This window comes from Triturus cristatus, chromosome 3_2 (genome assembly GCF_964204655.1).
Source record: "Triturus cristatus chromosome 3_2, aTriCri1.1, whole genome shotgun sequence".
Lineage (NCBI taxonomy): Eukaryota > Metazoa > Chordata > Amphibia > Caudata > Salamandridae > Triturus > Triturus cristatus.
The window spans coordinates 391,045,113-391,333,470 of NC_140584.1; positions in this window are offsets into that span (position 1 = coordinate 391,045,113).

A 288,358-nucleotide genomic window follows, 5' to 3' on the forward strand; every position below is an offset into this window, starting at 1 on the left:
CATTTTGAATGGAATAAAGCCCATTTAGAAAACCTCTTATACCACGGATTCTGCCTCTTGTTATTCTGAGCTATTTTTACTTTATCTTAAGATTCCGTATGAAATTCAGTCCGGTAAAGAAGATTTTATTTACCACAGAATCCGAACTGAGAAGCAAGATCGGTATATAATAGCTATCGCTCCTCCTTTCGTTTCGGCCCTATCCACATGTGCAACTAAATAGCCTGATGGAACTGCTGCGTTCCAATCAAGTTCCGATGTCTCATTGGCCCAAGTTTCCGTAAGGAAACACAAGATCCGGGTTTGCTATTTGGATCAGGCATTCCAGCTCATATTTATGTTTACTTATTGATCTTGCATTTAATAGAATACCCCTGATTGACTCGCCGCTAGGGCATGGGATATTACTGTGTTGGTCCGGGGAGTGCTGGGAGGGTTTATCCAAGACAATATCCTGCCCTTGTGATCCCCTAGTAAAATGACTATTCAATCAATCAATCAATCAATCAAGAACTTTATAGAGCACGCTACTCACTCGTGAGGGTCTCAAGGCGATGGGGGAGGGGGGGCGGTGCTGCTACTGCTCGAACAGCCAGGTCTTGAGGTGTCTCCTGAAGGTGATGTGGTCCTGGGTCAGATGTAGGTGGGTGGGGAGGGAGTTCCATGTCTTGGCGGCCAGGTAGGAGAACGATCTTCCTCCGGTGGTGGTTCTGCGGATCCGTGGGATGGCGGCAAGGGCGAGGGTGGCAGAGCGGAGCTGGCAGGTTGGAGTGTAGAATGTGAGGCGTCTGTTGAGGTATTCGGGTCCGGCGTTGTGGAGGGCTTTGTGTGTGTGGGTGAGGAGCCTGAACGTGATTCTTTTGTTGACGGTTAGCCAGTGCAGGTCTCTCAGGTGGGCGGTTATGTGGCTGTGTCGGGGGATGTCCAGGATGAGGCGTGCGGATGCGTTCTGTATGCGCTGGAGTATGTTCTGAAGTTTTGCTGTGGTTCCTGCGTATAGGGCGTTTCCGTAGTCCAACCGGCTGGTGACGAGGGCCTGGGTGACCGTCCTTCTCGTTTTGGTGGGGGATCCACCTGAAGATATTTCGAAGCATGTGCAGGGTGTTGAAGCATGAGGACGAGATGGCGTTGACTTGTTTGGACATCGTGAGCGAGGAGTACAAGATGAATCCTAGGTTGCGTGTGTGGTCCGTGGGTGTCGGTGGGGAGCCCAGCGCGGTGGGCCACCAGGAGTCGTTCCAGGCAGATTATGATGTTCCCAGGATGAGGACCTCCGTTTTGTCTGAGTTTAGCTTTAGGCGGCTGTATTTCATCCATTCCGCGACGTCTTTCATTCCTTCCTGGAGGTTGATTCTGGCAGTGGCTGGGTCTTTGGTGAGGGAGAGGATCAGCTGGGTGTCGTCGGCATAGGTGATGATGTTGAGGTTGCGTTTGCGTACAATGGCGGCGAGGGGGCTCATGTAGACATTGAAGAGGGTCGGGCTGAGTGAGGACCCTTGGGGTATGCCGCAGATGATTTTGGTTGCCGCGGACGGGAAGGGAGGGAGGCAGACTCTCTGGGTTCTGTCAGAGAGAAATTAGGTGATCCATTCCAGGGCCTTTCCTTGGATCCCGGCGTTGTGGAGGCGGGATCTTAGAGTTCAGTGGCAGGTGGTATCGAAGGCGGCAGAGAGGTCTAGAAGGATGAGGGCGGCGGTTTCCCCATTGTCGAGCATGGTCCTGATGTCGTCGGTGGCTGCAATGAGGGCAGTCTCGGTGCTGTGGTTGGATCGGAAGCCTGACAGAGAAGGGTCGAGGGAGCCATTTGCCTCGAGGAAGGTGGTCAGCTGTTTGTTGACGGTCTTCTCAATGACCTTTGCTGGGAAGGTAAGAAGGGAGATGGGCCGGAAGTTCTTGCGATCCTTTGGGTCCGCTGTGGGTTTCTTCAGTAGGGCGTTGATCTCGGCATGCTTCCAGCTCTCTGGGAAGGTGGCGGACAAGAAGGAGTTGTTCATGACGTTCCGGAGGTGGGGTGCGATGACAGTGTCTGCTTTGATGAATATGTGGTGAGGGCAGGGGTCTGATGGTGAGCCGGAGTGGATGGTGTTCATGACGTGGGTGGTGTCCTCGATGCGGATGGGGGTCCAGGTGCTGAGGGTGTCGGTGGAGGGCGTTGGCTCTGTGGCTGGTAGTGGGGTCTGGCCGTTGAAGCTGTCGTGTATGTCGGCGATCTTGCGGTGGAAGTAGGTGGCGAGAGAGTCGCAGAGGTCTTGCGAGGGTGGGATGTCATTGGAGTTGGCGCTGGAGTTGGAGAGTTCTTTCACGATGCTGAAGAACTCCTTGCTGTTGTGCACATTGTTGTCTAGGCATTCTTTGAAAGTGGTCCTTTTGGTGGTGCGGATCAGTTGGTGGTGTTTGCGGGTGGCGTTCTTGAGAGCAGTGAGGTTCTCTGTTGTTTGGTCGAGGCACCAGGTCTTCTCAAGGGTTCGGCATGATTTCTTTGTGTTCTTGAGGTCGTCGGTGAACCAGGTGGCTTTCTTGTTGCTGGGCTTGCTGGAGGTTTTTTTTTGTGGTGCGAGGGCGTCGGCGCAGTCACTGATCCACTGTGTGAGGTTGCGTGCGGCGGCATTGGTGTCAGTTGCGTTGTTTGGGTTCTGGCTCAGTGATGTGGTCAGCTGGTCTGTGGTGACTTTGCTGCAGCATCTGCAGGGGATCTGTTGTGGGTGGTGGTGGGATGTGGTCTTCTGGAAGGTGAAGTGGACGCAGCTATGGTCTGTCCAGTGTAGGCCGGTGGTGTGGCTGAAGGAGACGTTGTTGCTGGCGGAGAAAATGGGGTCCAGCTTGTGACCGGTGAGGTGGGTGGGGTGGTCACCAGTTGCTTGAATCTGAAGTTGGCGAGGTTTTCAAGTAGGGAAATGGTGCTCTTGTCGTTGTTGGTCTCCAGGGGGAAGTTCAGGTCACCCAGGAGAATGTAGTCTGCGGAGGTGAGGGCATGCACACTGATGAAATCGGCGATGGCTTCGCTGAACTGTGTGCGTGGTCCCGGGGGTCTGTAGTTGAGGGTTCCTCTGAGGGTGGTCTTGGGGTCGGTGTGGATCTGGAAGTGTAGATGATCGGCGGAGGGGAGGGCTTCCTCGGTGTTGGTCGTGACGCTGATCGAGTTCCTGTGGATGATGGCGATTCCTCCTCCGGTTTGGTTGATGCGGTCCTTCCGGGTGATCTTGTAGCCGTTCGGGATGGCTATGGCGATGTCGGGGGCTGAGGAGGCGTTCATCCAGGTTTCCGTGAGGAAGGCGACATCCAGTGCAGTTGTGTCGAGGAGGTCCCAGAGTTCGATGGCGTGTTTGTGGACAGAGCGGGAGTTGAGAAGGATGCACTTGAGGTGGTTGTTGTTGCATGGTCTGTGGGGTGGGGTGGCGGTGCGGAGGCAGGTGAAGTTGCACGTTCGGCAGGAGAAGGGACCGTGGGTGCGCTTTGGGGTGGCTCGGTAGCAGGTGGATGATCGGCCGGTGTTGAGTGCGTGGAGGGTGGAGGTGTCACAGCTCAGCCTGGTTGTATGGCTCCTGCAGGGGCCAGGGGTTATTGCGCTGGGCACGGTCCAGGTGCGGACGGGCGCAGAGGTGCTTGCCTTAGGCACGCCCTCGGCGCGCCAGCGGCGCGGCCGCGCAGCGGCCTGCATTATGAGGGGTCGAGGGAGGGAGGAGCAGCTGGGAGGGGGAGAGGGGAGCGGGAGCGAATCGGGGCTCGGGGGCGGGGTGGCAGGGGAGGCAGTGGCGGGAAACAGACGCGAGGCAGACGCAGGATGGGGGCAAGGGGAATGAGTGGCACAGACAAGGCAATAGAGAATAATGGGATACAACAGTGGGTAAAAAAACGGCACAGACAAGGCAATACAAGTTGGGAAATAAAAACAGTGGGGAAAGCAAAGAAAGATAGAAATCAAGACAGCAAAAAGAGAGACGGAAATTAGGGAGAAGAGGCACAGAGAAACAACCGGTACCACTGAAGGAGACCCACCACTGGGCCAGCAGGGATCGAACCGGCAGGCAGCAGGGCTCAGGGGCATGGCAGGAGCAGGGTGTGCTATCGCGTTGGGGGAGCAACCTGGCCTGAAAACAGGGTCAAGGGCCGCTCCCTCAGCGCGCAGCGGCCTGCATTATGAGGGGTCGAGGGAGGGAGGAGCAGCTGGGAGGGGGGAGCGGGAGCGCATCGGGGCTCGGGCCGCAGGGGAGGCAGCGGCGGGAAACAGACGCGGGGTGGGGGCAAGGGGAATGAGCGGCACAGACAAGGCAGTACAGAATAATGGGATACAACAGTGGGTAAAAAAATGGCACAGACAAGGCAATACAAGCTGGGAAATAAAAACAGTGGGGAAAGCAAAGAAAGATAGAAATCAAGACAGCAAAAAGAAAGACAGAAATTAGGGAGAAGAGGTACAGAGAAACAACAGATACCACTGAAGGAGACCCACCACTGGGCCGGCAGGGATCGAACCGGCAGGCAGCAGGGCTCAGGGGCACGGCAGGAGCAGGGTGTGCTACCGCGTTGGGGGAGCGACCTGGCCTGAAAACAGGGTCAAGGGCCGCTCGTTTGTTGACCATATTCCTGGCGAGTCCCTCTCTGTTCCCTTTTTCTGTGTGAAGACAACTTTTAGCCGGTTTGTCAAGAATCCCCAAACCACAAGCATTGCACCCTCTTAGATTATAAATATCCCTGTCTATCAATAGGGTGGGATTAAAACACTCACCAGTGTTAAGGGCAACCATCTAATTCCTGGAATACATTTTAACAAAAGGTGCAGGGGTTCTGGCGCTGATCGCACTCTGGGCGGTGACGGGCACAGACGGGCTTGCCTTTAGCGGGCCTTTGGCACGCCAGCGGCGCAGCCGAGCATCCAGCTGGTTTATATTAAGGCCCTCGGTAGCGGAAGTGAGGGGGAGTGTGGAGCCACGACCCATACATACAAGACATACAAGATACAGCAGCGAGACCACAAGGGACTGTATCCACGAACAAGTCAGCATGTCTCTATCCCTTGCTCTGAGTACTTGGTGTGGTGCCTTTTCCTGTGACACCGGGTCACTGTTAGTACCTCTGTGACTGAAACCTTCTGGGGACTTGTGGAACACTGGTCTGAGAAAACGGCAGATAAAGTGTGGGAGTACGGAGGAGTAGGAAGAATGTCAAACTAGGGGTTCTTCTCATGCCTTGAAGACACATTTCTCTTGAATAATTAGGCATGGCTTACCTTAAATCTATTCCTGTCCAAGATGGTCACCTAACCAATGTTTTCTTGATTGAACTTCCCAATCCAATATGATGCTAACCTTTTTTCCTGTGATATCATTTCCTGCTTGGGCTGTGTATAACGAGACATATAGATGGACGCATTGTAACATGTCTGCTTCTAGGTTTCAGTGTTTCCTTGCCCACTTAAAAGGTTTTTTATCCCCGAATTTTGGCTCTGAATGCAACTGGATTCCCCTCTTGATTGATTTTTGGCTCTGGATACAACTTAATTCCCTATTGATTCTTCAATTGTGGGAGACTCTGGGTCTTTTCTCCACCCTTGGTCATGGGGCATTTGGTGCTTGCTTATCAACTATTGTATCAGCCATCATTCACACTTCAGAGACACAAAGATTGCCAAGGAAGTTGATTAACCTTGGTGGACTATCATATATTGAAATTTGATACCGTTCACATGTATACTAAGTGTAGAGAACTTGAGAGACCTTTGCAGCATCCAGTCAGTCAGTCAAAATTACTTTATTCGGCTCGTATCAAGAACCATAAAAGTGCAAAACATCACGTATATATACAATAAATAACATTTAAAATAAGCATTTACAGATGGTTTTAAAACAATACTAAAAATAAGACTTGGTCAGATTTAATCTAAATTCACAATTAATTATAAACAACACTTGATTTTTTTCCTTAATCTCATCGCAATAGCCAACAAATTTGCTATGTTAAAAATCTCCCAAGTAGTACCTAGCAGCTGGAGATACAAAAGAGCAGGTTTGACTTGTCTAAATCCTTTGTTCTTGATAAGTGGGATGATGAACTTTTTACGGAGAGGGGACAAATGATTACAAAAAAAAAGAAAGTGAGCAGTATCCTTAAGGGAGAATCTGTCACAAGAACAGATCTCCAAGTCCCTGTCCTTCATCCAACCAACAGAATCAGTGAGCAAAAGATGGTATTTGTTCAGTCTAAACCTGGTCAATAAAAAGCGATGTTTCATGTTATTCACTATGGTCAAGTAAGGTTCAATGCTGCCTGTTGTTATTAATAACTGATGGGCCTTTACTGTAGGTTTTGTTAACTCCTTTTCTTCTCTAGCTAAGGTTGTTCTATGTTTATGTGTATCTTTTACCCATTTTATGTCTCCCTTTGATAAATTATTAGGGTTATCAAATATGTCTGGGCGACCTATTTCGTCGCTTAGGTTCTTAACATAGCGCAGCCAAGGAATAGCCTTTCCGAACTCGAGCGATAAACAATCTTTTATAATTACACGATTTAACTCAAGTTCCGGATTTAGCCAGATTGATAGCCATTTTAATAGGGGGGCTAATGCTATCCGGTCAGTTAAATAACCAACCCCACATTCTTGATGGACAATGTAACCGGAGGTTGCCTGGGGAAGTGATAGAATAGATTTAAGGAACTTGTCCTCTACCACCTGAAGTTCCTTTACATTTTTAAATCCCCACAGGTCCGCACCATACAAGGCTATAGAGATACATTTGGCTGCATAAATATTCAATATAGCTTGCATGGGTTTCACCCCCAGTTTACGAGCAAAGTCCAACACGCCTATGATTGATCAGGCAAAGGCATTTCGTTTTGCAGCTAATTGAGGGGCCCATGATGACTTATCATCAAAAATGACCCCCAAGTATGGAAAACTGGTAATTCTAGATAAGACATGGCCCTCACAAAACATAGTCTTGGTTTTCTTGGGTTTACAACCTACAGTCATAACATGAGATTTGGCGAAATTCACGCTTAAATCAAGTCTTTTCATAAAATCAGCAAATGTATCTAAAAGACTTTGAAGCTCTACTGCCGTACACGCTAACAGTGCAGCATCGTCTGCATATAATAATGCAGGAATGTGGTACTTCCCTGCCCTAGGAATATCCTTACATGTCTCAGTTAAGGCAGTGGCTAGGTCCTTAATGTAAAGTGTAAAAAGCAGGGGAGCTAAGATACAGCCCTGCCTGACACCATTAGAGATTCCGATCTTGCCAGTACAGTTGCCCAAACGGTCAAATCTAACAGTAGCAGAAAGATCTCTGTGAAGATCTGCCAAAAAATAGACAAGGTTTTCATCTACTCCATACTTGAGGAGAAGTTCCCACAATTTCGACCGATTCACTCGGTCGAAGGCCGAGGATAAGTCCATAAAGGCAAGATATAACGTCCCTTTCTTAGCTATGGTATATTTATCTATTAAAAGGTAAAGATTCAGGCTTTGGTCTATGGTACCCCGACCCTTTCGGAACCCATATTGTAGGCACGAAAGGGTATTGGTATCCTCCAACCATTCTGTTATTTTGCCCAAGACTACTCGCCCCAGGACTTTTACTGCGGAATCAATAAGGGAGATAGGGCGGTAACAACAAGGGTCCCCTCTATTACCCTTTTTAAAAATAGGTATGATCACAGACTCGGACCAAGTGTCCGGAATGCCTGCGACACAGACCCTGTTAAAAATATTTGTTAAAACTGTGGACCAGGTCTCAATATCTGATTTAAAAAGGTCCGATGGGACGCCATCGGGTCCTGGAGCCTTGTTGCTCGTCATCTTGCCGATGGCCTCAACCACCTCGCCCTTGGTTACCAATAAAGTATATTGTTTCACAGTGGGAAGGGGGGAATTCGATCCACCATTCATACCCACTTCGTAGACTGACTTGAAGTGAGAGTACCACTGGTGTACCCCAATACCGCAATCTAATTGGTTATTACAGGGATCACGATAAAAAGGTTTATGACCAACGGACCAGAACTTTGCACTATTACGAAGGACGTCAACGGAAGAAAGTTCTTCCCACGCGTCCTCCCGGATTTCCTTTTTCCTGGTTTCCAAGGTTTTAGTATATTCTTTCCTAAGTTGGGCTATGTTAGACCAATTCAAAGGGTTGCTGCTCAAGGCCGCCCTCAGCTTTCTGTTGGCCAATGAACAGTTTTTGTCAAACCATCCCAACTCAGCCTTGTCCATTGTTTTAACAGGACACCGAAGTTCTGCTGAGATCTGAGAGCAGATTACGGAATACGCCCCTAGTACTTCCACGTTCCCTGCTTCTAAGTCAAGGCACATGGTCAACTCTGGGCCAACCTTCCTTTTTAAATTAGCAAAAAAAAATCAGCAGGAATAACTTTGTTCCATCTGATCCTGCGATCCTGATCTGGGGGGCGAATATGAGATTTGTCCGTTTTATCAGGGGTCATATCAGGTTGTAAGAGGAGATCAGACAAGGTGAGGACCACTGGATTATGGTCACTAAAATGTGTCCAAGCTGCTGAATATCCAATAGTCCTGTTCCCCAGTGCAGTACTGATAAAGATATAATCAATCACAGAGTATTTCCCGTTCCCTTTAAACGTTGGGAAGTTCTCATCCACCATGGGTGGGAGTAACAGGCCATAGTCAGCAAGGATTATTTCCAAAAGGACACCCTGAGGTGAGTGCTCAAAATGAGCATCCCGTGACTCAGTTGGCCCTAGAGGATCCGTCAGAAGACATTTCTCAGGACATCTGTGGATATTAAAATCACCCATGATAATAATAGGACAATTTATCTCGTTTTCCTCCTTAAATTTTACCAAGAAAGAATTTAATGCGGTGAGATGATCAACCGTGGTATCTCTATAATAAGAATTATAGAAATTAACAATTAAAAAGTTACTGCCCCCATTAAGGGAAATTTGAACTGCCAGACAAGTGCATGAGCCTGTGTCGAGTTGAGTCAGCGAGCCAGAGATGTTAGCTGAAATCAAAGTAACCAACCCCCCCTTAGCCCTCCCCATATTAGACGGTACAGCAGACACAAAAAAGCTTTTATAGCCATCTATACACAGGGTGTTATCAGTATCCCAAGTTTTTTGGAGACAGATTACTTCACCTGAACAGATAAAATCTCTCCAGGCTGGGTCATCTGTTTTGTTTCTCAGCCCGGCTATGTTCCAGGTGACCAATTTAGTTAAAGGACCCATGGATCCATGACTGGGGCCGTTGACTGTCAATGGCACTGTATCTGGAACCGCAGGCTGAATATCTGGCACTATAATTAATTCTTGTAGCCCTAGTCACTCATTCTCGTCCAAGGTGGATAGGGCAGAATATCTGTTAGAGACAGGGACAACATGATCATGGGGGGCACAACTCTTTGGGAAGTTATTTGTCGTCCTCCTGTCAAAAGCTGGGGGATAAAAGAAACCCAAAGGGAGGACATTAACATAATCATGATGAATTCTAGCTGAACCAGCCTGCCTCAAGATGTCCTCAACCAACCTGGGGGGATCTAAAACTTATGACAACACAGTCACCATCAAAACACTTATTAATCTTGCCCACCAAAGGAACTCTTCTTATCATCAGGAAATTACTGTGTAGATGTTGCCCCAAAACAGTTTTGTTCGATAAGTAGTGGAGGGCTTTGTTTTTTAATGAGGTCCAGTGTTCCCTGTTCCCATCCACAAGCTTTGGGACATTGGCTAAGATAATAGAGTAGGGGCAAGCCTCTGGTGGTAAGTGTAGTATCGAATCCCTCCCTAGGGGCCGATCTGGAGAAGAGATCCTCCCCCTTGGGTTCTGCATACAAGTTTCCTTACCCTGAACTATTTCTACAACATTTGGAGGTCGATATGTAGTGGTAGAACCTATAGCCGGAGTAGTACAGGGAAATGTTGGTTGTTGATGTATAGTAATCATGGAATCCAACATATTATCAACTGTAGCTGTGCACGCAATTAGAGAATCAACTGCCGCGGAGCTTGGCTCAACGTTTAAAACCTTAGTTTGAAGGTGTGACTCAATTTTAGTAATGCGGTCCTCTATTCGTTTCAATGTGGCCATTAGCGGTACAGTCAGTAACTTAAGGCGGGCATCGATAATTGTCGCTATTTCTAGCCCTATACTTTTATAGACAATATCGGGGCCCTGGGTTGTACAATTATTTGTTTCCCCGCACGTTGTCTCTCCAACTAACTGGGGAGAACTAAAATTAACCTGGGCCAACCCCTGAGCAAAATTACTCTTTCTTGGAAATTTTGCCTGTTTCCGAGCTCCCACGGGGTTTTTTTTGGCCTTTCTTTTGCCTGCCATGATTTTACCCCCGTTTGGTGTCTGGTTTGAAATACCTCTTGATTGTCTTGTTCTGACAACCACAGGAGAGGGGGCAGAATTCGGTTTGGATGACAAGGCAGGTGTAACTATAGAAGTCTCCACGTTGCCTAACCCATTTTCAGACATACAAGGATTGGTGTTACCCGCTCATCCACTTGTGCATTAAGCACGCATCCCGCTTTCCCACTACAACACCCATAATGCATCACTTCAGGGGTAGAGTTGTGTACCGTCCCAATCCCTCATTGCACGAGCTCATTGGTCCGTCCCTCATTGCACGAGCTCATTGGTCCTGGCTGATTTAAAACCAAGCTCCGCCCTTAGATAATTGCTTGGCTTTTCAAAGCTCTGGCGAATTTCGTTGGAAACCTTGCCTTCCTGTGAATTCTGGATTTCCTGTATTCCCTGAACCCCGGATCTAAGCTGTACTGAAGTTCCCTCCCACGATCCTTGGTTGATACTTCCATGCGCTTCTTGCCATCACCGTTAACCCCGAGCCGAGGACTGTTACTGCTACATTGTATCCGCTTCCCGTGTGAAGAACCCAGGAGCCCCTCATGTACTAGCGCTGGAAGCGTACCTAAGTGCATTTCCTCTTACCCGCTCTGCCTGCGGGGTGGGCGATTCTCTTCACTTCTTTCGACTGCCACATTGCACCAGCGATAAGAGACATCAATCCGCAGTCCTCAGAGTCCCTCTCCGCTCAATCACCCGATTCGATTCCTCAGCATTCTGGTACGTCAGACGCGCAGCACGCGTGCAGCTGTTTTTGTTTTCACTCTTCTACCGGGACAAATCTCACCCAGGCTGAACTTGTTGGGAACTTGTTGGGAACTTATTCAGGGCGACTGAACACTCGAGACTCGGACAAAATACTATATAGTCTCTTGTGCGTTCTCAAAAACTCACTAGAGGATAGTGGTGCTCCGTTTTTTATTTTTTTTATTTTTTGTCAAAACAAAACTTTATTGTCAACATTTGCCCTGCCTTTAAAGTAGCTTGGAAGCTGCTTCATTCGGGAGAATCCAGCTCTCTCCTACTTCACTCCTTGCTCACTGGGTGGAACATCCTTATGGTACTGAGCAGAGTCCTTGAGAGCAGCAACAGATTGCGAAGGTACACAACCTCTCTTAAAAACACATAACGCCTTACACATTGGGAAGGGGAAGAAGTGTGTGTTAGTTTATGGTATCATTGCCATTGATTCTCCCCTTTCTTTTTCCTTGTTTATTATTTTCTTGTGCTGCAGTCTTCTGTGTCCCTACCTGGCTCCGCACATCTGAAACCCTTTAGCCTCCCTGGTGGGCTACCCTGAGATCCATCCTTGGTCCCGGCTCTTCCCCTGGGTATAACTCATTACTCAGTTTATGGTCCCCATTGATGATGATTATACCCTAGGTGAGAGTCGTGATTCTGATCTTCGCTCCTGTGGATGTTGGCGTTCGCCCTCGGCTTATTCAAGTAAGTCAAATAGCCTGAGTGACAATTGGCAACATCAGGGGATGCACCACCAGCAATGGTCGTGGGAGGGGTACGAGAAACGGCTAGCTTAGGTGGTTCTAGTGAAAGTCTACGTTCCACTGATGCAATTTCTTTAACGATTGCAGATTCAGCATGTTTCAAGTAGCTATCAAGAGTCCCCAAACCCACGGTCCTTTTGCATGTTTTGGAGTTCATTTTCAACTATGACGGTGTAAGAGAACGTGCCGTGAGAACACAACCAGCTACCTGAAATCACCACTTCAACAACAAAGAAACCGACACAGCATTACCAACACCGTGCAGTCCGTTATCGAGCATCAGGTAGTGTCCCAAAGTCACACACCAAAGAGACAGGTCCCAGCCCAGCCTCACTCGGCCTCTGAGGGCCTTAGAGGGCCCGCCCTTTGCCCGGGCTTAGCCCGGCGCTCGCCCGCGCGCGTCCCGCGACGCGGAGAGAGCAGCGGGCTTTTGAGCGCCTCCGGGCACGTGGGTCACGTCAAGGAGCGCTAGGGTGCCTGGGAGCTGTAGTTCCCCCGCTTCAAATCAGCGAGGTGATGTGGCGGCAACAGCAGCGTTACGCTCAGCGAAGCAGCCCAAAAGAGCAACAGCGAGACGAAAGGTAGGGAGGGGAGGGCTCCAGCAACTTCCCCAGGCCAAAAGTTCAATATCTCGGCATCGCCAGGGCTCAGGATTCAAACTTCCCGCTCCACCGAGGGAGCAGCGGGCTTTTGAGCGCCTCCGGGCGCGTGGGTCACGTCAAGGAGCGCTAGGACGCCTGGGAGCTGTAGTTCCGCCGCTTCAAATCAGCGAGGTGATGTGGCGGCAACAGCAGCGTTACGCTCAGCGGAGCAGCCCAAAAGAGCAACAGCGAGACGAAAGGTAGGGAGGGGAGGGCTCCAGCAACTTCCCCAGGCCAAAAGTTCAATATCTCGGCATCGCCAGGGCTCAGGATTCAAACTTCCCCAGTCCTTGACACTGTTATTAAAATAATTTCCATCCACAAACACCTAATTTAACAGAAGAAAGTAGGCATCTACATTTATATGGGATTAACTTTCCAGGTATGCTAATCCTACAAAGAATTCTGCATATAATTCTGAAAGGTGGGATGATTCCTAAATGAAATGGTTTTCTTGGACATAACAAAACACTTTCCGGAAGTGGTTTGTGAGATTTCTAGAACACGAGGTCCCTGGGTAATCAGAAGTCACTGATCCCAACTGTATCAATTGGGATCTTTTGGTTTTTGTGTCTTGGGGTCTCATACAGTGGCCCATCAAACTGGGAACCAAGTATCCCTTTTAGCACTTGACTCTAAGGATAGTGAAACAGAGGCGTTTAGGGCTAACTCAGGGTTGTGCAGTGGGCTGGAAAATTAGAATTTAGCAACAAAACAAATAACACTTATTTAATCCATTTTCGGTCAGATTTTTTTTTCGAAAAGGAAAAGTACTTTAGTACATACAAAACTACTACGCACAAAACTAAAATGATATAAAAAGAGTCTGGTAGAAAAATCAATTGGAATGCCTTCTAGAGGATTTCACTTGCCGTGCACACTGAAGAAAGTTTACAGGTGTCAAATATCCCCCTTAATGCAAACTAGACACGTTATTCCTATGTAAATTTTATTGGTTGACCAACCAGCAGACCCTAAACCCTTCAACTACAATTCCCACGTATGTGTCTATAACAAACAAAGGATGCAGAGATTTAAAAGGTCTGGCCTAGTGGCTTTGTCATAGTTTGTCATGCCACATTTAACAGTAAAGTACATGCATTTCCATAGTAAACATTGGAGGATGTTCTTCAAATAAGCACTATTTTATTTTTCATTTTTGAGATGCCATACCCTTTGGCTTTGTCATATTTCTGCCAATAAAGAATACAAAAAAAAGATGAGCATTTAATTGAAAGGTTTAATTCTACGATTAAAACACCTTACCTAGCAATCACAATGTACTCGAAAACTCAATGGTTTCATGCACTTGAAAGACTCAACAAAAGGTCACTTCCAGGAACATCTGAAAAACTCTCCTGGGGCCATGAATCACTGGACAGGGAGACATAGGTGTCACAGTTTCAAAATGACTGCAAGTTACCTTAAGTGGGTGGGTGGGTACCACTATTATAAAGTTAGGAAGGTAGTCAGACATGTAAGGCCTTTTCAAATAGGGATATCTCTTGCACGATGGCATGATTTGGGTTGGGATTTTTTTGTGTGGCTCCCGGTGCTGTGCTCCATCCCCCAGGTGATTGTACCCTGTCCTCTTGGCATTCAAGTTTCAGTACTTTTTGCTAGATGAACCTTTATGCCTTTTTTATAGCCATTGGCACCGAGGCTACCTCCTTATTGCAACAGTGGTCTGAAAGAGCTTTAGACCTGCTCCATTGTCCAGTCCTAAGCAGTCTCTTGAGTAGGGGTGTGTGAAATTCATGTAATTTGCTTTTGCTTATGTAAAATTGCTGTAATATTACTTGAAATTGTGAATAACTGTCTGAAATGCAAATTCATCATCCGGCGCTATATTGTAGCGCAAAATGCATCCATGCTTCAAAGTTTGACCTGAGGACACTTTTCACTCGAAAACATACCACAAAAAAATGGCTTGGTCCTGTTCACATTGTTCCTGTGGCCCCACACTATAATTCTGCTGCTAACTATGAAGATGTGGCACATTGGTGTAATTTAGGGATTTCACCTAACAAGCACAATGTGAAGGTCTCAAAATTATGTGAATTTACAATGACATAATTTAAATGTCATCACACTTACTCCTGATCTTGGTTCTTCCCGCAGCAGCTCCCCACGCCTACTCCACATAGTATTCTTGTAAAAGTGAATATGTCATCTTGAAACAACATTGAAAAATAGCTATCCCCTGAACTAAACTATTTCTAGTCACTTCTGGTTCAGTCCATCCAAGACTTCAAAGGAACCTCTCTGTATTGACTGAACCAGGGTAGTCTACCTGCTCTCTCTCTTTGACCCCTTGAGAGGTCCCTGACAGTGATTTTCAATGAGAGGCAGCTAAAAAATCTTTGGAGATTCCTCCCCCTCCCTTATCTCCCAGCAGATTGCTTATTCCTGAGTATAATCCTCAGGCTGAGATATAAACTGCCTGCTGGCCAGCAAAGTAATTAGCTAGGCCCAGCAGGGAATCTCAAAGCCTAAATTCCATTAAGGGTGGCTCAGAGAAATATGCCTGATCTTAAGTACGATAACAAACAAATTAACGGAAAAAACTGACTTTGAGTATGCAGTCGAGACCCAGGAATTAAAAGGGAAAGAATTGCCAGTGTCTTTACTGTGCCATGCCATTCAAAAGTTATATTTTAGGCACATTGTACCCAAAGTGTAGAGTAGTTTAAACTTTTCACATTAACAACTTCAGCTAAGTAGAAATGGCACATTTATCAATGATTAGTTGAATTACAAGGAATAAGCAGACCATAACCATTTTATTCTGGTCCTATATGTCACAGTACTTCTACCTCTGCACAGATGCCAGACTGAGACAACAATTTTCCTCTCTCACCCTGCACACATGTGCACATACATGTGTACACAATTTCCTACATTACCTGTGCACAGCCTCTGTCATACAGTGAGTGAGACACCATTAAGGAGTTTTAGGGCCTTATTTAGTCCTTGCATGTGATTCTTATTTCCACCAGGAGCCACCAGAGGTGTGTACTCAACTGCCTGATGGATTCCTGCAATATTCACAGATCACCACCTGGCTGACAGTGATCTTTATCTCTTCTTAGGAGTCACTGCCACTGGGGCACCTCTAAATGCATTGAAGCTATTCTATGCAGACATCATGTTCCCTGTGCTGCAGATCCAATTTTTCTGACTTTGTTTTTAAACTCCTAAAGTGGGAGGTTGCTTTGAAAATCAAAAAACACAGAAATGGCACTATCATAGAGTTTTCTCCCACACTCAGGCTATCCCCAGCGGTCCCAAAGAGGAAAAAAGTACATAGGAACATCTGCCCTCAATAAAGCGGATAGTCTAAGGTATTTTGAACAAAGGTTCAATGTCAGTTTGGCCATCAGCTAAAGGTTTTCACTGTTGGTGCCAGCGGAGGCTCCACCGGCAGAAACATGATGATATGCCTGACTCTAAATATAGTGGGTAAACTGGTACTTTGCCGTACCACCTAATCCACCACATATGTGGCAGAGTACCCTGTCTGCTAAACTCAAAATAAGCCCCTTAGTCCCAAAAAAGAAACAAAACCCAGAGGCAAAAATGCAAAACACTATGAGTTTTTATGTATCAAAACCCACTTCCTTATATTGAGGTTTCCCTCTGAAGTGAAGAAAGACATTTCATTTGTCTTAGTGACAGAAACTGACCAGACCCTTCTAGTTCCATGCATACACATATCCAAGACAGGCATCTTCAATAAAGAAAACCTGCCGCATTAATGTGAATAACACCTCCCAAAGCATTATTCTGTTTGAGCTTATCCTCTGCCCTTCGAACTTTTATCAGGAAAAACTTTCCAATGCCAGATAGTAACAGAAGCCTATATATATATATATATATATATATATATATATATATATATATATATATATATATATATATATATATATACAAAAGACCTTTCATTATAGGCTCCTCATCTGGAGGCTGGTTGTATAAGTGGAGGAAGGAGTTCTGACACATTTATTTTCCAAAACACTCCTCACTTTCATCTGAGGTAGTGTCCTCACACTCTACTGTCTAGATTATCTATATTTGCTAAAAATTTCTGCACATGACAGTCACTGTGTCTCCATACCCCCATACATATAGGAATGTCTTCTTAATAGCATGTCAGAGAAAGGTTACATCAATCTGTATGTAGACCTGAAAAGATTCATATGTGAAAAAGGAAGGACAAGATGACACCTCACGTGTGCACCACCAATGGAGCTTACTGATTGGTACTCACCAGCTATGCCCACTTTTCTCATCATTGGTAACCATCTTGCCTCAAATAATAAAGGTGTGTTTTTTCCATTTTCCTGCTAACAGTTCATGGAGAACTGCAGTGTGCCATGCTCTGGGGACAGAGAGAAATCTTTGTGTTATCTGCATAGAAACATATTTTGGGGTTAGGGTCAGGCAACAGAGTTTTGTGTTGTGCATCTGGTCAGGAGAAGAAGAGGCCCTTCTTGAGTTTCTCAACTGGCTTAATGATCAAGATGCCAGTTTATGATTTACATGGACCTATAGTAGTCAAACAGTGGTGTACCTTGACGTGGACATCAGTGTGGAAAATAATACACTACGAACTTGTGTGCATCATAAGCTAACTGACAAGAACTCTCTTTTGCATTACAAGTCTTACCATCCGAGGGCACTGCGAGATAACCTTCTGGTTGGCAGTTCCTGCATTATCGCAGGAACTGTTCCACAACTGTGTCATATCTTGAACAATCGGAAGGTTTATGTGAAAGGTTCAGGCAGAATAGTTATCCTCGGAAGATTGTTAATAAGGCAAGAAAAGGAGCACTTAATACTCCATGCAGTGCATTATTGGAAACAAATGCAAGGCACAAGAATGATTGCCTGCCAGTCGTGATGACATTTGATCCACTGGTGACACAGATTCGCCAGTTGATGCAGAAACATTGGTCCTTAGTGTCCACAACAGATTTTCAAATGCCACCTCCGAGATTTGCTTTTAAACGGTCAAGCAATCTTAAGGATAAATTGGTACATTCCCAGGCTAAACCACACCAGAAAGACACTATCATTCCCCCTGGACATTACCCGTGTGGTACGTGTTCAGTGTGTAATCTGACGAAGAAGACTCTGAGTGTGGTTTTGAACTCTGGAAAAGTATGGCATTTGACCTAGTTCAGTAACTGTAATACGGCGAATGTCGTGTACAGGTTGACGTGTCAGTGTGGACTACAATATATAGGGCTCACTACACGTAAAATCAAGGTCAGAGTGCAGGAACACTTGAGTACGATCAAAGTTGGTAAACTATCCACTAAGCTGGTACAACACTGTAATGAACACAAACATACATTCTCGTGTGTTGTGCTAGAAAAAGTGGTGGGGGACCCACAAAATACAGACTTGATTTTGGCTACTAAGGAGGCACGTTGGATTTTCCATGAAAAATTTGATCAGACAGGATTAAATGATTTTATAGAGTGGAATACAACCAGAAGCTGAATTCTATGCACCAGGCAGTTGTCCCACATTTGAGATAGTTGTGTGACTGAAAATTTAAAATTCCCTTTGGTATCCTGGATGCTGGTATGTGATGTAATCGGCGTTTGGTTATGAATCTGAATTGGGAAGGAATTCCAAGAACTTGATAAGGGTTGTTTTAACCATAGTTTCAAAGGAAAGGATGGTATAAGTTTCCCCTTTGTAAATGGCCTCCAGAGTTCCAAGAGAAAAATATGGTGTAAGGTTTCTCTTTAAAAACGGCCCCCAAGGTTGCAGAGAACACACACGAGTAATATGTATCACGTGTTTTGAGGAATTGAGTACAGCGTGTCCATAGTGAGAATGAAGGCGATCCAGATGCGCGTTTGTGTTTTTTCTTTTAAAAGTAGAAAACCCTTTAGGGACAAAATGTAGAGCAATCTATAAACTTGCTGTCCTAGTGTTTTTAGTATATGTGGGTATTGTGCCATCAGATGTATGAATAAGAGACCCATTCCAAGATGGCCCCCAGAGTGAGCGAAGGGTCACGTGATGTTACGGCGATACTGGCAGTATTTTTAGATCTGAATACCGGCATGCCGTGAGCGAGGGATGAGGAAACATGCTGCGGTGTAAGGAGGCGGTAAGATGCTAAGGGCCTCAGATTTGAAGTCAGTAAGTGGGTGTTTTGAAGAAGGTAGACAGATGCTAAGAGCCCCAGATTTGAAGTAAGTAAGTGGTGGTTTTGGTATGAAGGTGGACCGATAGCGCTTACTTGAGGTGAGGCTGAATTAACGGACATGGGTCCTTATCAGTGAATGCAGATTGATCGAATTAGGCACCGACGTGATCGAGAACTATTGTTGTCCCATTTGTTTTTTAGATTGTTTACGACAGTAGCGTACTTGCCTACATGTGGGACTCACGTTTGGAGTTTACCTCTCTGTGACAAAGTGGTGGGCTGGTACGAGCGACTTGGCCCCCACATGGTAATGACAATACTTGTATTGCGCAACTATGTGTGTTTAACTCTTGAGAGTGATGACATTTGGTGAAGTGACCTGGCTTTGTTTGTTGTTTGTCTACACTTGACAGTCACTTGTGGAACAATACCAGTGTCCCTGTTTGATTGATTAAAAGACCCTTCAACCCTGACGAAATTGCCTTAAATGAAGAATGGCAATGAAACATGTTGGCCTAAACTTTTGCAATAATGCAGCCAATTTTTAGTTTGAATAAGTGCACACGTGAATAATAAAGTTGGCAATTGTGCTACTTATTTCAATTTTAAAATCATGGGGTCTTGATTTTTCAACACCACACTTGGTATGACTCTTTGCACTTTTTTTGGGACACACCTTTATTATTTGAGGCAAGATGGTTACCAATGATGAGAAAAGTGGGCATAGCTGGTGAGTACCAATCAGTAAGCTCCATTGGTGGTGCGCACGTGAGGTGCCATCTTGTCCTTCCTTTTTCACATAAGAATTTTTTCAGGTCTACATATAGATTGATGTAACCTTTTTCTGACATGGTATTAAGCAGACATCCCTATATGTATAGGGGGTATGGAGACACAGTGCCTGTCATGTGAGGAAGTTTTTAGCAAATATAGATAATCTAGGCAGTGTGAGGACACTACCTCGGATGAAAGTGAGGAGTGTTTTGGAAAATAAATGTGACAGAACTCCTTCCTCCACTTATACAACCAGCCTCCATATGAGGAGACTATAATGAACAGGTCTTTTGTATATATATAGCGTATTGAGTGGAGGGCGACCTGTTTGTTCTTTCCCTCTGTAGCTCCTTGTTGATTGACTAACAGAAGCCTGACAGGCCCATAAGTGAGATATAGTTGGCCTTTCTTCCAGTAAATGAGAGCTAAAGCCTGGCTGCGAAATACATGAAAGTATGGAACTGATCATACCTCAAAAAACAGGAACAGTTAACTATAAATTATGCACTTATCGGAATGCTGCATTTTGAATTTAAAACTGAAATGAATAGTTATCACCATTAAAACAATGAGATATTTTGGGGTGTCCTTAATTATTTTAAATAGAAAACTTTAGTGCTGTGGTAGAACAGAAGACCTACTTTTGTGATTGGGTGGTAGACTTTTAATTGGAGAGAGTGTTCTTAATATGACACCACAATATAAGGAATTTTCCAGCTGGTCCTCACTAAGGGCCTTATGTATCAAAAAAGAGTTTTGCGATTCTCAAATTGCGATCGCAAAATGCAATGTATGTAGGATTTGCTGAACATTTTGCGAATCCTACATATTCCTTATTTGAGAATCACAAATTGAGATTCGCAATTAAGGAATACCTTCCTATTCATTCCTATGGGCTAGGAGGCCCATAGGAATTAATGGGAAGACATTCTCAATTTGCGATTACCAATTAGAGAATCGCAAATTGAGAATGCAATTTCAAGGGTGCAAGGGTGCCAAAAGGACACCCTGTTGCACCCCTGAAATATGCATGTGTACACATTTTTTGCACATGCATGTCCTAGGCGCATGTATGTGCGACATGTGGCAATTTAAAACAATAAAAAATTTGCTTTTTTTAAAAAAAAATCGCAAAATACCACCAACTTGAAGTTGGTGGTAATTTTCAATTCCTTAAGGCCAAATAGCAAATTTCTGGTGCTTCCTGAATTGCATTTAAGGAATCGAAATTTGCAATTCCTTAATTGCATTCGCAAAATAGAGAATCGCAAATTTAGCAATTCTCTATTTTGGATTGGCCTTTTGGGATAATACATCCCAAAAGGCTTTTTCCAATTCGCAAACGGGCTGATTCTGAGAATCTGCTAATTTGAAACAGGAAAAAGGCTTGATACAAAAGGGCCCTAAATCACTGAATTCAGGTACCTCTCACAACTCATATCCTATGATGATGATGACCAAGCATGCAAAGCTTAATTGCTCCTAATCTAATAATTATCTCAACTGACCCACTAAGTTTTGGCCTCGTCCCATTGCCATGTATACATTCAGATAGAATATATTTTATCAGCTACTGGTCCAACCCACACTTCCAGGAACCTACTAATATCCTAGAAGCTAAGGTGACTGTAATTGAGACCATCTTTAGAGGATAAACAACATTTGACATTATGATCAACTTGGTGTTCTTGCTGGGTGTTGATGGCTTTTGAATGTAAAAGCTGCTAGTACTATTCCACATTTCTGCACACTGCCCTTTATTTCTTAAAATTGCTTGCTTCCATTTTTATTAATTGTTGGACCTTTTTTAACTGTTTTATACTGTGCATTTTTAACTTTTGCTTTTTGTGCTGCTGACTTACCCAGGTTCGCATCCTGATATGATGTCAGACTACTGTCCCTCAAGAAACAGTATAAAGCATTTGAATAGGACTGAAGAAAAAAGTATAAAGCCTCCAGACAGGCAACCTACAGAGAGGCGATCTAAAATGTCATAATGCCAAAATAATCGGATCAGACTCCATCCCTGCTAAAGAGATCTTTGATATCATTGGACACTAGTTTTAAAACTCTGTTGCCTGACCCTAACCCCAAAATATTTTTCTATGCTGATGACACAACGATTTCTCTCTATCCCCAGAGCATGGCACACTGCAGTTCTCCAAACAACTTGTCTCCTAGCTGCTTCCAACAAGACGGGGATGAACTGTTAGCAGCAAAATGGAAAAAACACTGATGTGCTAGTGGTTGGAAATGAGACAGCACTCTGGTTGCCTGTGTGGTGGGCAGATGAGCTTGGCCCTTTCCCTTCCTCTAAGCCTGCAGTGAAAGATTTAGGGATCTGCCTCGAGAGTGAGCTAAATAAGGCCCCACCATATTAAAAAACTGTCAGGCTGCTGTTTGGCCTACCGCATAGCCAAAACACATCCTGTGGGCTTTACCAAACCACGCTCAGAAGACCATAATCCAGGCAACTAGCATCCCATACTAGCACTGTGGCAATGTACTCTAGATGAGAGTTAAGCAGTCCTCCCTTCAGTGGCTGCAAACGATCCAAAATGCTGCTGTACTGTTGCCACTGCATATATCATAATATCACCCAGTTTCTTCTCATCTGCCCTCTGTGTTTGGATACAATATAAAAAAAAGAATACTGTGACTCAAAAATATTGTGTCAAGACCATTGGGATGTCAAAAATATAATTGACAGGAATACCGAAGGTAACAATATAGCTTTAAGTGTTGTTTTTAATATCAATGTAAACAATATTGATTTAGAAAATATTGTTGCATGCAACCTTGTTTGTAAGTTTTGATTTGTATGTAATTTATTGTAATGTGTTTGATTCTATATGTTTATTATTTTTTTATTTGTGTTATTATTAAGATAATGTATTCATTCAGAAATAGTTACAATTTGTCTTTTGTTGTTTTAATAATGTATAAAAGTAATGGATTTATATATTTTGTATCAGCTGGATAGTGGGTTTTCAGGAGATAAGGAGGGTGAGCTTTTTAAAAAAGTGGAAGTTTATTGTAAATGTAATGATAAGTATTTTATTGACATGCAAAATAATATTGTAAAATGTTTTAATTGGGAAACAGCCATTACCCCGCATACCATTACAATGCAAGCTTTACCACTCATGTGTTGTAACAACACATAGTCTTTACTACGCATTTTATTACAACGCATGTGCTTTTACCACGCATGCCTTTACAACACATTTTATTGTATAGGTATGTATGGTAAAAGCACATACGTTGTAAAGAAATATAGGCGTTCCACATTGTTGTGAGGAAACAGAGGCTCTTCCGTTTCCTCACAACAACTTGCACCACCCCTCAGAGCGCAGGAACAAGGATCCTCGAGGAGAGAGAGGAACCACGAGGAGAGACAGGTAAGGAGGATTGGACCTGGGGTGGGGGTTACTATTTTAGGGTAAAAGAGGGTTGGGGGTCTTTCAGGGTAGTATTTTAGGGTAGGGAGAGGAGTGAGGGTTGGGGGAGGGTTGTGCAGGGGTAGTGTTTTAGAGTTTAGGGTAGTGAGAGGACTGGGTGTCGGGGGTGGGTCATGCAGGGGTAGTGTTTTAGGGTTTAGGGTAGGGTCGGGGTTGTGCAGGGTAGTGTTTTAGGGTAGGCAGAGGACTGGGGGTCTGGGGAGGGTCGTGCAGGGATAGTGTTTTAGGGTAGGGAGAAGACTGAGGGTAGGGGGGCGAGTCGTGCAAGGGTAGTGTTTTAGGGTTTAGGGTAGGGAGAGGACTGGGGTCGGGGGAGGGTCATGCAGGGGTAGTGTTTTATGGTAAAGGGTAGGGGGTCATGCAGGGTAGTGCTTTAGGGTATAGGGTACGGTCAGGGGTGGTGCAGGGTAGTGTTTTAGGGTAGGGAGAAGACAGGGGGTTGGGGAGGGTTGGGCAAGGGTTATGTTTTAGAGTTTAGGGTAGGAAGAGGATTGGTGCTCAGGGGTGGTGCAGGGGTAGTGATTTAGGGTTTAGGGTGGGGAAAGGATTGGGGGTCATGGAGGGGTAGTGATTTAGGGTTTAGGGTAGGGAGAGCACTGGGGGTCGGGGAGGGTCGTCCAGGGGTAGTGATTTAGGGTTTAGGGTAGGGCAGGGTAGTTTAACTTGCCTTCAACACATTTACCAAGTGTATGCCTTTAACACTCATGCCTTTGCATTGTAATGGCATGTGTGGTAAAGGCATATGCGTGACAAAAGAATGCGTTGTAGTGGTAGGTCGTTGTAGGTGTACTATCGTAGTAATACCCGCGTTGTAGTGGCACACGTGGTATTAGTATGCATAGTACCGTCATACGTTGTTTTATTTATTTGTTACATTAATAACTTTTATAAATTATAACTTATAACCAATATGTATTAATTACATGAAATTGAGAAAATTATTGTTAACTTTAAATATTTCTCAATTAAATTCATCAAACAATTAAAAAAACCAAAAATAAATAAAATTACATTTATTTTTTGATGCTTAATTTAGCATTTAGATTTTATTTTTTATTTAATAGCTCAAAGAAATGGAGGCATGGCCTGGAAACATGGCCGACAGGAAGTGAGCTCAAAAGCTCCCAGCCGGCCTAGCTCCAAAATCCTACTTAATCCTCACTAATCCTGCATACAATGCCTTTTCTACCTTCTTTGTGACATCGCATCTCGATTTCTGTAAGGGGGTGATGCAATTTTGAAGCTTTGCTTCACTAGGACCAAGAAATGAACAGCAGCTGGGTAGAAGCCTGTCTGGCCTTGTGAGAATATGGCAGCTCTCCGCTTGTCCTGAAGGGGTGACAACAGCATCTGTGGCTTGCCTGGAGGTGGTACGGAGGTTGTGAGCTTTTCTTCTCTAAATGACTCACAGTGCCTACCTGCGGTGCTGATTTCCTGGCAGAGGGGTGTGCCAAGATCAATGGTGGGACCCAGATGTAGGTAGGCCTGAGCCCCCCAGACTGAGGCTGCCATGCAGTGCGCTGCTCTCTGCGGCGCAGTAGGCCTGAGCCTAATTGAGGTTCCAGCTTGAGGCGCGGAGGCCTCTAATCATCCTCTCCCCATCCCCCATTTCTGCTGACGAGCTGCAGACGGGTGGCAGCAGAGGTGCTTATGCCCCCCTGAGCATCCTGCAGTGGAATAGGGTGTGGGGGTGTGTGACCTCGATCCCCCCAAACTGGAGAGTGCAGAGGTGATCTTCCATGCTGGCGGTGTTGCCCTTGCCTTCTTGGTGGTGAGGAGGCACCGGGGGACTGGTGTGGGTTGGGCCAGGAGGGAGCAGGTGATCTACAGCAGCGGAAAGGTGAGGCTGGGAGGTCGGGCTGGAACACCGTGTGGGGGCCGAGGCTGGTGGGAGATGCCAGCCCGCTGTGTGCGAATTCAGTGATTTTGCAGGCCGGCTGGGTTTTCATCACCCCTTCCCACGCTGCCGTTAGTGAACTATTAGGCAGCATGGGGGAGTGCTCCAGGCATTGTGAGTGCTCAGCTGGAGCTGGCTGCTGCGGGTGGCCCCCGGACTATGAAATACTTGGCTGAAGGTGGGTGCTGTGACAGATGGGGTGTGAGACTGCAGGCCTGTGGTGGGCCTGCTAGCATTTGCCTGGAGGGCCCCTACTGTTTTTGGCCCTTTCCCCTATCAAGGCCGATAGTAATGATTCCAGGCCTGACTCTGGAAACCTTTATTTTACCTCTGCTGGACTGCTTTCACCCTTTCTCCCCTTGTTTGGCCTTGGCAGTGATAACAGCAGCTTGGTAAAGAGTGGGTTCCACCACCGGTGAACATTTCAGGGTGATTCCCGAGAAGCTTCATTTGGATAAGAGGCTGCTAGATCTAGTAGGGGCGCCCTTCTTGTATCCTGGAATGTTCTGAGGAATGCCTCTTTATTTTTGTGGCATTATGGTACTCTTCAGTAAGACACGTCACCTGATTGACACCTTGGGGGTTCAACTTGACAATCTCGACTGCTCTTCACCTGCTTTTGGGGGACATAGAGGTAGCCTTTTACTGAGAGGTGAGGTACAGCTCATATCAGACAGAGGATCTTCCTGAGTCTGGGGAAGACCCTCTCCAAGAAGGTCATGGCAGGACTTTATTGAGCAATCAAATGTGGCTTGTGATATATGGGATGGTGCTGGGGACTTGAGGTGACTTCTAAAGCTTGAACTCTGTGCCTGGGGTCTTGTGCTTTGATGGCTGGTTGGCTCTGCGGCAGTGTAAGAGGTTTCCTGTAGGGAAGCCTGAGTGTCCTGAAGTCAGTGATGCCTACATTTAATTGCTCAGCATAGGCTGGTCTAACCATAGCACCCGTCAAGTTGTGGGTAGTGGACACTGTGTATTGGTGTTGTCCAGACATGATGCGCAATGCAGAGGAGGCCTGCTAAGAGTGCTGGTGAAAACGAGGAGCAGGTCACTGGTCTGTCGCTGACTGTCCCTTCAGTCTCTGCCACTCCTATCAAATATGGATAAAGACAGGCTGCACTGAGCGCATGGCTCTAAAACTATTACACAATATACTACACCACAGCAGCCCCCTCAGTGGATAACTTGGCAGTCCAGTGTGGTGGAAAGCAAGGTCTCCCTGGATGCTGAGCTTGATCCCAGTAGGGCGGAACTGTTGACAACAATACGGGGGTGTCACACTGCCTTAGAGCATCGGATAGAAACTGTGCCCATTTATGTCAACCTCTTGTGGGAGGACCTTCGCAAGGTAGCAGATAAAGTCACTAACACTGAAACAAATATTGAGGCCTTGCAGGGAGAGGGTGCAATTCTCAAACGTCAGATGGCCAACATGATGGCAATGACAGCGGAGCTGGATCGGCGCGCGGAGGATTCTGAGGGTCACTCAAGTTGCAGCAACATTAGGGTCCTGGGCTCTCCCAAAAAGTGAAACGGTCATCTGCAATGCTTTCTCTGGAAGACTGGGTGTGCACTGTCCTGAAACCGCAAGGCCTGTCTGTCTTTTTTATGGTGGGCACATAGGAACTTCGTGCCTCCACCGAGACCGGGTGCCCGTCCCAGGGCCATCATCACTAAAATTCTTATTTATCAAGACAGGGATTGTATCCTACAAGCAGCCAGGGAACAGGAGATTCCCCACTTTGACAACAGCAAGATTATCCATATATCCGGACAACATCGAGCAAGTACAGGGACAGCACAAATCCTATATAGCTGTCAAACAGAAGCTACGGTCACTTCAGTTGTGGTACATGCTCCTATAATGGGCAAGGCTGAAAGTAATTTTTAAGGATAAGGCCCATTTCTTTGACCGGCCAGAAGATGTTTGGGAATGGCTGTAATGCAGTGATGTTGCTGTGGTGCCCTGTCGGGAGGTAGTCATTGACAATCCTAGGGACTTTGTTCGTATGTGGGGCGTTCCCTCTCCGACCAGTTTGGAGATGGCCCGAACTTAACTCCTTTGGGGAAGCACTGTGTCTATTAGGTGAGGTTGGCGCAATGCAAATGTCTACTATGGAGAGCCCGGCTGCTGAGGAGGAAATTGCTGCTCTGATGTCTTCAAATAGTTAGAGCAATGACTCTCTGAAGAATGAACCTGTTACTACTTCTCCATTGGCAATGGGGGGATGTTAGAGGTGGGTCCTGATTGAATTTCAGCACAGGGATCTGCTTGCTCAGTGGACCTTGGGGAGGGTCTGCTTGGAAACATGTGTTGGTAAGAATGGGTTTACAGGGTGCACGACCCAGAGATGTGAGTCAGAACTGGGAGGGTTGAGATGGTAGCACTCAGAGTGGAGATATTCAAACGGAATGATTGTAACGTGAACTGAATAACGTTTTTTCAGAATTTTGTGAGGTGGAAATGTTGCAGTGTGCGAGTATGCAGATGGGTGGTTGAGCAGTGTGTTTTTGGAGGGTTTGTTGGTTTTTTGCTGGTTGGACTTTAGGGAGGTGGAGCACTTGTCCTGGCAAATGCTGTAGGTGGGCTTTGATGGTCGCTACGTTGAGACATTTTTGCCCGGGTGCGGGGGGACCTTAGGCTTGTTTTCTTTCTTAAGAAATGTAGTTTATCACATTCTGCAGCAACTGGGAGAGGAGAGGGTAACGCAGGGAGATGGATCAAGTGGGACCACCTTCATGCCTTATGACACAGGATAAGTTCAGGGTTCTCTCCTGGAATGTGCAAAGACTGGGCACGTATGTGAAGAGGTATAGAGTGTACTCCTTTTTAAAGTGTAACAAAATAGATATTGCAGGCTTGCAAGAGATGCATTTGGATGACCCTGGTGTTGCCTGATTTGCTAAGAAATGGAAGGGGCAGGTGTTCCATTCCTTCTACTTGACATATGCAAGAGAAACATTGGTATGGGTGGCTCCGGGCGTTTGGTTCGCAAGTACATACTCAAAAGCTGATGCCGGGGTAAGATGTATGCCATTGTAGGGCACCTTACATGGTAGGCAATTGTCTGTACTAAATACATATGCCCAAAGTACCCCACGCAGGATTTCCTAATACAGGCCCACGATATACCAATACAACGGCTGGGGGGGCTTTAGTTGCATGTTAGATTCAACACTAGAGAGGAAAAGTAGGAATGAAGCCTCATATGATGAGGGCCTTGCGGACTGTGATGCAGTACTTTGCAGGATGCCTGGAGATCGGTGGATCCCACATACAGGGTCTTCAAATGTTCCTCCTTTACTCACAAAACCCAAAGTCGCTTAAATGGAGTGTTGGTTAGTGGACAAATGACGATAGCAGGAGTTTCGGTCACAAATTTGGGGCATTATTTGTCAGATCATGCGTCAGTCTCCTGTCTGAGGGAGAACACATGGGGTAAATAGTTCATGAAGGTTCCGGGTGGACATGTTGGAAGATCAACTGGGGTGAGAGGCACTGTCTCAATCTCTGACTGATTATATAGGCATTCATTTGGGCACTATGACCCATAGAGCTATGGAGTAGGAAGCTCTGAAATCGGTGTTACAGGGTGTGTGTATAGCATTACTTGCGGTCTGAACCGACAACTTAGAGTAGAACTACAGCAGTCTTAAGTCAATCTGGCAAGACTGGAGATGGACCCATCTGTGGGTGCTGATGTTTCCGTTCCGGCACTAACTCTGTGCCTGCATATGGAGGGTGACAGGGCTGGGAGTTTGCTGGCTTGGATGACACACAGAGAACAAACTCCACCACTTGTAACATGCTTGAGGACACCAGAGGGTTAGGAGGTTACATCTAGAGTGGATATCTTACATACTATTATGATGCATCTGCAACAGGTATATACCGCAGATCCAGGTGTAGATCAACAGCATTACATTGCTCTTGAAGCTCCATTGGGACTGAAAGATATTAGGGTCCGAGATTTGTGCTCTTCCTTGTCTGAAGGCTCCTGGAAGCGATGGCTTCCCCCCAGAACTTTATCAGGCCTTCCAGGAAACACTAGCTAATTGGCTTTTAGAGGTTTATCTTGAAACCTGGGATGCCGGTATCCTGCTTCCCACAATGATGGAAATGGAAGGTTTGCCTAATGCTTAAACTGGGAGGAGACAAGTCTGGCCCAGCAGCCTATAGGGCCCTCACAGTGATTAACACAGACATGAAGATCCTTTGGAAGGTGCTTGCTACATGCTTGGTGCCCTTCCTGTTGAGTTTGGTACATGAAAACCAATGTGGATTTATTCCTTGCCGTAGCACCAAGCTCAACCTGAGGAGGCTGGCTCAAGGCCTTCACGAGGTCCATCAACGGTTTGAGGAATTGGAGCTCATGGCTCTTGACCTAGAGCAGGCCTTTGACACAGTGGACTTGGGATACCTCCTGGAGGTGCTCTTGGGTCATGGGTTTTGGGCAGAGCTTTTGTAAGTGGGTGCACCTGTTGTACACTGAGACACATTTCAAAGTTAGGGAGAGTAAAAAACAAACAGAGGCTTGGGCTTTTGGTCAGGGTATGTGACAAAGTCCCTCTCCTATTGGAACTTGTAATTGAACCGTTGGCAGTCTGGGTACGACGAGGCATGCAGAAATGGGGTATTGTGTCAGGGGATGTACGGCATGTCATTTCATTATATGAACGGACACTTTAGAGCCAGTGCTTGAGTGATTTTTTTTAAAGAAAACTTTTTAGAGTGTTTTTGAACGCTTTTTAACCTCTCTTACAATGTTTTTATTATTAGTTACGTACAAACCTCTAAACGCCTTATTAGTATGCTAGAATTTACTAATGTCCTCCAGTCGGATGAGGAGTGGGTGTTATATTTCATATAGGTATCCCGATATAGGTCCGGATAACATCATAACCCTTCAGCTACTTTCTCTCCTATACTACATACATAACGGATTTGAAGGACTGACCTTTTACGTAGTTGCAATACTACACACAGTACGTAGGGTTGTTTGCTGAACACTGGCCTCATAAATTATGCATGAGGATTCTTAGTTTCTTGGAAACAAAGCAGGACCATCATCTCCTGCATAATAACTATGTATAAAGTGCATTCCCTATGTCATCCTAAGTCTGACGCTGGCACAGCAAGGTAGAACCCCTAGGGATATCTTAGGGTATATAAACATCACATCTTGCTGAGATAGCTAGAGGATATCAGGATTTCCGCATCGACACACTGACGCAAGATGCTGAGGTTACTGCATGCAGATACTCCAGCTCGCAGTGGTCTGACATCCCTTGCGAGGTGTTCAGTTCAAGACCATAAAGGGGTCCCGCATTCTCACAACAGGTAATGGGGTTGGCTTTATCCTAGAGGGATTCTTGGCTTTACACCTACTCACATGCTAGGTACACTTAGGTACATCTAGTTAGGGTTGCATTGTAGCAGTATGCATTCTATTGCCATGTATTTGATATACTTGCCTGTATTTATGATTTTAGTAAAATGGAAGAAACCTTTCATTTGTTTACTTTCTTAGTGCTTCTACTCATTTATCTATGCTACTTTCTACTGGTGATTTCAGTACACTTATTTTACACTAGAACAAGGACTGTTCAATAAATACTTATTGAAAACGTCCCAACCGTTTATTCTGTGTATCTCTCTGAGATAAAATGAGCACGAGTGATTTAGCAAAAAGTAAGTTACTGTTTCCATGGTCCTGAGGGATCAGGGTTGTCATGTTCGATAGTTACCAAGAACTATTCTCTCCCTGGTAAGAGGAGGTGATAGTGGCATAGCGAGCTAGCTGGCAGGCCAACATACCCAGTAGGGGCATCTGGAATCACTCTGGACACCAGTACCGCAGTGTATGTTGTCTAAACATGCAGCTTATATATAGGGTTTATAGGAACTATACAACAGGGGGTCCAGAGGTACTAGGCATGGGTGGTGCTGGAGATCCATATGGCAGAGTGTATCACCCTTGAATTCATTCCGGCTTACTGCTTCCTGGGTAATATCATAAGGCTGAAGGGTAAGAAAATGTCATATAGATTTCAGTAGTTAGACAGAAGACACATGGCCATTACCTGGTTGGTTCAGAGAGCTCCTGATTTTGATCACTGGCGCAGGGATGTAATGGAATGGATGGTCGCTGAGGAAGCTCACATGAGACTCAGTACGAGGGATGAAAAAGCAGAAGAGGATATTGCTTTGTGGAGTGATTTGTGTGTTGGGTTCTTGGATACAGAAATTGATACTAAGGTTCAGGGTATTGGAGGTGATGGTGACTCTGAATGTAAGTGATTGGTTGGGTGGGGGACATAGATTTCATATGATGGAAGACGTGATGCTTATAGGGGATAACATGGGGGTGGAGAGTTCCCTTAACAGGAGATTTGAGACAAATGGAATGATTCTATTGATGTTTTGCTTTGTTTCACTGGATCACCCGAAATAAATTATGATGTCTTAATTTCTCTTCCTTTCCCAATATGCTGTATTATCTATTGCTTTGAAAATGTAAATAAAAAGTAAAAAAACATATACATTCTAAAAAATATATGAATTGCTACTGGCGATCAAAAATAGTATTTTATAAGTTAATGTTTACATATGAATATATAGGTTTGGAGTTTTATGTTAATGTGTTTTTAAAATTATTTGTATGGAGCATTGATTGTGTGTATAACATTTTTAGTCTGTAGAACCTTGCATAAAATGCTTTAGTTTAGTGGAAAAGTTAATTTCATTTCTTAGTGTCCAACACATTCCCAAATTGGTTCAGATTTGAGTGTGATTGGTAATTTCACTCCTTTAGCGTCCAAAACCTTCCCCCCCTTTTGGGTTATATTGGAGTGGGAATAGTAAATATCACCCCTTTAGTGTCCAACACCTTCTCCAAATTGGTATAGATTGGAGTGAGAGTAGTAAATGTCATCCCTTGAATGAACACCTTCCGCATATTGGTTTAGATTGGAGGGAGAATAGTAAATATCACCCTTTTAATGTCTAGCACCTTCCCCGAATTGGTTTAGATTAGAGTGGGATTAGTAAATGTAACTCCTTTAGTGTCCAACACCTTCCTCAGATTGCTTTAGATTGGAATGTGAATTGTAAATATCAGCTTGTAAGTGTCTAGTACTTTCTTAAAATGGCTTATGTTGGAATGTGATTAAGAAAAGAGTTAGTTGTATGTTTGTAATAAATAATATTATTCTTTACATATTTACATGGATTAAAGACTTGTAACACATTCCTTTAATTTTATTGCTAAACAACAAAGGAATTCCGCACACAAAATTATATATCCATTCCAAGTCAGTTAGGCAACAGGCAAAAGATGATACACAAAGTTGATAAAATCCAACAAGTCAAGCACGGCGTCTGCTTTGATGTCTCAAAACGTTTTGAGACATCGAAGCACACGCCGTGCTTGACTTGTATGGTTATCACGGCACGAGAAAAAATAATTGCACACTATACTAAATGTGCGTTTCAAGACACAGCTGAAGACGGTGAATGTCGAAAGTGGTCATACATTTGGAAACTAGTATTGAGCCTTGAAGAAGTCCCGATTGGGAAGAAACGCGTTGGCTATTAGATTCTAGCTATTGCATTTTATCAACTTGGTGTATCATCTTTTTTCAATAAAGGACAATGTTTGAAAGAAAACAGAAATACTGCATTTGAGAGTTTCTCTGCATCATCAATTATGACTGTTGCCTAACTGACTTGGAATGGATATATAATTTTTGTGTGCGGAATTCCTTTGTTGTTTATTCTGTTTTGGGTTTCCAAATAGGGAGTATAGAGGGTTGTACTCTCTGCACCACCACTACTTTCCCGGAACTTGTTTTGACAGGTGCGGTTGTTTGCTTTGCCTTAACCCTTAGCTTGCTAATCCTTAATTTTATTGATGTTTTCAAAGTGTATTTATTGTATATTTTTGCATTTTTAAACATACATATTTCAATATAAAAATAAACATTTATATAAAGATAAATGAATAATTCATTTGTTAATGTATTTTAATTATTACATACAAAATTAAAATAAAATAGTATTTAAATAGTATTGTATGTAATATATTTTCCACTTTTTTCATTGTTTTAACATTTATTTCTTAAAATGTTTTATATATGTAACATCAGCATCATTTTAACATAAGTTGTTTTCAGTATATACTAAATAATTGTATGTATTTTATGCTATTAATTAATATATAATTTTCAATTTTTTTCAATTTTTGACATGTTTTGCATGTTTAATAATGTGTTACTTTTTCTAATGCATTTATTCAAAATAATTTTTAATTAATTTCTACGGGGAGATAGTCTTTTTTTATAGTTTCATTTAGTGCCCAAGTGTTTTTTAACCGCCACCTCCTCTTTTGTGGTATATTTGTGTCAACTTTAGTCGATTTTCCTGGACCCAGGTCGCGATAAGGTGCTGCTGTTCGACCGAAAAGTATTTCTTCTTTACGTTTTTTTCAATGATTTTAAGGGTAAGGTGTTGTAGGGGCGGCAGTCTATAGGTTAGTAATAGTGTTGTTTGTGGGGTTTTTGTACACTTAGGGACTCATTACGACGAGTCTCGGAAAGCCCTCGGCCACAGGTAGGAGGCTTTCCGAGTCACACCATGGGTTTCACTTTCAACTGACCAGGCGATGCTGCGAGCGCAAAGTAGGTGCTTTTCTTTCTTTCTTTCTTTACTCTCCACTTTACCATCGTATTTCACACTCCACTACCCCCCCACCCAGCCACGCCCCCGCCCCACAGCGTTACCTGTTCGACCCGCCACTGAGTGTAACCTATCTGTATTTTTGGGAATGCAGTGTGTTTTGCGGATGGGGTCTCTTGTTTTTACAGGATTTTTATTTTCAAACGTGTCATATGAGAGTTGGAAGTTGCCTTTTTTTTTTAAAGGAAATCACTTTTGGTTTATATTAAACCAATAGTTTTTTATTTTGGTTTCTCTTTATTTCAGGTTTCCAGGAGTGTTTCTTTTCTGGAACAATTTTTAAAGTTTTTTATGGTTCCTAAATACTTTGGATTGGTTTGAGGGGTGTCTATTGAATGTGCTTTATTTAGATTTTTGGACATTATTTTTCCTGTTTTTGGTGGATTATTAGTTTTGACTACATGGATACTGTGAAGATGCAGCTACAGAATAGTAACTCATATTTCTTTTTGGTAGAAAATGTTATATTGTATTGTTTGCATAAATATTATGTGATTTTTATTTGGTATTGTGTGGTTTATGTATTGTATTTATTTTACTGGAGTTTTTCTTTGACCTTTTTGGTTGGTGAGGTTTACATTTTTACTCTAAATGATTTATATATTATTTTCTTATTTCAGTCTTATATAACATTGGAGTTTTATTTACGGTTTAGACTGATGTAATAAAATATTATGTTTATTATTTAGATAAAAATAATCTGTGATGTTGGCTTGGGCAATTTTTGGGACTTTTGTAGGTTACTATTTATTTTATATAATGCTTTTGGATATTATTGAAAGTAATCTACTCCTTTGTTGTTTATAAAGAGTTTGACTTTAAATTTTGTCTCACATTCATTTGGTTTCTTTGCTAAGTTTAGGTACAATTTGGCTGCCAGGTTGCTCCATTTTTAGCTCTTGATAGCTTTTCTCCTTTTGTAATGCTTCTATAAATTTATAGAGTGTAGGTTGGGTTCTGCCTAGTGAAGGCATAAAATCATTGTAGGACTTGGCCCTTTTTGGCTAAAGTTCCCTAAACTTTTTGCTTTCCCCCTAGACCTTTTTTCTGACATGGTGTTGCCAACTTAGATGCTTTGGACACTTTGTCACTGCTAAACAGTGTCAAAGTGCAAGTGCTCCCTGTATAAAGTGTAATGGTAATTGGTTGTCCATGATAGGAATGTTTGCCTTAATAGCAAAGTCCCAAGTAAAGTGCACTATGTGTGCCAGGGCGGGTAATGCAAATGCTACTAGTGGGCCTGCAGTACTAATTGTGCCACCCACACAAGTAGCCTAAAAAAGGGAACTCAGGCCTGCCATTGCAGTGCCTGCGCGCAGTTTGTTAAACTGCCATGTTGTTCTGACCTGTGCACCCACTTGCCAGACCTTGCCCTTCCCTTTTTACGCACATCAGAAACGCCTATGGTAGGTCCAGGGTACCCCCTGGGCAGGGTGCAGTGCATGTGAAAGGTAGGACATGTACTAAGGTATATACCATGTCCTGACAGTGAAATAATCTCCATTTCGTTTTTCACTGTTGAAATCTTGCCCATAGAATAGAATGGGAAGGTTGTGTAATATGTTTCCCAGCCTATCTTCCCAAAGGCTTAAGATGGAGAGGTGACGTTTAGTATGCCTGAACTCACAATGTAATAACACATCTTTTTTATGAAGGTGTTTTTGCATTGTGTGTTTATAAGCCACTCTTTTAGAAGTGGCTGGGTTTTTGTTCTCTAACATTTCTGTGCGTCTCTGCCTGGTTGTGGATTGACTGTCTGAATTTGAAAGCGATAGGATCTGGGGAATGTCTTGACCCAGGGGAGGAGGTGAGACAGCAACAGGCTGACCTGCATTTGGAGTGTAAGGGGAGGAGTAGCCCCTAGAGGTGAAGAGGCCTGGGTTGCTGCTATAAAACAATTGTCCCATCTCCTGTTGAGTGATTGAGAATCCAGACCCCCACTAACCAAAGAAAGAAGGTGTCATGGGCAGGGAGGCACCCACAACTGGTTTGAACACGGGTCAGTGCCCCCTGAACACAAAGACTTCAAAGCCATTGAGGGGTATAACTATGAGTGCTGAAGCCCCTGAACTTTGGAGAATGGCTTGATCGAGATTGAACAAGACTGGAGCTATTTTGTGGTCAAGAGAAACCTTTGCCAAGGAAGAAACAACTGAAGTGCCCTGTGATCGTGGGCACCTGGAGTCCACGCAGGATCAGCGACGCTGTGTGCTTTTTGCAGCCTGAACACTTTGTGAGGATTGTCCAGTTATCGTGCGCACCGGAATCCAAGTGAGTCTCAACGCTGTGTGCCTGTTCTTTGTGCAGCGTGAGACCTTCGTGAGGATTGCCTTGTTATCGTGCACCCGGAGTCCAAGAGAGTCTCATCGACGCTGTATGCGTGTTCAGCATGCAGCATGAGACCTTTATGAGGATTGCCTTGTTAACGTGCACCAGGAGTTAAAGTGAGTCTCAGCGACGCTGGGTGCATGATCTTCGTGCATCCTTCGTATGGATTGCCCAGTGATGGTGCACCTGAAGCTCAGGGAAAGTCTCAGCGACACTGTGTGCATGTGCCCTGTGGCAGCCTGAGATCTTCTTAGCAGTAGTGGCCCGGACCAGCAGCCCATGAGGAGCTGAGCCGCTGGCCCGAGCCCGCTGTTGCTGATTCACAAAGATTACACAAGATGCAATCCCTCTGCTGGGACACAATGGTACAATACTAGTATCACGTAACACCACAATCAATCCTATTCCACTCAAATAGTCATGATATGTTAATCACATTTATTATGCAAAAAAAAATTTTTGTAAAAAATTACATACATGTATTTCATAAAAACAAATCATACATTTACATGAATATTTAAAAACACAGGATTTCACACCATATACTACTTGACAAATATTAGTTCAAATACATATAACAACCTGTTATGAGCCCGCATAACAGAAAACAACGAGAGACAGTATGCTTTGTCATTTGTTACACATCCTATTGGGTAATGAGTCAATATCCGTAGTTTGTGATATATTGCACAATTATATCTACTCCTGAAACCACGGTTCTCCCAAGATTGTGTAGTTGAGAAGCGTCGACGCGTTTCGATGGTAAGTCTTATTAATCCATCTTTATCAAGACAAGTTTATAGGCTTTAAGTCCTCATTATTTGATCTGGGACCTATTGGAAGAAAAAAAAATTTTTGTTTTATATTGCTATTGTGAAATAAATACTCCATTCTCTGATTTCTAGCTTTACCAGTGTCTCTCTATTTATCAAACCTAGCTGATAATACTCTTATAAATACATTGTAGGGCACTATTGAGTTCTTATATAATTATTAATGCTCCTAACATGAGCAGAATACAGTTACTTCCGGGAGAGAACTGTCCCCTTAGCTCATAAAAAGCCAACACAGTATATGTTATTATCAGAGAGAACCACTTACTTCTCTATATTTAAAGACGATTTTCCTGATTTATATTATCATCAATGATCCAGATTTGTATTATACGTCAAGGTAACGGAGATCCGAGCTATCTCTCCTGTGCACCTCACCTAATGTAAAAGACATTGTATTACGCACACATGTTAGCACTACTTGCATCAAAACAATGTTTTTCTTATTCCAAAAGCAACATATACTGCTCCCATCTACCTAGTGGCCCTTAGAGTATTGCCCCTATATTCTTATCTTATAATAAGTAGTGCTACAAATAGTCCAAAAGACTACTTACTTGTATGTTTCACGGACGGATATCCTAATATATATTAAAAACGACGTGACGGGGATCTGTGATAACTCTCCCTCAATGTGCGTCACCTGTTCCCAAAAACCGTGCGCGAATATTAGCGCCACGTAGCAACTCAAAACGGCGTGACGGGGATCCGTGATAACTCTCCCTCAATATGCGTCACCTGTTCCAAAAAACGTGCGCAGATATTAGCGCCCCGTAGAAACTCACATATATAACATTTCCAACTGACGGGGCAAAATGTCCCCATAAATACGTTCTATCGCTTGTAGCTAAATTACTTGTGTTCTCACCTATATGCTCGATGTTAGCAGCTTCGAGTGCGGAAATACTCCTGTTTCATCTCGCCTCGACTCCGCCTAAAGCGTCTGCTTATTTGTTAGTACTACCGTTGGCTGTGATAGGTCAAAATACACACGTGACCCTATCACGTGTTGTGTATTTGTAACCTAGGGATGTGTCGTGGTAAAAATCACTGTGTTTATAGAGCATGCGAAGCATCCAATTATATAAGTGGTTGTGCGGAAAATGTACCGACGCAACCCCACAAACAGTAATAACGTCATTAAGTTGGCGTTCGAAGTCCTATTTACATCATTAATAATGGTTAATTTTGTCACGTGATTTCGAACGGAATGCTCTTCAAACAGCTGCCAACTTTATTGTCACATTTGTTTAAAAGTCTGATTCACAAAGATTGCATCGGAGGCCCAAGCCGCTGGACGTGAAGAGGAGAGTGGGTTTGCGCCCCCCAAAGGTAACCTGTGTCGACTCCTGGGGTGGGGTGCCGGCTCTGATGGAGATGCTCTTGGCCTCTCGCTCGTTCCGGCAGTGTGAGCCTCTGCTTCGGCTTGGATCGCGGCCTGTATTGCCAAGGGAGTGGCAGTACTATGGCAGGAGTGCGAAGCTGCACTTTTTGTTACATCATACCTGTGTTGGGGCAACTGTTGACAAGGCTGACTGTGAGTCAGAAGGAGTGGCGGAGAGGCCGCCTAAGGCACCGTGATCAGTGCCGGAGTGTACTACGCATTATCTTTTTTCTGCATAACGGAGTACCGGATTGTCGTATTACACACTGCATCATTTCTGCATAACGAACTACCTGATTACAGTATGATGCATGGCATTATGTCTGCATAATGAACTACTTAAATGTCGTATAATGCATTGCATTGTTTCTGCATAACGAACTACCTGATTAGCTTATTACGCATTGCATTTTTCCTGCATAAAAAACTACCTGATTAGTGTATTACGCATTGCCTTATTTCTGCATAACAATGTACCTGGTGGTTATGCATTGCATTATTCTTTCATTGCAAAGTGCCTGATTGCCGCGTTACGCATTGCATTATTTTTACATTGCAAAGTACCGGATTGTGGTATTACGCATTGCACTATTGTTACATTTGCAAAAGTGCCTGATTCTAGCATTACAAACTGCATAACATGGTATTAGGATTACAGTGGAATGTTTAGAAGTGCTCATTAATATCGCCAGACCTGACAAGGGCTGGCTGTCCTAACAACCGGCCAGGAGAAATAGTTCACATACTCATATGTTGGATTTATATTGTGTGGTCTTATCGTATATCTTTTTATATAAACTTTATACTCATTTTTATAAAACTCGTGTGGTGTCATCATTGGGTTACTGTGAGCGTGGTTGCAAATATTTTACACATTTGCCTTGAAGATAAGCCTGGCAGCTTGTGCCAAGCTACCAAGGGGGTGAGTGGGACTATCTCAGAAGGTGACCTTCCTTGCCCTGACGTGGAAACGAGGGGACCTGTTTGGCCTAAGGTACCTACCTCAGCCAACCAGGGATCCCGGGTCTAACAATCATCCATTCACTGTGTTGTTTGTTTTGGCTTTCTGTGCCAAAGTGCATTCAGACATTCCATCATGCTATTTGGAATTTGGGTTGGCTTTTGTGTCCTGAGTGATGCAGTCTGCCAACCGAAGTTTCTTCAAAATAATCCATTACAGTACATAGTGTGTCTCATTTTGTTGCTAGAAAGTTTTCTATTAGTAAATTGTGTTGGTTCGCTATCTCTGTGACAGTTATATAGGCAAGTGCCATAATTTGTTTATTCTAAAGGCAATTTGGCTGTTAGCAGAATATTCTACACTTAGTCCAGATTGTTGGAGATGTTTCCCTATGCTTTGATTGAAATGACAGTAACAGCCTTGTACGGCCGTGTGGGAGTACCTTTTTTAAATTGTTTGAATCATGGCTTGTTCAAAGTCTATGACTGTGTTTTGTGGGTATTAATGAGATGTTTTATGTTTAATGTGGTTTAAGAGGTCATAGTGAGTGCTGCTTTATTTATTTAGTAGTAGGGCATTTATAAAAGGAATATTTGTGTTTTGATATTCACCAATTATGGTCTATATCTGAGTGATTGGTTCAGGACACAATTTGAAAGTCCCATCCATCACCTAGGTTTGAAAATGGCTTATTTTTAGGAATCTATCTGCTGTATAGACTATTAGTTTTTATCATTGTTTAGGTTGTCACATAAAAGGAAAGGTTCCTCATAATGTGTAATTTAGAATATTTCAGTAATTTCAGTGTTTTGATATCTACTAAGGGCAGAAGGACTATTGCGCGTGGCTATTTAGTTTGTGCAATGAAATATTTCAAAGTGGGTATCGGTGGGAGCAGGTTAGCAATGTTTTCAGGGTCTTTTCAGGGACTTTAGACAATCTATCCTTTAGGATTTTGGTTGTGGCTTCCTGTGAGCTTGCCCTGCGTATATCCTGCAACACCTTCCTTACTTCTATTGGTGTCACATTTGGTGGATGGCTGTGTTCTTTTACATGACCTACAACTTCATCGTTTGTAATGCATGAATTAGGACACTATTTGGTACATTTCCAATTCACATTTTCTGTTGATGCACTTCCTTGGCTGTAGATGTAGCCAATGTGACTTAGTGCCTTCCTTGGTGGGATTTTATATATTTGGCTCTTTTTGTCACTGTATGTAAAAGTAGTGTTATAGTATAGCTAAATGCAATTATTTAAAGTTTGCTATTTACATTTAAATTGTGCAACCACTTCTATCTTTTTTTTTTTGTAAACAAATTTTATTCGTCAAATACACATGTCGCGAAGCTCTGTAACCCAGAGACTTTCATAGCATCAAGAAACAACATATCGGCTTTGACAATTTTCTCATGAGATACCTAATGGAAATTACAGAAGAGACATGCATAACAAAAAACGCCCCCCCAATTAAATGAACATTGAACAATCCCTCCCCCCACCCATCGCACCGCCAATCCAGTCAAGGCAGCAAATCTGTTTGAGGCTACAATTCTGTCATCCCTACAGATCATGTCCATACAACACAGCTGCGCCCAATATACACATGTTGCACGTCCCCCAAAAGCAAAGAAGTGAGCGCCGGCCACCCAGGCAATCATTCCACTGGAATGGGTTCCAATTCCAATCCCCTGTAATCCGCCCACCGCTTCCAAATTTTATAGTGTTTTCGCGGGCAGCCCAGCGCCACATAAATGGGGGCCTCTAGCCCCATAAGAATTCCAGCCCAGCCTTCCAAGCTGATATTGGGGGGGCGGCCATCGCCTTCCAGGCCCTCGCTATATCCCGTTTGGCAAGGGTAAAGCCCAGGAGCATCAGATGGCGCTTATAAACATTGCCCCCTATATCATCCATCACATGTAGGAGCACCAGTTTAGGGGACCGAGGAAGATCCCAACCCAGAACCTCTGAGAGGCATGTCAATACTCCCCGCCAGAACCTAGCCAATGCAGAGCAGTCCCATATAGTGTGTAACAGCGTCCCTTCTTCACGCATGCAGCGAAGGCAATTCGGAGATGCCACTAAGCCTGCCTTATACAATCGAACCCTGGTGAAATACAATCTGTGGAGGTATTTAAACTGAATGAGTCGAAGGCTCACGGCGATGGCCGCCCTACGCGGAGAGGCCAGGGCCTCCGTCCAGTCCTCCTCCTCCAGCAGACCCACATCCTCCTCCCACACCCCACGGAGACGCTGCAGTGACGGGGAGCAGTGAGTCACAAAGGACTGGTATATTCTCGAAATCTTGTGGTCTCGTAGGTCCCCCATGAACAGTTTGGCCTCTATTGGGCTGAAATCATCCAACTCCTCCAGACCCACCAGACTGGGAGAAAGAGCATGTCGGAACTGCAAGTATTTAAAGAATTGGGTGCGCGGCATTTGAAAGTCTGCCTGCAGCTCCTGGAAGGATTTCAGGATAGAACCCCTCATGACATCCCCCAGAGTGGAGATCCCTATCGCGTCCCAGTCCTGGAAGCCGGGCAAGGTCGCCAATTGCGGCAGGCCACCATTTCTCCATAGTGGCGTCTCCCCGGTTAGCCGATTCCACCAACCCATCCTCCGCAGCACCTGTCTCCAAATCTGAAACACCAATTGCGTCACGCTAGGCAAAGGGCGCCGCAGCGGCGCAGAATAGAGTAGTGTATGGAGTGAATGATCTCCCATTAAGCGGCGCTCAACGCTATATGCCGGATCCGACCTGCGCCATACCACCATTCATTAAGGGCCAGCAGGTGGGAGGCCATATAGTAGGAGAGAATGTCGGAGGTAGCGAGTCCCCCGCAATACGTAGATTTAAAACACGTATGGAGTGCCACCCTCACAGCCCCTCCACCCCAGAGAAACTGACCCAGTATTGCATTCACCTGGCGGAACCAACCCGAAGAAACAGGATACGGATGATTTTGCAGCTGATATAACAGTCGAGGAAGGGCAACCATCTTGAAAATGGCCGAGCGGCCATATAGAGAAAGGGGCATATGAGACCATATTCGAATATCCCGCACCCTATTCCATACCGGCACCAGGTTCTTTTCCCAGGAGGTCGACCGAGCGTCGGACAAGAACACGCCCAAATATTTCAGCCTCCCACGCGCCACCTGCACCGCGGAGGCCCAGGCCCCAGGATCGGCCCCGCCTCCCAGGACCCATAAGGTAGACTTGCGCTCGTTTATGAACAAGCCAGCAGTCTCTCCAAACACCTGCATAATACGCAACAGCCGCGGGCCAGTCCTATCCAGTTGCGTAAGAAAGAATAGCACGTCGTCTGCATTTAATGCAATACGATATGACAGGCCATTGGCCCACTCGAATCCCGACACCTGCGCATCGATCCGCACCCACGCAGCCAGGGGCTCCATAGCCAGGGTGAACAAATAGGGCGACAAAGGGCACCCCTGCCTGGTGCCCCGACCAATGGGGAAGACCGACAAGACAGAGCCCGCCACTCACACAGATGCTGTTATATCAGTGTAGAGTAAAGTCAGATAAGAGAAAAAGCGAGGTCCTAGATTCAATCGGCATAGGAGGGCAAACAAATATTCCCAACTCAGGGAATCGAAGGCTCGATCCATATCCGCAAGCAACAGGGCCGCATGTGAGGAAATTCGATTTTCGATCTTGCTTGTATTTAGCCACCATTTTGTGTTCCACCGCCATTTTGTGTTGCCCTCACTCAGGCAGCACAATAAACAAAGTTTTTCTGCTGATCTCACTGCAACGTGTCAAAATAACCTCCTGCCTCTGTTTACAAGACTGATGTCAGGGACTAGCTAAGTCCACTAATTCCCGTCTGGTCTGACTGATCCCTGTCTCAACTGTCTGTTGGTTCGCACCATTCTTTCCTGACTTCATCTTATCTTCTGGCCTTCGCTATTCTCTACTTGTATTCTCTCATTTCACAACTGTCCTCCAAAGCATACAAATGTGTCCTGCCACCAGCAAATTGAGTTGTAGATACTACCACTGATTAACTTGTGGGGAGGGGTGACAAAAACAGTTGGAAAAGAGGTTTATTTGGGTTACTTGTTTTCAAACTTTTTTCATTGGTTATACCTTGTTTTCAAACTCTTCTTATTGGCTAATCATGTATGCATTGGGAGTGTTCTTGGTGAATCTATGTGCTATAAAAGATTGTGCGCCATGGAGTAAAGTGGCAGTCTCCGAAGAACATACCAGGTGTACTTCTGGGACAACTGTACTTAGCTGCAGCCAATAAACCTGATTGTCTACGCTCAACAGAGTGTCCTGTGTCTCTGTTCAACAAAGCAGGTGAACTCAGGAGATTAAGGCGTACCCTGCGCTGCCAGGCCTAATTCAGCCTGGTTCTTCAAATGGTGCCCTCTATGAGGCGGCTTCAGAGGTAGCGGTTTTGCCTGAAGGTCGTGAGGAACCCCGCAAGAAAATTCTGGAGGAATCGCGAACCACGTCAAGCGACCCCTGTATGTCAAAGTGGTCCGAAGGTCTTTTTCAGCGCGGTTTCTCCTTGCTGACGGTTGCTGACTGCTGCCCTGACTGCCGCCTTGCTTTGGCCCTTTTTGGTGATGTATGGTAATGTGAGACATTAGACGGGCCTCTGTTGGCGTAAGAAGACACTTAGTTAAGTATTGGTGGGTAGCTCCCACAATTTTGTTTGATTTGGGTCTTTGATTCGGCTATTGCAAAAGCCGAAGCCTTGGGGTGAGTACATTTGTGCTGTGTTATTTGATTTAACCCCTTGATGTTTGTGAACAGTCCAGTGAAATAACGATGCCTGGTCTGAGTAAGTTTAGAAAGTTTTGTTGTTTTGGTTGTGATAGGGATTCCCGGCGGGAGGACTCTTGTCCAATTCCTCCGGTTGGAACTATGTGAATCAAATTAGCCGGCTTCCTTGAGGGAATACCTAAATAGGTTTAGGTATAAAAACATATTTCTTCCTTGGTGATTCTGTATCCCCAGGGAATTAAAATATGGACGTAATACATACAAGGATCCTTTGTTCTGCGAAATCTTATTAATGAAGTGTATTTTGGCTTCTTGGACATATAGCAGTCTGTTGGGCTGTTTTTTTTTTTTTGCAGTCTATTGGAACATTATTAAGAAGCGTTTCTTGTAAATATGACTTACAACTAGTATTTACAAATGGCTTGGTTTAAGTATAGTCTGTGGGCTGTCCTTTGTTTCTGTCCTAAGTGTTGATCTGTGGGTTAAATGTGTGTTTCTGTGGGTTAAATATATGTGTTCTGAGTGTTTGACCCATTTCTGTTTATGTCTGAAATGAGCTCAATGTGTGTTTGTGGTTTTTCTTGATGTTTTCAGTCTGTTAAGCAAAATGTCAGTAGAAATTAAATAAAAATCCAGAAATGAACCATGTGATATGCTAAATAGCTATATGTTGCTATATAATTTATAGAGTAAGCAACTATACACATGTACAAACTGTTAAATGCTTAAAAAATTCACATTCACTAGGAATACAATGGCCTCAAAAACGAAATTGTGTGTTTTGTAGAAAAATAAACTTATAGTATTTTTTACTTACATACATTGTATTAGATATTAACAGGCAAACACTTCAGCTTAAGTAAATTGTTGCTGAACTCAAACGCAACACGCATTGATATGTCTTTGTTTGAAAAAAAAAACTGCCACGTGCTCATGTTACAACACTGAGAGACAAGCTTTTATTGTCGCTAAGCAAGCAGCTCTAATAGACAGGAATGTGTACTCAGCCAGGACTTCACCCTCAGTTGAACACGGGTGAAACTTTGCATTTCAAAATGTTGTTTTAAAAAGGTTCCAAAACTAAGGTTCAATATTTTGTAGTACACGAAGACATTTTAATTAAGGGTTTCCTCTCTTTAAGCATTTTTATAAGTTGTGTTGTACTGCATAATGAGGACATTTGTATATGGAATTTCACTTGGCGCAGGCTTTAAAAAACTCATTTTTTCTAAGGATTTGCATGAGATATGTCTAATGTCCAATATCTGCAATTTGTAAAAGTACATTCTGAGGATGATTAATATGTAACACAATTATAGGATATTTATTTTTAAGTGCCCCAAATATCATAGTCAAAATTGGTGCAAAATAGACTATTCAAACAGCATTCTTGCCATTTACATTAGCTTTAAAGTGCCTTAGGCTTCAGTAAATGCATACTAAATTTAGGTATAATACAAATTTGCAGGTTGTTCCCATTTGGGGTTGCTTTTAATGTCTCAGTGAGCCAATGTGCCCAGTGCAGAGGTTTGAGTTTAATATCAAGATTGAAGGTTCTAACTCTAGCTAGACCTACTGAGACGTTCATCCTTTTAAGGTTGATGAACTAAGTACCGTTGCATAGGGTAGTAACAAACATTTTTTCTAAAGCTAGTATGATATGTTATTATGTTCTGCGAATTATTCACAGTAACTGTTTTAATAATCTAAGAATAGAAACAAATTGTAGCCTCTAACAGAAGTAATATATATAACATGTGTTTTTAAATAGGGTTAATTATTGCAGGTTAAAAAGAGTTAGGAAGGCTTTTTGTCTTTGACAGCTTCAGGGTGAGGAAAGAGAGACACGCGAGGCAGATTATGACCTCGAGGTCAGTAAGGTGGGAGTTAGGAGTGAGTGTAAACAGATAAAAAACCATTTGCTTGGAAAAGCTTCTCTGACAAGAAGACATTAACACTATAGGAACCTTGAAAAGTGGCGGGGACCAGGAATGCTGGCAGAGGCTGGATAGCAGCCCAGAAAGTTCTACTGAGGTGTTATTCTTAGCTCTTGGAGGACTGTGCAAGGTCGAGAAGTGCATTCCTGCACGGCGTCGCTCAAAGCAGGGCCTCAAAGGAAGTGATACATTCATATTTCTGCTTTTGAAAAATAATGTCCACGTAGTTGCCTTCATTTAACAAATGTGGCATTAGCCTCAGACAAAAAGTAAGATGAAGCTCTTTCTTAGAATTTTGTGGGCTACATGCCTAGGTAAAAACGATCAGAGTGTCTGTGAAAATGTTTTCCTTTTAGACAGTTAAAATTAAGGTGGCTTAACATGCTTACATGTTTTAGTCATTGCAAAGTTGACAAGATGGTTACAGTTAAGTACCACTAGGTCTGTATTTTTTTATTTTTTGTGTTTTGTTAATGTGCGTTATGTTTTGTCTCCTGATTAAAAGTTATAGTTGATATTTTTGTGTGTTATGTGAAGTGTTTTTCTTTTGTGTGTTGTGTATTTTTTTGCTTCTGTCCACAGATCATTCATGGATTGTTCTGGGTGGTTCGAGGGCTGACAAGACTACAGTTGGACACGTGAGTTGGTTTGACGAAGATGTCAGTTGTGAAGGAATAATGGTGAAATGAGCACCCTGAATGGCTATAGGCAGGAAATCAGGGTGAGAGAAGACTAGAAAGGACTAAGAATGTTACAGTAGGTGAAGAGGAGTAGTGAAAAAAACAGGGGTTAACAGCCAACGAAACAGCAATGGTCCATATCATGAGGTGGTGGAACGAGTGTTCCATATGTCCCTGTGGGACCTAATCAATGTGCAAATTGCAAAAAGGAGGGTGCTGTCAGCTGTGTGTTGAAACAGATGTGTTTTTGCATAACTTCTTTGGAAAGAAATGTTTGTGTTTATTTTTGTGCAGCCTGACAAATTAAGCAGGCCAGAATATTAGTTGTTGAGTTGCAGGTTCATTGTGCATAAAGTACATGACATAGTGTTGTGCGTCACCGTCCATTTACATATGATATTGAAATTTCTCTATGCTTTCTGTGCTTGGTATACAGCAAGTATACCTGATGGCTTGGCGTGTGTGTTTTTATTTTATGCACGTTTTTTTTTGTTTTTGCGTTGTGTTTACGCTTTTGCTTTTAATACTGTTACAAGCTCCCCTGTGTTGTGAGGGGATGGTCATGACGATGCCCATCGCTACGCAACAGTTGGTTGGACTTGTTCTGGTTACTAAATTTCACAGATATGATATTTCATGCTGTGAACATGATAGACAACACTTCACCAGTGCATGTCTATTTGGCTATAATGGTATTGAAAAAAATAAACAGAAGAGATATACAGGATTAGAAGTGTGTCACCTGCAGTTAGTCATGTTACTGCTCTTTCCTTTAAGGGACGAGCAGCCTAGATTGATGTTCCCTGATTAGACCCTAAGGATGAACTATAAATCTGTGGCTCTTGCTAAAGGTGACCTAACTTTCCTTATGATATTGCACTTCTACATGTAGTCATAAGAGACACCAAGAGTTTCTTATTTGCTGTCCTGAGTAGCAGGATTGTGATTTTAAGTGGGTATAGTGCCCCCTCCGGACAGGTGACTAGGGAAAGGAAAAATTGTAGATCAGACACCAGAGACCTGAGAATTATTAGACTAGGGTGACAGGTATTCTCAGTGATCATGAGGAGATATTGTTTAGCCTGTGTATTGCATGGTGCACTTGCTGCACAATTATTAAAGGGAGGTATCTGCATGCCCCTGATAATTTGTATCATGCGTTTCCTCTTTTGAGGTGTTCTAGATAAGGAATGTAGGAACACACAGATGTAGTAATTTAAGAGATGTTTATCCCATTAGAAAATCATGAAATGAATATTTGTAAATCGATAAGGGACTGGCCTATCTGTAAAACTGGTGCCACTTTGAACCACGTCCAGTTTTACTAATGATACCAGAATGTTTAATTGATTGGTTATTGAATTTGCCTTTTGGATTGCCCTCCTTTATATCTGTCCTACCTCATGAGCACTTTTTCTTTTTTCACCCCCCCCTTGGAGCAACATCTTTTTCTATTAGGAGCATTTAATATGGTGATCTGTTCTAAAAGTCTTTTAGTTTTCTCTGGTCTGTATCATACCCTGTTCTCCTCAGGTTTTGAGCTGATCATGCATCTAAACTGACACATTTTCACTCTGACTCCTGCAGTCCCGCATTTTGGTGGGTCAGCACTGATTACAGCTCAGGCTACTGCTGCCATACCTTTTTGATGGAGCACTGTTCACACACATGTTGTGACTGATAAAGGAGAGACTGCAACATGGTCAATCTCCTTGTGGCTTAATTATATTGAGATTGGATACAGACTGTCATGTAGCAGATCCTATAGGCTGGCACACTGTGTGTTTGAGTGTTAGTATGAGTTACTGTGATACATTTGGCTGGCTGTCACTCTTAGGGTCTTGAGATGATCAGTGCTGCCTTCTTTAATAGGCACCTACTCTGAAATTGATTCTGGGCTTAACTTCACCTCAGAGAGCTACTTTGAAGGTACTGGCAAGCTACCAGTGGCTCCCGAGCAACTCGTTGGAGACCCCTGGACTAGAAGTACTGCCTTTGAGAATGACAGTGTATTCTAGATCAGAGTTGTCCCATGGCATATGGTCACTCCCTCGCAGATTGCAGGCCACCTGCCTGCAGTCCTATTGCTAAATACAATGAACTGTTTTTATACTAAACTGAAGGAAACTAACAACTGTGTCACATTCCCTACGTCACTAGATACTGCGGGAATTAAGTCATAATAACCTGCAGAACATTGATTTAAGCCTAATTCCCATCAGTGACAGCTACAGATGAAAGACGGACGTCTTGGACCTACAGTCCCAGCACCCAGACAGTAGCAAGGCTGGACAGCGATCGCCAGCGCGCCATCAATGGTATCTCCAAAGCATCGTACTTGCTCCATCAGACGGCATTGGACATCACAAAACCAGAGTTTCAGTGTAAAAGAGCGAAAGAGAAGGATCCCTGTTGCTGATAGCAGGGCTGGTTTGAGGCTTCAGTTTTCTACCTGTCATGTGCTGGTAACCTCTGACAGTGTGCAGTCCCTTGAGCCCCTTGGCCTGAGTTTTGGTCAACCCCCCTCTTTTCTTTGCTCCAACAGAATGGCAGTGCACCGGAGGATTTAAGGCACTACATGATGAAAGGAAAATTAAATGAAAGAGCAGCCCGAACATCCTCTGACACTGAATAGCGAGTGTTGGAGTCTGAAAGTGTTGCTGAGCATGAAAGTCTGTTGCTCTTTCCAATTAATAGTCTTGGATCTGCACGAGATGATCTGTGCCCATGACCAACGAAGAGCACAATATCTGTAGTGCCTGCCGCAGAGAAAATATATTGGTGCACTGCCTTGAGACATTGAGACTTTCGAGTGAGCTGTGAGTGTTTGCCAGGAGGGCACTCCAACAGATACTGAGAAGCACTATTTTCATGGAAGGTCTGAATGAAGAGGCCCAATGCGGAAGAAAACAACAGAAGCAGATTTGATTGACGATAGAAGCCTACCAGAGAGGCTTAGAACGGACTTTGGCATAGTTATGGTTGCACAAGGGGTTCCCGTGCAATTGCATAGAATGGGTGTTAGGAGACTGATTCTTATTGTTTTGCTGGCATTGTTTTAGAGTAGTATTCTGTTTAGTAAAAGCAGAATGAAGTCTATCCTCTGTTGAAGAGTATCCCCATTTCACCTGAGAGCATTGATAAGGATCGCCACTGTTTCACCTGAGTATACAATAGTCACTGAAATGCATAAGAGCCCTGAAAAGGTTCGCTAAATAATTTTAGGATTTGCTTTTGCCTAGGGTTGTGAAAAAATGATAATCCCGTTTGTAATAGTGGTCATTACTTTCTTCTGCTATCTGAATGTTAATTATGACCCGATGCTTTGTTCTCTTTGTATCCCTGTTGATAGCTTAGATATACCTGCTTAAATGAAATGTGTAGAATGGAAAATGCTCACCTAGCAATGAATTAGGATTTGCCTGAGTAATGGCAAAAGGAGGGTCTGAGGAAATTCGATTTTCGATCTTGCTTGTATTTAGCCACCATTTTGTGTTCCACCGCCATTTTGTGTTGCCCTCACTCAGGCAGCACAATAAACGAAGTTTTTCTGCTGATCTCACTGCAACGTGTCAAAATAACCTCCTGCCTCTGTTTACGAGACTGATGTCAGGGACTAGCTAAGTCCACTCATTCCCGTCTGGTCCGACTGATCCCTGTCTCAACTGTCTGTTGGTTCGCACCATTCTTTCCTGACTTTATCTTATCTTCTGGCCTTCGCTATTCTCTACTTGTATTCTCTCATTTCACAACTGTCCTCCAAAGCATACAAATGTGTCCTGCCACCTGCAAGTTGAGTTGTAGATACTACCACAGATTAACTTGTGGGGAGGGGTGACAAAAACAGTTGGAAAAGAGGTTTATTTGGGTTACTTGATATCTTGTTTTCAAACTTTTTTCATTGGTTATACCTTGTTTTCAAACTCTTCTCATTGGCTAATCATGTATGCATTGGGAGTGTTCTTGGTGAATCTATGTTCTATAAAAGATTGTGCGCCATGGAGTAAAGTGGCAGTCTCCTAAGAACATACCAGGTGTACTTCTGGGACAACTGTACTTATCTGCAGCTAATAAACCTGATCTTCTACGCTCAACAGAGTGTCCTGTGTCTCTGTTCAACAAAGCAGGTGAACTCAGGAGATTAAGGCGTACCCTGCACTGCCAGGACTAAATCAGCCTGGTTCTTCACATGTACCCCAAGAATGCCGGGCGCCGCGATAGCCGCATGCGCCCTGCGTATATTATGACGAGTCGCCCGCCGGGGCATAAACCCGGCCTGGTCGGGATGTACAAGAGACGAAATGTGAGGACGGAGACGATTGGCCAACGCCTTGGCCAAGACTTTAGCCTCTACGTTAAGAAGGGAAATGGGACAATAGGATGTGTGGTGCTCAGGAGGTCGGCCGGGTTTGTGAAATACCACCACCTCAGCGTGCCGCCAGTCTCTGGGCAACCTGCCCACCTCCCTGGCCTCTTCCACCACCCTGCAATAATGAGGGCCAAACTGCTGGGAGTATCGCTTGAAAAATTATTTCGGGAATCCGTTGGGACCCGGCGCTTTACCCGGCTGCAGCTCCTGAAGAGCGGAATTCAGTTCATCGACCGAGAACGGACGATCAAGGTCTGCACTCACCTCATCAGTCAGGGTCCTGGGAGGTAGGTCATCTAAAAATCGGGCAATAACCTCTGCCGGCAAACACTCTCGAGGTGCATTAAGGTCCGCGTAATAGTCAGCGAAGCTCTATGCAATGGCCGACAGGTCTGATATCGGCACTCCATCGGGTCCAACTACGCCCGGAAGGATAAGGGACTTCGTCGCCCCTTGACACAGTCCCCACTACTACTGCGCGCTTCTAGATCCAAAATCTTCGCCTCCGCCCGCACAAGTAAGTCCCTGCGGGCCCTGCGGGCCACGGCACAGAAGGAGAAATCAACCCCACAGAGCGTGGGCTTCATCGCCTCCCACAGAGACGCCACCGCCGACACCGCCCCCACATTTTGCTGCAAATAATGATCTATGGTGTCTCCCATGTGTTCCTTGTATTGCGCCTGCTGGAGATTCCACACAGAAAGACGCCACCGGAATGGTCCTCGCATAGGGCCCGCACTCAGCGTAATGGCGACCGGCGAGTGATCAGAGAGCCCCCGGGGGAGAATATCGGCCTCCACCACCCTGCCCGCGTCGCCCCGAGACACAAAAATACAATCGATACGAGAGAGGGAGTCGTGGACCGCCGAGAGGTAGGTGAATCCCAGAGTCCTGCCATGCAACCGACGCCAAGGGTCATCCCACTCTTGGCCCATTACCAGGGGGTGAAGTTTGGTGGAAGTGCCACCAGCCGGGGCCCCATCGGGCCTCCGCCTGTCTAGAGCCAGGTCCAGCACATCATTCCAATCCCCGCCAACCACCGCTAGCCCCTTCGGGATATCTGCCCACACAGTCACCAACTTCTCAACGAAACCCCAGGACAGCGGCGGTGGGGCGTACACGCTCCCAAAGGTCACAGGCTCACCCCACAATTCCCCTTGTAGAAAGAGATATCTGCCCTGTGTATCGCTCCACACTCTAACATGCATGTAGGGAACTCGTTTATGAACCAGAACTGCCACTCCCCGTGAACCCCGCACAAAGCCTGCATGGAGCACCTGGACATATCCAAAACGTTGAAAGCACAGCGCCTTCGTCCCCATGAGGTGCGTCTCTTGGAGCATCAGAATATCCGCACCAGCGCACTTAGCCTGCTTAAGGATAGCGCCGCGCTTAATCTTATCCATCGCCCCTCTGATATTCCAGCTCAAGATGCGCAGGGACCCCGAGGAACCCAGTAATTTACCCGGATTGGCGGCCATAACAGAGCATCAGTAACCAGACAAGCCCCAGCTGCTCCGGACATGACCCGCAGTGCAACCCCAACCCACGCATGGACAGTGCGATAAGAAAACAACAACAACTCCCAATGCAACCCCCGTAACCCCTTCCCCCCACCCCGTACCTCGAAAACAGAGAAGTACCTGTCGCGGCAGGCAGTGTCAGCAGACCCCAACAGGGGGTGCCACCCCACCCCCACCAATGGATCCCTAAACTACCACCCATCATCCCCTGATCTCCATCCCTTCTTGGTGTAACCAACCGGGATGACAGCCCATACAGGGCTCCCCTGACCGCTAGAAATATGCCCAAGAGACATGAATGTACATATAAAGGAAGAAATCAGTCTGACGGAGCCGTCGGATCCAATGTCGACCCCTCGCCCGTCAGTGCACCCCCGGTCCTGGATCGCCTCCTGGACCTGGAGTGGCGAGACTTCTTCACCCGGCCACCAGGCCCGCCCCTGGTCACCCCGCTCGAGGAAGAGTCAGATTCCTTCCCTGGCGGAGAGTGAGGGCCGCAGCCGCACCGTCTCATCCGTCCAACTAAAAACCTCCTCCGGGGAGTATGTGCGGGAGCGGTAGACAACCCGCAGCCGGGCCGGGTAAAGTAACGCCTAGGGAAGCTTGAGTTCCCACAGGAAGGCCTTGGCTGCAAGAAAAGACTGCCGCAGTTGCTGAGTTTGTTTCGTATAGTCCGGGAATATGAGGATATGGGCTTTGTTAAATTGCAAGGGTTCGTGGGCTCTGGCCTGCTTAAGGATCACATCCCGATCATGGTAATTAAGTAGTTTTGCAATCACTGGCCACGGCCTGGCCCCGGGGGGAGGCTTCTGCATCAGGGCTCTATGCGCCCTCTCAACCACAAAGCATTTGGAGAGGGAGTCAGTAGGTAGCCAGCTCTCTAGCCACCGAGTAAGAAACACCTCCATGTTCCCAGACTCGCATCCTTCCGGAAAGCCAACAAAGCGAAGGATATTATGACGGGCCCTTCCCTCCGCATCCTCGACCCTGGAAGCCAGGCCCCGCTGGGTAGTCTCTAGAGACGCCACTCGTTGCTGCAGGGTAGTCACCACATCCTCTACCCCCGAGATCTGGGTTTCGGTTTCCGTGATTCGCGCCACAGCATTACGCAGGTCCTGGCGCAGCAGCATGACATCGGAACCCACTGCCCCTATTTTGGCATCCAGGGCATCTCTGGATTGGGTGATAGCCGCCAGGAGGGCAGCATTGTCCGGCACCACACCGGGGGCCCCAGCCACCGCCCCGGCAGGACCCCCCGGGCCCGCATATTTATCTAACGTGCTCTGTTTGGAAGGCCCTACACCGGGTTTGTCCCTCGTCATGGTGAGGCAGGCAGACCCCCGCAGTCTTACTGCCCTCGAGAAGGCGCCGCTCCCACGGACCGCACCGGGGCTCCGTATATAGCGCAGGGCGATGCTGCAGACCGATCTTGGGCCACGCAGCTCGATCTAACTGCCGATGCGGCTGTCCGGGAGCCCCCGCCGAGCAATCCCAGCCAACGCGGGCCACGAGAGTCCCCCGGGGGCACTGCAGAATATCCACCCAGGCCCCGGATGTCACTGCGCTCTCCGGGCCCGAGACCTCAATGGGACCCGCACCCGGCCTCACGCATGCCCCAGGGAACAGGCAGGATGCACCCCCAGGCGTTCCACGGGGCGCCGCGGGCGCCACACGCCACACACTGGCACCCCCACGCACTCCAGCACCCCCACGCGGGCCGACAGCACCGCCGGACCCCCAGGTGGACCCAGATCGGCGGGGGGACCAGGTCCGGCCACAGGGAGCAGATTCACTCACCCCGCACCTCTCCCGGTATCGCCGCAGCCGGACTTGGCTGCCGAGTCCCAGGCGCAGTCACCAGTAGTCACGGCAGTCCAGGGCGCAGGGCAAAGACCCACCCATGAGTCACATCAGCCAGGCCCGCTTCTGTCTCCCGAGCCCAGCATCAGGTCCCGGCCTCGCCAGGGCCAAGCCAGCCGTGCACACGAGTAGGCGACCATTAGCCTGCACACATCGGACCTCACGCAGGCCCAGGAGCTCCCCGGCCGCGGGCCCAAGATGGCGTCGTCCCCCACGAGCACCGCAGTGCTCCACAGCTCTCTTCCCCTCGTGGACCGACTGTCTGTCGATTGCCGGGGGGGGCCCTCACAGGATATCAGCCTCCACCTGCGGGAAATCCCAAGCAGCGCCCCAGGCAGAGGGCCTCTCCACCTCTCTACCGCCGCCACACCGCCGCGGGATTTTGCCAGCCGGTCCGTAGCCGAGGCCGCGGCTTCAACGGCGCCCCCAGCCAGACCCGTCTCCATCACCGGGCACCGATCCGGACCCCAGATCGCGGGATATTGCAGCACAGTGGTTCCCACACTTCAGGTGTGGCAGGCGGGACGTCGTTTGGCCAGGGGAGCAGGATAATAGCAGGATAGATGATGGGCTGGACGGAGCTCACTTAGAAGCCGTCCGCCATGCTGGCTTGCTAAGCCACGCCCCCCACTTCTATCTTTCATACTTACACGTAAGTTCTTTTTAGATATTTCACACTGTTTACAACTTTTCCATTGGAGGTATTTTAATGTGAAGCAGGTGCTTTGTTTTCTGTTTCAATTTAGATGTTTATTTGTTGGTAGATTGTAGTGGTAGAGTTTGTTAGGATTATTTTTACTTGCTACTGGGTTGAGTTTACTTTGTTAGATCTTTTTGTTGGGTGGTTATAGTTGTTTTTTCTGGCAGCTTATCACTTTTAAAAGTCGTAGTACTTTCTTTTAGGAAGTACATGTAAAGAGATAGAACTTGGAGAGTGTTTTAATAAATATTTGCTATTTTACATGTGAGTTTATTTACAAGCATGTTTTATTTTAAATATAAGTTTTACTTACTTTGTTAGGTAGTTGTGGAGATGTATCGGTGTGGGATGTACTGGAGGTAATAGTAGAGATAGTTGGCCCCCAAGGACCTTCAGGAGTCAAGGGGACTAAGGGTCAGATGTACGACCATTTCATTTAGCACTTTGCAATTTGCGACACATTGCAAATTGCAAATTACGAGGCACTAAATAAAATGTACAACAGTGTGTTTGACACTGTTTGCGATTCCCAATGGTGTTGCAAATTGCGAGGCTCATTAATATTAATGAGCCTCTCATAATTTGCGAGCCCATTGGGAATGCCAGCCCACCCAGGGATGGTGGCCTGCTGGGCTCAGCAGACCACCATGTCTGGGACTGCTTTTAAATAAAACAGTTTTTTTTTTAATGCAGCCCATTTTCCTTAAAGGACAATGGGATGCATTTTAAAAAAAAACAATGAAATGTTTTCGTTTAATTTTTTAAGGGCACTGCCTGCCCTTAAAAAATTAATGTGCATGCATTTGCAAAGGGGAAGGGTTCCCCTGGGGACCCCTTCGCATTTGCAATGCATTACCACCTACTTGAAGTAGGTCGGAATTGTGAGTGTTTTGCAACTGCAATTACGGTCACCAAACATTTGTACATGGTTTTGAGACTCACTATTTGGTAGGGAATGCCCCTTCCAAACAGCAAAACGCAAAACCTATTTAGCGAGTCGCAAAGAAATTGCAATTGCTAAATGGGCTTTGTACATGTTTCTGCATGGGCAAATGGGTTCTCAAACCCATTTGCACATGCAAAAACAGGTCATACATCTGGCCCTAAATCCCCCAACTAGTAGTGTGCCAGGAGGTGTGTTTGCAGAATAGTAGTGAAAAAGGTCGGGCCTCTGGTGTCTTGTCGGCTGGTCTTTTAAAAAAACAAATGTTTTATTAGGGAGGGGGGCCCTTCCCTGGGCTGATTTGGTCCACGGAGACCCTATCCTTAGGGGCCAGGCCTTTTTGGAATGGGGAGAGGAGCCCAGCATCTTTTTTAGAGGAGGGGTCAGGCGACCCTTATCCTTGGACTTATTTCAGCCCCTGGTACCCCATTCCGCCGGACACATGCTCGACCTCCATCTTCTCCGCCAGCAACCACGTCACCTTCAGCCACACCACCAAACTCCTCTGGACCGACCACCGCTGCATCCACTTCACCTTCGAGAAACCCCCCACGCACCACCACCCACAACGGAGCCCCTGCCGCAGCTAGAACAAGGTCACTGAAGACCAGCTAATCACCACCCTCTCCCGAAACCCACCAACCGACACCGCCAACACTGCCCGCAACCTCAGGCAATGGATCGACGACTGCGCCAACACTCTCGCCCCGATCAAGAAACCCTCAAACAGACGCACCAACAGAAAAGCCATCTGGTTCACCGCCGACCTCCAGGCATCCAAGCAGACCTGCTGAAGACTCGAGAAGAAGTGGCATCACGAACAGACACCGGACAGCAATGCAGCTCACAAGAACGCCATCCGCAGACACCACCAACTCAACCGAACCGCCAAAAGGACCTCCTTCAAGGAACGCATCAACAACAATGCACACAGCAGCAAAGAGCTCTTCAACATCGTGAAGAAACTCTCCAACCCCAGCTCCAACTCCAAGAACATCCTGCCATCGCAAGACCTCTGCGACTCCCTAGCCACCTTCTTTCGCCGCAAGATTGCAGACATCCATGACAGCTTCAACAACCAGGCCCCCCAGACAGCCACCGACACCTCAGACTCACCGCCCCCAACCACACCGACCTCCTGCTCTCCTGGACCCACGTCAACGACGACGACACCATCAAAATCATGAACACCATCCACTCCGGCTCACCATCCGACCCCTGCCCGCACCACATCTTCAACAAAGCAAGCTCCACCATTGCACCCCATCTCTGGAAGATCGTGAACAACTCCTTCAAGACCGCCACCTTCCCGGAGGGCTGGAAGCACGCCGAGATCAACACCTAACTCAACAAACCCAAGGCAGACCCAAAGGACCTCAAGAACTTCTGGCCCATCTCCCTACTCCCGTTCCTGGCAAAAGTCACCGAGAAGATTGTCAACAGGCAACTGGCCCGCTTCCTCGAAGAGAACAACACCCTGGACCGTCCCAATCAGGATTTCACAGCAAACACAGCACCAAAACTGCCCTCATCGCCACCACCGATGACTTCAGGACCCTGCTGGACAACCCAGAAATGGTGGCCCTCATCCTCCTAGACCTTTCGGCCGCCTTCGACACCGTCTGCCACCACACCCTTTGCACACGCCTCCACAACGCAGGGATCTGCGACAAAGCCCTGGACTGGCCCACCTCCGTCCTCAACGGCAGAACCCAAAGTGTCCGCCTCCCTCCATTCCGATCTGAAGCCACCAAGATCATCTGCGGCGTACCCCAAGGATCATCCCTCAGCCGGACACTTGTCAACATCTACATGGCACCGCTCACCAACATCCAGCCTGATCGCATGACCTCAACATCATCTCATATGCCAACGACACCCAGCTGATCCGCTCCCTCACCAAGGTCCCCACCACCGCCAAAACCAGCCTCCACGAAGGAATGAAGGCCGTTGCCAAATGGATGAAGAACAGCCACCTGAAATTTAACTCGGACAAGATGGAGGTCCTCATCCTCAGCTCCAACCCCGCCTCCTGGGACGACTCCTGGTGGCCGGCCACACTGGGAGCTGCACCGACACCAACCAACCACGCACGCAACCTGGGGTTCATCCTAGACTCATCAGTATCAATGACCCAGCAAGTCAACCCTGTTTCCTCCTCCTGCTTCAACACCCTCCACAAGCTCCGCAAGATCTACAGATGGATCCCCACTGGAACCAAAAGGACGGTGACCCAGGCCCTCGTCAGCAGCAGACTGGACTACGGCAACGCCCTCTACACTGGAACCACGGCCAAACTTCAGAAACGACTACAACGCATACAGAACACCTCTGCACACCTCATCCTCGACATTCCCCACCACAGCCACATCACAGCCCACCTGAGAGACCTGCACTGGCTCCCCGTCAACAAGAGGATCACCTTAAAGCTCCTCATCCATGCTCACAAGGCACTCCACAACACCGGACCAGCATACCTCAACTAACAACTCACCTTCTACACCCCGAACCACCAGCTTCGCTCCGCTGACCTCGCCACTGTTCCACGCATCCGCAGAACGACCGCCGGTGGCAGATCATTCTCCCACCTCTCCGCCAAGACATGGAACACCCTCCCCATCCACCTGCGGCAGACCCAGGACCTGCTGGCCTTCAGGAGACTTCTCAAGACCTGGCTGTTAGAGCAGTAGCAGCACCCCCCAGCTCCTTGAGACCCTCACGGGTGAGTAGTGCGCTTTACAAATGTTTGATTGATTGATTGATTCCCCAGGGCCTGGCATACTTATAATCGGGGAGGAGAGCCATGTGGCCGCCCTGCCGTGGCCAACTATGGCCCCATTGACCCGAACCCCGGGGCCCGGCCATTTACAGATGGGGAGGGGTGCTGCTTGGCTCCCCTCCCTTGACCAAATTTGGACCTGGGGAACCCAATCACCTGGGGCCTGGCCATCTTAAAGTTGGTACCTCCAGGACACCCACTCTCCACTGGGACCACGGGTGGAGCCTGAAGGCCCCTATGGTCCCTGTCGGCTCCCCACCTCCAGCTGGAGCCGGCATTGCATTCACACAGGGAGCTGTTGGAAAAGCAGCTCCCTGTGTGAGAAAGCAATTCTGCTCTGCTTTAAGCAAGCAAGAACATTTTTAATACTCCTGCTTCCTGGAAGCAGAGTGCTTGCTGTGGCTTGGTGGGAGCAGTGAAGCTCAGCTGCATTTCTAGCAGCTCCCTGTGTGCAGCAGCAATGCCGGATCCTGCAGAAGACAGGTAGCCTGCTGGGACTGACGGGGCCTTGAGGTTCCCCCCACTGTCCCCATCCTGCACACTGGGTGCCCTGAGTCGGAGCAGGACACCTAGGGACACATAGCCAGCGGATGGGGTCCTCTGGGCTGAAATCAGACCGGGGATGGGGTCTGCGCAGTGTCCCTCCTCCATTACATTTTGGCTGCCCCAAGGGATGGGGTCTCCGGGCCGATATCAGCCCAGGAGGGAGGCACACAGGCCCCCCCCCCAGTGTTCTTTTTAGCCCCATGCACCAACACCTCCCCAGGGCTTTATTGAAAATAAGGAGGGGGCCATGGGAACTCCCCTCCATTGGGCTCCAAGAGCCCCAGGGACCGTCACCTCCCCATGGTATATTAAATTAAAGGAAGGGTGGTGCCCAGACCCCCTCAGGGGCTTAACCTCCTCGGGCCCTGGAGCCCACCAACTCTCCGGGGTCTAAAAACTGTAAAAACAGGGAGTGGGGCCGTGTGGCCCCCCTCTTGGGCTTTATACGGCCCGAGGACCACCACCTCCACTGGCCGGCCCATGCACAGATAAGGAGGGGGCACGCAGCCCTCCTCTTAGACCTAATAATAGCTCTGGGGACCACCACCCCTCAGGGCCAGCTATTGCTACGTCCCGGGATATCCACACCAGGGACATAGCTGTTTACTTTAGCTTGGGGGGAGCTTTTACAGGTCCCACTAAGCAAAAGCAAACACTCCAGCTTGCTGCAAGTGGAGGTTTCATATCTCTCCCAGCCCACAACATGCAGGCAGGGAAAGAGATGAAGTCATTGCTCTAGCATGCAGGAAGCTGCATTGCCAGCATAAAACAGCTACAATAAGATACATCAATCAATATTTGAGCTATTAAACCACATTCCTTTGACATGACATTTTACTTGATATTCTATTAAATCAAAGAGACATAATTCAGGAATATAATTTAGGAATACAGGATTACCATAATGTTCTTTATAGACCTTAACAGAGCATATTTGTAATTGGCATGCCTAATTCTCTGTAAGTGGTTAAAGTGGTTACCTTGAAACATACTACTTACTCAATTTTACACACCTTTCGGTGCAAAAGTATTGGTTTCACATCATGTTGAAGCAAGTCTGTCAGAAAACAGGCAGCATTCAAAGTCAAGGGCATTTTTTATGAAATTTGAACAGGTTTGGGATAGTAGCCATACCTGTAGAAACAGCTCAATACTATTGCAGTGGTACATGGAATAACGCTTTCTCCATCACTCCATCCTCTGAGTTGAGATTGTAGTGTCAGCTGTTCTGCAGTCCTCTAAAGAGAGTGGAGGTTCAAACCATGGTTAGCAGACAGTGGGTAAACAGGGGATTCTAACCAGAATTGATACCGGTTATGCTCTCAGGATGCCCCACTTGGACTCTGCAATGGAAAACATTCTTCAATTACATCATTGCATTGCTATTACCAACATTAAGATATATCCTCTTTACTTACCTGTATAATAAACAGTCATGAAACATAAGTAATATGTTGATTGGTTTTGTCTTCAGGAATGTCTTTCAAGTTCACAGGAGTGTTGTCAGCAGATCTTTTTATTAAAACCGCGTATTTGCTTGAGCTAGCAGAAGGGCGGGTCACGCTTTTGAAGTAAGCCTACGTTTGGTGCAGTAATGTCATTTAGCAACAAGTCAATCATTAAATTACGTATTTTGGAACCATTTTATAAAAACACAGCACAATAAAAATCATGAATTAAAATAAAATATGCAAACCAAAGTTCTTTTTAAGATTAAAGCTGGCAGAAAGTACAGTATATTTTGATTTCGTGACCTCTCATATCTCAGTAGGAGTGCTTACAAGATTTCCTGAGAAAAAGATATATACATAATTTGACATTAGAAGTTTAAAAAATGCCTGCCTGGATTCCCTATGTCATTTTTATATTTTAGGGAATGTCATTCTTGCAGAAGCAAAAAAAAACATTTTAGAAGAAGATGATTGGGAAGACGCATTATCACAGGGTTGTCACACTGTTTTTATTTCGGGAGCCCTCATTTTAGGGAAACTGAGTAAACTCACAGTCAACCCTAAAGCGTTCTGGGGGTAAAGCTTATAAGCACAGCGCAGGTACAATTCTATATATACCAAGGGAACATTAATGGGAAGATATGCCCAGAATTAATTTGAGTAATTTGGCCATTTTTAAATCTAATGATTGAGTGGACAATAACATGGAGCTCAGATGCAGATGTTATCTTACACAAACAATGGAATCCAAGTGGGGTGTGGTTTATCGCACTCCTAGGTATGTTCCGTGTAATCTACTTCATTTAAGTGGTGGGTGACGTACTGGTAAACCCTTCTGGGCACAAGGATAAATAACAAATGACAACCAGCGTTATCTCCCGTAAGAGTAACGTCTCCAAGTAGGCACACCTTGATTGAAATATCAACAAAATTCCATGGAAAGTCTTGAACTTGCTTTTGTTTGATTGCTTAATTTCATTTGATTTAATTCCATGCTATTGTATTCATAGTACATGGTAACTCATGTATTTCATTTCACATTTGTTCTGCCCAATGCATTTCGGGCTAAGCCCTTCTTCAGGGGACTTTGATTCTGAAAGTATAAACAATGGTATATTTGTAAACAAATGTGGACAAAAACGTGTAAATACCATCACGCGAAGCGTTGGTAAAACAAGTGGATGAACGACCGAAATATACGATTAAAAAACGTGAAATCTACAGTTGCTGTACATTTCAATGAACTCAATCACAACTCCAGTCAGCTATGTTTCTGTATCTTAGAACAAGTGCCACTATTACCTGGAAGAGATAACTCACAACACTTACTAAGGAGAGAATCCTTTTGGATAAATCATCTGTCGACGTTACAACCAAAAGGTTTAAACGAACGTTTGGACCTTGGTTGTTTTTTATAGTGCTAAACCGAGAGTATTACAGTGAGCCACATGACTGTATTTACATGTGCTAATCCATCATACGATGTCTATAATCTGTATTTATACATATCCTCTATACTTATTCGTTTTTTCGAAATTGACAACAATATATCACTCTTCTGAAATGCTGTTTAATTGGCGATTAATTGTTTTATGTTATTAGGTTATTTCAGAAAACATTGTATCAGCACGTAGATATGGGCATTCATGTTTTATCGTCATTCTAAATGTTGTGTATTATGGGACAAGCACCTAATCATTTCGGATTGCTTTCCGATTTAGAATCAGAATTAATTGTCACCTTCACATAACTTTATTGCACACCGTCCGCAGAGATCACATTAAGCTGATTTTCGTCGTCTACTTTTCATTTCTTTTCACTCATTTCGTTGAGCACAATCGACACTCAGAGTACGTCTTCACTATTCATTAATCACGTGATTTTTTTAATACGGTTCACTGTGTGACATGGAATACTAACGCACAGAACACGGAGATTATTGGCGCGTCTGAATAACAGTTGACGGTAAGCGAGTACGCGGTCTTCCGCTCCTCGTTACTCTTCACAATTTTGATACCACAGTAATAATTGCGCTTTATTCACAGGTTACTTTGTCAACTTTGGACCGCAGCGTTTACCTGATGAAAGCTTTTTCATTATTAGAACAAACTAACTGTCCTTTAAGGTCAGTCGTTTACACAATTTTTTACCCTCACTCGAGCTTGTTTTAATTACTAACCATCCATCATAGGCACCACTTCACGGACTAACTCACCATTAGAAAACAGCTACACGGGAAAATCTAGCATGTCACTAAAGTTCAGCATACCACCTGGGTTTTAACACACCGGTGAATCGTACAATCGCAGGAGACAGCTTTTTCAGTACACGTTTGCTCAGGAGTTTGACAGTCACGTAAGAACTCCCTCGATCAAACACACAATTTCGAGCACCATTAACAAAACAAAAATCACCAATAAACTGTAACTGCTACCATTTTGACAACACGGTCCGAGTTCGGTCGTTCATCCACTTGTTTTACTAACGCTTCGCGTGATGGTATTTACACGTTGTTGTCCACATTTGGTTACAAATGTACCATTGTTTATACTTTCAGACTCAAAGACCCCTGAAGAAGGGCTTAGCCCGAAATGCATTGGGCAGAACAAATGTGAAATGAAATACACGAGTTACCATGTACTATGAATACAATAGCATGGAATTAAATCAAATGAAATTAAACAATCAAACAAAAGCAAGTTCAAGACTTTTCATGGAATTTTGTTGATATTTCAATCAAGGCGTGCCTACTTGGAGACGTTACTCTTACGGGAGATAACGCTTGTTGTCATCTTACACAAAGAACCACAATCATACTAGGTTATGCATCGAACACCCTCCAGTTTTACTACATTAGACAGAATACAGATGGTGAGGGAAACTGACACATTAATCCATACAGAAATTCACAAGGCTAATGAATCCATGGTTTACTATTTGCTAAGTATTGCATTTGTTCTTCGTTATGGCAAATGGAACTATAAGTGGAATCCAGGAGACCCAGAAATCTTTTGAAAAATATTTTACTCCACTTGTAATTTATACACATTAATATATATCATAGACCTGCCTCATAGCTCACTGAGGTGAAGATTTCAGCATTATAAATTTTAAAGATGAATGGTATGTGAATGCTTTCATGGGGGCATATTATTAAGACAGGCGATAAAATTATCGCCGCTTTAGCGGCAGAAAGCTTCCGCTAAAGCAGCGATAATGGGCTTGATAATATGCTCTATGGAATTCCAATTGAAGTTCAGGTTAGATGTCCTTCACATCTAACATGGGCTTCAATTGGAATTCCATAGAGCATATTATCAAGCTCATTATCGCCGTTTTAGCGGCAGTTTTCTGCCGCTAAAGCGGCGATAATTTTATCGCCTGTCTTGACAATATACCCCATGATTCTTAGTCGAGCTAAAAATACTCCCATGTGTCTTGACCATTTTTAAGAAGAGCACTCTGTGGAGCTCTTCCAGGTCAATTTTGAGTCAAAAGCCACTCCTAGGTCAGAGGATGAATTGACCCTTTAAAGAGGAATAATATTCATCCTGATGTCCCACATTCCCTTGGCTGACACCGCTATTGGTTTAGTGATGCCTCACTACCAAACCTCACTGTGGCCTGTAGTTCACTGTGGCCTGTAGTTTGCCGTGAACTTCCTGTAACAAGGATAACACATCAGAAACCACCCTTAAATCTAGCATATTATAGACCTCTGCAATTCATCACAAGAGGCGAAGAGATCCATACACGTTATCCTTTCTAAGGGTGACCTTCTAGCTATGGAGGAGTTAGAGAGTCCTGGACTTGTGCAGATTTCCGAGCTGCTTCTTGAATCCAAACTGGACATCATTAATTATAATTTTCTATTCATCACAGTTACATGGATTACCTAAACTCACTCCCCAGTAGCTTACCTCTGGGAAATAGAACAGCATATCTAAGCGAAGACAGCAGAGCAGGGATGAATCAGAATAAAGTAGCCATGGGCCACAAAGGAATGTGCCATAAGCGCGTCACTTACATTCCTCTGGGTACAGTCATTGAACTTTGCCACAACTGATGGCCATCTTAGTGAACATAACAGTCACCTAAAGGCATTCAACAGCGCAGACTTAGAAGGATAGGCTCACAATCTTGATGTAACCACCTGCAGCATAATATATAAGCACCTCTTGGTGCAAGGAGATTTACTCCAGTCTATATCACATGCATATCTATTTATCAGTAAAACAATGAAAAAAAGGTTGGGCAACCATTACAAACAAGCACTGGAAAAGCCAAAAGGTCTTTATTGACTGCAAGCCTTTTGTCTTTGTCAGGGTTTGTATATTATATTTTCCAAAACTTTGTTGTTAAGGAAACTGCTGGGCTCTTGCCAATCAAAGGAAAATAGAGGGGTTTTAAACAAAAATAATATTTGTCCCCCAAAAAAATCAAACATTCACATACATAGTAGTATCTGGCAATGAAGGGAAGTACTTTGTTGTTGATGTGCTCATTATGAACAGGAAGAACGCTGAAACTTGCAGTGAAGTCAGCCTTTGGCTGCAGTGGTCTGCCCACGGCCTCATGCTGTTTACTGTAGTGGGTGGAATAAAAATGTGAATGACACATTAACAGACCAATGCATGAAGAGGGCCGACTGAAAGCTCCTGAAACTAAGTATATGATTCATGTTCTGCATGGCTCTCATATAGAGCCATTAGCATGATTGGCCTGATCCCAAATCCAGTAATTCACTGCTATGACTTGGTAGTGGTGGGTAACATAAAGGAAATTCACGCTGCTTTGGATGGACATTTGGAGAGCCTGTCAAAACAGCACTGGAAAGCAGGAATCACTGATTCTAGATGAGAGGGAAGGGAAAGCACAGTGAGTGGTGAGTGTAGGTTGCAGGTGGACATGTACTTTTTTTATTTGAGACAAATATGAAAGACCATGTAATGCATGACTCCCCCATTACAACTCTGCCTCTGTTGAAAGCAGATGATTTTGAGTTACATACATAGCATAAATTATAGAGGGGTAAAAGGTGAATTATGCTAATCATCTTTAATTGTATATGTTATTCATGGCTCTCATAGAGATCTAATAGAATGACTGACTGGACTCTAAATCCAGTAATTCAATGCTATGATATAACAAACATGGGTCACAAACGTTTTAACCATTATTGCTACGTCATGAAAGAATTTCACATTGGTGTGGCAGGGCTCTCTGGGAGCATGTCAGAGCAGTGCCAGAAACCAGAAAACACAGCGTCTGGGGGACAGGACACAGAAATTGAAAGGTGGCAGGAGGGCAGGAATTATTTTTTTCCATTTTGGACAGGGGTGAGAGAGTATGCCATGCATGGCTTCTCCACTACTCCCCTGTCCCTCCGTAACAGTTGCAGCGGCAGATTATTTTCAGGGCCATATATTTAAAAAAGTTGTGGATGGGTTAAAAGTTCATTGCGAGGATGTTTTTCACACCGAGGTTCTACGTGGCATCATAGACCACTCAAGATTCACTCTGATTGCTATTTGTTGTCACCAGAAACCCTGGGTGAAAAACTTACCAATAAATCACTGTTGCCCATCTGTAATTCTATGGATATTTTTATTAGAATCAAAAGGTTTTTGCTAATGCTAAACATACATGATATAACTATTGCTTATATATAATCTATCGACTCTTATCCTCCACACAGCAAAATGGGCAAATTATTTTGCTCCACTTTTTTAAAGGTAGGCACAGCAAAAATTGCGCTGAATCAGTTTGCTCCGTTTTTGACCTGGAGAGTGACTTAAATATTGCACAAATACTGGTTGCTTCATTTCTTATCACACAACCGCCATTAAAAGGCACAAATTAATGTTTTTTCAATTAACAACATTAATCAGTTTCCCAGTGGCACTCTATGTGTGCATCTCATTAATTAGGATTTCTGCTGAATTTACCATGCCCACCTGTCATCGAAAAGAGTGCTATGGGATATATTTTATGTAATGAGCTATTTAACACACAGGCATTCTCACTTCTCCGTTGCGTTTTTTCTTGATTCCTTGATGAAGCTGTTTTTTTTACCATTTATTCTGCTGATTACGATGGTTCAATCTCCTCTCTATATTTGCTTCCCACTACTTCTCTCTCCCTCTCTTAGCATTTCATTTTTTCTGCTCTATTTGAGCATTCCCTAATTTGATATGGGTAATTGTTATGCACACAGTGTCAGATGCCAAAGTGATGCTGTGATTGACAGGTAATCAGCCCATCAGTTGAAAAGAGTGAATAACTCTGTAATTGTATTTTTCCCCTGATTCCTCTGTGTGGGATGTCGAGAAAACTGAAATTAGCAATCAGCGCAGCCAACGCAATTCTGGTGAAGTGGGCTGTTTAAGCGTCTAATATAACCACCGGTGTATGTATCTCAAATGCCCTGCAACCCAGGGCAGGGGCCATGCGTTACGGTCTAATGCATCCTACTTGCAAATGATGGCGGATGAGCAACCTTGAGCCATTTCTGTAGATTAGCAGCAATGCGTATCAACACATTTATATGCCTTGCAATGCTGACTTTTGCAGTTTCTCAAACACAGAGAGCCTGCTAGTCTGCCATTACTTGAAAGGGACATTAGACATGATTTTTCAAATCGAATATATTAATGACGAGTATCTGGTTATACTATGCTTAAATGTCGACTACTGAGCATTTTTTTCTCTAGCTTGTCTTCTGAATCGTATAATGTAAGAAGTTCTTTAAAATGTATTTACAAAATAGAAGTTCATTTTTTGATTTTAATACTTACACCTTTTGCTCTAGACAAGCTTCAAATCTCAGACATAAGAAGCTATTTACACTTTTTTGAAAGACTGCAAAATCACAACACAACTATGGTAACCATTCTGTGTATAAATATCAGCGTTCCTCACCAAAGCTAGCGGATTTATTGAGGGAAATAAATCTAAGGCACTAATTATTATCCCTTTGCTGAAATTTTATGCCAGTCTATCCTTCCCTGCATGGTTTTCTTGCATGTTCTGATTACGCGTTTTCTTCGGCACACTCTTGATGAAGTAATATTTGTCTCAGCCATGAGGAAGGATTGCAAAACATAATCCATAAAAACTCGTTCATCTCCCTTTAGTTTGCTCCATGCATGGTCCCTCCTCTTCATGCCCTCATAATAGGCACTTGTGCACCTCCCTCCTGATGTATACTAAGGGGCTATTTATGAGCCGGTTTGTGTCCTGTTAGCACCATGCAATGTGGTAAATACTTGATGCATACCTTAAATGCAATTAATGAAGCCACGCAAGGCCACTTTACATGGTCCTTAGTGGCTCCATTAATCTGGAGTACAGCAATGCAGCGTTAATAACTGGATTGCCTTACTCTGCCCTGGGAAGGCATTTCATGGGCATTATATGGGTGTTCCCACACATCTCTCATGGTTTTTGACACATTTCCAGATTTACCAGAAGTGGTAGGCCTGGGAATGCACCAAAATGATATGCCTTCTCAGGGGAGGTGTAACAAGGAGAAATATCTTTATTTGTCCTCATTAGTTTATATTTCTATGTGTGCTGCATTTTGCAGCATTCTGCATCCTGCACATTGTTGCAAGGATGCCTGCATTATCGCTAGCTGCCAAAAGGGCGCCAGTGCAGGGGAAAAGGCAGGAATTGAATTAAGTACCGTGCATTCCTGCCTTTTCCCTGTCACGCAGTGCAGCGCAGTTAGGCGATTTGCTGTGCTGTGCTGCGCTGCGCTGCGCTGCACTGCATGATATTCTCGTAATTAGGCCCTAAGGACCTCAGGGTCAGGACAGATACAGGTTCAGAAAGATAGAGAAATCCAGGAATATGACAAGGAATACTTGAACTTGGAACAATAAAAGGATTATGGACTTAGAAAACATCCTAATATCAATATTGTAATGCTCAAAAACTCTAAACAATATGGCGTTGCATACAACACCAAATAAAATAATTGTTTCTATAAGCACAGAAATATGAATGGATTTAAAAAAAAATGAAATACAATATTTTGTAACAAATGTTAAATAATATCAGATCACATTAAAATTTTCTTTCCGAGTGCTCTGGACTCACAACCTTCCCAGCCCTCGCAGAAGATCAGATATCAGTACTTATGTGCATTTGTAGGGAGAAAAAGCTCCTTCATATTGAAATTTTCAGCAGCTACTTTGGACTTGATCTCCAAAGGGAGACTTTGTGAAGAGCATCTCACAAAAATATTTGGAATACAGCAAATTATGTTGTTCCACTGACATTCTGCCCATCTTTGAAGGATGTCATGTCCATCATAACATACAAAATGTACTCATCTGTGTTGCTCAGACAAACCCCATCACTAGAGATATGCAAGATTGGTTATTGGACCTCTGTACGTACATTTATATTAAAATGTACTTATTGTCTGGCTTTTGATAGCATGAGTAAGTTCTTGTTTTATAGGTCAGTATTGGAGACTTATAACTTTCATTTTCTTGGACACTACAGTATCCTCCATCCATCCCAAGATACGCATCAGCTTGCGAGCCTTTCATTAAACTTGTCACATGGTTATAGGCATAGCGCATTTATCACACTTCACAATAGAATTCAGAGTTTCATTGCTTTGGTAAAATATTACATACCCAGAGATGTCTAATTTGAGAAGTCTTTAGGTCAAGTGAACAATAATGTTTGTTGGTGACTTTAATGGAAAACGTATCTCATGGAATATACAAGACATGTTAGACCTGTTTTGATGGGGCATACTGCCCAAGGCATGATTGTAGGAAATGACTATCTTTTGCTAGGAGTACCCTTAGATTTTTGCCTTATCTGTTTTTACTGGCTGTAGAACTCTGCAAACTTTACACTTGCTAACCAGTAGTAAAGTGTTTGTGTTCCCTACCCCCTTTTAACTTGGTTGAATTTGCAAACAAACAATTGATGTATTTAACTTGCCTATAAATGCTTAGTATATTGTACAAACCTCTAAGGCCTGGAAGTTCCATTAGTCGACTGCAACATCTATTGTGCCATCCACTACAGTGGCAGCACAAACATGGCACCAGGCCTACCATTATAGCCAAGCCAAAGAAGTTTAAAAGCTATAATTCGACCTGTCAAAATAAACCCTTTTAAAGACGGGTCAGAACCTTACTTTTTAATGTATAACGTCACCCCTAAATAGGCCTGGTATCCCACAAGGCAGGGTATATGGTATTTAAAAGCAGGACATTTAGAAATTTTATTTTAGCATATCCTTCCAGTGATTAACAATCAAAAGCTATTGTTACTGTAGGCAGGCTGACTGAACTATAGAGAAACACTGGGAAGCGATATTAAATATTGATTTACTATCTGCATTTGGTGAACCGCTAGAAATATGGTTTGATGACCATTTTCCTGCCTGAATCTCCTGAATGCTAATGTACATGATCCTTCCAACTGTCACCCGGCTGGTGAAAGGGTCTGAATGAAGTGTGGAGACTACTCCCAGAGCAGAGACAAAGGTTTTGGTGTAACTAAGTGCTTTTGTTACTATGGCAGGATGGCTACTGGGCTTTGTCCAGGAACCTAATATACTTCAAAGATGCTTTCCCTGTCACAAGTAGATGTCAGGTGACACCTGGCCAGGCCCCTTCTTTTGTCCTCCAGCCAGGCAGGAACCAATCCCAGTACGGTATTGTAAATTGACTTTATTACTGTTTTGTTATGGGAGAAAATCTTTACACAGCGCTTGTCTGCTCTGTGCCATAGCTAGCAGTGGCTGAGCTTATATTAATTTAGTGGCTGTCTGGATTCACTCAGCCCAGGACTATGATATTTACCGAAGGTGTGTACTTACCCCCTTAGCTAATAATTCAATTTCTTACAATGATGAAACAGCAATGCCTGATACACTGCGGTAAGGATGACCACGTGAACACTCAGGAAGGAATTGCGTCAGAAGAAAGATGAAACACACCATTGGAACATTGTGCAAGTAAGACAAGCAAAAGTTTCCAAACAGTGAAGCTAAACATAGAACAGCAGCCAGAGAGTTGTTGTAAAACAATGAATGACAAAGAAGAAGAGGAGAACAAATCATGGATGAAGAGTAAGGCAAGTGGACCATGAACTATAAAACCGAAGGTACTGTGGCACAAGGCCCTATTTCTAAGGCTTTTAACTCCCTGCTGAATTGGAGCAATGGTGATGCAATCTATTATAGGGAAGGATGTCATTCAAGATGCTCGTTGTATGAAGGGAGAAGGCTTTTCCGTACTATAAAAGCAATTAGGACTTGGTCAAGTGTATTGTCTTTAAAATGGATGAGTTTTTTTGGTGTTATGTTTCATCTCTGACACTGATCTGTGAAAGTTTCCTACATATTAATTGTAACCAATGCAACAGGGTCACTCAGAAATGTTTTACGGAGTGATAAATGAACGTGATGGTAACTAGAGTGACTACTTTTTTGATTGACTTTTGTTGGTGCGGAGGCCTGTCTATTAGATTGAAGACAGTTGTCTGAGAGCAGAGCACTGGTGTAGTAGGTGAGGGGCTCCATTTATTTGAGGGTTGTGGTGTATTGAATGATTCAGGGCAATAAGAACTTTTAGATGAAAATAAGAGATCCTCTTGTTTTATGAGTTCAGTTGTAGCCTCTAAATACATGGATGTGAAGATCTGTAAGTGAGTCAGGTCTTTAACGAGACAATTGTGCTGAGATCATATGTGGTGACATTAACAATATCTGCCGAATGGCATGGTGTAAACTGTGAGCCCCATTCCTGATTTCAGTCATCATTTTATTGAGCATATCCAAGAGAAATAATTTACCATGGCTGAACACATAAAAATTCTGAAAAATATGCTAAAACCCAAACTCTGCTTAAAATAAAAGTTATTAAAGACGCATAATGCATATTACATCGTAACAGAAGGAATTTTAGATCCAAAATCAGAATTATCCAAACTTTTCACCTGAACCTGGATATGTGTTTTAAAAGTAGGAGTAGATGCAAAATGGAGTCTTTGCATATCTCAAACAAATATGCTTCTTGGGCCTACCCTGAAGATACTGCCTTATAATTTCTACTGGACAGGAACTATTCTGAATTTTATAAGCTCATGACAAATAAGATCTTACTCAAAGACTCGGGGGTATCTAACAACCTTACTATACAGAACCAAAATTAACAAAACATTTACCCACCTTACAAAATGAATCCACTCTACCTAAATAGAACCAGACAGCTTTTTTAACATCCAAAGAATGACGTTTATTCTTCCTAGTAGAACATGACCAGGATGAAATTGTGATAGAATGACTTCTTGTTCCAGATGGAAATATGAAACAACTTTGCCAACAAAAGATATTCCTAGGCATAAAACTAACCTATGAGGAATAATGATCCCAACTCCCCAAATCTTTTACCTGCAGTTAAACCCAATTACACGGGTTTAAATGGAGCACCTTGAATGTCTTCCTGGATCGACAACAGATCTCAAATTGGTATTTGAGATTAGTTTCAGAAAACCTTCCTGAAGGAAAGATGGGATGTAGAAACTCTTTAATGGCACATTATTTTATAGAGACTACCTAATGCTGATAGTCAATATGGACTGCCCTTTAGTGCACTGTATATCAATTGCAAATTCCCTAGACATTCTTTTCCTCTGAATACCCAATTGCTCAATCTCCAGATCAGTAAGTTGATGTGACTTAGAGGATTCTACAACAGGGAGGGAAACCTCAGGGGATAAGGATCTTTCAGAAACACCCATTCTGGCCAAGGCATCATCTGTCAAGGAAGAGGAAACCAAGTGGAGCAGTCCATTAAGGAGCAATTACTTTCACTTTTCTTGATACATGTCAAGAAATTTGAGAATAGAGGAAATGGAGATAGGCATACAGTTTTCCTTGCAGCCAGGGCAAGAATAAAAATCTGACCTCAGGCTTCCATCATTTAATATCTGGAACAAAAATGCAGAATCAAGGAATTTTTCCTATTCACAAAATGGGCTATTGTTGGAATTTCACACCTCCTGCACAGACGAAAAATAAGTGATGATCAAACAGCAAGCTGAAGAGGATGGGAGAATAATGCTCAAATTGTATACCTCTACATTGTCTACTCCATGGATATGAATCAAATTTCGTATATTGGGTATCTCTCTGTCCACTTAAAGATTGAATCCAAGTATGTCACAATAGGCTGGGATCCAGTCCCTCTTACCTGTTGATTTTGTTTGCACTGTCTTCTCATCAATAGAGGAGGAACCTAAACAAGGAATTAGCTTCTAGTTTCTTCCATTACAAGGATGTTTTTTCTTACATTTACCAATGACCCTGAACATATTTGTTTTGTAAATGTACTCCTCAACCCAGATTCACAGAGTCTTCAGTAATCAAAATATTGATAGCACTGAAAAGGAAAACCCCCTTCTATAAGTGTTGAACACCAAGCCACCATGTAGTTAATTGCCGATACTTTGTGACTAAGGCTTGTCCTATCGAAATCCTGAGAACTCAGGTTTGATGTACTTAGTACCAACCACATATCCTTTCCCAGACGAAGCCAGGAAAAGACAATGATTGCCATTACAGTTGCCATGTCCCCCAGAGACTGAAACCAAGTTCTGGGGAGTCTTGAATTAAGAAAGATAAGAGATGTGACCTGATCATCTGAACTCTTCAGTCTGGGAGTAGAATCAGGCCATGTTCTGGATCCAAATGTGATTTCTCTCAGTTTATCAGGAAATAATTATTCTGAAGTACTGAATCATTAATTCATTGTTCCATTAACCATGCATGTAACATCCAGATGTCTAAGTATAGGTGCAAAGAATTGCCCATTCTGTGCAGGTGTATCACCATTTGTACCAACACCTTTGTGAAGTCTCTGGGTTCAGATCTGAGGCCAAACAGAAGGACACAAAACAAAAATTCTGATCTTGTACAGCAAGCCTTAAGTTAGTTTGGTGACTTACATGCATTAGAATATGATGATAAGCATTTTCCACGTCAATAGTTGCCAAATATTCTCCTGAGTATGCCAAGGGAATAATCTTTTGAAGACACTTTATCACGAAGTGTGTTTTCTTTACCCACCTGTTGACTATGTTTAAATCTAATACAGAGCACTAGCCCTCTGTCCCATTTTTACCAGAAATAATTCTGAATAAACTCTTCTCAGGAATCACAACTGCCCTTCTGCGGCGATGTAGACATTTCTTCTCTCAATGTCTCTGCTTTGCCACTGTTTCTGAGAGTAGGGGTATGGATGCATCACAAATCTGGAGGCGTAGAGACAAAGGGCCTGATTTAGATCTTGGTGGACGGGTTACTCCGTCACAACAGTGACAGACATTCTGTCCGCCAAAATATAAATCTCATTATATCCTATGGGATTTATATTTTGGCGTGTGGGATATCCTTTACTTTTGTGATTGAATAACCCATTCGCCAAGTTCTTAATCAGGCCCAAAGTCTATAATAAAGCCATCTTAACAGTATCCAAGTCCCACTGATCTGAAAGGTCTTTTTCCCATAGTTGAAACGTCTTACTCCCATAGTTGAAAATGTCTATGATATGCCGTTTAACTGCAACTGAAATTTCCACTTTCCCCTAGTAGTCAGGATTACAGTTATTTGTCCTAACTGATCAGAAACTGTACTGTGCTAGATTTATTTTTCTCTGCATTTCCTACTTGAAAATGCTTGTGTCTTTGAGATCTAGATGAACATGAAGGATTTTTGCTTGACTCCCAAACTCCATAATGTGATTAAGAAGATTTCCGCTTATAACATATATTCTATTTTAATGGTCTTAATGGCTACATCCTATAACTGGTCTCCAGAGAGCTTGCAACCTTGGAATAGAGTCCTGAATAGCATGGTTTTCTCCCATGTATCAGCCTTCAAATCCCTCATCCACAACATGTAACTTCTTGCCAGAACTGGCCATCTACTAACGTAGATGATTTAAGGCTATGTCAGAAAGAAAGCGTGCTTGTTGCTCCCTTGGCACCAAAAGATCTCAGCACTTTACCTTCCTGCATGGCTCTCGCAGGGCATTCCAACTCTTCAACTAAAGACTGCAACATATGCCACATATCTTCCAGAGCTTAAACCTAAATTGTTTCCTGTATAAGCTTTCGTGAGAGCAGTTTGATACACTCGTCTACCTGAGCTGAAGCTGCGGATTTCTCAGGGGTCCCTCGACAAGTGCTGCAACAGACAGGCCATTCTGACAAGGCCACAAGGACGTCAGGATGCTGAGATAAAGCAACAGTCTGCTGAAAAAGTGAAAAGGCACTTCCATGGTTGAAAACGCTTGTAGGGTCTAATTTTTAAGATCTTTTATACAGGTGTGTAGGCCACATATTAACAAGAATGAAAACAGATTTGAGACCATTCAGAGACAGGATAGTAAAGTAGTGCATGGATTCAACCATAAATTAAATGAGAGATTATTGAACCCAAATATGTAGGCACTGGAATAAAGGAGGGCTGGGACGATCGGAGAGATAGATGTCTGTAGAGGGCAAAAGGGCTATGATGTGGAAGCGGCCTCCTAGCAAAGGGACAGTGATTCTCAAAGGCTGAGAAGAAAAATACAGGGAACATATTCAAACACTTGGAACAGAAGGAGAGCCGCACTAAGGGGCATATTATCTACAGTCCACAATAAACATCGCAAAGTGCTCTTAGCGCGATTTTAATTATCGCCGCCTATCGCTGGATTTCATCGCCGTGTCAGCGGCGTATTAGCAACGCTTAGCTGACAGGCGATGTGAAATTCCGTGATAGACTGCGATAGTGAACATTAGCATGTGAAATCCTGCGATGATTTCACAGCGCTAATATCAAGCTTGGTAATAGGGGAGTGTGGACTTAACCTTACAATCCACCTCCCATAGGCATTAATTGCAAGTCAGGTTTTATTCAGGGGATAGAATAGTACGATGATGGAGGCTTAGCGCGCCTTTTCTCATCGTTTCGCTGTTCAGGGGCAACATTGGCAATACCGCGATGTAGGTTTTGCGGGCATTGCACTGTTTGTCCTAGGAGGGAACGCCTACTTTGCATCTCATTAGCGATGTATATCGCTAACATGCGTTTGGCTGCTAACATGCGCTGATGCATGTTAGCACCGCCTTGGTAATAGGGCAATGGGATTATCGCCGCTTTAGCGGATAAAAGTGCGGCTAAAGCGGCGGAACTGCCCTTGATAATATGCCCCTATAGGCGAATAAGCAAAGGTCAAGCTGAATAGGGGTTGTCTGTGGAAAGCAGTCAGAAGGAGGCCGAGTTTATGGGCCTACTGGTCTTATTTACCATCACCATCTCTGAGTCTAAGGGGCTTTTTTACAAGCCCCCTGCGCCGTCTGTGCGTTACTTTTAATATGGGATAAAGTGACACACAGGCGGCGCAAGGGGCTTGTAAATAAGCCCCTATGTTTGTATTTAAACCGCAACACAAACAGCCTTATAAAACGGTTCATGTCATTTTGTAAATCCGTCATCGAGAGACGCTAAAAGCATATATTCGAGTGAGTATGCCTTCCCGCTGGCCGAGGAGGCCACCTAAAATGGCTTCTTTGTCCTCTCCTGCAAGAAAAAAATCGAGAGTCATCTCTGCAATAATGAAAATTGGCGTCTGAAAATGCTCTAGCTTGAGAGGATGTTATGACGTACCACAAGACAGGTTTCTGCAGCAAGCTATCACTTTCATTCAAGTTTGAATTTCAGTTACATGGTGCTAATAAATAGCTGTCTGATAAGGTAAAAGACGTAATGGAATGACGCTGTCACGTATGATGACCAGGCCAACATGCAGTTGTTGAATAACTCTCTAAACTCGAATGAAAGGAGAAAGATGAGGTGTGAGTCTGACAGAACGAAAACACGTAGGGGCATATTATCAACGGGTAGCAGTAAATATCATTAATTGCGCTTAGCGCAAATTTGATTATCGCCATCTATCGCTGGTTTATATCACCATGTTAGTGGCGTATTAATAACGCTCTGCTAACAGGCGATGTACAAATCAACGATAGACGGTGATAATCCTCATTTGCGTGTGAAATTCGGCAATGATTTCACACACTAATGAAAAGCTTGATAATAGGGGAGGGTGGACGTAACCAGACGATCCACCTCCCATACAAAACATGGCTAAGTCAACTTTCAAGCCGGAGTAAGAATCCGGCGATAACTGCAATTTGCGCGGCCTTCTTAATCGCTTTGCGGTTCCTGGGCCGAGTTGCAAATACTGCGATGTCGTGTTAGTGACATCTGTTATGTTGTTTCTTGGCAGGAACGCCTACTTTGCATCTAATTAGCGATGTATATCGCTAAGATGCAAAGCGTCACGGAAACGGAAGCTAACATGCGCTAATGCATGTTAGTGCCGCCTTGATGATTGTGCGATAAAACAATTGCTGCATTTTCTGCGCTATGTGCCGAAAAAGTGGCGTTATGTCCCTTGATAATATGCCCCGTACTCTACACGAGAGTCAGCGTCTGTGCATGTCTGTGAAAACGAGCATCTTGATCTGAATATATTTGTGTGTCCCTGTAGGGGCTGTTGTTTACGGATGGTGAAAGGACCTCTTGGAAGCGAACGGTACATATTTAACCAGGCTCCTCCTCAGACGTGTGATTGTTCAGTACACAGGCAACAGCTGACTCCAGGTGGCAATAGAACTTTGTCTTGGAACCTTAAGGATGAAAGTGAAAAGAATAGCAAGGGGAGATGAAGTACAGTTTGAGATGTAAATTCAAGTTTTATTTTGAGGAAGTGTTATCCATAAAATATCCTATGAACTTGTGTTCAGAGCACAAGCATGTATAAATGTGGGTTTTAAAATTTCGAATATGACTTATAATTATCGTTTATTAATTAGGGGTGGGCAAAATTGTAAAATTTTTACACATTTTGCAGAAATTAAGCTTAACAAAAGATTTTGCGGGTCATCAGTTTAAGAATTGTAAACAAGCAGGTATCTCACATACAAAACTGAATATATTTATATAGAGATATATAGATAGATAGATAGATAGATAGATAGATAGATAGATAGATAGATAGATAGATAGATAGATAGATAGATAGATAGATAGATAGATAGATAGATAGATAGATAGATAGATTTGAAATATTTACCTTACCTCAAACTCACATCAATAAGCTCTCTTTCTGGCACCTCTACAGAAACCCTTTACAACCAGCCACTTACCTGATAAAAATCGTTCAGGTACTTTTAACATGAATCAGATGCCATCATGGGATTCATCACATCCAAGAATGCCATCCAGATGTTAAACAGTTGCCAAAGCTGTACCTTCTTTGACTTGGAGCATTACATATCTAAGGCGTAAACGTTTGGCACAGACTTTATCCATTCTCCATAAAGTAGCACAGACTGTAACCATTCTCCATAAACTTGAGTCACCATCTGAATTTATGTATACACACCTCTTTCCTTGCTAGTGTGATTAAATAGATGAGCAATTTACCTTGACCTGGTGATAACAGATTTCTATATTCTGCCTCCACCAACATACCAAAAAATAATGAGAGTGGGTCTTGTATTTTCTGCATGAGAATTGCAGTTACTGTCTTAACCGCTTCTTGCCAAAATGTTTGCAGCATTGAACAGTTAGCAATCATATGTTAGTCATCTGCTTCAAGAGATCCACATTGGTGGTGCAGAAAATACAACAGGAGAAATCCTGTAAACCCAGTTGAGACCCGGGTGCGGTGCAGCTTTCTTCTAGGCTGAGCATCGACCTACCCAGTAGCATTCATCCCTCGATATGCGCTTGTGATTCACATACACGCACTCATCCCCCGATGTGTGGTTTGTGATTGATTAACGTACACGTAATGCAATCTGGGGCTGATTGACATCCCGAGTACCACGCTGTAACTATCATCCACTTATTGGGCACCATAAGTTTATCTTGATTTATTATCATCTTCCTATTCAAATGAACACACGCACACTTTTAAAATTCCTGGAGTCCTCCTAGCTGGTGCAGCCTTTGCACACCCCGCCCGACTCCCCTCCGCTTGGTGCAGCCATCGCTCACCCTACTGGATTCCCCATTCACAGGTTCCTGGTGGAATTGATCCCCCCTGTGATACCGTGCCGCTCCTGGCGTGCCTCCAGATTATGCACCAGCTATGGTTAATCAATATGTGCAATCTGGTCCTGATGACGACCTGAAACAACACAGGCCATAACGCCATTGACAAAACTCAGCGTAATTACGGCTTCTTTGACTCCTAACAAGTTTCCAATAAATTGTGATCATAGAGTTCATGTTATGTATCAATTTTACACTGTGCAGTCACGCTGTCTTCTTCACCGTATCACATGTTTCACTTTGTGGCGTTCACATTGCCAGAAGCACTTTGTATGCACTCATAGTTTGGATTAAACTTGCATATGATGAAATATAATATTGCTATCTGAAATTAATGTCTTTAAAAAAAAATCTAATACAGACTGCAATATCTAACTCTATTATTTTTCCCTTTCTTGCATCCTTCTTGTAAATATGTTACATTTTGTTAATTGTCTTTGAAGTATTACCTGTTGAGACATTGTTGCCTGTTACTACATATGGACTGCAGCACTTATTATACCATCCACTAGTCTGACAAGGCAAACGTAACTTCACGTCTACCAGCATAGTCTGACTGCTGCAGTTTAAACCTGCAGCCCGACCTGTCAAAATAACTCTTTTGGCAGGGTTAAATCCTTCCATTTAAATATTAATAAGTCACCCCTATATAGATCTTATAGCCCACAAGGTACGGTGCATAGTATTTAGAAATGTGACATTTAGTAATTTGAGCCCTCAACTGCTATTTCCACTCAGAAAGACCTTGCCTGTCCCATGGGAACACTAGACTACAGATTAAAATATTAACTCTTTATTTGGGTTTAGGATCAGCTAAATAACCAATCCACCCACTCTAAAAGCCCAATTAAATATTGATGTTGGATTTAAAAAAAAAACACAAAAACTTTATTGGCATCTTTACAAGGACACATGAACCATTTTACATTCAAGTTCTCGTACTAGTGATACATGGGCCCACATGGTGCATCTCTTCATAGTGTCTATGGAAATCAAGCCAACCTAACCTATCAACTCCCTCCCCACCCTCCTCCCAGCTCCCTTCCATGTCAGATCACAGAGTCATGTAAAACATTTAACATTAGACATGATCATCTGAGGTTGTATATTGAAGCCTAGCCAGTATCTTCATGTTGTCCCTGTTGGGAGATCAGCGGCACTAGTTGTGATGCCCTTTCACCTGAGAGCCTTTGGGTCTCCAAGGCCGGTCATCATTTAATTCTGTAAGCATATAAGACCATACCTGGAGATGGTCAATCATCTTTTCATCCTTCCGAACAAATTTAATTCATACCATTTCCGCGGTTGCCCACTCATACATATCTCTCACCGATTCCTTAATCTGTAGGGACCTAGGTTGAAGCCATGCTACAACAATGTGTCTCTTAGCCTGAACCAATCCCAGGAGAGCAAACCGTCTGCTTAGCTCCTTATGGCTAGGCGTGGGCAACAATCCCAACAATACTTCTCGGATCTCTTTAGGGATTGCCCATTCCGTGACCCTCTGGAGGTGAGCGAGCACATCATTCCTGTAGGAGAGTAGTGTCGACAGGTCCAGACCATGTGGAAAAAAATATGTTGGATTTTTAATGAATATTTAAGAAAAGAAGTTAGCCTTTCCATCCAGGAGGCAAATTTACATCAGCTGTCAATCAAGTGCTTGACTTTAATGATGTGTGGAACTGCTCCTAAAGCAGTGACAATTACCTGGAAGGTAGGTTGAGGTAGGCCAAGGAACTTAATTAACTTTAAAGAGGATTGCCCTGTCACAAGTATATGTCAGATGACACATGGAAAGGACAGACTTTGTCCCCATGATCAGTTTGATGGTAATGCTCATTGCCCTGGCCACACATCTGGCTGGACATACATGTCTTACACAAGGGTAGAAGAGGTTCCCCATCTTGGATTTTGATAATAAGGTGTACTGTGGGATAGTTTGCAGTAGGCCAGGCAGGGACTACTTCAAAAGAGGGAAGGGCTCTCCTTGGCAGCATTTTACCCCATTGGTTAGGGAAAGGCCAGGAGTCACCCCCACCCACCAGCTGGTGACAGACACTGGTGGCACTGGTGGCACCCAAAAGACACCATCCTCCGAAGACACAGGGACCTGTAAAAGAACGGAAGAAAGACTACACTTGCTATTCCAGACACGTGAGAATACCTGAATGGCTAGACCTGGTCCCACTTGTACCCAGGACAAAGAAGGGGAAATCAAGGTCAGTTTGCTGACCTCCTGTGGGGCTACAGGAACACAACAAGTGTCAATAGACATTTTCCTAAAGTACCCAGATAACCTGTGGCCACTGGACCTGCACCTTTTCTGTTTGCCTATGCCTGACATCCTGAGAATCTCTAAGTGCCATCACCTGAGGTCCTGGGGGCTTAGAAGTGTACTCTTGCATTGTTCAGGAACCAGAATAAAGTTTGGAAACTTTTGGAAATCTTTCCTCCAGTCTCCACACATTTAGTGAGCATCAGATTGAACATCAGCTTCCTACCAAACAGGGACCTCCGCATCTCCAGAGTGACAAAAGCTCACAAAAAAATGACAAAGTCCTATTCTACACTGGGATTTAGAACCTTATAGAAAGAAAGAAATCTCCAAACTTCAACGCACCAGTGGAACCAACCCGATTCAGGTATTTGGCCTTCGGGCTCCATGGCTAAGGGTACAATTTCAGTAGCAATCTGCTAGGTGAGGATATTTCCTCTCAAAAAGTGCATTGGGACGTAGAGGAAATTTCAAAGGTTTCCTTCAAGAAAGGGACAAAGTCTCTAGCTAAAGCTGGACTTAAAAATGTTTTGGAACATTTAACTTCCTGACTTTTACCAGGACCAATCCACTTGGGTATTTGAGCAAGGCACCATGATGGCTGGCCTGAAATTGGACTTTGACCCCAGTTTACCACGACCATGACTTACATTCTGTGCTTTATTTTTCTTTGTGATTTTTCCCACTTTTTTCCACTCAAATATTTAAAAGTTCATGTCTGTAGTTCCCCTTATTGTTTTTTTGTTGTTTTGGTGTTCTTTTGCATATTAAATGTTTCTCTGTTTTTTATAAATTGAAGGGTCATTTTTATTACATTGCACTTAGGACTTTTTAACTTTTTTGGTACTTTTAAATGATTTACACATTTTCTTTAAGTTACACTTGCTAGTTCTGTGCCATAGCTAAGGTTGAGCTCAGGTTTAAGTTATTGAAACTTTTGACTGGCCCTACAAGTTTAATGACTTTATTACTTGGGGTGGACTAACATGCACCCTTATTAATTATTCACTTTCTTACACCTCATAGGCAAATATATTTTCTGAATAACATATGGCGGCTTGTGCTTCTTATCTACTACCATAAATAGATTGCAGGATCCTTGTAGAGGCTTTCTTTCATCTAGGTGACATATTTTGTAACTCTACTTCAGTTTGGTATATATCTTTCTGGAACCAGTCAAATGATTCACTCTGCTTTGCCAGCTGATAACATTTTTATAGTGATAAAGTGCTTCTTCTCTTCCCTTTCGAACAATCTCAAGGTTGCAGTTTGCTGCCTTCAATCAATTGACCAAACTAAATAATTCCCACTTCTTTAAGCAGATAATTTAACTTATCCCTCATGCATATGGATGTGCCTGAGAGTTCAAAAAAAGAATAGCTCCCAAAATATGGGATTTTTAATATAATCCAAATATCATACACAAGTCTATCTGCTTACATCGTACCTTCTTGAAAAGATTTGATCCTCAAAACGTACACAATAAATGCCCTCCCAAGAAGCCATCCAAGAGATCTTCAGTCATTGTTTAAAAGAGATGTCCAATTGCTGGGTGATCTGGATTAGATATTAACAGTCTGTAGTTCTTTAAATTGAAGGCCCAGCAGTACAGTTGGAATCTGGTGCTGTTAAACCTCCTTTAACTAATTTCCTTCCTAATGTTTTCCAAGAGATTCTGATGTCTTTATGAAACTATTAATTTTCCCTTGTAATGTAGCTTAGCTGAATATTTCTCATTAAGGCTTACATCCATGTTATCAAATAAGAAGACAAACTTAGACAGAATAGATATCTTAACCACATTTTTTGTCCAATACAGTGTTAATGGAAGATTACACAATTTCTTCATCAGCATCTTTGCCTTTGCTAAGTTCTTTAAAGATTTATTTCTGCCATCTTTTCAAGGTTGTGCACTACTTTTTTTCCTAGTTAGCTTATCTCCTCCTTTAGTGTTATTGTTTTCCAAATCGAATTCCAATTCATGATTTTCATCAAGGAGCCAATCAACTGGTAACCTTCTATTTGAAATTATTTATTGCTTGTTCTGTGTGCGGTAGAGACATTTTTCTGTGTGTTGTATATATGATCAAATTGTCTACATACAAGCCAATTTTGTTTTCAAACAAAAACATACATTATTAATTGTTTTGCCTGATATGTTGAACTAACAGCTCCCTATAAAGATCAAAGAGTAAGGAGGAACGAGGGCACCTTGCCTAATCCCTCATGCTTTACTAATTTGTGTGCTCAATCTGTTAACTAACACATTTTCTTCGGGGAAAATATAAATCAACTATACTGTTTTGCAGAAAGCCTTCCCTAGCTTGTAGTGGGCTAACACCTCCTTTAAATATTTCCAGTTAACTCTGTCATACACTTTTTCACCTCTATTATGAGAATGGTGAGCTATGGGCTACTGCGAAATCCACTGGAGCGTCGTAAAAAGTGACGCCCCGGTGGCTAAATGCCCTTGTAAAATGCCCATAGGTTTCTTAAAGGTTCTGGGTTGTCGATATTCAGACCAAAAAAAACCACAGATGTAAATATGATGAACCTTCAATTTTGCAATTATGCACCGCCCTGCACATATGCTTCATTCATAGTTAAGTATCTTCACGGAGGAACTTATTCTGATCAGAATAGCCACTTCATTGGCACAGCACAATTGATTTTTGCAATAATTTACTTAATCAATTTCTAACTTTTCATAAATCCTCTCCATTCATTTCTGAGAAAGTTTCCTGTATGATTAGTACTTATGCACAAATATTTTGTAACTGTGCTTCCTCGTAAATATGCTTCCTCATTACTCTTAGCACATCCACATTTCAGAAATGTCCAAGAATGTCTGATCTTCAAAAGTGTTCAATACACTCATATTGGACTTCTGTGCAAGAGGTAAATTTATTGATCACCATATGCCTGCTTAGTTGTGATATGTTAGGAGGACTTTTCTTTATTTTCTTGTTTCTCCCAATCGCTCTAGAACCCCACCTCATATTCCCCCCCTTGTCAAATACTCCCCTTTCCTCTGTTAAGCATGGTCCTAATGCATTTTTCAACTCCCCACCAGGTTCCACCCTGTGTTGTGCTCTACATCTTTCTTTCACTTCTACATAGAATCAGATTTCATCTGTCAAATTGGATCGTCCACCTAATCAGTTTCAGTCGTGTTGGGAAGTTTATTGTTCAACATCACCCTGCGCAATTCAGAAAGTAAATTTTTCCTGATTATTTGTACCACATCTTTTAGCTCATTCATAAGTTTCCCTAATTTCCAATGCTGTCTTGTGTGGATCTAGATATATCTGACCTGATGCTAAAAAAGTGATCTTGTATTTGCAAGGGTTTCATCTTAGGGGCTGTGTTTAGTATTTGTTCCTTTGGTGTGTTTTGCGAAAAGTTTACTAACATTTTCTGTGGCTATTTTTGCTTGGGATTAAATTTAAAGGCAGTGGCGGCTGGTGTCCCTCAAAAAAGGTGAGGTAAACATAGGATACATTTTTCATGTCACAAAGCCAATAGAAGCATGCGGCTGCTACCCATGTCTATTGTTTTTTCCTCTGTAATTTACATATCGGGCACTCGATCTCTCACAGGATGGAAGTGCTTAGCATGAGCACTAGATAAATTTACATTACACAGATGTAAATGTAACTAGTGCTTATCTTAAGTGCTTCAATACTGTGAGTGATCAAGTTTGCGCTATGTAAATACCGGGAAAAATCAATAGTCATATGTAGCAGCCACATGCTTCTAATGGCCTTGTGACATCAAGAATTTGACATTTTTCATGTCACAATGCCATTGGAAGCATGCGAATACTAGATGCCTATCCCCCCCCCCCCCCCCGTATTTACATAGCGCAAACGCACAATCTCACACTTTGGGAGCACTTAAGATAAGAACTAGTTACATTCACATTACACAGGACTCAAACTATAAAAATAAATTATTCTTACCTTATCTTCTTTTCTACACGGCGGGCCGACTCTTTTACATCCACTGCACTGTCTGCTGCACTGAAGAGCTCAACATGTTAATGGGGAAACAGTCTTCACTCCTTCACTGCCCTGCAACCTCAGTCAATGAAACGAGTGCTCTCATGCTGTTTATAAGAGTTAACAGCATAAGAGCTCTGCAAGGATTTGCTGAAACAGACACTCACGGCATTCCATCTGAGACTGATGGGCTGTGTCTGGTTCCACAGACAGCAATGGCTTGGAAAGCCTAGAGTGCATATATCAGGCTGGCCAGAAGCACATTTCTGGCCAACCTGACATGCGCAGTTCAGATACACAGCCTCAGCTGGTCATGGCAGTAAACCATGCCTTCAGCAGTACACCTCTTGTCTGCCAGCATAATATGTGCAATATAATTGCTGGCAGGCAAGCGGTCATGCCCTTATGGAGAAATCAGTCCTGTTAAAAGAGTCTGAAATAAACTGTCTAGATTTTTGACATAATATCTATCGAGGTGTCAAGTACAGGTATTGCCTATTTCAGGAAGTCAACCACAAAGAGCTTTAAATCACCCCTTCCGCTCCTTCTGCAATATTTAGGTTTCTTTCGTTGTTGCATCTAGAATTATTGTCTAGTCTTTCCATCCTATATAGCATCTTCCTCCCTCTATGTTTTAGTCTAGTATTTCTTCCCTGTTACTCTCTACACTGTTACTGAGCTCCTAAGCAGCTTTTTCCTATGCTTGAGTGTGTAAAGCATAGCAGTTCACCTTTCTTTCCCAGGTCACACATGTTTCATGAATATCTTTCTGGTTAGTTTTGAAAGTTGCAAATCTATTTTTGAATTAAACTGACAATTTGGCCAGCATCTACTGGCACTAACTTTTGCATTATTATTATCCTCTAAGTCTTGATACCTAATATTTAGTTATTGCTGCCCTAATTTAAATTTCCTGTTGCAACAATGTGTATCCTGTTTCTGTCTGCGTCTCCATTGTGGAGATGTGTGTTTCCTGTTTTATCAACCCCACAATGTCTCTTCCATGTATCTTTTCTCTGTATAACCAGTTTATCCTGGGGATCTCAATTAGGCTCCCCATTCCTCCTTCCCACTGCCATTCAGTGCTCCCGATTATGATTATTTGTAACCTTTGTTTTTGTGTCCAACTTCTTCACTGTTCTTTTTTTTCACTCTGTCACCCTCCCTCGTTCTAGGTTTTTAATGATGAAGGGGTTGAATTAGAGTTTGGCAGAGAGGGTACTTTGTTGCCAGGATGAGAGAGTACGCTCCCTGACAAACTGATGGTCTGCCTGCCTGATTTACAGAAGGGAGAACCTTAAGTATTTTAGTGATGGAGGTTACTCTAGTCTCCCTCATGCTCCTCTAACAGCTCAAAGGAGTTAGGGCTGTTGGAGGTTTAGCTTTTTCTTAACATATGCCCTGTTTAATGGGTGGTCAAATGGCCAATTTTTACTCTCCCTTACTGCCATCAAAACCACTCACTAAGGCATAGTAAAAACATTTAAATGACCCCCTACACCACTTTGGTGGCGATTAGTTTTTGTTTTTTCAAAAACAAAATCCCGGTTTGGGATTTTGCTTTTGAAAATAAAAAAAACATGTTAAAGGTTTGACCAACTGTACTGTTATTTTGACAGCGCTGTGTATCAAACTTTGAAAAATTGTCAGGAATTGCAGTGATGGTGGGTCCTGCCAATATGTAGAGTTGTACTGATGAACACCTCAAAATTTGGTGGGCTAAGGACCCTCGGTCTGGTGGGACTGAATTACTCCAGCATAACAACGGAATTACTTCTGCTTGCGAAACTCTAAATCAGCTCCAAACTTTAGAATTTATGAACAGTATATTTAAATGGGATTTTATTTTTTTTGTCATTTTTCTAATTATTTTTTACACTCCAATCCCACCCTTGTACTCAGTTGCCTTTATTAGTTCCACAGCTACTTGTATTTTGTACATTAGCTCAACTGCCTTCTGTCTCGTGTGATAATATTTTGGAAGATCCCAAGGTGATAATTTCGAATTAAACAGATTCTCTTCCAAATAACTCAGTACTTAAGCATTTATTGGTTGGTCCGCCGACGCTCCTCGATCACTATAAATTGGTTACTCTGTTGGGTGTTTATCTTTCAAATATGATCCTCTCACATCACCCCTTGACATTTGCTCACATGCTCCCTCCGTGCAATACTCTGGTAGCATCTGGAGAGTAATGAGCATCTTCCTCCTCATGCATGCAGCATTTTTTGGTGACCCTGCCATTGTTCGTTCCTGGGGATATATAGGCAACCACTTGCCAATCCCGCCTCATCCACTACTGCCGCAACCAGCTCTCCACTTTATACATTGAGCAAATGGGGGTTTATTTATTTATTATCCTCTCAAATAAGGTTTTGTTTATTATTCCTGTGCCAAAAGTGGTAACACTTTATTTTCATACCCAGTGGCGACAACCTCCAGAACGACTATCCTAGCTGGCTGCCATGCTCCTGCCCTCCCGCTCTCTGAGAACTTTGTTAGGGTGCCAGGATTTCAAATTTCCAAACATGAATTATAATTATCATTTGTTAATAGGGTTGGAAGACTTGCAAAATGTGTCCTTGTTTAATGTGTGTACATTTTGAAACCATTACACGTATTAAAAGAAATGCAATTATCTAGTCATCTCATTAAAAATTGTACACAAGCACATATTTCACATACTAAACTCAACCGAGATATTGACAGAAGACTTTTTGGAGCAGAAAATGCCTTACTACTGCTGTACACACCAATTGCAATGGTTTGTAGCCATCAGCTTCACAGTTACTTCAATATCTCCTGAGGGCAGAAAGTTTGTGAAAAAAACTTAACTAGAAGTGAAGCAAAATGTATGCAAAATTCGGGAAATCCAGGAATCAGGAATGATTTATTTTTTGCTCGAGGGAAAAAAATACCTCCTATGCCTTCTTGTACTCTTGTAGCCTTTAGAAATGTGTACCACTTTGCAAACTTATCATATCTTGTGCATTTGATCATATCCAGAGTCTAACCTTATTAATATAGGTTACATCTGCATACTCCTTACTTTGCATTCAGCTCTCTTTTTGCTGAGGGCAAGCGGTGTGTTAAGTTCTTCTTCACTCATTGTGCCACCCAATTTAGTAGCTTTTTTAAACATGTCTCTGGCCTGCAATCGAAGCCTGTGTCCAGTTATAAACTGCCAATTCAACTTGTTAAGGGAAACTTTTGCCACACTTAAAACTCTATTTTTAATACCTATAAGTCAGCCCTAGGGTAGGCTAGCATACAGGGGTCGCTGATCTTTCCCTGAACACAAGCAATTACCCGATCATTGCAAAAGCTGGCTTCTCTTACCTCACTACTGGGATACACTTGCAAGGATCCATCCAGTGGACCTAGCTCCCTGCAATGCTCTCCTATCCCTCACAGGGCACACTGGTCTTGGCAAGCAGGCAGGTGTTGGTGATGCAGTCTCCATGGGCATGTGGTGTTGGATTCCCCATGTGATGTCCTCTCACCCAGCTGGTAGATTAGCAGGCATCGGCCCCCAGTCCTGGTTAAGGGCAGAAGTCTTACAGATCTCCTCCTTGCACAGCCTGTCTACATGCTTGATAGTTGACAATTTTTGGGGTCTCAAGGGTATATTATAGTCCATTTCTAGACACCAAATGTGATTTAGAGTCTGAGTCTTTGAAGTTTAAGCTGGGGGTCTACTTCTTTTTGATATGCCCTCACCTCTGTTCTCTCTTCCTCCAGTCTGTCACAGAAGGACTGACTACAAATCTGAAAGCCCCACAAAACAGGTCAGGGAGTGTTTAGAGGTTCACACCTGGATGTCAACCACTGTGATATGTCTATCAAAAGATTTCTCCATGACTTTATGATTCTTTTATCAGCCCCATCTCCTTCCTCAGATGTGCCCATGACCCTTCCCAATGACCTCTCTCCAAATCAAAAAGAAACCTTTTAAGCCTTTCTCTCCGTAACGCCAGTGTGTCGCACCTAGCTCACAGGAATACAGCAACTCACAAGTCTGTCTTGGGGGATTCCTCTACCTCCTTTCCTCATGTTCCTCCGGTCAGCCTTGGCTCTCCTAAAATGGAGCTCAGAGTCTTCCATGTACTGTACCATTCAGAGGCACACACACACACACACACCCAGCACATGCATATAGCATACACACCCTGCATAGCACTACATGCTTTATGTATTGTACCATTCTCTAGCACACATGTACCCAGCTCTTGCAAATAATACGCACTACACAGCCCCTCATTAATTATCCCTGTATTGTATCATTCTCAGGCACACATACACCCACCAAATGTATACCATGCATGCACTGCTGAGCATTACACAACAAACCAATGTAGGCCAAGTGTGAGTTAAGCACAGAGCAGCAAACCTTTAAATGAGCGAGTCTATAGGCCTCACTCCAGTGACACAGGTGAAAAGAACCTGTTTACTCATGCTGCACGGTATGCTGCCTCCACTGTGCTCATGCTGCTTACCTCATGGAAAGGCAGCAGCCTTTCAAAACTATGAGGGTAGTGCTTTGGGCACCACTCTAGGTCCAAAAATGCTGCAGTCCACAAAACAGCTCTATGTCATGGTGCACACTCATGATTCATGTTCACCCATGACAACAAAAATCTGCATTAGAGATTAAGACATCAGTACAGTTGAGGCAGTCAGGACAGAAGTGCATGTGCATCACCAGGCATTACTCTTTCATTAACTGACTCATTTCTCTGCTTCTATTTTGAGAGTTTACCAATATTCCATGGGTCTGATTGACATTTATTTCTCTGTTTAAAGTAGCAGAGTCAGAGAACGATGCTCATAATAAAAAGTGAAAACCTGAGGAAGAGCAAGTGTGCTGTGCGAATGAATGGCCTCGCCTTGTGGAAAGAAAACAGTGAACCCAAAAGAATAGGAGGGGTAAAAGTCATGGCCGACTTGCAGTGGCTGGAAATCTGCAATGTACAGAAAGAAGGTGTAGGAGAGTAGGATCTGCACTTATGTTGCCCCCACTTTTTTTCTGATGTATACACTGGTTTCTGGCCTAGTTTTCCTGGGTCCCTGCTAATCGGGGCCCCAGTCTCTCTGTTCTCTCTAAACAACTTGGTGTGCATATTAGATGCACTAGTGATTGGATACTTTGGTACCTTATGAGCCCCTAGTATATGGTACCTTAGGTACCTAGGGCTGCAGCATGTATTATGCCACCCCTGGGAAGAATTCTCAATCTGACAGCACAGGCCTGCTACTGCGGCCTGTGTGAGGTAGTGTTAGCACTCCTCACTGAGGTATAGGTTTCGATATCTCACCATATACACACACATATAAACCTATCAGCCACACCTATGGCAGGCCCTATCAATCCTGAGGGCAGGGTGCTTGGTTTACTATGTGAGGGGGTGCCTCTGCATGAGCAGGACCCCTCGGCAGCTACCAGAGTCTATTCTCTATAGCTGATGGTGGATGTGGTTAAACCATATACTCTTAAGTGCATTATAACCTCCCGGTAAATGCTAACCTTGGAATGACTGCATCAAAACATGTTGTGTTTGGTGTCAAACAACTTGGAATCATACTCCCACACCAGTTACTGGTGTGGGAGTATGATCCCACCCTTCTAGAGGGGATGACATGTACCAACTGTACTAAACGACAGAAATCCTATAGAGCCCTGGCATCACAAAATGGATGCCACCAGCACAGACACTGGGCTGCCCTCCTGCTGCTGACTGAAACTCGCAGTGGAGGAGGCCCAATAAAAGGCATCCTGTCACAGGGAGGTGTCACCACCTTCCAGACAGGATTTCGTGTATTGGAGCTGGGTGGGTGCACTCTTAGAGTGCTTTGAAGTCCTGCACTGGGGGAGCAGTAGGCTCCTCTGTGCATATGCGAGCTCAAACTGGTTCAGGGGCTACCTGTCCCTGCTCTGGCGCAAAACTGGACAAAGGGAAGTGGGTGTAACCACCCACTACCCTGACCCTCCTAGAGGAGTGGTCATAGAACTAGTCCCTCCCCTATCTTCACTATAAGATAGCAAGCATTGTCAATGCAATTCAGATTACCCTGGACAACGCTCTACAAAGAAGAATCCTGGCCCTTCGACATTCCACTACCTTTGGAAGACAGAAGAATCTCCCTTGGAGTCAAGGAGTGACTCCCCTGCTTGGCAGGCACCAAAAACCTTAATCAACGGTTGCAAACTTGCCTGCTCCTGCCAGAGTTCGAAGTCCTTGCTGCCCCAGAAGGGGATTTCCTGACTTCTCAACGGCAATTGTGAGTCCCCAGCAAAGCTGTGGTGAGTGGACCCCACGAGTGATGAGGAACAGCAATACCCGGGGACCGTGCACTATTGTCGAGGGCAATCCCTTAACAACATTCTACGAATTTGTGCTTTAGACTACCAGTGGCCCAGGCCTCCAGCAGGTCTTGCACCAAAAATCTGCTGTCTACCCAGTCCCGAGTGACCGTGGGCTCCTGTGAAGCATTTCCTGAGGAGGTGTCTTCGCGATCACTTGCCCGTTGGCTAGTGGGTCTCATGAAGACTTTTTCATCAACCCAAAGGACTCTCTGGGTTGCTCCAGGCCTGCCCTCACTTACCCTTTCTGGGTGAGTCCCTCAGACCTTGCTGGTCTGCACCATCGACTTTCTTCAGTCTACACAAGACTTGCAGTTGCCAAGGCTTGTTGGCTCTAATCTGGTTGCCGACACTGTCATCTGCTGCAGACATTGTGAGACACTTTGAATCCAGCTGCTGGTCATCGTCAATCCCTCCTGGACCTCGTGAGCAAAGAGTCAAAACACCATCAATGACCTGAATCAACGCGAATTCGCTGGTCAGCCATCTTCCTGGCCACCGGTCACTGGCAAGTGACTTTGAACACTGTCCCTTCAATCTTCAGGTCTTCATCTTCTTGAATCCACCCTTGGATTCCACCGGACACTTCTTCAGCCGACGCAAGCAGCAAGTCTTCTTTGGTCTCCAAAGAAAACAGCGACGCAACCCGACACCAAAAGACACCTATGCACCCGGCTTCCCTGGGTGAGGTAACTCGTGCACTCTGGTGCCCTAGTGTGTGTTGGCCCTCGAAGTACTTACCTTGTAAGTGGCTTGCTTGTAGACTTCCTCGAAGTACCCTAAAACTTTAAAAATCAAACCGCGACTTGCACCATTATAATCAATAGGGAACCCGTGGCTGTGTTCACACACTGCACGCGTCTCCCGTGGGCCTGTTACTTACCTGCTAACACTGCAGTAGTGAAGCCCCAGCGATTCCCCAGGCCCTAGGCCTTGTCATTTTGCAAGTCGACATCCTTATACCACTTTCTTAGTATATGGTTTGGTACGCCCCTAGGGCTCCAGCCATATTTTTGCTTAATTTATTGTGAAACGTTGACATTTGAATGTGTACCTGGTTTCTAATCTCATAAAGAGATTAGTAGAGTGTGTCTAGTAATAAATACATATATATTTGATATATATACCTGTGTGGGGTCCTTTCATTTGGTAATTCAAGAGATTATAAGGTAAAACAAGCTGCTTTACATTCCTCAGAGACTTAGCCTGAAGGCTGCTCTCCACAGCTACCACTAGGATAGCTTTCTTTAAAAGGTTGTCTTAAACCTATCTACCATAAGAGTCGAATTGGACCGGTGCAAGGTGGCCACTATAACTAGTGACCAGCATATGCCAGACCAACTTCTCACAGAAGGTACCACCATTAATAGCCTTTTGCCAAAAGACACCATATCTTGAGGAACTCTGTCAATTGAGAAAAGGTGTAAGTTAAACTTTCTCAAAATATTGGAAAGAGATGGAAACAAAAGTGTGAACAGCATGAGACTGAAAACTACCCCCTACAGGTCATTTGGAGGCTTTTATAGACTGGGGGCTTTTCACAGTTTTCATCTCTAGGAATGAGGAATATCCCCAGGATATAGCCTGTCAGTAGTTACCCACAACTCTTGCACCCCACCCCCAAGGAAACTCCACAGCATCTATTATAGCTATATAACCAAGTAGGAATTATGACCTGGCTTCTAGTTAAATTTGCTTGAAAGGATCCCAGGAGTGACTCAGTGTCCTGAGTGCATCTAGGGAAGAATGATTTCCAGTCCCTAGAGTAGAACATTAACATTTATTTCATACAGTTTTGACGCTAATGATCCTAACCTTACTACTGAGGCAGGAGTTTAAAGGCCTGGAGATGAGTCCATGACGAAGGCCTTGCACCAAAATGTTCATACTGGGAATGCCATTTAATAGCAGAGAGAACCTCATTCTCACTTCACTTGATCTGCAAATAAATTAGCAAAATAAGAAGATAGAGCAGGTATTGTAAATCATTTGGCAGGCACATATTGAAGTGAGGCCAAATGGAGTACAGAAGGGGCACAGGAATTAACCACATACCTCTCATTTTATGTTTACAAATCACACCCAGTTATAGCCCTGAGGAGAACCCCATTAATAAGATTTGGGCCCGAAACACGTTTGCATCTTTTACCTTCTGGGAAACATCCACATAGGATTAGGATCCACTTAGAGGAATAGTTAAAAAACTTACAACCCTAGTATTTTGAATATTAGTTCCCAGTAGTTAGCAGCACTTTAATAGATTCATCTTTGATAAAAAAAACAAATGATGACAATTGCAGCTGCATTTTACAAATAGATGACTGGTTTGGTATTGTAATTCATTGCAGCAATCTATTCGTTATATTTTTTGTGGAATATTATGTTTTGATGTTTTTGTGTTTGATATTTGTCAATATTTATCTTTTAAGTAGTGTTACAACTATTTACCAAGTTTGTATGTAAACATAGAAACAATAGACAGTATTTTCCTTTTCTCTGACACAAAAGAGGATGCTAAATGTTCTAAAAATGTATAGGATCATGGTCAATAAATACAAAAGCCAATGTAATTAGTATTTGGTCTGAGTCAGTTTAAGTAGAGAACAGCATTAAGAGTGACAGATAGATAAAATTATCTCTCAACTTCCTAAAATGGGCATTTTCCGAATTGCAACTTAAAATCAGACTTCACCATTGGTTAGGAATTTAAATTATGATTCCAGAGACACCAAACATCATCTGGTATCTATTATAAGTTGCAAATTACACTTATAAAAATGTAATAATGTAAAATGTAATAAGGTGACTCTAATGTTCTCCTATGGGAGAGGTAGACCTTGCAGTAGTGAAAAACTAATGTATGAGTATTTCACTACCAGGACATGTAAAACTTAAAAGTGCATGTTCTACTTTTTAAATACATTGCGCCCTGAGTTCTCAGTTGTCCAGGGCCTAGTTTAGAGGTGACTTACATATATTAAAAGGAAGGTTTGGGCCTGGCAAAAGGTTTACTTTGCCAGGTCGAAATGGCAGTTTACAACTGCACACACAGGTTGCAATGGCAGGTCTGAGACATGTTTAAAGTGCTACTTAAGTGAGTAGCACAATGAGTGCTGAAAGCCCACTAGTAGAATTTAATTTACTGGCCCTGGGTACAGGTAGTGATACTTTACTAGGGACATACAAGTAAATTAAATATGCCAATTGGGTATAAACCAATCTAACATGTTTTAAGGAGGGAGCAACAAAAAATAATTAATAAATAACAGCAAGGAGAGAGCAAGGAAATAAGGGGGACGTCCTTCTTCCAGGATTGAGTTAATAAACAACAACATGGACGGGCCCAGTGGGGGATCCAAATATAGGGAAGACACACTGTCATTCACATGAATGCTGAAAAACCAGTTGGTTTTTAAGAAGAACCAGCACCCACCAACCTAGTTGGTGGCATGCTTCATCATTGGGTTCCCAGCTGGGCTGCCGAGTACAACCCAGCTGTGCTGCGACACCTGAACTACAGCGGAGCAGGTTTGTTTTGGATTGAGTATGTGACAAAAGAAATGGTGCTAGAAGTGCGATTTAAAAGTACCTCTACAATACCCAGTAATTCATTTTATTCATGAGTTTCTATGGCACAATTAGAAAACAGAGCGGGGATATTCATGAAGATGAACTTGGTCTTCCTTATCCCACTTTAAGTGGTCTGCGTGTTTCAGCCTCGTCAAGAGTGCAGAGGCTTTCTTCAGGACCGAATCGAGTGCAAACAAATAAGCAAAACAGCACACACACTAAGGTGTGCTGTGATTCAGTGCAAAAAAGCACACACGCTAAGGTGTGCTGTGATGCAGTGAAGTTACCGTACTTAAGGTTCCCACTGACAGTGAACTTATAAGTGCTTCAGAGGTTCTGTAGCTAAATTGATCCCGGAGGGGGGCAGACTCCTGTAGTCACACACCTGCCTGCGATACCTACTGCGGTCCGTCTCGAGTGTATGAGGTGAGAGGGAAGTGGCAAAATCAGGGAAGAGAGGAAAAAGATGCCCCCTCGCAAAGTGCTTATTTAAAAATAAATTGAGTTCCTCCAAGTCAGAGATATTTCTCTTTCAATCAAAAAAATGTGAGAATCAAATACTCCTGGGTAAGACAAACCCAAGAATATGGAGGAAAGCCACTGAATCAAGAACATACGAGTTTGACAAGAAAACCATCCAATTATGAGCAAATCTCTTACCCAAAGCCAACTGTAAGCATATGCTATGCATTTGGAAACAATAAGTTCTGCCAACAGTTAAAATATTGTTTGGCTGAGACCTAAGAACGGGGTTAGATAGGTGGGAAATAGATTCCCTACAGACTAATATATACACACAATAATATATTTAGCATGGTCGAAGCACTAATGCTTTGTGCATACGGAAAAGCATACTATCCCCACTCAAAGTGTTTAAATACCTTGCGAGGAGTAAGAACAATGCTATTCCATACCATATCATACCATACCATACTTAATTCAGAGGAAGAGACAGACAGGCATACGAATAACATAAATGTTATTTCTTCAAAAGACTTCAGATGGCCTGCTACTTTAACTTGTCTTTATTATTGTGAATTCTGAATCATATTGGACCAAAGCAACAATACACAAACATGATAAATGAATAACGGAAATCGTGCAAAACAGAACAGAACACAACAAAACTGAATTCTAAGGTGCTATCAGCTGATACAAAAATAGGTAGCAGCAAGTACACTGATATTGTATAAATATATCTTATCTTGGTGTGTGGGTACCAGCATCTAGTAGTCCAAGTGAATATACAGAACTCGCATCTAGAGTGGGTACGGAAAACATGATGAGTGGCTTGGGAGTCAGCTTTTACGAAGCACTGCTGGAAGCTATCTGTGCCTCTTATCTTCTAATAGTTTTCGTCTTTCTGGCCCTTCTGATTTATGCTCTCCGCGATGCTAGGCATGCGAGAGACAAACGACGTTGTTCACTTGGCAGTCTATCATCTAGTTCTGTCTGTTTTTCTCCACATTGAGTGCTAATAGTGTCACAAGCTGCAAAGCAGCTCTCTGCTTGCCTCTGTGCCCGGGTGCTTTCAAACAGGGCAAAGCCATGCCATTATCTGTACACTGATCACATGCGTCCTACTTTATAACACAAGTGGAAACTTCATTGGCCAGATTCATCAATGCTTTGTGCGGCTGCAAAGTAAACCAAAAAGTGACACCAACTAGAACAATGTATTTATTTGTAATTTACTTTCCAGAGCAAGGCTTGTTTTGCACTGGGACGTTGTCTAAAAGTAACGCAATGCAGTGCTTTGCATTGCTCTGCTTTACTTTGCATCAAGTGGGCATCCCAGGGTGGTGCATGGGAATTCCCATGCAACCACTCGTTTTTGACTTAAAGTTCCATCTACTAATGTTTTTAGTGTGGGGTTGAGGCCCAAATGTTAGGTGTCCATAAGGCAAGCACATAGGACAAAAGCTTAGAAGAAAAGCTTTCTTTTCTTCAAACTTTTCTAACTCTCTGTGCATTGGCTACTACTGTACAGCACACATACAAAGTGGGAAACGTTTAAAGGTAAATCTAGGCATATTAGTATTTTGCACTTGAAGGGTGGCCTCCCAGTACAAAAACTGTGCTAGACTCATGCAGACTCCTTCACTCTATGGTGTAAAGGTGTGTGCATGGCATTAGGGAGCTTGAAAGAGCGACCAGCACTTGTGGAGAAATTGACAGCTCCACGCCGTGATATGAGGTTGTCATACTGCCTGTCCTTCACTCAATGCAGTGCAGCAACTTTGATTTCTGCCATATGTTGCATGAAAAACTAGTAAATGTCCCCCTACATGTTCATGTGTTTCAAATAAAACATGGGGCGCCACCTTACATGAGTTATTGGTCCCTAACTATCAGTATTTTACGTCATTTGTTTAAGGGCAGTCAATTTTGATATTTTTGAATGCATGTTGAAGTTTAGGCTTAAAAAAGTCCAATTCCCATATTTGGAGTTGGGCACGCCCCACGCAAAGCACTGCTCTTTTTATGTTATTATTACTAAGGAAGCATACTTGCTCTAGGAAAATCTATCAACCCTATAGCTGCTAAAAAGCAATTTCATTTGTACCGATACATGTTACAATAAAAGAAAATGCATGAAACATATACTGGTTCAAAGACAGGCAGAGAAAGTGAATCCTTCTAGGGACTTTTCATTACAGCAGGGCTTTAAGTGGGCAAGGTCCGTCCAGGTCTCAGACCGGGTAGTATCTTAAAATTGACATTGAAACTGGTCTCTATTGAGCCCAATATTCACATCATTAACTTTACCGGGAACAAATACTGACGATTTCTTCTAAACAATGAATGTCACTGACCATGCAATGAGTCATGTAATATGTGACGTCGTCAGCAGTGTATTGAGGAGGCACGATTTATAGTTAGTTCAACTTACTATAACGGCCGAATTTCTCTGGTTTTGTACAAGTGAAATGTCCAACCAACTATAACGTCCCTCAAACTAGTGTTTTTTTCAGTGAATATATATATATACATGTCAGACCTGGGGGTCGCTAGTTGGCTGGGGTAGGTACCTTAGGCCAAGTAGGGACCCTTGCTTCCACGTCAGGGAAAGGAAGGACACCTTCTCAGATAGCCCCCGCTCACCCCCTTGGTAGCTTGGCACGAGCCGCCAGGCTTATATTCAAGGCAATTGTGTAACCACGCTCTCAGTAACCCAGTGATGACACCACAAATGGACTCCACAAGAGTTTCATAAAAACTAGTATAAATTTACATAAAAAGATATACGATGAAACCACACAATATAAATCCAACATATGCATATTTGTAATATTCCTCCTGGTCGGTTGTTAGGCGAGCCAGCCCTTGTAAGTTCTGGCGATATTAATGAGCAATTCTAAATGATCCACTGCAGTCCTAATGCAATGCTACGCAGTTCGTAATGCTAGAATCAGGCACTTTGCAATGTAAAAATAATGCAGTTCATTAGGCAACAATCAAGCAGTTCGTAATGCCAAAACATTGCATTGCGTAACGCAACAATCAGGTAGTTCGTTATGCAACCTAACACAATGCGTAATGCAACAATCAGTTAGTTCATTATGCAAAAATAGTGCAATGCGTAATGCAACAATCAGGTAGTTCGTAATGGAGAAATAATGCAATGCTACGCAGTTCGTAATGCTAGAATCAGGCACTTTGCAATGTAAAAATAATGCAGTTCATTAGGCAACAATCAAGCAGTTCGTAATGCCAAAACATTGCATTGCGTAACGCAACAATCAGGTAGTTCGTTATGCAACCTAACACAATGCGTAATGCAACAATCAGTTAGTTCATTATGCAAAAATAGTGCAATGCGTAATGCAACAATCAGGTAGTTCGTAATGCAGAAATAATGCAATGCGTAATACTCTAATCAGGTAGTACGTAATGCAGAAATAATGCAATGCGTAATACGACAATTAGGTAGTTCGTGATGCAGAAATAATGCAATGTGTATGCAATGCGTAATACGACAATCAGGTAGTTTGTTATGCAGAAATAATGCAATGCGTAATACGACAATCAGGTAATTGGTTATGCTGAAATAATGCAATGCGCAATACACTCCAGCACCGATCATGGTGCCTTAGGCGGTCGCACTGCCACTCATACTGATTTGCGGTCTGCTCTTGTCAACAGATACCCCCACACGGTTATGGTGTAAATCAAAGTACTACCGAGGGTGCCTCTCTCCAAGACCGCACCCGCCCCAGGCGGTGACGCATGTTACCTGGGGCTGTGACCTCGCTCTCCTTTCCCCTTTCCGTGACTTGGGCCTCCAATGCAATCTTTGTGGATTCCTGGCAGTGGAACTCGTGCCCTGCCTCGACGGGATTGGTTCGAGGTACCGCTCTGGCAACGGTGTGATCGGGCCGGTGGCTCACCTCCTCAGAGGCTGCCGGTCCAGGCCGCTTGTGTTACAAAGATCTCAGGCTGCAGCAGGGCACACACACACAGCGTCGCTGAGACTCACTTGAGCTTTGGTTGCACACGATCACAGGGCACTCCTCACGAAGGTCTCAGGCTGCAGAAAGCACACACACACAGCGTCGCTGAGATTCACTTATACTCCGGGTGTGCACAATAACAGAGCAATCCTCACAAAGGTCTCAGGCTGCACAAAGCACACGCACAAAACATTGCTGAGACTCACTTGGACTCCGGGTGTGCAGGATAACAGGGCAATCCTCACGAAGGTCTCAGGTTGCACAAAGCACATGCATACAGCGTCGCTGAGACTCGCTTGGACTCCAAGTGCCCACAATCACAGGGCAATTCTTACGAGTGTCTCAGGCTGCAAAAAGCGTCGCTGAGACTCTCCTGGAAACTTTTGTGTTCCTGAGTTTCCACAACAGGGAGCCAGTTCACCTCGGGCCCTTGGGGATAAGTTTCTTCCGGACACAGCACACAGCAAAGTACTTTCAAGCAGGAGGACACAGCACACAGCAAAGTCCCTTTAGCCTCTCCTTGGTTTAAGCAGCAAACTGCAGGCCAGCCCCAGAGCACACAGCAGGGGTCAGTCCATTCCTTCAGTCTCTTCAGCTGTTTCTTCCTTGACCATGAAGTAGTTTCAGTCTTGTTCAGTCTTGATCAATCCATTTCTCCAAAGTTCAGGGGCTTCAGCTCTCATAGTTATACCCCTAAATGTCTTTGAAGTGTTTGTGTTCAGGGGCACGGACCCCTGTTCAAACCAGTTCTGGGTGTCTCCCTGCCAGTGAAACCTTCTTCCTTTGATTAATGGGGGTCTGGATTCTTAATCACTCAGCAGGAGATGTGATCATTGTTTTAGGGCAGCAACCCAGGCCTCTTCACCTCTAGGGGCTACTCTTCACCCCTACACTCCAGATGCAGGTCAGCCTGTTGCTGTCTCACCTCCTCCCCTGGGTCAAGACAATCCCCAGATTCTATCACTTTCAAATCCAGACAGTCAATCCACAACCAGGGAGAGACACACAGAAATGTTAGAGCACAAAAATCCAGCCACTTCTTAAAGAGTGGTTTCTAAACACAATGCAAAAACCACCCTCATAAAAAGATGTGTTCTTACATTGTGAGCTCAGGCACACTAAACTTCACATCTTGTCAGGGTGCAGAGAATATCTTACCAAGAGTCTTACACAGGAACAGAGATGCTGGTTTCCAACTCCACCTCAAAGATACTCCGGAGGTCCAGTAAAATATCTAGACTCCAAGACTACCTTCTGGGGGTAAGGGGGAGTGGATAAAATAATACACCAAGAAGAGACTGGTTCTGAAGCTCGTCTTCTCTCCTTCGCCTGCTTCTTCTTCCGAACTGCAGACTGTATATTATCTGAGAGAATCTAAATATTAAACAAGATTGGTTAATCACCTGTTCTACACTATTCACACATTCCCTTCTCTCCTATATTCTATGTCTACCCAAAGTTCCAAGTACTGTGCCTCTCCTCTAGCTTTGTTGTGTTGTTTTCTCTTTTCCTTTGTTATAAGCACCAGAAGAATTCACCTATCAAACAAGATAATACTTTTAGCCCTTTCAACCTTCTACCTCACCTTTGGTAAGTATTTATTTAAATGGCTTTTACTTCACTTACTTCTTGTGTGGTGCTCCTATTCTTCTGAATAACCTTTTCCAATTTCTCTTTTAATTTATTGACTATATATGTCTATGTCCTTTTCTAAGCTGTCCAGGTTTTAATGTAACTCTTCTCTTACTTTCTTTGTAGGGTTTATTGCCATGTAACTCTGTTACTGGTAAGTATCTGTTTTAAATCTTTAACCTTATACAACGTCTATCAATCTGTCTCAAGTTCTATAAACCCTTCTCTTTATTTTTGCAGGGACAATGGTCGTATACGCCTTGTGGATAAGTATCCCTCTAAGCCTTTAACTTAGTACAAGTCTTTCTATTTGTGCCATGCTCTAAGAAATATTCATTATTTATTCAACTGTATTTTCACTTTGCTTATTTATTCTCTTCTTTCTTCCATCAGGATAACTTCGACTGAACTGCAACGCCGCCAGGTCACCTTCACCCTTTGACGAGGACTGCTGAGGGAGAAGCACCAGGTACGAAGCTGGAAAATCTATTCGATGACCTAAACTACTCCCGACGGAACAAGCGGTCGATATCAGGACGAATTCCAGACGAAATATTTCTCTGGTACTAGAATTCTGTTGTGCCTTTCCTGAACGTGCATACTCGGTTGAAACTTCAGTGAAGTGCACGTTTGACTCAGTGCGCGTGCTTCAACCAGCCTCAGAACACCTATGGGGAAATAAACTAGACCGCCACTGATTAGAAGGCGGCAGCCATCTTTAAGTTCCGTTTTCGGTTCAGCTTAGTCCAACCATTGGTCCTTGTCATTATTCTTCCTCTTGGGCCATGACTTTCGTCTTGCAATGTGCCCATTATTGTCAAGGCACCTTCTGGAGGTCTGACAGTACCCCCCAACAAAGGAGGTCCTCTCAATCTTGGCTTCATAGGGAATTTTTGATGAAAAGATTTCACCAATCTCGGAGCATGAACATCTGACTCCAATTCCCAAGATCACTCCTCTGGCCCATAGCCCTTCCAATACACCAAGTGGTACAACTTTCCTTTAATCACCTTTGAATCTAAAATTTCTTTTACTTCAAACTCAACTCCAGATTCTAAGTGGATGGGTTTTGGAGCCAGGTTTTTCCGCAGTTCAGGTGGTGCCTTTTTCAACAAGGACAAATGAAAGACTGGATGAATTTTCAACTTGGGTGGTAGCCTTAACCGATAAGTAACTTGAGACATCTTTTCTTCAATCAGATAAGGTCCTATAAATCTGGGTTACATTTTAACTAGGGGTGGGCGGAATTTGCGAAATTAACTTTCGCAAACTATCGCGAAAATGCTAAAAATCTCCGCAAACACGCCGGAAATATCGCGAAGACGCAGAAGTTTTTTTCCCGCTTGTTCGCGGTATTTTTTGCGTGATCACGGGTCGCCAACTTACCCATGCGGTTGCTCACGGGCGCGGCCATCTTGTTTTCACCTGTCCCGCCCTCTCGCGATGCTTACTTCCTGTTCCGGGTCGTGCAATGCATGTTCGCGCCTGTTCGCGGTCGATATTTCCTGTTCGCGACCGCTTTTACTTAATCGCGTTGCTTTTTGCTTGCTCGGGAGAAAATATCGCGCGAACTTGCGCACGTGGTCGCAATGGGCGCGGCCATCTTGTTTTTCACTCTATTGCATGGTTCTGGGGCCTGATTTTGAATCCTCCCAAAATCTTTTCAATCCTTTGTTTATAGCCACTTTTTTTGAATCTTTATTACTTATTATTTCTCTAACTATTTTCCTGCCTCTATATTTTTGGTTTTTGTCTACTTTTTTTTTGTTTTTTTAGCTACTTTTTCTCTTTCTATTGCCTGCTATTTATTTCCTTTACTCCTTTATTTATTTTACCTTTTCTTTCCCGCCCCGTCCCCAGAACCATGTCCAAGGGTAGGGCTGTTCGCTGGCGCAGCTAGAGCCGCGACCGCCTACCTTGCGGAAGGCGGCGCCCACAAGGGGTGCAGGCACGGGCCTTATTTGGGGAGGTGGAGTTGGCTGCACTAATTTTCTTTGTGCAGCGCCACCTCCCCTCAACCCTGGCAGCAGGTGGCAGGCCTGGGTCAGGGTACGGCCTCCGGGAGCGTCGGCAGCGGTGGGGGAAGGTGCGCCGGGCAGTGTCACGCTTCTCTGGTGTTCGGCGCACCCAGGTGCAGCTGACGCACCGGTGGTCCGACATCTTGGACCGTGAGCAGGACCTGCTGGACCTGCTGCGAGTGGAGGTCCCGGGGCTTGGTGAGTACCTATTTAATTATTATTACTTTATGTCTGTTCTTCTGCTCTGTGTTATATATTGCGAATATCTTTTTTTTCTTCCAACCAGCTAGAATGTTGCTGCTTACATTCCAGGTTAATTACGTTTAAAAGTCTGTGATTTTTTTTGACACAGGTGCTCTTCTGCGCTACTACTAATCTTACTTGTTTGCAGCTTTGCGTTTGCGCTTACTTAGCGTGAATCTTTACGAGTTTATTTTAGAGAAATTAAGTTACGTAATGCTACAGTGACTCTAGTCCACTCCTTACTTTGTCCTGTCACTAATAGATAGGGGCGGATTGATACTTCGGTTTAGGTACTTTGTATGAGCTTCTAATTTGTTAGTGGTATGCGTGATGCTCCCTCACTCAGTTACGTGACGTGCTGGTAGTGCGGCTGTCTTTATTAGAACCTTTTCTTGTTTGTTCAATGAGTGGTGGTAGGCTTAGCAGTTACTTAGCACTAGCAGATCAGCATCAATCAATCAAACCCAAATTTGGTGTATACAAAACATGTAGTCATGTTCATGTGTCCGCCATGATTTGACCATATGCATTGTTGAGGAATACAGTGGAAATGCATACTTAATGTACAATTGGCATGCCTGGAATAGGTGGGCTAGTTTGGGTGGTACGCTGTACTTAGGCTTAGTTGTAACTTGGTATTCTGGAATCAGAATGGAAGACTGGATTACTGTTGATAAATAGTAACTTAAGTAGTCGAACTGCGAATCCCCCGATATTACTTGTTGACCAGATGAGATCAGTCAGTTTAGTTATTGCAATTGTTGTTTACATAAGTGATTTTTGACCGTTGTTGAAAAATATTGTATTTGTTTGACACCATCCATCAATGTTTGTCTCTTTCTTATATCTTTCCTGTTCATCAGCCCCCCGGGTGTAGACCGACAGGGACTGGGCAGTCGGCGGGACACACAGAACACCACCAGGAGGACACCGCTGAGGGCTCCTCTGCTGGCCCCAGTTTTTAATAATATTTCTTATTCCATAACTTGTACTGCCCCATATTTTTCCCGAACTATTGTTTGTTTCCAAATGCTATATTTTTACCACTAATTATCCTTCGATCTGTACGGTTTCAAAAATCTTATCCCTGCCTCCGCTATGATGACTCTGAGTACTACTACTACTACATACTATCAGTCTGTCTGTACTGTAGTAGCTAGTCTTGCCCAGTTGGCCAGTGCCACTCTTTGTGAAAGGTTGTAATATAAAACGCATATTCACCAGTAGCTCGAGCCATTGAGTCCAATCTGTTGGGTCGTTGTCTTGTACTACTTTTTCTCTTATAGATCTTGAGGCTTTGAAAATTCACAGCAACAGCCCTACCAGATTTATTACTATTTTGATATGATACCCTATAGGACATACTACTGTTGTAGGGATCTTGCACATACACAGACATTTGCACCAGAAAATAGGATGTTGGTGATGGTATGTTGGACCTTCCTTGCACACCTCAATCAGAAATTCCGCACCCACCACAATTCCACTGCTTGACTATAGTACTGTCTTGTCATAACTATTAGGTCTCGGAACCCTCCCCCTAAGATACCCAACAAGTAGACAACCCAGAACATAACACACCCAACCTCTCAGTCGTGGAAGCAATTCACATGCACACCCTTACTTTAATTTGCTCACTCGTGTAAGTTAGTCCACACCAAATACCACCAAGTCTATGTAAGTTCAAAATGTTTATTTCAATTTGAGAAGGTCTGTACACTGTTTTCTTATAAATGCAGCACCAACCGGAAAATCAATAACATTAAAGCAATATACATTTTTACACTTATACAGTTGGGAATTAAATCATGATAACTGAACAGTGGTGGAAGGCAGCACCACCATCCCATAGCAATTTAGTTTATATAAATTCATAAATGAAGATGTGAGTGAAGGGACCCCTCACCTTAGAAGTACCTAGTACTGGTAGTTGTTGCATCATTGAGAAGCTCTGGTTTGTGGAAGGGAATCTCGCGTCTGTAATGCGAAAAATGAAATGGTGTGCGTAAGTATATTGCAACTTGCAAGCATTTCTCAACCGTGCCAAAAAGTGTAGCATTTATGGATAAGCTATATGGACTAACAGTAACAGTAGTACACCAGTACTTCCTAAAAAAGTGGCTTGATAATGTTTGTTGACCGCTTGTACGCAGCGCGTAGACTAGACAGTAGCAGTGTGAGGCAGGTCATGTGGGCTCAAAGGTGTCTTAAGCTGCAAGGTAAAGGTAACGTCACATGTGCAAAAATAAAAGACACAAAGGTAAAATGGTAGCATGGCTAGGGCTAATTAAGCAAAGGCTACAATGATCATATGTAACTATTAGTGTCTACTCTACTACTACCTGATTTGTACTAGTGATGTATGTTAGTATTAACTCATTTTTCAACCTTGCTACTGATCAATAGGGGGTAGGTGTATATGACGCCTAATAAATGTGTAATGTTTTTTAGGCGCACTACCGACCACCATTGCCGGGGCCAGCGAAGGCGACGCGGAGGGCGAGGATGCGGCAGTTGCTGCAGATAGCAACGGAGCGGTAGGGGGAGTGGCAGCACCAGTGGCAGGCGGTGGTAAGTTAGATTCATAATCCTTAACTATTGTTGACCTTGACAGTACACTCACTGCAAGGGTGTACTGTATGTATACTGTACTGTTGAGACTTAGGGCCCCATTAGGATGGCGGGCGCATTGCCCCCGCTGGGCCAGCGGTATCCACCGCCGACACCACAGGGGCAAACCTCCCGCCATCCCTGTAGAAAAGAGTCAGACCCCCCATATGTCGACCAGGCGGAAATGGGTTCAATATGGCGGTGGTGTCTCTCTGAACACACCACCAGCCATATAATCTGCATTTTGGAATGCCTTTGCGTGGCGGCATTGCCGTCCGCCACGGAAAGGCATGCAGACATTGCAGAGTATGCTTGGGGGCCCCCATGGAGGGTACCTACCTATGCTATGGTACCCCCCTGCGTTTCAAAGCAAAACGTGACAGGCTCCGTGCGGGGTCCATCATGTTGTGCTTGGAAAAGCAGCACAACATGTATTTTTAGCATTGCTTTCGGCACCGCCAACCAGAATGTAAAAAAAACAGGATGCGCCCGCCACTGTGCCGGGCGCATCATCCTAATTAATTGTCCCCACGGGACCCCCACCCTTTTTAGCGTGAGGATGGCGGGCAGATAAAGTCCGCCCGCCATCCGATGTCGTAAGTAAGTATGAGTTGTTGGGGACATTTGAAGAGTGAACTAGAAGACTAGAATCCCTTTAATTTGCATAGGAGCGGGAGTATTGAGTAACCAATGGCCTCATCTATCTGATTTCAACTCCGCTTTGAAAGTTTTATGGAGAAGAGCACCTGGTGCACTGTTCAACTAAAAAGTGAAAGACGGGTGGAAGTAAGAAGGACGGGCGAGATTTAAAATGTTATGTACTACTGTGCTTTATAGTGCTACTCTACCATGCCACTATGTGTATAAATAATTAACTTGTCTTACTGTTTTTCTAAGAGTATATTTTACAATTGTCTTGTTTTTTTCTTTTTGATACACAGCTACTCCTAACCTAAACAGCAAGGAGTTGGCCGCCAAGGCACGGTGCCGGAAGCTGGAGGCAATCCAGCGAAAATACCGGCGGCTGGTGGTCTTAGCCGAGGAGGAGGAGGAGACTGCGGCTGCAATTGTTGAAGCCTCCTCCCGTGGCCTGGGCCCCAGCCACTGCCCTCCAGCGGTACGGCGCCACCGTCTGGCGGCTGCCCGCCGCCACCGTTCCATCTCCGGTGCCCCCCCACTGTGGCTGAAACTGCCGCACCCTTAGACGCCACGTCGCCTGTTTAGAGGGCGAGATGCGCCAGATGCGTGTCCTCCTGGAGTCCCGCCCACCACTTAGTCCCTGTCATCCTGTTCTGCCCCTTTTTTAATTCTTGTTTGGGTGGGTGGGTGGGAACTTGTTTGGGCGTTACGGACTTCTATGGACATTGGTTGGGGTTAGGGAGGGGGGTGGGTCAGCTTTTGTGGGTTTAGTTTATTTGTTAGGGTAAATTAAATATATTTTTCTATGTTACATGCAATGTTGTTAATGTTTTGTAGGTGGGGTAACTGTTTTACATCACACTGTTTCCTTGCTGGTTCATGGCCGCCCATGCCTGTGTTTGATTTCAATAATTGGCTGACTGTATAAGACACAGATAGATGCGACCCACCTCACTCATTGACTGGTCCTTCTAGTACTTTCAGTCTGTCCTCTAGTCTATGCATTCTTTGTACTGGTGTGTGAAAATGAAATCATTGACAACATGTCCATTATTAATTCTGCCTCCCCAAAACTTGTCTCTTACCGGTGCTTGATGTTTATGTCCAACTGTGGCACAGCACTGGCTGCATGGTGAAGATGGTTTCCTTTTTCATACATGCCATGATTGGGGTGGTGGTGGTGGTAGCAGCATAGTAGTAGTAGTAGACACTGGCAGGGCGGCAGCATTTGCAAAAAAAGAGGAGACAGTCAATCGCCTTTGAGAGACTGTTAGGAGTAGTTGAATGAAGTACAGTACAGAACTTACCGAGAAACAATAATATGCTCAAATATTTGACAAAAAAACAGAATGGTGGTTAGGAGGATAGCCTACTAGACAGAGTTACAAACTATAGTTGTGTCGAGTCACTTGACTAGGCCTACAGCCTAACAGTTAGTGCTGTATATGAGGAATGACAAGAAACAAATCCAATCAATGCCGGCAATTCATGCTGAGGTATATGTTCCTTTGTTAAAAAAAATAACCTCTGAAATATCCTACTCATGGGTGGCCAAGCAGAAGAAGATCATCGCTCTGCCTTGAAATTGAAGTAGTGTTGCTTTAACCACATCCGCCCCAGCAAGTGTGTGATTAAGTGTTGGTGTACATTTAATTTAGTTACACCTCGACAATAAGTCACACAGCCCGGGGGTAGAGGGTTAGGGTTTGTTGAATGGTTGGGAAGGGGGTTTTTGGGAAAGGTTTGACATAGAAAAACAGTATGCATACATAGACAAACAAACGACAATCATTGAAGACTACCATATCCATATGTTAAGGGAGAAAAAGGCAATGCATGCATGATGATGAGAGACCCGTATTACATACACTTCTATTGGATTTTTGCATCTCGGCATTCCTCTTGCTTCTCTCGTCCATCAATCTTGGGTGTGTCGCCTCGCCACTCGCTACTGCCCGGCTGGAAAAAAAAGGTGATTGATTGGTAAGGTAATTAATATGCATTGTAATGTTTTACAAAGTTTCGGGCAAGGCCCGGCCTGTAATTGTAGATTGAAAACCAAAGGGGATATTGAGAAAGAAAGTTAAAACAAATGCACAAGTGATGGTATAGTGCAACAAGAACACTTTCCGAGGTGGCATCTATGCATCATCTCTACTCTAGTCTGTTTCCAGCATTGACCTTCAACAGTAACAGGAGAGAGCAGGCCCACAGTGCTTAGCATTAGCATATTCTACGTTAACACTTAAAATTCTTTTTTTTTCTCCCAAAGAGTTGGACAAACGCAAAGCACATTATCCATTCCAAACATAGCATTTTACAGTTTAAGTTAGTAAAATCAATGCACTGCAGTCATCCCACTGCTAGACTCTATTCAACTTCTACACAGACATTTGGGTCTGCTGTGGTTGTTGTTGTTGAAGTGTTTACCTTTTGGCTTTTCCGTTTTATGACACTCATGATGAAACGTCCTCCTGAGTCCTGACTTAATCATCATCATCTCTGATACTTTTACTGACTGACTGTGAAGATCGGCCTGCAGTATAAGTAAAATTTTTATGACACAACAAGAGTAGAAATATAAATATTACTGACTTGAGTCATTCTTTATTGTGTACAGAAAGATAGATTACTAGTACACTTTGATATCACTTTGTGCACAACAAACAAACAACGCAAACACAAACACTAATAGCTTAGAGTCAGGTGTCCAATGCATGCCATTAATTGTCATCATTACCTGTTCCTTCTCATCTTAAGTTAACGGGCCGTCTATTTCGCCATCATCATGATGGACGGTGCTGTTGTGTCAATCATACTCATTGCGCAGATTGAGTGAGTCCCCTTCCTGTATTGAATTAAAAGCAATGGGTCACCAAGCTGCAGGAGAAGTACCAATTTCTTATTTGCAAGAAGGGGGAAATTAGTGTGTTCTGTAGAACGTTGATTAGTGGCAGTTCACAATTACATAAATTCAGGAACAACAAACACAACAAAATCTAAATCATTCAGTCTGCGAGTGCGACTCTGCGTCCAATGCATGGCATCAATCATTACCTGTTCCTTCTCATCTTAAGTTAACGGGCCGTCTATTTCGCCATCATCATGATGGACGGTGCTGTTGTGTCAATCATACTCATTGCGCAGATTGAGTGAGTCCCCTTCCTGTATTGAATTAAAACCAATGGGTCACCAAGCTGCAGGAGAAGTACCAATTTCTTATTTGCAAGAAGGGGGAAATTAGTGTGTTCTGTAGAAATAAATTCAGGAACAACAAACACAACAAAATCTAAATCATTCAGTCTGCGACTCTGCGTCCAATGCATGGCATCAATCATTACCTGTTCCATCTTATTTTCAGTTAATGGCCAGTCTCTCTCGGCTCTGAAAGGAGGATAGCTATAGTAGTCATCTGATTCATGGTCCACTTCTTTTGGAAGGACTAGGAAAGTTTGAATTTGTTGTTACCATCATCCAATCATCATTCATGAGGGAAATGGAATTGAGCAGGAGATTCAGTATGATGGAGCGGAGGAGCTGGATTCGGAGGACTGTACTGTCAAATAGCAGACACCTGAAACTTGTATATTAAATTAGAAGAGTAGAAGACGGTGGTAATGGATTTGTTGTGATTCACAAGTTTATAACCGGAACGACGGACACATAAACAAAGGGGGAAAAAAGGGAGGAAGACAGTAAGTGCGAGCCTAATTGTCAGGGAAGTATAGCTCGTCCTCAAACTCTGGGGTTCAGCCAGTAGTAGGTAATCATCTGACACAATACTTCCGTCACCTGAGCCGCTGTCCTCATCTTCCTCCGTTGATTCATGTATTGTGTAATTCGGTGGTATGAAGTGCTGATTCATTTTGATCATTGTTAACCTCTCCACGTTTTTTGGAGATAGACTGGTCCTTCTCAATGTTACAATGGAACCAGCAGCACTGAAAACATGTTCGGAAGAGACACTTGCGACAGGGCAAGCCAGATAGCTTATCGCCAGCCTGCTGAGCTGTGGCCATTCAGACCTTTTCCTATACCAATACTGCAATGGGTTTTGATCAACGCACACCTCTGTTGGGTCGTCCAGATAGGCCTGGACCATCCGCTCAATGTTCAGGGTTGCTGCTGGTAAGCTTTTGTGCTGTTTTTTCTGTGCATCAGCACTGTGCTTACAATAGCCCATCTTTACATACCAATCCTGTAATGATAATGATTGTACTCGGCCTAATGATCCAGTTATTGTTTCTGTAGTCAATAGTGATGGTGAGTGTTGTGATTGTGAGCCAACCGCACTGCCCTCAGCCGACGAAGTTGCACTTGATTCTGCATGGCCTGCTTCAGTATCAGTACTTGTTGTGGGTTGATCTTGCGGGCTTTTAATTAGCAGCCATTCGTTTTTCAACTTACTGGCTGCTACAGCTATACAACTTTTGTAGCGGGCAACATCATTGTCGGAAAAAGCAAGGAATGTCTTCAGTAGTCCCAATTTTGCACGTGGATCCAGAATTGTGGCACAAATGTAATGTTCTTGTGACAAAATTTTATTTTGTAACCTTACATTTTCAGTTAAGCGCCGGGATAAGCTTTCCACCAAGTCATGGGCGTGCCTTCTGTCCTCTACACCTTTGTATGATTCAGACACATTATTCAGCTCATACTCTAGCATTTGCAATATTGGGATAGCTTGGCCCATTGTACAGTCCTCCTTGCTGACTTCACGTGTGAAGACCTCAAAAGGAGAAAGCATCTCAGTCAGGCATTTAATTAGGCTCCATTGCTCCATGTCAAGGATCATGCCTTTAACAGTAGCACTAGCATCCCCTCTTCTTTTCCAGACATATTCATGGAGTGACATGTGCTGTTCGTACAGACGATCAAGCATGTAATACGTTGAGTTCCAACATGTTGCCACCTCCTGGATGAGTGCCTTGACTGGCATCCTAAATTCACGTGGGATGATCCTCAGCTGCTTCCGAGCTCTAAAAGAATGGCTGAAATGAGTGCATATTCTTCGGCAGATGGCCAGTAAATTGCTGACTATGGGTTCTTTTTTCAGAAAGTCTTGAACTATAATGTTTATGCAGTGCGCCAAACACGGAACCCTGAAATAGGAACCAAGTTCCATGGCCTTAAGTACATTACTGCCATTGTCTGTGGCAACAAAACCAATACAAAGCCCTCTGGGCTGCAGCCATTCCAAAACCTTGGTGCGAAACTCGTGTAAAATGTTTTCAGCCGTATGAGATTTCTCCATGGCGAACATGGCTACAGTTGCATGTTTCCGAGTACCTTCAAAAATCGCAGCTGTGTCAACAACACCTCGTGCAGATAGTTTATCTTTAACACCCACAAAAGAGATCCAGTGTGTAGTGATGCACATGTAATCTGTGGCTTGGCAACTGCTCCACATGTCTGTTGTCAGGTGGATATTGTGCACAGCACTCTTCTGCAAAGCTTGTCCAACCAATTCCAGCACATCATGATGTAGTGCCGGAACAGCAATTCTTGCGAAATAGGACCGGCTGGGAACTTTCCATTTCGGGCAGATGGCAGACACAAATTCAAGGAAACCCACCCCTTCCACAAATGAAAAAGGAAGAAGGTCCAGCGCTAACATTTTAGCCAGCTTCGCATTGTACAATCGTGCCGTTGGGTGGTTGCGTTGGAACTGCCCCTCCAACCTAAACATGCTCTCAATGGTAGGCTGGCTTACTTTCCTTAGTGGTGCTGTTTTCATTAACCCACTACGGCTCAACGACACAGATTGTCTCATTGAGGTACTCGCCGGTTGCCTTGATGTCTCACACAGACTCTGAGTATGGCTCTTACTGCGGTGCCACTCTGATGTTACTGAGGAGGATGTGGGCGTTACCACCACTGCACTACTGGGGACAGGGCTAGAAATGCCTCCCTCTTCTTCACCTGCCACCGCAATAATATCGCTCTCTGATTCATCCTGACCAACTTCAATGGGTTGACTTTTTCTACTTTCTTTTAACTTAAGTAGGTGATCCTCCCACACGATAGTGTGGTGTATTCTGAGATGACTTGCTTGTCCTCCGGTACCATAATTTGTACCAAGCTTACCACGCCGAACACCTTGCCGACAAATTGAGCATATAGCAACGTTCTCCTCCTTGGCGCTAACAGAAAAGAAGTCCCAAACTGGAGAGGAGAACTTTCTGGCACTGCTGGATGTGCCACTTTCAACACCAGATGAACTTGAGGGGGTGTTTGAAAATGTGTGACCCTGTGCACCTACACTGTGACTTTTACTACCACTACCTACTGAGATGGTTGAGCTGGATGTAGGTCCCTGCCGGGCCTTGGAAAATATGGCAGCTGGTGGTAGTGGTGGTGTAACCTGTGTTGGTGAGATCCGTGCTACATCCCGCTCAGTAGCAGCCTTTCTGGATAGGGTGAGAATGTTGGTCTCCAATCCCTTTGGGGCGGGAGTAATGTGCGTGATGACTGGCTCGTCTTCATCAACATCATCATCCCCTCTTCTACATCTACCTCCATAACTCTAAGTTTTTCTGGGACCTTCCTTTTCAGAAGCATTGTCTTGTGGCGTATATCACTCTCAGACCGAGCTGGTGGGACCCAAGTGTCATCACGATCATCAGAAGCGGGGCTTGAAGAAGAAGATGATGGACTAAGCCTCCTTTTCCTTGCTGGTGGTCTGGAAGACAATAGATCTTCTGAAACAGTGGTTTGACTTTGCTCCACTTTGTCTGCAGGAAGCTCGATTTCCTGAAATGCTCCTACGTCAGGAGCAACAACTACTATGGAGGGCTGTTGCGGCAGCTGCTGCTGTTCTTGTTGCGGCGGCTGCTGCTGTTCTTGTTGCGGTGGCTGCTGCTGTTCTTGTTGCGGCGGCTGCTGCTGTTCTTGTTGCGGCAGCTGCTGCTGTTCTTGTTGCGGCAGCTGCTGCTGTTCTTGTTGCGGCGGCTGCACACTGATCTGCTGAGTTTGTGCCTGCGTTGAACTTGATTGTGTACTACTTTGCGGTAATGACATTTCTTCAACATCGCTGCTCGTTAGTAGACTGGCTACCTCTGCGACACTAAAGCCCTTGGGCCTAGGTTGGTGTGGTTGGACCGCTGTGCTGCTCCCAGCTTGGTTCCCGGACAACGCTGCTGCAGGCGTAACTTTTTGGTGCCAAAAAAAACATTGGCCGGCACACCACCAGTCGTGGTTAATGGCACTTCCTTTTTCTGTTCCTTCTTCTCACCGGCAACTTTCTTGGTACTGGACCTGGTACCTTTCTTTGGGGCCATCTTCTTCATATGTCAGGCAGGATGCAGATGCACAACAAGTTCTGGTCACACGTGGACATGATGCGCAGCAGGACTTCTGTCTGGCTGGCAGTACAACTGGTAGCCGGGTGATGCTGATGACACCTCCTACTCTGTCTTTTGTGCACCTAAAAGCAAATAAGACAGGAGAAGAACATCAGTGAAATGTTACATTTGTTGTTGTGGTTCAGTTACTTACTACTGTACTAGTGCAAACAAAAGATAGTCTAGCCATTTATGACTTTTTTTTTAAACTAGAGCTATGTTATACTACTGTGTACAGCCACACACTACACTCTCAGGAAGGATAGGAAAGTTAATAATAACCACCAAAATAAAAATGTAATGAAAGTGGGGTGGACCATTAAATTATGTGAGCATCTCAGCATCCATGGAGCTGCTGCTGGCAAAGGGGGTGGATGGATGGAAGCAGTAAGCCAAGTAGCCAATAGGAAAACCATGCAGGCCTATGGCAAAAGCAGGACACTAATAACTCACAGTCCAAACACCCAAAAGGGCCACCACCCACATGGACACTCACAAATCACAAACAAGCCGGGGGGCTGGGAAACACCAGGAGCTGACAAAAGGCCTATAAAAGCCAGGTAAAGGATGCATGCTAAAGCACACTGCTCTGCCTTTTTAATGCAACAAAATGGAAATACGAACATTCACAGGCCCCAAAAATGTCTGCAGGGTGCATGCATTGCACACCAACACACCAGACACATACAACAAAAGCATGTCTTTAAGACAACCAACATCAGAAAGGCCACCCCAAAAAACACACTTCCCCAACTCAATCCAATGCCATCCATGCCCTAAATGATGTCTAAAAATTCAACAGACCACACAGAAAACACTTGATTAATAAAGCTGTGGCTACCTGCTCTGATCCTAGTGGATGAAAAAGCAGGCATGTTGGCAGACAAGGCCAGGCAAGCTTGCAGTCCTAGGCTTCAAAATGGCCACCAGCCACATGGCCAGGCCCAACAACATCACAAAGGCCACCCCCAAAAAACACACTTCCCCAACTCAATCCAATGCCATCCATGCCCTAAATGATGTCTAAATTCAACAGATCACACAGAAAACACTTGATCAATAAAGCTGTGGCTACCTACTCTGATCCTAGTGGATGAAAAAGCAGGCCTGTTGGCAGACAAGGCCAGGCAAGCTTGCAGGCCTAGGCTTCAAAATGGCCACCAGCCAAATGCCAGGCCCAACAACATCAGAAAAGCCACCCCAAAAAAACACACTTCCCCAACTCAATCCAATGGCATCCATGCCCTAAATGATGACTAAATTCAACAGATCACATAGAAAACACTTGATCAATAAAGCTGTGGCTACCTGCTCTGATCCTAGTGGATGAAAAAGCAGGCCTGTTGGCAGACAAGGCCAGGCAAGCTTGCAGGCCTAGGCTTCAAAATGGCCACCAGTCACATGGCCAGGCCCAACAACATCACAAAGGCCACCCCCAAAAAGCACACTTCCCCAACTCAATCCAATGTCATCCATGCCCTAAATGTGCTTGAAAATGAAATACATTCAAAAAACAACAAAAGGAACAGTTGCTTCATCATGCACACACCCATGAGGCCATGCCCATGGCTAGCTCGGGCCTACTACTACTACCCACAAAATAAAAAAAAAAAAGGAATGATGATAATTAATTATCAAAAATAAATTGTAGTTACTTACAACAACTGCAATGCCCACAATCAAACAGACACAACAACCACTTACTTGTAAAATATCCTATTCCAAAAATCCTCAAATTCAATTGCAATGATGCAGCAGACAAAAAGAGTGATCTTTCCAGCTCCAAATCCAAAGGCAGAATGAGCAGGAGATGGACAAAGCACTGGGAGGAGCCTGCTGGACAGGAACAGGAAGTTGGAGATTCTGTGTCACTTCCTCCCTCTCTCCACCTTTTAAAAAAAGGACTCCTTGCACAAAAAAGGACAGCCAAATGTCAATGTAAGGAGTTGTTTTCATCCAAAATCAGCATTTGCAGAAGGTTTCATGCTGCTAGAGCTGATATTCCTCTCCAAATTGAAAATTTTACATGTTCGAGTTATCGAGCTTCACATTACTTCCGCCGGCATGTCGAAAATGACATGATCGTGTTCTCTTTGTCCCTGTCGCGTTGGATATGACGTGTTCGGGGTCTCTTTCTCCTGTTCGCGTTCGATTAGACGTGCCCGCGTCCTCACCCTCTCGCTCGCGATGTAGAATGACTTGTTCGAGATCTCAATCTTCTCATACTCGCACGGTGCATGATCGCGAGAAGAAAGACGTGATCGCGCGACAAATGATGTGATCGCGCGACAAATGACGTTAATGCGGCCGCGAACTTCGCGACAGCGCAAAATGGCTACCAACATCCAACATCTCGTGGAGAACGTGACCGGGTCGGGAAAACTTGTCGACGAACGCGGGGATTCAGGTAAGGTGATAGCCCGCACGCGGGAATGTATATTTTTACAGCGCGAGCAAGAAACAAATTATTGCTAAGCTGCGGAATGTGGAAATTTTGCCTTTTTTGCGCTTTCCGCGGAACGCGAAAATGCCAAAATATCGCAATTTCCGCGAACGGAACAGAATTTTGGCCCAGGCCTAATTTTAACCTAAGGTTCTTTGTACTTAACCAAAACTATCTCCTTTCTCTAAGAGAGGGCCCTCTTGTCTCCTTTTATCTGCATAAGTCATATATTTCTTTTTGGCCTGTTCTAAGTTTTGAATAGCAGTTTGGTGGACTAGTTTTAGATAAGATACTAAATCTTTTACTGCTGGGACCGAAATATCAGTTTGTCTTATTGTAGAATTTGGGTGTCGGCCATAGTTTAGGTAAAATGGGGAATAGCCTGTGCAGACATTTTTGGCGTTATTGTGTGCAAACTCGGCAGCCCATAAATAATCTAACCACTCGCCATCTTGTTTCAAAAGGAATAACCTTAGATACTGCTCTAACTCTTGGTTCACCCTCTCCATCTGTCCATCTGTCTCGGGGTGGTAGCTGGTTGAATATCTGGCTTCGATTCCCAGACCTTCCAGGAAGGCCTTCCAAAAATGAGACACAAATTGTGTACCCCTGTCTGAAATAACATCCTTTGGGATTCCGTGAATCTTCACTATCTGTGTACTGAAGTGTTTAGCTAGCTGTTTAGCAGTGGGAACCCCTTTTAGAGCCACGAAATGTGCCATTTTAGAAAATGTGTCTACTACCACTAGAATTGTGTTGAAACCTTGACTAAGAGGTAAATCTACTATTAGGTCTAGCGTGACCATGTGCCATGGAAAGGGTGGTGTAGGCAAAGGTTGTAACAATCCCTTAGGAGCCTGCCGTTCTGATTTTCCCTGAGCGCAGATTTCACAGGTCTTAACGTACTTTTCAATGTCTCTGGTCATGTGAGGCCACCAATAATGTCTTTTAATCAATTCTTCTGTCTTGGCTTCTCCCTTGTGTCCTTCTAAAAGAGTATCGTGACACTCGTACAGAGCTTGATTTTGTAACTCTTCGGTGGGCAAGTACAAGGCCCCCTTATAGTAAGGTAGCTGATGTTGAATTTCTCTCCCTGCTTCTCCTTTGACCCAATTCTGCATTTCTTCTGGACTCATGATTTTGGTTATTTGTTCCTTCAGGTCAATTGAGGTGGTGGCACTGATGATTTTCGTACTTGGAATTATAGTTTGATTTTGTGTTTGACTCTTCTGATTACTAGTTCCTAATCTGGATAAGGCGTCAGCCTTCCCATTTTGAGCTCCAGGGTCTGTAAGTGATTACAAAGTCATAATCAGCAAAGTACAAGAATATCAAAGTTGTCTTGGAGTTAGTGTTCTAGCTGAATTCAGGAATTTTAAGTTTCGGTGATCAGTGACAACTGTTACTAGATGTTGAGCTCCCATGAGATAGTGTCGCCATTCTTTAAAGGCGTCTTTAATGACCAATAACTCCTTCTCCGTAATAGTGTAATTCACTTTAGCAGGTGTCAGTTTTCTTGACCTGTAGGCGACTGGATGCAAGTGACCAGTTACCTTGTGTCGTTGGGATAACACTCCTCCGACTGCTAGATCGGAGGCATCCGTTTCAACGTAAAATGGTTCCGAAGGATCTGCATGTAAGAGTATTGGAGCAGCGGTGAAGTCTTTCTTCAGAGATTTAAAGGCTTCTTCAGTTTCTTCTGTCCATTCAAAGTGGACTCCTTTCCTGAGTAATCGAGTAAGGGGAAGTATTTTCCGCGAGAATTCGCTTATAAACCTTCTGTAGAAATTTGCGAACCCTATCAAACTCTGGACCTCCTTAACACTTTCAGGGGACTTCCACTCAACCACAGCCTTGATCTTCCGTTCATCCATATTTATACCAGTTGGAGAAAGGACAAAACCTAAGAACTCCACCTGAGAAACATTGAATGCACATTTTTCTAGTTTTACAAACAGCTTGTTTTCTCTGAGCTTCTGTAAGAATCCTCTGACTTTCCCTCGATGCCTATCTTTGTCGGAGGAATAAATCAGAATATCATCAATGTACACAATTGCGCATTGATCTATATATTCATGGAGTATGTCATTAATAAAATGTTGGAAGGCAGCTGGGGCATTGCACAGACCATACGGCATGACTTGGTATTCAAATAGCCAAAATCTCATTCTGAAAGCTGTCTTCCAGTCATCTCCTTCGCGCATTCGAACAAGGTGGTAGGCTCCTCTAAGATCGAGTTTGGTATATATCTGTGCTCCTTTCACCTGATCCAATAGAACAGAAATGAGTGGAAGCAGGTAACGATTTTTCTTGGTGATCTTATTGATCGCACGATAATCAATACAGATCCTCAAATCGCCTTCCTTCTTCGGCACGAAAAATAGAGGCGAAGATACTGGAGATTGTGATGGCCGGATAAAACCAGTTGCTAGGTATTTGTCTAAGTATTCTTTTAAATGATGATGTTATTTTCTGTTAGAGCATAAACTCGACTGCAAGGCAGATTAGAGCCCGGTTCAAGATCTATCTTACAATCATACACCCGATGGGGTGGCAATTGTTCTGCCTCTGTTTCATTGAAAACATCTTCAAAATCTTGATATTCTTGCGGAATTTCTTGGGAATTGATGACGCACACAGATACTCCAGTCATACACAACGAATGAGCAGGATTACATCCATTGTTTTTTTTCTTTGCTTCAAAACAGTTCTTCTTGCAATACTCCGAATCCATTACTATTGTCCTGGAGCTCCAATTGATGGTTGGGTTGTGTTCTGTAAGCAAGGGCAGACCTAAGATGAGCTGAAACTGGGGTGCGTCAATTAAGTTGAATTGAATTACTTCTTCGTGTCCGTCACTAGACACGAGTTGCACCTGCTCTGCATGGCTCACTATGGGTCCGGAGGAGAGTTTCGTTCCATCCACCGCCCGGACTGGTTCATTCTTAGGTTTTAGTATTGCTTGCAAACCCACCCTGGCTGCAAATTTTATATCACAAAAGTTTCCGGTGGCTCCAGAATTTATCATTACTGAAACCTCTGTCAATGTTATTTATCGAAACTTAATTACCATAGATAAAACCAAGTGCGGGGCGGATGACTGCAGGGTATTCGCTACTTGATGTTCCTGTGGAGTTGATTTTTGATTAACATCCACCGGTCCAACTCACGCTACAGGTGGTGCTGCAAGTTTTCCTTCGGCTTAAAGGAAGTCTTTGGTTTCTTTGGACATCCTCTGACGAAATGTCCACTGGAGCCACAGTACATGCATAAATTGCCCGTTCTTCTCTTCTCCTTTTCCTCTTTTGTCAAAGGACCTCTTATCGATCCTATTTGCATGGGTTCCGAACCCATCTGTCCATCTGTAATTCTGGTGCTTTCTGACTGATCCCTATCAAATCTGGGAATTATTGGCTTAACCCCTTCGCTGCTAGGCCTTTTCCCCTCCTGTGCTAAGACTTTTTTGGGCTACTTGGGGTAGTGCGCGCTTCGGCCCCTGTAACTTTTTGACCACATTAGGTATCCATGCCAAATTTGCGTTCTTTTCTTCCAACATCATGGGGATTCTATAGGTACCCAGGGTTTGTGGATTCTCCTAGAGGGTTCCCAGAAATTAGTCAAAATACAGCAAACTTTTGTTTTTTTTTGAGAAAAATGGGAAAAACTGGCTGCAAATGAAAGCGTCTGGGTTTTCCTCTGCAAATGGTATCAAAAAAGGGTTTGTGGGGCTGAAATCACCATTTCTCCAGCTTTTAGGAAATGACAGATTTTTGTCAGAAATCCAACATTTTTTACACAGTTTTTGCATTTTTCTGGGACATACCCTATTTTTGCTATTTTTTGTGCATTCAACCTCCTTCCAGTTAATGGTAGAAATGGGTACAAAACCAATAATTGATCCTGGAAAGCTATACATTTTTGAAAAGTAGACAAAATTCTGAATTCAGCAAGGGGTCATTTGTGTAGATCCATCAAGGTTTCTTTATAGAAACTAACAGTTAAATATAGGAAAAATTAAAAATTAGTTGAAAAAAGCAGCCTTTTTTGTCAACGTTTTCACCTGTAACTTCTTCTAATTATGACATCTCTTTGAAAGCAATGTACCGTCAATCCGGTGGACCTTCCTGGTTGTGGGGATATATAGGACTTGTAGGTTCACCAAGAGCCCAACGAACCCAGAGTAAAAAACTGAGCAGCATTTTGTAATGGTTTTTTATTATGTTCCGGGTATATAGCAATTATTAAGGGAAAATGTATACATGTAAAAATTGGTATGAAAGACACCTATGTATTTCTGAAATGGGAACAAATTACAGAGTTTAGAAACAGTGCATATTTGCACATTTTCGAAATTGGGAATACTCATACGAGCATGAGAATTATTGGTAATTTTTCAAAATGACTTTTTTTTTACACAATGTCTTTCATTTGGAAGGGAGAAATGCATCAAAAATCAATAGGTAATAACAGTTGCTTTACAAAGCTAAACTACCCTAAGTCTCCCGATAAAAATGGTACCTCACTTGTGTGGGTAGGCATAGTGCCCACGACAGGAAGTGGCTCAAAACCTAACGTGAACACACCACATTTTCACAATGAAAATTTACAAATTTTTTGCAAAGAGTCTAGCTGTAGTTTTTTAACCCTAGCTCTGCCGGAACCTAGGGAAACCTAGCAAACCTATACATTTTTGGAAAGTAGACACCCAGGGGAATCCAGGATGGGGTGACTTGACTGCCTCCCTCCATGATCTGTTACCCAGAATCCCTTGCAAACCTAAAAATTGACAAAAAAAACACTTTTTCCCAACATTTCTGTGGTGGAAAGTTCTGGAATCTGCGCGGATCCCTAAATTTCCACCCACCCCGTGTTGCCCAAAGTCTTACAAGAAAAATGGTACCTCACTTGTGCAGGTTGGCCTACTGCCCGCGACAGGAAATTGCACAAAATGCAATGTGGTCACACCTCAATTTCGTAGTGAAAAATGACCCTTTTTTGGCAAAGTGCCTAGCTGTAGTTTTTGAACCCTAGCTCCGCTGGCACCTTGTGAAACCTAGCAAACCTATACATTTTTGAAAACTAGATCCCCAGGGGAATCAAGGATGGGGTGACTTGACTGCCTCCCACCATGATCTGTTACCCAGAATCCCTTGCAAACCTAAAAAATTGACTAAAAAAACACATTCTCCCCACATTTCTGCGGTGGAACCTTCTGGAATCTGCGTGGATCCACACATTTCCACCCACCCCGTGGTCCCCAAAGTCCTACGAGAAAAATGGTACCTCACTTGTGCGGGTCGGCCTAGTGCCCGCAACAAGAAACGGCGCAAAACGCAACGTGGTCACACCTCAATTTTGCAGTGAAAAATGACCCTTTTTTGGCAAAGTGACTAGCTGTAGTTTTTTAACCCTAGCTCTGCCGGCACCTAGGGAAACCTAGCAAACCTATATATTTTTGAAAACTAGGCACCCAGGGAAATCCAGGATGGGGTGACTTGAGTGCCTCCCACCAGGGTCTGTTACCCAGAATCCCTTGCAAACCTAAAAAAATGACAAAAAAAACACATTTTCCCCACATTTCTGTGATGGAAAGTTCTGGAATCTGCGTGGATCCACAAATTTCCACCCACCCTGTGTTCCCCAAAGTCCTACGAGAAAAATGGTACCTCACTTGTGCAGGTCGGCCTAGTGCCCGCGACAGGAAACGGCACAAAACGCAACGTGGTCACACCTCAATTTTGCAGTGAAAAATGACCCTTTTTTGGCAAAGTGACTAGCTGTAGTTTTTGAACCCTAGCTCTGCCGGCACCTAGGGAAACTTAGCAAACCTATATATTTTTAAAAACTAGACACCCAGGGAAATTCAAGATGGGGTGACTTGAGTGCCTCCTACCAGGGTCTGTTACCCAGAATCTCTTGCAAACCTAAATAATTGACAAAAAAAACACATTTTCCCCACATTTCTGTGATGGAAAGTTCTTGAATCTGCGTGGATCCACAAATTTCCACCAACCCCGCATTCCCCAAAGTCCTACAAAAAAAATGGTAGCTCACTTGTGCGGGACGGCCTAGTGCCCGCGACATAAAACGGCGCAAAACGCAACGTGGTCACACCTCGATTTTGCAGTGAAAAATGACCCTTTTTTGGCAAAGTGACTAGCTGTCGTTTTTTAACCCTAGCCCTGCCGGCACCTAGGGAAACCTAGCAAACCTATATATTTTTGAAAACTAGACACCCAGGGGAATCCAGGATGGGGTGACTTGAGTGCCTCCCACCATGGTCTGTTACCCAGAATCCCTTGCAAACCTAAACAATTGACAAAAAAAACAAACACATTTTCCCCACATTTCTGAGATGGAAAGTTCTGGAATCTGCGTGGATCCACAAATTTCCACCCACCCCGTGGTCCCCAAAGTCCTACGAGAAAAATGGTACCTCACTTGTGCGGGTCAGCCTAGTGCCGTGACAGAAAACGGCGCAAGACGCAACGTGGTCAAACCTCAATTTTGCAGTGAAAAATGACCCTTTTTTGGCAAAGTGACTAGCTGTAGTTTTTGAACCCTAGTTCTGCCGGCACATAGGGAAACCTACCAAACCCATACATTTCTTAAAATTAGACACCTGGGGGCTTCCAGGGAGGTATGGCTTGCGTGAATCCCCCAACGTTTCCTTACCCAGAATCCCCTGCAATCCTCAATTTTAGCTGAAAAAATCACTTTTTTCACACATTTTGGTGTGGGAAAGTTGTGGCATCACCGGGCTCACACAAATTTACCACCACCCAGCATTCCGCCAGGTCTCCCGGTAAAAATGGTGCCTCACTTGTGTGGGAGGCCCAAGTACCCGCGGCAGGCAATTGTATTAGCAAGTGATTTCACAAAAATGAAATGCACTGTTAATAATTGAAAGGGCGAGAAGGTGAACCATTGACTCACAGCTCGTGAGCTTTAAAGCCACGACAAGGCACCAACCTCTTTACAGGCCATTCATACACCTTTCATACGTGTGAGACATACAAAACCATTCACACCGCCAGCTGCGGGCCCATCACATAACAAAACTCACACCAGCACACAGCGCCATTCAAGGGCCCATCACTTTCACACGCCCACATTCCAGACACAGCAAAAATACAAGCTGATGGATTGCATGAAGTGGCACTCAGCTAGCTGTGTGTGTAGTGACCAGCAGCAAGTCACTACTCACACACAGCCAGCCGAGCACCAGTCCACACACACCGCTAGCAGAGCGCCAGTCCACGCACACCGCTAGCCAAACACCAGTCCACGCACACCGCAAACCAAGCACCAGTCCAGGCACACCGCCAGCCAATCGCCAGTCCAGGCACACCGGCAGCCAATCGCCAATCCACGCACACCGCCAGCCAAGCTCCAGTCCACGCGCACCACCAGCCAAGCACCAGTCCACACACACCGCCAGTCCACGCACACCGCCAGCCAAGTTCCAGTCCACGCACACCGCCAGCCAAGTACCATTCCACGCACACCGCCAACCAAGTGCCAGTCCACACACACCGCCATCACATTTAGGATTTTTTTAGACAAAAATAAAAACACAAACAAATCGCAAACAGATACAAATCTACAAACACAAAATCAGAAACTAAATACATTGCACTAACGCCAACCTTGAAACAGGATCAAATTTTCCAAAGAATACAGACCAGGCAGTTCACTTTACCACTCATGAATGCTCCCAAAAATTCTTTTGCGTGTGGTACGCTGTAAAACAAGCAGGGACACACAGCCCAGGTTTAGAAGGACAGTCGGGGCACAACATACGAATCTCCTTCCGCGTACCTCTTCGCCAACAGACTCTACATCTCCTACTGGGAAAATCTTTTGAGGGTGTGGGAGGAATGTGATCAGGAAAGTGGCGATCTCTCAATCTAGCAACATCCTCCACCACTCCAACTCTAGGAACACTTGCCTTTTCCACTACAACAAGGCTGCCTATTACAGACTCCTGAAACTTAGCAAAAGTCATCTTTGACTCAGGGCAAGAATCCTGGAACACAACAAAAGCATTAAAGTTTGCCAAGTGGAAAATATGGATAGCCAACTTCTTGTACCAAATGTAAGCCTTACGAAGAGCAGCGTAAGGTTCCAACCTCTGATCTACTCTGTCAACACCACCCATGTGCCTATTCTAGTCTAAAATGCACACAGGTTTGCGCGCTTCAGCAACCTGACCCCAAACAGTCACAGGTGCAGTGCTTTCATCATGGATGGTAGTCAGCATGTAGACATCTCTCCTGTCTGAAAACTTCACAGCAAGAAGCTCCTCGCAACGAAACGCACTGCACTGCACTGTCCCCGCACAAGCTTTTGACAAACAAGTTCTTTTGGGAAACCATTACGGTTAGAGCGGATTGTGCCACAAGCAACAGTGTCCACTTTGGCCAATTCCCTGAACAACCGTACACCAGTGTAGAAGTTATCTACATATAAATGGTGGCCTTTGTTAAAAAATCCTCGACCAAGTTCCCAAACAATTTTCTCAGTCACTCCAAAAGTGGACGAACAACCAGGGGGGTTAATCCTGGATTCCTTACCGGTGTACACCCTAAAATTAGAGACATATCCAGTCCTACTGTCACACAGCATATACAGCTTAATTCCATAGCGTGCCCTCTTACTAGGAATGTATTGCCTAAAAACCAAGCGGCCCTTGAACAACACCAAAGACTCATCCACTGCAATTTCTTTCCCAGGAGCATAGATCTCAGAAAATCGATCAACAAAGTGATCAAGGACGGGCCTAATCTTAAAAAGACGGTCACACTCAGGGTGATCTCGTGGCAACGCTAAACCATTATCAACAAAATGCATCATCCGAAGCAGAAGCAAATACCTGTCACGACTCATGACTGCCGGAAAAATAGCAGTTGCCATCAAGGGACTAGTAGACCAATATGAAGACATTGATGGCTTCCTTAGCAAGCCCATCAAAAAAGTTAAACCCAAGAACTTCTTCATCTCTTCAAGATTTGTGGGAGTCCACCGGGTAGCTCTAGAGTGTGGCTTAAGACTGGCACTGTTGTCCCTCAAAAACTGTTCGGCATACAAATTAGTCTGCTCAACAATCTCTGCCAAAAACACATCGTCCATAAACAACTGAAAAAAATTTATCGGCAAAAAGTTTTCTGTATTCACTCTACAGCCTGGAACACCAGTAAAGTCTGGCAATGCCGGCTGCACCATGCCAGGGGCAACCCAGAGGTCATCACTTTTAAAGGGAAGCCTTGCAGCCCCAGCCTGCAGCCCAGATGCCTCTTGCCGCACTACACCAACGGGAAGCCTTGCAGCCGCAGGCTGCAGCCCAGAAGCCTCTTGCCGCACTACACCAACGGGAAGCCTTGCAGCCTCAGGCTGCAGCCCAGATGCCTCCTGCCGCACTATCGGCACATCAGTCTCCTCCTCTAACACAGGCACTTCATCCGCACTAAGAGTATCTTCATCATCCGATGACTCCATATGGAGAGAAAACTCACTGCCAGAATCGTCCCCAGCCTCCTCTGCCTCAGATGCAGAGTCAGTCTCTGAACCATGGTCAGAGGAAGACTCAAAAAGCAAACCAACAACCTGCTGAGCAGTAATCCTGCGGCTAGCCATTATACTTACTAAGATAGAAGACTACACAAAAAAGTCAACAACAACCAACAATGTGCAAACCAAGTAAGTAAAGAAATGTGTACCTTTATCACAAAGATCAATGTACTCAAAAACTATAGAATTCAATTACAAGAGACAGCTACACTTACCAGAACCTACTCTGTAGTGACACAGCAAAAACCAACGATATCCAACTAGAAAGAAGAAAAAAAAAAAAATTACTCACAAGACAACAAAATACACATCGAGCACAAATGCAAACAGTTTTTGACACTCAAAAACCAAACATACTGCTATTATTACGCCATTTGCAAAAACAAATTCATGCAGAGAAAGCAAACACATTTACATTGTCCAAAAAAGTCTCTTACCAAACTACACAAACAGCAGAACCACCAGTAACGAAACCGCAAACTGGAAAGAGCAAAAGCCTTCACCTAGAACAAAAAAGTAAAAAAAAAACATGACAATTGCAATTCACAAAGATTTTTAACAATAAACATTATAACATGCTATGTTACTACCCAAATGGTCAATCGGGTTGTGTGCCAGGTGGGGCAGAAAACAGCAGGAAAAAAAAAACAGGCTACTCTGTCCCAGGGCGGGGGGGCCAAATACATATTATAAAAAATTGCCGCCTGGAAGCGAACCTTGCTCAAGGGGTCACTTCCATTTTTATTTAAACTAATTCCCTGGTGTCTAGTGGGCTTTTCTGCCCCCCCCTGGGACCAGAAACGGCTACACAAAAGACCGATCTGCCCCCGGGGGGGGCAGAAAAGTCCTAATATTAATATGGGGCCCCAGGAAGTGACCCTTGCCCAATGGGTCGCTTCCTTAACACTACAAAGACATCCCTGGTGTCTAGTGGGGCATCCCTGCTCCACGATCGCGACGCTGTGCACGATCGTGAAGCAGGAATGCCCAGCATTGAGACATCAGGGGAGAGGAAATACTCTTTCCTCTACCCCGATGCCTCAAGGCATCCCAATTTCCCCCCCCTCCAGCCCCACCGGAGGCAAACACGTACCTCGTTGCTTGGACGCGCTGGAAGAAATTAATTCCAGCGTGTCCAACGCTTCCTGATGACGTTGGCGCGCGCTGTGCGCCCTGACGTCATGGGGAAGCGTGGGGGGGCTCGGGGGTGGCAGCGGAAACTCTTCTTCTGCCATCCCCCTCTGTGGGGGCAGGATCGATGCCCCAGGGGGGGAGCGCCAGCGCTTCCCCCCTGGGGCTGTGCTCATGACGGAGCGGTTCCGTCATAAGCACAGCCCAACCGATGCTCATGACGGAACCGCTCCGTCATGAGCATCGAAGGGGTTAAAATCTCTTCTTTTTTCTCCTTTTCTCTCACCTTGACGGAAGTCTATTTCTAAGACCAGATCTACCAGCTCTGAGATTTCCGTGGGTCGATTTGGTATCTGCGCCAGCACGTCTTTGAGTTCGTCTCTTAGCCCTCTGTAAAAAACTGCAGCTCTTTTACTCTCGGGCCAGTCAGTTTCCACTACCAGTTTGTTAAACTGTGCTAAATATGCCACAAGGTCTCGGTTTCCTTGCCTTTAATCTAGTAATTCATTATCAACCGCTTGAGAGATTCTTCGCCTGTCAAAAATCCGAAGAAATTCTTGCTTGATTGCTTCGTAATTATGCAGTAGAGGGTCATCACGGTAAACCAGAGGCATAGACCAAGACGCCGCATCACCACTTAAATATGACAACACAAAGGCCACCCTTGACTGCGCATCTGGGAAAATTGAAGGGCGACACATGAAGTGTAAAGAGCACTGAGTGGTGAATATCTGCGCCTTTTGTGGGTCTCCTCTAAATCGCTCTGGGGGGGGGCTAACGGCATAACTGGGGACAAGGAATGGATTACTTGTGTTATTATTCTGCTTGGGCCTTCAATAGGGGGATATAATGTTTTTTGTCCTGTACTAAATGGTTGCCTTAGTCTCTGAGCTAATTCCACCATTTCTTTCCTTTAGTTTACTACCTCTTGTCTAAGACTCTGATTTTCTTCTCTTACTGCCACCAACTCCTTCTGTATAGTCTCTAAAACCGTTCCTAAGGTCTGCAAGTTTATTCCTTCAGCCATCTCTGTCCGGGTGCAAGTTTTTAAAACGTGGGCACTTCACTCTGTCAGGGTGCAGAGAATATCTTACCAAGAGTCTTACACAGGAACAGAGATGCTGGTTCCCAACTCCCCCTCAAAGATACTCCGGAGGTCCAGAAAAATATCTAGACTCCAAGACTACCCTCTGGGGGGAAGGGGGAGTGGATAAAATAATAAACCAAGAAGAGACTGGTCCTGAAACTCGTCTTCTCTCCTTTGCCTGCTTCTTCTTCCGAACTGCAGACTGTATATTATCTGAGAGAATCTAAATATTAAACAAGATTGGTCTACACTATTCACACATTCCCTTCTCTCCTATATTCTATGCCTACCCAAAGTTCCAAGTACTGTGCCTCTCCTCTCGCTTCGTTGTTTTGTTTTCTCTTTTTCTTTGTTATAAGCACCAGAAGAATTCACCTATCAAACAAGATAATACTTTTAGCCCTTTCGACCTTCTACCTCACCTTTGGTAAGTATTTATTTAAATGGCTTTTACTTCACTTACTTCTTGTGTGGTGCTCCTATTCTTCTGAATTACCTTTTCCAATTTCTCTTTTAATTTATTGACTATATATGTCTATGTCCTTTTCTAAGCTGTCCAGGTTTTAATGTAACTCTTCTCTTACTTTCTTTGTAGGGTTTATTGCTGTGTAACTCTGTTACTGGTAAGTATCTGTTTTAAATCTTAAACCTTATACAACGTCTATCAATCTGTCTCAAGTTCTATAAACCCTTCTCTTTATTTTTGCAGGGACAATGGTCGTATACGCCTTGTGGGTAAGTATCCCTCTAAGCCTTTAACTTAGTATAAGTCTTTCTATTTGTGCCATGCTCTAAGAAATATTCATTCTTTATTCAACTGTATTTTCACTTAGCTTATTTATTCTCTTCTTTCTTCCCTCAGGATAACTTCGACTGAACTGCAACGCCGCCAGGTCACCTTCACCCTTTGACGAGGACTGCTGAGGGAGAAGCACCAGGTACGAAGCTGGAAAATCTATGCGCTGACCTAAACTACTCCCAACGGGACTAGCGGTCGCTATCCGGACGAATTTCCGACGAAATATTTCTCTGGTACTAGAATTCTGTGGAGCCTTTCCTGAACGTGTATACTCGGTTGAAACTTCAGTGAAGTGCGCGCTTGACTCAGCGCGCGCGCTTCAACCAGCCTCAGAACACCTGTGGGGAAATAAACTAGACCGCCGCTGATAAGTTCCGTTTTCGGTTCAACTTAGTCCAACCATTGGTCCTTGTCATTATTCTTCCTCTTGGGCCATGACTTTCGTCATGCAATGTGCCCATTATTGTCAAGGCACCTTCTGGAGGTCTGACACCTCTCCATCTTAAGCCTTTGGGAAGGTAGGCTGGGAAACATATTACACAGTCTCCCCATTCTATCCTATGGGCAAGATGGCCTTTCAACAGTGAAAAACGAAATGGAGATTATTTCAGTCAGGACATGGTACACACCTTAGTACATGTCCTACCTTTCACATGCATTGCACCCTGCCCAGGTGGTACCTTGGACCTACCATAGGGGTGTGTGATGTGCATGGGAAGGGTAAGGCCTGGCAAGTTGGTGCACTTGTCAGGACAACATGGCAGTTTAATAAACTGCGCGCAGGCAATGAAGTGGCAGGTCTGAGTTCCCTCTTTAAGGCTACTTGTGTGGGTGGCACAATTAGTGCTGCAGGCCCACTAGTAGCATTTACATTAGTAGCCCTGGCACACATAGTGCACTTTACTAGGGACTTTACTAATAAGGAAAACATACTAATCGTGGACAACCATTTACCATTACACTTTACACAGGGAGCACTTGCACTTTGACACTGATCAGCAGTGGCAAAGTGCCCAAAGCATCTAAGTTGGCAAAACAAAATCCATCACAGCATCAAAAATAGAGGAGGTAGAGGCAAAAAAAAAAGAAAAAAATATTATATATATATATATATATATACACATATGTTACTGCCATAACCTGTTTAAAATAAAACATGCTCCGACGCAAATTTAAATCACCATGTTTAAACCGGTAAGAACAGACATTGTGACGCGTTTCAGCAAAGGCACTGGCCTTTCTCAAACAAGTCGAGCTCCATATTGATTTCCTTATTTAAATTATACACAAAACATGTGATGCATACATATAGAAAGCGGAGAAAATTCAACTGCTTTCATATTTTTTACCCACAATATTGAAATCATTTTTATATAAGCATCATGGTTTAAACATTGGATACAATAACATCATGCAAGTGCATTTAATCCTTTCACTGCACGTTCGATGCTTATGACCAATGAAGACCTCTGGTATAATACCCAAGACAAGTTTTGAATCCTCATCTTCAAAACACCAGTGTGTGCAAAACAACTTGGACCGTGCATATTCATAATGCAAGATTGCAAGCCAAACATAGAGTAACATCGTGTCTATCGAGTTAATCACTTATTCATAATGTTATGCGCCCACAGAAACTACTTACAATGACAAAACACATACAATTTGCTGAAGTGACTGTTATCCGTATTTTAAAATGCTTTTAAATTACTCTCAAGGAGAAAAGAAAACATCAGGCTCCCATCCAAAACTGCCCATCTTATAATATAAATATATATGTAACCACCTATTCACTGCATTGAAATTTCTGAAAAAAGTTTCATCAAAGAACTTAAAAGTATGAGATTTAAGAAGAAGGGTTTCATTAGAAACAATCTATCACAGGGCCAATTTACAGCATTAGAGACCCTACACAGTGACCCCTCCATAGTCATTCATCATTCAGATAAGGGGGAAAGGTTATAATACTGTCCGAATATGAGTATCTTTGTGGAGGGATAAGACATGTTAGTGATGTTACATGCTATGCCTCTTCCAATACCTCAGAAGTCACAGCCTCCAATCAGAAATACTGGGAGAGTGGAAATCCAGAGGACTTTTGGAGTGGGAAGAATATATTTTCCTCAGATGCAGTCACCCTAGAATTCCAGTGCTATACTTACTACCTAAACTGCACAAATATGCATCCAGGTCTCCCTGGGAGACCCATTGGGTCAGCAATAGGGTCCCTGCTCGAAAACACTTCCAAATACATAGACCACTATCTTAGACCATTTATCACAACCCTACAAGTGTACATAAAGGACACCACACACACTTTGACTCTGATTGAGAATATAGACTGGGAAAATGACTACTTGTTATTAACCATGGATGTGAGTAGCCTCTATACCAGCATCAGGCATAACTTGGGCATTCAGGCTGTCAGGCATTTCTTAAGCACAATCCATCTCATTATTGTTAAACAATAAGATGTTATTAGACATGAGCCTATGTTGCCTTACTAACAATTTTTAATCTTTGATACCCAGATGTATAAAGAGCTGCAATGGACTGCAATGGGCATGTGTTTGAAGGGAGGAACAGGTGGCGATGCAGCTGGAAAACTTTGAAGACCAGGTGATTATGTGGATCAGGTTTATTGACGAGATTTGTGTAATCTGGAAAGGAGATGAGGAGACTGCCTCTAACTTTGTTTCTAACCTGAACACAAAACATACAGGGGCAGATTTACAAGGCCCTGGTGACACTTTTACGCTGCACGTTGTAAAACCCTGTCTCAGGTATAATATATGCAGGGTGGGCGATCCCGTGCAAGAAAACCTCGTAAAAGTGACGCAGGAAAATCTACAAGATTTCACGGAGTCACTTTTACGATACCACTGCGTCAAAACCTTACACCTGCTTGAAGCAGGCGTAAGGAGTGATGCAGCACAATAAGTATAAGCCGCCCCGTAGCATTGCTGGAGTTGCGCTTGTGACATGACTCCAGCAATGCGTTACCTTTATGCCGACAGATGCGTCGAGCATCGGTCAATCCTTGCACCACGGTGCGCCACATTGTAAATGCGACGCATCCATGGTGGCACAAGGGTTTTTTTGCATGACGCAAATTAACTGACGCATCTCTGCTGATATGCAGAGATGCGTCAGTTCTTGTAAATCTGCCCCACAATATTCAACTCACCTTCCAAATCAGTAAGACCAACATAGTTTTCTTGTACATAGAGGTAGAGCTTAGCAATGGACATCTACAAACCAAGTTACATCGTAAACCCACAGCAGGTAACTGTTTACTCAGTGGCAGTAGTGCCCATCCATCTAGCCTGATATACAGGATTACCTACGCAGAACTCCTACTGGCGAAATTTAATTGCAGCACTAAGAAGGCATTTGAGAGAGAGAAAACCATAATGTATAAGAGGTTCCTGGAAGAGGAAACAGCAAGAAAGTCATAGAACAAGCATGTGCCAAAGTGGATCAGGTTTCTAGACAAGGCTTACTGAGTTTTCATCAGATAAATCTGAGCATATCAGATTTATCACCACATTCATCAAACAATCTTAGCAGCTCAGAAAATGGCACAATCTTAAAACTTATCAGATACTCAACAAATCCTTATATGAAAGTCCTTAGATAACTTTCAGGAAGAGCAGATCACTTAAGGATAAACTGAGTCACAATTGGGTTACCCAAGGCAATACCAATCATCTTGGAGGAAGTACCGATGGCTTTTTTTGCAGATGCAGAGCATGCAGGAATAATTTGAATGCCAGAGCCTGAAAATAGTACTTGGGTGCATCAGATCAGAGAGAACTATAACTGTAACACAGAATATTTTGTATACTGTCTCATTTGCCCATGTGACAAACTGTACATAGGCTGTACCATACATCGAGCTAGGAAACAGATACTCGAGCACAGACATGCCATTCGTCATAATGACAAACAGTATCTGGTAGCAAGACACTTCAATTTGACAAATTTTCAGAATGAAAACCTTCAGAGTTTTGTGGTGATTGCTGCCATCCTCTGTGATTACAGAGGGGGTAACAAAGACCTCAAACTGAGGGTAATGGAATAGAAATAATTTTGGATTTCAATACACTGACACCAGGGGGTTTGAACTCCAGGGAAGAAATGTCTGTTCACTTTGGATGAATGTGTGTATTGATATAGCTATTGTTTCTCAAATGCTGCTTCTTGAATAATTTTGATAACTTGAACTGATTTTAATTTTTTGTATATACATGTACATTATGTATATATTTTTCTCTTACACAGGTATGCACAGTGAATGTTAAGAAGAGTAGCTATTTCAGTACTGCACTGGTTAGTGTATAAACCCTCACAACAGGGAGCACACCACAAGAGTCTGTTGGGAGCCCACATGGGCGAGACCTATGAATGGCTGCACTATTGGTGTAAGACACGGTTATCCCATTGGAGCACATGATCAGGCATGATAGTATGTGCTTGTTGCATGTTTGGGTATAACAAACGACATGCATTTCTTAATAATGTTCATGTTTTTTTTTATTATTGGGAAACACAATGTCCCTTAATTAACAGCTACCATCATTGTCTTTACAATCACCAGCTAAATCAAGCATTACATTATTATTATTGTGCGGTTCTTATAGACTTGCCACACCACAGCGCTTTCCCCATGGGCCACTCGGGATAACTACCCATACTGGGGTCGTTTCCCAATGATTAAACTTAGTCTAGCCTGGTGACAACACACTGATTGAATCCAGCTTATTGAGTTACAGAGTGTCATGTGTGCTACATTCTTTGTAGGTCCAGTGAATATAATAATTACAGACTTTAACCATTCAGGGCCTTATGTATCAAGCTAAATTGCGATCCCAAACGCTGAAATGCGCAGAATTTCAGCATTTGCGATTGCAATTTAGCAGTGTGCAATGTATCCCACAAAAACCCACTCGCAAAATAAGGAATAGCAAAATTTGCGATTTCCTATTTTGCAAATGCATTTAAGGAATCGCATTGCCATTTGGCCTTAAGGAATCGTAAATTACCACCAACGTGAAGTTGGTGGTAATTTGCGGTTTTCTTTAAAAAAAGCACTTTTTTGATTTTTTAAAAGTGCCATATGTCGTAGGGCATGTATGTGCACAAAATGTGCACACATGCATATTTCAGGGGTGCAACAGGGTGTCCTTTTGGCACCCTTGCAATCTTGAAATTGCATTCTCAATTTGCGATTCTCTAATTGGTTATCGCAAATTGAGAATGTCTTCCCATTCATTTCTACGGGCCTCCTAGCCTATTGGAATGAATGGGAAGGTATTCCTTATTTGTGAATATCAATTTGCGATTCGCAAATAAGGGATGTGACGGATTCACAACATTTTTAGCAAATCCAAAATACATTGCATTTTGCGATTCTCTAATTGCGATTCGCTAAAAATCGCAATTCGAGAATCGCAAAACTCTTTTTTGATACACATGGCCCTATGTTTGGAATTTCTTCCACGTTATAAACTCCGTTTCCCGAAAGTCATTGGGGAGAGGTTATATGGCCGTCAGTGGACCATATAGCACACAGATCCATACAACAGGACCAATATACTGGTCTTATGTTTCGTGTTACTAACACATGTCTAGAAGCAATGAATTAGTGATACAGTTACATGATTTCGGACAGGTGATTTTCAATTACATTGCAAATTGTTTGCATTCCAGAGAACGCAGATTTGCTCCAGGGAGAAATGACAACAATTGAATTAAGTCTTAAAAATGTAAATAAATGCTATTTCACAGTATGTATATATGTTTGTAGTCAAACAAAATATGTGCTAAGATGGCGGCTACATTCGACATCTCTTTACCTGTAGTTCACTTTTGTCTGTTGTTAATGTCACTGATTGGTTGTCTATATTGTCCACGTCAGTTTCTCTTCCCTTACCGTGATCAAGGCTACGAAGTTGAAAACCTCCATTGGAAATAAATTAATTGAAAGTTTAAGAGTGTTCGTTGTATTTTTTATGTTGGAGTCTTCATTGGTGATTATATGGGACTGCTGGAGCCCAACATGGACCGCCGTTCCTTGAGCCCCTGGACTTCAGCTTTTATATATATATATATATATGTGGTTGTGTTGCGGTCGTTATATTTAACGACTCGTTGTAAAGCAATTTGCGTAGTAAAAGCTTGAGTGGTTCCTTCATACATACAACAGGCAAACCCTTCAGCAAATTTCAATAGACACCATGTCTGCAGCAGGAGCTATGGTTAAAAAAGTTGAGCTAAGCCTTTCTCCTGTCATCATCCTGAAGACTGATTCTAATAAACTAATTGGTGTGTCCCTCACAGCCTAGGGGAGATAATCAGTTGCAATAATTTCCTTTTGGTTGGAACAAACAGTAAAAACATATCTCTTTATAGTGAAAATAGTAAATCAAAGTCTTATTTTCAGAGAACTTGTTGTAAAACTGTGCTGATAGTGTTAAATTCACATAATTCCCTGCCATCATGCCTGAAACAATAACACAGACCTAACTGTGTATTTGGGAGAAACCGACTACAATCTAGAGACCAACAAATCTAAACCTCCACACACATTATATAATCTCAAAGCTTCCTATTGTGACCCCAATAAATTAAAGATACAGGAAAGACATCAACCCAAATAACCATAGACACAGTGTTGGAAGAGTATTACCGAACAGTCTATTGGAGGGGAGGACAGATCCTTTTCACGAAAACCTCTACCGCGAGGTCCACGCCTCTCTGATGCACTAGCTGAATATGCGGGGCCTATTATAGCCTGTAAGACGTTTCAAGTTAAACAACGGCTTTATATGAACCATCCCAAAGGTAATTTATACCTTTATCAACTACTATACGATACGGGGAAATTACAAGAGGTATCAACACACCTTTGGACTTCTTTCTTTGGTCTATCTACATATATCTTTCATAGTGAAGGAACATAACAAGCTTACAAACAGTTATAGAGGACATATCTTTTGGAATAATCTTTTCAGACGAATTACTGATATCCTAACACATGGATATATGGACACCCTTGACCAATTAGGAATAATCTGTTGGTGCTGTGATTGTCTTTTCGCAGACCATTGTATGGATTGAGATTGCGCAAAATTCTTCACATAGGAATAAAAACAACATAAATCGCGAAAAAGAAATCTGTTCTAAAAGCCTTGAGAAAGTCACTTGGTGTGACGAAACACGTGTCGGCTGTTGCGCATGTGGATCAAGACCATAAAGCCATGGACAAACACTCTAAAGCAGTCATCTCAATATTATGTCTATTGAATTCTTATGGTCTTAGTCTGTAAAATTGTGATTTTTATTCGATGCATTTTATATATTAAAATGAAAAGATTTTTTGCACAAACCAATCTCTGTGTATTGCCAGTGAGACACTGATAAATATTAATTATAGTTTACCAGTACAGGATAAATTAAGGTATTACTTTGGAGTGCCGGGATATGAATATACTATATTGTCTTACATAGTGATTGTTCGCATGATCTGTGTTTCTCGGTACCTAAGGTAGTAAGGTAATTTCTTATCCAGAGTAGCACCATAATAAATTGTTCTTGCTATCAACAAAATGAGACAGTTTGATTTACCGAATCTGATTGTATACTGTCTTCTGAAGTGCGACCAGCCATACATTACTACCGTCCATATGTTTCTCTAGATCCTTTTCAGCATTTGAACCCATTTTAATAGAACTGTGTACTGAGGTGGTAAGTCAGAGTAAGCCTTTCCGGCTTCCAAAAAGAGAAGTGCCTATAGAAATTATTTTAAAACTGGTAGAGGTTTGCGATGCTGGAGAACTCTTCAAGCATACTGTGAGCAAATATCTGAAGAAGTGAATGATACAGTTATAATTCCATTCTGTTAAACAGACCTTCTCAGCCTCTATCACTGCAGCCTAGATATCACAAAAGGTGATCATGGAAAAGTCACCCCTATTTCAGTAGACAAATTATATTCCAAATATGAACCACTAGGGACAATAAAGCACTTTAATTTATAAAACTAAATGGAAGTGAAGGCAGAGCCCTTCTGTTTGTAATGATCAACCCAACAAGTGGGATTACTTCTGAGAAAATATGTCATGCTTCATTGTAAGAAATATTGCTTAAGGAGACACAGGTGGGCCTAAAAAGAAAAGACAAAAGGGAACCAAAGGTGGCAGTTTGCGACCATTAACCATAGACAATCAATGGTGACTGTGGCATACAGGATTAAGCATTGTAAACCTATCAGGGACGGTGGCAAAAGGACGTGGAGAATGAGAAGCTGAAGACGCTAAATAAATCGAAGATGCAACCATTAAAACAGCATGATGTCCTTGATGTGCTGGCAGGTGCAGGGACAGGTAATGCAGAGTAAGCAGTATGGCATGGTAAAGACATTGAGAGATGGAAGATGAGATATATGGGAAAAAGACCTGTGACCAGTGTCACAAAGAAGTGGCATGGAGTGCAAGAAGGTCCAAGAGCAGGTATCGGGCTGGTGAACCAAAAGCAGCCCTATCAAAGGTGCTCAATTCAGCCCAGTTCCCTCTGTATCCTCATGCAATCTCTCTTTTTCTATCTACCCATTTTTCCTCCTTCTCTCCTCTCTCTCTCTCTGATTACTTTCTTTCTACTGAACCCCTTCCTCCTTCTCTTTTATTGTCTCTTTCAGCCGCCACTGGCTGCTGCAATGAACCTCTGGGAGTTGGGGAAAGTGACAGGGGCAGCAAGAGTGACTCTGAGCTTTCAAGGGATTTCCAAGGGCTCTAGCCCACTGGGAAAAAGCCTGGAGGAATAAAAAGCCTCTCTGGTCCCGACAAGAACAGAATACTTAGACCCTAATTTATGGCATTTTGGTGTATGGCAGTTCAGAAAGGCACCTTGCTGTGCTGCCCTATGCAATGTGATAGGGCAGGAATGCATCGTATTTATGTCATACAGTACATTCACATCCTTACTCCCTGCACAGGTACAGTTACAGCAGCCTAGCACCAACATAGTCACCCTTGCACTGTGGTGCAAGAGACCTCTGTTGCATGCAGTATTGTTTTTGTGCAGAAAGGGACAACTTCCCTCACAAAAACAATCCTAACAGACGTGTCCCTCTTTCTATGTATGCTGTAGAATGTAGTACACATAGAAAGAGGAAAAAAGGACAAGAAATAAACATATTTCTCCTCCTTACACCTCACCTCGGAAGAGGTTCAGATTTGCTGCTTCCCCAGGTTTACATGATTTTGTCAATATGAGGAGCCTCAAAATCCAGGAAACCCCACTGCAATGCTCATGGAACGTTTCAAGGGTGCAGAGTAAGGTGACGCAGGGATTTCCTCTGCATTTCCTTTCTCAAGATTTATGAAGCCATTCAAAGCCACTTAGGGTAGGCTTTGAGTGGCTTCATATATCGGATTGAGAGCCCTGTGTCATGCATGTACCACTTTACATGGTGCAAAAGTGATGCAGGGCTCTCATAAATAAGCCCCTTAGAGGGTAAAGAGAGGACAGATGAAGTGAATTGGGGGAACAAGCATACTGAAACATTGACTCAGGCAAAAACAAAAAAAGTGGATGTTTTTAGGGCGTGGATATAGACTATGGGCCTTATTATGAGTTGCAGGACAGCCCTGCTCCCACACAGCCAAACCCATGTTTGAACTGCCCTCTAGATTACAAGTTTTCTCCTGTCTGGCAGGCGGTTCTTTGGTGTTCAAAGTGGTGCCTATGAAATAATCACTAGAATGGGAATGCCAAAAGCAATACCTGCACGGCATGGACTGTTGCAGTCCAAGTCATGCAGGTACTGGGGCACATGTTTTGCCGCCCTGTGTGCCTCCACATGGCATGAGGCACAAGGTGGCCCTGTAGGGCACCCTTTATTTCCTCACCGCTGCACTTTTTATGGCAGTTGCCACCCCATGAAAAGTGTGGTGGCGAGGAAACTCGTAATATGCTTGGTGGGCTGCAGTGGCTCTGCCAAGCATATTTGAGACTCAAGACCACCGAGCCACAGCCAGGGATCCTTGATCCCTGGTAGTGGCGGTGGCTCTGGGCAGCCCAACTGCCACTCCCAGAATAGGGTGGTCGGAAGACCGCCACCGCTGTGCCCCAGCGAGTCTTGCACTTGGTGGATCAACAGAATTGTAATAATCCCCTAAGACAAGAAACAAATGAATGCCTGCACGCTTTTTCTGTGAAACATATAGCGAGAGAAACCATGGTTCAGTGCCTTCAGCACACCAGTTTTAAGGCATCAGCAAGCACAGAAATGGCAACAATGAATCATTGCAGAATGTGGATATGTTGGTGAGGGCAAAAGCAGTCATGAATTTGTTCTGTGCAAGCAAACCTGACATGAGCTTCTCGTTTTTGATTTACTTCTTCATTTTCTTGGACCACAACTGTGGCTTTATTATCCAAAATTGCATCATCTTTGGTCATCACAGTAGGATATTTAGGATGCATCCTTTAAAATAGTGTCATTTTTAGGGTACTATACATGTTATTCTTGCTACTGCCATACAGCAGAGTTCCTATTTGTGAGAACTGCTGAGGACATCTGAGGACTTCAAGGTGGAGCAGGGCTCTGAACATCATTTGAAAACACACAAAATATACATTAGGAACCAGAAAAAAAAGAAGAAAAAGGGAACAATAGAAAAACTGGAAAAAGAGTACAAGTATGCTGAATGCCATGTACCCTTCAGAGTGATAATAGTATTAGGAGAGGTCTCATCAGCTGAGGTTCCTATCATGTGCTTCAGACCAATATGAATACCAGTCAGGGTCCTCAAGAGACCAAGAAGACCAGCTAGACCAGAGCTGTGAATGCAAAAGACAAATGGATCCTGGAGGTATATTATCAAAACAAACACAGCAAAAAAGAAGGGGCAAAATGTGAAAGTCCTAACGAAGGCAAAAGCAACAAACTTAGAATAATGCAACAATCAGGTATAAACTCAGTGAAGCAGAGTGCCACAAAATGCAAATGTGGCCAGGCATCTACTCCACATTGTGTTGGCCTTAATAGAGAATCTTCCTAATATGGCATAATATGGCCCAGGCATGCACTCATAACCAGGAGGTGAGTCTGTAAAGGCAAAACTCTATTTTATGGTCTAATGTTTGTAGACTTCCAGCTTCCATAAACCTGTTTCCCAGAGTTTCCAAGCCCTTCCATTCCTGCTTGTAATCTTGTGTTTATGCTGTGTGTAAATCCTAACTATGTTTCAATTACTAAATATTGATTGACGTATAAGTGCTCAAGTGCTTAACACAGTTAAAATCATTCCTACGCATTGGATTTCTGTTTGTGTCTTACAGTTACTCCACTGTAAGCCTCTCTTTCTTAATCTATGTTCCTACAATTGCTTCATCTGCTTCTCAATGTATGTATTGTTATGAGGTCAATATCCAAAAGATGGGATCTGTAGCCCTTCTACTTCAAGGGTAGCTTGAAAATAATTTTACTCTGAGTTTTTTTTATAAAACGAACAGGTTGTTCCCACAAACCTTTTATAAGGTTGAATAGATTAGGTCCTGACTCATTTCCATAAATGTGGAAGAGCAGATCTTTTGTGCAACAGTGTCCCCACCGGACTGAAGAACATGACTATTTGACTAGAGGAACTGGGGAACCATTCTCCTGATCAGTCATCAGGCAAAAGAGAATATGCTTCCCATTGGATCGTGCATTGTTTATATCTTCTTGGTACACACAAGCGAGAAATGTCAAGAAGATTCATTGCTCTGGATTTAAGGAAAGCAAAGCAAACTTTAAATATGAAAGTTAGCTTACTGAATGCCTTTGCCTAGATGGGTATTGGAGGATTGTGATATTTATTTGCTGTCCCAGGTCAGTGTGGAGATCTTGGGCTTTGTTACAATATGACCAGCCTGAAGATGATAGGATTTAAAGCATCTCCTGAATTCCTGAAAATGATTTGCTGGATCCAAAATCCCCACTAACCCAGGAATTGACTATGATAAATCTCCTGTCAAATATGTTAGAGTTTGTGACTTCATAGCCCAGCACTTGAGTCTTCTTTTACTAAGGCATTTTCAAACCTGCAAATCCACCTTACCATGAACTCCTGCATTGCAAATCCAAGTGTGAACAAATATGTTTACCCTCTGCCTACAACTATCATTGGCTGAGAAGAATAAATCCCCATTATGTCAACAAAAGGAGAATGATCCAACTGGCCTGTTTAACTTATCTTGGTGACATTGAGACCTACATCAGCTACACAAGGTGCTTAATTCCCATTCTGTTTTTAAGACTCTTCGTCACAGTTTACATTTCAGCTTTTCTAACTTCAAGGAATGTTTTCCAGAAAGTTTTGAGACAGGGGCCTTTAGAGAAAAGTCTGTTCTGGAAATTCTTATAAGCCAGACAGTTAATGTATTCACAGGCTCGAATCTCTCACATCCGTTTGGCCTCATTCACTTGTAAGTTAGCTCATCATTTCACACATCTCCCACTGAATACATGCATAGCCATATTTACTTTTCTGACATTTTCACCATTTCCCATGAACTTGATTTGATCTCATAATTTTCCATAGAAATCGTTGGCCCTAAAATGATAAATAAAATGATCATGTGTATTTTGTCAATTTTCCTCCACTTTATTATTCCCAAAATATTTGAGGTGGTATTTACTACAATTCCATAATTTTATTATGAAATGTATTTGATCATTCATTGTGGTTTTAACTATATTGCTTTTAGAATAATTGATAATTGCAGCCTTACCCAATGAATACATCTTGAGCTTGGCTTCCTTTATTAAGAAGCATCTGGGAAGTGTATTATGAGATGCGGGAAGATTATTTGCAACACATACAAATGTCCTTTGCCATTCGCCCACTAAATCCCTTGAAGAAATTAGAAAAACAAATCCTACACACAGAGCTGGTAAGACTCGTAGCATAATTTCTATTCAGAGACAGGGCCCTTGGCCATATCACTTCAAACAATGGTAAATAGGCATAAGCCAACATCCTTTAAATTCCAGTATGGTTTTCACATGCCTCAATGCACTCTCAAAGATAAATTGAACCATGCAAAATTGAGCCATCTGTTTCACCATGTGTTCAATCTTAAGATGCCATCTTGAAAATTGGATTTATTTTGTAAATTCACCCGGGGAAAGGGCTCACAATTTTGTTGATATTACTTATACCTTGTACTGTTTACTTTTGTGCGGTGTGAACAAAGCATGCCTATTGTTACAGACCAATGGAACACTGCAGAATTCCAAAACAATTGGACAATTTTGACCAGTATCTTGGAAATTCCTATCATCTAAAAACAGTAAACGCCTGTGCATAGTCATTTGAGAGGGTTTCTTGGTAGGGTATGCCCTGACAGTGCAAGAGCAAATCCAGAGGTAGATACATGGCCTGGTAGCCCCATTAGCGCAGGGGTGCCCCAATTCTTCATTGAGGCTGCATTCAGCCCAAAGCAAATAAATATATGTGAGACAAGGGAGATTTCAGATACCCTTGTCAAATTTTACTGGGGATCCTCTCCTTTTGCATCATACCTCGGGTTAACCAGGTGTCTTCACCCCTACTTGCATGCCATGAATGCATGTGGATTCGGGAGACCCTTACTCTTTCTAGTTTACATAATGAGGCATCCTCCTGACAATCTAGAATTTTCCCCACAAAAAGTGTCTACTTTCGTTATCAGTAGTGAATGAAATTTCAGGGTAAGAAAGAGACAATTCAAATTAAAGGGGGCTTACAATGCTTCCATTATTTTGGCTAGGACAGCAACATTGCATCAATTTGGTTGTTTTTAATTGGCTCAATCTTAGCATAGTTCTTCTCTGGCATGTGAGCTTTGTGTAAAAAAAATTAAAATAGATAATATGGGTAGAGTTCTTAATCCATTTAATCCAAGGGTGTCCAGATTAGGTCCAAGATGGGTGGATCCTTACTCCATTTTCAGAAAATACTGGCTTGGATTCAGATTCATTATGCATAAAATAGATGTACTACAAAAATCTGGAATTGATCTGCAATTCCTGGTCTTGTATTGAACACCCCCAATTGTGACAATATTTGTTATCAAGTGTGGGCTAAAGAAATTGCTAATTGTTAAGCAATTGGGAGTTTCTCCTATTTTGTTTCTTCAAAAAAGAATAGTTGTTGCAGGGAACACTTGGTTTTTCACTATACACGTTTTCCATAAACATAGATTTTTCTAGATTTCAATCAAAAACATAATTACATCTGCACATACAACAGACAAGATGGGATGAGCCAGTATGTGTGAAAAAGAGCACTTTAACATCCTGGAGCAGTACCAATATTCAGACATAAATCTTGCAAATGCACAGGACGGAGAAAGTGGCAAATATTTGTAACAGTTCACAAAGTTTTTTCCCTACCTCCAAACTTCCAGTTTTTTTTTCTTTTACAGTTTGTGATTTTCTATGTGTACGCTCGCCTTCTTTCCGTCATTTTACTATATATCACATAGCAAGATAATTTTCCCTGTATACCACAATATTTTACACTTTAATAAGTGGTCGTCCCCCAAACGTTTTGCCTTTTTTGCTGATCTCGTTTTTCTACGACTCTGTACATTTTACCACTGTTAACCAGTGCAAAAGTGCATGTGTTCACTTCTTAAAACATGGTTACATTGGTTTATGCCCAATTGGCATATTTAGTGTCCTTATAAATTCCTCGTAAATTGGTACTCTATGTACCCCGGGCGTGTAGCGCTAGAAGGCCTACAGCACTAGTTGTGCCACCCACTTAAGTAGCCCTTTAGATCAAGTCCTTCCTTTTTAATACATATTAGGTATCCCTATGGTAGGCCCTGGAAAGCCCAGAGGGTAGGGTGCAGTGTATTTAAAAAAGGTGAACATGTATTTTTAAGTTTTACATGTTTCTGTAGTGAAAACCCCTTAAATTGTAATTTCCAAATGGGTGGAGGTAACCAGACCATGTATGGCGTCTTTGGAATTGTAATAAAAAAACTCTACCTTATGGTGAAGTTGGATTTTAAATTACAATTTTGAAAATGCTACGTTTAGAAAGCGGGCATTTTACTGCTTGAGCCATTTAGTGTCAGTAGCTTGTCTTGGTTACATGACTGGGTGTGGCTGACAGTTGGGCTTTGTATATTCCTCCTAGACAGATACACACTTTGGTGCCGATTCCGATCCTGGAAACATTTTCCCCGTACGACTCGTATCCGGTCTTTTTACCGTACGAATCGTACAAGTAGCGTTCAAACTGCCAAGTACGATTCGTATGGGAAACAGTCCATACGAAATCGCATTGGGAAAATTTGCCCACACGTCCTCGGGTCGGAAAAAGTGTCCGACACATCCCTGGACGATTTTACGTACAAATGTGAAAAGTGAAGTCCGAGTGCGCAAGTACAATCCGTCGTGTGCGTCCGATGTTACAACCGTATGGAAAATGCACCGTACGGACCGAACTCCCATAGCAACCATGGAGACATGTGCCCGCATATGCGCCAAACCCCCCCCAGTCCCCGTAAGTACGCGCCAAACCCCCCCCAGCCCCCGTGAGTACGCGCCGAACCCCCCCGAGCCCCTGTAAGTACACGCCGAACCCCCCCCAGCCCCCATGAGTACGCGCCGAACCCCCCCAGCCCCCGTGAGTACGCGCCGAACCCCCCCCAGCCCCCGTGAGTATGCGCCGAACCCCCCCAGTCCCTGTGAGTACGCGCCGAACCCCCCCAGCCCCCGTGAGTACGCGCCAAACCCCCCCAGCCCCCGTGAGTATGCGCCGAACCCCCCAGCCCCTGTGAGTACGCACCGTACCCCCACCCGTGTATGTACACCAGTGTATGTGCGGACCGTACCCCCACCCGTGTATGTACACCAGTGTACGTACGCACCAAACCCCCACCCGTGTATGTACACCAGTGTACGTGCGGACCGTATCCCTACCCGTGTATGTACACCAGTGTACGTGCGGACCATACCCCCACCCGTGTATGTACACCAGTGTACGTGCGGACTGTACCCCCACCCGTGTATGTACACCAGTGTACGTATGCACCGTACCCCCACCCGTGTATGTACACCAGTGTACGTGCGGACCGTACCCCCACCCGTGTATGTACACCAGTGTACGTGCGGACCATACCCGCACCCTTGTATGTACACCAGTGTACGTATGCACTGTACCCCCACCCGTGTATGTACACCAGTGTACATGCGGACCATACCCCCACCCGTGTATGTACACCAGTGTACGTACGCACCGTACCCCCACCCGTGTATGTACACCAGTGTACGTGCGGACCGTACCCCCACCCGTGTATGTACACCAGTGTATGTATGCACCGTACCCCCACCCGTGTATGTACGGCATGAACCCCCAGCGCTACATGGTGGGCGTACGGTGCGCACGTACACTGGTGTACATACACGGGTGGGGGTACGGTCCGCACGTACACTGGTGTACATACACGGGTGGGGGTACGGTGCATACCCACGGGGGCTGGGGGGGTACGGTGCGTACTCACGGGGGCTGGGGTGGGTTCGGCGCATACTCACGGGGGCTGGGGGGGGTTCGGCGCATACTCATGGGGGCTGGGGGGGTTCGGCGCGTACTCACGGGGGCTGGGGGGGTTCGGCGCGTACTCACGGGGGCTGGCGGGGGGTTCGGTGCGTACTCACGGGGGCTGGGGGGGGTTCGGTGTGTACTCATGGGGGCTGGGGGGGTTCGGCGCGTACTCACGGGGGCTGGGGGGGGTTCGGCGTGTACTCACGGGGGCTGGGGGGGTTCGGCGCGTACTCACAGGGGCTGGGGGGGTTCGGCACGTACTCACAGGGGCTGGGGGGGTTCGGCGCGTACTCACGGGGGCTGGGGGGGGGTACTGCGCGTACCGGGCCCCCTAATCTGGTCGTTTCGCGGCGTAATCAGGTCATTTTGCGGCGTACTTCGCTTTCCCGGCACTTTTTGGGTGCCGTAAAAATATTGCCGTCCGGACTGCTGTGGGTGCGAATCGTACTTCCTGGTTCGTGAAACGCAGGCTGCATGCGTCCCGACGTCACGTCGGCGCTTTCCCGGATCACATTTGTATGGATATTTTCGTCGGTCGGTGTTTTTTACGGTTCGTACGGAAATGGTGTTTCCGTGCGAATCGTACTTGCATGTTTGTAATGTTTTTTTACCGGGTACGAGTCGGACGGAGAAAACACTCCGACCGACGGTTCGTACCCGGTTTTTCCAGGATCGGAATCGGCACCAATATAGAGTTTACTTGTGCCTTGATGAGCCATCACTAGCAGGATGGGTGGGCAGACCTGGGACGAGCCCTACGTACACTTTAATAGGCTGTGGCCTGCCTCCACACAAAAGGCTGCATACCTCCTGTAGTTATTGTAGAGCCAGGCAGGGAACCTGGGGACTTCAAAGGGAAGCCTCTAGAAGCTTCTCCCCCACTTCAAAGTCACAACTGGGTATAAATACTGTATCCAGACACCAACTCTTCAGTACACTTCTGGACCTATCACTGCTCTGCCAGGAACAAGAAATGTTGTGCTGGTGAATGGACTGCCACTCTGCTGGACTGCTGCTCTGAAGGACTGCTACCCTGCTGTGATGACATGCTGCCTTCTGCCCTCTTGCTTGGGTGAGAAGGACTGGACCTGCATCTCTTGAATCCAGAGTGACTCCAAAGGCTAGTTGGCTGGCCTCCTGATCTGAAGCCTCAGGGACACCATGGACTTCCAGCAACCTTGCCACCACAGTCCCAGCCCCTTGAAAGTTGTACCAAGGTGCTTGTCAACCTCTGTGGATCCCGCAGAACAGAAGCATGTGTGGATCCGCACTGTCGCAAAGACCTCATTGTAACCACCGCAGTGTGACGTATTCTTTGCACAGGGTCTCACATCTCTCAACGCCAGCCTCGACAACAATGCCTCACAGGTCCTCGGAACTGATGCATTGCCGACCTGCGCTACGCATCCGCGAAATTGGACATTGCATTACAAGTCCTCATTGACGGGTTCTTCGGCGATGACGCAGGACTTCACAACGCAGGTTAGCCACATTTTAGAAAAGACGTATTACATTGACGGTACAACGTATCTTTGACACGGATCCTAGCAATGCTCTGCAAACCAGGATTTAAGGTATTCTATTCAGCAGGCCTAACTGGATCCTTGTGGCCCACCCGTGCTCCATCACCGTTGGCCTGAACTTGTGACTTTGTCCCTGACCGGTGTAACCAGCTATTCACAGTTGGTGCTTTGTGTTTTGGCACTATTTTTACTAAAATCTTTCAAATTGAATATCCCCTGTTCTATTAATCGGATGTTTGTTTGCCCTTTTAGTCTAATTTTATTTATTACACATTGCTCTATTTTTCTAAACCAATTAGGGAACCCTTTTGTAGTGTATTTTCACTGTGTTGTCGTTTGAAGTGATGAACAAATACGTTACACAGTGCCTCTAAGTTAAGCCTGACTGCTCTGTGCCAAGCTACCAGAGGGTTGAGCACAGGTTAATTTAGGATCACGTGTGACTTCACCATGAGAAGAGCTGTGGTTGCTGCTTGACCAGGGCTCACACCCCAGTCAACTAACGACCAAATTTCTCAAAGAAATCATCTATGAAAGTGCATCTTTTGCAGTGAGTTTCTAATCACAAAGTTCAGGGTATGCAGAATTTTTCTTGGCTTGATTACCTTTTGCAGCGATTTTCTTAATTAATAATTAATATATTTTACAGGAGATGAATACTCACAGCTCCATAATGTTTGGGGCCAGAAAATAAGGATAAAATTGTTAAATAATTTGTATGTGATAAGATAGGGTGGACAAATTAGCAAGTTCTTAATTTGCCCCTGATTACACCTTGGGCTTCAGAGAATGGGGAATGAGAATGACGTACCCATATGCAATATTTTTCCCATTTTGAAGTGCATAATAGGTCAATATGCTATTCATTATCTCGTTTTGCAGCAGGTTTCACTTACCACAACTTGCTGGATCAAACACCCTTGATTTGCAATGAAAGTACAAACCCGTTTTAGGAGCAAAATGGAGATACTTTGAATCCAAATTGGGAATGGCCCTACCATTTCCACAACCAGGTTGCAGTCAGGGGTGGCTCCACCACAATGGCAGAGGAGTGCAAGCCCACTGGCTCGGAGCCAGCAGCAGAAATCTAAAATTATATTTCAGCATTGTTTTATTGTTAAGCCGCCGGCTCAGCCAGCGTGTGCAGGGAGAGGTGGGGCTGGGGTATGGGAGGGGGAGGAGGAGTGCTAGTGCACTCCCTAACTGCTCATGTGTGTTTGACTGGTCATCTCAGGCTGACCAAACTCACACGCGCCCCTAAGGTTTCTCTAACCAGGCTGTTTTGAGCAGCCGAGTTAGAGAAACCCCAAAGACTCCCTGGTCTGAGCAGGGTGTCTTTCTAGCCTGCTCAGGCCAGTCCTCATGCTGCTCTGCAGCACCGGGATTGGACAGGGAGTCTGCGGCTAGCCTGCAGTATCTGCTGGGACAAGGAAGTCCCAGCACCAAGGTGCGACATGGGAGACGGCCAGCAGCAGGTAAGTTTAACTTTTTTTAATGTTTTATTCTTCTTCTTCTTGATCTGTTCCCCCCCTCCCTTGCGCCCCCTTCCACGGTTCGTTTGGTGCTCCCACCTCCCCCGCCCTCCACTTTGTATATGTAGCGGCCCCCACTGGTTGCTGCGATGTATATCTTTTGAAAATCCATTTTGTTAATGTTGAATACAGAGATATGTACTGCATACATTGTTACGAAAGTCACTCTTAACCCGTATTGTGACAAAGTGAGAACATTTGTAACTTTTAAACCGTTGGAAAGTTTTCCACTGACCTTTGAGAAGGTTGAAAGAAATTGTACACCCCATTGATGAATCGTTTGTCAGCGTTTTGCCCACTAAAACCATGTGCCCTGAACGATAACTTTACCATTCATGTGTACTGTAAATCGAGCATTTCAGAGAATCAGCAGCAAAGCCTGCATTGAGACACTGCCAGGAAATACATGGAACCAGTGCAGCGTGTTGGGATTCTATGCTGCAATAAGTGGCTAAGACTTTATCTTGTATAGGGAGTGGAAAGGAAATGTTCCATGGTTCCGTTTCTTAATATTGAGTGTGTGATGTACTTTCCAAGGTGTTGAGCCTGATCCAAATACCACAACTATTGGAATCATTCTTACAAAAAAATAAGCAAACAACAGCAGTCAAATAGCTGCTTTTAGCTTCGGTAGTCTTTCTTCCATCCATCATCTGGCCGCAGTGTTTGTGAATGTGATCAGCAGATTGCACACAAATCTCTACAGTCAATACTAAACCCATTGAACTTTACTACTGAGGTAAAAAAGGATAATTAAATTAGCTCAACTCAAAAAAGATTCTGACTTGAAAGGTAAAAAAGAAACACGTAGTTTATTTTCGGGAATTTGTAATGCTACGTTTAGAAATGCGCCCCAATGGTTGAATATACCTTTTTAAATGAAAAAAGTCCTCTTTCTGCAAATTTTTCTCAAACTATCACTCTTCAGCTACATTGAATGCGTAAGCTTCTGTGGAGTGCTTCTATTTCTGTCTGCTTCCTCTTAACAATCCCCTGGGGGTGATAATATTTTTCCGAGATAGGATCCCACAGTTCTTCATGAAAAATTCACAAAATTTATTATGGTCCAAAAGGCTTGTATATTACCCTCAATTTAGCTATTCACTTTAAGATAAACCTGTCTAGAGCTGCTAATAGATCTTTGTACTTGTACCTGACAACTCACTTATCATTTTTGCTGCTCCCAGTTGTGCTTTCTGTATCTTCTTCGCACATTCCTTGTCCTGTGCAGAGCAGAAATGCACACACACTACCTGTTGAAGCCAACTCAGCTTAAAGCAATGTCATAATCAAAGGGACGAATTTCTGGTGCTATTATTATTATTATTATTGTAACAAAGATTAACTGGCATTCATACAGACATATCAAGGGGATTATTATGAGTTCTAATCCTTCTATTTCTGGGGAATATATTTACTAACAAAAATCAACTATATTAAAACAATTGTTTTTTTTTTTAACCTATTCTGTTTGGGAGAACCTAGTACCTTGCTAGTTTGCAGTGATCCCTATTGTTACTCCTGACATCTTTGGTTTGGCATTCTCCCACACTTTTTGCCTCCTTTATCCTGTTTTTTGCTGAACCCGTTTTTGTTGTCATTACTGCCTCATTACGATGTCGGTCGGAGTTGTCTCTGACCGACACTGTCTCGTCTGTGAACCGCCCGACTATAGATCGGCTGTTCCGCAGACCGATTAGGATCTGACCACACATGGGAACCGATCACGATGTGGTCGGAGCCTTTCCGACCGCATCGTAATATGCAGGTCAGATTACTTCCACCGCCCCACTACAATGGATTCGGTCGGAAAGGAATCTGAACGATCATTCTGACTGCGTTCCGACGGGCTCGGAGAGCCCATCCGCCAGTCGGAATGCGGCCAGTAATCCCAAGAGTGGCTCCTTCCAGCCTTGGGATTACGATGTCTGGTTTCGGCAGCCTTTCCATGCTGCCTTTTCCGACACAGAAAGGCTGTTGGAACTCTATTTTGGGGGCCTCCAGCAGGGCCCCCTTCGGTGCACGGCCCCGTTGTTGATCCCTGCACCCCGTGGCAGAACTGCACTGGTTTACGGCCGGAATACATGCTCCCATTGTAAAGTATAGGAATGTGACCGAACAGTGTTCGGTCGCATCCTAATTAGTTGGACGGGGCCTCTAGCCAGGTATCAGTCAGTCCCATGAATGAGACAATGTCGGGCGGAGGACTCTCCGCCTAACATCGTAATCAGCCCCAGGGTGCAGCGCAAACTCCCATTTCTCTATGGGATCTTGTGCAGCGGGCAGAAACTGCCCGCATCATAAAATTCCATTGAGAAATATAGTTTGTGAAAATCCCTGCAGAGATTTACCCCCCCCCCCCCCCCCGCCCCCCCCAGGGCCACAACTGGCGGGCCTGGGGCAGAAGGGGGCCCCCAAAAGTCACTTTCCGACAGCCTTTCCATGTTGTAAAGGTCAACATGGAAAGGCTGTGGGAAACCAACATCATAATCCCGATGGCGGAAAAGCTGGCCTTAAAGGATTGTGAGCCTGTTCTGACTAGCAAATGAGTTTGTTTCCCGGCCGGTTTAGACTCCGTCTGCCGGCATTGTAATTCGGCGGTCGGAGTGTAAACCTACTATGTCGGCATAAACCCTCCAACCAGCGACTAGAGGCTTTCTGACCGACATCATAATAAGGCCCTAGGTGTCTTTGCTCTTTACCCTTGCTAATTAGTAATACAATTTGCTTGTGCTCTCTCCCTTAAACATGGTAAAATTGGTACCCGCCTAATTGGCATATTCAATTTACTTATACGTCGCTATAATAATTTAGCACATGTATCCAGGGCCTGTAAATTAAATCCTCCAAGTTGGCTGCAGCTCTCATTGAGCCACCCGCTAGAGTGGCACTGTCAAACATGCCTCCAGCCTGCCACTGCAACCCAGGGCCAGCTTTAGGGTGGTATGACCAGTGCAGTCACACCTGGCACTGGCCTTGGGTGGCTCTGTGTTTAGAAATCATTGACAGTTTACAAGCACCTGCTGCAGAGTTTCTTGCGTAACCAGAAGACTGTGGGCAACAATACAAATGGCAAGATAACTCTGGTGATTACTTTTCCTGCTGGGGAGAGATAGGGGTTTTGTCTAGCGGAACTTTTGACTCATCATAATATAGCAGAGAAACAATGTGTACTATGAGGATCACAAAACTGCATTTTATGTTGATAGTTCAGTGGGCTACTGCTTTTGTTATGTTATGTTATGTTATGTTATGTTATTAGGTTTATAGGGAGATCAGCCACCTCCAGCTGGAGTGTGCCAGCAATAGGATTATTCTCATGGCAGAAACAGAGGGGATCCAGAGGTGATCAGGATGAAAGCGAGAAAGGAGACAGACAGGAATATGTTACTTGCAGTTCTTAAGTTACAATCATAATATAGCACTGTGACTTATAAACTGTCATCAAAGAGCTGTGTGCAAAGTGCATAGTATAGATTAGGCCACTATGTTTTTCCTGTTTTTTATCATCTATTCCTAATGTTGCTGAAAAGGGTTCGTTTGTGTACAAAAATATATTTTTGTTTGATAACCCAACTCCAACCAGCACTTTAAAACAAATTAAATTAATATGAGAGCGGGACTATGGAGAGATGAGGAACACTGTTGGCGGGTGGTAGTGAGGGAATCTATGGAGAAGGAGGGCATTGGGGGTTGGGCACAAAGATACATTGTCACACTGGGCATCATCATGCAAAAGCTGTTCGTATTGCTGCCTGTAGTGCAGTTTTAATCTGCCATTTCACCCTGGAAAAATAAACCTTTTGTGTGACCTAAACTTTCCCTTTTAATACGTATAAGTACTGCTAAAATAGGCCCTAAAGGCTCAAAGGGCAGGGTGCATGATATTTAAAAAATGGGTTGTGTACTTAGGTTTTCATGATCTGTCAGAGAAAAGCTCTTAATGTCATTGCCAATGGAGCAAGGCTACCTCTTCCATAGGTTACCACTGGGTTACATTATTACATTTAATTAGTGAAAAATGTACTTTGCAAGCAGATAGAGAAATACTTCTTCCACTCATTTTAATTGCAATTTTATAATCCTCTTTAATGGTAAAGTTGGATTTTAAGTTACTATTCTCAAAAATGCTAATTTTCCTTTCTGCCAAAGTCCAGGTCACATGACTGTAATGGCTCTCCTGTGACATTGTGTGATGTGATGTAATGTGATGTGTCCTCTTTCAAGATAGGCAACAAAAGGACTCCGGGTGTGGGTAAGAGTGTTCCTTCCTTGAGTAGGATGGCTGGGGGTTGTATTCAACACTTTGCTGAACTTTAAAGATTAGCGTGAGAGCTGTGACCACTGCCTTCCTGACTTCGGGAGCTGCCTTGTATATTACTGGCAAATGCAGCTGACACCTGGGCCTGCCTCTCATTTGTTATCATAGGCAGTTTAGAGTCGAGCCCAGGGTAAGCAGCAGAACTGACCAAAGCCAGTTCAGGAGTAGACAAAGAAATGGACCCCACACTCAAGCTAGCACTGGGTGTAACAGCTGTATCTTCAAAACCTCTAACTCCTGGACCTGTGGAAGATCTATAAGAAGGACTGCCCTCTGTCTGAAGAAGGAAGACTACAATGGACCTACTTGCTTTGAATACAGAATCTACAGAAGTGACTCCAAGAGTAAGCTCACGCACCCTTTGTTTGAGCTCCAGAAACAAGCTTCCAGAGTCCTTCCCTGAAACTGCCTAGCTGCCTCAGCCTTGCTCATGGCCTCTGCTTTAGTGAGTCCTGCTCCTCAAGTTGTGCCTCATCTGGTCATGGACCTAGGTCTGTCATCAGAGTGTACTCTTTCTACTTTCAATAGGCAAAGACTTGAACTACAGCTGAAAATCCTCTTCGCATCAGCAACTACAGCTTGCAGCTCCTGCCAATCCAAAGCTCCGATGGCAAAAGTGACTGCCCAAGTGTCCAACCAACCTGAAGCTCTTTGTGCTGACAATGATGTCCATGCTGCACCCCAACATGAAACTCATTCTGAGGCTCCTCACGTCGACTTGGAAAAAATTCACTGGGATAAACTTGATCCCTTTATCCAACCTGCACTCCATCACAGTTGGCCTGAATTTGGGACTTCGATCTGGTCCAGCACAACTAGTGAACCATGAGCAAAATGAACAAATGATGGATAGAATGCTGAACAAATCAAACATTCACCCCCAGTCACAGATCTGGGTTTAATCCTTGCTCACCACGAAAACCCAGGGTGGACCCAGCCTTATGCAAATCAGTCTTGACCCTGCTTCCCATGGGAACAGTCCAGCCTGGACTAACAGGCCAGGTCCTCCCTGGACTGGAAACAAGCATCCTGGAATTGGTTTCGGGGTATCACCCTTCTTCAGCCAGGCTTGCATGAATCCAATGGCACAGTTAGCACAGGACCCACAACTGGGCATACCCTTCATACTTAGGGCAACAAAAGCAAAAAGAACAAATGATGGACGAATGTTGAACAAATCAAACATTCATCCCCAGGCTGAGATCTGGGTTCAATCCATCACGCTTTGTTTTTGGTGCTATTGTCACCAGAAACTTTAAAAATTCAAAACTCTGGTTCTACCTATGGGATTGTAGTCATCTATGTGTCATTTATTTATTTTAATATACTCTATTTTCTAAATGGGGTTAGGTTTTTTCTTGTGTTGTGTTTTCACTTTATTACTCTTTTGCATATACACTTTATAAATTGCCTCCAGGTGAAGCCTGACTGCTTTTGTGCCAAATTACTTGCACTGGTTTAGTTAGTGACTGTTGTCTTTCACCCTGACAGGGATTGTGTCTATAAATTGAGTGGGACTCTCATTCTCTCAACTAGTAATCCAGTTTCTGACGCCTATCTTCTGAAAAAATAATTTCTGAGATCTATGTGCTAGCTTAATGATCTGTAGACATGCATGGTTTATCCTCTGCTCTGTGTTCCTGTGCAGGTCACCTAACAAAGCTTGTGCAGAGCACTGAAGGAAATCATGATGGTGCAGTCTAACACCCCATCTGTGGGGCCACTACAGGGTCCTTGGGACCATCAATCAATCAATGCATTTATATAGCGTGCTACTCACCCGGAGGGTCTCAAGGCGCTTGGGGAGGGGGTGTCCACTACTGCTCGAACAGCCAGGTCTTGAGCTGCTTCCTGAAGGCGAGGTGGTCTTGAGTCAGGCGGAGGTGGGTCGGGAGGGAGTTCCACGTCTTGGCGGCCAGGTAGGAGAAGGACCTTCCTCCCGTGGTGGCTCTTCGGATGCGGGGGACGGCGGCGAGGGCGTGGTTGGTCGATCGAAGCTGGCGTGTGGGAGTGTAGAAGTTGAGGCGGTTGTTGAGGTATCTTGGGCCTTGGTTGTGTAGGGCTTTGTGTGCGTGGGTGAGGAGTCGGAACGTGATTCTCTTGTTGACCGGGAGCCAGTGCAGGTCTCTCAGGTGTCCGGAGATGTGGCTGTGTCGGGGGATGTCGAGGATGAGTCTTGCTGAGGCGTTCTGGATCCGCTGGAGTCTCTTCTGGAGTTTGGCAGTGGTTCCGGCGTAGAGGGAGTTGCCGTAGTCCAGTCGGCTGGTGACGAGGGCCTGGGTGACCGTCTTCCTGGTCTCGGGGGGGATCCACCGGAAGATCTTACGTAGCATGCGCAGGATGTTGAAGCACGATGAGGAGATGGCGTTGACTTGTCTGGTCATGGAGAGGGAGGAGTCCAGGATGAAGCCCAGGTTGCGTGTGTGGTCTGTTGGTTTGGGTGCGCTGCCCAGGGCGGGGGCCCACCAGGACTCGTCCCAGGCGGAGGGCGACGAGCCCAGGATCAGGACTTCCGTCTTGTCTGAGTTCAGTTTCAGGCGGCTGTTCATCATCCACTCGGCTACGTCTGTCATCCCTTCGTGTAGGTTGGCTCTGGCGGTGGCGGGGTCGTTGGTGAGGGAGAGGATAAGCTGGGTGTCGTCGGCGTAAGAGATGATGTTGAGGTTGTGTTGGCGTGCGATGGCCGCAAGGGGGCTCATGTAGACATTGAAGAGGGTGGGTCTGATCGAGGAGCCTTGAGGAACGCCGCAGATGACTTCGGTGGCTTCTGATCTGAACGGGGGAGGCGGACTCTCTGTGTCCTTCCGGCGAGGAAGGAGATGATCCATTCTAGTGCCTTCTCTTGGATTCCGACGTTGCTGAGGCGCTGCACTAGGGTGCGGTGGCAGACAGTGTCGAATGCCGCGGAGATGTCCAGGAGGATGAGGGCCGCAGTTTCCCCATTGTCGAGCAGGGCTCAGATGTCATAGGTGGCTGCGATGAGGGCGGTCTCGGTGCTGTGGTTGGCCCGGAAGCCAGACTGCGAGAGGTCGAGGGATCCGTTTGTCTCGAGGAAGGTGGCCAGCTGCTTGTTGACGGTCTTCTCGATGACTTTGGCCGGAAACGGGAGGAGCGAGATGGGGCGGTAGTTTTTGAGTTCGGTGGGGTCCGCTGATGGTTTCTTCAGTAGAGCGCTGAGTTCGGCGTGCTTCCAGCTCTCCGGGAAGGTAGCGGTGTCGAAGGAGGTGTTGATGATGTCCTGCAGGTGGGGTGCGATGACAGTGTCGGCCTTGTTAAAGACGTGGTGAGGGCAGGGGTCGGTTGGAGATCCGGAGTGGATGGAGTTCATCGTGCGTCGGGTTTCTTTGGTGTTGATCGGGGTCCAGGCGTGGAGGGTGGTGGTGGGGGGTGCAGGTGCGGTCGTGGGGTGCGTTGGCTGTGTGCTGAAGCTGTTGTGTATGTCTGCGATCTTGTTGTGGAAGTAGGAGGCGAGGGAGTTGCAGAGGTCTTGTGATGGGGTGATGTCGTTGTTTCCGGCGTTGGGGTTGGAGAGCTCTTTTACGATGTTGAAGAGTTCCTTGCTGTTGTGTGCGTTGTTGTCCAGTCGTTCCTTGAATGCGGTTTTCTTGGTGGTGTGGATCAGTTGGTGGTGTTTTCGAGTGGCGAGCTTGAGGGTGGTCATGTTGTCTGGTGTTGGATCTTTGCGCCAGGTTCTCTCGAGGGCTCGGCAGTTCTTCTTGGAGCTCTTGAGTTCGTCGGTGAACCATGGTGCTTTCTTACTGCCGGGTCTGCTGGGCGGGGACCTCAGAGGGGCGAGGTCGTCTGCGCAGTTGCTGATCCACTTCGTGAGGTTGTTGGCGGCCTGAGTGGGGTTCGCTGAGCTGGCGGGGGGGTCCTGGCTCAGGAGAGCGGCGAGCTGGTCGGCTGTAATCTTGTTCCAGCTTCTGCGTGCAACCCGTTGCTGGTGATGGTGGATCGTGTTCTTTCTGAAGCTGAAGTGGACGCAGCTGTGGTCCGTCCAGTGGAGTCCGGTGGCGTGGCTGAAGGCGATGTCCTTGCTGGAGGAAAAGACGGGGTCGAGTGTGTGTCCGGCGTAGTGGGTGGGGGTGGTCACCAGCTACTTGAGACCGAGATTGGCGAGGTTGTCCAGCAGGGTGGTGGTGTTGCGGTCGTTGTTGTTCTCCAGGTGGAAGTTGAGGTCCCCAAGGAGGATGTAGTCAGCGGAGGGGAGGGCGTGCGGGCTGATGAAGTCGGCGATGTCTTCGCTGAATTGTGCGCATGGTCCCGGGGGTCTGTAGATGAGGGTGCCTCTGAGGGTGGTCTTGGGGTCGATGTGGATCTGGAAATGCAGGTGTTCGGCGGATGTGAGGGTGTCGTCGGTGTTGGTCGTGATGCAGATGGTGTTTCTGTGGATGATGGCTATGCCTCCTCCGGTCTGATTGCCGCGGTCCCTCCGGGTGATCTTGTATCCATCCGGGATGGCGATGTTGGGTGCTGAGGAGGCGTTCATCCATGTTTCCGTGAGGAAGGCGACGTCTGGTGATGTTATGTCGAGCAGGTTCCAGAGCTCCACGGCGTGTCTGTGGATGGAGCGGGTGTTGAGCAGGATGCACTTCAGGTGGTTGCTGCTGGATCGTGGCTTCGTGGGTGCGGGTGCAGTGCAGGTCTGGATGCAGGAGAACTTGCAGGAGTGGCAGCTGAAGGGTCCGTGGGTGCCTCTCGGGGTGGCTCGGTAGCATCCTGGGATCCGGCCGGTGTTGAGTGCGTTGAGGTCGGTGGCGTCGTAGGTCCGGCGGGTGGGCTGGTGTCTGCAGAGGCCAGGGGTCCGGGCGCTGGGCGCGGGCCAGGCGCGGACGGGCACAGACGGGCTTACCTTTGGCGCGCCTTCGGCACGCTTAGGGCGCGCCCGCTGCGCATCATTGCTGTGCGTTTGCCACTCTGCCATATGAGGAGAGTGGGGGGCGGAGCAAGGGAGGAGCAGCTGGGAGGCGGGAGCGGGGTGGCGAATGGGAAGGGCGGCAGAGGGAAGGGGGCGGGGCCGCAGGGGGGCAGCGGCAGGGAGCGGGGAGGTGGCGGGAAACGCGGCAGGGGCTGGGCACAGCAAAGGGCACCAGGGGACAAAAAACCACGAACTAGGTAAAACTAAATAACACAGGGAAGAAATACAATCACAGAAATACAAAGCAGAAACAGCACACTAAAGCGGAACGAAATAAACACAGGTAAAAGTACAATACAAGGCAGCGCAAGCAGCAGCGGTCGGGGACCAGGAGCACAGCTGCGGGCAGCGGCGGCACTCCTCGGGAACGGGGGCAGCCTGGGCTCACACACGGAGGAGTAAGCGCGGTGCGTGGGGTGACCGGCCCAGAGGGTCAGAGGTCACTGCTCACCACCGTGCACACTCTGTCCTATATGGTCCAGTGGGAGGGAGGAGCAGCTGGGAGGCAGGAGCGGGGCGGCGAATGGGAAGGGCGGCAGAGGGAAGGGGGCGGGGCCGCAGGGGGGGCAGCGGCGGGGAGGTGGCAGGAAACGCGGCAGGGGCTGGGCACAGCAAGGGGCACCAGGGGACAAAAACCACGAACTAGGTAAAACTAAATAACACAGGGAAGAAATACAATCACAGAAATACAAAGCAGAAACAGCACACTAAAGTGGAACGAAATAAACACAGGAAAAAGTACAATACAAGGCAGCGCAAGCAGCAGCGGTCGGGGACCAGGAGCACAGCTGCGTGCAGCGGCGGCACTCGGCGGGAACGGGTGCAGCCTGGGCTCACACACGGAGGAGTGAGAGCGGTGCGTGGGGTGACCGGCCCAATGGAACAATAGTACAAATTAAAACAGCAGGTTACCTTTCACACTGTCAATACAGGGTGGGCACCTTACTGTCTTTAGAAAGCCCTATGGCTCACTTCAATGATGGGAGTAAAGTACAGTTTATGAATGCATCCCCTCAAATTGGAAATCAAAGAAGGGTCCATGGAGGGTTCCCTCCTAAGACATGTTCTGGGACAACAAAAAAGCAAACATAAGACAACAGGCCTCCTCCATCTATAAACCCATGATCTGTAACAACATCCTACATCCGTTAGAGCTGCTCGATCCAACTCCAATTTAGGAAAGAGCAGAAGACACACCTCTTTAAAGAACACCGCATCACGTTGCAGACGCAGTCTACTTTCACTCTCAGAACCCAGCTATCAACTAATGAGTCATTGACTCTTTACATTTGATCTCTTACACTTACACTAGTCTAGGTTTGCGCCTTACAAATACCACATATTTACACCCATACACCTATCTGTCGGTCACCTCTTCAGTGGCAGAGTAATCATGCAAGGCACAAGGGCAAAGGCATGAACTCATTTGTATGGGTCGGTTGACATGTTTCGGTGGTGGAGGATTTATTCATGTCAAGTATGATTCCATCGGCGAATTCCTACTATCTAGCCAACTAAATGCTTCTTTCTGAGTCTTCTAGTTTCACTTTTTTACTTATGCATCCTTCATCCGCTGCAACGTATGATGCAGTAGAGGTGGGGAAAGATGGATATGAAGAACAGGCTAAAAAGAGAAGCAGGGAGTTGTGAAACCAATATGTCAGTGCAGGAAGCCCTTACTAGGAGTCAGTTAGAGCAAAATCATAGCTTTTAACACGTAGAATTGATAGTTATCGTGTTATTTTCTAATATTCACAGAGAAACAGTGGGGAAAAAACTGGAAGTAGTATGTGCTATTTGGTCTTTTTTGGCATGGCAATTAGAGCAGATGCGATTTTTATTAGCTGTCTGATTGTTCGGTTTAATTTGTTTCTACAAGTAGATAGCTTTTTAACAGCATTCAATAGGTAATGAACTTGAATAGCTCTAGGTATACATTCCCTTTTATATAGTGTTCCATAACCTTCAGGTCTCGAGGCTTTGTTGTGAAATAAGTGATTGAATCTGGAGACTTTAAACAGAAAGCAGTCACACCTTTTCAGTGACTAGAGTGCAGTTGTCAGTTTGTGATGATCACTAGGAGGAGTGTTAAATTCTTGGTGGAGACAGAGAAAAGGAACGTCTCTGTAGGCATCAATGCCAGAAATGTTCCACCACGGCTTTCTTTGCAGGTACGCATCTCAAAGAGGGTGTCAAACAAATACTGTCCTTGCCAAAAAAAGAGAAAGTGTTAGAGCGGTTGTAGTCTCAAGATGTCGCATGCGCAGTCATATGACTGTGTTGCAGATGATGTTCAAAAGAGAATGGTAGTGAGATAGTCTGTAAATTTCGGGTCTTAAATCTACTCCATGAAGAGGGAAGGCCCTCGTGTCAACATGCAACTGTAGCTAGTGACTGAAAACGGCTCCAGCAACTCGTGCAGTGCCAGCAGCTCTTGAGAATGGTCCTTCTCTGATGAATTTGCCTTGTGCGACACGGATGCATTGAAGTTCATGATGATAAAAAGACCGTGAAAAAAGGTTTCTTGTGATGGTGATGAAGTACCATCCTTCTATGTTCATGTTTGTCACTCTAATACATGCCAGAAGGTGGAAATCAAAATATCCCTCAAACTGCCTAAACCTCTGTCTACAAAGCTCATGTTCACATGTCCCTATTGGACTGTTAACGTTGGAAAATATTTAGGGTAATTTTGTGTAGGACTGACTTTTCATGACATTTCCATCAAGGTTTACGTTTATATTATGGATAGACCCCTCCAATCAGATGCTGTGATATGTATTCACTTTGCTGAAAAATTAAAAGGATTGTCCAACTTTTACTTGAGGAAAGCAAGCATTCAATTCTAGAAGTATAAGTCAAGCTGTTCCTTGGTCTGAGGATAAGGAATAGCATGAAATTGCAGTTCCAAAATAAAGTGAGACAGTGGCACATCATTGAATGGTTTACTTTACTCTTCAGGAGCAGTTCAAGACCAGCTATAAGACCTTTTACCAGCTGACATCACTGATGGATCGAACTCTATGGATGTTGCTATTGGTTGCCATGTCTAAAAGAGTTACAGATGAAAGAATCCATGTTGACATAAGCATACCATTACCAAATAAAGAATAAAGGGGCAGATTTATAATAAGTGGCGCATCCCTGCATATCAGCAGGGATGCGCCAGTTATTGTGCGCCACAGCTCCGCCACCATGGATGCGCCGCATTTACAATGCGGCGCACCATGGGGCAAAAACGGCACAGATGCGTGACGCATCTGTGCCGTAAAAGTGGCGCATTGCTGGAGTTGCGTCGTAAGCGCGACGCAGCTCCAGCAATGCTTTGGGGGAAACTATCTTCACAATGCTGCGTCAATCCTTACGTCTGCTTCAAGCAGGCGCAGGGTTTTGACGCAGCATGGGCTCAAAAGTGACTGAGTGAAATCTTGTAGATTTCACTCAGCCACTTTTAGGAGGCATTCCTGCGACGGAACGCCCCTCCTGCACAGGTACGCCTACTGCTGGCGCAGGGCTTTACAACGTGACGCATCTCTCAGATGCGTCACGTTGTAAATACCCCGCAGCATGGCGCAGGATTTGCGCCGCCGCAGCGTCACAAAAGTGACGCATCGGCGGCGTAAATGAGGCGCAAGGGCCTCATAAATCTGCCCCAAAGTATTTTGTGGGAGGAGAAACGTTAGTCTGTTGAATCCTTGTTTTCTTACTTGTATTCTTCACACATTCTCCCTCCTCTGTTCTGTTGATTCCTTTCTTCCTCCCTTTAGTTATTCCGAAAGATGGAAGACACCATGCAAAACGGAGGTGACAGAACTCTGTATGTCGTTGGCCTGTCATCCGACTGTTTTCTGTGAGAGAGATGGGGAGCAGGAAGTGGATGAGATTAAAAACGGCAGTTGAATTTAGCATGAATCCTCTTTGTGCGACATAAGCTCCCCCAGAAGTAAAGGGCCAAGTACTAGAAATGGCATTCATTTCAGTAAAGCATATGTGCCCATCATGGTCTGCAACTTATGGAGATAAGTAACTCAGCAGAAAAATCACTTGTAGAAGGAGATGAGGCAATGAGGGGAAATAATTGGTATTTCTTTTCAACAGTACAAAACGTGTTTCACTTTGGAAAGCAGCCCTACAGTAACGCAAAGTAGTCTTAGGCGTCAAGACGGGATACCATGAGTAGGACATTGACGTTTCCAGATAACCACCCATAGTTTTTTAAACAAAAGCCCAATCTATTTACATTAAACAGGGCTTTGCATTAAAAAAAATAATGCATCTTTGAGGGTGGTGTCAACTTGGAGAAATGATTTTATTTCTCCAAACTTTTCAAACTTGGCAGCAGTGCTGCACATATAAAATATTTGACATGATTTTTAGTTCTCTTAGCAGAGTGTTGCAGACTGGAAGGATAATCTTCCGGTACAAATCCCTGCGCTAGACGTCACACATACACCTGTGTGCACTCTGGCGCCAAGGTCTGTGCGTGGCGCTAGGCAGCATGTTTGTCTGAAAGCAGAGGACAACAGCAGCGCCATGCCATGAGAACGAGGCCCTGCACTCCACTCCTGGTGTGTATCACCAAAGCCCGTGCGCAGCAGTTGTTGGCCATCTGCAGTGGCATGAGTTATAGTGTGTGTTGCATAGCATACCTGGTGAATTACAGAGGTTTTTTGTATTTACTCAGCTGTTATTATCTTTATAGTGTATTTTTCAGTAAAAATATACACCCAATTTTTTAATTTATCTTTGAGAATATAAATGTGACCAAATATGTTATTTGACACAGGTATACTGATAAACATGCTTCACTCATTTATTAGTACTGTGCGAACGTAAAAATCCTCATCATTACCAAGGTACAGTGTAACTGACTCGAGAAAAGCATTCCTGTTGTCTCATAGATTGCGTTTTTGAATTATGGTATTACACGAAAAGCTTAGTTATGGCATGCTATCTCACTTTATGAATTTAACCAACTTGTGGATACGGTTGTAAATCTTGGTTTAATACTACCGCACATTTAAAATAGCATTTCATAAACCATACATGCAACTGGGCAGAGTGTATTATTGTATTTATTTATTACCATTAATAACTAATCTTTGTGTGTAAAGCCCATTTATTTAAGTCAAATAGTTCTAGAATAGATTATTTGAGACAATAAGCATAGTTTTATCAACCCAGTTACAATGTACTGTGGTCAAAATTATGAATACGAACTTGGCACCTTAGTAATAAATAAGTGAAAGTGGTTTTATTAATACACTTAGATATAGAGGAGAGCCTACCGACTTTTCTTCTTGGTTGAAAACTTATTTTGATCTAACAAGCCTGCTCACGCTACTCAAAGTGCACAAGATTCGTTTTACTATTTAACAATCATTTAAGATACATTTATTTGAATTTTTATGGGCCATCAACTCATAAAAATAATAATAAAGTTTCAGTCGAAGTGTGCAGTATAGGCTTCCACCAATTCGGCACCCACGTGTCTGTGTTTTTCACTTTTGTATAAGGAATGCTACAGTATATTGAAACTAGGCAGTGTTGGGAAAACAGCTGTCATCGTCTACCCTGCTAGCATATATCAGTAATTAATGTCCTTCTTTGAAAGTCTCCTTTAGTAGACTTCTTTTAAATTATCTATAAATACTGCATTCGAAATCATCCTGCTTCCCCTTTGCATCTGACAATGATGTAAACACTGAAGCCAGCCACTGTGCCAGAGCCCATAACATGCTCTTTGACAGAAATACCACTTCTTTTAACCAAGATCTAACATTTTCAATATCAAGGGGTTACTTGTCAACTTAAATCCCCCTCACAGTACACAATAAACAAATGCCATCTTTGATCTGCAATGCAGGCTTTTGGTGTGTTTTCTCTTTACCCTGTGGGTTAATGCGAGTAACATACTCGTTATTTCAGGCTGTGCCCCGGTTCCTCTTCTCCCGGAAGCACTCCACAGCTGGGGCCTTCATGGAACTCTTGGCATGGGTGCACAGCGTAGGACTGAAGAAGCACTCTAAGGGAGGTACGATCAAATAGGCATAATATTAATTGTTAAAAAATACAGAGGGTTGGCCATTTTCCAAGATGACTGCAACACAGCACAAGATGTGAAAAAAATGACATTTGCCTTTAATGAAGATGGCTGTCCAGAATGGCCATTCTGTGCTGATGCACATGACCACGCTGCTAGCAATCAAACCATCATATCGTTTTGTGATTACAGTGATACTTCGAAAAGTGACCCCTTCTCTCACTTCACTTTGGTAAATGAAGTTCTTTATTTTCCACCTAATTGCCATCTCAAAATTGAATGGTCATTCAATTAATCCCTTTGCACAGTGTTCACTTTTAAGCACATTACTGTTTCATGGTTTTAAGAGAATGTGCCAATTTGAATTCATAGTAACAACGTGACGGGTAATACCAGCATGCCTGTTTTGCAGGGGAACAGAACCACGCTTCAAAAAGACTAGCCCACGGAAGGCACAAGATTCAGAATATGCACAGGTTTGTTTCTACAGCGGTTTCACTTTTAATTCGAATGCACACTCTATTGGCTTCCTATGTGTGTGTGGGGAGGGAGGGGTGCGGACCAGATGTCCCCCCCGAATTATTTTCTGCTAGTTTGAGCATCAGGAGTTGTGTAGAGCCACCTTTTGGAGTCTGTGCAAAACAATCAACTCCAGGTCATCAAAGTAACATGAATCATACATTCACTGATTGGGGTTTTGTGTTCTCTGGTATTCTCTGTGGCTATTCGGTTGGGGAATTCTTTGACTATTCTGAAGAGTTCTTTTGTGTAGATGCCGCAGAGTTTATATGGGTGGTGATGGCTGCTTTCTTGGCTTTCTTGATGAGCCTGTGATATTTGCGAAGGGCTGATTTGTGAGCTGCTCTGTCAGAGAGGTTCTTAGTGGTGCACCATCATTTTGCAAGTTGGTGGCAGTTGCGCTTGGTGAACCTGAGTTCTGGGGTGTATCAGCTGCTGTGTTTGGCAGTCTTGTTGGGTTTTGTCGGTTTCAGTGGTGTGACTCTGTCGCCGCAGTCCTTGATCCAGGTGGCGAAGTTCTGGATAGCCTGGTTGAGGTCTGTTGAGCCTCAGGTTGGAAGGTGGTGAGGAACTGTGACCACTGAGTTTTGGTGACCTTGCTCCAGCTGTGGTGGGGGTGATCTGTCGCCTGGTGATGGTGTGTTGGGCATCGGCGGTGGTGAAGTGTCCACTGGTGTGGTCAGTCCAGGTGAGTTCTGTGGTGTGGCTGGCGACAGAGTTTGACATTTTGTGGCAATCCAATGTATAACATGGACCAACATGGAATAATGAGCTCATGGAAAAATTGTGCCAGTTTCTGGAAAAATCTGTGCAACCTTGGTGCCATAGAGATTTTTCTTTGGTATAATGGTGATCATTTTTGGCTTACTGTGGACATCATTTGAATAATGGTGCCCAACCACGTCATAATAGTGGCCATGGAATTTCGTGTTGTAATACTTGCAATATTCAGGGTATTCTTAACTTGATGGACCCACCCCTGGTACACTGGTGGTCTCTCTTAACATATTTTTGGTGTTACTGGCCTTATGGAAACTATTGTCGCATAACAGTGTAATGAAGGTATCCTTGCACTTTTTAAGCATTCCTGGAATTATGAAGCTCGTCCCTGTCATTACAGTGGCACTAAACATAGTGTGGGCTATCTTAAAATAATTATGGCTTTCTCTGAGGGTATGATGGACATCCCAGGCAGATCATGGTGACACATGGATGGCAAGGTGGAAGCTGTCATGGTGTGGTAGTAGTTGATGTTAGGAGAATTGAGTTTCTTACTGCATATTAAAAAAAAATGTTTTAAATCGGCAAACTGATGGTTGGGGACACAATATTTGCAATCCCAAACTGGTTTTAGTGATGGCTGTTGAGTGATAATGTGTGCTGGGTTTGGGGCACATATTTCTGATGTTGTTTCTTGTGCCACTGAGCACTTATATGTGACATCATTATTCTTCTAGGCACATTTAATAATTGTAATACTTTTAAAGAAAATACTAGTGTTGTATGATGTCTGAGTCAGTAAAATATTGCGTAACTTGCTTGTTATCTGGTTATATAAGGTGTAGGCAACAATTTCACTGCTAAAAGCCTATTACGTGTGTCCCTCTTTGGTGTTTTTGGCCAGCAATTGTGAGCCTATCTAATTTTTGTATTTCCTACTCTGCCCCTTCCAAGCAAATTCTGACAGTGCACAGGTATGAGAATCTAGTATCTAGGATCTGGTTTAGAAACTAAAAAGTATAATGTGAAGGTTAAAAAAATAAGGTATATTAATTTAGAAATGTTATTGGCCATGTGCAAATCACATGCAAAGATTTTTTTAACAGCATTTAATAACAAGGATTGTGAAGCAAATATTTAGGGCAATTTTGCCTAATATTCACCAATTTGTAATCATTTTGTCAATGTTTTCTTGGGGAAGGTGATTCAAAAGCATCCCAGGGGAGAAGCAGTCTTACTAGGCACAACATAAAATTATGCTAATATGTAAGGTTTGCTCCTTTTCAAGTTAACAATTTTTGGACAATTGACTTAGGAGCAGTCTATAAAATGTAATACTTAGACTACATTTTAGGGAAACCTCCCCCTCCCTAGAACACTTCTGGAAGACGTAATGCTCACTTCCTTTGAATGTTCGGTTCAATTTGGTGCTTGTATTCATGTCCCAATCACTTTGAAAGTTCCTTATTCTCTGTCTTCTTGATTGAAGCATAAGGATGGAAGGCAGCACAATTCACAGGAAAGATAAAGTGAGCAAATATTAGGTCTCGTTTGTAAGCCTATCACTGTAATGGATAAGAATTTCTTTCTACATAGAAAAAGATCAACTGATGCGCATGTAATAATTCCTATCACAAATAGTGCTTGGTGTCTTCCATTTTTTGCGCCCACTGGTCCTGGCAACTATTGCATACCTTAAGGACACACAAGATGTACTGAACCTGATACAGGAAATTAATGATGATAACACTAAGACAATTAACCTTCCCCTGTCTCTTGACATAGAGGCGCTCTACACTAACATTCTGCAGGAGGCAATCATTGAGGTGGTTGGGAAACTTCTCCAGGAATCGGACCTCCATACTAACACGCCTCATAATTTTATCACCGACATCATCACAATTGCACTTAAAAATAACTTCTATATGTATGGAACTACCATCTATCACCAAGTACAAGGGACCAGCATGGGCAGTAATTTCACACCGAGCCTAGCTGGTCTCTACATGGCCGGCTTTGAGGCCACTAATATCTTCACGGACAGCAACCCGTTTAAGGATAATCTCATAGCCTGGAAACGGTATATCGATGATGTCCTCATCCTTTGGCTAGGCGATGAGGACACCTGCAACAGGTTTCATGAGTGGGTTAGCAGCCTCAATCCGCATCTTCATTTCACAAAGACAGTGAGTGATAAGGCTAGCCGTTTCCTTGATTTACTGATCACCTTGGAGAATGGGCATCTAAAAACTATTACCTATAGGAAAACGACGGATCGCAACAGCCTACTCAGTTTCAGGAGTCACCATTCCAAGGCCCTCAAAGAAAACCTCCCATACGGCCAATTCTTGAGGTTGCGCCGTAAATGTAGCATTATCCAAGAGTATGACACCCAAGCCAGATCCATGTCTATGAATTTACAGAACAGGTACTATCCCAGGGACGTGATACAAAAGGCGAGGAAATGCGCCAGGAATAACAACAGACAGGTTCTTCTCAAAACTAAAGAGAAACAGCCTAGTAATGTTATCACCTGTGTCACAAACTTCACTCCTATTTCCAACAAAATCAAGAACATAATCAACCACAATTGGAGGATCTTGAACACTGGAGCGTTGAATTTGGATAAACCACATTTCGCCTTCAAAAGAACCAAAAACCTATGTGGTGAATTGGTCCACACCAGACACATGACACTACCCTATGGAACCTCCCACCGGTACTTGGCCACTACCCATGTGGCATTTGCAGTGCATGCTCTTCCAGTCGACATACACAAACGCTACATCTGAATGATTTCATATAGGATCAGCGTACACACACTAACTGCAACACCAAAAACTGTGTGTACCTGATCACCTGTCCTTGCTTCCTTATGTACCTTGGGATGATGACACGCCCAATCAAGACTAGGATTAAAGAACATAAGAGCATGATCAGACGGGGCAGAAAGGCAACAAGAATGACAAAGCACTTCTTGGAAAAGGGGCACTCCTGTGAAGAAATTTAGTGGACGATACTGGAGGCAATCCAAATATGGAGCAATACGTCCTTGCTATGCAGGGAGCAACGATGGGTACACCGCCTTCGAACCCATGAAAGAGGAATCAATGATGAAATCCCCTGGGTAGAGCTATAACCATCATAGACCACCCTAACAATTGCCCAGAGCCTGGTTCTGTGACTCGCACCGGGAGACACCTCGTGAGAAACACACCCTGCCATGGACTACAGAGGACACTTCTCCTCCCTTCTTTCGCCTTTGTCCAATGTGTTGGGCTGCTGCACTAAAAACCAACGGGGGCACCGAAAATAAGAGGACAGCCTACCATAGTTCATGCCCCTGATCTATGGTTATGACACACGTGACTCCTTATCGAGATACACCCTCCTTTGCCACGATCGTTTACCGATCTCTTGCCGCCCTTCCTTCCCGACCCTGGCGTCTGTCATCACTATGGCAACCAGGATTTACTAAGTATACACATGCGCAGGCCAAAGGATAAGTCTCCCTTCAGGAGACATGTGCACTACACATCTCTTAGTCACGCATGCGCACAGAAGGAAGCAATGACTGGCGTTCCAGAAGAGGGAAACTCCAGTGAAACAATTACCCACAGTATATCTAGCCACCACTGCCAGGATCATTTCACCGCAGGCAGGCATATGGACAGGGAAGGTGGACTAGAGCCGGCACCCAAAGTCAATTGTGAGTAAAATTAGATGGCTGTTACACAGTCGGGATTTATACAAGTAAGTCATAAATGTATGATGTAGAAGAGTTGTGTACTGTTGTCTTATGTACACTTTCCCTATTTTTCTCATCTGCAGCCCCGTAAGGTGCAGGCATTCTACGCTCCCTAGCCTTTGGAGCATTACTTCCACTATTGTTAGGTAAGATAGCGGACAGTGGCTGCATTTCCGCTGCGGGAAAACGCGTGTCACGAGGGCTGTGTCAAAACACCGCGTGTGTCGCCGGGGCAAATGTACACATGGGACTCCGGTGAAGCCCAGCCATTGCACACTGGGTTCAGTCCCCCCGGCTGACAAAAATCACATAGAGCACCTAACTCCTGCATTTTAAAATCATTGTAACTGTGCTTCAGTGAGGCAGGCGGCACTGCACACGCTACAGCCACGCTTTCTGGTGCTGCGAGTGTGTGGTCTCCTCCCCCTCACCCTGTGGAGGCAACACATGGTAGTACTTGTCAGTTGTGGCTCCTCTCTGGTCCCTACTAGTATCATTCTTGATGATGGGGCATGCAAAGCCGATATATGTACACTGGGGACATATCTTAAAATGCGCCTCCGCCTTTTATTTATTTATTTTTCAATTTATTTTTTGTTATGTTTTGGCACTCCAAAGAGGTCCACATAAAACAAGATACACAAACACAAATACAAATTCACAAAGTAAAATTGACAGCTACAGCATTTTCCACTGAACAAGATAATCAGCGACACATACCTCCATATTTCATCAATAAATATCTAAAAAACCTTTAAAAAAGTTAAAAATATTGAAGCAAAACATTTCATTTGGAGGAATATATAAGGCCTGCAAAAAAGAATTCACATTGAGGATACCCAATTGCAAGCATATTGGTCTTAACCACTTCAAACGAAGTTGACGCAATGCAGGACATATAAACAGTACATGAGAACGATCCTGAGCAGACATATTACAAAAGTTACATGTGGGAGAAGACCCATGCCATTTTGCCAAAAGAGTATTTAGGGGCAGCAAGTCCTGCCTTAGAAGGAACCAAAATCTCCGAACACCATGTGGTAGGTTCCAGGTGACATAGGGTTGAGCAAGCTTCATTGAGAATGTGTTAGCAAGGAGATCACCTCCCCTCTTTACTAGCATGGGCTTCTTGTCCAACGAGAATCAAAGAGCCCAAGAAGCCTGTTTCGAAAGTGATTTTAGCTGGGAAGGAGAAATAGTAAAAAGGGTACTCTCTTCCAATTCAAGAAGTGCCACAGCCTTTCTAAAATTCTTAACAATTTGGGAGTACTCTCTAACTACCCAGCAATTCCCCCTTGAGAAGGGATCTCAAAGTCCCCGTTTCTCCTCTAGCCAGGCTGGCAACCCATCGTACTAGAGCGGACAGGCCCTGCGCCCAACTGCTACGGAGACCGAATTCAAGTCTACAGGCAGCCACAGAACAGGCGGGGTTGAGAGAAGTTATAGACCTTAATAATTTTCCTTCTACCGTCTGTAGAAAACCCCAGTGCTTTAAGTCAACCAGTTCCATTCCATACAGGAGGGTTGATGGAATTTTTGCCCTAAAGACCTCCAGTAAACAAGCAAAATGTCTTCTCCTTGTGGCGGAATAAAGGGCGCTCAGACTTTTGCCTTGGGACAGGGCTTTACGGGAATTGTTATCAATATGAGGCTTCTCACTCAGGTTGGCCGAAATTATTTTTCCTAAGAAGGTATATGTCTTAACCACCTCCAATTTCTGACCATCAACTGACCAACCAAAATTCTCTGATTTAGATTTTTTCTTCCCTGTAATGCACATAATTTTGCTTTTTGTGGCATTTATCCTCATGTAGTGGGTTTCTGCAAAAAGATGTAAAGCCTGCAGACGATTAGCTAATCCCTCAGGTGTTAAATCTAGGATAAGGATATCATCTGCATATAGAAGGCAGGAAATAGAAGATCCCCCCACTACCGGGGCTATGCCAACACAAGATGAAAGCGAAGCAGGAAGGTCAGCAATGTACAGGGAGAACAGTAAAGGGGCCAGTAGACAACCCTGCTTTAATCCATTAATGGAGGGAATAACCCACGATAAACCCCTTTCTCCACCTTGTAACACTCTGCACCAAGTGTCCGTGTGTAAAGACCGCACCAGATCTAATAGAAGAGGGGGCATGCCCAAGTCAGATAGCTTTCTCCACAGCAAGGGACGATCAACTTTGTCGAATGCTGTGGAGAAATCAATGAAAGCCGCATACACTCCTCCTCCCCGAACTCTTATATATTTGTCCGAAATAACCTGAAGGGCTGTAAGGTTATCCAATGTACCATGCCCCTTACGGAAGCCAGTTTGTTCAAGGGGTAATATCTGATTCGCATCAACCCAATCAGTAATTAGCGATAGGAGACATTTGGAAAAAACTTTTCCAATGGCATCAAGAAGGGCTATCTGGCGATAATTCATTGGCTTATCCCTATCGCCCTTCTTGAATAATGGAACCAATATGCTCCCTTTCCAAGAAGAGGGCACGGTTTTACTAATGAAGCAAGATCTAAATAAAGGAAAAAGAATCTTGCTCCATAAGACAGGATCCTGCTTCAATACCGATATGGGAAGTTCATCAGGCCCCATTGCTCCAGAGGAACGCATATCCTTAATGGCCATTTCAATGGTTTTCTCCGAAGGGGCGTCAATAGAAAACTCATCTTCTTTAGTAGTCCCCTTACATTCCACCCTTGCGCCGTTCCCAGCATACAGGTTGGAGATGAAAGTGACCCATGACAATTCAGCAATGGGAATAGGGAGGGGGGTAACTCTTGCTCCACAACCCTCCCCAATGAGTGACCAGAATTGTCTAACTTTGCCATGAACTGCGGCCTCCCGTAGACTTATCCAGAGTGAATCTTCTTTTTCTTTTTTAAGTTTCTTCCTAATTCTGCTTCTCCTTCTTTTTAACAAGTATATTTTATTATTTATTTCAATGGATCTACGCAAAAATTGCTCCCGCACTAATTTATTTATTTCCTTATTTAGGAGGGTAATCGGTCTAGAAACATAAATCTTTTTTACAGAAGGGCTAGACCTTTTGGCAACACGGATAACCTCCTTCATAAAATTCTCAAAGTGAATTATTTCAGAACCCTGCCAATCCTTCAATTCTAGAATTGTTTTACCTAAAATACACTCCAAGCCCTTCTTGGCTTTAAAATTCCAAAAACATCTTCCAGAGTCCTTATGAAAGTTAACTACATCACTGTTAAGGGACCATGAATCGGAATTAGGAGGTTGTAATAAGAGGCTTATAGTAATCACATTGTGGTCACTAAATGATGTCGGAGAGACCACCAAATCCTTCACTAAGGAAAAAGTACAATAGTCGGTGATTACATAGTCCAGAATTGACTCACTTTGGAAGGATCTATGAGTATATTTAGCAGGGACATCAGAGGGAAGCCTACCGTTCACTATTAACCCCTCCGCCGCTGAAAGTTCAACTAGCAACAGCTTCCCTCTCTTATTTGTTTTAATTTTATTAGGGAGGAGATATTGAGGAATAAGATAGGCTTCTTCTTTAAATTTGTTTCTAAATAACTCTATGCTAGAGTTAGAAACTTTACAATTAAAATCACCTACTAACAACACATAGGGGGGAGGTTCTAACTCTTTAATCTGTTTAATGTACGAAAAGACTTGCTTCAATAGAATATTAAAACATTCATCCGGGGGGATGTATACATTTATTATTACCAGAGGATTATTATTTCCCCTACTGGTTAGACTACAAAGTGTCACCGCCTGAAAGAGGTTGCTTGGGTCAGCATAATGAGTGAAGTTCCACTTTAATCTTTTGGACAGAAGGCACGCAATTCCCCCTTTTGCATGCTCTTTCTTCGAAGGAGAGGCCATTGCCTCAAGGACAAAATAATCTCTCCCTACACACAATCTACTAGCACACCAGGTCTCTTGGATGCAAATCACACTAGCGTTCAGAGAGAACAAGTACTGTAATTTCTCGGGACTATTATTTATCCCGGCAGCATTCCAAGAGAGAACTTTTAAATCACTGCTAAAGATGTCGAAAAAGTTTGGGGTTGTCTATGGATTTACTAGACAGAGCACCGGGCAGCCAATTCCACAACTGGATATCTTCTATTGGGAGGGAATTCTGAATTAACGGGGCAGGCATTACATGCGTCACCAAACGTGTGCTTTTCGAAACCCAAATCTTTAAATCATTAAATGAGGGAGGGGGACCATCTTGGCCAGTGCCCTGCTGAGAGAGTCTATTATGAGGGAAACTATCTCTTCCAGAAGACAAAACAGGTAATACATCAATTCCCCTACACTGGAAGTTCTCAGCCTGTTGCAATATAAGATTTACTATAAGTTTGGAATAGAACTTTACCCTGACATAGGGCGCGGCAACTGTTCCTGATATGGAGACTAAATCAGTATCGTTAGATTGGATTAACCTTAGACTCTCTATGTCTTTGAAATACTTAAGTAACCATGCTCTATTTAAGGGCAGATCAGAGTCAAATAACGATAGAAAGTCCAGAGTCAATGTATCTACAAAAACTTCTGGTACTCTTATAGGTAGATGATGAGGCCATACAACACCATCACCTGCGGCATGAAAAATAGGAGCAGAAGGTTTAATAGCCACAGATACAATAGGGACTGACCTGGACATCTCTGCTACGGGGAGAGGAATCGTCAATCCTCCTACATCTAATAGGGGGCCTCCCACGGGAGAGATTGAACAATTGGAAGACATTTTAATGCCTAATGCAGAGGGATTCAAATTATCAGAAGTATGAGTGGCCGCTTCCTGACTCAAGGACCCATTTACAGATTCTCCAGTGTTAGGATCATTGATATCAGGGACTTGGGAATCCTCAAAAATTATTTGTCTCTGCCTTTTCTTCCTGTATCTGCGGATTGGTTTCCCCTTTTTTCCTTTGTTCTTTCTTTGTTTTCCAGTTTTTTCTTTTTCTTCCCCCCCTATCCCCTTCATTTCAGGCACAAAAATTGGGAATAGCTCTTTTTCAGATTTTGGAGCAGTAACATCAACACTTTCTTCATCAATTTCGAGGTCTAAATTCCTTACACAGTTAGATACGGGAAGTGTGGGTACTAAAGATGGCTCATTTTTAAGGATAGCCACAGGTTTATTTTGAACTGAATTAACATTTCCAGCTAGATGGTAACTACCCGACTCAGGCCCCTGCAATCCTACCTTAGGAACTAAGTCAGGAACCTTTTCTGGGAGCTTTAACAGTAAGACATTTAGTATCTGAGTGACTGATTCCAAAATACAATCAGAGCTTCCCACAAATTTACCCAGTAACTGTAAAATAGATGCCAGCAAATGTTCCAATGCAATCAGGGATTCAGAAATCGGTTTTTCCGATTTATCAAAACCTAGGGGACCCATGGGACCAATGCCAGATATATTAATAGCAGTGGACCCTTTGAGATGTTATACTGTGAGGAGATATCTAGCGATTTTAAGGAGGGGGTACTGCTATAAAGCAGAAGACCAGATGGAGTAGCGCCGATCGGGGACTTAAAAGCTTCAGATGATTTCAGAGTACCGTCAGTTAGGTATCGACCACAAAGCTCCAGGTCAATACTCGACAACTGAGAGTCCCCCTTACCATCCCCCTTTGGCTGTAAACTAAGGGTGGGCGTAGTTCGCGAAGTAGCACTTCGCGAAGCTACGCAAAGTGAAGTTCGCACTACGCGAGCTACGCGTAGCACTTCGCGAACTGCGAAGTAACATGTTCGCACTGTGCAAGATGTTGTTTTCAATGATTGCACAGTGCGGACAAGCAACCGGCACTGTGCAATCATTGAAAATGGCATCTTGCACAGTGCGAGCTGTAGTTTTCTGCTGCTCGAGTAGATTTTTACTCGAGCTGCAGCTTTCTCAACGCGAACTGGTAGTTTCTCATCGCGAGCGGTCGCGAGCATACGCGACCCCTCGCAATGAGAAACCTTACCTTCTCGCGTTGGGAATCTCGCCGGGAGGTTTATTTTCCATGCTCGCGAACAAGGAAAAAGTCTCGCCAGGATGTCATTTTGCTTGCTCGCGGTCGCGAGCAAGCAAAAAATGACCGCAGCACTACGCAACACTACGCTACGCGTGTTCGCACTGTGCTACGTGCAGTTCGCGTAGTGCGAAGTAGCGCGAACTTCGCAAACTACGCGAGCGTAGCGTAGTGCTTCGCCCAGGCCTACTGTAAACCTCCCATGGGATCATTGGATAAAAACACTTTATGGCTTGCAGACACATTATTTTGTTGCCCACCCTCAGAATTAGGAGCAGAACACTTAATGTCACCAGTCATTTCAGGGGGCGCTGGGCAAGATTCCTCAGTAATCAGAGAGCCCGAATATTCTTCATTCACCAAAGGAGGGACCTTCTTGAGCACCATAAGGGCTGTGCCAGATGGAGAAGCTATGTCAAAGGCTTTATTTGCAACATTTAACAATTCCTTATCCTTGGGTTTTTCCCAAAATTGCAGCAGCTGGCATTGACCCTTTAATAACAAATTACTAACAGCCTTGTTTCTAAGGGGGTTGGATCTTGTCTTCGTACAAGACCTTCCCCCCAATAGTCTCCCCGAACGTAACTTTTTAGCCGTCATCCTTATACGTGGAGAGCAGGGGAGACCGTAACCCCGATGAATACAATTAATAAGTTAAAAAGATTGAATATTTGGAGGTAAGTTACGATGAGTTCCTGGCCAGAGAGACAATGTTTATACCGTCAGAATACGACGCGAAATATGAAACACTAAGCAAATGAAGAAATTCAAATACAAATAAAATAAAAATATAAATAAGTAGGCCCAGCCCAGCCTACTTCAACCTCTGAGGGTCACAGAGGGCCCGCCCTTTGCCCGGGCTTAGCCCCCGCGTGCGATCCCGCATCGCGGGAGAAGTGCCGCTCCTTTTCTGCGCCTCCGGGCGCGGGCGCTGGTGTCAGGGGGGGTGGAGCCACAAAGGATTGTGGGGCCTGTAGTCCCCCCGCTCTCGTGGTATGGAGTGCGACAGCGGGGGGGACCAGGCAGCAGGAACACACAGGTAATATCCCCCAAGTGCTCCGCAAGTCCAAAATGCGACAAATTGGCTCCAAAAACCACGTTTAGGCCATGTAATTACCCCCCAATGCTCCTCAAGAGAAAGCACGACAAACGGGAGGGAGGCACACCTCTCCCACTGTGAAACCAGCAACAGCAGCAATGGCAAAGTCAATGGCCAAAGTCCGAGAAGTCAGGAGACAGAACCGCAGGAGATTGCGTCTTAACAAGTCTCACCAAGTCCAATAATTAGCGCCACCGCCACCGCTACACTCATGGGACTCTTTGAGACTGATGCACTTCCGCCGACTGGTCCAATTCGGCAGGGGACCAATTCACAGCCGATCGGCAGGGCCGCAGCTTAGACAGCAGCGACAGGTCCGCCCGGCTTCAATCCCCCGCTAGGCCCACGGCCCACCACGCCCAGGAGTGCACAGCTCACCCTCCGATCCGCGGAATCAAGGATCGTGGCCACAGCACACCACGGAGCCGCAACTCCTCCTCCTTGTGCTGATTGATTTCACCAAATATCAAATGTCAGACAAAAGTCTTAACGTCACACTTCTGCCACAGCACAATATTTATATTTGTATTTGGGTTTCTAAAATATTTCAATTCTATTTGTGACCTTTAATGAGCAAGAGAAGAGGATTATTTGCACGGAGCAGTGTTAAATTTTATCCAATATGCTGCTGCCTGCTGTTATAGACGCTTCGGCGCTAACACCTCAGATCCGCTCTTACCGGTCGCAAGAGATGTAATGTTACGGCCGGTTAGCTCCTGGTATTAAGGCAGTGATTCCCATCAATCCGCGGCACTCGATTTAACTTCGATGTTAGCCTGGACGCCTCAACGCTGACTTGGGCGGCCGCTGAACGCCGAGCACTTTCGCGTCCCGTATTTCAAACTTTCAGGAGAGTTTCAGCTCGGGTTCTCCACGGTCGCCTTTGCCCTCTTTGCTCCACACGATCCACTGCAGTCTTCCCTCCGGGGAAGGAGTCTCGTTCCTCCTGTAGTCACACCTTCATCAACAGGCCGCGTCTGCTTGTTAACCTGCAGTATTTCCCTCGGTTTACATGGCTGATGCTAGTCTTTTCATTATTGTAAATGCTCTTTCGTTTTATTTCTGTTTATGTCTCACCTAGGTCGTGAACAGGAGGGGTCTCAACTATTTAGTTGTAGCCACACTGTAGGGTACACAGCAGCTGGCCCGCCCTGACACTTAGATAGGGTTTTTCTTATTATCTCCACGTGCACACTACTTATTTTTCATTGGTCCTGAAGAAGCGCAAGGGATCTATGACTGCGTGGGCGCAAAACATGTCAACCTCTTTTTAGTTACCAGGGCGCATTGAGCCTATAGGGGTAACATTTTGACCAACGGGTTTTTTATTTAGTCAGGGGATCCTTTATATTAAATCTCTGCTTTGGTTACCCCCTAGACCATTTTAAACCACATTGCATGCACATCACCACCCTCATAATAGGACCCACCCCTCACACCCGCACTTATCATACGGCATTTCTCTTAAAAGATCTCTGCCAAAGTGACCCTTCGGGGGACCCGTAGGGCATTGTAGCGCCGGCCTGATGAGGAGCATCGCCTGATGATCAAGCATGACATCCTTTGGGGTGTGTGAGGGCAACAAGAGGCAGGACTTGTCCTTTCCTTAGATTAGTGGGTCCTAGCACCAAGGACACCTTTACCTTATCTCTATGGCTTCCCTCTCCTTGCTTGGATTGAGTGGGTGACACATGACACCCCTCTTTTAAAACTGTGCCCCTTTGTTTTGATTTGACGACTTCCATATAAAACCTTATATCAAAAAGAACTGAGGTGATTGGTAATTTTGAACAAACATTTTAATTTAATAGGTGTCTGGAATCTTAATAAACAATGTAGAATTTTGCTCCAGTGTAACCAATGAGCGCAATTTTCAGTAAATAAATGCTTACAACATTCAGCAGACAGGCCAATGGCTTCCAAGATTTTAGTACATGGTTGTGAATGGCACTGAACTTCTACCGCCGATCATGACAAACAGGTTATTTTGTATTTATTGCATTCTTCTTTGATGTAAATTGATGGAAGCATTGGCTGCAGACAAATTGCCTTCGCCTTTGCTTGGTTTACTCAGAAATGGTTTTGCTAAACTTTATTGCAAAAACATTTCAAAATGGTTGTCCATGTATACACTTAAAATGCATGCACGGATAGCAATCTTGAGTGATTTATTTAAATAAAGTTTTACAAAATATAGTTAAAGTGGCCACCTGTGGGTCCGCACATATACCCAAGGACAGGCATTTATTATTCATATATTTTCTTTATACTTTATTGAAATCTAAATATAGATGTCTGTCTGTGCTTGAGCATGCATGCACTTAAACAAGTGGCCTTTATAGAAAGGTTTTTAATGATTGGTTGTAGAATCTGGAAGAAACAGGAGCATGCGAGGAGACTTTTAAGTCCCGGTATCAACCTTCCTTGATTGAGGTTGCTAAAAGGTCTTCACCCTAAATTTGACCCATAGCTCCAGTGGCTAAATTCAATTGGGCATACAATCAGGGTTCAAAGGACGAATTGATCGATACACAGAATCTAGCAGATCTGTGAGATATATGGAATTATAACTTGCAAAACATAAAAACTTGGATTGAATATAAAAGAACAATCCCAAGTTTACCACTGATGAATCGCATGGCTTATGTGGAGAATCAATATTGTTAATGAAGGAATGCAATAATTTCTCCTTCCAACAAGCTTGTTCTTTCAGTTGATTAGATTATTGTGTCGGGAGACACCAAAATATAACTGTTAGCCTGAAGAAGGTGGTGTATTCAATCAAACCACCGAAACGCTTCGCTTTGTTTTGAAACCGCACCCAAGCATCACTGGTTATTTGATAATAGGGATTTGATCGAACATTTACGTCTGTGTCATGTAATTTCCAACTGTAAATGTAATATTAACGAAGCCTGTGTATCTTGGTTTGCGTAATAGAGTCATTGGACTCTATAGTGATTGATTTCTGTTGTATTCTCCCATGAGTTTTTAATATTATGTGTTTTTAATAATATTGTCATTTTATATGTTTTTTTAATAAAAGAAAAGAATTGATCAATGTAATTTTTAATACAATTTGAATTGAATAAGGATCCTGTCAATAAAGATATCTTACATTTTACTTTTCCGGGTTTCGATTCCAGTAACGGTGATCAGAGTGTATGTAAGATTGGTGTGATCTATGGGGTGCTTATGAGAAACCCAAAGGGATCTTGTTTTTGACATAAGGTTTTTAATGAAGCATATACAAAAAATATTTAAAAAACTTGTGCCCATGCTTGCTAATGCGTCCTCATGTATACTCACTTGGGGACATCTTTAAATGGTAAAAAGTACAACAAAAGCTATTAAAATGGTGCACATGCATTAACAGACACAAGCCTAGTCACGATCTCTCTGACGGTCTTTATAACCCATTCAATGGTGGATATCCACACAGGATTTGTGTACTGCAAGCAGCATTAAGAGCCTGGTAGCAATAACTGACGAGCTGCTGGTTCCCGACAAAAGAAGACAATGTTTAAATAAAATGTGGCATGTTACCTCATCAGTACTTGGAATTGAAAGGGCTTTCTCTCTGTGCGAGTAAGGCTATTGTGGTTGGGCATAATGCTGTTGTTCACATAGAAGGGAACCAATGGCTAAGGATGATCCACTACACAATGCTATATGTATGTTTGCACTTTTGTGTGGATTTGTAAGGATTTGTTGGTAATCAAAAGGTCTTAGTTAATATCAGACCAAAAAAAACAGTTGCTGCATAGCTTCTGCATGCCATTTCTACATCTCCTGAACAGCTATGGTGCTTGATTTAGTCAATCAAACTTTCTCAGCTTACAGGGTATTTTAAACTTCTAAATAATACAAATTCATCTTCTGAAGAATATGGATGTCAGCACATTTGGCATGGTGCATGTTGCACAGTTACCGCTAGTGATATATGTAAAATCTCAGAAGGACATCTTCCCTTATGCCTGTATTACTGCGGATGTTGTCAAAAGAGGTGAGTGCAGGGGCTGTTTACCTGAAGACCTAAATCCCCACAAAGTTCCCACTGTGCATTTCTCAATATCCTCATCTTCTTTCTCCATGGAGCTTCTTGTGCTGGACAATATGCCCTTTTGCCATGACCTATTAATTTAGATGAGTCTACACTTTTGCCCACTGTGTAAACATCAACATTTGAAAGACAGTCTTCTCCACCTTTTCCTCCACTTGACTATTTGACCCTTGATATCCTGTAAGAAAAAAGTAGGCCTGGGCTAAATTTCCGTTCCGCTCGCGGAAATTGCGATAATTTGACATTTTTGCGTTCCGCGGAGAGCGCGAAAATGTCAAAATTTCCGCATTCCGCAGTTTAGCGATAATTTGGTTCTTGCTCGCGCTGTAAAATAATACATTCTCGCGCGCGCGCGATCGCCTTACCTGTATCCCCGCGTACGCCGACAATTTTTCCCGATCCGGTCGCGTTCTCCACAAGATGTTGGATTGTTGGTAGCCATTTGCGCTGTCTCGCGACAGTTCGCGCCCGCAGTAACGTCATGCGTCGCGCGATCACGTCTTTCTTCTCGCGATCATGCACCGCGAGAAGAGTGAAGACAAGATGGCCACGCGTCCGCAAGCAACCGCATGGGTAAGTTGGCGACCCGCGAACACGCAGAAAATACCGCGAACGGGTGGGAAAAAAACTTCCGCATATTCGCGATATTTCCGCGTGTTTGCGGAGATTTGAAACATTTTCGCGATAATTTGCGAAAGTCGCTTTCACAAATTCCGGCCAACCCCTAGAAAAAAGGCACATCACCACTACAAGAAATTTATATTGCGTCTAACAGAGGTGCAGTCAAAACTGTGACTTCTTATTTTACATGTAAAGTCTGATGCTTTATTTACATAATGTTTATAAGTCCAGTTTTTCAATCTAAAGTTGAGCTGAGATATGGGTCTAGTTTGGCCCAAAGAGCCAAATCATGTATGTATGTGTGTGTATATACATATATAATTCCACTGCCCAAGAAGAAGGAGCAGACAGCTCTGAAACGCGTTGGCTATCAGGAATAATAACGGACTAAAGCCACCCTCAACATGCCGATTTAATAAAATGAAGGATTCTTCTTATCTGCTGTCGAGTGCTTTTCCGAATGCAGAGCCTTTGAAATATAACAAATATTGCACGACAGCTTCGTCGTGGGAAGAGCACCACCTAATGTAAGGAGGAAGGAGCCGCTGGAGTGAGGAGCCGCCAGCAGGATTTTCCGTGTTGGAAACGGGACAGCAGATGGCAAAATTAATGGAGGTGACTTTTAGTCCGGAGCACACTGGAGTGCTTTTAACATCACAGAGGATGCGTACTTAATCACTGTGATCCTGTTTTAATACAATGGCACTGCGGAACCCACTATGGGTGATTAATGTAGCAGGTAAACACTGCATGTCCCAGCATACATTGCAAGTGTGCAGAAACTACAAAGCATGCACACCTGAAACGGCGATCACTAAAGACTGCTGAATCATGGGACTATCATCCGCAATTCCACTGCCCAAGAAGAAGGAGCAGACAGCTCTGAAACACGTTGGCTATCAGGAATAATAACGGACTAAAGCCACCCCCAACATGCCGATTTAATAAAATGAAGGATTCTTCTTATCTGCTGTCGAGTGCTTTTCCGAATGCAGAGCCTTTGAAATAAAACAAATATTGCACGACAGCTTTGTCGTGGGAAGAGCACCACCTAATGTTAGGAGGAAGGAGCCGCTGGAGTGAGGCGCCGTCAGCAGGATTTTCTGTGTTGGAAACGGGACAGCAGATGGCAAAATTAATGAAGGTGACTTTTAGTCCGGAGCACACTGGAGTGCTTTTAACATCACAGAGGATGCGTACTTAATCACTGTGATCCTGTTTTAATACAATGGCACTGCGGAACCCACTATGGGTGATTAATGTAGCCGGTAAACACTGCATGTCCCAGCATACATTGCAAGTGTGCAGAAACTACAAAGCATGCACACCTGAGACAGCGATCACTAAAGACTGCTGAATCATGGGACTATCATCCGCAATTCCACTGCCCAAGAAGAAGGAGCAGACAGCTCTGAAACGCGTTGGCTATCAGGAATAATAACGGACTAAAGCCACCCTCAACATGCCGATTTAATAAAATGAATTCTTCTTATCTGCTGTCGAGTGCTTTTCCGAATGCAGAGCCTTTGAAATAAAAAAAATAAAATATATATATATATATATATATATATATATATATAAATGGACGAATCCGCAGCGTCTCAGCCTTGTCAGCTACACACGGACACGGACCACAATCTTGGTGCCAATTTTTACGTGTTTATTTCATCGATGCCGCCATAACGCGTTTCAACTCATTCGAGTCTTGATCACATGGTAACGTTTTTTTACAGCAATCGCATTTTTAAAGTGACATTGTGCTTAGCGATAGGTTCATAGATTGCACGTGATAATAGACATAGAAAGGGCATTCCCCGTGAAAATGTTTACACATTTACAAACATTTCTTTGGGCAAAAAATACCATGCGTAAATGCAAATTTTCAGTACCATTTCTTCTTACATTACAATAAGTAAACAAAGCACATATGATGATCAAATTTAGCGCAGTAATAAGTTCATGCACGAATGCAAATTGTCAGAACTATCTCATCATATATTTGAATATTTAAATATAAATGAACCGCAAGTGCTAACCATCAAATGCCGCAACCCTTTCACTATATTATAACTCATATTGTCTTAGTACGAAATTCAAATTTCATTTGCATCGTACTGATTTAAATTCATTATATTCGTTTTTTTTTTTTTTTTTTTTTTTTGAAACCGTTTATTACAAGACTCAAAAATATACAAATATGGGCCTACAACCTTCCGGCCGGCCGCTAGCAGTGAAAGGAGCATACGATATACATTTATAAAACACATGGTGCTGCGGCCGAGCATGCACAGGAGGTAACATCGTTGCGAGCCACACTGTCCAGACCCCACTATACGGTTCCATTTTAAACTTAAAGAACAACAAAGACAAACAAACCCACAAGGCAATCCTCAATCGGAAATAGCAACACGTGCTCCCCTGGAGGGGGGATCCTAGCCATCCATAGGAATCTCACGAGGGGGGAGAGATCAGAACTAGGGCTGGGTACACCTAATGCTCAGGTACTGGGGGGATGAGTTGGCTAAGGGGACGGGGCCGGCGACGGATCGGGCAATAACGGTGGAGCACAGATTCCCCCGCGGTAGGCGTTCCAGGGGCCCCACACTTTCACCCATGTCGCAGGCTTACCTCTCGCCACATACACCACCTTTTCCCGAAACATGCACCAATCCATATGTTCCTTCCAGGCTGAGACAGTCGGGGGCCTCTGGGATCCCCACAGCTGGGCAATATCACGCTTGGCAACCATATACCCCAGAGTCGCATACCACGTCTGCGGCACCGAGTAATCGGTAGGCTCCCACACATTCAACAGGCATCTCCTCGCTTCGGGCAACAGCGCCACATGCGTGACCACTCGCAGCACCTCATGCACACCACGCCAGAACCCCGCCACCTCCGGGCACTCCCACAAGATATGCAGAAAAGTTCCCAGCGCACCACACCCACGCTTACACAAACCGTCCTCAGCGTAGCCCATACGCAGGAGCTTTGGCCCCGTCATGTAGACCCTGTGGAGTATCTTGAGCTGGACGAAGCGAAGGCGAGCCGGTATGGCCACCTCTTTCGGGGAGGCCACCGCGGAGATCCAGTCCTCGTCGTCCAGCTCCAACCCATCGGCCACCCAAGCCTCACGAAGGGCAATCAACAAGTCTGAGCGGTCGTTGATCAGTTTTTTGTAGATCAGTGAGATCGTGCTGTCAGGGACGTGTCCGTCCAGCACTCTATCCTCCAGGGGGGAACACTCCGGGATGGAGGCAACGTCCGAAAAGACGGAGCCCAGCGCATGCCGGACCTGCAAATACCGAAAGTACTCGCTGCCCTGCAACTGAAATTCCGTCTGCAGCATCTCAAACGTTTTAAATCCTCCCCTCGTCCAGAGATCCCCCACTTTGCTAATGCCAATTAAGTCCCACTGCTCAAAGCCCTTCGAGGTCCACAAGGAGCCCAACCGCTCAGACGCATATAGTGGTGACGCCCGGGTCAGACGGTCCTTCCATCCCATAGCTGCATTGGCCGCGTGCCACACGCGCACCATGACATGCGTGGGGCCCGTTAGGCGAGCATCAGGCGCGCTAGAATAGAGCGCTCGATTATGGTCACCACCTGGGAGGAGCATCCTATCCATTTCAAATGCCGGGTTTAAGGCGGGCCCATATAGGCCCTGATTAATTGTGGCTAGCTGGGAGGCCCAATAGTACCGTTTGATATCCGGAAGGGCAATCCCCCCATCATACCATGGGAGCGTCAGCTTCGCCAGGGCAATACGTGGCCTCCCGTCCCAGAGCAGGCGGCGCTGCGAACTCTCCACTTCGCGGAAGTAGCGCGCCGGGACGAGGTCCATAGTGTTCTGCAACGCGTACAGGAAACGCGGCAGCAACATCATTTTAAACAATGCCGCCCGGCCGAGCGGCGAAAGCGGCAAACGCCGCCAGCGCGCGACATCCTCTTTCAGACGCTGGAGGGGGGGAAGCAAGTTCCGATCATACCGAGCCTCCGGGTCCAGAGTAATGAAGACACCCAGGTACCTAAATCCCCGCGGGGCGACCTGGATCGGACAGCCCCGCGGGAGGATAGGAGCCTCCCCAAAGAGAACATACACACACGATTTAGCCCAGTTGATGACCAGACCGGAGTTACGACCGAATGAATGCAAAACATCAACCAGTACTATAAGTGATTTACGTGGGGAAGCTAGGTACAAGAGGATGTCATCAGCGTATAGGGATACGCGGTCCTCATACTCAGGGGTCCAGCGGAGACCACGGATGGAAGGCTCCCACCGCAGCCACTCCGCCAGGGGCTCCAAGGCAAGTGCAAAGAGGAGCGGCGATAAGGGGCAGCCCTGCCGTGTGCCCCGGCCCAGCTCGAACGGAGCTGACACTCTTCCGTTCACCACCACCTGCGCCAATGGGCCCGAATACAGCAATTTGACCCAACTGATGAACCCTGGGCCGAATCCAAACTTCGCAAGCATCGCCCAGATATATGGCCACTCAAGCGTGTCAAACGCCATAGTGGCGTCTAAGGACGCCAAAATGGCCGGCTCCCGTATGAACGGGGCACGTGCGAGCACACCGTGCAAACGCCGCAGATTAAGGGCTGTGTTGCGATGGGGAATAAAGCCCGATTGGTCCTGATGAACCAAATCGCCCACCACACCGACCAGCCGATTGGCCAGTACCTTGGCAAGAATCTTGGGCTCCGCATTCAGTAGCGAAATGGGTCGATAGGATGTAACCCGGTCCCGAGGTCTCCCTTCCTTGTGGATGACCACGATTGTAGCCAGACGCTGGTCCAGCGGGAGGGAGCCCACCGAGTGTGCCGCCAGGAACATAGCCCGGAGGTGGGGTGCCAGCGTATCCGGTCGCAACTTGTACAACTCGATAGGGAGACCATTCGGACCCATGGCCTTGCCGGAAGCGACCGAGCGTATGGCGAGGGCGATCTCGTCGGAGGTGGGAGCGGCGTCCAACGACACCCTGTCATCCCCGGAGAGGGACGGCAGCGCGATATCACTGAGCAGGGCACGGGAATCCTCTTCCGAGCAGGGAGACACCGGGGAATACACCCCACGGAAATAATCCGCGAAGCAGGAGACAATTTCTTCTGGCTCAGTTACACACACACCATCCGTTTTCTCAATCAGCGGTACCACACGATTCGCTCTCTCTTTTTTGTCCAACCACGCTATAAGTTTACCAGCCTTATCACCCACATCATACAGTCGCCCCTGTTGCTCTCTACTGAGGCCCCTGGCCGCCTCCGTGACGAGGGCCCTATAGGCCGCTTGCTTGTGTTGGAGGACATGCAATGCGGCATCCGTCACCCCACCTTCTAAATTACCCTCCAACTCGGCTATTTCAGCCTCCATCCGGGTCACCTCCTCCCGCTCGCGCCTCCGGGCGTGGGAAATAAGGGATAGGGCCTCCCCTCGGAGTACTGTCTTGAAGGCCTCCCATAGCGGTACAGCCGAAGTCACAGACCCCACATTCTCATCAAAATATCGCTGAAGGGATTTAATCAATTCAGCGCGAATGGTGGGGTCGCGCAGGTACCAAGGATTGATCGGGACCACCCTACCCTCACCCCTCGGAAAGACATCAAAGTGCAGTAGGAGCGGGGAGTGGTCCGAAATACCCCGTGGCAAGTGGCGCACCTCTCCCACCCTCCCAACATAGGCCGCCGGGACAAGGACATAGTCTAGTCGTGAGAGACTACCATGGGCTCCCGAGTGGAAAGTGTACTGCAGCTGCGTGGGGTGTTTTAAACGCCAGCAGTCCACTAATCCAAATGTATCCAAGAGGCCGGGTAGCCACGCCTGTGCCCGGGGGAGGTCCCTAGGGGGGTGACGATCCACAGACCCAGATACCACCGCATTAAAATCCCCCCCCACAACTAAAAGCCCCCCCGGAAGGCCAAGGAGAAGGCGCCCAAGGTCCGCAAAGGTGGTCGACTGCAGCCCCGGTGGGATGTATACTGACACAAAGACAACCACTTTGCCCTCCAATCTTCCCACCAAGACCGTGTAGCGTCCCCTGTCATTGTGGAGCACCTCATCAAGCTCCAACGGGAGCGAGTTCTTCACCATAATGCCCACACCCCTTGAGCCGGACGTAAAGCCCGAGTGAGCCACTAGGCGATAACCACGCCGATTCATGGCGCAGAAGGAGTTGCCAATAAGGTGTGTCTCCTGCAGAAAGACTACATCGGGCGAGATTCGCTTCAAAAACTGCAGGACCACACCCCGTTTGATCCTGTCCCCCAGTCCATTCACATTCCAAGACAACAAAGTTAGTTCCCTACCCCCCATCATGTACAGAAGCCATCAGTCGTCCCCCGGAGAGCACTTTAGAACTAACACAAAAATACGTTTGCCTTGTGATAAAAACGAGCAACACCCCATCCCTACCCACCCACCCCAACAGAACTCCCCCCTCCCTGCACCCCTGCATGAGCCCAAACAGCCCCCCCAACGTGCAGTGTGCCTGTCGCCCCATATATAGTTAGACTAACTAAACCCCCTAGAGGAGGAGGGAGAACCCCCAATAGACCCAACACAACCTCCATAGGAGGGGAACTTACAAAAACTGACGCAGAATCAAAAGTGGCAACATTTTCGTCCAGAGTGAGGCCCAATATTAGATCCTCAGTCCCGATCCAGTGTGCCGTCTCCCCCCGCCGCCCCCCCCCGCCCCCCCGATCACGATCCCCGGGCAGAGTATCCAGCCAGTCCCCGGCCGCTTCGGGACGATCAAAGAAGTGAGTGCGACCATCCACCTCCACACGCAGCTTGGCCGGGAAAAGCATGGCGTATTTGAGGTTTAGGTCCCGAAGACGGCGTTTGACGCCTAGGAAGCTCAGTCTTTGCTTCTGGACCGCTGGGGTGAAATCAGGATAAAAATTAACCTCCATATTGTCAAGCTTGACCGGTCCATGCAGTCTGGAGGCTTGCAGGATAGCGTCTCTATCCCGAAAATTGAAAATCCGGGCGATGAGAGGTCTCGGAGGGGCTCCGACCTTCGGCCTTCCCCCGGGAACCCTGTGGGCCCTCTCCACAGCGAAGAATTTGCTCAGCCCCCGTGGCTGGAGATGGGTAGCAATCAGGTCCTCCACAAAGAGATCCGCCGCCGCCTCCTCGCGTCCCTCGGGCACCCCAATAATGCGGACGTTGTTCCTCCGTGCCCGACTCTCGGAGTCCTCCAGGCGTCGATCCATAAGCGCACTCGCCTGACTAAGCCGGCGCACCTCTGTTTGCAAGGCCGCCACATCTGTCGTTAGGCCCGATGCGGTGTGGGCCAAAGAATCTACTCGGTCGTTGGTTTTGGAAAGATCGGCCCTCACCAGGCCAACATCCACAAGGACCGAGTCAATCTTCTGCGCCAGTGTATCAAACCGCTGGCCCACCGAGGCCTTCATCTCGGCAATGGCGTCCATGACATCTCGCAGAGTCAGATCTGCGGGCAGGTCTGGGGCATCAGGAGGGCTCTCAGGGGACTTGCGCGGTCCATCGGGAGATCCCTTCTGGAGGGTATAGCGGTCCATACTGTTGGCCTGATGGACGGCGCCACGCCGGGTCGATTTGGTCTTTGCCCGGTCTCCATCTTGTTTCGTGGCCATGGCCATCAGTCTCCCAGTCGCACCAGCCACGTCGTGTAGGGCAGGAAAGCAGGGCCACGAGCTCCGGGGGGGCCCACTCAGAGCAGCGGGGTGGATCACAGCCGGCAGGCAGGCAGAATCTCCCAGCAAGGCCACACCACACCAACACCAATGGCTCCGCGACCCAACCTCGCAGAAACGACAAGGTGGTGCGAAAGTGAAAGCGAAAGTGCGGGGTACGCGAGTCGCCAGGCCCTGCCCGCCGCTGTTGTTCACTTTGTCACTGGATCACCCCACAGCGCAAATCCGGGGTCCGGCGAGGGGAAGGCCGCAAACCTCAATCGGTGCTCACTCCGGTGCTCGAGGTCCGATTCGGAAGCGGAAAACGGGTGCCACCTCAGCTCGGGTTCACCAACATAGTCCCCTCATCCAAGACAGGATAATTTCAGGATAATCGTAGGAGGTTGCGGAGGTCCTCGGGAGCCTCGCACCTACGCGGCCATCTTGGTTGCGCGCTAGGCTCCTCCATTATATTCGTTTTTAATTGCATTTTTGTTATTCGCTTACATGCGATAGGGTGCAGAGCATTATTCATTCATAATGTTTTATTATTCTACATTGCTCATGTGAGCATGATGTGGGCTGGTACTGAATATTTTTTGGGGGAATGGTTACCAGTTTTCCTTAATGTGCAAATTGTGCTGAATCCGTGCAAAGTACAAGTGCTAAAATTAAACTTATAATAAAACTAATGTACTCAATACAATTTCCTTTATTTGATGCAAATGTTACTATTAATGTCCTTTGTTTTTTTATTTTATTTTTTTATATAACTATTTTAAGTTGTTGCTTTACACATATACCTTTATCTGTATCAATAGTTGCAGTTGTTTTCAGTCAATGGTATGTGTGCCAACATTATATAGATTAGTTGCAGTGAGAAATTTAAATCATAAATGGCTCGATTGGGTTTTTTTGTGGAGCATACATCTCAAATATGTGGTGCAAAATAATGCCTTAATATATAAATACATAAATAGGTAAATAAATATATATATACACATAAAAGAGATATACAATTCCCCATAAAAGCTCATATATTTAAAATTCCCAAAATATATTGCTGATATTAGAAATAAATATAAACTATGCAAGTTGTGTAAACAGTGTTTTATATGCAAGTGTATAAATCTTCCGTAATGTTAAGACCACCTGGGGTTTTTGTATCTAATTCCAGAATATAGTGTGTTTCTAATTTTCTCAGCTTTGCTTCCCTGTTGCCCCCACGTCTGCTTGGAGGTACTGAGTCTATTAGAAAGAATTTTAAATCTTGACTTCTGGAATTGTGATACTCTCGGAAATGTCTGGCTACAGGGTATGTATTGTCATGATTGTTTATAGCTCTAATGTGCTGTAAAATCCATTTGTGAGCTTGTAGCTTAGTGCTACCAATGTATTGTAGCTCACAAGGACATATTAGAAAATATATAACATACTCTATCTTGCATGTAAGAAGTTTTTTTATTTTGATTTCCTCCTTGCTGAATGGTGTTATGTATGACATCTTGTATGACATCTTGTTTACACCCAATTAGCATGCCTTGCATGTTTTACATCTAAAAATCCATTATGAGATTTAAGCCAACTGCAAGTTTCAATTACTTCAGGAGTTGTTGATACCAGTTTATCCTTCATTGATGTTGCTCTTTTATATGTGATAGACACTTTTCTGGACAGAGACTGTCCCAGTATTGGGTCACTTAGTATCAGGGGCCAGTTACTCGTAATAATATTACGTAACTCTTTAGGCTGTTTGTTATAGTCAATAATAATCCGAAATTCACTTTTAGTGTTGTCATCGGTATAACTAGCTAATGATGACTGTTGTCCCTTCGATTTAGGTTTGATTAGATCAAAACGATCCTTGTTCATGGATTTGTTGATGGCCCCTTCTATTGTTTTACGTGAATAACCTCTGGCTAGGAATCTATTTTTTGCTTGATCTTGTGCTTGTTTTAGAGCACTCTCATTACTGGTGATTCTCCTTAGTCTAAGCATTTCCCCATAGGGGATGCTATTGATCAGATGTCGGGGATGGGCACTAGAACTGTGTAGTGTTGAATTACCCGCTGTCTTTTTGCGATATAGTCTTGTTTGGATTATGCTGTTATCAATGTATATGTTGGTATCAAGAAAATTTACAGATGTATTATTGATAATACCTGTAAATTGTAAATTCAAATTATTGTTATTGATCAAGTTTAAAAAGTTCTGTGCCTCCTGTTCAGTACCCTTCCATATAATAAAAAGGTTGTCAATAAAGCGTAGCCAAATAATAATATTCTTTTTCATGATTTCCTTGAATTCTTTAGCTAGAACCAGCTCTTCCCACCTGCCCATGTGTAAACAAGCGTATATATTATCTACTGGGCCTCGCCAGTAGATATAGTTAGGACCGTGTTTCCATAGGAAATCTCAAAATTCTATTTTGAATAACTTTGGCGCCGGTTGACGAATACTCGCAAAATTTTTAAAACTAATGGGGCGCTCCGCTCAGCTCCTACCCTGAAAGTCTCGGGGGGATTCGTCAAGCGGGGGCCGAGAAAAGGGGGGTCCCAAAATGCATTTTCCCATAGGACCTTTAGTCGAAGGTACAGCCCGAACGGCTGAACAGAATTACTTGAAATTTGGCAAAGAGGTAGTCCTCAGGTCAGGGATGTGCCTTTTGCATATATGGAGTCAATCTGTTCAGTAGTTCCTGAGAAAATTGCAGTTAAAGTACATAAATATCTATAGCCGCGCACCGTGCGCGCACCGTGCGCGCACCCTAACGTGCGCGAGCGTAATTCTGATTGGTGGTTACATGTCAGTCAACGTGATAACGGTCAAAATCAGGAAGTGTCGGCCGCCATTTTGTTTGTTTTGAGTGCGACAGTGAAAAATGAAGGTGGCGAACGTGAAAAGGGGGCAGGGTAGAGAGTTCCTGACCCCTAGCCTTTGTCAGGGGGTCCCTGAAGGACCCCAAAGGCAGAAAAAAACATTGTAATTTTTTTAAAAAAAATCGTGGGGTGCGCGCACGGTGAAAAACCATTAAAAAAAAAAAAAAAATTAATACGTAGTTTGTTGTCAAATAAATATATAAAAAATATAATAATAAATACATAACTTAGCATTTAAAAAACCGTACAAATTCACTGAAAAACCATAGGTTTCACACACGTTATAGTTAGGAATTAGCATTTAAAAAACCTTGCAAATTCACTTAAAAAACCATAGGTTTCACACGTTATAGTTAGGTGGACATTTCACTCGTAAAAAACCAATGAAATTCCCCTGTTATAGTTAGTTGAGATAACTATAACTCGTGCGACCGCCACTCTATCACAAGGATGATGTCATCAGTGATGACATGAGTGATGCCACTGACCATGTCATGAGGGATGTAATATGTGACGTCATGAGCGTGAGTTATAGTTATCTCAACTAACTATAACGGGGGAATTTCATTGGTTTTTACGAGTGAAATGTCCACCTAACTATAACATGTGTGAAACCTATGGTTTTTTAAGTGAATATATATATATATATATACATATTTTTATTTATATATTAACCTACTCGCGGAGACCAGTAGGTAGTTATAGTTAGGACCTAATTTACATAGGAAAAGCTTTTTTCACCATGCTTATAACTTTGGTCCCATTTGACGAATCTTCACAAAACCTTCCAAAAAATGTGGCATGGTATGTCTAGTTCTGCAAGGAATGGTGCGGAGTGATCCATCAAATGGGGGCTAGAAAAAAGGGGGGTAAAAAAATGTGTGTTTTCCATTCAATTTCTTAATGGGATTTTGAGTATGACTACAGCTCAAACTACTTGAGGCAATTTACACCAAAGAGGTAGCTGTTGGTCCAGAAAAAGCCCTTTTTGTGATTTGTTGTAAATCCGTTCAGTAGTTGCAGAGTTATTGAAGAAAAAAGAAATAGAAGTATCAAGGTACACAGACGCTATGCAGATCCCTCACAGTGGATCCATGAAGTCATGCGCCACCAGCAATGCAGTGATTGGCTGACCACAACCTGACCGGGAGATTGAGGCCGCCATTATAAGTATTGGGGAATGGTCCCGGGGTCTTAAAACGTATCTGCAAAATGATTAAAGGGGCTAGGGTAGAGGTACCCTTACACAATGGGTGTGTTAGAGGAGCGTCCAAGGGACCTATGTTGGGTACAAAATTGAGCTAAAACAGTTTTAGCCACTTTGGAAATCTGTCGATCATGTGTGAGGCAAAGCACAGTCCACCCATGTAAATCTACTACATATCAACAAATCTTGGTGCAATTTGAAAAAAAATACTTTCAGACCCACTCAGATGTTCACACAGGTACTCTCACACCCCTTTACAGACCCTCACAGGCAGTGATGTACCCACTTACAAATCTATGCAGAAATTCCCAAACCCACTCACAGAGCCATGCAGGTGCTTTCAGACCCACTCCCAAACCCACTTAGGCACTCACCCACACACAGACCTATTCTGACATTGACACACCCACTTACTGACCCACACAGACACACACACTCACAGACCCTCTCAGACACTCACAAACCCACTTACAGACCCACCCAGACACTCACACACCCAGTGACAAACCCACACAGGAACCCACACACCCACTCATACATTCACAGACCCACTCACAGCCTCATATGAACACACACACTCAGAAATCCACACAGGCACTCACACACCCACTCACAGACCCACACTGACACTCACACACCCACTCATAGACCCACTAGGAAACACTCTCACACCCACTCACAGAACCACTCAGACACTCACACACCCACTCACAGACCCACTCGTATACTTTCAAACCACTCACAGATCTACTCAGACACTCACACATCCACTCACATACCCATGTAGGCAGTCACACACCCACTCACACACTCACAGACCCACTCACTGACTGAAACAGGAAGTCACACACTCACTCAGAGATCCACAAAAACATTCACACATCCACTCACAGACCAACACAGTCACTCACAGACCCACTCACAGACATACACAGGCACTCAGAAACACACTCACAGACCCACTCAGATACTCACACACCCACTCACAAACCTACTCAGACACTCACAGATCCACTGAAACTCACTGAGAGACTCACTGAGACATTCACACACCCACTTACAGAATCACACAGGCAGTCGCAGTACCATTGAGAGAGCCATGCAGGCACTCATACATCCACTCACATCCAATTATGCAGGCATTAACAAATCCAATCACAGTCCCACACTGACATTCAGGGACACACTCAGATCCATGCAGGTGCTCACACACCCAGTCACAAACCTATGCAAGCACTGATATACCCAGTTAGAGACCGATGCATCCCCTTACACATCCACTTACAGATTTTTACAGGCACTTTCACACCCATTCACAGACCTATGCAGGCAGTCACAGAGTAACTCACAGACCTATATAGGCAGTCACCCACCCACATACAGATCCACACAGGTACTCACAGATACACTCTCAGACCTACACACCCACTCTAAGATCCACAGAGACATTCACACACTCACTCACAGACCCACACAGATACTCCCACACCCACTGAGAGATGCACACACAGTTATAAATCCACTCACAGACCTTTACAAGCAAATCTTAAATGTGCTGCTTTGTATTGAATGAGTACTTTTGGTTTGTGGATCTGCGACAGATCAGTGGAGTCTAGTAAAAATTTGAAAAGATGGATTTAATAAGAAAATGAACCAATATTTGGGAAAGGGGGTTGCTCTAAAGAGAATCTTTGTGTTTATGGTGTGTAAATGATAACTACACATAAAATGTGATGCAGTAATTTTGGTTGTTGAGTTGCCTTTCTCTGTAAAATGAACTCCATAATTTTGATATATACCATCCATATCAAAGCGTAAATTATTGTGGTGTATGGAGGCCATTTTGTGGTCTCTGAGGAATGTGAAAACAGTTTTATTGACATGTTTCCTGTATTTGTCTATATGTGGACAGAATTTGTTTCACCACCGCCATTAATTTACCAAAGGCATCCTTCATTAGATTTCCAGTCCAATCCCAGTATATATGCCTAGATCATTGCCACCACAGTGCACAATCATGAGGTCTGGATGTTGGCAATCCACAATGCTTTCAACCAAAGTCAACAATTGATGCCACTTTAATCCTCTCTGGCTAACCCAAGCAATGTCTATAGTAGGTACACCCATGTCTGTGTCAATGCCACTCTTTGGCTCAAAACAAAACTATGGCCCACAATCCACACTCTTACCATTTTGGAGGCAAACTCAAGTAGCATGCAGGAGAAGGATGTAGCGGAATGAGGTAGTATTGAAAATGAAAGGCAGTTAAAATGGAGGACAGCACCTTCATTAAAAAAGTAATGACTTCTGTGAAGTTATGCTGTTTGGGATCCGCTTAATATTCTAAACAGCCAACCACACCTCCTACAGTTCATTTTGAAGGTAGGATGGTGCTCACAAAAAGGATTATGAAATGTTGACCTAGTGCTAGCAGTCTGTGTTCTAAAAATGGTTACCACAGAAATGGAGACAAAAGTGCTAGGGGTAAGGGGACAAAACTGAGTAGATTGTAAATCTGACAAGCAGAGTGGTATGGAAATATTGCTCATTAGGGAGCGTTTAGGTTGTAATCTAGTATATTTTACACAGTAAAGCATAAATGCCATGCTTTGACAGCAGATTGTTAAGTGGTGGTTTTATAGTATTCGTGAATCAGCTGCAACATTCCACTGGAAGTTGCGCTGAGTACCCAGGTAGATTTGCGAATCCACTCAAAGTCACTACCAAATTGGGCTTCTCAACAGGAGTCTTACAAAGAGTTAAAAAATCGTCACCATTCTGAAGTGGTATAACAGAAGTAAAATTTGAAAGGAAGGTTGTGATTTGCTGGTAACATGAGTATCACTGAAAGCAGAGTGGGAAGGGATGCCATTAATGGTTCCTATGTAGTGTGGTTGGTATACCATTCCTGTACTACTGATTTCAGATTTTCACTGACAAGACATTCTAAGTGATGCTGAGAAGAAAATTGTAGAACAGCTAAGACATTTCACGGGTATGTCAATTGGGGAGTACTTTTAAAAATAATATATGTATGAGTGTATATTAGGTGCAATAAAATATATAGGTTGTGCACAACAGTATAAGGGAAAATAAAAGAGAGAGTAGATGATAAAAATAAGGAAACCATAGTTGAGACTGATACACTCACTCAGATATGTACTGAGGAACTGACACTACAAAATCACCCATTCAGACAAATAGGTTTTTAAACATGGCAGATATGTACTAAAGGTGAGATATGTACTTTGAAGTTTCAGTGAGCTACATGCGCACTAATACACCATATGCTCAGTCATGCATCCAGTCACCCAGACATACTGCAACTAACATACCTAGTACAAAAGCATAGAGTCGCTAACACACCCAGTCAGACTGCGACAGAGGCACTTACACATTCATTCACACACATGCACGAACAGCACTTATGTATCTAGCAGTAACTGAGCCAGTTTCATAGACAGTTACATACCCCATCACTCACTAACACAACCAGCAAACCACTCACCCATCCATGGCAGACTTATAATGTCTCTTACAAATGATATAACTACTTATGTATGTTATTTAATAGTATGTAATGTGAAAGTAAATGTATTGTATATTTGCTTTTCAGAAATGTGTTTGTATTTACAAAGGAAGATTAACACTGCCAAAAAAGACAGGTGCAAGAAAAAAGCAGAGGAAACAGTACTATCTGCTTACAACTGACAGTTAAAAGGAATATAATGCAGAAAATGTGGTTAAAGAGAAAAGAGCTTCTGGTAAGAGACCAAAAAAGTTTCTAAAAATAGCATATGGCAAAATGGAAAATGTACCAAAACATGCTGATAGAAAGCAATGTTTAAAATCCGTTCAGAAAGAAAAAGGACGAAGTGAAATTCAATGTGAGAAATCTTATAAGAAAACAATTACTTCAACAAGAAAACAGGGTCAATTTAAGGGAAATAGAATGAGAATTTTTTGTAGTAGTGTAATTCAGAATTTGGTACGAAGCATGAAGAAGTATAAGAAAAGGAGGGAAATACTGAAGCGTAAATAACACATTGAGAGTGTAGTTGATAAAGTATTTGTTGTGAAGTGGAAACTATTTATTCATTTTATTTATTTATATTCAGAGGAGAATGGATGCATCTATCTAGTACAGAGCCTTTTTTTAGTGAAGAAAGCTATTTACAAGAGAACACATTAGTGCATACTGTTGAAACAACTGGTCGAGGCTGAGGTAAAAGATGGTACCCCCATTGCAAAAGAAGAGATGGATCCAGGAAATGTAGAGGAAGATGTAGCTGAAGAGTTACAAAGAAGACATAGACATGCCCCTCTGTATAAATGGGAGTGTATCAGTAATTATAGTTTCAATAGATGTATTAAGACATTTTCTATGTCATTTTCCAGCTGAAAGTGTGAAGCAGAAAATTGCAGTGTTGCAAGAATAAGATCCATGCAGAGTAAGGAAATATACTAATTCATAAGGACATTAACTAGCATGTAAATCCAAGAAAGTGTGCAAAAACACCTTTCATAATTTCTGAATTTTGACTGTTACACATTCAAAAATGTGAAATTTAGTTAGAAGGAATAACTTTGTAAAAAAAAGTCCTGCATTGTGTTTAGGACAAATTAACAAAGCATTTTTGAATGGTACAGTATCAGAGATTGAAAATGTTTGTGATGATACACAATTCTGTTTCTTTGGACCTGAGCTAGAGTCTGGGGAAAATGAGGAGTTGGTATGTCCAGGTGTAGAGGAAGAGAACAGAGATGTTACTACTGATAACTTTGCTGAAGAAATAGTAAAGATTAATACAGAAAACCAACCTATGTTTGTATATGTTGTCAGCGCCACTCACTTCAAAGGCCAAATTCAAAATGTTGATGAGTTCTCAAAAAGTGAGCAGCAAAACAGAATTAAATGGCTAGAATTTTGCTGGGTACTTCAGTTGTAAGGAACGGTATGATTTGTCAACATGGCAGACGTGTTATTATTGCTATGACAAATTAGAAGACAACAAAATGCCTGCAGACCAATGCATAATACATTTTTTAGTTTTTTACAGAGTTCTATATAGCGCGAACTTGATCAATATCGGGTATCAGAGCACTTTACACAGCACCAGCTGAGTTACATGAGGACACATTCATTTTTGTTAGGAACAGGGAGATTTTGGGGCATATGTATCAAGCGAATTTTTAGTTGCAAACGCTGCGATTCACAAAATACAGCGTTTGCGATTAAAAATTCGCAAAACGGGATGTATTAGGCTAATTCCCAACGCAAATTTAAGGAATCGCTAATTTAGAGATTTCTTAAGTTTGCGTAAGCATGTAAGAAATCGTAAATTGCGATTTCTTAAATGAAATGTAACACTCACCAAAGGATTGCGATTAATCCTTAAGAAATCGCAAATTACCACCAACTACTAGTTGGTGTTAATTTGCGATTTCTTTTAAAAATGCACGTTTTGTAATTTTACAAAGTGCCACGTGACGCACATACATGCCCTTAGGGCATGTATGTGCGCCATATGACCACACATGCTAATTTCAGGGGTGTATCAGGGTGTCATCTTGACACCCTTGCACCTTTGAAATTATTCTCAAATTGCGATTAGCAAATTGCGATTCGCAATTTGAGAATTACTTCCCATACATTCCTATGGGTCTCCTGGCCCATAGGAATGAATGGGCAGGTATTCCTTAATTGCGATTTCGCAATTTGCTAATCGCAATTAAGGAATTTTAAGAAATCGCAAAAAGTTTGCAATTTTTTAAATACATCCCGTTTTGCAATTCTCAAATAGCGATTCCTTAAAAATCGCTATTTGAGAATCGCAAATGGTGATGTTGATACATATGCCCCTAAGTGACTTGCCTAGAATCACAGGATATTCAGCGTCATTGCCGAGACTCGAACCCGGTTCCCCAGATTCGAGGTCGACCGCCCTAGCCGTTAGGCCAACTCCTCTCCACCAAGTTAGAGTTGGTTCAAATTCTAGAAGAACTCTGGCATCTAAATGTTTATGAAACAATATTGATATTATCTATACACCTATTGTAGTGAATGGTATGCGGAAAAAAACTAAAGAATCTGGCAAGAACAAGTGAATTTGAATAAGGTGAAGAATGCTACAACCTATCTGAAACAGAATTATGTGTATTACAAAGATGTAGATGTTCTCACAGATGGAAGTTGCATGGGTAAGAAATGTTATCTTCAAGGGCACAGTATGAAAAACTGGACTGAACTAAATCTGAAGAAATCTATGAGTACTGCAGTATCCACCTACTGCATTCAAAAGACATTATGAGGATTCCATTGAACTCTTCCAGATGAAACAAGCTAACGGTCCTCCAATGGCTGTTGGGAGAAAAGTTTAGAAGTTCAATGTTTTTCACAACTATTTCCAACTGGGGCAGTATGATGACCGCCCAGTGAAAATACCAGCAGCTGAGTATAGATCAACCAGATTACATTCTGAGGACCCTAGATGTCATCAAAGTATTTCATATATATTACATCTGTTATTTGAAAGTGATTTGTTTGGGCTATCATATGCTGTTAACGATATTCTGAAAACAGAAGTTGGTCTACAAAATATGACTGCAAGAGACTTTGTTGCCAACATTCATGGAAAGGATGAGAAGTTGGAATACAATTTGATAAATTTGATGGCATGCCAATGTGGCACCAATTAATATTGGTATAGTCATCATGGTTAACTAAAATGTACGTTATTAAATTTAGGTGCACCAACTTGGTTTGTGACCCTTAGTTGTGCAGAGTATGCATGGAATGACTTTCATGACCTTTTGAGACAAGCAAACTATAATATCAAGGATATCAATTGGAAGACGCCAGGAGTACATTGCTCTTCGGATCCTGCAAAAGTTTCTAGGTTTTTTAACTACAGAGTTCAAGCCATGTTTCTCTTCCTTTGCAATAAAACAAATCCATCTCTTGGATGAGTCATTGATTTTATTTTGGTGTAAACAGTATCAAGTAAGAGGTGTTCCTCGTATTCATATGTTGTGGATTAAGGAGCCATCAAAATTTGTAACAGACACAGATGAGTCAGTACTTTCTTTCATAGAGTAGTATGTTCTGCATTTTCAATTACATATATGTGTGTAGTACTGTTGGCAGAAGTAGAGTGAAAGAAAATTTTACAATAAATGTCATTTTGGATTTCAAAGACCTGTTATTTCCAAAGGAAGACTCAACAGTCTTGTGTCTGCTGTCAGATATACACTTATTTGAAAATAACCCAAAGACACTAAAAGCCTGAGGAGAACAGAAGCTTCAAAATATATCAACGACTACAATCCTGTCACTCTCAAAATGTGGAATGCCAATATGGATATTCAGTTTTTGGCAGGCAACTCCATAGCTGTTGCTCGTTATGTTACTTTCTACATAAGAATTCTGAAAAGATGGAGATAAAGGATATGTGAGAAGGGATTTCTGCTGAAAAGTCTTCAACAAAGAAATTGTAAATCTTCAGTTTGAAGATGCTTTTACACAGCAAAATTTGATTATATTAATGGTGTGATCGGTTGAGTTCAGCTAGTTTACACTGTAAATCAAAAGGAATGGTTTGGGTGAGTTTAGGCCTAGCATGCTCACAAATTAGAGTGTTGAAGTCTTTTCCTGAAATTCAGTACCGTGCAGAATTTGACCCAAAAAGTACAGATATTGTGAAAACAAACATGCTTGGCACTTACTACCCAAAAAGAAGTCCATTTCTTGAAAATGTTTTTCTTTATGAAATACTTCAAAATTACAGATATAGAAACAATGAGGCACAAAATGTAGATGAACGTAAATATGCATTAGTTGATTGTGATGGTTGTCTGGCATGACATAGCAAAGGCAGTCTAATTAATCATAGAACTTTGAGTTGCATAACTGCTGGGAAAAGAGAGTATTTCTATTTTGCACTTCTACAGCTCTTTAAGCCTTGGCATTCTGAACCAGAATTACTTGGAGAGTTTAGCTACTACAAATACTCATTCAATGCTGTAAAGGATAGCATTGAGTGTTCAGTATTTCCAAACTATTTGAAAAATGCTACATGATTAAATTGAACAGAAAGAAATAATAGCTAAGGAGAGTTCACATAGCAGTCAAAGTTCAGGTCCTCTAAGTCAAGAACCGTTTGGACGGTCAATAATTGAAAATAAAGCTGCCATTGCAATGAATGAGGTGGAGCCTGCAAAGCAACTAACAAGACAGGTAACAATTGATCTGGAAGAGTTAGTTGCACAACTAAATGACAAGCAAGAAAAAATATATATGCAGTTGAGCATGGATTCCTCCATAACAAGAAACAATGTGTATGTACATCATTTAAAACTTTACTGTGGTATGGCAGTGGTCAAGCTGGCACCGGCGAAAGCTTTTTAATACAATTTCTCACTGCTTCCTACAGAAGACAATGGAGTGTAATTTGTCATGTGTAGCAACAGCACCCACTTGATTAGCTGCACGTAATATCAAAAGAATTACTTTACATCAACGTTTGTTGCTACCTATGGGGAATGAAATAAAGTAGAAAGCCAAACGTTATCCTGTGAAGCTTGCCAGGCTGTATTGAGAGTGCTAAAAAAAATGTAAAGCTTTTAATCACCAATGAGGTGAGCATGGTGTAAAATGTAATGCTTGTCTTTGTACATTTAAGAATGCATCAAATTCGAAAAATAGACTACGATGTCCTATTTGGAGAAAAACACTTGATTGTTTTGGGAGATTAACTGCAAACTACACCTGTGAAAGGACAGCCTGTGTTCAAAACACTGCTCCACAATGAAACTAGGAATTCTTTAGGAAACATTGCAAATGTCAAGATTTGGTTAAACGTCCAATCTAAAACAACAAGCATCTGACATTGAATATGGAAATATTTTGAAGGATATTAGAGTAGTGTTCTTGCTAAAGACGGAAAGCATCTGCTAGAAAGTGCTCTTTTTAAAAAAAGGTTTCCAATGAACAAGACAGCAGCAGAGATTATGTTCACTTTCTTTCAAGAAAGAAAACTAATTGTGTGCCTAATGCCTACACTAGCAGAGTGTACCTATTTCAACAAAGAATTGCTGCAATTGAAAAAAGAAGAATGTTTGAAACTGACAGCTATAGACAAAATGGAACACAAGGGCATCACAGTATTCCTAATTGAAACAGAATTGGATTAATTGGAAAAATCTGTTAAAAAACCTGCAGGATTGGAGAAATGTTTAGTATTTGCAAGAACTGTAGAGCAATTTTACACCGAAATGTAATTTTGAGGAATGATTAGTTAATGGTCCTATTGGTAAAGTTATTGATTTCATTACATTTCCTAACAGAAGTGAGATAGAGTACCTAGCAATTCAATTTGATCAGACTGATAGCATAAACAGATTGCAAGGGCCATACTACGTTTTTTGCTTGTGAAGGACTTCTATATGGGACGGAAACAGTTTCCAGTTTCTTTAAGTATTCATAAATCTCAAGGTTTAAGATTAGATTCAGCATTGGTTAATGTTGGATGTAAGTGTTTAAGGAAGGAATGTCATATGTAGCTTTATTTCAAGTTAGAACTTTGTCTGGTTTGCATTTGGTTGCATTTGATGGCAGCTAAGTAAGTGCTGGTCCAAGTTGTGTTAAAGAGTACAATCAACTAAGAAGTGTCTATGTTACTCATTTAGGACAGTATCCCATTTATGAAAAATACATCATCTGTCCACAGGGAAAGCTTCCAAAGGTGTGTAGTAGATGTCAGAAAGAAAGAAACTATAGAGAAGAAAGAAGTTGTTAAGAGAGGAAAAATTGTCAATTAGGGAAATATTCTTGGTTACCAGTTGTCAAACCCCTCTGGTGTAAAATGCTATGCAAATGTTGTTCTAAATGTACTCTTTCAATTAGAACAGGTCATCGTGCTAGCTCCCCCTAAAACAATTCTCTTGTCCAGCTTGTCGGCCGGAGCAGGTAAGGTGGGGCGGTGAGGTAGTGCGGGGCAGGGGGGTAAGTTGACAGACCACAGAATAGGAAAACTAAAACAATAAATAAATAAAAGCACTTACCTTGCGCTCACTGCATTGCAGTGTTGGCGATGCAGCGAGAGCAAGGTAAGTGGTTTTCTTTTCTTTTTAATTTTGTTTTCTCTATTCCATCATTTGTTGGCTTTCCACTCGCCCTGCCCCATCCCACCGCCCCTTCTTTCTTACTTGCACCAGTCGGAACTGCTCTACCCTCTCCTGCCTGTCTTCCGACTGCCCTTTGTTTGTGCCTCATCTGCTTGTTTCTTGCTGTTTGCTAGTCTTTCTCCCCTCTGATTTGCCATTTCCTGTTCTTTCATCTGCCCTCTGTTGTGCAATTATTGCTCATTTTTCTTCCCTATGTTTTGCATTTTCTGCTCATTTTTCAGCACTCTGTTTTGCCCTCTCCTGCTCTGTTTTACCTTTTCTGCTGGTGTTTCTGCCATCTGTTTTGCCTTTTTGGCATTTTCTGCTAATTTGTCTACCCTCTGTTTTGCCATCTTCTTCTCTGTTTTGCCTTGTTCTGCTCATTCTTCTGCCCTCTGTTTTGCCTTTTCTGTTTGCTTGTTTTTCTGTCCTCTGTTTTTGCCTTTTTCTGCCTGTTTCTTTGATCTTCCGCTCTTTTTCTCAAGACCTGTTTTTTCGCTGAAGACCTCACACCTCAGTACCCGTATACTCCCAGGGATGAGAGTGCTGCACTCTACAAATGCTGGTTGATTGATTGAACTCATCTTTTTTATTTTTTGTAATCCTCATCCGCCTCCGACCCCAGTATACAGAAAAAGCAGGACGTCGATACCGTTACTCTATTTCTAGAGATGTAGGCAATCGAGGTAGAGCACCAAAGATGCCGCCCGCCTACCGGTAGACGACAAACCGACAAACCTACAAATTGTAACTGACCTTTCATTTTAATGGAGAGGGTGGGCGCACTCCCTTCTGGTTAATTGTAACCAATGGCTGTAGCTGATGGCCCAGCAAAGAGAAAGCAAAACCCAGCACAGTCAGAGAGATTCCGAAGAGACATAATCATAGGATCAAAAAAAAGAAAAGTTCTGCAATCTGACCAAATCAGTTTTGGAGGTCTTAAATAAGGAGGACAGCCAGTCTGAATAAGTGGGGGGTGTAGCCTCTACCCATCTCCTACATATTTCTCGTCTAGCCAGCAGGATTGCGTAAAATAAGAACCCCCTGGCCGGACCTGTAATTTCTCTAGCAATACCAAAAATAATCAGGGTGAGAGAAATATGGACTGGGGTCCCCAATATATCAGCTATGGTAGCCCCCACTCTCTCCCAAAATTCAGAGATAGCTGGGCAATCCTTAAACATGTGGATGTCTGAGGCCCTCACCAAATCACACTTCTTGCAGCTGGCAGGAGGGCCCTTCGATATTTTAGAAAGTCTCGAGGGAGATAAATAAGCCCTGTGTGCAGTGAAAAAGTGGTTCCTCCTGAACCAAGCTGGTTTTACCACTGCAAACAAAGTGTTGAAGGAATTTTGCCACAGATCTTCCCAATCTACATCTGGTATAAAAGTACCCCCCAGTTCTTCAGCTAATTTAAACTCCCCATCAATGACTTCCACATTGGCCCAATAAAAGAAAGACACCTCTTTCCTCCCCGCCGGCCTTAATACCAGTTGCTCCTCTAGGATGTTTCCTACACCTATAGATCTTTTCAGACTCTGGATCCAACTCTGCAATTGAAAATATTTAAACCTGGACATGCCCTTCTCTAGTTTAACATTGATCACTGCCCAGGACAGGAGTGAGCCCTCAGCAGCTAGATCCCCCCACACCAAAAGCCCAGCTGTTTTCAAAGGAGCTGACAATTTATCTTTCAGGCAGTCCGGAGCCCCCGGAGGGACCCACAAAGGAGCCAAACTTGAAAAAAAATTAAGCCAGTACATTGCTTAATTTTGGCCCATGTGCGAGCCATACCCAAAAGGACTTTCAGTCTGATCTTCTTAAAAAACTTCTGGTCTCCATATTTAAAAAAGAACCCCCCCCTGTGAAAATCCCATTCGATCCAGCATGGCCGAGAACATGACCCCCCTTTCTGACAGGTCTGGGGATTTTAGCAGCATTCTTGAGTATGTTAACTGGAAGGCCCAGGCGTAATACTGGAGATACGGGAGTTTAAGGCCCCCTTTCTCCCTCCTGCATCTTAATTTCTCGTGGCTTTGTAAGCCCATACAAATGAATTGATTGATTGCTGCAGTTTGTCAATGGCCTGCTTCTCAAAATACAGAGGAATAGAATTAAAAAGAAATGTGATTTTTGGCAAAATTACCATTTTGATTAAATTAATTCTGCCCATAATAGTCAATAGGCGATGGACCCAAGATTTCATGAGTTTCTGGCATTCCCTGGAAACATTTGCAAGGTTGGTCAATCCTAACCCCCTAATATCTCAAATTGCTTTTGGCCCATTGTTGACACTCCGGCAGATTCCATACCATGATGTCCGTTTTTTCTGCATTTACCTCATAGCCAGACACTTGGCCTAACTCTTGGGCTAACCTAATGACATGAGGGAAGGATGACTCTAAATCAGGTGTAAGAATCAGAACATCATCCGCATAGAGAGCTACCTTCCTCTCCCATACCCCAAACTTAAATGATGTAATACCCGTCTCCTCTCTGAGGTGCTGAGCAAAGGGCTTGATGTACATGTCGAATAGGAGAGGGGAGAGGGGACAGCCCTGCCTGGTTCCCCTAGTGATCTTAAAAGGGTTAGTCAATTTACCATTGACTAAGAGTCTTGCTGATGGTTCACTGTATATAAGCTGGATTACTCAGTGAAATTTCACCCCAAAGTTGAACTTCTCCAACACTGCCGAGAGAGAAATCCAGTTGACCCTATTAAAAGCCTTAGTGGCGTCTAGTGTCATTGCTGCCAGAGGTAGCGAAAAGGCGGAAGCGAGATCAATGGCTCCAATAAGATCATAGGGGAGATTGAAAAGATTCCTATCCCTCAAAAAACCCTTTTGATCTAGATGCAAAAGACCACCCGCCACCGCACCCAATCTATCTGCCAAAATCCTAGTGAAAACCTTATAATCTGGGTTTAAAAGGGGGATAGGTCTGTAAGACCCACGGTCCACCGGAGATTTCCCTGCTTTTAAAATTAATGTTATGGTTGCTTCTCCCCATGAAGGAGGAGATCTAGCACCTTTAACTAGTATATTGTTGAAAAAAGTTGTCATAGTTGGAATTATTGCCTCTCCCAAAAATGTATATAATTCCGCTGAAAGTCCATCGTGCCCTGCGGCCTTACTACCTTTGCAAGCGGCGATTGCTTTCCTGACCTCCTGCTGGGATATATCAAGCTCTAGATTTTCTTGTTGGGAGGAGTTTAAAGAAGTGAGGTTGATTCCACTTAAACACTCCTGAACCCAGTTGCTATCCACCACATTGTCTTCATTATATAGGTCTTGGAAGGAGACAAAAAAAGCTTCTCCAATCTCTTCGTCCGTGACTGCCACTGTGTTATTGTGTTCAATATCAATTTGTTTTATAAAATGTTGTTCCCTGTCAGTCTTGGCTTTCCATGCCAGGAGTTTGCTAGCTCCCTCCCCATATTCAAAATGGGCAAGCTTACTAGCCTCCCATCTTTTAGAGATACTCGTCTGGATGATACTCTCCAACTGGTCTTTCAGGGTTACCAGTTCACCCTATGTTCCTGGCATTTAACTGGGTCAATCTCCCCATTCAGATTCTGCTCTACAGCCTTCATTTCACTCTCAGTCCGTGCTACATCCTCTCTATACTGCTTGTTTTTGTAGGATATCCTACTAGTTACCAGGCCTCTAAGATTAACCTTCCAGGCATCCCACACTACTGAGATTTCAGCTGACCCAATATTTATATTTAGGAAGGACTCTGTCTCCTGAGATAAATAAGTGGCTTCTAAATCATCCGAAAGTAGTAAATGATCAAACGTCCACACCCTTGGTATCTCTTTCTCTGCCCAAATTAGGTCTATCCATTCCGCCATATGGTCTGAGAGATGAGGGGTCAGATAACCTATATCCTTTGTTTTGTCCCTCAAATCATGACTGACCAGGATATAGTATATCCATGATTTGTGTTTGTATTTATGATTATAGAATGAGACACCTAAATTGGAACCCGACCTTTCTCTCCAAATGTCGCTGAGTCCGTGTTGCCTCATCATCATTTGAAGATATGTCCTAGATGTAGCCAACACATTTGCCCTACTGCTTGGAGACTTATCTAACTGAGGATTCAGGACTATATTAAAGTCCCCGGCAAGAATAATTGGTTCTGGAAATTCCAAGATATTTGCGAAAATGGTTTTCAGAGTGGATAGGTCATCTTGGTTAGGGCCATAATAGCCTACCACCGTTAATAAGGAACCTTTGACAGATAATTTGACGATGACCCATCTGCCACCTGGGTCTATCATTGAACTTAAGAGCCGGGCATTTACTTGCTTTTTAACCAAGATGGCAACCCCCCTAATATTGACACTTTGATTGGAGCTAACACAGTGTTTCACCCATCTGACCTTTCCAAAAATCCCACTTATTTCCTCTCTCAGGATGTGCGTCTCCTGTAAGATGATAATTTGAGCTGGGGAATCTTTGAGGTATTGTACATTTTTTGCCCTCCTACTTTTCACCCGGAGACCATTCACATTCAAGGATAAGCACTGAAGAGTTCTCATGGTGGTTTAAACAGACTAACCTTAAGCATGCCAGGTCTCTCCGAATGCCGACACCAAACCATGTGCGACACCCAAAAACTAACCAATCTAAAAGGTGAATCAGAATTTGTTTTTTGTTTTAACCCCTGTGCTCCCCACCCCGTGCTCCCTTTCCCACCCCTTGAAACCCTCCATGGAGAACCGTACCCCCATCTACCTGGACTAAAGTCCAGATTCTGCCTACCGGGTCATCCTACCCTGTCCCTAACTATTAATTAATTCAAACAGGCAAAAAAGAATCCTAAAAGTCTATTCCTAGTGCAATGACCCTATGTGTTTGATCTAGTCAAAGAAAAAGAAGAAAACTCAATATCTAAAAGATCTTAAGTCTTGAAGTGAAAAGTTTCAAGAAACCCCATTGTGTGCCTGTCATCATAGCTAAACTATTTGGAGACTTTGGTTAAATTTTCCAAAAGCTCGTCCTCCTCCTTCACTGTTTTTAAGTTGTACATTTTATTGTTGAGCATGATTTTCAGGAGTGTGGGAAATTTTAACTGGGCCACCGCTCCCAGTTTCTGAAAATCTTCCATTTTCCTGTCCAACTCCCATTGTCGATCCAAAGTGGCACATGCAAGGTCAGAATGGATTTGGAAGGCAAAGTCTCTAGGACTCAATGATTTTTGTTTCAAGGCACAGTTCAAAATTGTTTCTTTCAAAGAGAATGTGAGAAATTTTATTAAGATCTTTCTTGGCTTTGTCCGGTTGGGGTGATTCCTGAAGGGATCCCCATGGATCCTCTGTATGTCCTTCTTTAGGTCTTCTTCTGATTCTTCAATCTGGACGGATTCCTTTATAAGAGTTATAATAAATGTTTTAAGATCTTCCCCCTCCTTTCCCTCAGGAACATTCAAAAGACATAGATTATTACGTCGAGAGTTATTTTCCAGCATTTTGAGTCTATCTCGGAGCGCAGCCTCTTCCTTTTTGAGCACTGATATGTCTGCTTTAGCTGCTCCCAAGTCGATCCTGAGTTCTCCAGCTGAACTCTCTAAAGCAACAGTCCTCAAGTTCAGGAGATCGATTTTTTTCTCAAGAGACTCACAGAAGAGCCTGATCTCCCCTAGGCCTGGGCGGTAAATTCCATTCCACTCGCGGAATTTGGGTAATTTTGCATTCCGTGGAGAACGCGGAATTACCAAAAATTCTGCGATCCGCGGTTTCACTGAAGTTTTTGTTTGTTCCCGCTTTTAATGTTCGTGAGATAGTTCTCCCTGAGCATGCAAACAGCATTCGCGAACAGAAAAAAAGCATTGCGAACGGGCAGAACAAGCAATTCCGCGTGTTCGCTGAACTTTTGCATGCTCGCAGAGATTTATTACCGTTTTGCGGAGCTTTGCGTAGCGTGACTTCGCAAAAGTGCGCCTACCCCTGATCTCCCCCTGATTTGCCTCTGAGACAGAAAAACCCTTTCTAATGTCGATTGAAAGGGTAGAAAAAAGCACCTCCAGAGCTGCCACAGAGGACCCCCATTATCATGGGCCACAGATGTTTTCTCCCCCTCTCCACTTCCTCTCGTCCCCCTTCTTTCATGTACAGGGCTATCAACTCCTGCATCACTATTACCCTCATGCAATCCCAGAGTTACAGGTTTAACCACAGGTGCAGTTTGCACAGCAAACATGGGGGTACCAACTGCCTCTGCCTCTACCTCTGCCTCTTCAATGTCCTCCAAGGGTCTCAACTCAGTCTGCCCAGAGGTCTTCCTAAGAGTCTCCCCCTGCTTTGCTACATCTAACGCCTGAGGTTGAATTTTAAAATAGGATCTCAAGGAAGGGGTAATCCTAATTCTTGACTCTAAAGATTTACCCTTGACTCTGCCTGTTTTAATGCTCCTGCCCTTAATTTCGCCAAGCTGGAAGGTTGAATTGTTTTCAGATGCTGCGACCGAGGTGGTACCCTCCTTCCTGTATGTTGGACTCTTCGGTGTGACAGATTCTCCATCCGAGGGCTGCTTGATATTTTTATCAGAGGGTTTCCCTTTAGTCACACCCTTCGCTACTCCTCCCGGCTTCCTGCCTCTCCTTCCGCTCTTTACTATCGGGGTACTAATGTTGACAGAGGCTGAATTGTGCTGTGCGGCACTAATCTAAAAGGCCCCCCCGCTGCCCTGCCGATGACTGCTCTGATGGACTCTGCGGCATGGAGAGAGAGGGAAGGAAGAGCTTACCGTCCTCCTTTGTAGGTGCCTTAAACTTAAAAACTGCACTGGAGTCACCCCCCTCCTCCGGGCCCCCCTGTACCTCGTGTTGATATGGCTGTGAATGCGGGAGAACGGAGGTGAGCCCAGCGATCCTCAAGGGCAAACACCTGACCATCTCCTCCAGGCACACTGCTCTTTCCAGCATGAACAGCGCAGGAAGGCTCCCCGCACTGCCTCTGCCCCTTCCAGATTCTGCTCGTCGGAGTCCGCACGCTGCCGCTCTACGGCCCCTTCTCAACTCCAGGGCGGCAACAGTCCAACGGGGTAAGTTTACAGATGCCCCGCGACACATTCCCTAAGCGCCGATTTATGAATCAAAACTTCCCAATTCGTAGCGGGTCACTGGAACCGGAATCGAGCGAGTGTACAGGTCTCAATTTTGCTGCATTTTTAGGGGTGGGACGAAGGTGCCTTCGGAGGCAAGCGGCCGCTTACCTCACGGCCGCCATGTTCTCCCTCCTTGATTGACCTCATCTTGTATATGCTATTGAACAGAAACCCCAGTAAAAATTGTGTTCTGCACTGTGTGCTTTGTTGCAACATTTATGTACTGATAGGACTACAGCACATTCTGTTTCACACATTCGAGACCTTGTAGCTATATGTAGTACAGTTTACTCCAAACATGTAACAGGATGTAAAGATGTTTATAGTGTTGATCTTTGGAGTATTAAAATAAGAAGAAATATATAGTGATGAGTTATTTGGACTTACTTATTCATGGAAACATGTATGTGAAGACTGCTCATTCACATCAAGTACAGAAATAGATTCAGAGTGATTTCTTTATTTAACACTACCAGCTTGCAAAACTGTGTCTTTTGAAAGATTGCTCAAAACAGCTACACAAAACAATACCTGCCCAAACTGCCGGTAAGATCCCATGTCAACATTATGTCAACAATAAATATATGAAGAAGTGGGAAATATCTTCTTTTAATGATACAACAATGCAGACCAGATGGAAGTAAAATGGAAACAGAGGTTACAGATTTCAAAGCTGGAAACATATATATTTCTGGAAGAACATATACCTCCATGGCTATTATATTTCATGAAGGACTTACTGTCACATCTGGTCACTACACTGTCGATGTGAAAAATAAAAGTGGATGGACAGAATGTAATGATAGCAGCCTCAAATTCAAACAAAGACTGCCTTATAAGCTACCAGAGTCTTACCTTTTGTTTTTGGAACTGAAGATCTAAATAGGAACACAGTTCGAAAAGTGGAAAAGTCTAGTTGTAGTAGAAACATTATCAGGATTTATAATATCATGCGACCTACCAGGGATGATGGCTTTATGAGACTTCCCATATGCTAGTGGGCCTTGTATATCTAGAACTAGGTTTAATGATAAAGGTCTCATTTACAGAATATATTTATTTACATTAATAGAGGAAGTTTAGGTAAAATTATTTCTATGAAAATTGAAATTGTAATGACTGAAATGCACATTGCTTAATTGCAGTAACAAAGTATTCAGTTTTTAGGTTTTTTTCTACAGTCTTGTGATTTTCCCCCCCACTATTCAAAGATGATTCTTCCACTAATATATCATTTATGATGACTGAGTATCGAATCTAAGAACAGTAAAAAAGGGAAAATGAAATTAATTGATTAATATAACATAGCATTACAGCATGAGAAATTAGTAGTAATTTTACGTTATTATGAAGTTATGCATTGTTGCTATATTGTGTACTTTTATAAATCGTAATACTCTCTTATGTTTGTGTTTTTTTCTTTCTATATAGATGTATGCCATGAGTAATGTATTTCACTTTTTTATTTTTTTTCAGAAGTGTTTCATAAGATTACATTCTCAGGGTATACACCTAAATAGACAATAATGCAGCCACTCACACAACCAGGTACACACTGATGCACTCACTGACACACTCAGCTACACATGAATCAAGCTAGTGATACACCCAGTAAAACACTGATACAGTCTCTCAAATAGCCACTCACATACAAAATACAGCCACTGACACACGCAGCCCCACACAGATACAGTGTGTGACACATCTTGGTACACATTGTTAGACACTGACACACTGAACCACACACTGATGCTTCTACTGACACACCCAGCCACACTTCGATACAGAGACTGATACATTATTGCACACACTGATATCACCACTGACACACCCAGACACATATCGATACAGCCACTTATCCACCCAGCCGAACACCGATATAACCCCTCAAACACCAATAAACACACAGTTTCAGACACTGACACATCCAGCCATACACTGATACAGAAATTGATACATTCATGCACACACCGATACTGCACTAACACACCAAGGCACATATCGATGGAGATACTTAGACATTCTGCTAAACACTGATACAGCCTCCCAAACAGAGCCACGTTCACACCCAGCCACACACTAATACAGACACTAACACACACAGGCAGACATTGTTAGAGACACTGACACACCCAGACAAACACCAACATAACCACTGACACAACCTGGCACACACCGATACAGCCACTGACATACCCAGGTACACACTCATACACCCAATAAAACACGACTCACACATCATTAGAGCCCTTTATACACCCAGGCAAACACTGACACAGACACTGACAAACCCAGCTGCACATCAATTCATCTACAGACACACCCACCCAAACACTTATACATTCACTTACAAGCCCACCCAAACACTGATTCAGCCTCTCAAACAGCTGTACATACAGATACAGCCAGTGACCTACCCAAGCACATACTAATGCAGATGCTAACACACCCAGACATAGGTAGTTACAGACACTGACACACCCAGTCACACACCACTATGGCCACTGAGGCACCCAGGCACACACTCATACACCCAATAACACATCCTCTCACACATCAATAGAGCTACTTACATACCCAGGCACACACATATACAGCTACTGATATACCCAGCCACACTCTGATACACAGACTGATAAAGTCATGTGCACACCGATGCAACCTTTGACACACCCAGGTACACCAACACAGCCACTGACACATTAGCTCTTTGTTTCACCAGATAGTGATTCTTAAAAGAACCATTTTTGTAGAAGGTATTTTTAACAGTTTTTTATTTTTTGTCTTGGTTTTTTGTTACAACAAAAAGTAAACATGGTCCTAAAAGCATAAGGTAAGGGGAATTCAAAGAAGCAATTGGCTTCAGTGTTCAAAAAACATTAACTGGAAGCAACAAAAAAAAGACAACTAACAGTGAAACTTCTTCACTATATACAAGAATGCACCCTTTTACTGCAACAAGCACGTGACATTTTTCACGGTGAATAACGATCTCACTCATTCTTCCCAACCAGCTGGCATTGTAATAACTGCAGCTGATAATGGTTCTCCCAAGGCTGCTGTTGAGATGGACTGTCCTCCTGCCCCTGCTTTTTCCTGCATCATCCTCTTGGAGACCTTTTCATGAATAGTTTTTAGGTGCTTCAACATGAAATGCACTCCACCTGAATACTTCTTTGCAGTGTTCTTGGATAATTGCTTGCCCTAAATACTGTACATCTTTAGCAGTAACCTTCTTTCCCGTGGGGTATTGTGAAATGCTTCCAGGCATCACTTTGTTTCTTGCAGGTTATGTATGTTCCTCCTCATCCTCAATAAGTTATGGATGCTCATCCTGAAAAGAAGATGAAGATTCAGCCATTTTATCAAATGATTCACAAAAGTGAATAAAACACAGAGCACCATTTCTTCTGAATCTTCTTTCTACACAGTTCACTGAAGAAATATCTGTTTTTGAGTGTAGTTTCAAACGTACGCGGGTGGGGTCCTAATGAGCCCACTCCAAAGGCAAGGTTTTGGTGTGTCATCGAGCAAATTTGCACTTCCAGTTCCTAGATTCATGAAGTTGGGAAACTAGTAATCTGAGTAACTTTCTTGAAAAACAGACATAGGGTCCCATATATATACTTATATATATATGTTCACACTGATGTCATTAATGAATGTACATATGTAAAATAATTTGTAAAAATTTCAGCCAATCTGCAAATGCGATCATGTGATCGAAATCAATAACCTTAGAGTACTTGTGATCTGTCTCTGTTTTCAATTTTCATCTGTTAAAATGCAAATAAAGTATATTTATTTTTAAAAAGTCTACAGTTTAAAAAAAAAACTAAATTAACAAGCAAAATAAATTGTAGTATACTTAGTACTAAAAATAAACTCTAGAAATTACCTCAAACAACTAAACATTACAGGGACATAATACTTTTAAAATATAATTTGAAAAACGTTTGAAATTCACTGTTAAAAACAAAGGTTACAGGGATGTTATAGTTAGTAAGCAGAATGAAAAAAACCTAAGAAATTCACTGAAAAGAAACAAAGGTTAAGGGGTGTTATAGTTAGGCGCAGATTGTCCACACACATAAAACCATAGAAATTCAGCAGTTATATTTACCTGACCTAATTATATATTACGCCCTGCAAAGCACTGTTTATGGCCTCACATATTACATCATTCATGACACGTCAGTGACATGACCGATGACATCTCAAATGACATCACTGACTTCATCATACACAGACTCCCTCACACACCCACACAAATACTCCTTTACCCACTCACACTCCCAAACAAGCCAATCACTCATCCATAGAACCGCTTACACACCTATTCACTCACCCATACAGCTACTCATACACCCACTCAGTCACCATGCAGTCTCTCAACAGAGCCACTCAGACACCCACACAACCACTTACACAGTCATTCACACATCCATACAAGCACTCACACATCTTCTCACTCACCCATACACTCACTCACACAAACACTCACTCTCAAATACAACCAATCACAGACCCACTTAGTTAACCAAATATCCACTCAAACAGCCACTCACTCACCCATACAACCACTCACTTACCCACTCACTCACCCACACTGTCAATTAGATATCCACTCACTCACCAATACAGGCACTCACACAGCCACTCACTCACCCATACAGCTACACACATACCTGCTTAGTCACCCATATGGCTCCTCACACATCTACTTATTCACACATAGAGACACTCACAAAACCATACAGCCACTTAGACACCCACTCACAAACAGTCGCACAGCCACTAACTTAATATATGTTAGAATTTATTTCCAGAGCTTTATATAGCGCAAATTTGTAAGTATCAGTGTGCTTTACATGAGCTCCAGTTGTGTTACATGAGGACTTGGCTGCAATGTGAGAGAAGGATCTTCCACCTGCTCTTGCTCTGCGGATCCGTATTGGTTTCGGCCAGTGCAAGGTTGGTGGATCAGAGGTTTCTTTTGCATACGTGGAAGATGATTCTGTCATTGAGATATTTGGGCCCGTTGTTGTGTAGGTATTTGTAGGCCTGAGTGAGGATTTTGAAGGTGACTCTTTTAGTCTTTTCTACATGGGGAGCAAGTGGAGTCTTCGTAGGTGTTGGCTGATGTGTTTGTGCCAGGGGATACCTAGGACGAGTCTGGCGGTGGTGTTCTGTATTGTCTGGAGATTATGGAGTGGGGACTTGTTGATGCCGGCATAGAGTGTGTTCCATAGTCCAGTCTGCTGGTGATGAGTGTGTGGGTGACTGTCTTCCTTGATTCAGGGGAATCCATTTGAAGGTCTTGCGGAAGATGAGGAGTGTGTTGAAACAGCTGGAGGTAACAGCGTTGACCTGACGGTTCATGGTGAGTAATGCGTCCAGTACGATGCTGAGGTTTTTGGCGTGGTCTGAGGGGGAAGGTGGCCTTCCGAGGGTGGTCAGCCACCAGGAGTTGTCCCATGCCGAGGGGGTGGTTCCAAGGACGAGGACTTCTGTCTTCTCGGCTTTGAGCTTCAGGCAGCTGGTGGTCATCCTGACTGCGACGTCATACATTCCTTTCTGGAAGTTGAGTTTGGCGTTGGTGGGGTGTTTGGTGAGGGAGAGGATGAGCTGGGTGTCGGCGTAGGATACGATGTTGAGGCTGTGTTGTCGGACGATGGCTGCGAGGGGGGCCATGTAGATGTTGAAGAGGGTCAGGCTCAGTTATGATCCTTGTTGGACTCTGCAGGTGATTCTCGTGGGATCGGAGAGGAAGGGTGGCAGTCTGATCCTTTGGCTTCTTCCGTAAGGAATGATTGGATCCAATCCAGGGCTGTTCTTTGTATGCCAGTGCCGTGTAGTCTGGTAATTAGTGTGCAGTGGGTAACGGTGTCGAAGGCCGCTGATAAGTCAAGGGTGAGGGCTGCAGTGTGGCCTTGGTCCAGGAGGGTGCGGATGTCGTCTGTGGCAGCGAGTAAGGTAGTCTCGGTGCTGTGGTTGCGTCAGAATTAGGATTGGGATGGGTCGAGGACGGCGTTCTCTTCGATGAATCATGTCAATTCCCTGTTGACTGTTTTCTCTGCAACTTTGGCTGTGAAGGGGAGGAGCGCGATGGGTCGGTAGTTCTTTTGGTCGGTGGTGTCTGCTGTGAGCTTTTTGAGCAGGGGCCTGCCATCTGCACATTTCTAGTCATCTGGGAATGTGCCGGTTCTAAAGGTGGTGTTGATGGTGTGTTGAAGTTGGGGCGCGATGGCGGCCGTGGCTGTGTGGTAGATGTGAGGGGAGTAGGGGTCGGTGGGGGCCCCTGAGTGGATGCCTTTCATGGTCGAGGCGGTGTCTTCGGTCATGATCAGTGTCCAGTTGGAGATAGTGGGCTGGCTGGCATCTCTTGGGGCCAGGGGTTTTGCTGTAGCTCTCTGGTAGATGGTCGGTGAAGTTGTGATGGAGGTTTTTGATCTTGAGGTAGAAGTAGGTTCCAAGTTTCTCGCAGAGGTCTTGGGATGGGGTGATCTCTGTGGCTTCGCTGCACGGTTTGGTGAGTTCCTGAATGACACTGAAAATCTCCTTGGAGTTGGTGGAGTTAGGGAGGATTTTGCTGTGGATAAAATTCCTCTTGGTGGTTCTGATTTGGTTGTGGTAGTCCATCATGGCGTCCTTGTAGGTGGAGTAGTTTTCGATTGTATTGGTGTTTCTACAGTTCTTCTCCAGGCGTCTGCAGTTGCACCTAGCTTCTTGGAGATCAGGGATGAAGCAGGTGGTTTTCCTGGGGCGCTGCATGTCAGGGTTGTGTAGCAGAACGAGCTTGTCAGAGCAGTTGGAGATCCAAGTATGGAGTCCTCTGGCTGAGTCGTTTGCGTCAGTTGCCCAGGTGTGGTTGTCTCAGGTGAGGGTGGAGTTAAGTTGCTATTCGGTAACCTTGTTCCAGTTCCTTTGTCGTGGGCATGGGGCTGGTTTGGGGGCCTTGGGTTTGTCGACTGTAAAGTGTACGCAGTGGTGGTTGGTCCATGGTGGTTGTGTTGTGTCGGTGATGGTGGTGGCGAAGGGTGTCCGGGGGCCCTGTAGACAAGGTTCCCTCAGAGTGTGGTGATTGGGGTGGTCTGGATCTGGAAGTGCAGGTGTTCGGGGGCAAGGAAGGTTTTGCTGGAAGTGGTGAGGCCGAGGGTGCTCTTGTGGGCGATGGCGATACCCCCTTCTGGGTGGTTTGGGCGATCCTTCCTCTGGAACTTGTATTCGTCCGGGATGGTGTTGTTAATGTCGGGGGCAGAAGTGGCGTTGGTCCAGGTCTCTGTGAAGAGGGCGATGTTGGGTGAGAGAGAGAGTCAAGTAGGTTCCAGAGTCCCATGGTGTGTACGGAGCTCACATTGAGAAGGATGCATCTTAGGGTTTCGCGGTGCTGGCTTTGGTGGATATTGCACGTCCATGACGTGACTCAAACCCAGTTCCCCAGATTGGAGGTAGACCAACCTAGCCATTAGGCCACATCCTCTCCTAAGAAATAGTATCACTCGTTAGTAGCACACAATAGTATATATGTTTAAAACTCATACATATATAGAAAACTCACTCAATCACTGGATTATGTCATCAGTGATGTTATTTGATTTAATCAGTGATGTTAACAGTTAAGTCACTGACCCTGTCATGAGTGATGTAATATGTGGGGTCATATGCAGTGCATTGCGGGGGTGTAAGTTATAATTAGCTCCAGTAAATATAACTGCTGAATTTCGAAGGTTTTGTGTGTGTATATTGTTCGTCCAGCTATAACGTTCCTGTAGCCTTTGTTTTTTAGTGAATTTATAAGGTAATTTTTTCATTCTGCTTCCTAACTATAACGTCCCTGTAACCCTTGTTTTTTTAGTAAATATTTGTGTGTGTGTGCGTGTGCGTGCATGTGTGAATGTATGTTTGTATGTATATATGTATGTATTACCTACAGTTGATAGCCGATAGGTAGTTATAGTTAGAACCAACTTTTCACTTAGACGAGGCATTTTTTGTTTTGCTGATAACTTTGCCATTGTTTGACGAATCTACATGAAATTTTCAAAATGAGTTTGCCACTCAATTTAAGTCAGTAACACTTTATTCACCCATTTTGGTCATAAAAGCACATAATAAAAAACACAATTTGCAAATCTAATAAATATAGAAATGTCAACATAAAACCAAGATAAAAAGTATCATCTTAAAACTGTTCAGAGAAAATACATGTGCACATTTACAGAGAGGCGCGACTCAAGCACTGCACAGCCAATGAGTCAACCTCATAATTTTACCTTGCAACTAAGAATCTTCAAAAAGGAATCCAAACTCGAGTAATCATGAGATTAGGATATAATAGTGGTAAGTTGAATACCTTAATACCTGGTTAGGGAGAGGCATATGTCTTTCTGATTTTTATGGCCCAGTGAATTTAACTGATCACTGAGTAACAGGTAGATTCTGAGTCTAGACACTGTACAAATTGAAAAACACCCTTATAAGATACAGCACTATATGCTTGCAAAATTGGCCACAGGAAGTGTGTTTTTGGGGTACCATACAATTTACAAAAGAGCATATAATGAACAGTTGATTGTGATTAGGTCAAATCACATGGGCAACAAAGAAGGGAGGAAGACCAGCAACCTGTTAACATGAAGGTGTCTTGAAAGTGAAAAGTACATTCCCCCAGGAGAATAGTATAAAATCTAACTTGGGGTGTGTAATCCTTGATAGATAGGGCACCACTGAGTCAGTGGTTGAGATTGGAGAATTTTGGAGAACAGAATCCCTGGTACACAGTCTAGCCATTCTAGATTCCCTTCCAGACTTGTAAACTTTAATGCTCCTGTGGAGTTAGAAGCAATACTTTGAGGTACATTAAAATAGTCAGGCCTGCCAATATTTTTAAAGGCCTATTTAACATAATGAACCAGGGCATTAAGGCAATATTATATAACCTCTTACAGTCCTTGCGAACCAGACAAGAACAGCCAATCTCTGGGAGGACCATATTTGAATCCACAAGAGCAGGGCAGCTATTTTCAATATATCCTCCAAGTAGGAAATTCCCAATTGTGCATGCATGTATATAACTTGTACTAGTTTTGGGAAAAGCCTAAGATCCTACACAAGAATATATTATTTCGGGATTGGAGCTGGGTTAAGTTAGAATAACACCAAACTCCTGCCTCATACATCCCCATCAGGAGGCATTTGCTTTGATACAGTGAAACCAGCTGTTTAATGTTCTTGTGACCCTTTTGCCCTGCAAAACTGAAACGTGTTTCACATTCCCCTGCATGCTTCTGTACTCGTTGTGTAAGTAAGTTACCCCATTTAAGATTAACTGAAAATAAAATACCTGAGTAGTTAAACTTGGAGACTTTGGGGTGCTAGAGGGCGCACGGCAAGATGGGTGCGCATTAGTGAAGCTCTGCCGGCCATCTGCATAATCTGTCCAACGTGGAGACGTGCTATGGCAATAGTGGCAATGTACTGCTGAGGTGCTCCGGTGTCCGTTAATGTGAAACTTGTGCACCGAAATACACGCGGAGGCAGAGAAATTGCAAGTGGGGAGCATGACAGGCTGGCAGTGAAATAGCACCTGCCGAGCATCTCTGATATTGCTAATGCAGCTGGGGCCTGAATGCAGACATCGTGTTGCGCCCGATTCATTAAATAATTGAGCCGCACTTCTGCTGGGATACTGTGAGGGCCTAAATCACTGTGGAGACAAGAGTATCAGCGGACAGTGCAGAGGTGAGAGGGGTGCGACATCACTACACACCCAGAGCACAGCGGATCGGCACTGGAAGGGATCAGAGGGCTCTGCTGAGGGCCTGCTGGGGGCCTGTGGAGGCGGCAGTGAGCCGTGATACTCTGGCAGGCCTCAGCACTCATTGCTAGAGTTGGAGCGTAGTATCAGGCAAGCGCTGGGGGCCAGGATTGCCAATTGTGGTGGCCAATGGAATGGTTCCCCGAGCCACGTTCTTGTTGTAGGGCTGTAACAGCCTTGGACCTTCTGTGGAATTGCCGCTCAGCGACGTCTGTGGTGGTGTGCTGAGTGGGTCAATGCTACCCCCTCAGGGTGTTGCGATACGTGAAGAGGCCTGAAAGCTTTGCTGCGGATCTGAGGAGGCGGTGGTGAGTGTAACTCCATAACTGGCTGCAGGACAATATATATGGATGCAGTCTTTGCGCAGCATGAAGTAATGAGGTGAATAGTGGGCGAAGACGGTGGACACTGTCAGTCAAATTGTGTGTCAACTGGCCATTGCTGGAAATCGTTGCACTGAACTGGACTTTGGTTAGTGCAGAGTCCTGCTTTGAATTGTAATGTAGTGGAGGCTTGTACAGTCCCTCTCTGAACAATTGTCCTGTGGATTGATAGATCTTAACTGCTAGTAGCCCCTGTATTAGCCTCTACTTTGTGGAGTAGTGTGACATGAGCGGTACATTGCTGCCAGCTGGGGCAGTGAGGGATTTAACTATTGGCGTGAAGTATTGCAGCTTGTCTTGCTGATAGTTACTAGAACATTTGTCCCTGCATCATGAGAAACCGGAAAAAACACAGCCTAATGGCAACTTTGAAATGCGCAAAACTGGGTGCACACATGGCAAAATGGCATCAGACTCAGAGGCTGAGGCCCCTTCGGATACTGTCCCTGTCCTCGAATATACACTCTCCTCGTGATGCAGCAAAGCCTGCAGTCGATAGATGAAAAAATCAACACCCTCAATTTGCAAAGTTGGACAAACAAGGTACAAGAGGTGAGGTTGAACAAAGAGTGTCCACTATTGAGGAAAGTATGCAAAGGTATCTGATAAATCTCTCAACATGGAGAAAGTGCATGCCCTAATACAAGCCAAGAATGACGACTTGGAAGCGAGGTCGAGGAGGAATAACTTGAGAATAACAGGGCTTCCGGAGTCCACAAATGTTGGAAAGATGGAACTATTTATCGAGGGGTTGCTTAAGGACATTTTTGGCACTGAGAATTTATTACCTATGTTAGTGGTTGAGCGGGTGCATCGAATATTAGCGGTGCGCACCAGTCCTGGTGCCCCGCCGCAGGCGATTATCGCGAGGCTGCTGAACTATCGCAATATGATTCTTCGGTTGGCAGGGGAATTGGGGCAGTTCATACACCAGTGGAATGGGCTTGCTTTCTTACCTGACCTCACTAATACTGTCCAGGCTGCATGGAGGGAGTTCATCCCCACAAAAGAAATTGCTCAGAGCTGAAGAAATTCCATATGTCATGTTGTACCCAGCGAGGCTCAGGACTGGTCCAGAGGGGGCGTCTAACATTTTCACGCATCCAAAAGCCGCAATGCAACATGCAAAACGGCTAAAGAAAAGGCGACGAGACACAATGGATAACCCAGCTATAGATGAAGAATGGCTTCAGGATGGTAACTACGGTTGGACGGTAATGTCTGGTGTGGTACTGTATGGCCCCAACTGGTGGACTGGAATGGAGAAGTGCTCTGCACTATTGCTTTATTTAGATTTCCCTGCAGCCTTTGCTGTAATAACATGCCTCCTGTGTGAATTGTCTATGGGACTATGGTTCTGCAATGGTGCACGTTAATTATGAGAGAACTTGATTTTTTACCAGTGTACCATGTATAGCGAAGAGGAACATGGCCATATTGAATAATGAACACAGTTGGCCACCTCCCCCCTACCAGTGGTAGGGCTTTCTGTACTCTAGTGCCCTCAAATTGGTGTTCCCCATTTATTCATATGGGTTCTTGGGGGGGGTGGGTAGTTCATTGTGTTTTGATTGGATTTTCTTTGGCATGTTGGGGGTGCTGAAGTTAGTGGGGAGGTGTGGGGGGCAGTGGGGCATGGTACAGTTATTGCATATTGCAGCAGAGAGGGGTTGTTTACAGTTTACAGTACAGCAGTATGTGATAAGCAATATACCTATAACAAAATGTGTTTTAATCTGGTACAGGTGATATGATGTAGCTAATAACCTGGAATGTACGCAGGTTTACTAAGCCTAAAAATTCTAAATGTGGTGGCTTTTTTGGATAGGCAAGGGGTGAAGTTAGCATTTCTTCAGGAGACGCACCTTACTGAAACCACAGAACTACATGTTGGCTCTAAGTGGGCGGGGTGCGAGTGGCTTCCTCATTCTCTTCATACTCTAGAGGTGTGATGATTTAGTTAAGAAAAGAACCCCATATACATTTATTAGTATGGAAAAGGTTGAGCAAGGTAGGAGAGTACGTGTGTTAGGCAAGTTGGGGGATAAGATGGTACTGTTTGTTAATTCATATGGGCCTAACATTGATGATTCCACCTTTTTTATTGACAAATTGAGACGTATTTCCTCCTACCCTACATCAATATGGGGCGGTGATTTAAATGTGTGCATTGGCCCCAGATTAGACCGTTCTGCCAATTTTGAGGGGTGTGGGAAGCAGGCAGCTCTGATTTTGACTGAGTTGATGGAGGCAGAGGGCCTTATTGATTTATGGCGATCACGAAATCCAGCGGTGAGAAAGGGTGCATTTGTTCCTACAATGCATGAATCTTGGTCACGGCTTGATTATTTGTTGATATCCCGGGAGGTGGTCGCCTGGACTGTCTCAGTAAAACACTTGGTCAGAACATGGTCGGATCATTCACCAGTGATTATCGAGCTTCGGATTCTGGCCTGCAAAACACCTCCGTTTCAATGGCAGTTGCAACCGTCCTCCCTTACGGACACAGTTTTTAGAGCTGAGGTTAGGATGGCAATCCATAATTTTGCCTTGGAGAAGGAGGGCTCAGTGGACAGTGCAGGCATGATAAGGGAGGCATTTAAAGTAACAATAAGGAGAGTGTATATGGGGTGCAGGCTGGTGTGCTGAAAGACCTTAGAAATAGAATGAGAAACCTAGCAGATAAAATTTGCATGTTAGGGCGGGACTATGAGCGATGTCCGACAGCCGCTCGCTGTGTTGGCATAGATTAGAGAGCTGGTCTCTGAGCACAACCAGACTGCAGAGCTGGAGATACTGCAGCCTTTCCCCCAGATTAGACCATTCTGATGTTCTGCCAGTTCTGAGGGGCGTGGGAAGCAGGTGGCTCTGATTTTGACTGCGTTGATGGATCTACAGTGCACAATCTCCGCACAATATTTGCTGTATTACATCATTTGGATCCAGAGATTCCGGCGGTTGCTGTGCTTCTCGACACAGCAAAAGCCTTCGACTCGCTCCAATGGGGCTATATGTTTGTGGTGCTGCGACGGATAGGCATGCCTCCTTTTTTTGTAAAATGGATACAAACATTAAACACCAACCCGGTAGCACGGGTGCGAGTGAATGGATGTGACTGCTTTGGAATTTGTAGGGGCACACAACAGGGCTGCCCATTGTCCCCAATGCTATTTCCCCTTGCATTGGAGACATTGGCATGTAAGATAAGGCAGAAGCACTCAGAGGCCGCACTGGGGTTTCCGCAGCGCCCATGAGTCATTTTGCTCTATGTGGATGACATGTTATTATATGTTAGGGATCCAGTAAACACAACTTTCCCCCCACTGCGGGAATACGTTCTATTTGAAATACAATCTGGGCTGGGGATAAATTGGGCGAAGTCCATAATCTTTCCACTGACTGTACTCGTGGGGTGGTGTCAGATTACCCATTGGTCTGGTCGGCTAACCCGGGTGAAATATTTGAGGGTATGGGTGCATAAAGACCTGGAGCTTGTGTTAATGATTAATTATGGGCAGGCCGTCAATGTAATTACTGAACAAATTTCACGTTGGAGGCGTCTGCCATTGTTGCTTGCAAATAGAATCACTATCGTGAAAATGACAGTGCTTCCCAGGTTGCTGTATGTTTTTACCAATATACCAATTAAGCTAAATATCCCCATTTTTTTACCATTAGAAACTTGGTTATTGTTGCTAATTTGGGCTGGCAAGCAGCCTAGGTGCAGCTGGAGCACGCTGACATTACCCTTCGAAAGAGGTAGCTTTAAGGCACCAGATATACATTTATATTACCTCGGTGTCCAGGCGCAGTTTGTGCACTATTGGCTGTTTTCCGCAGAAATACATTCCGCATTTAGCGGTGGGAGTGGATGTTGTGCATCCAATGCCATTGCCAGCTAGGATTCTCCATAGTAGTACTAGTGGTAAAAGTAGGGAAAGTAATCCAGTTGATTGCACCGTATGGGCATGGAACGCCTTAGCGGGCAGAAAGTACATGTATGCACCAGATATGCCAATTAAGGCACGTCCAGGGATCTCAGTGGTGCAATGTGGGACTCTTAATATTCTTCAAGCAGTGGGGATTACAAAATTGAGAGATATGTTTCGGAACAGAATTTTCCTATCGATGGCAGAGTTTCAAGCTGGGCAACAGTATACACTCATGCAAGGGTTTATATATGCCAGATTGCGGGTGGCGGTGTGCGCTCTGTGGCCTGATTTTCGAAAGGAACCGCAAATGCTGAGGGCATTGCAGACTGTTTTGAGGGGTGGGGAATGCAGGGGATTGATAACTAGAAAATATTCTACATCTCAACGTGAAAATGAATGTGATGATTCCCCAGCATTGGAAAAATGGAATGCCGTTTTAGAGAACCCCATGTCACATGAAAATTGGGAAATGTGCTGTAAATTGACAGGATGTCTAACTGCCAATTGCAATCTGTAAATTATTCATTTTAAATATATACATCAGATATAGTATACGCCTGTTAGGTTGTTTAAATTCGGTCTGCGTGCCGATGCGAGGTGTGGCTGGTGCCGTCAGGATGGTGCGGACCTCTTACACCTGCCATGGTAGTGTCCTGCCATCTTTAAATTTTGGAGTGTGGTGGTAGAAGCAATATCTGAAATGACATCTGATAGTATTGCTTGTGAACCAGAAGTGTGCCTGTTAGGCCTGTTGAATAAAATCGAGCCATGCAATAGACGGATTGTGGCAATAGCTAGACTCATGGCTAAGCGTGTAGTTGCAATGTACTGGAATTCTAAAGCTGTACTGACATTGAGAAAATGGGTTTGCGATCTTGTATATTGTAAGTAAGAACTGAACATGTATGCGGATGAGTTACAGGAGGCCTCTAAGCCTATTTATTTTTGGGCTCCACTTACTGTGTACCTGCTGGCACACCCTGATATGGTTTATATATACGCTGCTATGGGTTTCGCATACTATGAGAAATATTAGACGAACTGTTATGGTATTGTTCTACACTGCTGACTTTATGATGCTTGGCTGTAATATAGGTATATGTTTCTTTTTTTTCCTATACGGTTGGGATAGGGTGAAGGGATAGAGGGAGACGGAGGGTTGTTAGACCAAATAGTGAGGAAAACAATTGCAAAAGTGATCACTGAATCTTATATTGATGTAATTCACTATTGACAATGTATATGACTGTATTATTCGCTGTATGGTGTATTTGTTAACAAACATAATACAAAATAAAAATAAATTGGAGATTTTGGCAATTGAAATTCCCCCTATAAACTTTCTTTCAGGAACAAGTATTCTTGGGACCGCAGGTCCTAATATATGATTTTTGATTTTTCACCGTTAGTTTGAGTTTAACCATAAAGTCATTAAAAGAATCAAGCAAGGTCTGAAGGGCGTTTGCCGTGTGTTCTATTAAAAATGCATTGTCAGTGTATAAAAGGACAGAGACTGAATGAGGCCCAACCCTATGAAGATCTTTGTCAGTTTCAAAAAGACAGAGTCCTGTGCATTAACATAAAATAAAAATAAAAATGGGGCTAAATTGCAACCCTGCCTTACATCATGGCTCAATTTGAATGGTGTGTTGCAATCTCCATTTTGGTTAAAACACACTTTGGTAGTAGTGTCCCAGTGCAAACGCCTGATCAAGTCTAACGGGGGAGCTTCAATTCCTACCTTAGCCCTATTCACCAAGTCAAAAGCACAGGAGAGGTTCATGTAGGCCAGATGTAGCAAACCTCTCCCGGCTTTGACATATTAACCGATCATGAAGAATTGGTTAAAGGATTGTTCCAACATACCCAGGCCTGTTTGAAACCCATATTGGATGGCTGAGAAAAAAGAGTTAGCCTCAGCCCAATCTTCCAACTTTTTAAGGACAACTCAGCCCAGAATCCTAACTGATGCATACAACAAAGAAACAGGGTGGTAGAAACTTCGGACGTCCCCTTTTTTAAAAAAAATGGGCACAATTATTACTTCCCTCCGTGATTTAATTGGTGATCCCCTAATAAAAGCCTGAAACACATTTGTCAATAGAGGGGCCAAAATAGTAGGGTTGTACCTGAATAAATCATTGGGGATGCCATAAGGGCCTGGTGATTTTCCGGATGGTGATCTTAAAATGGTCCTGGCAATGTCAACAACAGAGATGGTAGTTTGTAGTTAATAAATACACAGGAGATTTGGTACAGGAACATAATTACAAGTGCAACCTCTGTTAGCCATGACACAGAAACAATATGCTTAACTTAGAGACAATGTGTAAAGTATTTATGCAGTACTGATGAAATAATAAAAACCAAACGCAAAACAATAAATTCTTAAAATGTATTGGATTCATAGAGTAAAATGAATTATTCCAATTTACAAATTACAAAAATCCAATGAGAGAAACCGGAGGCAGGAATTCTTGAATGTTAAGGTGGAAATATCAGCAAGAAGCACAAAGTACAAATTATAGTCAATGATCGTGGTAGATTAAAGCACAATTTGGCTCTGACCACAATGAAGCACTCGTCAGATACACTGACAAGGTTTGTCCTTGTTGTAGATTTTACCTAATAACTTTAGTTCTTTGTGTCCCAACCCTCCACAGGAGTATACTTCTAAAGTACCCAGGATGTCAGGGAAGGCACTTAGAGACTCACAGTGTGTCTGGCAGAGGCCAAACAGCATCGGTCAGTCCAGGCCCAGCTGTCACTGGTCAGCTGGGAAGTTGCAGTAAAAGGAATCTTGTAGCTTTTTGTAACATTGTGAACTCCATTGTAATGGAAGGTCAGCCTTATGACCCTTGGAGTCCGCTTCTTTGTCCTAAGTACAAGACAGACAGCAGGTCCAGTCTTCAGGATTTTTCTCATGTCACAGACAACATGTCTTGTCTTCTTCTGATCTTCCTCAGGTCTAGAAGTGATCTAAAGTTGGTGCCTGGAGGTGCCAAATTTATGCCTGGTATGAGCTGAAATGTTCCTGCTGCTAACCCTACCCACTTTACCTATTTTCAAGATGGCTGAAGCATTCAGCCACACTAAACTTTGGATCTAAGGGATGGGGTGTATGTCAGAGGTGCTCTATGGTATTTCTGGTGTCCTTCCATATCTAGTAGGCCTGCAGTACTGATAGTGTCACCACTTAGGCAGCCCTATAAACATGTCTCCAACATGAAGTTCCAGCAAACCAACTGTTTGCGCTATAGCATCAACTGCTCATGGACACTACCAACGTTAAGTGCCAGCAAGGACGGTGCATGACGGCATCAGATACTTTGTGCTACAGCTACGGCAACGATGCCCAGCCTGCTATTCATGCTACTGTGATGGGTTCCCACGACACTCTCCTTACTGCTCGCGACCCCTTCCACTGCCAATGGAACTCGTTGTGCTGGACTTGAACGTAACAAGTTCAGTGGGACTAACCTGGCCCCTACATCCAGCTCATGTTTCATCCCACTTGGCCTAAATTTGTGACTTTCACCTGGTCTGGCATGACTAGCTAGCCACCATTGGTACTTTGGGCTTTTTGGTGATATTTTCTCCTAAATGTTAAAAGTTTTATCTGTCCGGTTCTACTACATGAATTTCTGTCATTTTGCTGTCAAAATATTTATTAATTGCAACACAATTTTTCTAAATTGGCGTGGACTTTTTCTAGTATGGTGCTTTTACTTTATTACTGTTTCAAGTGCTGCATAAATACTTAACACAATGCCTCTAAGTTAAGCCTGACTGCTCTGTGCCAAGTCACCAGAGTGTTGAGCACAGGTTAATTTGGGGCTTGCTTGTGACTTGTTATTGTTATTGTTATTGTTATTATGGATTTATATCGCGCCCAATCACCTACAGGTCTCTAGGCGCGCGGAAAACGATGGTAACAGACAATAAACTCGGCACACACAGAATGAGAGGCACTTTTTGGTCTAATTTACACCCAGGGTTCTTTTAAACAGCAATGTTTTTAGCGTCCTTCTAAATCGCAGAAGATTCCCCTCCCTGCGTATCACCTCAGGCAGTGTGTTCCATAGCTGAGGGACTAATACAGAGAAGGCTCTTCCTCCCTTAGTTACAAGTTTGTAATGGGGGCAGACCAAAAGCTGAGAGTCTGAGGATCTAAGTGTTCTCACTGGACTGTACACCTCCAGACGCTCAGTGATGTAAGCTGGTGCCTGACCATAGATTGCCTTATGAGCTGTGCATAAGTTTTTGAATTCCATGCGCTCTTTAATGGGGAGCCAATGCAAGCTGTGTAACAGGGGAGAGGCCTTAGTTCTCCTTGGGAGTCTAAAAATTAGTCGTGCAGCATCATTCATCACGACCTGCAGCCTGTTAGTAAGAGTTTTGGGTAGGCCAAGGTAGAGAGCGTTTCCGTAGTCTATCCTTGAGATGACGGTTGCTGCTACAATTGAACACATCATTGACTGGGAGAGGACCGGGGTTAACTTTCGTAGCTGTCGGATGATGTTTGTACAGCTCCCCACCACAGATGAAATTTGACTGGCCATTGACAAGTCGCAATCCAGTTTGATCCCCAAACTCTTTACGTTCATGCTTGGTTTTGGAGCAGGGCCCAACTCAGCTGGCCAATAGAGGTCACTCCAGGGTGAGGCGGTAGAAGGAATCACCAGTACCTCGGTCTTGTCTGGATTGATCTTTAATAGGTTTCCAGTCATCCATTGCACAGTATACCTCAATATGTTCTGAGCATTGAGTTGTGCGGTACTTGAATTATCGACACTCAGCAACAGCTGAGTGTCGTCCGCGTAGTTAAAGACTCTGCAGCCCCTGCTGGCCAGTGATGCAATCAGCGGTTGTAGGTAGATATTAAATAACAGTGGGGATAGGGCAGAGCCCTGTGGCACCCCACATTCCAGGGTCCCCACCTCAGATGTGTGTTCCCCCAGTTGTATCCTTTGCGTTCTTCCCAAAAGGAAGGATTGCAACCACTTAAAGGCCAGACCTTTAATCCCAAAGTCTCTCAATCTCTCCAAAAGCAAGGCATGACTGACCGTATCGAACGCCGCAGATTGATCTAACAGAATCAGGGCGCTCAGTTTCTTATGGTCAGCCATGCCTCTTAATTCATCCAGCACCGAGAGCATCACCAACTCGGTGCTGTGATGAGCTCGAAATCCTGCCTGCCGCTCATGGAGTAGATGGTGAGATTCCAGATACAGGGACAGGGATTTTAATACATGTTGTTCAAGTATTTTGGAGAGGAAAGGCAGTTGGGAAATAGGCCTGTAGTTCTTTAGCACTGCAGGATCCGCACCGGGTTTCTTCAGTAGTGGCCTTACACGTGCCTCCTTGAATTCCACCGGTATATACCCTGTTTCCAGAGATCTATTGAGGAGAGACATGATACATTTCTCCAATAGAGGACGGGCTACACGAAATACGCTGGGTGGGCACGGATCTGCTGGAGAGCCAGATTTAGTTTTTCCCATCAGTTTCTCCAGACTCAACTCATCCAGCTCTGGAAATGCTGTAATAGTACAGCCAGCTAGATTATGCGAGGTTGAAGTTGTGGCAGTTCCGTTTAACAACCCACTCTTTATTTCCGTGATAATGGCCTTCACTTTTTCTAAAAAGTACGCCTGAAAGGAGTTACAGTCTATAGGGGACTTGGAATTGTCAGATTTTTTGCTTAGCTCTGACAGGATTTTAAAAGTCTCTTTCTGAATGTTGGCTGCCTTGTTTAGCCGGGACTCATAATATTCCGCTTTAGCTAGAGCGGTAAGCTTTTTATAAGAATTAAGGGAGGCTTTGTAGAGGTTTCTAGCTGTGTCTTGCTTGGTTTTCCTCCAACCCCTTTCCAAGGCTCTGAGCTTTCTTTTATGTTCCCTTAGTAAAGGCGTGAACCAAGGAGCCCCCTTACCAGCACCCCTTATCAGCTGTGATTTTACTGGCGCTATTTGGTCAATGGCCTGGGCCAGGCTCTGTATTAGACCCGTATATTCTTGGTCCAGGCTACGTTCCAAATCTGAGGATTGATTCAATGGCAGTAGTACCTTAGTTAAGGCCATTAAATCAACCTCAGTCCAATTACGGGTACTCTTGGTTTCTGATGATGTAGTATGTATATGGCCATCAATGGGTATCTTACAAGAGACTAGATGGTGATCTGACCATATACAATGAGTAACATCTTTAAGAGTGACATTTGTGTCTGTCGTCCACACAAGGTCAAGAATATGGCCTTTAATGTGTGTGGGAGTGTCGACAAGTTGTGTAAAACTTCACCCTGGCAGGGATTGTGGAAGCTGCTTGAGTCGGTTTTCACCGTCTCAACCAACCAACCAATTTCTCACAGGTTTATTGTTTTTATTCATCTTCAGTATATCACAATCCTGTATCCAGTGTTTGTATAAGACAAAACACTTAACTAATACCTTACATGACAATACATTAAGGTGGTTCTGAGTACATTGCAAATTAATATGATATGTATATGTGGATCTCAAGTGTGAATCACTCTAATGGTGTTCAAGTGTCTATGGGTTACAATCTTGTGCAGGATATCATAACACTGTGGTATCAGGAGGATAATCAAAACATTACTTAGGCCTTTCCATCATGTGACACATTGTGTATGTCTCATTTGTTTCTGTGCATAGAATAGTGTTGAGAGGGGTGTATTACAGATTCAATGGGGCATCAAGAAATCATTAATGTATGCATTCTTGAAGACCCAAAGACTCTGGCAAACTACAGACTGATCTTCTTGCTTCCCTATACTGCTACATTTCTGGAAAGACTCATCAACAAATGACTGGCCAATGACTAGCCAATCAACTCTCAACCACTCTCAATCCGGGTGAGGCCCAACCACAGCACTGAGACCGACCTCACTGCCACAACAAATAACATCCACCTGATCCTTGATAGAGGAGACACCGCAACTGCGTTTGACACTGTCTCCCAACGCATACTCATCCATCACCTCCACAAAGTTGATATACAATGACCCACTCTCCAATGGCTGAGCTCCTTCATCACTGGATGTACCCAGTCATCAGCCTGGTCTCGTACACCTATGCTGTCAGCTGCCTAATCTGAGGAGTCCTAAAGAATCACCACTAGCTCCATGCTGTTCAACGCCTATATGGCACCTCTCACTAACATTATTTAAACTAGAGATAGTCATGACTGGCATAATTCTCTCTAGCATAATAACTTACAATTACAGCACAATTACTTATAACTATGCATAATTATGTGAGAAGTGTAATCCAGCATTTAGCACTGTATTCTTAGTGCAAAATGCACACTTCCATAAAAAATGGGCCGGAGTATACATCTTGCGTTAAGAAAATCGCATCTCATGCTAAAGGACATGTACAGCAGTAGATAGCAGCCACTCACTCTCTCTTAGTTTATTTTTTCTTTGCTCCTGTGGTAAGATTTTTGCTTCAAATTACTCTTAATTACTCAAACTGATATAATCACCTAATTTCTGTAATTTCGCATCACAAGAATAATGCTTAATTACTGAAATTACTTTGAGTACTCCGGGGTAGTTAAAATTTCACTTAGGACGAATTGCCCCAGGACGAATTACCACACCATGCAGGAACATGCTGCAAGCACTGTCATGGTGGCCTCTCTGCAGTTAAGGCTCAGTTATGAGCCTTGTACAGCCACCATAATGAGACGTCTGCAGCACCACCTGCCTGCCGTGGATTACAGTTGTAAGCCAGCGGGCGAGCGCTAGATGGGCTTTGCAGTCCTCCTGTTGGCACAGCAGAGGCAGGCCGACAGGATGACTGCCAAACTCATAATACAGCCCTAAATATAGTGCATACCGGGGCTCAGGAATGGGAATAGGGTGTGGCCAGAATCCTTACCCTGCACCTGCTGAGCATGATGTAAAGTCATTCTCAGGGTGACTGACTACGCACGCTCGGTGCTCAAATCCCATTGTGCATGGCCAAAGGCAATGCAGAGTATGTTTTGCTGTACAAGTCTTGGAAATGGGAAAGTATGTGCATATGCAGACTTGATTTAGTCAAAGGCTACGGCAAAGCATAAATTGCCACAAATTAAATTCTGTGGAGGCCCCTGATCAACAACCGTCATCACACTTATAAACCAGTTCTCTAATATTACCATGCAGGATATATTTTAAAATGTTATGAAGATTCTTTTTTTTCCTTTTTTTATAACTTTATTTATAGTTTGTAAGAGATAGTCAATAAAAAACATAGTTAGGACATTTCCACGGTTCACCTGAAACAGTCTAGTGTGCCAAATAACAGAATACATGATGATTACAATGCAGTTGTACATTCAAATCATACAGTGTGGCAACAATGGGCAACAATGGACGATGGTCAGTGAAGAGTACTAGCAAACGGTGTACAGCTACCTAAATGAGAACATGCGATAGCTCGGCCTAATGCTGATATACACCTCGTGGGTCTGTGAGAGTGTAGTGCACATGTACCATCACACCTGTGAAGTGGAAGTAGGAGGACTGACCGCTGTGTTAATGAAATCATCCCCGCTAAGGGAGCTGTCCCTAAGGTGAAGACAATTCGCAAAGGGCGTCCAGATGTCCTTGGGGCGGGATGCAGTAGGCATGAGGTCCCAGTAATTAGCGAACTTCTCCTGACAATAGGCCACATCTTGTATCCAAGTTTTCACTCTCGAACCTGTCAGGGACCCCCAGTGAATAGCCAGGCGGCGCCGGTCAAGTATTATAAGCATGACAGTTAAGCGGCGATGTTCTGTTTTAGACTGCGCCACATAGCCCAGTAACATAACCACTGGAGAGCATTCGATTGGCTGGCCAGTAACAGCCTGAATCGTGTCTGACACCTCCCCCCAATACTGGGAGACAGCAGGACATTCCCATGCTACATGCAGAAAGGCAGCCCTCTCCCGCCGACACCTCCAGCAACTTGAGAAGGCTCTGAGGTTCAATTTAAATAGTGATTGGTTGGCGCGCTTCTTAAATGTTGGCAACTACCCGCGTCTCTGCTTATTGATATTGACTCTCGGAGAACAGCGACCATACTGGGTGGGCGGCACGTGTCAGAACATAGATATTTATTGGGGATTGTATCCTTACGTTTGTGATTATTAAATCACCGAGATATTCACGTATTGGATGTGTGCCTTACATTAATTAAGGTTTTGTTCGCGGGTCTGATTTGTACCCGAACACCTTTTGAATTAAGGAGTTTCACTCCATGTCCTGATGGCCTTTCCTGTGATTACCATTTGAAAGTGCATAATTTTATAGAATCACTTGTATTTATGAGACTGAATAGATGACCGGATTCTTGATATATTGCTGCAAAAAGACCTATTTACCCTAGTTTGGTCTGTCTGAAAATACTGTTAGCAAGCCCTGATGAAGTTCCCAAGGCACTAGGGAACGAAACGCGTTGGCTGTGTGCCTGTGTTTTATCAATCATCTTCAAATAAAAAGAAGAAAAGTTATCTGAAGCACAAGTTTTGGTCTTGTATGACTCTTGATAGAGTGCACCTTCCTTTCTTTGTGGACTTTTATGTTAAACTAGTATCTTTCAACAGCAGATACTGGGAGATGTTGCACTCATTTTGATATATATGATTAATGGAATTTAAGTGCTTGACCAAGGTCAGCTGTTGGTTGCTTTGTTGTTATTTTCAATTTAAATAGTTGTAGGGGAGTACGATAATATCGGTGGAGAAACTTAAAGTGTATTAGCCTCAATTTATAGTTTGGAGAAAGGTGTCTCATTTGTGTGCAACAAAAAGCCCAACGGTCGTCTGAAAGCTGATCTGGGAGGTCCAATTGCCATTGCCTGAGCGCCCACGGATCAGCCCACGGTGTGTAGGATTGCGTGTACGAATAAAGTCTGGTAACCAGTTTCTTCGAGGACGGTGAAGTGAGCAGATTCACTAATGAGTGGAATGTAGGGGGGGGGTGGAAAAGTGGGATGCCGTGACTTACAGGCGGCTTGGAGCTAGTGTAATGACAGCTGCTCTAAGAATGGAGCGGGCCCCTCCATTTGTTCGGTTGTCTGGTCAAGGAATGTATCATTTGGATAAAGGTCCCCCATTGTTTTGAGTCCCATATCCTGTGCCCTAGCTATGGCGCCCTTGTCTTGCAAGAAAAGAAAATGTGGGTGCTGTGCAATCGGTATAGTGGGTGCATGGAGCAGGGGCACCTGTGCCCGTTTTCTTAAGCCCTCCCAGGCCCATCTCACCGTTTCAACAGTATTAATTTTGCTAGGAGTCCTGCAGTAGGGATGATATAAGGCCATATGTAGTGGGATCGGATGAGCAATATCTCTCTCGGTTGCCACATGGGGTTGAAAGGGAACAGGGTAGATTCAGTGGTGCAGGAACTGGGCCTGTGCGCTCAGGGTGTACAATTCGAAATCTGGAGCACCCAACCCTCCCTTGGACAGTGGTCATGTTAGCAGGTCCCAGCTTACCCTGGGTTGGCCACCGGCCCAGACCATAGCAATCGCCGCAGAACGTAACTGTTTGAAGAAGGCCTGTGTGAGAGGCCAAGGAATATTCACAAATAAATATAAGAAATTAGGGTGGACAATCATCTTTAGGATGGCTATTCTGCTGGCCAGTGATAGCGGCAGGGCAGACCAGAACCTAATCCGATCTGTGAACCAGTAATGCAATTTCCCAAAATTGAGGGACCAGAGAATTTGAATATCTCTACTGAGCCATATTCCCAAGTACTTTACTGAGTCCTCTGCCCACATCAATGGGAAATCAAGAATTCGATCTATTGGGGCATCTGTGAAGGGCAGAATGGAAGATTTTTTCCAATTAATGGTGATTCCAGAGAGACCTCCGAACTGAAGCATCTCACTCAACAGCGGATTAAGGTTTTCATAAGGTCGCCTGACATATAAGGTGATGTCGTCAGCATACATAGATATGGTGAGATTACGGTCAGTGAAAACCAAGCCCCGCGCTTGATGATGCTGACGAATCCGAGCTGCCAGTGGCTCCATTGCAATAGCAAATAGCAGGGGGGAGAGAGGGCAGCCCTGACGCGTACCACGGGAAATTGGGAAAGCGTCTGATATGAGTCCATTCACAAGTAGGCGGGCAGTGGGCTTCATATAAAGCAGCTTGATTATTTTAATAAAAGTAGGGCTGAATCACAGTCGTGGCAATATAGTAAAAAGGTATGACCATTCTAAGGAATCAAATGCCTTAGTTGCATCTAAAAAAACGGCAACGGCTGGAAGCTTGGGATCAATTTGATGGAGGATGGAGGACGGAGAAGAATGTTCTCAAATTGTGTGCAGTTGACCGTCCCGGAATAAAAACAGATTGGTCCAGTCTGGCGATTAAGGGACATTAGGGGTAGCAGCCTGTAGGCGAGGAGTTGGCAATGAGTTTCGCCAGTATTTTCGTGTCTACATTGATCAGTGATAGAGGTCTGTACAAGTCACATCGCGTTGGAGATTTGTCCAGCTTCAGTAAGTTGATAATAACGGCCTCTCGCATCGATGGGGGTAGAACCTCTGCCTCTAATGATTCCTGATAGACATCAAGAAGGCGGGGGGCAAGCGCCTCTGCATAAGTTTTGTAAAAAAGCGTGGTAAGGCCGTCTAGTCCCGGAGCCTTTCCTGAGGGAAGACTAAGAATAACTTGTACTATATCCTCTACAGTAAAGAGAATGTCAAGGTATTCCCTATGAACAGGACTCAACCATAAGAGCTCCAGGGAATCTAGATAGTCCATGAGATCAGGAGAGACTGATTTCTGCGTGGCCGTATAAAGGGTTGAGTAAAAAGCAGTTATGTGAACATGAGTATCTGTTTGACCATGAATAGGCGGAGCATCTGCATCCACTAATTTGGAAATATAAGTAGGTGCAGTGTGCTGTTTCAGTAGATTTGCAAGGGTCCTACCTGGCCTATCCCCCTCCCCATACCCCCTGGCCCTCGCCTCCTTGCCCAAAAATCTGGATTCTCTTTCGGCCTCTACCTCGAATTCGGATATGGTGCTGCGAATTGAAGCTAAAATTGTCATGTCGTTAGTTGAATAGAATTGGCTTACGAGGTCCTTGATGTTTTGCTCAAGTTTTGTCAAAGTGGTGAATATAGAACCAAGGACGCCCGCGCCACGTATAACGACCTTAAAGGCCTCCCAGAGGGTGGAGGCAGAGTCTACAGAGCCTTCACTAGTGCTAAAATAATGTTGAATTTCTTGGGCAATCTCTTCTTTAAACCCAGAGTCCAGAAGAGCATGTGGGGGGAGTCACCAGTTAAAGGCACAAGGCAGTGTGCTGGGAATGCGCCACTGTAACATTACGGGCGCGTGGTCAGAGAGAGTTTGTGGCATATGTCGGACCTCCAGCGTCCATGACATCACATTTGCTGTGAGCAACCAATAGTCCAGACGAGACCAAGCGTGGTGGTAGGAGGTTATGCCGGTACCCTCCCTGAGGAGTGGGTGAAGTGTGCACCAAGCATCTAAAAACCCGTGTTCTAGGATTATAGTGTTTAGTAGTTGCGTGGCTTTGAGATGTGGGTTACGGGTGACACCCTCCCTATCCAGAGTGTTGTCAAGTACCGCATTGTAGTCTCCCCCCCAGACGACCGTATCACACCCCATGATCACAATTTTCGCCCAGATGTCTAAAAAATACTGCGGGTCATCCGTGTTGGGCCCATATATGGCCACCAAAGTAATCCATGTGGATAAGAGACTACCTGCAACCAGAACATACCGTCCCTCCGCTTCTATGGTAGTGTCAAAGGTGATCCAACCCAGTCCTCGTCGGATTAAAATAGCTACCCCCCTTGCGTAGTTTGAATACAGGGTGGAGTAATCTTCCCCCCAGAATTTGTGGAGCTGCTTGAGGTCACTACCACAGCATAAGTGAGTCTCTTGCAGAAAACACATGTCAATATGATGTCTACGTAAGTATGAGTGCACTTGTCGTGTCTTTTTGAAATCATTGAGCCCACGTATGTTCCAAGTTAAGAAGTTAGTAACCCACATGGGAAGTGGTATACAAAGTCGACGGTGGAATATGCAATAGATAACATGCTAGTGACGATAAATTGCTTCTCTCAGAAGCGCTGCTACCGTGCCGACACCAAGTGCCCTTCATGTCCTATAAGTGTAACATAAACCAACAATAGCCATCTCTTATTTTGTGAACCCTCGATCCCCAACTCCCACCCACTACAACCTCCCAATCAGGTCGAGAATGTGTGCCCTCCCCCCACGAAGCCCCTCAAAACCCAATTTGAAACGTAAACTCATGGGAGATCTCCCTGTGGGGACTAGGAACAACGGCAGCCCCTCACCAGTCGGCAGGGTGGCCAGGCTAAGAGTAGCATAAATCAAAAGGAACAAGCCTACTTGTCACGAGTGTAGGAAGAACAAGAGCATGACTAATATTGGGATCCTGAACAAATTACAGAGCCCTTCACAACAATTATTTGCTAATACAGAGAAGTACAGGTAACCAACGGATTCAGATTGGCTCTAGGAAAAAACAGAGCGAAGGTATACGTAGTATTAAGTGCAGCTTGGTGGGAACATGCTATTCTAATCATTATCATTTAGAGTCAGTAATGTGCTCTTGTTTCGTGGAGAGGCATGCTGCAATTTCCGTGAACCAAGGTGTTTTGCGAACTTCAGTGCCGATTTAGCATCTGTAAAATAGTGCGCTTGTCCATCATGCGTGATCTTCAATTTGGCTGGACAGAGCATCGCATATGGGATCGAGGAGGACTGCAAATACGTTTCGCCGGAAGAAATTCTCTACGTGTGGCCTGTACAGTGGGGGTATAGTCTGGGGAAAAGGATAGGGTATTACCCTGATAGGTGATGGGACTCCTCGCTCTAGCCTTCTTCAGTATTGCATCTCTGTCAGCATAGTTGATTAAGTGCGCTAATATTGGTCTCAGTGGGGCACCAGGCACCGGTCTTGGTCCCAGCGAACGATGTGCGTGCTCGACGGTCATAATGGGTGAGAGGACCGAGCCAAACAGTTCTTGCAGGAGATTGGTTATATAAGATTCCATTTTCGAGATGGCCATCGACTCCGGCAAGCCAATGAGTCTAAGGTTATTTCGGCGGGAACAAGCTTCCAAGTCCTCGTTCTTTGCTCTGATGACATCCAGGATTCTCTCCATATTTAAGATCTGCGATTTGGACTCAGAGTGTGAGTCCTGTGTATCTGAGAGCTTGTTTTCAAGGCGGTCTAGGCGGGTTTCATGAGTGTCGACTGTTTTTTTTACTGCATCCAAACTGGACGTCAGAGAGTCAATCTTCCCATCTATGGTTTTTAAGCTGGAACGCACTTCTAGCAGTATGGTGCGCAGGTCTTCCACCGAGAAATCAGCATTGTCTGGCAGGTCCGGGGTCGCACCCTACTCGGATGGATGATCCGTTGCGCACGTCAGGCGCTTAGCCTCAAAGGGGATCTTTGGTTGTTTGGCATCCGTCTTTCCCATATTGGCGTACAGTCAGTGGTCAAGAGCAGAGCGTGTCAAGCCCCCCACACAAAAGTAGAATAGGCCTAAATGGGGTATCAAGTATGTAGCCATAAGACACCTGTGCACAGTGCCCATGCCCAAACCGCTCAACAGAAGGAATCAGGTCACCAGTTGGCGCTGCAGGTAATGGTGGGCAACTGAGGCACACAGTGTTCAAAGCGTCTTCGCCCGCCAGCCCACATGGGCCCCAGGTGGAAGGGCACAGGACAGGTAGTCTGCAGAACTCCCCAGCTGTGACAATGGTGACTCCCAACAGCACCTCCCCACCTCAGGCGCAAAAGGATGCGGCAGCAGCAAGCAAATCTTTCCACTCACGATACCTCAAGTGCGGGCCTCCTGCACCGCTCATTCGACCAGTCTGCAAGCAGTCCACAGAATGGGAGTTGCAGGGCTTACAGGCCGTGGAGTGAGGCAAGGAAGGCCCCGCCGAGCCGCACAGCGCCCAGCCCCACCCGAATGTCAAAGACACGGGAGGACCGGAACTGCCGACGGTCCCCCGCTGCCCCACCACACCCCCCACCACGAACCCGCCCACCTACCACCTCAAGCAAATGACCAGTAGGGACCCCCCACCCGTTATCACCAGTCCGCCCCTTAGCCTCGCCGCCCAGACGGCAAACAATGTCAGCTTGGCATGGGCCCAGCAGTGCTGGACCAGTCCTCGACCAATCAGGGGACGTAGGCCACCCCACCTACCTCATAAGCTTGTCACTCCGCTATATCGCCTACATCCAACAGGGCCTCGTAGCAGATCGGGACTGCTCCAGGTGTCCGTAGGTTCCACCTCACATGGATCGCAGCAGGCCCGGGTCTGCGTCCTAGCCTCAGACCTCAGGGGATACAGCGCTTCCCGCGTGGGCCGCTCAGACGCTTCATTTTCCAGCTATCTTGCAGCTCCCTCCAGGCAGGCCCCCTCAGCAGGGTTTGTCTCAGGATCCTCGGCGATCGAGCCACTCGGCAGCCGCAGGGCAGATGGTGGTCAGATCCACTCTGGTAGCACCACAGGCATGGGTAGGCCCCAGGCAGGCCCCAAGTGCCAGGTCCCATCCGTCGCAGCACCGCCAGCCCCCGGGCGCCCCGACTAGGCTAGACCGCAGTAGAAAGCTCCAATGCCAGCAGCCCGGATTACCAGCAGCACCACATAGACAGTCGCCCACCTCGAAACTCCATCTGAGGGCCCCCTCCGCTTAGGCTATGCCGCAGCCGCGAACGGACCGCGTCCATTTCCAGCAGTCACGCGGTCACGGCTCCGCTCCAACAGTTAAGTAGCTTCCCGGCATCAGACAGGTTTAAAACTTCTTCCAACTCCTCAAGCCTTGATGCGCCAGCATTGCCAGCATTTGAAGGGATGTAAAGTAGGCTTGAAATATGATAATGATAGGATGAACGAGCCTGGCCTGCAGAGCCCCTTCTACAGGCGGCCATCTTACAGCGCGTCATAGCCATGCCCCCCTGTTATGTTATGAGGATTCTTGATGACTTTTTCCACATTGGAAAATTAGGATTTAAATGTTTGGTATTTACCAGTAGTCATAGAAATATGGTTTCTACTTTATATATTGTGTAGATGTTAATGGAGCCTAATAATAATAATAACAATGACCACAACAACAAAAAGAATAATAATAGCAATAATAATAATAATAACAAGTATTATTATCGCTAGTATTATTATTATTATTATTATTACTATTGTCATTATTATTCACCTTTTTATTATTGTTCGTATTTGTATTGTTATTATTATTACAATATATAAAAAGAAATATCTGAATACAAGTAAAAATACATTTACATATTAATATTGAATGTTATGTAGGGCCTAAGAATGCTGCTTTGCCATGAATGAGCACTAGAAAAATATGTGTATTCAAGAAGAAAAATATCCGCTTTGATGGAGCCCAGTCTCATGAATTGTATGTCACACACATGTATCAACAGGGAGTGCTTATCTCGCTGAACCATATTGCCGATGAGCTGTTTGTTGCATTGGTAAATATTAAACTTGCAATCCAATAAAACTTTTTTGGTCTGTCCTATAGAATGCAGTTCATGTGATGCTTGACCTATGCATGAATTGTGCGGTAAACAAAGAATTTGTACTCAGACCTTGTATAGCATCGTCAGCGATAAGAATAGCTCAGTCAGGAGTACTTGCTGGAGCTCAGAGATGCATATAAGCTTACAAAAACTTTCATTCCAGGCAGTTTGAATGGACCTGACCTGTACTGTAATATTTAGTGAATACATCACATTAAAACAAAGCGACCAACAGAAATCCTCACACTCTCTACACTGAACTACTGGAAAGCAGTGGCGGTTGGCGACATTTGAAAGTGGTGTAGCATAAAATTATTGTCATACTGCACCGCAGCGAGCGAGCGTAGAGAACGAGTCCAAACAACCTAAGGGGGTGAACATTTTGAAAAAAGAGTGGACAAATGGTGCATTTTCAAGCAAATTTGAGAAAGCAAGAAGGTTAATAAAGCAATTGTGAAAGTGCAGTTATTACATTAATAAAGAGATGTCATATAACATAGGGAGCTGCTTATTCAGTATAACCACAGAGCTTCATAAGAGACTTCGAGATACAATGCATTGCTGAGTAATATCAAAGGAAGCATATTTTTATTAGCCACAGTTCTGTACCCAGACTCCAAGAGGCAATATGGAAACATGAAAATCATGAAAAAGAATCAAGGTGCTGAAAAATAGCCTTGAACATAAGCTTCCCAGCCCAGGTCATGAGCTCAGCCGCACCCACATGTTTAACAGGCATACCTGCCTTGCCCAGGGAACTGGAAACCAAACACAGGGGAGTATTACATGTTTAACACGCCAGAAATCAGCTCCCCACCTTCAGGCTTCATGCTGAACAAATCAAACATTCACCCACAGTCACAGATCTCGGTTAAATCCGTTTTTTTGCATGCCAGAACGTTTATGATCTGGAACAGGCCAATTTCACAAAACATAACACATCCCTTGCCACCTGCCTTACAGGTTAAACATATGGCTCACTATACATCATTGCATATCGAAAAACCAGCCTGAAAAACACAATGACAAGGCAAAATTACAAATTATATGGAGAGAAAAGCTCAATCTTGCTTATAATAGGTGCACATGACAACAGTAATCGCCATATCCGGTTGCTGATACCTGCTCTAGAAAGTAGACTAGGTGCCAAGGAGATCAAAGAAATTAGCAAAATTCACAAAAAGGATTCATACAGGTAAAACAGATGAATAAAAGTACAAAGAAAACGTGGAAGCAATAAGAAGGTCACCAAACACCAAAAAATCATCTGCAAAAAAAGACCATGCACCATATTTCAATAAAGTAATTGCACATTTTCAGTAACACATAAAAATGCCTTTAACATAGTGAAAGCAGCACTGGGCTTCCACACTGAGAGCCAGCACCCTCCACTGGGGTTTCATTAACTGCTGCCTCCACCCGCCAGTGGCCTAACTCAGGACTGAATCATTAATGCCTGCACTCGCTGACAGGTTCGCTCACTTGCAGGCTCACGCTTTGTGCTCACTCAGTGCCATGCTCACTCACCACTGGGCTCACTCCATATCATGCTCTCTGATTGCACTCGCTCACCAACAGCCTCACTCAACGCTGTCTTCAATCACTGATGTAATCACTCACCAACAGGTTAACTCACTTCCTGGGTCGCACTATGTGTTCACTGTGAGGGTGCGCAATGACGTAATTACCCACTCGAGGTGTGGCCTCTCGTGATTCGTGGGCCCTGCCCTCACACAACAATGGGGTAACGTACAGCATACTGTACATTCTCCCAGAAGACAAACAGCAGTCCTGGCTTTTGTGACCCTCGTGACGTGAGAATTGTTGGCAGCCATGCATTTATAGTTTTCTAAATCTTAGCAAAACGTGGTGACTACTGTGGTGTCTCAGGTGAAAAAGTTAGGATTGTACTAACCAAATGTAAACGATTCGTATTTAAGTATGCGACATGGCCTCCCACGGTATTAAAGTGACCAAATGACTGCATGCCACAAATGATGGGACGCTCCAGTCCTGGGCTTTTATTTCACAAAAATACTGCATTGTGGTTACTTTATTCTGGATTCCTATGAATGACTGTGCCACTGAATTACAAGTGTTTGTAAAAGGAAAGCTCCAAACTGTACCACTGTGTCTTTTGTGAAATGGGGGCCCCTGATTATCTTATATTGGAAGCAACAATGTGCTCGGTTGAAGTAAGTGACATTGTAGGGAGAACTTGTTTCCTTGAAGCCAAACACGAAAGTATTACAAAATACCAAATCCTCCTTATACAAAACTCCACAGCAGCTTTGAACTCTCGTGCTATCACGGCCCTGTAACTCATGAACATGGTATTGTCAGCCACAATTCCTGCACAACCTACAGACCCCCAAAAGCCTCAACAAAATATTGGGCTATACAACGAATGGGCCAGGCAAACAAAACTTAAACAGACGGTAAGCTCACCAAGGCTGCAAAACCCACACTCCCATAAATCCCCTTCAGACTTTGCCTGCTCGCCCAGCCGTCGCAATACTCGCGGGGGGGGGGGTCACACGGGGGTGAGGGGGTTAAAAATAAAGTGAAAACTTACCTGACCGCGAGCCGGGTTTCACGCCCCTCTGCTGTTGCTCCTGGGCCGGGGTCCGCGTTGGCGCCTTTGTGGGTAGCTGGTGGCAACCCCTCTCAGCCAATCCAGACGCTGCTCCAGCAGCGCCAGGATTGGCTTGAGCAGGGACTGTCCCCGCCCATAGGAGACCGGGGGCAGCGGCCACTGGCCACTGGCAACCCTCGTCCTCGATCGCTCTCCTAATGCAGTACTGTTAGTGTTACTGTGAGGTAACTTCACCCAGTACCACGCAATTACAAGCGAAACGTCATGGAATGGGGAATTACTCTATGGGATTTATTTTTCAAGTCATAAAACCACACAGAATTCAACATTTCATGTGAGTTTAGTGTTACAATTAGCGCTCTAGCGTTTAACGCTAGAGCGCGCAATGTGATTACGCAACGCGTACGCCACGTTCGTGGCGTACGCCTGGTTATAAATAATAAAGGGGCGCGGCCTGAGGGTCAGTCACGCGCCGACACCCGTACACAGTGTGGTGTCCCTTACTGCAGCTGCGGCGCGAGCATCGGGGGGTCCACACCAGCGCAAGCGGCCCCCACAACACTGGCGACGAGAGCGGAGATCACACCACATGTGCCCCAGCTGATCGACGCGCTCCGCGGCAGTCCCGCGCGCGCGCACGTGCTCCGGACGGGCCGACTGGAAGGAACAGGCTCAATCTCACGCGGGCGGTGCAGCTGGGCCCCTTTAACCACCGGTGAGTGCACGTGTGCACCAAACACAGCCCATCCTGGCAGATGAACATCCCTGCCACTGAACTATAGACCTCTGTATCCCTGCTGTGTCCTGGCTGGGCCTTGAAGCCCCCTGCCCCAGTTGCCTGCTGCACCCGGGCTGAACCCTTACGCCCTCTGTCAGCACCAAGTGTGGGCATCTCCTGCCACTGCGGCCTCCTCTGCCTGCTGCCGTCCCGCCTGCTGTGCTGTGCCCCAGGGAGCCATGGGGGATGATGAGCGCCCCGCCCAGGCAGTGCCACTGCACCCCGCGTCCGGCGTTCTGCCGCCGTTTAGTGAAGCTGCTGACCCTGCCACGGCCGCCCCACGCTGGCAGACGTGGATTGGCCGACTCAACAACTATTTTGCGGGCACCAGGGAGACGGATGGCACCGTGAAAAGATCCCTACTACTCCACTACGCAGGGGAAGAAGTCTATCTCCTATTCAAGCACCTCCCCAACACAGGGAACGCGGACGACTATGACGCGGCAGTGAGAGCCCTCAATGCGCATTTCGACCCCCAGTTGAACCCAGACTTTGAACACTTCAAGTTGCGCCAAGCGAGACAAAAGGAAGGGGAGTCGGTGGATGCATTCCACGCTCGACTGAGGGTGCTGGCAGACACGCACCTCGTGGGTGATAGAGCCAAGGAGGAGATCAGGGCCCAGATAATATGCGGCATACGCAGCAAAAAGCTACGGACACTCATTCTCCGCCAACCGAACATCCCGATGGCGGACATTCTAGTGCTGGCATGGTCCCATGATCTATCCGACGCCCGCGCGGAGGAGATGGAGATGGCGCTCACAAGAAGCGCCGGATCAGGAGTAACAGTCAAGACAGAGCGGGCCGACGCAATACAGTCGCGTGGAGCTTCCCGCCGGCCGGCGGCAAAGAAGCCTGCAGCCCCGTGCGGGTACTGCGGGTATGATGAGCACGGAGGCAGACCGTGCCCCGCGAAAGGAAAGAGGTGTGACAACTGCGGCGTGATGAACCACTTTGCGTCTGTTTGTCGCAAACGCGCCACGCAACGAGACCGGAGAGGAAAGAGGCCGGAGAAGGCCATGGTGAGACAACTATCCCAGCTGTCGTTGTCCTCTCCCACCAACCCAAGGGGCAAGCAAGCACAGGCCCTGCAGGAAAATGCAACGGAGTCTGATGATGACGAAGGGGAGACATACCTGATTTCATTCACCAGAGCCCTCAAGAGTTCGAGGAGACCACAACCGAGGTGCGACATCCTAGTCGCCGGGTCCCGGATAAACGCAGTGATCGACACAGGGGCGTCAGTCACCGTGATGGGAGTGCAACAATACAATCGCCTCCGACCCAAGCCGGAACTCCGACGGTCAAAAGCCCAGATTTATGCCTACGGGAGTGACACACCCCTGCCGTTGGCAGGAAAGATGACGGTGCCGGTGAAGTCAGATGACGCAGAGATAACGATTGACATACATGTGATCAATCAAGAGGCCGACACCCTCCTCAGCGGGCACGCAGCCGAAGACCTAGGGTTGATCGCATTCCTCCGGAAGGTGCAAGAATCCCAGACGACTACCCTGCTGGACCAGTTTCCAGAGCTGTTCACTGGTCTGGGGAACATCCGACGACCACCAGTCAAGCTCCACATTGACCGGTCGGTTACACCCACAGCGCTAAAACACAGGAGGATTCCCTTCCACCTACGCCCGTTGGTAGAGGAGGAGCTGAAGAGGTTGGAAGAGCAAGGTGTCATAGAGACAGTAACCGGACCCACCCCCTGGGTATCACCCATGGTGATAGCGGAAAAGCCCCGGCAACCAGGCAAGATTCGAGTGTGCATCGACATGAGGCTGCCCAACAAGGCCATCAAAAGGGAGAGGCACATCACACCCACGATGGATGACATAATCGCAGACCTTAACGGAGCACGGTGGTTCTCCAAACTGGACCTCAACGCGGGGTACCACCAACTAACGCTGGCCGAAGAGAGCAGGTATATTACTACATTCAGCACGCACCTGGGGCTACGCAGGTACCGACGCCTCAACTTTGGCATCTCTTCAGCGGCCGAAATATTTCAGAACACTATTAGAGACATCCTGCAGGGGCTACCGGGAGTGCTAAACATCAGTGATGACATACTGATACACGCCACAACCGTGGACGAACACTACCGACGAGTCCGGTCCACATTGATGAGGCTGAGAGAGTTTGGAGTCACGTTGCACAAAGAGAAGTGCCAGTTCTTTCAACAAAGCATCGAGTTCTTCGGATACACGTTTACCAACCATGGCATTCAAGTAGATCCAAGAAAATCCCAGGCCATCAAGAACGCCCCACCACCAACTTCGGCGTCGGAAGTCCGCAGTTTTCTCGGGATGGCCACATACTGTGGGCGGTTCATCCCAAACCTGGCCACCACGGCGGAACCTCTCCGACGCCTCACGAAAGCAGAGGCCCTATGGCGCTGGGGGCAAGAGGAAGAAGACGCCTTCCATGCGATCAAGACCACGCTCCTGGACCAGGCCACCCTGGTATACTTTGATCCGACCAGGAAAACAGAACTGCTTGTCGACGCCAGCCCGGTGGGACTGGGCGCAGTCCTTACGCAAGAGCAAGAACCAGGAACATGGGCCACCCTGGCATACGCCAGCAAGGCGCTCACCCCGACTGAACAGCGGTATTCGCAGATTGAACGCGAGGCACTAGCTATCCGATGGGGTTGCCGGCATTTCCACCTATATGTCTGCGGACACCCGTTTACTGTGGTGACAGACCACGAGCCTTTGGTGCCCCTGTTCAAAGGGACAGCACCCCACCCCCCCCCGAGGATCGAGAGGTGGGCCATCGGCCTACAGCAATACCAGATGGAGGTGACATACCGGCCAGGTGCGAAGAACCCGGCAGACTTTCTGTCACGACACCCGGAAAAGGGGGTGACATCTTCGGGCGGGAAGGAAGAAGAAGAGGAGACCGAGGCACACATCGACCTCTTAGCTGCTCTAACGTGCCCGCGGATACTGACAATCCAAGAGATCATACGTGCTGGGGAGCACGACGCCGTGCTGGCAAGGACACGGGGAGCTCTTCAAAAAGGGTCCTGGGTTGATTTCCTGCACACCGCCAACTCGTGGGCAGATGAGGACAAGAAGGACTTGCAGCAGATGTGGCGAGTGCGGAATGAACTAAGCATGACCCGTGATGGTGTCGTCCTGCGAGAGTCTAGGATCGTCATGCCCACCGCACTACGCCGTCAGGCCACGACAATTGCTCACGAGGGCCACCAAGGGACGGAGAAGATGAAGACACGGATGAGGGCGAAGATATGGTTCCCGGGGCTAGACGACATGGTGGATGAGGTGGTAAGAAGCTGTGCCGCGTGCCAGGTGACGAGCGGCCCGGAACCTCCGGCCCCCATCGTGACAGACGAACCAGGAAGATACCCGTGGGACAAGATTAGTAGAGACTTCGGGAGCCTACCAAACGGAAAAGTGTCGCTGGTGGTCATGGACAACTTCTCGAAGTATCCCATAGTGGAAGTTCTACCGTCTACAGCCTTCATGTTCGTGGGACCAGCGCTGGAGAAAATATTTGCCATGTTCGGGCGGCCCTCGGAGGTGAAGAGTGACAATGGGCCACCCTTCCATGGTCATGAGTTCCGGGAGTTCCTTCAGCGTCAGGGAGTACAACATCGGCGAATCACTCCTCAGTGGCCACAGGCCAACGGAGAAGTAGAGCGTTTCATGAGGACCCTGAATAAAGTAATTCGAATAGCCGGAGTAGAGCAACTAGACCCCGAGAGGGAAATCCAGCGATTCCTGGGAGAATATCGGAGCACGCCCCACTGCTCCACCAAACAAGCCCCGTGGTCTCTCATGCTCAATGGGCCCCGCCGCGATGGGCTACCCACAGTCCCAGGGTGGGTGCCCCCACCGTTCGAAGCGGAGGAGGTTTTCCAAAGACGAGCACACCGCAACCGCCAAGTAAGCCGAGCCAGAGGCAGTCAAGACCGCGACATCAGACCAGGGGACAATGTCCTCGTGAAGGACAGAAGGCCAGGAGGAAAATTCAGACCCCGGTATGAACCAGGCAGTTGGACTGTGGCACAGAGGCGGGGTACAATGGTCACAGCAGAAAGAGGGGCGGAGTCGACCACCAGGAACATCTCGTGGTTCAAACGCATTCCGGAGGCCACCGACCGCGACCAGAGGGGACTGGACGGAGGGGAGGAAGAGATCTCAACCCCAGAGTTGGGACCAGGACTGACGTCCAGTGGGGCCTGCAGCGCCCCAGAGCAGAGCCATCATGCCCCCACGGAAGGTGAAGCCCCGAATAACCACCCACCCAGCTCCGGCACTCGTGCCACTGCCAGGTATGGTCTGAGAGCGAATCCTACGCCCAGCAGCCGCCTTAAAGACTTTGCCTGCCACGCAAGTGAGTGACTATTATGGACACTAGTTTATTTTGTTGTCCAAGTTGGGGAGGGATGTTACAATTAGCGCTCTAGCGTTTAACGCTAGAGCGCGCAATGTGATTACGCAACGCGTACGCCACGTTCGTGGCGTACGCCTGGTTATAAATAATAAAGGGGCGCGGCCTGAGGGTCAGTCACGCGCCGACACCCGTACACAGTGTGGTGTCCCTTACTGCAGCTGCGGCGCGAGCATCGGGAGGTCCACACCAGCGCAAGCGGCCCCCACAACATTTAGCATGTGCATGTACCACCTGCTCCGAGCACGGGATGAAAGTATTTGTTGAAGTTTGTGGGATGGCGGTTGAGAAAGGGAGTGTGGGAATTAGGGGAGGGAAGAAAAAGGGGATTTCTGGGAAGGGAAACAAAAAAACATGATGGATCAGGTTTGGATGCTGCTGGCTGCAGCCAAAACCTTATGCGAATAATCACACAACAAAATCAGTTCTGGTTTTCTCTCAATCTTAAAAACTGGGTGTGGGGAAACCGACCAACTGCAAATTAAGACAAGCAGATTCCCCGAGGTAATTCCACCCCCCCCCCCCCCCCCACGACTGGTAATGATGGCCTTTTAGGTGATTTCCATGGATCATCTGATTGTGGCCATTGTAAAACCGGGGTGTCCAATGTAAGTCTAGAGGGCTGAATCCTGCAAGAGCCACAGCATATATTATGACCATTTGAATGAGCTGAGGAGATTAATCATTTGTAAATTTACCTTACATGGATATCCAAAACTTCTGGTATGCAGCACCCCTAGACCTATTTTGGTGTCCTCTAAGTGAGAAATTAGAAATATTCACATACTGTTGCTCGTATCATTGGCTAAAAAAATGCAATCTCTCGGATGGCTTGGCATTCTCATGCACATGTGAAATAAACAAACTGTGTCAGTGAATGTCTTGCTCAAGCAGTAATGAAAGAGTAGGCTGAAGAGTGACTGACTAATTATAACCATGTTTGAAATCCAAAGACTAGTGCGAACAGCCAATTGTACTGAAATAGCCATATTTCTGGAAGGAACAGGTGTGCGGTGAGTCACTCCACAGTTCTGATCATAGCCCAGTATGAATCATTCTCTGTGTTGTATTTAAGGTATGAGCGCGGCCTTCTATTTTGAAACCAAGGCATTTACAAATGTGGATTTAAATGTGGCAGAAGATACACATGAGTAATTGTGATAACATTAAAAACATCATGGGGGACTTGTCCTCTGCCTTTCAGAAATCAGATTCTGAATACGGGTAGGTGTTTAATACTTAAAAATAGCTACTCTCAGCGGAGGTTCACAGGCATAGCCCTACATTAAAATATGATTTAGCCTAACAATGTGGGTTCCTTGCAAAATTACTTAAAGTTCGTTGACTTTTCATGCTATATGCGTGTACAGCCCGAGCCATTTTTCCACAGTCGCTGGAGTATTTCACATTGATGATTATGCTCCATTTTGTAAGCTTTTTTATAACCATCCAGACTGGAAAAAATTATAATATTGAAATGGCCGCTAAACATGCAGAAGCATATATAGTGGAAACCTTGGGGGGGCAGACCCTGTTGTCTGGCAAGATGGTGGCATTTCATTATAGCGCTGCTCTTGTGAATCAACTTTGGCACCCCCAATGAACCAAAAGAAAAAGTGGTCACCTACCAGAGAGGAGGCACCGGAGGAGGTACCTACCTGAAGTAAAATAAAACCAGGCAGGGGTATGCCCTGCATTGAGTTACATTGCATTAATTAAACAACACATAGTGGCTTTGCATGGCTTTGTAAATGCCAATAATGATTTTGCTAATCAGCTGCAGCACAATCGTTCACAAGGAAGACATTTTAAACAGGGTTTTTTTACTTTAGCAAATATCTATTTTTTTGCACTGACTCGATCAAAGGCCCAAAAGGAGAATGGTACAATCAACCTGTTCAAATTAATTTGCACATTTCAGTGTCTCCTTGATTTTTTAACTGGAGAAAAGTAGCCTCAGAAAAAATATTTTTTTAACACTCACTTCAGCTGAAGTGGGTGATATTTATGTGCAAATACAAAATTCTTAGTAAAAGCATGGACTCACAAAACACAAAATATATTGATACTATTTGCATACTTATAAGGGAAAGTGACTTATATGACCCCAGTGAAGTGACCGTAACCAACATGTGATAAAACACAAGGTGACTGTTTTTTAAAAAAAGGCTGGTTATTGGAATTCCTAAATGTGCATATTAATTTGAACATATTGATTGTATCATTCGCATTTTAGGCATTTGATCGAGTCTTTGCAATAAATTAGATGTTTGCTCAGGTGAAAAAGCCTTGTTTGAAATATGTTCCTTGTGATCAATTGTGCTGAAGCTGTTTAGCTATTAGCCAGTTCACAGGGATGTATGGCTTGCTCTTGTGTTTTGATATAAAGAATGATTTCGCGTCAGAGCTGCTCCACAAATTAACACCACCTGACACAAGTAGTAAATCTGGCCCTTAGTCTCGGAAATAGAAATCAAAAATGCTCAGAGGAGCTAGGCAGGAGGCTGTGGCCGAACAGATCTTTAAAACAGCAAACAGTTGCTGAATGAGGTGCTGGTGAAGCATGACTTTTGGCGGGAAAGCTTTGATAGGGAGACATTTGGTTTGTGGGCGCCAAATTTATGCTTGGCAAAAGCCTGTGGGCGGGAGTGACTCCTACCTCCTCCCAAACCACTAGGGTAAATATTCCCAGGGGTAACCATACCTACAATTAATAGTTTCTTGTGTGGCTTACTTCAAACAATCTCACAGTGCCCTCTCTACCTAAAATTGAGGTGGAAGAATCTTTCTTCCCCTGTGCATCACTCCTGTGCCCACCTTAGAGGTGTCCCTAGGATAATGAGCAGCCCCTCCTCTGTGGTCACTCTAATCCAGTTCGGGTGCCATCTTCTCTCTCACTGGGATTGGTGCCCGCCTGACTTGGAGACGAAATGAGGGCCCTGTTCAGGACTCAGCTAACATTTTCCTGTGACAGTGTCAGCTTCTTTGAAGTTAATCAAGTTCCTGGGCACTGTTCAGATAGTCATCTTGTCAAAGAAACAGAACCAACCATATGCTCAAAACCTAGGCTTTTTTCTTCTCTGGGAGCAGCCTCATCAAGGGGGATATTCAGCTGCCAGATGAAAATTGGAACTCATGCAAATTGTCCTCCAGAGGTTAAAGGAACAGAACAGGTAACTCACAAAAAGTATCCCTTCCAAAATGTTTATTTAAAATCTGCTTTAACAGCGAAGTGGGCTTTTAATAAATATTTCAAAAAGTCCAAGAATGTGTTTCCTAGCCAGAGATAATAGTATTGCATTTTATATTGTATACCAAAGCTTCCCTATGCACCACCTTGCCTTGCCACTGTGAAAATAGCTTTTAGACATTTTCACTATAAGGATGTATAACATTAACATTTAATATGACCTACTTTTGAATACCATACACTTTGCCTTATAAAAAACAAGGCCTACTTAGGAGTATCTTATTGTTTTGACCTGACAAAACAGGGTATTTTGACTTGTCTAGTTTGCAGATAAAGAAAATATACAACCAGATTACAAATGGTAGGCCTGAAGTCATGTTTGCACTCTCCAATGCAGTGGGTGGCACAATGGGTGCTGCAGTCCATTGATGACATTTAACTTACAGGCTCTGGGTACATTTTGTACAATGCACCAGGGAATTATCACAGCAACTGACGACATCCAGGCAAGCATGGACAAAGGGGAAACCACAGCACGCATACTAATCAGCCTCTCCACAGCCTTCAACACCGTCTCTCACAGAACTCTCAACACAGGACTCTACAACTCAGGAGTACATGGACCCACCCTGAAATTGCTGACCTCGTTTCTCTCCAACAGGATCCAGTGAGTCAGGCTCCTGCCCTATACTTCCAAACCCAAGAACTTCATCTGTAGAGTCCCTCAAGCATCATTGCTGAGCCATACATTCTTTAACATCTACATGGCAAAACTCGCCCACATCATAAGATTCCACAGAATCATCATCGTCTGCTATGCAGATGACACCCAGCTCATCCTCTCCCTCAAAGACAACAACCACACTACAAGGACCAATTTCACCACCTACCTGTCAAACGTAGCAAACTGGATGAAACAGACCTCCCTAAAATTCAACACAGATAAAACAGAGGGCCTGATCATCGGGAAAAGAGCTCTCTATGGGACCTCAGCATCATCTTGGATGACAGACTCACGAAGGCCAAACAAGTAAAAACCATCACCACCTCTTGCTTCTTTATTCTACATGTGATCTGCAAAATATTCCATCAGACGGACAGTCACCCAGGCCCTCATTACCAGCAGACTGGATTACAGCAGCGCACTCTATGCTGGCATCATAAATCAATTAGTAAAAAGGCTCCAGACCACCCAGAACACCACAGCCGGACTCATCCTCAACATCCCCTGCAGCACACACATCATGCCCCAGCTCAGAGAGCTACACTGGCTACTAATCCAGAAGCAATGACAATTCATACTGCTCACCCATGCCTAAAAAGCCATCAACATGTTGGACCTCCCTACCTCAACCACTACCTCAACTTCCACCAACCGACCAGGCACCTGAAATCAGCACCATTCCACCTCACGCAAATACCACAGATCTGCAGGAGAAAATCAGGATGACTCACCTTCTCCTACAACATCATCAGATTCTGGAACGACCTTTCAAGCAACATCAGGACCACCGCATTCCTAATCGAGTTCCACAAGAAGCTGAAGAAGACTAAGAGCCCAATCGGACTACTCATCTGCTCCAGCACCTGGTTGCTGCTTGAGTGATAAGCGCTATACAACTATTCATAACATAACATAACTTATAGGTAAGTTAAATAAACCAATGGGCAGTATGCCAATTTCATCATGCTGAAAGGGCGAGCACAGACACATTAGCATTGACTCGCAGGGGTAAACTGCAATGAGTCCTAAGAGCCCAAAAAAAAAGTCAAGGCAACAATCTCGGGGTACACCACTCAAAAGATGGTCGTTTCCAACATTTAGAATATCCTTTCCTGTAGATCTCAGAAAAGCCCCAAGTCAGGCGCCTTTTCATTAACTTTAGAAACCGTAGAGCTTCCAAATATTAATCTATTAATAACCATCCAATTTTCAAAAGCAATGTTCTTCCTGCAAGCACCCCTTCGTTAACTCAGCCACAGAATCCAGGACTGGTCTGGGAATAAAAAGCTGCTCTGGAAGATATGTTCAAACGCACCCTACTCACTTCCTCTCCTATAGATATCTTGATTTCCATTCCTCCCATTCTTTGTTTCTCTCTTCTCTCATCCTTCTTCTCTCTTTCTCTTGCTCTCTCTTGACGCTTTTTTAAATCTTGGTCATCTGGAGAAAGAGACAGAGGCGCCACTATCAGTCCTGGGCTTTCAACAACTGCCATTAATTTGACCAAACCCCCTAGGGATATGGCATACGGGTTTAATACCCATTTTAGCTCGGCAGAACCTTCTATGTGCTGGAACACAATACATTTGTAAACTTTTTACATTATATGAGTGTCTGATTGCTCATCACACTTGGTCCTGTTTATGAGTGTTCCAGGAAATTCCAATGGCAGCATAAACTCCTGTTTTCACCTAGCTCTCATTTATAAGTGGTGTGGCAAACACAGCGCCCCCTCCTATTTTGACTGATTAAAATTTGTCAGTTAACAATTTCAAAACTTACCTCTGAAAAATGCCTTGCAAAATCTGACACACTCATAATTCGGTGTAGAATGCAATAATTTCATATATAATTTAAATTGTCCATTTCTAGTAAGAAAACTTGAAATTGGAGGTAATGCTAAATTAGTCGGTAAATATCTCTCCCCGGAGTGTTTTTGTAATGTTCAACTCGTTCAGTGAATAACTCATCCCAGCCTGGAGTACTTGTAATCGAAGCCTATGCATCAGTCTACTCTGCTATGAATTCTTTCCACTTATGCTTCTCTTCCTAAGCCCATGTGCCGTATTGTGCATGTTTCTGCACTCTAAACAAATGGCAAACAAATACATAGAGGTGTGCAAAAATGTATTTTTATGTCAAATTGTAAGGACATTTGTTGAACCTTCCATGAAATATATTTTTGAGTACAAAATGTGGCATGTCTGCATTCTTGGTCACTTTTGTTCATGAGAGGGCGTATCTTGTGTTAAAAAGTCACAAAAGAACCTGCAAGAGATTTATTTCTGTGCAATCAGTCGGCCGCGGTAGAAAATACAGACAGATGCTGTACCAGCAACACAACTGTTGTAAGAGTGCTGCTCCGGGCGCAGACTTTGGCACAACAATAGCTGTAGTGCTTACTTTGTAAATGAACGAGTGCTGGGTCCCGTGGCTCTGCTCAGAAGCCGCGGCCGGTGCTGTTAAATGACGGTAGTCATTCCACCTCACTGCCTCTTTAACTCACTGCCAGACACTCCCTGCCCCTGTATCTCACTCTTACAGGTTCCTGCTTTCGTTTTTTCCCTCCATAGCGTTTCCTATCTTTATCTTCCTTATTTGCACTTTGTGTTTTTAAATGTCTGATGAAGAACAATGACTGCATGTCCCCAAAAATGAAAGCCATTGGACCCTGCCGCATCAACCAGTTCAAACTAAGCACTGAATAGTCGTAAAATCAAAAGACGCACCAGAGTTGAAAGGAAAGAACATTTTATTAACAGTTTAAACAAAGACGAATGTCTATCTTGCGGCCGCGCAATGAATATCGTGGTGGTCTCAATTTGATGTATAGCACTTTCTATCTAACTTTGCAACCATTTGTGATTTTGGGCATCTCTTGTAGCAGCAAAGTGCTTCAATACCGGCTGCGTGGAAGTGCTGCCTCCAACCGCTATCCCAATCCTGAAATTGAGGGCCAGTGGGACACATAGATTGACAGTGTCCCTAAACACCACTATCCTGTATGGCTTCTCTGTGATCATACAGTGTAGCCTGACTGTATGTGGCATTACATCTCGACTACCTTCAGTGCACACAGATAATTCCTGTTTGACGATCAAGTGCATCACAGAATTTTCAAAATTTCCTTTATTTCAGTGTTATAAGAAAGGTTTATTGGATTATGTAAAACCAAGAAAGAATTTGGCTTGGCGTCGGTGTTAGTAACTGGGGGGCATATTATCAAGAAACGGCGTTAAAATTATCGCCGCTTTAGCGGCAGAAAACTGCTGCTAAAGCGGCGATAATGGGCTTGATAATATGAGAATTCCCATAGAAGCCCATGTTCTGGTGTCAACATGGACTTCTATTGGAATTCTCCAGGGCATATTATCAAGGCCTTTATCGCCGCTTTAGTGGCAGTTTTCTGCCGCTAAAGCGGCGATAATTTTACCGCAGTGCTTGATAATATGCCCCTATATTGGACCAAAAACATGATTATGAAGATGTTGTGCTACATTCGTACTCGAGACTGAAATTTTTTGGGGCTTATTATCAAGAAACGGCGTTAAAATTATCTCCGCTTTAGCGGCTGAAAACTGCCGCTAAAGCGGCGATAATGGGCTTGATAATATGCCCTTGGGAATTCCAATAGATGCCCATGTTCTGGTGTCAACATGGGCTTCTATGGGAATTCTCTGCGGCATATTATCAAGCCCATTATCGCCGCTTTAGCGGCAGTTTTCTGCCGCGAAAGCAGCGATAATTGTAACGCCGTGCTTGATAATATGCCCCTTTGTTCTTTTGTACATAGAGAGGTGGGTTGCACATTAACATTTTAGACCAGAGTCCTTTGTTCCTTTGAAATTATGCAGATTGGAACCCAGTGGGGGGCATATCAGCAACAACCGGCGATAATTATCGCTAAGCGCACTTAGCGCTAGGATAATTATCGCCGGCTAAAGTGGATTTTTATCGCTGAGATAGCGTGCTATTAGCAACGCTTATCTCAAAAGCGATAAAAATCCTAGCGCTAACTGCCAAACGTGAGATTATCGCTGTAAACCAGCGATAATCTCACGAATATTGGCGTTAGCTTGATGATAGGGCCTCACAAACTAAGCCATTATATCCACCTTCCATAGGATATCATGGCTAAGTCAGCCCTGAAGCAGGCGTAAGGAAAGTAGCGATAACAGGGGTTATCGCTACTTTTCTTATCGCTATGCATCATAGCGTGGGGCTTGATGATAGGAGAAATGTTGCTTAGCGACATTTCTCCAGTCATGTCAGGTCAGGAATGCCCACTTTGCATCTCATTAGAGATGCAAAGCTGGGCGTTAAGAATCCGGGTGCTAATGCAAGGTTTCAAGTGACAGAGTGAGCTTGCTGATTAGGCGATAAAATTATCGCTGTTTTTCGCCCGAAAACGGACGCAAAAGCGGCGATAATTTTATATCGCCTCGTTGCTGATATGCCTCTAAATGAGTGCGGAAAAACGTATGAGAACCTTGTATTTCTTTAAAAAAACATGATGCTAACTAACATTGCCTCAATATGTCACAGCACTCCTACTTTCAAATGAAACAAACCAAAAATAGACCAGGAGTGTGCTTCGAGACTGTGGGACAAGTGTGACGTCCATCTGCTCAGAACATATGGGCCAGATCAATTAAGAATTGTACAGATTTTTCACATTACTTTTCTGACAAAATCAAATTGACTTTGAAAAATATCAATTTTACTGCCGTAGCTAGTCTTTTGTTCTCTTTGTTGGCAGTTAAGAATAGGAAAGGTCAGATGTGACGTCTCTTTGTAGTAACCATTTACTAGCAACAACTTTGCAAGACACATTAGTTTGGTTAAAAAAAGTCTCACATTCAGAGTTAAAACTTTATTGAAATATGTAACACGTGACTGAAGAATGCTTTCACTAATTCCGTCAAAATGCTACTGCTGCCACCCTTGTTGAAGGAAAAGTACTTTGGGCCATATTATCAAGATCAGCGTTAAAATTATCGCCGCTTTAGCGGCAAGAAACTGCCGCTAAAGCGGCGATAATGGGCTTGATAATATGCCCTTGTGAATTCCCATAGAAGCCCTTGTTCTGGTGTGAACATGGGCTTCTATGGGAATTCTCAAGGGCATATTATCAAGCCAATTATCGCCGCTTGAGCGGAGGTTTCCTGCCGCTAAAGCGGCGATAATTTTAACGCTGATCTTGATAATATGGCCCTGTGTTATTTTAGAGACTCTGGGGCATATCAGCAACAACCGGTGATAATTATTGCTAAGCGCACTTAGTGCTAGGATAATTATTGCCGGCTAGCGTGGATTTTTATCGCTGAGATAGCGTGCTATTAGCAACGCTTATCTCAAAAGCGATAAAAATCCTAGCGCTAACTGCCAAACGTGAGATTATCGCTGGAAACCCAGTGATAATCCCACGAAGTTTGGTGATAGCTTGCTGATAGGGCCTCACATACTTAGCCATGATATCCACCTTACATAGGATATCATGGCTAAGTCAGTTTCAAAGCAGGCGTAAAGAAAGTAGCGATAACAGAGGTTATCGCTACTTTTCTTGCCAATATGCTGCTTTGCGTGAGGCTTGATAATAGGAGAAATGTCGCTTAGTGACATTTCTCCCGTTATCCTGGGGAGAAACGCCCACTTTGCATCTCATTAGAGATGCAAAGATGGGCGTTGGGAATTCAGGCACTAAGGCAAGGTTTCACGCGATAGCGTGACCTTGCTGATATAGCGATAAAATTATCACCGCTTTTCGGCCAAAACCGATAATTTTATATCGCCGCCTTGTAGATATGCCCCTCTAATCTTTCACTTTCGTCCCTTAGTGCACTTGTCTTGTCTGAAAGATTTCAGGTTAGAGCTTGCATATATGGTTGGAAGATGCAATTCAAAAAGTTTGTTGTCCTGCATGAGGACTAGAGCTGTGCTCCAATTGTATCGCAGCGATCATAAAGCAACCTCTTGAGTGAGCTGGTGTCACTTGTTGGACATATATAACTGCAATTTTTAATGTAGCACGTATTACCATTGACAAGGCATTGAAGTGCTTTGTGGAAAGTAGCATGATAAGCCAGAACACAAGGTTACATTTAATTAGGAAGTAGATTAGTAATGTGTAATTCCTTTTCCTTGTAGGATTAGTTGGGGTACGGTTTTTAAGTGCACCTACTTCTTTAGGGTTTTCATCTCACTCGCCACACTACATTAACCAGAACTCGTGACTTCCAATGCACTGTGTTAACACAAAGTATGTAATTTGAGATGTCATATGTGTTGTTATGAATACTATGATTTTAGTTAGTATAACTGATGTAATATGGAAGGGTATAACCAGTGCCTTGTGAACGTGCAGGCTAAAGTTAATGCAGTGTGGCGAGTGAGGTGACAATGAGGTGACAACACTAGATACATAGGTGTGTGAAATATAGTATTTTGAAGGAGGTGAGTAAATTAGTAATTTAAGTTATAACTATAACTTTATAATTTCTTTTTTTTTTTAAACAATTTTTTTTATTTGTTTTCCAAATTTTTACATTACATCACATCAGCCCCCCACCCCCCCTCTCCCTCCCCCGGAGAACAGGTATCTGACATGTTTATTACCAGAAAACTTATTTATACATAGAAGACATGAAAAACATATCATATTTACAGTATATGACACATAAATATTAAATTTCCACAATCAAACTTCTTGTGTCCAAGCAATCAAAGACGCCCAGATCTTCATACCCCTGTTCCTCTTATCCCTCCCTTTACTCTTATAAATGGCAACCTCTAGACTGCAAGTCGCCAATAGCCGAGCTCTCCATTCAGAAAATGAAGGGGGTATTGGATCTATCCATGCTGAGGCGACGCACATCCTGAAGATGGCCATACCAACAAAGATCAGCCCCTGTATTTCACTAGATCGAGTGTTATTGGAGATGCCCAACAGCACTTCTACATTCGCAATGTTAACCTTACCATGTAGAATACTCGAGAGAAAGTCGGAGATTTCAGATAGGACTTTGGCTAAAATGGGGCACGAGGCAAACATAGGCGTTATATCTGCTGCTGGAAGAGCACACCGCGGACACGAAGTTCCGTTCCCCGTCCCCCATTTTGCCATTTTTTCAGGAGTGTAATAAAGTAAAAAAAAAGTTTTAAAGAATTGTGCCTGAAGTTTCATAGACATTAGATGAGTGAGTGACATTTCATAGGCGTCACAGGAGATTTGAGAGGTTACTCCCAACCTGGTCTGCCATGCCACCAAATGTTTATCCATATCGTCGGGTAATAAAGCGTTTAGCCCTGCATATATATCCCCAATTCTCGGAGTTTTAACTAATCTCAATTTGTCTATAATATCGCAAGGCTGAAATTTAATGCGGCCGCTCATTTTCCTTGATAAGAAGTCCCTCACCTGAATAAATTTAAAGAAATCCCGATTTGTCAAGTGAAACTCTATTTTTAGTTCATCAAATGATTTTATTCCGCTACTAGAAAAAAAACACCCAAGTCGTTTAACCCCCAATTCAACCCATCTCTGTATATATATATCATGGGATATTTCTGGGAGATCCGCATTCTGAAATACGGGGGTGTTGTATGAATATCGACCTGAACCGACTAATTTTTTTGTGCTGCTCCATACTTTAAAAATGCTAGAGATAGTCTTAAATTTTACTTTTTTTAAATAATCATCATTCATATGGAGCCACAGGCAGCCAATGCTGCCGTCACCCAGAATAAGTTCTTGCGGGCTGGGTGTATTGTGACCCATTGAATTCTCCATTAAGAGACTATTGCTATACTTTAGTACTGTAGCCCAGTAATATAATTTAAAATTCGGTAATGACCATCCCCCGCGTTCTCTAGGGAGAGTGATCCATCTAAGTGCTCTACGTGATTTATTGTATCCCCAAACAAAATGTGAAAACATAGTGTCAATGTTTTTAAAAATTAATGGGGAAATTTCAAGGCAAATAGTTCGAAAAAAATATAAAAATTTAGGAAAGAATAGCATTTTAACCACATTGGTTCTTCCGCCAATAGTTAGATGTAAATTGTGCAGCCGAAATAGTTATTTCTTGGTCTGGATTAATAGGGGCTGAATATTATCATCAACAATGTTTTTAGCACTAATGCTTACCCCTAAATATATTGCTTTATCAACAATCCTCATATCGTTCATGTTAATTTTGTTATTTACAACTATCTGGGTTTTACTAGAGTTCAATTTGTAGCCGGAAATTCTACCGAAATCCCGTGCTTCTTTCTCTATATGTTTCATCGCTTCAATGGGATCACCTGTAACAATAGCAATGTCATCTGCATAACCCATACATTTTGTTTCTAGATCTCGTATTTTAATAGGAGGGATTAAGGTATTAGTTTTTAGTCTTTGTATAAATACATCAATATAGATGGCAAACAGAAGGGGCGAGCAAGGACATCCCTGTCTTGTACCCCTATTAATGGTGAAGCTGTCAGACAAGATCCCATTGATCAAAACACGGGCGGTGGGGTTTATGTAGAGTTGTTTTATTGCCTGTATATATTTTTCTCCGATCCCACAATTTGCCATGGCTGCCCACAGGTATTTCCAGGAGACCCTGTCGAAAGCTTTTTCTGCGTCCAACAGTATAAGCGACATAGGGTCTCCTGTCACTCCTATGTAATCAAAAGGGGAGATAACTCTTTGTATGTGATCAGTTGTAGATCTCCCGGGAATGAAACCGTGTTGTTGTTCCGAAACAATTTTATGGATAATTGGTGCCAGTCGGGCTTCTAGGATTTTAGAATAGATTTTTGAGTCCCCATTGATCAAAGTGATCGGGCGATAAGAGCCCGTTTCTTTGACATCTTTGTTTTTCTCCGGGAACACAATTATTTTAGCGAATGACCAAGACTTCGGTGGATTCCCTCCCTGGAAGATATGTTGAAAAAGTAATGTTAAGTTAATCCTTAATTGTGGAGCAAATTTAGTATAGAATTCAGTAGGAATTCCATCCATACCCGATGCTTTTCCCTTGGTTAAGCCCTTTATTGTCATTAATATTTCCTCCCAAGAAATTGGACTATCTAAAAATTCCCGGTCATCTGATATCAAGCATTCGGGGGTTGACAGATCCAGATATGTTTTAGGGTCACCGCTATCATTGTCATCTTCGTGGTATAGTTTCCTATAAAACTTCTGAAAAGCCATTCTTATTTTAGCGGGTTTAGATCTTAGACCCAGATCTGGATCTCTAATTTCTTTAATTAATGCAGATGAGATTTCTTCTTGAGTTCTAACAGCTAGTTGGTGCCCCACTGTTTCACTAAACTCGTATATTTTTTCCATATTGGCGCTAGCCCAAGCGACAGCTTTTCCAACTAGTATTTCGGAGATATAATTTTTAGCTACTGTCACTTTGCCCATCTCATTATCTGTCGCCCTGCCTTCCTGTATTGCTTTAGTTAGCTCCTCTTCAACTCTTTGTAGATCTTGTTCTAACAATGCCATATTTTGTTTTTCAATTTTGTTATATTTAAAAGAGAATTTCATAGTTTCGCCCCTGACACAAGCCTTCAATGTATCCCATACTATGTCAATTGTAGTAGATCCAACATTATCCTCTAAAAAGACCGGGATCCATGTGCTCATTTGTTGGCAATATGCATCATTATAGAGTAACGCCCTTTCAAATGTCCATGTATTGATATTAGATCTCTTTGGAATATTCGTAAGGCTAAGCATTAAAGGATTGTGATCTGAAAGAACTCTGGGTAATCTATCTATTTGATAAGCTGATCTCATAGAGTTGGACATAAGCATATAATCAAGTCTTGCCTGTTTTGAATGAGGGTGTGAAAAAAAAGTATAGCCAGGGTCTGTAGGGTATTTTGTTGACCACCCATCAATTAAGCCATGAAGCATGCACATTTCTTTTAAAGCATTAAAAACTTTACATTTCCTACCCTGAAAGATAAACCTTTGATCTGTAAGCCATCCGTTAGGTAAATGGATATTTAAATCTCCACAAATAATCATAGGTAGAGGCTAATTCATTAGAAATCTGAATCAATATCTCCGGATCGTCACAAGTGTTACCATATACTGTACATATAGTTAGTTTTCCTTCCCCGTTGTTAAAATGGCATTCAACTATTGCAAATCGTCCAAGTGTGTATGCTATAGCTCGCGGAAATTGTACCCCCCCGCCCTTTGATAAAACAGCGACCCCCTTGGTACGTGTCCCCTGTGTTGTGGCGGCGATAATTCGATATCCTAATGTTTTGAGTAAGTATTGCTGAGCCCCCTCAATATGTGTCTCTTGAAGGCAAACAATGGCTGCCCCGGTAGCTTTAAGACCCTCCGAAACTTTCTGTCTTTTCTTTGTATCGTTAAGGCCGCAGATATTTATTGATAATATATTAAGTCTAGCCATCACAATTTTTCATTCTCCCGACACAATCAGATTTACTAAGTTTTTCTTTTTTAATGGTCTCTATATGTTGACTATATTCTTTATGGTAGTATTGAGTCCTGTTCTCCTCCCCCTTGCGTGAGTTCCCACTCCCCCCCTCTCTCTTCCACCTTCTCCCCATCCCGGCTCCCCCCTCCCCCCAAACCAACAAGTGAGGCATCCTAGGTGCCAAAGTACCCAGGTGTGGGCGTCCAAGTGTTCCACCCGTTTCAGCCCCCTAGTGGCCTACCCCTGTATCCCTAGAAATGCGAGTTAAAAGAGGTATGATTAATCATCTCTATCAATATGCTAGATATGCTCTATTGCAATATAAATTCATAGATTGTTGCATATAGCAGTTCCCCCTTCATTTTTATTTTATTTTTTTTATTTTTTTTCCCCTTCATATTGTCTCCCCTGTGTTCAAGTATTCAAAATTGTAGTTCTTTATTACACAAAGTTAATTTCCTATCTGTATTTTTAGCTGGGTTTCCAGAATTTCTTGGCCCAGACTCAGATATTTCATTTAAATATTCTTGTGCTTGAATCTCACTTGTAAAGCTTCTCGTAGTGCCATTATATATTATTTTCAGTCTCACCGGATTTTGAAGATAGACAGTCGCGCCAATTTTTTCAAAGGGTGTAAATAATTGTCGCATCATCCACCTTCTTTCTATGGTAGAATGTGCGAAATCTGGTCGAACAAAGAATTTAAACCCTTTGTGTTCCCTTTGAGATGTTGGTCTGGCTAAATTGTATATGGATTCACGGAGGAGGAAGTTCCCAAAGTTAATTAACATAGCTCTAGGGTATTGCTGTGGTTTCTGCGAATATTTAGGTAACATCAAGGGGAATCGATGAGCCCTCTTTATTTCCTTACCCATATCCCAACCTTCAAGTTCCGGAAAGGTAGATTTAAGGAGATTGATCATGAAACCTCTTGCGTCGTTTCCTTCTGATCCTTCGGGAATTCCAAGAAACCGCAAATTGTTTCTTCTTGATCTATTTTCATGATCCTTGATTTTAAGCATGAGGTCTTTTATGATCCCGTCGTGTGTCTTTTCCCTTTTGCGCAGATCGATAACATCGATTTCCAAGTTTTCTGTGTGCGCTTCTACAGAGGCCATTCTATCTGAAATCTCGGTGCATGTATTTCCAACTTTCTTGATGGCACCTTGTAACTTTCCAATAGCAGCATGATTTCTTTGACTATCTTTTTTAACATCCTTATGAAAATTATTAATTGAGCTCAGAATTTCACTAAGCGATGGTTCTGCAGCTGGACCAGAGTTTTTCATGTTGAGATTTCCCCCTTTTATCTCTTCCAGGCCTGGGGGTTGCTGTTCCATTTCGTCAATACTCTTTGGAAAAGGATTTTTCCGTATAGAGCCTATTTTTCCTTTGACACTGTCAGTATTGATGCCAGGGTCAGTAGTTTCATCGTGTACAGCTTTGTTATGTTTTTGATGTTTTGATCTTTTTTTCCCAATCTTTTCCTGGGAGTTGTGCCTGTATCAATTTTACCAGATTTTCGAGAATCAAAGGAGCCTAAATCATCGTCAATTTTTCCGGAGCTCAGTTCACTTGTATCTGTAATTTGCTTGATGTAGATAACCCAGTTTCATATATATCTGAGTCCGAGTCTTCCTCAGTAGTTACTTTATTTGTTAATTGCTGTTGAATCTCAATTGAGGATGTTAACATGGCTGGAGCGGGAGCAAATTCTTGTATTATTGATCCTGTTGGATGATCCTCTCTTCTTTTAATTTGTTCTTGATGTCTAATTATTGTTTTATTTTCCATTGTTATCTTTGCCCCTTCTTTTCTCAGAGTGGGTTCTGGGATTAATCTGCCTGAGGCCGGATGTTGATCTGTACCTTCCTCCGAGTTTAATTGCACAAAATCCATAGTGTCAACACAACCCATATACTCATCCCTGGGTCTATTCATATCACTATTTGGATCACTAGGATGTTTGTCATGTTTGTCATGTTTGTCGTGTTTGTCGTTATTTCCAGATTTACTCAAGCAATACTTTGGTAGAGGGCTAAAGATGGTGTAGATTCTAGGTTGAGAAGTTATCAGTTGCCCAGTGTTTTTTGCGGCAGCTTTTAGGTTTTTGATTGTTTGGAGTCTTTGTGCTTTCTTAACCGACAATTCCGTGTCGGAATTAGCCTCTATATTGTTCCTTTTCTCGTCCATATTTTCTTTTTGTCTTATTTTCGCCTTTACCTTTTCATTTTCTTTTTGTGGGTTTTTTTCTTTGCTTTTGTCTTTCTTTTTATTTATCTCTTGGACTTCTTGGGCCTTATATCCTGTGTTCCTCTCAGCATTATTTTCTTTGGCCTTAGACCCTCTAGTTTCCGGTCCCTTTAGCCGCCCATTGCTTTTTTGAGATATAGGCGTTGTTTGTATATTCATAGGTTTCCCTGCATCATGTGCATCTTCTATGTTTTCCAGATTTTTTTTGTATTTACAGATATTTGCGTGTCCAACTCTCTTTGCTTGTTTTGCGAGTTTTGCTCGCCACCCCATCACTTGATTAAGCGTTGCAGGGAAATGCTCCTCAGCGGGTTCTACGGGCTCTACTTGCATCAGAGTGCCCGTGTCATCTTCTGCTGCTGCCATATCCCATACTATCTGTACCTTTATCTGTACCTTAATCTGTATCCGGGTTGATTGAATTTTCTGTACCTTGCTGGCACAGTTTATTGGTATTAGTGTCTCTATTATCCCCTTTGTCTTTTTTGTCCCTTTTCTCTCTCTTGCAGTATTTGACGTAAGTGAGTAAATCCCTCCCACAATGGGCAAGAAGGACTTAGGAGTTATCTGATCGATTATCCAGTTTAACCAGACTTTCCTTTTCCTTTTCGCTTCTTGTTCGTTGGTTCTATATATGCTTTTTTTACGGAAGCTTATACTTTTTGATACAGCGCACTCAAAGGGCTCAGAGGGCTCAGAGGGTTCAGCTCCACGTCGTCTTACTCCTTCTACTTTCCCCGCTCTCTCTCCTCCACTCCTTGAGCTCTTTTTCAGAAGCATTCAGAAGTGGACACACGCTGCCTATGGAGTGCGTTCCCTTGACAACACTCAAAACAGCAGGAATACGTAGCACGTAGTACGCAACTTGCGCTGGAATTAGTGCGGATGCCCTGAGTCCGCGGATGACGTTAGACGCGTTGGTTTACACGAACATGCAAAGATGTGGGATGTGAGCGGTGCGAGCAGTACGAACGGCACAACACTATAAGAAACTATGTCCGATCCAAATAATCTTCAGATCTTCAAATCTCCGTGCAATCGTAAGAGCCACACAGATTATGAGTGTAGCTACTAATCAATCATGCGTCGCTTCTTCTGCACGGCAGCGTGGGTTTAATTACATGACCCCCTTTGCTCGCTTAGCGTCTCGCTTAGCCTCTCGCACTGTCTCACTTTAGAGGCCACTGCCTTTAACATCTAGTCAGTAACGTACTCAAACAGGCCCCTATCACCAAATTCCAATCTCCAATCTCCAATCTCCAATCTCCAGATCCAAGTAACAAGTAACAAGTAGGTAGAAAGTAGCAAGTAGGTAACACGTGGCAGACAACAGATGGCAGATAGCAGATGGCAGATGTCGATAACCGGCAGCCACCAGATGACTAATAGACAGGCGGCTAGGTGAAGAAGTGGCAAACGGCAATAGTTTTCGCTCACAAGCAAGTCGCAAGTCGCAAGTCGCAAATCGCAAGTCGTAAGTCTTACTGCATCTTACTGCATCTGCAAACGCCTCTTTTCAACCCGCTCATCTTTTCTCATCCTCTCCATCTCTCGCAAACTGAGAAATTCTCGCACAAGGGTGAGGCACACAGGGTGAGGCTGTCACGACCTCTCACTCAGGCGCCATCTTGCCTCCGGCAGCAGCTTATAATTTCTAATGTTTGTCTTCTTAGAAGTGGGTTGTATTTAGAAAGAATACATAACATTTTTCTAATAGCTTATCCCAAACCTTTGTTTTTTCATTGAGTTTCAATGGTTTTCTATTTTTAATAAACATTTTTTTTAAATTCGCACAGTATACTGTCATTGAGTGGAGTGTCATTAAGTAGAATGTGGTACATTAGAGTGGAGGAGAGTGTCTTAAAGTGTACTGTTGTAGAGTATCGTGTTGTACAATGGGTAGCGTGGATTGGAGTGGAGTAGAGTGGAATGTGGTACAGTGGACTAGGGTACAGTAGAGCATTGTAGAGTGGAGTGGCGTAGAGTGTAGTGTTGAACATTGGAATGTGGTACCGTGGAGTGGCATATAGTGAAGTATCCCAGAGTGGAGTAGCATATAGTGGACTATTGTAGAGAAGAGTGATGTAGAGTGGAGTGGCTTACAGTAGAATATCCTAGAGTGGAGAAGCGAAAAATAGTGCTGTAGAGTGTAGTGTGGTAGAGTGTAACAGTGTACAGTGGAGTATCATAGAGTGCAGTTGCATACAGTGGAGCGGGGTACATTGGAGTGAAGTACAGTGCAGTGGCATACACTACAATAGTGTACAGTGAAATGTCTTAGAGTGCATTGGTGTAAAGTTATATAGTGTATAGTGGAGTGGTTTAGAGAGGAGTGGCATTGAGTGGAATAGTGTAGAGTCGAGTAGCATAGAGGGGAGTAGTGCAGAGTGTCGTAGCATAGACTGGAGTGGAATAAAATAAAGTGGCATAGTGTTGTATGTTGTACAGTAGAGTGAAGTAGAGTGGAAGGGGTTAGACCAGAGTGGCATTGAGTGCAGTGGCGCACAGTGGAGTGGCATTATGTGGAATACCGTATATTACACTAGCATCCAGTGGAGCTGTGTACAGTGGAAAAGCTTATAGTGGATTGATGTACAGTGCATTGGTGTAGAGTTGAGTCTAGTAGAGTGGATTGGCATAAAGTATAGCGTTGTACAGTGTAGATGTGTACACTGGAGTGTGTTACAGTGGAGTGCCATACAGTGGAATTGTGTAGAATGGATTGGTGCACCGTGTAGTAGAGTAAGGTGGACTGGCATAGTCTGGAGTGTCATACAGTGGAGCAGCACACAGTGAAATAGCATACAGTGAATTGATGTCCAGTGGCGTAGAGTGAATTGTGGTAAAATGGCATGGCAAACATTAGAATAATGAACAGTTGAGTTATATAGAGTGGAACGGTGTATAGTGCAGTAGTATAGAGTGGACTGGCATTGAGTGAAGTAAGGTATAGTGTAGTGGGGTAAAGTTAAATAACATAGAGTGGAGTGGAGTGGTGTAGAGTGTAGTGGCATAGAGTGAAGTGACACACAGCGGAATAGTCTAGACTGGAGTGGGGTAGAGTGAAGCTGCATTGAGTGAGGTGATGTTAAGCTGAATAGCATAGAGTGCAGTGGGGTACAATGGAGTAGCATACATTGGAGTGACATAGAGTGGAGTGAGGTACAGTATAGTGCTGAATAGTGGAAGGTTAAAACTGTAGTGGCATTGAGTGGAGTGGTTTACAGTGGAGTGGCCTAAAGTTGAGTATTGTAGAGTGGAATTGTGTAGAAAGGAGTGTTGTGGAGTAAATCGGGGTAGAATGCAGTGGGGTAGACTGTAGTGGTACACATTGTAATAGCTAAAGCATGGTGGTGTGGAGAGGAATGACGTAGAGTGAAGTGGCATATAGTGGAGTAGCGTTCAGCGGAATGGTGTAGAGTGGAATAACCTTGAGTTTAGTGGCATTCAGTGTAGGAATGCAGTGTGGAGAAAATCTCACCTGGAGGTTCAGGTCTGGCTAACCCAACTCACAGGTGTGACTAGCTTTTCCCTACAGTCTCATTCAAGCCCCTCTCCTAATTCAATTATAGGAGCTCCTGTTCTTTGCAGGATTGTTTTTGTGCGGCATGGGGTGCTCTTGCGTTGCCAGGGGCTCGTAAATATGCCCTCTGATACTCATCTAGACGTGAAGGGGTAACACAGAACACAGCCAAACTGCACCTAAAAGCAATATGGCTGCCTTTAACTTTTCTGAAGGGAGCCATTGGCCATTCACCCTAAAGACTTAGCATTGCTATATACTGTGGAACTTCCACAAAATACAGCAACAACAAATATCACTAAGTTAAAATACCTTATAACTTAAAAATACTTACCCTACTTACTTGTCATACCTAGAAGGATCATGTGTGCACCATAATGTCTAATCCTGCCAAGTTTCATGTAAATCCGTCCCGGAGTTTTTCCAAAGCATCCAGTATAAACGTCTATGTAAAATGGATTGGGATCAAAACCTGTTTCAGTATGAAATTACTATCATCTGCCAATGTAGTAGGAAAAATAGGTCTGGAAGGCTTTGTGGAGATTCACCCAATGGGCACAAAGTTATTAAAGGCCAACAATCTGAGGAATTTATATATGATGTGCATACTCTTGCTTACACACGAATGCAGGTACATTCATATACAAACTCTAAACCCATATTGATGCACGCATACATATGCACACAACACCATAGAAACACATTGACGCACTGCATAAACAACAGGTATTCAAATGTTGGTCCCACTGCGGGAATTCCAGATTTTTTGCATACTCTTTTTACTACCTGCATTGAATGTTAAATTCAGCATTTCAGTATTTAAAATAAAGATTGCATTATTCATATGGCGATACCTTCCTTTTTTCAGATTGAATGATATGCGGTCTGCATATGTTGTTTAGAAATGCTCTGGGCATAACAATGCTTGGATAAAAGTATATATTAGGAGAACGACTCATACAAATCATGCTTTACATGCTTGACTCATTTCCCCAACTGCCAAAAATATGCACAAATGCAGTGATGTCACTAACTTTATTGTTGTGAACGTATGTCCGTGGGTCGCTCTCATTGTGACTGCGGGATATTTAGAAGACACAATTAGGCCAGCACTTTCAGATATTTGTATATCTCCTGTTGTCATCAAGCATAATGCATTTCATCAAAGTACAGGGAGATAAATTAACGTATTGAAACTTACATGAGGGGGTGTGGCCAACCACTGAAGATGGCAAGCATCCTCAGCGCCAGAGAATCATACCTGATCCGCCTCAGTAGCCTGGACAATCATGAACCCCTACACCCCAAAATTAAGAGGAATTTATCCGTCAACCACTGAGGTGCCAGCCGGGAGACCTGCCTGAGTGCATGTCGCGCAGATCATCCTGACATGCTGGGTGGGTTCGGTACAGCCTAACTGCTGTAGACGATTTGCTCGGACCGCATTCTCTCTTGCTCACCTGGAAGTGTCTGCCTGATCACGGGGAAGCTGAGGTGGTGAAGGTCCCCGCAGTGCCCATGAATATTTCCCTGGAAACCCCTGTGCCCCTCTGGGCTGAGGAGGTGGAGGTGCCGAACTCGCTGGGGGTGCAGAGCCTTAGCTGCTGGTCCATGCGGGTCGCAGCCAAGGCGGTTGTTGTTAGCTGTGCAGCGGGAGGAGGTATAGTGGCACACTTGAGGTGAGGAGCGGCATGCACAGGGGAACTGGCATCCCCGGGATTGAGGCCCCATCCACTGCAAATGAAGGCAGCAATTAGGGGGAATCATCAGTCCACCGTCCTTTCAATCCCCGGGCCTCGGGATATATTTTGACTGACTCTGGAAACGATCCTAGGGGGCAGAACCCTTAGATGAGGACTGCTGGAGCCCGATGGGTCGCTACACAAGGCCCCTCCTAGGGCAGTCCTGACACGATAGATGGGTGCCCAAGTATCCTCCCGGCCATTGTGATCTGCATGGAGTGCCTAGCACTGACTGTGCTGCTGGGGACCGTGGGCTGCAGGACCGATTAATCCCCACTTGTGCCTTCCTGTTCACCACTCCTGATCCGTCAGTGGCCAGGATACGAGGACAGCTGTGGGGTGGGGTGTGATCCTGGATGTTGGAGCTAGCCATCACCCCACTCCCTTAGGAATCGGCGATCTGCTCAGGCTCTAGCCTCATCGCTACAGAACTACAGCCACTGGCACCGGGCCCTAAACCGACACCAAGGTGCTGCTGGCATCCTCCCACCCCACATCTGGAATAGTAGATTGACAACACATCTGTTTTCCCCACACCAGGTGCCGGACTTGCAGCAGCCCCCTCATCAGGTGCGTGTTTAAGCCCATGCGAGATGCGTAGATCACTCGCACATTGAGCTCTCTGGCTGTTGAACCATGGCGCTGCGGTCTTTACCTGAATCCTGCCTCTGGGCAGTGTGGCCTGCTTTTTGAATCAATATACTCGGACTTGACCGTCAGGCCTACCTCCTCCAGCACCAATGATCACAACGCACCTCTCCAAAAGGCATTGAAATGGGGCTCACTAAATCCACCAAACTGGCTTCTCAACAAGATGGGGGACTGTCTCAACGTAGCCAATCTGATGACTCCTCCACCCATACTGTTGAGAAATGTGTTCCACCGACGCACTTAGCACCCTCAAAGGACAAACTAGATGTGATATTCCAGGAAATTTGCGACTCCAGATCTGCAATTGAACACCGCATTGGCGCCTTGTCTGCTGATTGTAGAATTCCAAGTGATGATTATTGCAAACTTTCAGAAAAAGTGACGACAGCTGAAACCACGTTGTCTACATTGTCCCCACTGCGAGCTTGCGATTTCACAACGATCTCTGAACTTTAAAAGCAGCTCGCTGTCCTAGATAAAGATGCTAAGGATGCTGAAGGCCATACACATCACAATAATGTGCACATCATATGCATGCCGGACGGTGTGGAGAGCTTTAACATGATGTTATTCATTTAACAATGGCTCCAGACATCAATGGCTCCCCAGGGGCTTTTCACCTTGTTTGATGAGGAGCATGCCGACCAGACGCCTCCCCTTGAAACACCGCTGCACCCCATGATTGCGCAGATTCTCAATTTCAGCAGGCAAGGGATAGGGCTACGATAATGATGGACAATGCCACATTGTTATTGTTTCCAGATGATACCTTGGAGGTGCAAAGACGCAGTGCTTCCTTCATGGCGTTCAAAAGACAGGCGCATCGAGGGCACATCGAGGGTCTCACCTTTGCCCTGATGTATCTAGCGCAATTGAAAGTACTGCATATCCAGAAATCCATATTCTTTGACTCTCCAAATGCTACAATGGACTGGTTGGAGCAGCATGATACAACATGAAACAGCCTCCTCCCATTGAGCGTCTTCAGAGGAAATCGCATGCACCTTCTCACTATCCTAGACATGGATCGACAGACGAGGCAGCTTCTATAGTAGCATCATCCCCGCAGCAGGCCCTAGAAGACAAGAGGAATGTCCTGGCAACAATGTCCTCGACGGGTTCACAGTACCAATGACCGTCCTCCAGCTCCTCAGCCAGTGCTGACTCGGGTGCAGATTCAATTGCAAGCTGGCACTTTTTCCCACTGTGACACCACAAACTGCTGATATATTGAACTGAACCCCGTTGCGGATTATGCTTGTCTTGCTGTTCCCACTGCTGTGTCTGGCAGCTGGTTCAGATACTTCTACTGTGCTCCTCCCTCTTTCATTGTTTGTATCTCCCCCTTCTCCCAAACCTTTCTATATCTCTCATAGCTAGTCTGAGGAGGAGACACAGGAGGTGGCTCAATGATGGTAGTCTGTGTCTATAATCCTGGGACCTGTTCTCCATCTTTTGGCTTATATCAGCTATTCACTGCCTGTTTTCTACTTCACCAATAATCCTTACACACATAATATATATTAAGCACACCTAGGCGGGTGTGGTTAAATAACCTGTGTTTATCGCTCTATTGATTTCCCATGTGTATCTAGTTCTGGGATTCTTAGGGCAACTGTTCAGGGTGAATCCTGAAATACAACTAACCCCCTACAAGCAAGTGTTGGACCCCTCCCCAAATAATTGCCCAATGTAATATTTGAGTTCTGGTGAATGTTTGTTTGATTTTTGGCCGAATATTTGTTTCTGTTGGACCTGGTGTTTGGGAAATGTCCCTATTGTTGCTTTATTTGTTTCTCTGCCTGCCATGCATATAGATAGAACAAAAGGGTCTCTGCCAGCTTGGCGGGCTGTAATACAGCCTCATGTCGACTATGTCACAACACTACAAGATAGCAATGTGGAACATTAGAGCATTGGGATTGATCCATAAATGACATAGAATCCTAGTGCAGCCCCATTGCTGGACGGTAAATATATTTTAATTGCTGGAGACTCACCTCACCAGAAGCCACAAAACTTCACACCAAATGGAGGGGACCAGAATTCACCATTACATATTCTGGGTTTGCCAGTGGGGCAGCTGTCTGGTTGAGGGCTGAGGCTCCTTTTGAAGCACAGGGCACTAAAATTGATGTGAATGGGTGCCATGTTATTATCTGTGGGTATTTAGTGTATACGAGCCAAATGCTGATGAAGACCTTTTCCTCCAGGGTATGTCCTCAATTCTAGCGGAATGGTCTCATCTTACTTGGCTGATAGGGGGAGACTTTACTGCAGTCCAGGATGTTGACCCTGACCATTCCCACCCGCCACATACAGGAGCCACCAAATAAGCTAAGGCCCTTGCGGGTTGGGTGTCAAGTTGGTCCTTGCTCGATGTTTGGAGGGAACACAATAGAGGTGTGTGCGAATACTCCATCTTTACCCCTCCACTTGGCCTCCATACACGGTTGGACTGTATGTTATGTGCATCACACATGGTTAGAAAATTTACTGGTACCTCTCATCTGGGGAAGATCTTCTCGGACCATAATCCACTGGAGTTTGTCCGGACATGGATGGGGGAAGGTTACAATGCCTATTCCAACATGACGGATGTAACCCACGCTGCTTGAGGACATGGTATTCCGAGACACCCTTGGTACTGCTATAGACTCATACTTTACAGAAAATGAAGGAACGGCATCTATGCCCCTTATAGAGTTGGAAGTGTTCAAGGTAGTGATATGGTTGGTATCCATAGCAACTACAACAGGCACTAGACAAACTGTTCTCCAGGAATTTCAACTCACAGAAATATGGTGAGGACACCTTGAACACGAATCAGCACATGACCCTACACAACTGGAAGACCTTCAAAACACTGGAATAGAACATGTGGAGCTACTAGATCAGCTGAGACTTATTGACCATAGATCATACATGCAGAAGATACACTCTGGGGGTGATAGAGTGGGAACATTGTTAGTCCATCTGATACGGCTGCCAATAATATCACCATCTGGAACACAGTGCTCCACACAAAGTGGACAATAGCGATGTCTTCCACTCCTACTACACCGAGCTCTATAAATCCCAACCCATCCCTCTCTCAGACAGGGACGCTTTTCTGAGTAACTTGAGACTCTCGCAGATCACACCGGCAGTGCATGAGGCATTGGAAGCCCCGCTGACACCAGAGGAATTGTGCTATGCCATAAAGGAGATGACACACAATAAAACACCCAGCATAGATGGTTTGCCCAGCAAATTTTACTCGGCCTTTGTCTACCAGCTGGTCCCACAACTGTATCATTTTTACAGTGTATCCCTTTAAGAAGGAGCATTGTCTTCTACCATCAAATAAGCCTTAGTCCCCTCACTACTTCAGCCCGGCCGGGCATCTGAGGATCTTTTGTCAAACAGGCCACTCTCCCTCCTAACTACTTTGTATAAAATTCTTAGCAAAGTGTTAGCCCAAAGACTACTCCCCTTGCTCTCTGGCCTGATCCACGTTGATCAATGTGGATTTGTCCCACGTCAGAGCCCCTTACTTAACATTAGATGCTTATATCAGGTGATGGAAACTGGGGGGCAGATTTACAAGCCCCTTGTGCCTCATTTACGCCGCCGTTGCGTCACTTTTGTGACGCAGCGGCGGCGAAAATCCTGCGCCATGGTGTGGGGTACTTACAATGTGACGCATCTGAGAGATGCGTCACTTTGTAAAGCCCTGCGCCACATGTAGGCATTCCTGCGCAGGGGGGGGGCATTCCGGCACAGGAATGCCTCCTAAAAGTGGCTGAGTGAAATCTACAAGATTTCACTCAGTCACTTTTAGGCCCATGCTGCTTCAAAACCCTGCGCCTGCCTGAAGCAGGCGTAAGGATTGACGCAGCATTAACAAGATAGGGCCGCCCAGAGCATTGCTGGAGCAGCGTCGCGCTTGCGATGCAACTCCAGAAATGTGCCACTTTTACGGCACAGATGCGTCATGTATCTGTGCCGTTTTTGCCCCATGGTGCGCCGCATTGTAAATGCGGTGCATCCATGGTGGCGGAGCTGTGGCGCACAATAACTGGCGCATCCCTGCTGATGTGCAGGGATGCGCCAGTTATGTTCTGTGAGTATTCAATATACCCCTGCCTTCATTAAATAGAGAAAACTATTATATGCCATTCCCGAGCCGAAGGCCAAAACGGGTGCACACATTTCCATGAAGTAAAAGGTAGGTAGAAGCACATAACAGGGGTGCCCATTGTTACCATTATTGTTTGTACTGTCAATGAAGCCCCTGACACAAAACCCTTGGCAGGAAGTGGTGGCTTGGTGTATCCAGAAGTGTCCCTAGGTTTATGCAGTCTCCATATATGCAGGCGACATGCTTGTCTACATCCGAAGTCTTGGTATGGATCTTGCGCCGGTCACCGCCATACTGTATTCGTTCAGGGCCTTATCTGGCCCTCAAATAAATTATGTTAAGCCCTATGTCTTCTCCTTTCGTAGATGCCATACCCCAAGATACAATTAGCATGGGTATGCGGACCATACCGGTTGCATGACACACATTCCAATATTTAGTCATTCAGTCTATAAATTTCCAGCTGACCTATTAGACAGAAACCTACTTAAGGCCATTTTGGCACTCCAGACAAAGATGAAGTTCTGGGACCCACTGCCCCTCTCTGTAACAGATCGTCTAGCCTTTTTAAAAATGGTTATGCTATCCAAACTATTATATTACTTTGTCAATCTACCGATAATATTAATTATCCCAAGGGTGATCTTTAATATTCTAGATTTCCTCCTCCTTGACCTTATCTGGGGCTGTGTTAGACAACGCGTTATCCTCCAGCAACTAAAATTAGCGAGCAAAGGTGGTGGACTGGGAGTCCCTGATTTTCAATCTAGTTGCTTTGCTGCCCAACTACAATGGCTCTCCCACAGGCTGGCAGGGAAACATTTAAAGGAAATTGTTTATACACAACCCATGCTGTGTACTGGTCGTTAATAATCTGCTGCTACCAGGAGTTGTATATCCTCCCTCACTTCCTATACCCCTAATTAACTCCCTACTATACTGGAGCATTGCATTCTGTTCCATGCACGACACCATGTCTTATGCCCCAAACGTGCCCCCTTGTGGTCTGCCTATCCCACTGGGCAGGCTCACGTCTGCAAGTCTGACATCATGGGAGGCAGTGGGGGTTACTACAGTTGGTCACCTTTATGAAGTTGGCCTGCTACTACCCCACCAGGACTTAATTCTACTTCGCTGGTTACCAGGGGATCTCTCCATCACCCGTCAACATTATGCATTAGATTTGTATACGTTGGGCACCACCAAGTTCAGAGCGTTCCACACATGCATTTGTTCAGGCAGCACAAGACATGGGAACTGGAAGACATTAGTCAAATGGCTTTATAAGGGCTTATGCTCCCTCTTACACATCTCACTTGCACGACTGAGGGCCTGAGAAACATACCTTGGCCACACACTCCATGACAAGGAATGGAGCTTCCGGCTAGAGTACCCCAATTTAACACCCTCCAACACGCAATTCAAGTTCATTCAGTTCTCATTGTTGCATAGGGCATACCTGATGCCCTCCAAATTGCACCAGATCTTCCCTGCAATCCCTTCCACATGTCCCCACTGCTGAACCGAAGGTGCGGATTTACCACATATATTGTGGTCCTTCCCCACTCTGCTCCCTTATTGGGTGGAAATTAAGGAATCTCGCAAGTCCTTTACTGAACGAACACACTGGAACACAGTAGAAAATTGCTTACTGGGACTATACCCTAGACCTAAGACCTTGAAAACTGAAACACACTTTTGTGGACCTAGCACTTCTCCATGCCAACCGACAGATAATGCGTGACTGATAGTCCTCCACGGAGCCCCTAGTGACTGCTTGGTGCAGGAATTCCAGGGGCTGTACAAGCTGCCCATAGATATGGCATGGGATGCCATACTAGAACTCTTTAAAGAACAAGGGGAAGACACTGACTGATTCTGTAACATGGGTTAATGGCTGACCTGGTCAGGTCCCCCACTCCTGACATTCCCCCTTTTCACATTTCGTACAGCATCAGCATAAAGTATGATCTCCTCTGACAGGTTGAATGCAGGGACCGTTAACATCATTATTACCACTGTTTACGGGATTGTTACATGCAGAATGGTAAGGCAGATAGGATTAAATATCCACCCAGTTGTGGAGCCTATATGCTAAATGCAGGTTAATTATCTTTATGAAATAGCTAATGCGCGATTCAGATATATTTAAAATTGTACCGTTGTCCAATGCAAATGTTGTCTATGTCTTTCTAAATCAATAAAGGATATTTAAAAATAAATTACATGGACTACCCATTATATTCTATGATTGTGGTGAGGTTTTCCAAATGATCAACCCATGAGTTATTAGGTTGTATGTCAGAATATCCAGGGAAATGTTAAAACACCATTGTTCAAATATTGAATGCTATGATATTGTGAAGAAACGTTAGTCTAGATTTACTCTTCTTTGCTTCACATCTTTGTACTTAAAGATATGTATTGTCAAGGTACATATATGTGAGGTTGAGAATATTAAATCTATACATCCCTACAAATAATTACCATCTGAAACTGATGGTAGTTGTTATTCTGGACACACTAGTTCGGCATTTCGATATAGAAGCTCAATTGTCTTGTAGAAGACCATCTAATGGGATGTATTCTGATAGGGAAAACACATTTTATGGGAATTACAACAAAGGTGAGCTTGCAAATATATCTGGTTAAGTACTAGAACTGAGTATTTTACGTAGTGAGATCAAATGAGACAATTGATGAGATCGCAAGCATATCACATCACCACTGGCCTCATGATGACATCAGTGACATGACACAAAGCCTCTATACGACAGACTCCACTGAGCCTTAAGTTGAGCATGAATTGTTGCTGAGCTCATAGACAACTACAGCAATGGGCATCATGCTCTGGATACAGGACTTGGCCTTTAAGTAACTCCTACATTCAACTTCACCACTAAAGACCAGTGGGCATCGTCTTCATGCTCATTGTACAGCAGGTGCTGAGCAGGGCTTTCAGCCCAGGTTTGGGCCTTAATGTTTTGCATTTTGGAACCTAATCCTGACACCCGCAGAACATTTAACCATGTCCATGAATTTATGGTTCAAGATTTGGCCAATGATCTCTCCTTGTAATTAAGACCCACTCAAAATTCTACTGGGCATGGCAGGGTGTAGACAAAACAGATAAGCATAATGCTCAACATCCCATCTCATGCAGTCCACTGTTGTTATTCTTTGGCTAAAACCAGTACATTGCGTATGACCTGACACTTGGCCATGCCTTGCATGAACTGTTTCAACCCCATTGCAGCTTCATTGATGTTATCATGGAGGTGATTTATAGGGTCATGAGTGTTGCAATGGAGATGTTATGAGGGTATTTCGTACCATAAACGCCACATTTCAGTGTTTGGAACAAAATCTATAGTGCCATTTTTATAGGAATTTATAGGTTTTTTTAGGAAACCAAATCTCTTCTGAATATAAACAACACAGTTCCCCTTTAAAATGATATTGAGTGCTCTTTTGTTTTATAATGAGCCCTGTGGTTCCTGGCCAAAGCAACCCTCTCCACACTTCATGGTCCTTTTTATGTAAAATGTATACTTTGTTTAAAACATGGCTTGTGAACAAGTTCTCTATCCAGTACTGAGGCTTTAAACCTTGTTGCGCATGGTCTTTGGCTGAGTGCACTGAATTCTGAGTACAGCCACATGCTGTCTCCAGTTACTGTGACCACAGAGCCCTCCTTGTACAGTTTTCCACAGTTGCTGCCTAAGACGTTTTTTACCGCACTGCCATTGGGATTACGATATCCCTTTCCAGCATCCTTTTCATGTCAGAAAGACCGCCATGAAAAGGCTGTCAGAAAAAGCACTTGGGGGGCCCAAACAGAGCCATCTTCTGTTGTGGGCCTCTGTAAAGGGGCCCAGGGGGCACATGTAGTACCACACTCACCTCCATGCACTGTGTGCCATGCACCACATGGTGCATGGATGTGCAAGAAGTGCTCCTTTGCAATTGCTGCTTGTGCTGTGGCCATTTTCCTGGGCCACTACACAAGCCGCCTTGTAAAGGTGCACTCCTGACCGCCGTGATAGCAGGTGGCGGTCCGACCACCCACTATCGTAGTCAGCCGCTTTATCATTAGAGTGCATTGTAACTTACATATCAGATGTCTGGAATAACTATTTCTATATATGCTCAAAAAACTGAGTTATCGCGTATTGAGTGTAATAGGGTAGCACAGTGTTAGTCTATGGGAGAGACAGCCTTGCTACAGTGAATAATGACTTTAGCAGTTTTTTACTGTCAGGACGTGTAAAATAAAACAGTGCACATGTCCTAATTCTTAAATACAATAAACTCTGCCCTATGAGTCTTTAGGGCCCTCCTTAGGGTTGACTTATAAGTGTTAAAAAAGAAAGCTTTTGGCCTGGCAAAGTTTATTTTGCCAGATTGAAATGGCAGTTGGAAACTACCCTACAGGCTGCAGTGGCAGGCCTGAGACATATATGACAGTGCTACTCTAGTGGGTAACACAATGAGTGCTGCTGCCCCTAGAAGCATTTCATTTACTGGCCCTGGGTATATGTAGAAGCATGTACAAGGGATTTAAAAGTCAATTAAAAGTTCCAGTTAGGTGTATAGCAATTTTACCATTTATTTGAAAAGTTTTATAAAGTGTGAACAAGACCCAGGCGGGTATCAGAGCGCTGTACAAAAATAAACTAATGTTGCCATGAAGAAACAGTATGAGTACAATACACTAAGGCAACATTAACCCCTTGTGTGCCACGCCCTTTCGCCGCCCTGTGCCGGCCATTGCATTAGCGGGCGGGGTTTATGACGAGCTGGACTCGTCATGGGCACAGCGCAACCGCGGCCCATGACGAGTCCAGCTCGTCATGGGCACAGAAGGGGTTAAAGGACCCTGAAACATAAAAGTCAATGTGGTTGCTAGTGGACGACGAGGTAGCACGTGATCAAACAGGAAAAGCCCTAATAGACGGGGCAGTGGAGTATTAGCAGTGCAATAAGTCAACAGAACGCGAAAATACATTTCAAAACACAAAGTAAAAATTATTGTCAAGCATACATTTCAACACACAAAGAAAATTGATTGTCAAGCAAGAGAACAAAGTGTCTAGCAAACGACATAGAGGCTATTGTTGATGAAGTTCATCCAAAAGTAGCCATTTGACCTTTTTTTTTAATGAAGCAGTCGAGGGGTTGGCTCTGATCTCCATCGGAAGGGGATTCCAAATTCTTGGAGCCAGCCCTGAGAAGGTGCGATTGTAAGTTCTTTTTTTGTTGAACTTAGGCGGTTTCAGTAGTAGGGTATTGGAGCTTCCTAAGTTTCGATTGGAACCGGAAAGTTTGAGTTTTTTTGCCAGGTAAACCGGGTCTATTGAACTGTATAGCTTTATGTGTCAGACCGGCTATCTTGAAGCTGATCCTTGCTTCAAAGGAAAGCCAGTTAAAGTTGAATTAAGTCAGGAGTATTATGATTATGCTTTCTGGAGCCTGTGATTAGTCTGGCAGAGGCGTTCAAAGTAGCTCTTAGCAGAGCTAACCTAGATTTAGGAAGCCCAGCTAGGTCACCAATCCATATTCCACTCGTGCGATAACTAGAGATTAGACTGCTGACTGGATGTCCTCGGGAGGTAGGAACAGTTTGAATTTCCTAAGGGTGTTAAGCTGATGATTGGCACTCTTAATGGCGGCACTGATGTGCCATTGCATGTTTAGGAATTTGTCCAGGGTGACACCTAAAGAACAAGCTAAGTCCACCATATGAGGGGTGCAGTTGGGTGCTGAGATTTTTTTTATCCAGTTTTGCATTGGGGCCACATGGTTGCGGGGGGTAATCAAGAGGAATTCTGTTTTGAGGGTATTTAGTAACAGATGGTTATGTGTTAGCCATTTTTGAGTTTTTTTAAGCACCCCATAAAGAGTTTTAATGTCATCTGGAGATATTCAAATACAGTTGAGTGTCATCCGCATACATATGGTACTGAATGTTAGAAGCTTTCAGAATAGCAGTTAGGGGTTCCATGAAGAGATTGAAGAGCATGGGCGAGAGCATAGATCCTTGAGGTACCCCAATAGAGACTGTAGTGCTGGCAGCCAAAGATTGGTTGACTTTGATTCTTTGTGTTTGGTTATGCAGGAAAGAGGTGAACTAATTTAAGACAGGGCCAGATAACCTCATCCTATATTGAAGAAGGTTAATCAAGTTATCATGTTTGATAGTGTCAAAAGCAGAGGACAAGTCCAGAAGAATTAGAAGACAAGGCACATCTTGGTCAATAGCTCTCAAGGCGTCATCAACAATGTGAGTTAGAGCTGTTTCTGTACTATGACCTGATCTAAAGCCGGACTGATGTCGGTCTAGGAGCTGACATTTCTCAATGTGGTCGCAGAGCTGTGTGTGAACGCATTTCTCAAGCAATTTTGCTCATGACATGATGCTGGTGATCGGCCGGAAGTTACTGGGATCCGTTAGGTCTGCATTAGGCTTCTTGGGGATGGGTGAGACTTGCCACATTTTAAGGCAGGCGGGAATCCTCCCATGTAAGAGAGATTGTTGGATGATCCTGGTCCAGAGAGGCAGAATGGCCACGTTGAGGTCTTTGAGCAACTTAGCGGGAAGTGGATCACTGAAATGGTTGGAAGGTTTAAGAGAAGCCAAGGAATGTGACAACTCCTCCAAATCCGGGAGCAGGAAGAAATTCCAGCAGGCATTGGTTTTGGGAGTGTATTCTGTGGGGTATAATGGAACACGTACTGCCGAACACAAGGCGCTCATAGACATCAGGTTAGCAGCGGCACATTGAAGCTCCCGATCAATGCTCTGGGACTTTTCAGAAAAGCGTGCTGAGAAGCCCTCCTCACTGGGTCGAGAGGTTTTGATTGCTGGAGTAGGATTAGTATATTGATTAGCCTGTTGTTTAATAATATCAAACAGTTTCTTAGGTCATTTTTTTCTTTTTTGTTTTACTTTAGTTGCCATTTTAAATATTAGTAACAAACATGTATAATGGTAACTCAGTGCAGCAAAATAACAATACAAGAAGGAGTGACAACGTTTCGTTCATACCTCATTCTGTGAGAGCAAACATGTAAAGACCAAGGGGCATATCAGCAAGGCGAGACGATAGAATTATCGCCGCTTTTGCGGCCGTTTTTGGCCGAAAAGCTGCGATAATTTTATCGCCTAATTAGCAAGCTCGCGCTAACGCGTGAAAACTTGCGTCAGCGTAGGAATTCCTAACGCCCAGCTTTGCAGCTCTAATGAGATGCAAAGTGGGTGTTCCTGACCTGACATGACAGGAGAAATGTCGCTAAGCGACATTTCTCCTATCATCAAGCCCCACGCTATGAAGCATAGTGGCAAGAAAAGTAGCGATAACCCTTGTTATCTCTACTTTCCTTACGCCTGCTTCAGGACTGACTTAGCCATGATATCCTATGGAAGGTGGATATCATGGCTAAGTTTGTGAGTCCCTATCATCAAGCTAACGCCACATTGCGTGAGATTATCGCTGGGTTTCCAGCGACAATCTCACGTTAGGCAGTTAGCGTGAGGATTTTTATCGCTTTTGAGATAAGCGTTGCTAATAGCACGCTATCTCAGCGATAAAAATCCACGCTAGCCGGCGATAATTATCCGAGCGCTAAGTGCGCTTAGCGATAATTATCGCTGGTTGTTGCTGATATGCCCCCAAGTGACCAAAAAACATTTAGACAAGGGAAAAGATGTGATAAAAAGTTCCATGAATGAAATAATCTTCACTCATCACTGAATGTACAATATAATATCGTAATAATTTCAACCCACTCTGGCTGGGACTATGCCATCATGTGGTTGTGAGGAAGCAGCTTGGCTCTTTTCAAGGAAATAATTTCCCAATGGACTGCATATATCTCTTGGTCTGGCCTTCGGGGGGAGCATAGTAGCAAATAAATCTGCATTGGTGTTGCAATATATAAGACTGTGCATCCAAGCTTTAGTTGTTGGAGTCGTTTTGCTGCCCCATCGTAATGCCAATTCTCGTTTGGCTAACAGCAAGGCTATAGCGACAAATTTACTGACTTTTCTCGGAATGTTCGGAACATAACCCATTAGCACCACCTCAGGCCTAGGGACAAGCTCAAGGGCAACCATTTTTGACAATATTGCATGCACTGACTTCCAATAATCGCCCAGTTTAATACACGTCCAAGTCATTTGTGCAAAGTCTGAATGGTGTGTTTCTTGGGTCGGTTTTTAGCGCTGTAAAGCTGATCCCTGAAATTATCTGATTTAGCAATGCAAATGTGTTTGTTATAAGAGCTTCTCATCTTCCTTAACTGCTTGAGACTAGAGGTGGAGGTGGCATTTCTCCAATGTCTCTCAGAGATCCTCAGTTTGCGAGGTTCATCATTAAGGGTGCCATTGAACCAAAGTTTGGATTGTTTGCAAGGAATCCTTTTGAGATGCTTCGGGCGGCAGAGACAAGAACATTTGACATGACTTTGATGTAATGATCCGTCAACTCTTTCAAATTATTCATGTTAGTGGGAAGTTCCAGCAGATTCTTGCTCAAGTTGGAAAGGTTAGAGATGTTGATGTCTCTCAGATTACTAGTCAGTTGCTTGTTTGTGAGCGATTGACCTTGTCTGAGCAATACCTTTTCCTGAATGTGAAAGGAGATTTGGTGATGATCCGACCAATCACAAGGTACAATATCATCCAGATGAATGATGTGATCTCTAGCTATGAGAAGGTCAAAGGTATTTCCCTTGTAGTGGGTGGGACCGTTGCAAGCCTGTATATAATTGAGGTCGGAGAGGAAAGCCTTAAAAGAGCAAATTAGCGGATCATTTGTGTCATTCCAGTGAAGGTTGAAGTCACAGAGGAAGATATGGTTAGGGTGGAGGGCCGAGCTGGCAGAGATGGATTCCATCAATTGCTCTACGAAACGCAAGTTATCCCCAGGGGGGTGATAGATCGAGTGAAGCGCACAAACAATCTTGCCCTTGTTCCAAACTTTGGTGACTATGTTTAAGGGAGAGAGTGCACGCACTTTACACAGGTTAGCAGGGGTAAAATGCAGATTCTTAATGCCAACAAAAATGATTTAGCAAAATCAGGGTAGTGAAGGCAAAATGTCTGAGGGAATACCACACCAAAGATGTCAGGTCTAACAGTCAAGAATCAGGGGGGCTGGTCACATGGCAAGCTAGTTATGTGCACTAATGCTAACAAGGAAAATAGGATCCACATCTCCTTGTTTGATGGTAATGAAAACAGGTATGACTGGGGTGCGATGGGTCCTCAGACCGGTGAGCCTAGTGCCAATTGCTACACCCCTGAGTGAGACCATGGATGCTAAAGAGCAGAAGTGGTACTATACGTGACCAAGTATTCAGAGTAGAAGACTTCTAGAGGCAGATTTACAAGCTCCCTGCACCACCAGTACATCATTTTTTGTGACGTACTGGTGACGTAGTTTACTGCTCCATATTTACAAGGACAGGAAAAGCCACCCTGCATGCCTTTTCCTGTCCTTGTAAATATGGCCTCTTTACACGCAGCACTTTGCGTGAAAGGGGCATTCCATGGGTGTTTCTGTGGGTGTTCCCACGCGTCACCCTTGGAACCAGACACATTTCCAGATTTATGAGGAATCATAAATCTGGAAATGCATCTGAATACCCCTGGGGAGGCGTTGGGAGGTGCAACAAGGATAAATGTTTTCATTTCTCCTAATTTTTTCCTCTTTCAATGCGTGCTGCATTCTACAGCACACATTGAAAGAGGAAAATGTCTGTATTGATTGTTTTTGTGCAGGAAGGTGCCCCTTTCTGCACAAAAACAATCTCCCCATGACGCAGGCATACTTGCACCACCATGGTGCAAGGGTGCCTGCACCGGCGCATGGCAGCTGTTTGTGCGCCAGCGCAGGGGAGAGCAGAGGAATGCAACATATTATTGTAAATATGTCACATTCTTGTGCTTTGGAAGTGCCGCAGCATGGCCCAGCCAAAGGGCTTGCGTTGCCGCGCTGCGGCACTTCCATTTTAATCTGCCTTCTAGTTTCTCTTACCTAAATTGCCCTTATCCAGTTGACCACTCAAATCCACAGCGTGGATTTAAATAGATGCCTTAACCATTTCTAGACAAAAGGTTGACTGCTAGAATAAATACTGATGTTGTTCCTCCTTTCTCAACCTGCAAACCCGATTAGATTACCAAGGGCCCAGGTACAAAGGCTGGGTTGCAATCAATTTCTGCTTTTTTGCATCACAACTGCTTGGGAGTCGAATTCAGTTATGTGCTGTGACTGATGTATGAATCACTCACCGTTTAAATCCGTCATTCACAAGAAGTTGCAAAAAGTCTTGCCTAGTTGAAATGTAAGAAGCAGTAATCCTTTTACAGATGTTTTGGATGAAGGCTTGATAGGAACATAAGAAACTACATTTGTGCATTCACATTGACAAAATGTTCATGTTTCCATTTGAATCCAGCCTCATCCCTTACAGATGCAAAAATAACTATTGATGGACGGAATACAGAACAAATCAAAACATTCACCCCCAGTCAAGAGATCTGGGTTATATCCATCATTCTTTTGCTCACCAGGCCACCCCAGTTTAGACGTAGCCATATGCAAATCAGTCTTGACCTGTGCCGCATGGGAACAGTCCAGCCCGAACTGCCAAGCCAGGTCCTCCCTGGACCAGAAACAAGCATCCTAGGACCGGTTTCGGGGTTTCACCCCTCTTCAGCCAGGATAGCTTGATTCCAGTGGCACGGAGAGCACGGGACTCACGTCTGAGCATACCCGTCCCACTCAGGGTGACAAATGCAAAAATAACTATTGAGGGACGGAATGCAGAACAAATCAAAACATTCACCCCTGGTCAAGAGATCTGGGTTAAATCCATCATTCTTTTGCTCACCAGGCCACCCCAGTTTAGACGTGGCCATATGCAAATCAGTCTTGACCCTGTGCCTCATGGGAACAGTCCAGCCCGAACTGCCAAGTCAGGTCCTCCCTGGACCAGAAACAAGCATCCTAGGACCAATTTCGGGGTTTCACCCCTCTTCAGCCAGGATAGCTTGATTCCAGTGGCATGGAGAGCACGGGGCTCACGTCTGAGCATACCCGTCCCACTCGGGGTGACAAATGCAAAAAGAACTATTGATGGACGGAATGCAGAACAAATCAAAACATTCACCCCCAGTCAAGAGATCTGGGTTAAATCCATCATTCTTTTGCTCACCAGGCCACCCCAGTTTAGACGTGGCCATTTGCAAATCAGTCTTGACCCTTTGCTTCATGGGAACAGTCCAGCCCGAACTGCCAAGCCAGGTCCTCCCTGGACCAGAAGCAAGCATCCTCGGACCGGTTTCGGGGTTTCACCCCTCTTCAGCCAGGATAGCTTGATTCCAGTGACATGGAGAGCACGGGACTCACGTCTGAGCATTCCCGTCCCACTCAGGGTGACAAATGCAAAAAGGTCTAAACTGGGGTGGCATGGTGAGCAAAAAAATGATGGATTTAACCCAGATCTCTTGACTGGGGGTGAATGTTTTGATTTGTTCTGCATTCCATCCATCACTTGTGTGTCTTTTGCTTTCTCGCCTCAAGTGCACCAGGTATGCCCAGACGTGGGTCCTGGGCTCACTGTGCCACTGGAATCATGCTATCCTGGCTGAAGAGGGGTGAAACCTCGAAACCGGTCCTAGGATGCTTGTTTCCGGTCCAGGGAGGACCTGGCTTGGCAGTTCGGGCTGGACTGTTCCCATGAGGCACAGGGTCAAGACTGATTTGCATATGATCAGGTCTAAACTGGGGTGGCACGGTGAGCAAAAGAATGATGGATTTAACCCAGATCTCTTGACTGGGGGGTGAATGTTTTGATTTGTTCTGCATTCCGTCCATCAATTGTGTATCTTTTGTCATCCCTTACAGAGGCATGGGTTAAAGTCAAAGAATAAAATTGCCATTCTGAAAATAGCACCGTCAGGAGCTAGCATTGGTCTCCTGGACCACTATGTGCTCCCCAAAGGCGCCCGGCTGTGATTCACAATGTGGGTGCTGCCAGTAGCGGACGCTTGTCACATTCCCTATCACTACCGCCTACTTGAAAGGTAGGTAACCTATCAATGTGCTGCCACCGAATTTCAGGTCGCGAGGCATTGATGCATTGCATTTTGAAAAGGAAGGGGAAAGAGGTGACCTTATCATGCCCCCTCCGCCTTCCAGTTCACAGTGAGTCCAAAAGTATATTTTGTGAGTCAGAAAGACATTTCCCATAACAATTTCCCATTTGTCCTTGTTTGTGTGAATTGCAGCAACTGCGACCACTGAAAAGTTTGGCACGTTCGGGAACGCCACCCCCACACCCCTCCAATCCCCCCAGTGCACCCGCTTCGAAGAGTATTTAGATCTGTGTCTACCTCTGCTCGTGCACGTGATGCAGGTAGAAAGCAACATTATTTGGAACATACCGGAAAACATCTATTTTAAGACAACATGGAGCAGATTTCTTCCAAAAAGTGCCTGTATCACAGTCTCTTAATAGTACAGGAAAAAATGTCATACATTAGTAAACACGAACAGTATTACATAACTGGAGGGGGCGTCCACCCAGCATCTCTGGGTGAATCAGGCTTCCATCTGCTTTCTGCTATCAAGTACTGCGTGAGCTGGAGCGAGCTGTTGCGCTGGCGTTGTTACACGTAGGCTGCGTTGGACACAGTTTCACCTGTTTTCTGAAGGTTTTATTTCGCGCTCTGGAGCTCGCTCAGCTAGCTGTCTGCCAGAGTAAGTGGGCTTAATAATGCGGGAGTGTGGCAGCCAGACGACGGGGGAAACAAGCCGCGCTGTATTATTCAACCGCATTTGGAATTTCTATCATGTCAGAGCCCTTGACGGGAGTTGAATTGCTTCATAAATAGAGCGTGTTTGCTTTAAATAAAAAATATGACAACAGATCGCTGTGTTAGCTAAACATGTGTCATTCTTGAGCGTAGCACGTTTGGAATAATGACCCGTGAACCTTCTCCGTGTTTGTGAACACGCAAGGGAGCAGGGATTTACATAGGTTGAATGAATCGTGTGGATATGGTTATAAAGAGAATGCACCTGGTCCTTTATGAAAAACCTGGTTGGCTAATTACAAATGTCACTTTCTGGATCCTGTTGGTGCGATGCAGGTTTTTTACGTATTCAATGTTCTAGGAAGGCAATACGAATTGTATATACAAACTAGGTAGGGGCGTCTCATGGCGTCTGTTGTCTTCTGTATTTTTTGGCCATTAATTTACTGTTGGACAAGTCCAAGTGCCCGTGAAAAAAAAGCAGGTTACAGAAGAAACCATTTGCAAATGGCGAACAGAACTGAACAGAATAGAACATTTTGTGCCCATACACCAAACATATATGAAGGATGACACACAGTCAGTTCAGAGCTGGTATTACACGAGATCTTATCTGCTTTCCTCGTCATTTATCAATTATACTCCTATTTAAAAGACAGATGGCAGGCAGTAGCCATCCCCCCATATCAGTCGGAA